The sequence below is a fragment of the Muntiacus reevesi genome, chromosome 1 (genome assembly GCF_963930625.1).
Source record: "Muntiacus reevesi chromosome 1, mMunRee1.1, whole genome shotgun sequence".
Lineage (NCBI taxonomy): Eukaryota > Metazoa > Chordata > Mammalia > Artiodactyla > Cervidae > Muntiacus > Muntiacus reevesi.
The window spans coordinates 76,627,887-76,882,993 of record NC_089249.1 but is presented as its reverse complement, the minus strand read 5'-3'; the positions used below and the strand labels follow the sequence as shown (position 1 = coordinate 76,882,993).

Here is a 255,107-nt window from a genome sequence, read left to right as displayed (position 1 = left end):
ACCTGTTTGACAAGCATTTTCACTTGAGGACTTTCTCCAGACAGGGCACAAGATGAAACTACACCTTAGAGTAACCCTGGGTCAGGGAGATTCTCCAGAGAAAGGAATGGGAATCCACTCCAGTATTTTTGCCTGGAGAATTCCATGGGCAGAGGAGCCTGGCGGGCTGCAGTTCATGGGGTCACAAAGAGTTAGACACTACTGAACAGCTAACACACACACACACACACACACACGAGAAACCCACAGAGGGGAGAAAGGAGGAGGAACTTATTTTTACTCTTGCTTCCCACTTCCTGTTGGTCAAGATGGTCTCACAGGAACTTAGAGACCTCATGCCCTGCCCCTTGATATCCACTCTAGAAGCCAGATCCATGGTCCATGGTGTGGTGTTTCATATTAACCAGAAATGGAGGGGTGACTCAGGACACAGGTTCAACAAGTGGGATGTGAAGACCATGCAATCCTAGGCCGTCAACTTGGACTCTTGTCAGCTCAGGTCACAAAACAGGGCTCTGATAAAAGTGGAAGTGGTTTGGGAGGCAGGCAGCCAAGGAGTCAATGAGAACGATCTAAGGAGGTGTGCAAGTTTTGTGTCTACCCCTTGAGCCTTCTCAGTATGTACAGATCTTATACTCCAAGATAGGGCTTATGTTTGTTCTGCACAAACAGAGACATCCTTACTCTCCAAGAAGGAAGATACAATCAATCACATAGCCCCCTTCCAGGTGGAGGTCAAGGGTGTCTTTCTCAAAGACTGATGTGAGAGGATTCATGAAAAAAGCTACAATCCTCATAGTTGTGACTAATGCAAAAACTGCTTGATAGTCATTATCTCCCTCCTCTGCTACTCCTTCTAGATGCCCCCACCTTCACTTAGCATTTCATCTGGTCTGGATTGTTTTCTGGCGGGGTGATTCAGACCTTCATTCCCCAGAGGTGTAGATGCCCTAGTTGCTCTGCCCTGTTGGTTGTTGTAGCTACTCAGTAACAGTCCTCACTAGGCGTGTGTGCACGCTTAGTCAGTCATATCCAACTCTTTGCGACCTCATATCAACCCATTTGCTCCTCCAGGGGCTCTTCCTGATCCAGGGTTTGAACGCTCATTTCCTGTATCTCCTGCATTGGCAAGTGGATTCTTTATCACTGAGCCACCTGGGAAGCCCCATCACCAGTCATGGAAGTACTAAGAGATGTCCCAGACATTCCTGACCATCTAACCAAGTCATTTGCTACTCCCTAGTAGTCCATGCCCATTCTTACTCTGCACCGTCTTTCCCTATACGCAAAGTGGACGACTGATGTATGCTGCAGCTCTGACCCTTGGGAGGATTTCCCTTTAGCACTGTTCGTCAGGGACACTCTGTGTGAGACCACATTGATGCTACTGCCAACAGGTCATCCTGGCACATCTATCAGCTGGCTACAGGGGAACCCCTGTGTGGTCATAAGGGCTTCCCAGGCGGTGCTGCTGGTAAAGAACATGCCTGCTCATGCAGGTAGATGTAAGAGACACCAGTTCGATCCCTGGGTTGGGAAGATTCCCTGGAGGAAGACATGGCAACCCACTCCAATATTCTTGCCTGGAGAATTCCATGGACAGAGGAGCCTGGCAGGCTACAGTTCATAGGGCCACACAGAGTCAGACATGACTGAGGCAATTTAACGTGCATGCATGAGGTCATAAATGAGGTTCAAGAAGAATCAGTAGCCATAGAGGCAGGAGATTGGCAGTCTTGAACCACTTGCTCATATTACCAGTTCAAGCCTGGTCCAGAGGTATCATGCCCATTGCCAAATGGATTAGTTGTCTTGCCTGTCCAACTTGAGGACTCGTGGGTCAGATATCATTCAACTTTATGAATAAGCAGTTCAGGTTGAATGGTCACTTGGTGCCCACTGGTCAGGCACTCAAGTCTCGAGTAAGACCCAATATTGAACCAATAGCTGTTTTTCAGCTGTAATTCTTTGTCATAGAGGGCATGACTTTCTTCCAGAACCCCAGGATATGTGCTGCATTTCCCCAGCAGAGCTTTCCACTCAGCATCCTCATCCACCACAGGGACTTCTAGCCCTATTGCCCAGGCTGGATCCTAAGGCCCAAGAGGTGGGACAGGTTCTTTATAGCCTGGACCTGCTGCAGGGGCCTGTGTTGCTCTGGGACTTGCTTGAAACTGGCAGCCTTCTGCATCACCTCACAACAAATCCAAAGAAGCCAAATAAATACTCTCTCTCTCTTTTTTTTTCTTTAAATTAATTTATTTATTTGGCTGTGCTGGCTCTTAGTTGCAGCATGCAGGAGTCTTTTGGGATCTTTTTTAAGTTATAGCGTGCAAACTCTTAGTTGCGGCATGTGGGATCTAGTTCCCTGGCCAGGGATCAAACCTGGGTCCCTGGCATAGGGAGCACAGAGTCTTAGCCACTGGACCACCACGGAAGTCCCTGCATCTCTGTCTTGGTGCTGGAAAGTATAAGGAACAACTTCTTGTCCTTTATAGCAAGTTCCAGACCAGGGTTTTTGGGAAGAAGGTAGTAATGGAAGGACTCTGAAGAGATCTGTGCCCAATATAGCAAGGATAATACAAACTGGATTATACACATATCTTTCTTTCCTTTTTCTTTCCTACCATCTGCATTCAGGGAACAAAGCTGATGTGTGTGTGTGTTTACCATCCTGCCCTGTGTCCAGACCTTACCATTGACCCACCATTACCTTATATAATCAGTTATTTGATACAAACTGTCAAGGGCAGGATTTGTCTTATTTGAGAATTACCTGGCACCATTTTACAGGTGAGAAAACTGAGATCAAGGTCAAGAGACTTAGCTTCAGTCACACAATGAGAGCTTCCAACTTGGGACCTCTAGGTATATGGGTGGGGGAGGGATATTAGAGTCACCACGTCTTGAGTGTTTGCCATGAGCAAGCACTGTGCTAAGTGCTTTACAGGCGTGGACTCTCATACCGTTAACACAGACCCACAAAGGAGATGCTCTGATCATCTTCCTTCACAGACAGGGAATCTCAGACTTAGGAAGGTTAAGTGACTTGCCCAAGGTCACACAGTCAGGAAGTGGGCGTTAGAACCAGGTGATCTGGCTTGGGATTTCAACTACTAGCCAATACAGGTGCCAAGGAGTTAGGGACATCACCCCACATGGATGAGTGAACCCTGCCTCCCTGCTTCCCCATTGAATGATTTCATGTTAAAGACACCCCAAGGGAGCAGGAAAAGAGCTGACTTTTTAAGCCTTTAACTCTCACAGAACCAAAGAGCCCACTATGAAATTTCGCTGTGAAGACCAGAATATTCAGGCAGTAAGAAACCAGAGTCCAGGAAACTTTCCTAACTACCAGTCAAAAACTCTACCCATTTAGTAACCTATGCTTTGCTGCAATTTCACCTCAAAACATGGACTCATTTGGAGAACCACAGTGTCTTTGAATGTAGTTTTTCATCCAGCAGAATGCGCTTGGCGGACATCACGAGTGATCATGACACGCTCCCACGATGCTACAGAAAGGAGCAGTGATATTTCAGATTTCACGTGGTGCCTTTTCTCTGAACAGTTCTAGGCATTTACAGGACCAAAGACTTGACTTTATAGTTACTCTTGGTGTATCTATTTAGTCAACATGTATTCTCTTGCCTACAGTATACCAAACACGGTAGGGGCTAGGCATGCAAAAGTAAACGAAAACTCAACAGCCTATTCTTTTGGAGCTCATGTCTGGGTGAAGAGAAGTACCCATGGCATATTAACCTTTTAATGCCTCTTACTTCTTACTGCAAACCAGGAGGTAACAAAGAAGCATGCTAAGAACAAGAGACTGTGAACCCTGCCTCAACAGCCCCTTTTCCCATGGGTCTGCATGTGTCTGGGTGGGTTTCTAAATTGAAATTTTATTACAGAATTAGTACATGAATTTGTAATAAACCACGCCTAGTAAAGTTGTTTCTTGTTCTTATAAAGGTGTGAAAAAAACTTCCTCTATAGTGTAATATACATAATAATTATATTTAAAATTTTTTGAAAGCTATGAGGCCTTTTGCAAATGTAATATTCATATTGACACTAATAAATTAGATCCATTACTGACTTTTTAATATAGTATAGTGGACTGAAAGAGCATCTGACTTCCTCAAGTCAACAATGAATCAGGTAGAGATCAAGATGGCTGAGTAGAAGGATGTGGGGTTCACCTCCCCACACAAACACATCGAGACTACATCTTCATGTGGAACAATTCTCACAGAATACCAATTGAAAGCTGGCAGAAGATCTCTTATACAACAAAAGCTATGAGAAAAAGATCCCTACACGATCCGGTAGGAGAGAAAAAAAAACAAAAAACAATGAAACAATGAGTCAGTGGCAGAAGAGACAGGTTTCTAAGTTTCTTTTCTTCATTCTTTTCCACTCCAAGGTGGAAATATTATTTATTTTGCATTCTCAGTGCCTGGAAAAATGCTGTCCTGTCAGAGCTAGTCAATAACACATATTAACATGTTGAGAATATTTTTAAAAGGAGAATTAGCTTTTAGAGAATTAAAAACAGCCCTTCCATACATGGAAAGATGCTCAGTATCTCTAATTATTAGAGAAATGCAAATCAGAACGACAATGAGGGCTTCCCTGGTGGTCCAGGGGTTAAGAATCTGCCTGCCAGCGCAGGGGACGCTAGTTTGATCGTTGCTTGAGGAAGATTCCAGATGCCGCAAGGCCGCTAAACCTGTGCACCACAGCTACTGAACCTGCGCTCTAGAGCCAAAGAGCCACAACTACTGAACCTGCACACCACCAACTCCTGAAGCTGGCGCACCCGGAGCCCATGCTGTGCCACAAGACAAGCCCCAGCAATGAGAAGTTCAAGCACTGCAACGGGAGACCGACTCCCTGCTCAGTGTAGCTGGAGAAAGTCTGTGTGCAGCAATGGATGCCCAGTGCGGCCGTAAAAGAAGAAACTCCAGTGTGGTACTACCTCCCTTTGCTCAGGATGACCGCCATTAAAGAGTCTACCAAAAAAAGTCCACAAATAGTAAATGCTGGAAGAGGTGTGGTGAAAAGAGAAACCTCCTACACTGTTGGTGGGAAAGTAAATTGGCGCAACTGCTATGGAAAACAGTACGGAGATTCCTTAAGAAACTACAAATAAAATTGCCATATGATCCAGCAATCCCACTCCTGGGTATATATCTGAAGAAAGTGAAAACTAATTAAAAGAGATACATGTACCTCAATGTTCAAAGCAGCATTATTTACAATACCCAAGACATGGAAGTGACCTAAATGTCCATCGGCAGATGAATGGATAAAGAAAATGTGGTATATACATATATACACAAAAGAATGCTACTCAACCGTAAAAAGAATGAAATAACGCCATTTACAGCAACATGCACGAACCTAGAGATCATCAAACTAAGTAAAGTAAGTCGGAAAGAGGAAGACAAATACTATATGATAGAACTTACGTGCAGAATCTAAGATATGATAAAATAAACATATTTACAAAACAGAAACAGACTCACAGACAGAAAACAAGCTTATGGTTTCCACAGGGGAGAGGGAGTGGGGGGATAAATTAGGAGTTTGGGATTAACAGACACACACAACTATATATAAAATAGATTATCAACAAGACCTTATGGTATGGCACAGGGAACTCTACTCAATATCCTGTAATAAACTGTGTGGGAGAAGTATGAAAAAAAATATACATGTGTCTTTTCCATTCTTTGGAAGAATTATTCTTTGAGGCCCACAGTGACTACAGCTTAAAGAATCACTATCACATGAATCTGGGCCAGTTCTTAGAACTTCTCAAAAAAACACTAAAGTGAGCATGTTTTCCAGATATTATTTGGTATCAAAAGCAAAAGTTCTGACTCCTGTGAAACTATGAAGAGGCCTATGCTTATAATCTCATTAAGTTATATTTCTATTAACAAGACCAAAATAAAAGGACCAGTAACTGTTTAGCATCATCTGTGGGGAACCTAGTTCCAGGTTGTTTCCCTGGTAATGAAACAAATATATAAGCCTTTTAACTTTATAACAATGCAATTGCAATGTTATCTCTATTTTCTTCTGTTAACCGAAAATGATTTAATGGTAAATTAATAAAAGCCAGTTCATTAAAAAAATTTTGCATATATATATATATATAGAGAGAGAGAGAGAGAGAGGCAGGAGAGGGGCCAAATCACTTTGCTGCACACCAGAAACTAACAACTACCATAACATTGTAAATCAACTTTAATTCAATTTAAAGAAAAGCCCCTCCGGGCAGAGGTGGCTCATATTGGCACCTCCCCATCTCACACTGTGCAATTGTCCCCTTCATAGGCCGCTCTCCTGCGGTTCCACACGTGTCTCCTCGCAAACAATTGCAGGACAGCCTCTGTCACGGTGCAGACTTTTTCTTCTCCGTGGACACCTCCGCCTGTATGGCTGAGCGCGTCAGAGGAAGAAGAGACTAGGGTGCTGTGGAAGGAGAACAGAAGTTGGGTCTGTTGGAGCCGCCGTTCCACCACCTTCTGGCCCTGTGACCTGGGGCAAATCCACAGGCTCCTTGGGCCTCAGTTGCCTCACATGTAAAACGGGGATAACTCAGACTAAGCCACTGAATGCAGAAAATGTGCTGTGACTCATGCAATGCTTCATGGACTGGAAAAGTCTATTGTATTCGGGTGCCATTGTTTTATTTATTTTACCAGTAGGGTAATAATAAGAAATGGAGATTCATCCAGTTGGCCAGTTCAACAGAGCTGCACTCTCCCAAGATGTATTCGGCAGCCTAGGTAATGGAAATGCAGCAGCAAGAGGGGCACAGCCCTTGTCCTCCGGGAGCCTGCCTTCTCCTGAGGGGAGAGGAGAAGTCTGTAGCAAACCAGGAAGATAATTTCAGATCACAAGACAATAATAAGATGATAGTGCAGGGTTTTAGATAGACAGTAGAGGTTGCGTCCCTGGTGGCTCAGATGGTAAAGAATCTGCCTGCAATGTGTGAGACCTGGGTTCGATCCTTGGGTCGGGAAGATCCCCTGGAGAAGGGAATGGCAACCCACTCCAGGATTCTTGCTGGGATAATTCTCTTGCACAAAGGAGCCTGGCGAGCTACAGTTCATGAGATCACAGAGTCAGACACCACTGAGTGACTCACACACACAGAAGTTGCTGTGGAAGACTGCTTCCCAGGAGGTGACAGACACCGTAACCCACTGACCAGGTGGAAAGGAATAGCCCTTCAAGGTCTAGAGAAAGTGTCCCAAACAGGCCAAACAAGAGTGCAAAGACTTGGGACCTTGAGACTGTCACAGGGCCGGGCCCCCGAAGCAGCTGCCTGTCTATGGGCTGCTGACCTCTCCTGAGAGCCCTCTGCAGATGGGGCCGGCACAGCTCCCTGGCAGGCCTTTCCCACACCAGCCACATAATCACTGGCTCAGTTACAACCTCCCGTAATAATCTTTTTATTTATTCATTTTTTATCGTAAGCATTTTTTGATAATTTTATTGACTTACTTATTTTCGGCTGCGCTGGGTCTTCGTTGCTGTGCGCCGGCTTCTTCCTGCTGTAGCTTCTCTTGTTGCAGAGTGCGGGCTCTCGGGTACATGGGGGCTCAGTAGCTGCGGCTCCTGGGCTCTAGAGTGTGGGCTCAGTAGTTGTGGTTCACAGGCTTAGCGTCTCTGTAGGGTGTGGGGATCTTCCCAGACCAGGGATCAAATCCATGTCCCCTGCATTGGCAGTGGGTTCTTAGCCACCGGACCACCAGGGAAGTCCCTCTCCTGTAATATTCTTTCCTTGGGAAGCAGGGAGGCCTGGCCCAGGCCTGGAGTGGGGCAGAGCAGGCCTGAAAGGTGTTAGGGGAGATGGAAACGAAGTCAAAAGGCAGAAAGGAGTGATGGGGGCTCTGCCATGGTCTCTCCAGCCCATAAGTCAGTCTAACCTGGCCCAGTTTCCGCAGAGATTCAGCAGAAAATTCCACAATCCTGGTATTCTGCGTTTTGGACAAGGAGGATCCTAGGGATGGACTCTGTCTCTCCACACACCACATACCTCCCTCCCCACCCCACATAGGGGAGCACTATGAGAATGTGCACTGTTGGTATTAAGTATCTACCCCTTACCCTCCCCTCACATCAGTCATCTCCTTTTGTATCTGAGAAGAATCAAACAGAAGACCCTCAAGTCTGATTTTCAATACTCAAACACCTGACTGCCATCTTCTCCAAACCTGCTGTTTAATTGGTTACCAGGCTGGGGGGGTGGCGGGCAGGTTTGGCACAGCCCCACTGATGCCAGGGCTCTGCTCTGATCGCTCTGCGTGCACAGTAGCCACCCCCCTCCCTCTGTTTCTGGAAACTGTGCCCACTGCTTTGATACACTGTGTGATAATTGCAACGGAAGCATTTTTCACCTTTAAAATGGAATTACTCACTCTCTTTGTCTGGAGGCCTGGGCCCAGGCCAGCAGCTCTGGCAGGGGAAGAATTCTCTTAAACCCAGAACAGTGGACTCCTCCTCAAAACACAGACCAGGTTCTGCCGTCGAAATCCCACGTGTTCCTCACCATGTCGTCAGGTGGATGTGCTTGGAAGAGCCTTAGCCTCTCTGAGGCTGTGACTTTTCATCTCCCTCCATCATTGTGCCAAGGTCAACCTGGGTGAGTTGCTTGATCTCTCCAGCCCTCAGTTGTGTGGTCCGAAACTTGGGGGAAGAACACTTCTCTGGAAAGGTGGTTTGGGGATTCCATCGGCAAATGGGTGCTGAGCCCACCAAAGGGTCTGCTGATTTGTAGGAGGAGCTCAGGTCTTTTGTTCCCTTCTTTTCTATAAGTTCCTAGCCCCGTGATGGGGACATTTAACCACAGCCTCCTCAAGGCCAGGGTGTAGGGTCAGCCTCAGGTCTTCCCTCTGGCTGGACTCCTAGCAACTGGGTCTGGTCGCTCTTCTCAGTCCTGTGAGCAGCTGAACTGATGACAGGAAGGGCTCATGGGCATGTGTGGGATGGCTTGCTTGTTGATGTTCCCCTCCTAGAACCTCTTCCTTGAGTTCTTGGATGTATTAGTCTGCTTGAGCTGCCATAACAAAAACCACAGACTGGGCAGCATAGAAATGGAAATTTATTTTCTCACAGTTCTGGAGGCTGGAAGTCCAAGATCAAGGTGCCAACAGCGTTGGTTTCTGGTGAGGCTTTTCTTCCTGGCTTGCAGGTGACTGTCTTTTCACCATGCCTTCACGTGGCCTTTCCTCTGGGCTCACATGGGGAAGTGGGGGCGGGGGGTGTCTCTGGTATGTCTTCTTCTTCTGAGGACACTAGTCCTGTTGGATTAGGGCCTCACCCTTATGACCTCCTTTGACCTTAATGCCTTCTTTCAAGACCTATCTGCAAATATAGTCACATTGTGGGTAGTACTACAACATATGAGTTTTGAGGGGGCCCAATTCAGTCCAGACACCAAATATCAAACCATACACCAAATATCTCCCCTCAAGGAGATAAGGGTTCTAAGGTGGCTAGGACCACAGAGGAGAAGCAGTCAAGCCCAGAGCCATGTGCATCCTCCAAGACCTCAGAGGAGAGAGCCCTCTTCTGGCTGGAGTGACAGAGGGTGGAGTCCCAGGGGAGAGAGCAATGTGCGGCATCTGGACTGGATCTTGATAGGAAGTCATGGGTGGGGAGGGCTGCCCGGTCCAGGGGAAGTCTGGGCAAAGACCTGGGGCCCTGTGAGGAGCACACCAGGTCAGGTCAGCTTGCCCTCCCCAATCCTCTTCCGCTTCTCTCCCCTGCTGTGGGAACCTGGGTGACGTCTGTGCTGCCAGACGGCTGCTCAGGCTGAATGTGCTGTTAAAGCGAATTTCAACCCGGCAGAGAAAAGAGCTGGCTGGGCAGCAGTGATGGCAGTGCAGCGGAAGGAATCCGGCAGCAGCTCGAGCCCCTGCGCCAGCCGGCTGGCCGCAGGGCCAGGTGGTGCAGGGTTAGAGCTTGGCGGGGATGGAGAGGATCAGAGAGGAGGGACCTGGGGAGTCTGGAGAGCCAGCAGAGAGGGTTCTTGGTGACAGACAGTCAGGCCCCAGGACTGCTTGGAGGTATTTGGGAAGGGAGAGCGGTGGAGAAGTGTGGAGGATCCCGGTGATCTCCAGGGACCCCAGACCACCAGAGGAAGCCTCAGATGTGATGAGGGACCTGTGAAGCTGGGGGCCGCCGAGGGCACCAGGTTGACTTGAAGGTCAACACAGGAAGATGTACAGGGGAGTTTGGGATCTCATAGACACTGGGGGCTGGAACTTGAGGTCTAGGGGACCTGGGAGAGTTAAGGTTCACAGTCTCTGTGTTCCAGCATGTCCAGAGTGTAGACTCTGGGAAGGGGTTATGGCAGTCAGACCTGCGTACTCCCTGGTGCAGCCCTTGGGGCCAAGGCCCTCACACGTGGCCTGAACCTCACCCACAACCACATGAAGGGGAAGGCAGATAGCCCTGCAGGTATTGAGCATCGTGCTGTGAGAGTGTAGTGGACCTTGCATTTGACAAAGGCCGGGTGCGGTAAATTACTAATAACTTGCTCAAGCAAACTAGTAAGTATGTTTAGCTAAGATTCAGTTCAGGTCTGGGTCCAAAAGCAGCATGTTTTCTTTGCACTCTCCGCCCCTGGCTGGTTTGTTATCATGGTTTCATGGAGCATCTATTAGAAATGTATTATGTGCTGGAGTGTGTGATAGTTTCAAGGGCTACAAAGATAAATAAGACACGAGGGCAGGGGAGATGCATGGGTAAGCAAACTCAGATAATTCAGAGTGACAGGAGCTGAACTAGAAGCTAGAGATTTGGGGGATATAGGAAGGAGTGGTCCATTTTGCCCAGGATAAGGATGCATGGGGGAGGGAAGTCAAGAAGGCTTCAGAGAGGCGTTGGTAGTTGAGAGAGCTGGTTTAAAGGGTGAGCAGGTGATCCTCAGGATACACAGGTAGGGGAGGGTGGAGAGAGTGGAGGAGATTCTGGGTTGAAGGAGCAAAGTGAGTGACGATATAGAGGCTTAGGGCTGCAGAGTCCTCTGGGGATGGCATGGCTGTGAGGGGCAGAGAGCTTGAGAGATCAGCCTGCCTGAGAGCTTTGTCTTTGCCGGCTGGCTCTGGGGAGCCCCTGGGGGACTCTCAGTAGGGAAATGATGAGATGTGAGTGTCACTTACAGGGCTCACAGAGCCCTGGTTCTCCAACAGCTCTGCGGGGCTGCCATGGTGCACTGCGGTGCTCTGTCTGCATGCCTTCCTGCCCAGAAGACGGCACAGTGCAAGGGCAGGGCCTGGCTTTTGTCCATCTCTGTGGGCCTCCGAGGTGACGCTGGTGGTAAAGAACCTGCCTGCCAATGCATAAAAGACGTGGGTTTGATCCCCGGGTCAGGAAGATCCCTTGGAGGAGGGCATGGCAACCCACTCCAGTATTCTTGCCTGGAGAATCCCGTGGGCAGAGGAGCCTGGAGGGCTGCCGTCCACAGGACTCCAAAGAGTCAGACATGACTGAGCGACTTAGCACGCACGTGGCGCCTTCACTCAGCGCAGGACCTGCTGTAAGCAGAGGTTCGGCACATACAGTATGCTCTGGGGGGTTTGGTGCTGCAGTCAGACCATTGTACAGTCTGTCATCCTGCTCATGGGGACTTATGCCCACCCCTCTCCAGAGTCCTTTTAGCCCGGTGTGGGCACCTTATAGACAACAGGATGATGTGGGGACGATGGGACGTCCTTGGTGGTGCAGGGGTTGCTTCCACTGCAGGGGGTATGAGTTTGATCCCTGGTAGAGGAAGGTCCTGCATGCTGAGCAGTGTGGCAAAAAAAAAAAAAAAAAAAAGACATTTAGGGAATCTTCAGGAAGTAAAGATAGAGGTCTTTTTTTTTTTTTTTTTAAGTATGGATGGATCTGATTTGAATCCCAGCTCTGTCATTAATCTGTTGTAGGTCTTTGAACAAGTTATTTAATTTTTGGAAGACTCAGTGCCCTCATTTGTCAGTGAGGGCAGTGATACAGTGAAGCCTACCAGATTATTCTTTATGTTAGCGTGCATGTCAAGTGTAGATACGTAGAGAGTGCTCAATACATTTTAGTTATAATAATCATAATAAATAAAGGCCATCATGGTCACTTACCTATCATCTCTCAGTTCTAATGCCTCCCTGCTATATTTTGCTCTGCGAGGCTCGGGCTGACTCTTCAAACTATATTTTGCAGAGCATATTTTCCAGTGGGCTCTTACTAGGTTCTGCCAACAGGGAGGCTGGCTACAAGGAGAGAGGGGAGGACTTGCTTCTTCCATTTGCTTCCTTTCAATGTTGCTCCAGCAGTAACTGGGCAACATTACTTCCTCCAAGATCTGAAACCCACCTCCAGAGGGATCCCTTCCCTGAGATTCTAGCCTCTGACAAGCCTAACGTCACCCACTTGTTCTCCCAAGCCAGGGGTGGGAGCTTCCTTCTGCTGTTTGCTCTGTGTTACTTAAGTGTTCCCATTTTGCTTTTTAGTCCTCCCACACCAGTAAAGGCAATCCCTTACATTCAATACTCTCTGCGGAAATACCTAGTGAGGTTTCCGTTTTCCTAAGGGGAGTCCTGACGCTAACACCGTGGCTATATATGGCAGCCTGTATCCAGTGCCCTGTGGATGATGTGGAGTTCAGAAAGGGAGCCTCAGAGACCAAACATGGAGAAGGGATGGGGCAGATGCAGAGGCAAGTCCCAGGAGCGCACAGGTTGGGTGACAGGCAGCATGTGCAAGCTGGGGACAGGGAAGAGTCTAGATTGATCAGAACTTGGAGTTTATTTTAGGTGGGGACAGATCGTGATGCTGGAAAGGCAGGTTGCAGCTAGAATCGGAAGGTTGACATGCCAGGGAAGATTTGAGATAAAGCATGGACTGAAGGACAAGAGAGGACAAATCACTTTCCTCCCAGCCCTGGAGGGATGGTGGGCGGCAGAAGGGGCTGGACTTCCAGAAACTGACGATGTGATCTTAGACAAGTCATTTTGCCTCTCAGATCACTGATGCCATCTTCTCTAAAGTGGACTTTCCATACGCTATGGAAACCGAAAACTCTGCCAGCAGAAGAAATTATCGATGTTAGATACTATTCTGAGTAGCTCTGGGGGAGGGATTCACAGGAGGGAGGAGGATATGGTGAGGCTGGGAAAGAGAGGAGGTGAGAGTCCAGGGGGGAAAAGTGTGTGGGGAGGAGGACTCCAGGGGTGTGATGGTCCACACGGTGATAGGGAGGAGAGGCTGGTCAGAGGACAGAGGGGAGGATACAATAGCAAGCCACACTTGGGTGTTACCGTGGTGCGTGGGTAGGGCTGAGGAGTGAGGGGGTGTGGGAACCCAGGCTGCCACCACCTGGAAGCCACTGTAAGCAAAGGCTGATCCGGCAGGGGTGGGTGGGGGAGGTGGCCCTACAGACACAGTAAGCCCTCCCTTTGGGTGGGCCCAAAGTTGCTGGGAATCTCTGCTTCCTCTGCCTCCCCCCGTTTTATATCTTCCCAGCCGGAAACATCGTGAGGTTGTAAAAACAAACTGCCAATCCTAAATTCATGAAAACTGACTTTGGCCCAGCCTACAGCATGGAGGAAAATGCTCTTCGAGAATATATATGGGTCAGACCCTGAAGTACCCAACCAGGCTGAGAGGACAGAGCCAGGGGCTTCACCCTTCCTGAGCCCAAGTTGGAGGAAGCCTCATTCCTTGCAAAGCAAACTGCTTGTTTTTCATGACATAAATTATGTATGTTCTTTAAAAAACATAAAGAGAAAATACAGATAAGCAAAAAGAAGGTATAAATCACACATAACCTCATCTCCCAGATGAATGCTTACGCGTCCAGATACTTCTCTGGGTTTGTACATGTAAATGCAAAAAATTGCATTTATATTACGTGAAAGCTCCTCTTGCCATTCTTCAGTGCATCACGGCCATCTTTCCATGGCCCTAAATGTACTTCTGCAGCATCTTTTTAAATGACATCACAATTAGATAACAACAACAATCGCTTGTATAGTGCTCTATAGCTTACAAAGCACTTGGCATCCATTATCTTATTTCGGCCCTTGGCCTTCCTAAGGGAGGTCTCTCCCTTACGTAATTCTGCTTCCAAAACAGGCCACCTCTGCCTCCTTGGCATGTGGGCCTCCCCCGACCCTGCTCCCCAGAAGACTCTCTATCGTCCTACCTGCATCCTTCCTGCTTTGGGCAGGAGTCAGTTTCCAGTTCCCATCTGAGGAGATGGATGCTGGCTAGATCCCTCTATCTCTGCGTCCTTCTGCCTGGCCCAGCTGCCAACCTCCGTCCTTCTGTTCACCCGCTCTCCTTTCTCTGCCCCTCAGAGAGGAAGGGGCCTCTGTCTCGTTTGCTTGAGAGTCTCCCTGCATAGTCTCAGAGTGTCTTCCCTGCCGCCACCCTTCCCCTTTCCCCCTGCACCGCTGCCCACTTCCCTTCTTCTGTCCAGTGCTGCCTGAGGACCAACTTGACACAATCTGAGAGGGCGAAAACCTAGGTGGCCCCCTCTGTTCCTTCAAGATGTGAAGCCCCCTCACCTCCAGATATGACTGAACACCAAGGTTCCCTGTTGTTGCTTATGAGTGGGAAGGAGTGGGCAGACTCACAGAGAGCCGAGGGATGGAGCATCTGCAGAGCCGCCAATGCACGTGTGTGGAGAGGTTCTGAACTCCTATCTCCCTGTCGCCCTGGGTCTCCTCCCCCACACCCCCCTGCCTTTGCCTGGCTCTCTCCCCTCACTCCCTTCCTAGCACCTCATCCTTTCCTGCTCGCCCTCTGCCCGACATCTGACCATGGCTGTGGTGTTTGAGAGCTGCAGCCGCTGGGGATGGAGGTGGGGAGAGAGGCAGGAAGGAGTTTTGTGCCCCCTTCTCTGTCCTAGGATTTCAGTTGGCATATTTATCTGGGGAATGCCTCCCTCTGCCCACCCACCACTGACCGGGCCCTCCCCCCACCTCTCCTGTCTCCCCTCTGTCGCAGGACTGAAGATGGGAAGAGAAGCTCCTGGCCTGCTCACTCCAAGACCATCCTGGGCAGGCGCCTCATCTCCTGGCTTTGGAGAAGGGCAGGTACCCCTGAGTTTGGTGACCCAGATATCCGGGCTGGGTGGGCACACCAGCTCTCACCACACCCACTGGGAATGCCTGCCCATTGGCCCTTAGGCCTCCTTTCCACAGCAAGGACATCAAAACTCTCAACTCTGCGGCCCCTTTGTAGTGCCTTCATTCAGCCAGCATCAGGGGTACCTAAGCACTTGATCTCAAGCTCCTGATGTTATGTCCCTGGGCTCACCAAGTGCCCTCCCTTCTGACTCCATCCCAGCCCTACCAGCCTGGATTCCCGATTCGGCATGCATTCAGTGTCACTTCCCTCACTCTCTGGGGACAGATAATACCACCCGAGTGTCCACTCACTAGTAGTGTCTTTAGGTGAGTGACCCAGAGGGGCTCCCATTCATGGAAGTTGACCAGGAGAAGCCCCGGGTGTTCAAGCCCTCTAACTCCCGGGCAAAGATCAAGGGTTGGCAGGAGGTGCCAGCACACTGCCCATCAGCCTTACAGGGATGAGAGGACCCCCAAACTCCCCTTTCTGCCCCTGGGGGTGGGTGCTGATGGCCTGAGGGGTTGTGCATTGAAGCCTCTGACTGGAAGCCTCTTGCTGTGGGCAGTGGCTGTGACTAACATCTCCCCTGTCCTTTGTCACAACTGAAGGTTGCAGAGGAAGACAGGCAACCGCTGGACCAGGGGAGGGGCTTCCACAGCGTTGCTGACACTAGGCCGAGGGGCAGGTTCAAGTTTCTACTCCAGATTTGCCCCCTGGCTGGGCATCTAAGACCCAGTGCCCTGCCATCCAAGTTCCCTAGGACTTGGAGGGAGCATGGGGTTTGGGGCTGGCCTGGGAGCAGGAGCAGGATGCTGGCCTTCCTGTCCCGGAACTCTGCTCTTCCTCCTCTGTGATGACACCCAGTAGCCACCCCGGCTGCAGTCTACTGCTCTATGCCCAGAGCCTAGAGGAAGAGGAACTGTAACCCAACTTGTCCTGCCCCCACCTAGGCCTGATCCAGTGGCACGGCTCTCCTGACCCTCAACCACTTGATCTCAGACCTCCTATCCCAGGCCTCTGGGTCCCTCACTGTAGAAGGCTCCCATCTCCTACCCCATGAAGATGCATCAGTCATCCTGAGCTTGGAGGGGGTGGGACACGAGACCCATAGCCTCTAGCATCCCTTTGCTCAAGTGAGGGACTTGTCAAGAGGACATAAGAACAGTTCCAAAGGGGTAGGTGGTAAACATGTCATTCTTTTTTTAGATATTTATTTATTTGAGGGCTTCCCTGGTGGCTCAGACGGTAAGGCATCTGTCAGCAATGCAGGAGACCTGGGTTTGATCACTGGGTTGGGAAGATCCCCTGGAGAAGGAAATGGCAGCCCACTCCAGTACTCTTGCCTGGAAAATCCCATGGATGGAGGAGCCTGTTAGGCTACAGTCCATGGGGTCGCAAAGAGTCGGACACGACTGAGCGACTTCACTCCCACTCTATTTATTTGCCTGTGTTAGGTCTTAGTTGCCGCATGCCGGATCTGTCCCTGCAGAGCGCAGGCTGTCTAGTTGCAGCACATGGGCTTAGTTACTCCACGGCGTGTGGGATCTTTGTTCCTGGACCAGGGACTGAACCCGCATCCCCTGCATTGCAAGGCAGATTCTTAACCCCTGGACCACCAGGGAGGTCCCAAACATTTCATTCTTTTATGCTAATCTGTCTCCACTCCATTCTCTTCCCTTTCCAGCCAGTTGCATTTTTACTGAAGTTCTGTCTGAGTCTGGGGGAGAGGAGAAAATCAAGGGTGTGTCTGGACCCTTTTAGTCACTGCATTCATCCTTCTGCTTCTGTGGCATGTGTCTGTCACTCTCCCTAGCCCTGTAAACCTATTGTCTGTCTCTAGCTGTCTCTGAGAGAGGAGACACTTCCTCCCCCCACAAAGCTTCTCTGTATAGTTGAGAAGTCCCCTTCTGAAATCTAACTGCCATCCTTCTTGCTACCTTATTACATCCAGGTTTTTTAAAAAAAATTTTATTGGAGTCTAGTTATTGACAATATACATGTTTCTTTCCCAGGGTACAGATGGTAGCCGAGTTTGTCTTCCAGTATCCTTACATCCTTCTCCCAAACATTCTTTTGGATCAGTCAACAGCTACTCATCTTTGGAGGTAAAGCACAGACCCTTTTTTTCTGAAACTCTCTTTTCTTCAGCTCCCAATCCCTTCTTTATTTTTTTCCCCAATCCCTTCTTTAAACCCCTCCCCATTCAGATGGCCAGCACTTCCTGAGCATGCCCTGCTCCATCCTGTGGAGGTGAGGGGACGTGGGTAGTGGGGAGGGGGCTTGACCCCATTGCTGACCTCAGGGCCTGTGCAAGCTCGGGGTTACCTGTGTGATCTGTGCAAGTGTGCAGGTCTCGGATCCAAGCTTCCTGTGTGGAGTCTCTCCTCCCTTGTACTCGATAGTAGCCTCTCTGAGACCAGCATCTCAGGGGAGGAGAAAACAACCTTCCCCCCGCTTTTCTTCCTAAACTGTGATTCTGCCAGCAACCATTAGGGGTCACTGTTGCCTTAGTCACCAATGACAGGCAGGGCAGGGGTGCGGTGGGATGCGCGGTCCTTGCTGCCCCTGTCAGGCTAGTGCACGGTGAGTTGTGGTTGTTACATAGAGACGGCCTTGCACAGACTCATACCCACTCCACTCATGCCTTAAGGAGCTGTGGTTTGCACGACAGCTGCTGGAGTGAGCAAGCGCTTAGAAGTATAACTCTCCCTAGACCTGCTGTGTGTGTGGCAGCAGGCGGCATGGGAGCTCTGGGCACAGGGGCCTGCATGCAGGAAACACTGGTGCAGGATTCTAAAACGCCTTGAGTCAGGCCCAGCCCCTTCTGCTAGCACTCCCTTCAGCAAGGTTTTAAGTCATTCATCTGCAACTCCCCCCCTTCAGATGCCCTGATAGCACTGGTGTAAGAGCCTGGAAACCAACTCCCAAGTGTTGCTTTAACATGCCTCCAGGGCATCTCTGCTCATGGGATGGCATAACAGTAGGGAGCCAGACACATAGACTCTGCTCTGACGTGTTCCCTGCCCTGGCAGGGGGGCATCCAGCCTGGACTGGTAATGCCATCAAGACCCCTCCTCCCCCATCCCACGTTCTGCCCACCTCACGTCTGTCGTGGGAGATCCCAGGAAATGTCTATCCAGTGGAGACAGCAAGAGATGACCTAAAGATGAGGTGTGGGGGACGGGCTGGTGAGGCTGGGAGCCCAGATACAAAGGTTCCCCTGCCGGGCTCAACCACTTCTGGCCGCCTGAGCCGCAGATAATAGCAGGATTGTCCTGCTTCACTGCCATGGCAACCCCGGCTGCTCAGGTCCTCATGGAGGTGGTGTTTGACAGCAGTGTATTTATCCTGTATCACAGCCTCAGGGTCACCACCTCAGGTCCCCAAGGAGGGAGGGAGGAAGTTCATCCAGTGTTAAGACCATACAGATGGAGAGATAATGGGCTGCCCGGGACCAGGGTACAGACAGACCTCGGCCTTTATTGTGCCTTCTCCAGTCTTCCCATGAGAGGCAGGGGTGGGGGGCAGGAGTGAGGGCAGGGAGGAAGCAAGGCTCTTAAAGCCTTAATAATCCCAGGGTAGGAGGGGGATTGAGGGGAAGGGCCTGGGAGAAGGGGTGAGTCTGCACCGAGGGAAGGCCCTGGAGAAGAGGAAGGGGGAGCACCAAGCTTGGGGTCCCTGGGTGAGGCAAAGGGGAGGCCGGGGAGAGGGCAGGCCTCCAGGCCAGGCTGGGAACCCACTCAGCCAGGGCCCTGCGTTCTCCCCACACGCACTATGGCATGGGGCAGGGGGAGGGGGTGAGACACAGTGGCACAAAGAGTGGTCATCTGGACGCTCAGCCCCAGCATCCCAAACACAGACAGAGAGGCTTCCAGACCCGAGTCTGGCGGCTTGTCTGGTTTCTAGCAATTTGATGGCCCCAGAGGTCCACAGGAGCTCCAAAACCGACGGTGGGGTCCCCAGACCCTGCCTTCAGAGCAGGCCGGCCTCTCCTTCTAGTCTGAGCAGGCTCTCACTCAGAACGGCTTGTCCACCATCTAATCTCCGCTCCTGCTGTGGCCTTGTTTACTTTCTCCTAAGAAAACCTTTCCTGCCGTGACTCAGCTGTGGTCTCCCTGTCACCCCCCAACCTGCCCTGCTCCCGCTCTGGGTCTCCTTCGGCTGTCTCAGCAGGGGGCTGGGGTGTGAATGTCTCAGCCTCTCATGGCTGCAAAGCTTAGGTCCCTTCCTCTCTCTGTCCATGGGAGGCCAATCACCCAGGGAACGGGGTGCCCCTCAATGTCCTGGACCCCCATTCTGGGGGCTGAAGTCTGAAGAGGCCTCTTTTGGGGTTCGGGGGGAGTCAGGCTCTGCATCGGCGGGCGGCAGAGAGGCCCGGGCGCCCCGGCATTCTGGGCTGTGATAGAAGGAGAGGAGGCGGAAGGAGGGCCTCAGCTCCTCCTGTATGCTGTCCAGGATGTGGGTAAAGGTGGGACGCAGGCGCGGGTTCTGCTGCCAGCAGCGCCGCATCAGCTCCTGCCTGGTGGAGGCAGGGGGCCGTGTCAGAGGGGTGCACGCCTCCTGCCTCCTGCATTGAGAGGGTCAGTCAGTGTGGCGGAGGGGGTCACGGAGGGGGTCGTGGGGGGAGTATGTCTGCTCAGGTCTGTGCTGTGTTTAGCTGCTCAGTCGTGTCCGACTCTTTGCGATTCCATGAACTGCAGCCTGCCAGGCTCCTCCGTCCATGGGATTCTCCAGGCAAGAATACTGGAGTGGGTTGCCATGCCCTCCTCCAGGGGATCTTCCCAATCCAGGGATCGAACCCAGGTCTCCTGCACTGCAGGCGGATTCTTTAATGACTGAGCCACCAGGGAAGCCTGCTCGGGTCACAGGGGAGTAAATGGGGGTTGCAGTGGGGATTTCAAGTTGAAGGGATCAGAGCTGGGGATCGGAGACTCCCGGGGTGGGGCAGATGCGGGCAGGGCAGGGTCGAGGCAGGGCCAGGCTGGGGTGACTCACAGCTGAACGGGACAGCTCTCCAGCTCCTCCAGGACTCCACCGTCCATGACGAACTTGAGCACCTGCTCATTGGATAGGCCCTGGTAGGGTTGTTCAGCCAGGGTCACGATCTCCCAGAGCACCACGCCGAAGGACCTGGGAGGACAGGGAGGAGGCCCTGAGCCCTGCATGCTTCGTGCAGCTCAGCACACCCTAGGGAGTGCATCCCAGACCCTGCCTCCACACCCCTGAGCCCCCTGCTCCAGCCGGGCCCCACCAGACGTCAGAGTGGGTGGTGAAGATTCCATCTTTGAGGGACTCGGGGGCCATCCAGCGCACAGGCAGCAGCCCCTTCCCGCCCTTGCGGTAGTAGTCTGTCTCATACACATCTCGAGTCATCCCGAAGTCTGGAAAGTGAGGGTGGACGGGGTGTGGGGTGGCAGAGCCATTCACCAGCTCCTGCCCAGGAGCACCTCTCCCAACCCCCGCCACCTCCGCAGTCTCCAAGAATCCTGGAATGTAAGCGCTCCAAGGACCTCAAATATCATCCCATCCAAATCCTGCTGTCCTCAGATGGAGAGACTGAGAGGCAGCTCAGGGGGCGATCAGGGACAGAGCTGTGGGACAGGCCTGGGTCTTCTCATGCCTTGCTTGGGGGAGTCTCTCTACCCAGGCTGCCCCCACCTGCCTGGCCCCCTCCGTACCCCCAATCTTGACGGTGAAGTCCTGGGACACCATGCAGTTCCGGGCCGCCAGGTCTCGATGCACAAACTTGTTGGCAGCAAGGTAGGCCATGCCATCTGCGATCTCACCAGCCATCTGGATCATATCTCCCAGTGCTGGCCGTGGGAGCCCAGGGTTGTTCTAGAACCAAGAGACGGGCTGGTGAAGCAGGAACTGGAGGCTGTACTCCTGCACAAGGATTATGCCTTCAACTCCCCAAGTCCTTTCTAATTCCTCACCCAGCCCCTCACCCAGAAGCTTCCTGGTCCCCACCTCTGCCTCGGGCCGCAAAGATCGAAGATGGCTCTTGAGATCCCCTCGGGTCATTAACTCCATGATGACCAGAGTTGGCTGACCCTGAGACACCACACCCAGGAGACGAACCTGACATGGAGAGAAAGAGCCTGCTTGCAGGTCTACCCAGCTCCCTTTGACCCACCCGGCCAAAACCTTGTTATGCTGTGACCACAACCTGACTCAGACACCAACCCTCCTAACCCTAGCCATGACCATAACCCTCATCTTGACCTAACAATGACCTGACCCTAACCCATGATCTTTTTTAAAATAAAATATATTTATTTGGTTGCCACTGGGTCTTAGTTGTGGCACATGGGATTTTTTTTAAGTTGATGGCATACAGGCTCTTTAGTTGTGGCATCTGGGATCTAGTTACCTGACTAGGGATCGAACCTGGGCCCCCTGCATTGAGAGCGTGGAATCTCAGCCACTGGACCACTAGGGAAGTCTCCTTAATCCATGACCTTAATTGTATCTATCATCTCAGTCTTCATGATTGGCTCAATTCTGACCTTGATTTCAGTCACCCTCCTAATAATGCTCTGAACACTCAGTATTGACCAACCATGACTGATCTCAGCTCTAGCCATGATCCTATTATGGCCCTACCGTGACTTTTACTCCAGTCAGGATCCTAACCACAGTCCCAGTCGTGGACTTGATGGTGCCCTGACCTCGTCTCTGGTCTTTTCCCTCTAACCATATGACCTTCATCCTAGTTTTGACCCTGATATTGAACTTGACCTTTCCTTACCACATGGTGACACTTGAATGCCTTCATGACAGAGGCTTCCTTGAGGAACTCAATGCGTTCTCGTGGGCTGGCCAGCTCATTCACGGTCTTCAGGGCCACCGGCGTGGGGTCCTCTCCAACCTCAAGTCCTTGTGCCAGCCCCTCGTATACCATCCCGAAAGAGCCCTGGCCCAGTTCTCGGATTATGGAGATCTGCTCCCGAGGCACCTCCCACTCATCAGGGATATACACTGAGAGGAAGTGGGGGGTCACAAGCAAGGATACTGCTCTCTGCCACACCCCCACCCACCCTCTTCTCTTCTGAAGGGCTCAGGTTCCAAGGCTGCCTTCTCCGAGGTGGCCTGAAAGTCTGTCTCTTCTCCCCTCCGGTCTCCCTTTCCCACACCACCTGTCCAGCCACCCCCAGACCTACTGTGAGAGGCGCTGAAGTATTCCGGATTCACAGAGGCATACAGGGTGCTGTTTCTGCAATGGGAGGTGAGGGGGGTCAGCCTGGAAGGGTCCTCGGAAAGGAATGAGCCATGTCAGAGGACAAGGAAGAGGGATATTCCAAAGAGGAAGGAAGTTACTGATCCTATCTTAGCTCTGGTCAGGGTGACCCCTGGAGAGCCCCAAGGACTTCCCAAGCTGGTCTTGGTCCTAGTCCTGGGATCTAGGGTCTGACAGGCTGGGAATAGGGAGGACAAGAGTAGCGAAGCTCTGGCTTCCTCAGCTAGTCCTCAAAACCAGCTAATCAAAGTCCTGTCCTCAGTTCCCCCTCATATTCAGCTCCAGGAGGATCTGACATCAAGGAGCCCAGGACACATCCTGAGATTTCCTGCTTCTTTTTCTGCTGATTGGACCAGTTTCATTAGCTCTCAGGCTGAGAGTATGGTGACCAACAATCCCAGGATGCCCAGACTGAGGGATTTCCCAGAATTTGGGTCTGTTACTACTAAAATCAGGAAAGTCCCGGGCAAACGTGGACAAGTTGGTCACCCTAATTAAAAAGTATGTCTCTTTCCTCCAGGTATGTCAATGCCCCCAGGGGAAGAGTTACTATTTCTAAGGAAGTCCTTTTTGCTGTCTCATCTACTACCATCTGATGGCACTGATGTTATGATGAGGGCTCAGAGAAGAAGGGGGGTGGGAATCAGTGGGACTTGTCATCACCTCTTCTTGCTGTAGAAGAAACCAAGAGCAGCAAGAATGATGAGCAGCATGAGCCCCACAGGGGTGACGGTGAGAAGGACATGCAGCCCCCCGGAGTCTTCCTCCTCTGGTGGCCAGAAGACAGTAGAGGGTCAAAGATGGAGAAGTCAAAAACAAAGAAAAAAACAGTAATAATTGTAAAAAGATGGTGAAGTCAAGGACACAGTGGGAGGCAGGGCGGATGGGGTGGAAGGTGGGGAGGCCTGTGGTTTCCACAATGGGAGATGTGGGTGGGGGCCCAGGTGGGGCTGTTTGGGGAATACAGGTCTGAGACAGAGGCCTGCATACCCGGGCCAGGGATGTAGAAAGCGACACTGTCTGTCCAGGAGCCGTTGCCAGCCAGTGAGGTTGCCCGAACTCTGGCAGAGTAGTTTCCAGGAGGCAGCAGGGCCAGGTGGACACCCCCAAATTTGGCATATCGCAGGCGGGACACACACAGCACTGTGGCCTCCTGAGGGCAGCACAGAATAGCTGGCTGGGAAGAGGATGGAGGGACAGACTGGGGCTAGTTAGGGTGTCTCCTGGGGTGCCTACCTCTCCCAGGCGGCGGTACTTGATTTCGTACTTGAGAATGAGTCCGTTGGGGTCTGGTGGCTCCAGCCAGCGGAGGAGAACACTGCTCTTGCTGGCTGCCTCCCAGGCCACTTTTCCTGGGATACCATCAGCCTCTCCTGCAGGAGAGGCCATCAGGCAACCCGAACACAATTATTTCTTCTCACCTTCGTGTTCAAACGCAAGGGGGCTAAACTGGGAGGTTCCAGGAAACTCTGAGATTATGGGGACTGGCAGGAGTGAGCGGGGAGATGCCTTGAGGTTGGAGGGGGCAAGGGAGGTGGGAGGCTGGCAAACTGGCTAGTTAGAGCCCTAATTAGATAGGGTCCTGGGGGTCGGCGTGTGGGCGGGGTAGAGCTGGAAGAGGATCACCTACTGTGGGGCATGGTGCGTGCAAAGACGAAGGTGGCCGCGCTGCAGCCCACGGTGTGCGCCGCGTGGTTGCAGGCATGGATGTCGATCCGGTACTCTGTGAAGTGGCGCAGGCCACTCAGCACCGCTCGCTCCCGGGGCACTTTGTCCTCTTGGATCTTGAAATCCGAGCTGTTTCCCCCAAGCCGGAGGGCCTCGGCTGCCCGGCGGCTCCTGCCTGAGTCCCTAGAGAGGGCGCAAGTCAGAGCCATGGCCCTGCCTCGGGAGCCGCGCCTCTCGGCCCCTGCTCCGCCCCCGCTCACCTTTGAGGGCTCTTATTGATGGACGTCACCTTCCAAGGGGATCTGGGAAGACCAGAGAGGACCCTGTCAGGCTCGCCGGGAACGCGCCTCAGTGCCCTCTGCAGGGGCGCACCGCCTTCAAACCCACCCACCGCCTCAGGCCCCGCCCACAACTCCCTCCCCACCCCTCCCCTCCCCTCACAAGCCCCGCCCATCAGCACCCTGGACTCCCGCCCGCCTTTCTCGCGCTCACTTGGGAATGGTGATGGCGTTGTGTAGAAAGTTTTCAAACTTCTTCTGGAACGATGCCTCCTGTGCCTCCAGCGGTGGTAGGACCTGCCCAGGAGGTGGGTGCTGGCAAGGGCAGCAGCCAGGCTCCCTGTCCGCCTCGAGTTCCCCGTCTTCTCGGTCGAAGCGGGGGTCGTTGTTGCTGGTGGGCAGCCGCAAGCCTGGAGGGGCGGCGGGGAAGGAAGTAGTTAGACCGGCAGCGCCCGCAGCCCGGCACCCCATCCCTCCGGCCCGCGCCTCCTCCCTGCGCACCGCGGTGGCAGTAGTCATTGAGGTAGAGGTCGCTGTCCTCTGCCAGACGTTGCCACAGTACCAGGTAGTAGGTGATGTTTCCGTTGCGCTGGATCGGTGGCTTCCAGCGCACCAGCAGGTGGGAGGAGGAATTGGACGTGGAGATGACGTCCTGGGGCACTGTGGGCGCTGAGGGTGGGAGGAGGGTACAACTGAGGGACTGCAGATCCCCCTTTTAAACACTGTCTGGTAATGGGCCCTTCTCTCTGGGGTCCGGCTGCCCAGCCTCTGCAGGCCAGGTGTTCAGTGACCCAGCTTCTCTATTTCTGGTGCCCATGGTCTTCCATTCTCACCAGGGTCCAGGCATCTAGCTCCCACCCCCCTCAAAGGCTTCAGCCTACCTGCAGGTAAGGTTCGGAGGTAGACGATGGGGCTCTGGGCTCCTTGGTGGGGGCTGTCCTCCGCTGTGGTCAGTGTGATGGCTCGTACAAACACAGCATACTGTGTCCAGGGCTTGAGCGGGGCTAGGGTCACCCCCGGCTCCTGGGTGCGGCTGAGGGGCAGCTCCACATCCAGTAGGTTCCAGCTCTGGGCCCCACAGGCATCTGGACCTATGTACTCTGTGGCATTCTGGAATGGGCTGAACAACCCATCCCTGGAGTTGAGGGGCAGCTCATTTAGCCCTGCCCCCTCTTCTCTGAATCACTCGAAGACTGTCACTGTCATTCTTCTCCCAGTGTATGCAAGGGCATTCAGAAGCAGATGTGGATCTGCCCTTTGGGGCAAGTGCCCTGTTGGCATGACTCACTCACTGAGTGGATCTGCTCAGAGCTGAAATTGAGCCATGATCCACAGTATATAGGGCTTTCCTGGTGGCTCAGACAGTAAGAATCCTCCTGCAGTGTGGGAGACCTGGGTTCCATCCCTGGGTTGGGAAGATCCCCTGGAGAAAGGAATGGCTACCCTCTCTAGTATTCTTGCCTGGAGATTTTCATGGACAGAGAAATCTGGCAGGCTATAGTCCATGGGGTTGCAAAGAGTCAGACACAATTGAGCAACTAACACACACACACACAGACACACACAGACACAGACACAGACACACACACACACACACACACACCCCACAGTATATATCTCTAAGGAAGCACAGCCATAGCCACACTGCAAGACAGATGCCAGGGGAGTTTCCTGAAAAACCTCTAAGACTGTCTGCCCTTTGAGTTCAATGACGGCCATGTATAGTCATGCAGAATGTGAGCTGCACAAGCCAGAGGTTGGGGGGTGGGTTTACATTGCGCTTCATGTTAGCACTCCTCAATATGTGGACCAGAAGATTCAGCATTACCTGGGAGCTTGTTAGAAATGCAGATTTACAGGCCCTGCCCAGGACTAATGGAATCAGAATCTTTGGGGGTGGGGCTCAGGAATCTGTTTTTAACAAGTTGTCCAATTCATCATACTAGAGTCCTTCATCTTCTACTGAGGCCTAGGAGAGCCTTGGCCCTGTGAGTAGATTTCTTTCCCCCACTCCCAGGCCAGGCCCTGTGTTCGTGTGTGTGTGTACTAAGTTGCTCAGCTATGTTCTGACTCTCTGTGACCCCATGGACTGTGGACTGTAGCCCGCTAGGCTCCTCTGTCCATGGACTTCTCCAGGCAAAAATACTGGAGTGGGTTGCTGTTTCCTACTCTGGGGGATCTTCCCGACCCAGGGATCAAACCTGTGTCTCCTACTTGGCAGGCGGATTCTTTACCACTGTGCCACCTGAGTTCCCTTAGGCCCTGTGCGAGTGAGCAACTAAGATCTCTGCATTTTAATTCACAGGAAATTATTCCAAACCAGGTAGCTCCCATCTTCCATCTACCATAAAGGGTGACAGTACTCTTCACTCCATCTCTCTCTCCTAAAGATTTCTATTTTTGATCATAGCCATGCTTTTGGAGAAGTCCTTCCTGTAGTCTAACCACTATCCATCCTGCTGTGGTCGGTACATTCTCTCCAAAGAAAAGAGCAGTTGGTTCTTGGTTGTCCCTGCTACCGCCCTTCCTCAGGCTTTAATGAAATGCTGGCAAAGATGTGGATAAAACTGGCCAAATTAGTGGGTACTTCCCAAACCGCTGCTGGGGCAGGAGCATGTGGTCAGTACAAAACATTAGCATAGTGAATTGAGCTTTAATTATCCAAGTCTTCCCAGCAGGGCGCCTCTCCTGGGCTTTCAGAAATCCTGACTATCCTCTCTTATAAAACTGAGGCACGGAGGGATGAAGAAGATGAAGGGAGAGCCAGACATGAGCCTTACAAGGGAGTGAGACTCGGGGTTCTTGGCGTTCTGGCTTTCCACAGCCCCGCAGGGCTCTGCCCTCACCCACGTGTGGTCAACAGATTGGCCTGGTCAGGCTCTGACCCCCACCCCCGCTCTGGCCCCCACCCCCGCTCTGGCCCCGCCCCGCCCCAGCCCCGCCCTATCTGGCCCCGCCCTATCTGGCCCCGCCCCCTCTGGCCCCGCCCCCGCCACTCACGACTCCTTATAGTATACGATGAAGCTGAGTAGGTCGCGAGCCTCAAGCGGTTCATAGCGCTCCCATCGCAGCAAGATGCGATTTGCCTCCGTCACGTTGGACACAAAGCGCAGAGTGCGAGTCTGGCCTGGGTGGGGAAACGGCGAACACCTGCTTTTGACCATGTTGAGAGCACCTGCTTGAGCCGCCTACTCCCAAGCCGCCGTCCTGACCCCGCAGCATCCTTACCCCGAATGTGGCCTCTGAAGAGAACTCATCCCATCATTCCCTTCAAGCCTCCCCTCCACCCGGGAGCGTGTCTATGTGTGTCTGAGTGTTCCTTGAGGTCCCCCCTCTCCCTGCCAAGGCGCCAGGGCTTGGGGTGTCGGGCCTTACAGGCAGCTCGGTCTCCGTTGGTGCGGGGGTTGATCTCAGCCTTGTTTTGCCGTCCCTTCGTGCCAGTCACCTCCTCCAAGCGGTCGATGTGCTCCAGGCAGAGGCGTGGGTTGAAGGCGAAGTATATCTTGCCCACAGGAATGGTGAGCCCTGCAGCCACCCAGGAACCCAGCTGCTGTAGGTTCTGGTTATCCAGCACGTACAAGGTGTAGTTCCTGGGGGAGGCCAGGGGACCTTGCTCTGCACGGCAGGTGGGGGCAAGGGATGAGGAAGGGTGTGTCTTATGGGCTCTTCCTGAAGGGGCTGCGCTGGGGGCACACGGGAGGAGGGGCGCATAGCCGCCCACCCACACCGGTACCCGTGGGGCATTAGTACACACCCACTCTGTGCCACTGACCAGGAGTGTGACGTCCAGCAAGTCACCCACGTTCTGTGTCTTTCTCATCAGTGAAATGGGGTCAACAGTTTTTTCCACCTTCTTCCTTCCTGCATCTCACATTAACTGAGCACCTGCTCTGTGCCAGGCTCTGTCCTGGCTTTGGGGACACAGGGCGGAGTGAGACTCAGCTTGGGGCTATGCCTTTCCAGCTGGAGTGGGGACACCCCGGGGGGTACGCGAGAAATTACTTGACTGGATGATAATTTAAAACATTATTTTGAAAAATCCTGGCTACATTAAGGGTGAGCTTCGACTGGTAGAGGTAGGAATGGGTTTCAAACCCAGGCAGTTTGCTTTGCAGCTAAGAGGATCAGATGACAATTATAGGCAATCCATATAGGGTGATATGTAAATGTAATTTTATGTAATTTTATATATTTTGTTTCAGGCTCTGTTTTAAGTGCTTTATACATAACAGTTTCAGTAATATTCTCAACAGGCCTAAGAAATAAGTACTATTATGTTAACCCCATTTTATGGATGAAAAAGTTGAGGACCAGAGAAGTTAACCTAGTTAACATAGTTAGTAAGTAGCAGAGCTGGTTCCCACACACTTGACTACAGTTTTGGGAATGTTGGAAAGGAGATACTATAGAGGAAACTATTTCTGATCCCTTACCCATCCACCATGGTGTCCCCCCTTACCCATCCACCATGGTGTCCCCCCGGATAAGTTTGAGGTTCTTGAAAAAGCCTAGGGACACGAGGGCAAAGGAGTGCTTGATTTTGAGGAAGCCAGTGATGGTCTCTACCAGTCCCAGACTTCGCTGCAGCTCCAGCTCCAGGTTATCTGGGGATGGGGAAGACAGGACTGGAGCAGGGGCAAGGAAAGTGATGGGTCCATTATGGGGGAGCTGGCTGGGGGTCCAGGGAAGGGGGCCCTCAGGGCAGGGACCCAGGATGATGGAAAGTGGTGCTTTAGCTGGGTCATTGTAAGGGGTGTGGCCAGGAGGAAGGGTGTGGCTTTGAGGAAGGCACTAACAGCCTTGACGAAGGTTGAGGATGAGGCTCCCTTCCACGTGGGTGCAGCCCACCAGATCCTGTGCTGCCTGGACAGAGTCGATGGTCTTGGTGCCCACTTTGCACTCTTTGGGGCACAGTCCCTCGCATTTGTGGCAGAATATGCTAGTAGGGGCAAGCAGAAGATGTGGCATGAGCCCTGGACCAGTGTGGGCCTCCTCACTGGTCCAAGGGTGCCCCCCACCCACCCAACACTCACCTGCTGTCATTACGGGTGAAGCCTGGAGGGCACTGGGCCAGACAACTACCCTGGTGGATGCCGAAGGTGGAGGCACGGCCAGGCACAGAGCGCAGACTGGCACAGCGCTCTGCTGTGACACAGCGCCAGGACTCATGCTGGTAGGTGCCTGGCGGGCAGGCTCGGTGGCAGGCGCCCCGGAAGTAGAGGTGGCGGCAGGCGACACAGGCACGGGGGTCTTCTGGCCGGCTGCAGCCTCCCAGGCATTCGGTGTGGCAGCACTCGCCCCTGACTGTGCATGCCAGCCCACGGGGACAGGGGCACACTGCGGGCAGAGTGCTGCATTAGACCTTATCTGCACCTCCTTGGTCCTGCCCCACCCTCTCCCCAAGGGCTAACACTCTTGGTCTGCACCCAAATCTGTCCAATTCAGATGACACTGGTTGCCAACTCTTCCTCAGATGGGGACTCTTAAAGATACGAACCATGGCCCCTCTCTGTGACTCCCCACCTCCCACAGTGTCTAGTCAGGGGTATTGGAACTCAGGACCAAGCAGTGACCTTGTCCATCAGGGCTCCTGCTCCCCAGCCTGCTGTCCTGTCTAGGCCTGGTGCCCAGATCATCGCTGGGCATGGGGCCAAGGTGAACCAGCCAGCTTCTCTTGAGGAGTGAGGACTAGGGCAAGGTGGACCTGGGAGTGTGTGGGAGAAGGGGCCATCCCTGGTCATTCGATCCAGGCCTCTGCCCATCCCTCCTCCCTCTTCAGTCTCTGTCCTGGGTGGAAGGTAGCCCCGAGCAGACGTGCAGGGGTTGGGGCTGGGTGCCAGGAGCCTGGCTCCTTTGCACAGTGGCAGCTGGATGTGTCTCTGGGAGCGATGCGTGTGGCAGGGGTCAGCCAGGGCGTGTTGACACTATACACGAGAGAGGATATGCAGCAGCTGTGTTTACAGCCAACAGGGAGACAGCGGGGGTGGGGGCACAGTGGATACAGCAGGGATCTGGTTACTCTTCTGCCCTGATGCTGAGGCACTGGGGTGAAGAGAGCTGACCTCCAGGGGCTGCATGGAAGGAAACCCCATCTTGGGGACCCCAGATCTGCTCCAAAACTCTCAGGGTTCCCTTTCCCTCCTCTATAACCTTCACCTCCTCCTCTAACCATCCCCGCCTTATTCCACCCTTCCTTTTCTCCACTCTTTCCTTCTGCTTCCCCTCCAGGCACCTTACCTCCTAAAAAAGATCCCACATCACATATTTGTCCTCACCTGTCCTGTTCTTCATCTGTCACCTCCTCCTTTCTTCTTCTTCCACCCAGCTCCCAACCGCCCCATTTCAGTACTGCCAGCCTGGACTATGGCCGTTTGTACCAGAAACAGAACTAGCTACCATGGTCCAGGCACTGTTGTAATGTTTTACAGAACAGTTCATTCCTCATCACAATGCTACGATCATTTTACAAATGAGGAAATCGAGGCACAGAGAGGCAAAATGAACATAGCCAGTAAGTAGTAAAGCTGAGATTCAAACCCAGGACAGTCGGCTTTGCTCTTGACCTCTGCCTCATACTGCCTCTTGTACAGTTGCCTTGAATCCATTCATGCTCCTCTTCACCCCATATTCAACTTACACTTTCTTTTACTGTCTCCATGACTACCTGATACTGTCTTGTGCCTGCCCCTTGACTACCTGATGCTATGTCAGTTATTTAGCTTTTCTGAACCTCAGTTTCCTCATCTGCAAAACTGGAATAAAGACAGTACCTCCCTCATGGATGCATGAGAGTTGGTGTCAGCAAAGCACTGACACATACCATCTTATGGTTGCCCGGCGCCATCTGCCTCTGCCCTCCCTGTGCTCCCTGCCCTATTCTGCGCCGGTGCACACCTTTCTGGCAGTGACTTGAGGTCCAGCACCTGTAGTCGGCGTGCCCGCTGAAGGTGGTCCTGGCACAGGGCTCACCGGTGGCGCCCAGCAGGCCAGGGCACACATCGGCACACTCTTCGCCCAGCTTGTTGCCCACAATGTGGTTGGCACCAGGTGAAGGCTGCAGCAGACCCCAGTCAATGGTGGACAGATGGCAGAGCTCCTGGTTCTTCTCCACACGCACAGCCCCACGCAGCACGGCCCCCAGCGCCGGCAGCCCCACGTCCCGCATGTGTGGCATCTCGAAGATGACCAGCGCGTAGCCCAGGAAGAGGCGGGCACCGCGGATGACCGCCAGGTTGGGGAAGAGGTCACGCAGGCTCTCCAGGCCATAGACCCGGAAGAGCAGCAGGTAGTCGGTGACCTGGGTGAGGCGCGGGAAGCTGAGGCCACGGAAGTCCTCGCCGGTGGCTGTGAACATGAGCAGGATCTGCAGGTGGCCCTCCACCACGCTGCAGTTTTCCAGCCGCCGCAGCTCTGCCACCTCTGATCGGATGTCCAGGCTGGGGCACACTGTGGGTACAAGCGGCAGGTAGCCATCAGTGCAGCTTGGGCCAAGCACCCCATTCTGCCCTGGCAGCTGGGGAGGAGGGAACCACACTGGGAGGGGACATTAAGGCAGAGTCAGGCTCTGCTGTGGGTGTGGGGGGAACCTCCTCTCTGGGCCTCAGAGGCTTCATCCGCAGCTTAGAGGATCCCCACCAGAGGAGCCCACCTGGGCAAAAGTGAGCCCCCGACCTTCCCCCCCAAACTCAGGTCCCCTTCTCAGCTGACTGCAACTTCCTTCTTGCAGTCAGACGCCAAAGCGAAAGCCTCCGTGAGTCCTTTCCTTCTCTAACCCCCACACCCCGTGAGCTCCACCTTTAAAATATGCCCAGAACCACCTTCACTGCTTTCACCATATCTTCTCCTGACTTTACAGTAATAGCTTCCTAAATGGTCTCCCCACTTCCGCCCTCTCCCCTCTCTCTTCTATCCTCCACTCCACAGCCAGAGTGGAAACACATCACACAAGTTGGAGCACACTCCTCTATCGCGCACAACACCCCAGTGGCCTCCATCTCACGGGTGAAGAGCTGAAGTCCTTACCACAGCCTACAGGGCCTCTGTACTTCTCCCACTTTATCCCCTTTTTCTCTCTTCTTCAGAGACACCGGCTGTCTTGTGGTTTCTCAAACAAGCCTGCCAGGCTGCTGCCTTGGGGTCTCTGCACCTTCTGCTCCCTCTGGCTAGAACCCTCCTCCGTCAGTGGCTCTTCACCTCTTTGAAGTCTTTGCTCAGATGTCACTTTCTTAGTGAGGACTTCTCTGATCACCCTATTACCTCCTGCTCCCTTTCCTACTTAGTTTTTCTTCAAATGCTTAGCACTGGCTAATATACAATTTACCCATTTATTTTGTTTATTGTAAGCTCTAGAAGGGCAGGGATCACCATGTAATTCATTGCTGTGTCCTTGGTGCCTGATATAGTGCTTGGCGCAAAATTGGTGCTCAGTAAATATTTGATGAAGGAATGAATGAATGAATTCTGTGACTGAGAAACAATAGTCTGAACTTCATACACTCCCCTTCTCTCCCAGGCCTAAGGAAGCTAGAACCTTGGTCCCAGCATCTGTTTATTCTCAAAGAAACATTCCATGGCTCCCCATTGCCAAAAGTTCAAGTTTAAATTCTTTAGCCTGACATTCCAGGATGTTGATAAACTGGGCCCCACTAATACCTTAGTTCCTTGGCCTGCTAACCCCTCAGTTCTTGTCCTGAGAGCCTCAGGTCAAGCCCCCCTTCCCTGACCCCCGACCCTGAGTTAATCACTTCCCCTTCAGGCTCAGCACTCATACCAGATCACCTGGGGTATGGCCGCAACACTGCTTTCTGTCTCTGTCATCACTTCCAAGGAGGGACTCTCCTGTGGTTGGGGCCCTTGTCAGTCACCATACTGCCCAGTTCAGGGCAGGAAGCACTGGGCACTCAGGGGTTGTGAGTTGAATCGATGGCATCTGGATCCCAAGTCTATTCCTCCCTCAGGGAACTGGGTGTGTTTGGATTTTTTGGGTCCCAGGACCCTGGCCCCATTTTTCTTTCTTTCCCCAAGTCATCTAGGACAATTCTCCTAATAGGTTGGATACCTGGTTCCTGCTCTCACTTCTCCCAAGGATACTTTCCATGGTCCTCACTCAGAAAATTCAGGTCTGAATCTTCTGGTTTGCTAGTCAAGTCCTGCTAACTTCTCTAGTGTCCGCTCCCTCCCCTCCTACCCAGCCCTCAAGCAACATGGCAGGCATCTTGGATACCCCGGTCCATCTCCTGATGTTTTAAAGGGGGTGAGCAGGCTGGGCTGGCTCCCTGGGGCTTACTTCATGCCTTCTCCCTGTTGTCATTAACGGTCCCTGTGCTCAGCTCTGCCCGGCAACTGTGTGTCTGAGCACTTGGAGGTACACATGCACACACACAAAGAGAGGGGATGAGAAAACACTTCTCGTCCCTCTAGGCAAAGGCCAATCAGGCTCTGCAGGCAGATGGGGGGTTCTTTCAGGAGCCCACATGCCACTTCCCATCATGCCCTGGCCTCTCTAGGGCTCCCCTGATGGGATCATTTGGAAAAACAAATCTAGCGACCTTCACAGGTTAACCCCTGCCTGCCTCCATTCCAGACATGGCCCTGTGCAGAGCTGCACTGGGAACCAGACATCTGGGTCCCCTGACCAAACACCTCCCTCCCCCACATCCCAGGGGCGTGCTCCTGTCCTGACAACTGTGCTCCTGGCTGGCATCTGCTATGCCCTGTCCTAGGGCGGCAGTGGAGGAGGTGAGGGGTGCAGGCAGTGGGGCTGGGCCTTGCAGGCAGTGCCTCTGGAACCAGCAGTCTTCTGGGGACTCCGTACCCCAACCCATTCACATCACCCCTCTGTCTCTACAGGAAGGGCAGACTCTGCTCTGCCCCTGGAAGCCCCCAGTCTGAGGGCATCACGTGACCCCTGAGGCACAGAGCCCTGGATTCCTGAGCTCCCTCAGTCTGGGAGGGAACAGTGGGTTTGGGGAGAAGGTCATCTCTTACTCCTTCCGCCTCTGAATCTTCCACTCTCAGCATTTTTTCCTCTCCCTGCCAAGTCCCCAGCACCCCCATGAGAGCCACTGCGTCTATGTGGTCCCATCCCCCCAAACTACACAGTGTTTAGCTTGGGGACTAATTTAAAGCAGCCCCCTAGCCCAATGGGTGGGCCCTCAAAGTGGGGGACCCAGGACAGGACCCAGAGGCAGGAGTTCAGGACATCAGTCTAGCTTGACCTTTCGGTTCTCTGAGCTTCAGTTTCCTGTCTGCACAGTGGCTTCAGTTACTTAATGGTGCCTAGTTCTCAGCTCCTTCCCATCCTGGCCCCCTCTCCCATTCAGTGATTCTAGAAATGACCTCTTTCCCTGGTGGGAAGTCCTTCTGAGAGCTACCCCCAGTCTTCATGTCACAGTGGGGAAATAGATGCGTTCTGGGAGGAAATTCAGTGTTTGGCTTCCCAGTCTGCTGGGAGGGAGATGGGGCTCCAGGAGACAGGGCTGGGGACTCACCTTCTCTCGTGTCCAGGCCAAATCCCAAGGAGAGGAGGATTGCAAGCAGGCAGGCTACCCATGGCCACAGACTGGGCACTGCCATTGTCCTGGTCCTGTCTGGTGCCCAGTCCTGGCTCCCGTCCAGATGGCTCCAGGGAGAAGGGTCTGACGGGTCCTAAGGGACACAGAGATGCAGGCTTCAGAGGGAAAGGGAAGGGAAGGGAAGGGGCAGAACGACAAAGGATCCTGCATAGAGATGGCAGGAGACAGAAAAGAAGTAATGAGAGCCACAGAGACACAGACAGTGACAGGCCGCCGGAGCCAGAGACTCAGTGTGAACCCGGAGACAGAGAGATGGGGACGGAGATGCAGACAGCAACCGGGAGACTCAGGCTTCCAGGGGAAAAAAGTCATACGGGGTGCTGAGCAAAAGACAGCGCCAGAGGCCTGGTCAACCCCGAGGGCGGGGGCAGAAGCCCGGGGAGCAGGCCGAGGAGAGCAGTGGGGGTCCCGGGTTCGCGGGACTCTCCGGGGAGAGTCTACCCGAATCCCTCTGGGCGCGCTCGGCTCCCCAGCGCCAGCTGGCCGCGCTGCCGCGGTATCTCCCAGGGCGGCACGCAGGGGCCGCGCCCAGTTCCCGCTTCCCCGCCCCAGACCCAACGGATTGGTTTACTGGGACCTCTCGGCTCTCTCGGCCTCTCCCGTCAAGCCAAAATATTTAGCCTGACAACTCAAGGGTGGACAGGTCTGTTGGGGAAATAAGGCCAAAATACCGGGGGATGGTAGGCCTAGAACAGAGCTCCACCCAACCCCTCTGCAGCTGCGGCGGGTCCCTCCAGCCCCGCCCCTGAGGACTTCTCCCAGGTGGGGCGCGCGGCTAGCCCGAGCGGCTCAGGAAGCAGCCCCACCCCCGGGCAACGGGTGGTTCTGAGTTCTGCCACCCGCTGCCTTGACACCTGCGGGGTGACTAACTAAGCTTGAAACCTGGCGGTTATAAGACCCGTCTCCGGAATAGCCAAGCCCCTCGCTTCTCCGAGGCCCTCGCAGCCTCCTTAGGAGGCGTTTGGCGCGAGGCTCTGTCCCGATTAAGTCCCTTGGTTCCAACCAAAATCGTCGTGGAAAGGGCAGTCACCCCGTGGGCTCCGCCTCTGTCTCGTCACCTTCCTGAATTCGGGCTGCTCGGTGGGGCGGTCTCTGTCTCTGTCATGGGGAATTGGGGGGAAGATGTGTTCTGGGGCCTGAAAAACTCTCCCCTCGGAGGGCTTCCTTCGTGGGTTCCTTTAGAGTCCCTCCCCCAGGACCCCTCTTCCTTCCCCTTTCCCAGGCATGAGGCCCTTGGGGCGAAGGAGCTGGGACCCACCCTCTGGCTGGTGCTGGGGACCAGGGTGCACGGCCTCCCTGGACCGACGTGTCCCCAGCTCCGCCCGCGGGCGGCTCCCGAGTCCGAGGAGCTAAGAGAAGATCTATTAATTTCTCCGCGCAGAAATCGATGGTCTTGTCAGAGCGGCGATCGATGCCTGCCCAGCCCAGCTTGGCCCTACCCTGCCTGGGGGCCAGTGCTGGCTGGCCCGGGTCAGTGGCTGACGCTGGGTCGCCCGGCGCAGCCCAGTGGGGGGCTGCAGACCGCGCCCCCACCCACCCAACTCCGGCGGAGCTCACCCCTTGCGCGCGGGCTGCCAGCGCCACCCTGTGGTCTCTCCTGGAAATCGGCGTCTCCGTTCCCGAGTCTCCATTCTCCGGCTGTTTGGGGGCGACACCATCCCTTTCTGTCTCTTCTGTTTTTCCTTCTCCAGACCCTGCGTTTGGTTCCTTGGGAGCCCCTCCCCATTTCTTTCTAGGGTTTAGGAGTATTTCCCCTAATTTATCCCAAGTGACATGCACTTCCTCAGGTACGCGCACCATGCGTAGTGAGATCTGAGGCCGGGGGCTGGCTAGGATGACCTGGGCTACCGCCGTTTACAAGCTCAGTCATGTCCCCTCCCCGCTAAATGCAGCGGTTTTAGGCTGGGAAAAAAAATGTATCAACTTCCCAATCTCCCCATTCCCAGCAGACACCTCTGAGGCTTTCTGAGGCTGCCCCTCCGCATCTACTGGAGCTGGGGGGACCTTGGGGGAGTAGGCTGGCCCAGGGGGGCTCGGGAAAGGGTTGGGGCAGAGTTCGCGACTTAGAAGAGGAGAGGGCGGGGTTGGAGACAGAAGGGGCGGGGCGAGGCCGGGCGGGGGCCTCTGGCTCCGCCCTTTCCTGGCGGCTGGTCTTTAACACCGCCCAGCGCACATGTCGCGGGAGGCCCGGCAGCGGCTGCTGCAAGCGCACAGACGGCTGCCCGGCCGCGGCGAGGCGGGCGCCGTCGCGATGCTGCGAGGCGGACGGGGCGGGCAACCTGGCGGGCACCTTCGGGCTACGGGGCCGGGAAGCCTGCTGGCCTGGTTGATGCTGGCATCTGCGGGCGCTGCATCCTGCCCCGATGTCTGCTGCCCCCACGGCCCTTCGGGGCTGCGCTGCACCCGGCCGGGGACCCTGGATAACCTCCGCCACCTGCCAGGCGCCGAGAACCTGACGGAGCTGTGAGTGTCTGGCGAGCCAGGGGGCGCGGGGAGAGGCGGGCATAGCCGTGCCCCGTGGGCGCGGACTTATGGCTTGCTTGCTATGTCAGGAGGGGCGGGTGCGGCGGGAGACTGATAACACGCAAGTCTCGGCTGTGCCTTAGTTTTCCTCTGCTGCCCTGACAGCCTCCGCAGTTACTGCCTGGACGCTGGGCTCAGAGCAGCTTAGGTGCTAGCTTCGAGGAGAGGAAGGAGGGGCTCTCTGCGGACCAGATCCGAAAGAGCCCAGCCTTCTAGAAACCGCTTTGTGGAGCTCAGCCAGGAGCCCACCTTCTGCCCTATACAGGAGGTGATTATCTGCAGAGAACAGTCCCCACCCCCAGTTTGGTACCTTACCATTTTCCTTTCCCAGGGATAAATCCACCCTTACCCCCTTCCTTGTCATGACCAGGCAAAGTCAGCTCTTCTCTCTTGAATTGGAAATTGAACTGAAATAGGTGGGAGGCGCTGAGGGGCCATAGCTTGGTGGTTGAGCTCTCCTATCCCCATTTCCACCATCTCTCCTCCCCAGCACGGCTTGATTTGAAGGTAGGAAATGAGAGCCCCTCCAAGCTCCCCTCTCCCCATCCCCATCTCCTTCACCACCCTTTTCTCCCTACTTTAGGTAGGGAGACAGGGCCCTTGCTGAGAGATTCTCCTCCCTTCCAGACCTGAAACTGGGAGGAATCGCCAACATTTGCAGTACTCTGACATCCTGCATTAATTGGTTACAAAATACTCAAGTACTTTTTAGCAGCTGGTGAAACTTATGGGAGTATTCTATAATAATTGACTTAGAGATACTCAAGCAGCATATGATGGTGTCTGGAAAATACTTGAGTATTCTATGTGGCTGGTGGGGCCAGCAAGACTTCTAGAAGAAGAAAGGACCTGCTAGAATATCCTCCTCCTATTAGGCCTGGGGTTAGACAGTGGGCAAGGAACCCTGGCCTCATGCAGTAATAGCCTGAAAGGTATCTGTGGCAGGGGCCATCAATGTCTGGAAGTGACTTGAGCAGCCTACGATAATTGGCACTGAGTTACTCGGGTATCTTGTGGTAATTAACGGGAAGGTACTCAATCTCGCTCCCTAATGGCCCTAGGGAGGCCAGGAGGAGAGATGGCCTTGTCTTGGTCTGGACCTAGGTTTCTGCATGATGGGAGGGAGGCCTGAAGTCCAGACTGCCACCCCCAGTCCTGTGCATTTATCACTCTGCGTCTTCAAAGCAGGGTCTAGGCTCTTGAATGCTCCCCATCAGCACTCTCTTTTCCTGATTCCCTTTCAAGCCCCTCGTGGGTCCAGCAGAGGGGAAGTGGGAGTGGGGAGTATGGCCAGGTGGGGGCTGGGGGCTGGAAGCCATGCAGGGTGTGAGTGGAGCTGTCCCTCTGGGTGGGGCAGCAGTCTAACCCCTGCCTCCATCTGCAAAGTCCCCTCCTCCTCCTTCACCCGCAGAGCTAACGAGGAGATAATGGACTCGAATAGACAGATTGATTATGAATCCAAACGAATGAGGCAGCTTTGAGCACGCTGCCTGACAGTTTGCACATACTCGGCCACCCTACTTTCTCACTCCCTCCCCGGGTCCCTAACCCCCTCCTGAGGTCCCTACACCTCTGGGCTCTCTTGGCAGGAGCTGGGGGGTGAGAGGGTAGGTTAGGGACCAACTCTCAGAGTCACTGAAATTTACTCCCTAGACCTCACGGGACTGATGACCTGACACCTGGGTGTCCTCCAGGGGCCAAGTCTGGGAAGGACTGGCAGTGTGTGTATGTGTGGGGGGGTGGTCATCCAGGCTGGTTCCCACAGGTTGACGGAAGCACAGGGCAGAGGGAGAGAGTTCTGAGAACAGCGAGTGAGTCAGGAGCCCCTGTGTGTGTGGCCGGGGTGGGGGGCACTGGGGGGGGCACATGACGTGCCCCTGCAAGGACAGCTGACTTCTCAGGAACTCCCTGGCGTGTGAGATCCAGAAGCTGGGCAGGGCCCCAGGGCAGCAGAAATCCCCCAGCCCTGCATGCCTGCTTTTACTTGTTTCTTTCTCTTCCCCCTATCTTGCTTTCTCTGGCTCTCTGTGCTTATCTCTCTGTCTCTCCGTCTCCCTTTTCTTATCTGTCTTTCTCCTTGTCTGTCTCTGTCTCTCTGCCAGTCTCTTCCTGTCAGTTCCTCTTCCTAGGTGTCTCTGTTTCACTGTCTTTGTTTTTCTGCACACCCCCCGCCCCTCAGCCTTCCCATTGCTCTCTCACTGCGTGAGACAGCCAGTCGATGCCTCTTCACCATTCCCAACTCTGATTCCCTTCTCTCATGGCCCCTTTCTCCTCCCTGGGTCCCTCCTGGGGCAGGGAGGGGCTCAAGGGGTCCTTGACTGACAGCCTGTATGCCTGTCACTTGCTTTGCTGAAAGATGCCAGGGTGGGGGGACGGAGAATGGAGGGGTTTATACTGGAGTTTGGGGAGGGGCCAGTGGCTTTAAGGGGGGAGAGGGTGGTATGTGTGTGTGTGTGTGTGAGTATATGTGTGTGCGCGTGCTCTCGAACGCATGCCCAGGAGTATGGGTGAGCCCAGACAGTGATCTCTGAGCCGGTGTGTTTGGGAGCGCGTATTTTCATGGCCCCAGGCCTTCCTTTGTGCTGGGAGGGGCAGTGACAGTGATGAGCATAGGCCCCTCGTGGAAGTGAGTGTTTGAGCATGACCCCCCATTGAGCATGTGCAGGAGAGGCTCTGTGTTTAAAAGCAGGACGCCAGGCTGCGAATGGACTCATGTGTGTCTATGCATGCGAGTAATGTCCACACACTCTCACATGCATGCACATGTGTGTGCCTGCGTGAGCTATGTGGCTATGTGTGTCTATATGGGAGAGTGTAAGCGTGCACATGGGGACATCTGTGGGTTCACGCATGCATATGCTGGTGTATGTGAGGAGGTGCGTCTCTGTGTATATCTTTACACATCTCTCTGTGTGTGTGTGTGCTTGAATGTGTGAGGGCATGCATGTGTGATAGTGTGAGGACGCGGGCATGGGACTGTGAGACTGGGTGAGGCCGTGGGTCTCCGTGTGTATGTGGATGCATGTGTGTGGGCCTGCCTGTGCACGTGTGCATGTGTAAACAGGTCTCTGTGTGACTGGATGCCTGTGGGTGAATGTGGGTGCATGTGGTCGGGAGGGAGGCAGGTGGGTCTGGGGACTCGAGTGTGGGCCTGGCCCCTGTGATTCCCATCCCCTCTCCCCACAGCTACATCGAGAACCAGCAGCATCTGCAGCAGCTGAAGCTCAGTGACCTGAGGGGCCTGGGGGAGCTGAGGAAACTGTGAGGGCCTCCGCACAGGGCCTGGGGGACCAGAGAGTCGGGGCGGTGCTAGGGGCCTGGGCGGGCCTGGGTGGCTGAGGACTGAGGGGCTGGCTGGTCAGAGAGCTTGGTGGCCTCAGGGGTCCAGGGTTGCCGAGAAAGTGTTTGGGGGGGTGGAGAGAGGGCTCAGCACCAGAGACTGGGGGGCTGGCATGGGTGGAGAGAGGGGGCCCAGGTAACTGCTCCCCTCAGTGTTGACCCTGCTGTGCCCTCCCCAGCACCATCGTGAAGAGTGGTCTCCGTTTTGTGGCGCCGGATGCCTTCCATTTCACTCCGCGGCTCGGTCGACTGTGAGTGACCAGGGCCTGGCGGGGCGGGCTGGGGAGACACCTAGGCTTGGGCGGCTAATGGGCTTGGCCCTCCCCGGGGCACTGTTCTGAGGATGGCCCCAGCCTGGCAGGGAAGGCATCCCACCCATTCTCCTGGGCCTTTTTCTCATCCACTTCAGGGATGGTGATCCTCTCAGCTCTCACCCCTGCCAACTAGAAGGTCCTTCTTGCTGTCTCACTTCCATGCTTCATGCTGCAGGACACTTCTCATAGGTGCCTGCCTCGGTTTTCTTCCCGGGGTTCAGACACACAGCAGTCCAAAGGGGGCAAGGATCAGGAGCGGGACCCTGGGTGTTGACTGGGAATCTGTCTCGCAACCATTTCCTGACCCCTGGGTTGTCCTGGGAGCTGGGGGATCAGATCAGTCACTTGGCACACTCCCCTGGGGGTCACATGTACCCCTTTTGTAGAGAAGGGGGCGTGGGCAGGAGAGATCTCCAAAGACCCTTCGAGTCCCTGGTAAAGCATCCTCTGGCCTCCTGAGGGTAGGAGTTCATTTCCTCCTTCCCACCTCGGGCCGGCGGGGAGATGGGAAGTGAGGTGGGAGCCTGTGACTCATGGAGTTGTGCTGGGGACTCTAAAACTCTCGGTTGTGTCCTGTGATTTAACAACGACAGGATAAGGTGATGGTACCTCCCTGACTAGGTGTGGGGGCTTCGGTTAAAGATGCTTACTCAGTGACACCTCACAATACTTATTGTCAGTGAATCTTCACCGTTAGCCTGGTGAGAGAGGTAGTGTCATCCCCATTTTGTAGATGAGGATTCAGAGAATCAGCCAGGTTACATTTTGGGCTGAGGTCATGTAAGTGGCAGGACAGAAGTACACTCAGCTCAGCCTGGCATTAAAAATGGGTCTTGCTGATGATCCCTGTGTAGTGGCTACTCTCCAACTCAGCCCCCACAGAGCAAAAGACAGCTAGTCAAGGAGAAGGGTCAGGGCAGGCCCCTGGGCAGCAGAAGGTCCCAGTGTGGCAGCCCCGTGCAGGACACAGAGTCCTGGAGCCGGCCCCTCGCTGGGGCTGTGGGCCTGGGGTCCCTTTCCTCAGTCCTTGAAGAGGGGAAGGAAGGAGGCGTGGGGAGGGGACCTGGGGAAGGACCCTGAGTTCTGAGGCATCCGGCAGAGGGCAAGCGAGTGTGGGAGCCATCCTCCCCTCCTCCTCTGGCCCCGTCCTGGGCTCAGTGGGAGCACAGATGGAGCCCCTGCCCCCAGCTGGGGCCTCAGCACTTTGCCAGCTGGGGCCAAGGGTGGGGGAGGGGGAGCGGCTGTTCCTTCAGACCCCCTCCTCCCTGGGGTCTGCGAGGGGGTTAAGTGGGGTTAACCCTTGTTGTCCCAGGGAGAAGATGGGACTCAAAGAGCCCGACCAGTGCCCCCACCCCAATGCCTCGCCCTCGGGCTAGCTGTAGTTGCCGGGCCGGGGTGGGGGAGCCAGATGTCAGCGTCCTCCTGGCTCCTCCCCTCGCTCACACCGGGTCAGAGTGAGGTCGGGTCGCTCAAGGGGTCTGTCTGCTCTGTCTCAACTCCTGCAGGAATCTCTCCTTCAACGCTCTGGAGTCTCTCTCCTGGAAAACGGTCCAGGGCCTCTCCTTACAGGAACTGTGAGTGTGGGAGCTTGCAGGGGCAAGGGCAGCAAGTGTGCGTGTGTGTGTGCGTGCATGTGTGTGTGTGTGTGTGCATGCATGCGTGTGTGTGCATGCATGTGTGTGTGTGCATGTGTGTGTGTGCATGCATGTGTGTGTGTGTGTGTGTGTGTGTGTGTGTGTGTTCTGTGTCGGTCCTCGTGTGCCTGTATGTCTCCGTGAAGGTATGTCACTATGTCTGCATGGAACTGTTGGGGGATAGGGGGTTCTCTGTGGGGATGGCATGTCTGGCTGTCCACATGCATGTCTGTGAACCACCCCCCTGCCCCATCAAAGCAGAGGCTGTAGGTCCCTGCAGCCACTGAGGGGATTATTGCCCTGGGCACATTTGGAGTGGGGGGGCGTGGAGAGCTGTGTGTTCTCAGGTCCGGGGGCTGGCATGGTTCTCTGGGCTGGTGCACAAGGGCATATCTGCCCACATTCCTAGCACACCAAGCTCGTGGGGTGGGTGGACAGCAGTGGGATGTGTTTGGTAGGCGCCTAAGGCCTTTGGGTCACTCCGGAAAGCAGTGAATGCCCTTCCCTCCTTGCCACCCTACCTCACCTGGCTTGCCACCCTGGGGAGCCTGGGTGGGGCAATTCTGTATAGCCTGTAGCTGGCTGTCTTTGATGTTTGGCATTCTGTTTCTTTCACTGTCTCGTGAAGAGGGTCCATGAGAGGAACTTCTCACATGTCCCACTCCTTCACCTCTAGACAGTCCACCCTGCTATCTAACTGTACTCCCTCTTGCTGTAGACCTTCCTTCACATCTGCCCTCCCCCTACTCTCTCTCTCCCCCACACCCACCAGAGTCCTGTCGGGGAACCCCCTGCGCTGCTCCTGTGCCCTGCTCTGGCTGCAGCGCTGGGAGGAGGAGGGGCGGGGAGGCGTTCGGGAGCAGAAGCTGCAGTGTCCTGGGCAGGGGCCCCTTGCCCTCATATCCAATGCCAGCTGCGGTAGGTGCTGCAGGTGGTGTGAGGGGCTGGGAAAGAGGGACACACCTGGGGAGAGGGCATTGGGCAGGGCTCAGGGGGCGGGCCCTGAAGGGGGGGCCTGGGGGAGAGAGCTGGGGGAGACTGAAGGTCGAGGGGCAGGGGCAGGGTCAGTGGGGCCGGCTGGGGGAGGACCAGTGTCCCCAGGCAGGACTCGGAGGCCCCTCCCAGCTCTGACACCCCTCGGGCACCAGGTGAGCCCACGCTGAAGATCCAGATGTCCAATGCCTCCGTGGAGGTGGGGGCCAACGTGTTGCTGCAGTGCCAGGTGGAGGGGCAGAACTTGGAGCAGGCTGACTGGATCCTCACGGAGCTGGAGGGGTCAGCCACGGTGATGGTGAGAGGCCCTCCACTGTCCCCCCCACCCCAGGCCCCCCTCCTGATGCACCTGAGCACAGGCAACAAAGACAGGGGAAAAAAGAGCAAATAAGACGCACATAAAGGATGAGAGATGGACCGAGATGCTTTAGACCCTTGGGACTCAGGCTTGTGCTACTGGGTAGCTATAGGCGCACCCCATGCCCTCAGGGCAGACCTTGGTCCAGCAGGGATCCCAGGCTCCACTGATCAGCTAGAATTTAGGTCCCCACTCTGGGAAGATACGCTGGCTGCAAAGAGAGAGGGTCACAGAGCCTTCCCATATTGGAGTTGACCCAGGGAACCCAACACACCAGCTCTCCAATCCACCTTTCTAGATAAGGACACTGAGAACCAAGGAGAGGGAGCAACATTTGTGGTCCTGTACTGAGGCCAGTTCTTCAGGGCCTTCCAGTCATTTTCTAGAAAATCCAGAAGCAGCATCCTCTTGGGTGTGTGATGAGCATATTAGTAAGGGAGGCACAGTTCTGGTTTCAGCTTTCTCACTAATTAATTCTTGGAGTGAATTTTGGAAAAATCCCCCAATCCGCCTGTATTTTGGTTTTATCTGTCAACTGAGGAGATGGACATGATGGCCTTCAGATGTTCTGCTGGCCTCTGGGCACTTGCTGGCCTCTAGCTCTCTTATCCAGTTTGGGCATCTTCCCAGATCTTGCCCTTTGTCCTTAGGCTGGCAACAGGCAGCCAAGAGTAATCATAACTGACTCAGGAGGTTTCATGGACAAGGTCAGCAGGGGTTGACATTGGGCTGTGCCCATCCAAAAGCTGACCCCACATGGGTGGACACACAGAGTCCAGTCCCTGGAAGAAGTCGGGTCAGTGAAAGCAGGGTGTGATGTCTAGCTTGGAGGCCCTCCCTTTGGAAAGGGAATCAACCCTAGAATTGCTGGTGGTCCCTTGGACTTCCCAAATGGCTCAGTGGTAAAGAACCCGCCTGCCAAGCAGGAGACGCGGATTCAATCCCTGGGTCTGGGAGATCCCCTGGAGAATGGAATGACAACCCCCTCCAGTACTCTTGCCCGAGAAATCCCACAGAGAGAGGGGACCTGGAGGGCTACAGTCCATGGGGTCGCAAAGAGTCAGACATAGAGACTAAACAACAAAATAACCTGGACAATATTGAGGGAGGAACCACTGGAGTCCTGAGCAGGAGGTCTAGACATGGTAAGGGGACCACTGACCACCGAGTGGTCCCACCTGTCCCATAGACCATAGCCTCCAAGATTGAGTAATGGAAAAGGGGACAAGGCAGAAGCAAGAGGCCAGCCATGACCATCTGTGGAGAGACCTTTGATAAGCTACATGTTTGGGGAAATTCCAGATTTTTGCTGTTCTCTTTGGGAGCTTCACTTCTGTCTTCTAGAGACTTCCTGTAGAAAAGCCATCCCCTCGCTTAAACAGAGGGAAGGGGACGCTGGTCCCCATCAGGTCACCATCAGGAGAGTGGCAGAACAGCTCAAAGGGAAGAGTTCATGGGATACGATATTCCAGAGTGATTTAGAGGAGATGGAACAGCCGAGAGAAGCTTAGGGCAGGGCTTCCCCTTCAAGTGGCTGGAACTCAGGGCTTGCACAATAGGCTGGACAGCTCTTCTGGAATCTTTGAACTCACATATTCCAATGGAAGCCCAGAGAAACTTCACCTTCCCTGGCATGTATTCAAGGGATTCCACATTCACGAAATTTCCAGAAAAATCAGATTTGTCCACTACTTCATTTATTTTCATCATTTTATGAAAATAACTTTCTAAAATGTCAGAAGATCATTTTGTCTACCTCCTCGGATTACAAAATAAGAAAATCTTGGTTCAGAAAGATCAAAAATTGTCTAAGGGCCATATAACCTCCATGGTGTCTCAGAAAGAGAATGTGAATCTGAATCAATCTTTTGATGATGATTCAGAACCAAGTCACTTAGCTTCTCTCTAACTTCACTGTTTTTCCATCTGCCAAAGGCATTCATTACGGTTCTACTGTTGCTTCTAACTGCTGCCTTGTTATCAGCACCATCTCTTTGTTTCTGATCTTCCTTGGGCTGAGACTAAATTTCTTAGAATTAAGCGTTAAACAAGAATGAGTAGGTGGTGAGGTCCTAGCTGGTTTTCCAGTTGGTTGTGTATATTTCTATACTTGGAATTTGTGACGTCTATTCAGCTGTTCAGATGGGTGGTTTTATGGTTTGGGAGACTTTGCACCTATTTTGAGGTTATTGGTTGTGTTCTGGATTTTTCAGATCATTAAATCAGTGATCCAGGAGAAGGTGCAAACAGGCTCTGAAGGAGGGCCATTCTCTGCCATATTCTTTCCCACACCTCTTCCCTTCCCGTCCCTCCCTCTCTTTTCCACCTGGAGCCAGAGGGGTTCCCCAAAGACATCAGCTCTACACCCCCAGCCCCCTGCCCAGCTGCCTCTAGCCCCAAGCCAGCTGAAGCTCTTCTTGATTTTCCCCTCTTTTCTCTGACCCAGAAATCTGGGAGTCTGCCGTCCTTGGGGCTGACCCTGGCCAATGTCACCAGTGACCTCAATAGGAAGAACGTGACGTGCTGGGCAGAGAACGATGTGGGCCGGGCTGAAGTCTCCGTCCAAGTCAATGTCTCCTGTGAGTGCCAGTGACTGCCTTTTGCGCCCACCCCCACCCCTGCTTCCCTGAAAAGAGGATGTGAGGGTCAGGGGCTGCAGGAAAGGAGTGGGATGTATGTGTGTCCACAGCTACTCCCTCCCAGCTGTTTCGAGATTCCCATGAAAACCTGATCCTTTGAGGGAAGTCCTGGGGGCTCATCAAGGCCAGAGGGATGGAGAGGGATTTCTTTTTGGCCCCCTGCCCAAGTCTTGCTACCTGAGGCCCTCAACACCGGCTACATCCGTTCTCTCTGCTCCCCTGTACTTCTTCAAGCTCATTCCTCTGTAGGACTTTTGCCCTACTTCCTAGTTTTAAAAGAAGAAATTCTCCATGCAAGTTTCTCTTTAGGCTCACTGCCTAATTTCTCTAGGTCTGCCAACAAATTATTTAAAATCTTCTACACTGTATAAGTTTTTCTTCTTTTCTTGGGAAACATAATATACATAGATATGTACATAAAACATATACACTTTAAACTATAATTCGACTTACAGACACTTCAGAAGATACCCCCTTCTCCCCATTCAGAACCCCATCCTTCTCCTCCACCCCATTCTGACTTTGTGACAATCATCTCCTTGCTTTTAAAAATAATTTTACACACATATGCTTCCCTATCAGCATGACTGAGTTTTGTCTGTTCTTGTACACTATGTAAATGGAATCATACCTCATGTATTATTTTGTGTCCAATTTCTTCTGCTCTACATTATATTTGGAAGATTCATTCATGTTAACTGGAGTAACAATTAGTTCATTTATTTCACTGCTGAATAGTATTCCACTGCATGAATGCTGGCTGGAATTCCAGTGTCAAGTGTGTGTGTGTGTGTGTGTGTGTGTGTGTGTGTGTGTGTATATACTCCTCTGTATATATATATATATACTCCTCTGTCCATGGGATTTTCCAGGCAAGAATACTGGAGTGGGTTGCCATTTCCTTCTCCAGGGGAACTTCCCAACCCAGGGATCGAACCTGTGTCTCTTACGTTCCCTGCATTGGCAGGTGGATTCTTTAGCAGTAGTGTTTTACCCAGTTCTTTTCCATTGAGAAACCCCATGTGTGTGTGTGTGTGTATGTGCCTATATACTTTTTTCTATATTGAAGGTCTTTTGCTTCTTTCAGGTTGGGTCTATTTCAAACCCATTTTTTTCCCAAAAAGTTTAAAGATTATATATATATATATATATATATTTGCTTGTTTGATCTTTTAGGCCCCTTCCAGATCCCCTTAAACTTGACTACACTAAATTTTTCTGGATTCCCTCATCTGAAAGACTCCATGTCTAATTTCCATAAGCTGGAACCCTACTTCTCTAGGACTGTTACTTATTTACTTTAAACCCACCACTTAAATTCTTTAAGCTTCAGAATTGTATACACCTGCTGCCTGACTTATTTAAGACTTACTGCCAGCTTTCTTCAGAACATCCCTCCTTGTGAATTTCTTGGAGCCCGCTGACCGGCTCCTCTTAGGCTTGCCCCCTTTTGACTGTCCACCCTCAGCCTCCCCAGGGACACCTCCTGACTCACTGTCACCCCCCGGCCCACAGTCCCGGCCAGCGTGCATCTGCAAAGAGCCGTGGAGCAGCACCACTGGTGCATCCCCTTCTCGGTGGATGGGCAGCCAGCGCCCTCTCTGCGCTGGCTCTTCAATGGCTCTGTGCTCAACGAGACCAGCTTCATCTTCACCGAGTTCCTGGAGCTGGCAGCCAACGAGACGGTGCGCCATGGCTGCCTGCGCCTCAACCAGCCCACCCACGTCAACAACGGCAACTACACGCTGCTGGCGACCAACCCCTTGGGCCAGGCCGCCGCATGGGTCATGGAATCCTTCATGGACAACCCTTTCGAATTCAACCCTGAGGACCCCATTCCTGGTGTGAGGGCCACCCTGAACCCTGCTCCCACTCCCTGGGCCCCAACCGGGTGCAGATCCAGGTGTCCGGAGAGGCCTGGCCCACTTCCCACTGTGATCCTGACCCTGGAAGTTGGAGGGTCTGGTCCCCGAGAGAAAGTGGCCTGGAGTTCTGGTGTCCAGCTCTGTGCTGGCTTTCTTGCCCCTGCCTCCCCCAGCCCCAGGAGTTCTGCATCCCTGAGTTATTCCGTTCACTAGGACTGGCTGAAGAGAGAGAGCCATGAACCAGGGCATTCCTGGCCCAGCTGGAGCAGCTCCGCCTCCCCCTCCCACTCCCACCCATGAAGGGATGAGTCCAGAGGGGGAAGGGGACTCACTGCTCTTTTCCTCCATGTGATTGCTCTCTCTCCTCCCTCCTGCTGCAGTCTCCTTCTCGCCAGTGGGTGAGTAGTCCAGGCAGGAGGGCAGGTTCCGTCTGGTCCCTGGAGCTGGGAGCTGTCGCTGGGGCAGGGGGCACGGTTAACCTGACCCTTGAGGGTTCAGCCGGGGCCAGAGTGGGGAGTCTGTGGAGGAGATACAACCTGTGACACAGCCTTTCTACCCTGTGTCCCCATAGACACCAACAGCACTTCCGGAGACCCAGTGGAGAAGGATGAGACTTCTTTTGGGGTGAGCACGGGAAGTGGAAGCTTGTCCAGGACTTAGGACTAGGAGGCTGGGCTGGAGGCTCCTCTGTATGTCATTTCCAGTCAGAGCACAGAGAGCAGTAGAGTCTGGCCTGAGCTCCATCAACACCTTCGCAGCCATGACTCGGGGGCCCAGGGGAGGAGAAGGCAGGTGTGGGGGCCTGGCTCTGGGCGTCTATGCAGGATGGAGAAGTAGTTTACCAGTGGCGAGCTCTGAGGGTTTAGGATGACCCCTAGATCCAACCACCCCCATACCCCCAGGTCTCGATGGCCGTGGGCCTGGCCGTTTTTGCCTGCCTCTTTCTTTCTACAACATTTCTTGTGCTCAACAAATGTGGACGCAGGAACAAGTTTGGGATCAACCGTGAGTAGAGGGGCTGCGGAGGGGCTGTCAGTCTGTCTTCCTGGCTTTATTTCCTCCTGGTTCTTCCTGACTCTGTCCTCTATGTGGGGGCCTGGGCACATATGGGGTTCTACAGAGTGGGTGTTTGGGGTATATGAGGACTCGTGAGTGTGAGTGAGTCGGGGCTGAAGCCAGGGTAGTTTCAGAAGTAGCAGCTGCTAATTGGTGGCTGGATTGTAGTCAAACACTAAGTGGATCTGGGAGGTCTGAGCTCTGTGGGGGGTGGGGGCAGTGGGGGAGTTCTCTGGTGGCCCACAGGGCCTGGGATTGGACAGGAGCCAGACAGAGAATGGCTGGAGTGCCTCCCCTTCCCCCTGCGACTGTCTTGCCTCCTAGCTCCTTGGTTCTTCCCATGCAAGTTAGGACATGGGGTCACCTGGCACCCTGCAACCTGGCAGGAGCCAGGGTGTGTGCCTGGGCTGTGACCCCTCCACATGACTGTGTCCTTCCCAGGCCCCGCTGTGCTGGCTCCGGAGGATGGATTGGCCATGTCCCTGCATTTCATGACTCTGGGTGGCAGCTCCTTGTCTCCCACCGAGGGCAAAGGCTCTGGGCTCCAAGGCCACATCATTGAGAACCCACAATACTTCAGTGATGCCTGTGAGGGGCTGGGGCAAGGGTGGGGGCAAGCCTGTGTGTGTGTGTGTGTGTGTGTGTTTGTACATGTGTGTGCATGTGAAGAGGTTCCTGTGTGTCAGGCCCACCGCAGGCCTGAACAAGCCTTTCCTCCCAGCCCCCCACCACCCATGTCCCCATCATGTCATGGGACTTGGCGAAGGCTCACTTTCAGTGTGACCCTCCCTCTTGCCGGGTGCCCCCTTTGCCAAGCACAACCCTGCTGGACAGTTCTGTCCTTGCCCCTGTCCCGTCCCTCTTCCAAGACTGGGGGTCTTGGCTGATCCTGCAAGCCCCCACCCCCAGGTGTTCATCACATCAAGCGCCGAGATATTGTGCTCAAGTGGGAGCTGGGTGAGGGTGCCTTTGGGAAGGTCTTCCTTGCCGAGTGCCACAACCTGCTGCCCGAGAAGGACAAGATGCTAGTGGCCGTCAAGGTAAGACCCTGGCCACGAAGTGTTGCTGGTCCAGGGCCCACCTCCCAGAGCCCTGTCAGGCCAGGACGGGGTGCTCAAGACGGGGGAGAGGGGAGAGGCTGGGACCTGGCATAGTTCACGACTTGGGGGTGGATGCTGGGCCAGCTGGGATGCGGGGTGGTCAAGACTGGGCCGCCACCCAGGGATGTCCCGGCCCCTGCCATCCAGGCGCTGAAGGAGGTGTCCGAGAGCGCCCGGCAGGACTTCCAGCGCGAGGCTGAGCTGCTCACCATGCTTCAGCACCAGCATATTGTGCGCTTCTTCGGCGTCTGCACTGAGGGCCGCCCGCTGCTCATGGTCTTTGAATACATGCGGCACGGTGACCTCAACCGCTTTCTCCGGTACGACGGCCCCCGGCCCACGGCCTGTCATCCCTTCCCTACAAGCACATCCTGGCTTGTCTGCTGAACTGTGGGGGGAGCACCAGGAAGGAGCAGGAAGGCACAGCTCCTGTCCCCAAGGAGCTCTGAGGCAGATGTGTGAATGAGGGGAGAGTCCGTGTGGAGGGCAGTGACAGTGTCAGGGAGACTGCGTTAGCGAAGCCACGAGCTGAAGCTGCAGGATGGCTGGGCTTTGCGGGGGGTGTGCGTGCACTGCTGGGTGGAACACAGAAGCCAGGTCCATAGGAGGTGGCAGTTTGGATCACGATGATAACAGCAATAACAAACATGTATCAGGCGCTTGCCATGTTCCAGGCGCTATGTTACATATTTTACAATTCACTTTTTTATGACTGGATGTGCTTATACCTACATACTTGTAATAATCTAAATGTATATTTATTTTTCATAGTCACCTAGCATATATGGCAGTTTGTACTTGAGGAAAATTCTCCCAAATTTCCTTTCTTTGGCTTGAGACAGAACAACTCTGATAGGTTTAATAACTTAAACTTCTAGAAATGTACCCATTTCTCAGATGAAGCTTAGAGAGGTTCAGCGACTTGCCCAAAGGCACATAGGTAACAAATGATCTGGATGTGTGATGGTCACGTGTTCCATTTGCTGAATTCTTCTCTGACGAGGTGGACGCCACCGCCTCCCCCACCCCCGCCACCTTCCTGAGGTTGGAGCAGGATGGAGCAGAAGGGGCCAGGGTTTAGGATCAACTGTGACTTGTTAACTGAGCCTTCCTTGCCAAGTAACTTCCCCTCTCTGGCCTCAGTTTCCCCACCAGTAAGAGGAACAACGGGGGACTGTGGTTCTGGATGAGTGTCTTGGTACAGTTGATGGTTGTGATTTGGTCTCTAAACATCCCCTCTGAGAGTGCTGGGTCATTCACGTAGCCAGGCTGCAGAATTCAGCTGGAAAAGACCCCAGAGTCTGAGCTTATCTTGAGGATGGGGAGGAGCCCGGGGAGGATGTGGAGCAGGAGGGAGGTGAGGTCAAACCCGAGGTTATGTGTGGAGGTGGATTGGCTCAGAGGAATCCAGGTCAAGAGGAGGCCAGAGAGAAGCCCTTCCCCTTGCTCACCAGACATGGTGTGGGCTCCGTGCTAGGGACCGGATAACAGCAAGGACCCATGTGGGGCCCAGGATGTGGGGAGAGCAGCTTTATATGGTGGACGGAGCACGAGGAAACCAAAGGAGGGAATCATGAAAGCTAGACGAGTCTGGAAGACTTCCCCTAGGAGGGGCCGTCTGTTTCTCCTCGCCTCCGGGTTTCTATCTGCCTGGTGCACCAGGCCTCCTTTCCCAGCTGGATAACCCACTCCTGTCTCCCATCCCTTTGAGTGGTTTATCAAACTCCCTTCCTAAGGACTTGAGTCTCAGTTGAGATGTCTCTTCCTCTAGGAAGCCTTCCCTCACTTCTTCCGTCCCTGCCCTGAGTGCCCCCAGATGCCCCTCACACTGCACTGCTGTAACCTATTTGCATCCCACCCTCCACTGTAGCTCTGGTGCCTGGCACACTGGAGATATTTACCAGATGTCTGGAATAAATGAAGAAATAAATGGATGAGGAGAAAGTTGGCCAATAGGAAAAGGGCAATAATGACAAAACCACCAGCTCAGACAGCCTCAGAAGAAGGAATATTTGGGGAATGGTCTGGAGGGGTAGGTGTGGGGAGGAGGAGGGCATCCTGGAAACCGTGGGAAGGCAGATCCCACAGGAATGGCTGAGTACTAAGGGCGAAGGTGAGAGAGACAGGAATGGAGGACTCCCAGGTTCCAGGCTCACAGCCTGGGTGAGGGACATTCCCTTCCATGAGGCAGGGGCACCCCTGGGGGAGGATGCCAAGCATCTTGGCAGGGGTTTAGTCCGACATGTAGCTGGGCAAGAGGCGTAGGAGCCAGTGGGCCGCTAGATGCTGAGGTTGGAGTTCAAGGTGGCTGCCTGAGAGGAAGGCACGCACTTGGGAAATGTGGGCATTAGTGGATGCTCTGGAGGTGGGCACAACAGCCGGTCTCCATCCAAGCCCCTCCAGACACCTGCTTCCCCTGTTCTCTCCTTCCTACCTTCCCTGAGCCCCTCCCCCACTTCTCCCAGCTCCCCCCTCCCCACCTTCTCTCAGGCTCCCCCGAGGTTCTCTCCTCCTAGCCCATCCCTTCTCCCTCACTCTTTCTCGAAGGTCCCACGGGCCTGATGCCAAGCTGCTGGCTGGCGGGGAGGACGTGGCTCCGGGACCCCTGGGCCTGGGGCAGCTGCTGGCCGTGGCTAGCCAGGTCGCTGCAGGAATGGTGTACCTGGCAGGTCTGCACTTCGTGCATCGGGACCTGGCCACACGCAACTGCCTGGTGGGTCAGGGACTAGTGGTTAAGATCGGCGATTTCGGCATGAGCCGGGATATCTACAGCACCGACTACTACCGCGTAAGGGCCTTTCACCCCAACCCCTCCCCCAGCCTCCAAACTGTAGACGCCATGGCCGCGTCCCCCTAGGAGGGCCTGCCCTTGCTGGGCACGCCGTCCTCTTCCTCGGGCGGTGTGGGGTCTGAGACTCTCTGATTCTGGTTTTTTAACCCTCCTCCTACTCCCTTGGCCCGCAGTGGAGGAGGGTCTGTCTCCACTGTCCCGGACGGACACGCCACCATCGGTTTTTTCCTCTTAGCCCTGGGAGGGAGAGCCAGTTCTATTTATTTTTAATGACGGGGCTGGGGGCGGGTCTGCGCCGGGAGAGGCTGTCCGCGGGGCGGGCGCCCCCTGGAGGTGACGCGGCGTCGGCCGGCCCGCCGGCAGGTGGGAGGCCGCACCATGCTGCCCATTCGCTGGATGCCGCCCGAGAGCATCCTCTACCGCAAGTTCACCACCGAGAGCGACGTGTGGAGCTTCGGCGTGGTGCTCTGGGAGATCTTCACCTACGGCAAGCAACCCTGGTACCAGCTCTCCAACACCGAGGTCAGTACCGCTCCGCAGGTCGCTGCCTGCCGGCCACCCCTCCCCGGTCCCTTCGGGTCCCTGGTTTAGGGAATTCTGCCCCCTTCTGCCCCTCACCCACCGCCGCCGGGCACTCATCCGGCCTCCTCCCACTGCTTCCTCCACCCCAGCCCTATTCTCTACTCCTTCTCCTATTTTAACCGGCTCCTGGGAGAACCTCAAAGCACTTTATAAGTGGAGCCCAGACCCCCATCCCTCGCCGCATTTTGTAGACCTAGTAGGCGTTATTGGAGTGAAAGGGAGAGGCGTGGAAAGAGGAGCATAGCAGGAGCGCACCCGACACTGCAGCAGGAAGGCTGGAGGTTAGACTGTCATAAGGACAGTCACCACCTCCCCGTGCTCTCCGCATTGGATGCAGCTAGAGCAGACCCCAGGTGTTCCCTCTCCCGGAGCAGCTCCCCTCACCCCCTCCTTGGCTCGCAGCTGTCAGTTTCCATTTCTCCTCCTAATGCAGTCTGCTCCCTGGAGGCTGGTGGGGTGGGGGAGAGGGTTATAGATTTTAATTTTCTCAAGCACTGAGAGAAGGAATGGAATTAGTGCCGCCCATAACCCAAGTCCTCTAATGGGGAGGGAGGGAAGAAGCGGGGGATGAAGAGGCTCCAGGCCCTTCAACCATCTCCCTGCCACATGCTCTCCTTTGGATCTGTCAGCTTTTCTAGCAGTCCTTCCCGGAGTCAAACTTTGAGCTTTCCCACTGCAGTTTCTTGTCAGAGGAGCTAGGTCCGCACAGAGTACAAAAGAGGGAAAAAGTGGCATTGCCCTCTACCTTAAAATGCAAGCCACACACTTTTCAAGTCCTTTACCTGCAGCCCTGCTCTATTTTCTTTTTGCCTTCTGGTGCTGAGAGATGGAGAACCCTTCCCTTCTTCCAATCAGCCCTCAACACTTAACTGATGGTTTGGCAAATCTCTTGGCCCCTCTCCTTCCTCAACCCACCTGGCAAGTCTTCTGAGGGTCTGATTCCAGCCCTTCGGGATGCAATTCTACCCTAGTCCAGCCTTCACAGGGTCTCTCTAGCTCTAATCCCTGTCACTGCTCAGAGTCAGAGTGGAAAGGAATCTTAGGCTTCACTGCATCCTTTTAGATGATTAGGAGCCATGAGGCCCAGACATATTGTATGACCTGCCTTGGGAGCCTTAGTGAGGCAGAGGCAGTGCTGGGTCTGGCCTCACTCTCCTGCCCCTAGCCCAGTGTGCCCACCCCTCTCTCCCTCTGGTGGCCCCAGGCGATCGAGTGCATCACGCAGGGACGTGAGCTGGAGCGGCCGCGTGCCTGCCCACCGGAGGTCTACGCCATTATGCGGGGCTGCTGGCAGCGGGAGCCCCAACAACGCCACAGCATCAAGGATGTGCATGCCCGGCTGCAAGCCCTGGCCCAGGCGCCTCCTGTCTACTTGGATGTCCTGGGCTAGGAGGCTGGCCTAGGGCCTGGGGCTGGGTAGCCAAATGTGGAGTACTGCAGCCTGCCCTCAGCAACTGCCATGGTTCCCAGCAGCCCCAGGGTGATCTCAAAGCATCTAACTCACCCTCAGCATGCGGGAGGGGACAGGTGGGGTCTGGGAGTGCAGGATGTTCCTGCTTCTCTAGGCAGGGTTCCATCATAGCAATTATATTTATTATCCCTTGGTTGTGTCTCTTGCTAATTCTTGGGATGACGTCCTTCTGGGAGGGGGTCATTGGGGCTCCGGTAAAGGGATGACTCTGTGGGATCCTCCCCCACTCTGGTGAACCCCAGCCACCCACCCCTACTGCATGCAGCTGTCACCTCTGTCTTGGGGCTGTGGTTTGCCTCCTACTACCATGGCCATCTTGTCTGTGTGGTGGTGAAGGAGCCTTGGGTCAAGTTTCCTAGACCTTCAGACCCTAATTGCCTGTCTCTGTATTTCATTCAGGAAGGCTACAGTGGGAGGGATTGAAGTTAGATGGGGTGGTGGACAGGACGAAGCATTGCTGGGGTGAGTCTTCCTTGTATTGGAGTTCCCAGAACAGAGCAAGCACACAGGACAACAAATGGTTGAGAAAGAAAGAGAGGTGGGGAGAGCTTCATATATGGGTGCATGTATGCGTGTGTGTGTGTGTGTGTGTGTGTGTGTGTGTGTGTACGTGTGGCTGGGACAGGGAAGGCGTAGGATAAAGGAGTGGTTGAGGGAAGCAGGACCCCTTCTTCCTTCCGCTTTGTCACTCTTCTTGGCTCTAAGTGCTTTGAGATCCGTACCTGGAGGCCAGGGATTGAGCAAGGTGGCTATTTCCTGAGGACCAGGTGGGCCATCTCCCTGTTCCATTCTGCCTGAGGGAGGAGGTATGCTCTCCCTGTCCCTCTGTCCCTTGGAACACCACTGGTCTTACTGAGTGGCCTGAGGCTTCTGTCAACTCCGAGGCCGGGTGAAGTCCCCCACCCCAGGACCTGGGCCCTGTCCCCATCTTCCTCGCCCAGGAGCAGGGAGAAGCAATTCCCACCCCCCGCTCCAGCCCCATCACTTCCAATCACCTGCCCAGCTCCTGCAATAACCCACGCTCTCCATGGCTCCTCGGGGCCGACAGCATGGCTGGCTCTTGTCCCTGGGTGTCCGGCTCCCCCCCCACCACCACCCCGGTGATTCAATCTGGGTCTTATCACCCCGAGGCCTAGCCCAATGGTGTCTGCCTCTTGTCCAGGCTGGTTAGTGCTAATGGAGGTCTGACCCAAGGCTGCAGGTTGATTGATGGGGGGGTCTGGTCCCTGAAGGCCAAGTTCAAAAGCCCTCTTCTCACGTCCTGGGCTGGGTGGGGCTGGTGAGGCACCACTCCCGGGCAGGGAGGGCTTAAGCAGAAGTGATTGGGAGGAGAGGAGGTTGGACTATGCTGGGAGAGACAGGGTCGGAGGATCAGATCCAACGGGTGAGCCCAGAGACAGCGCGAAGAGAGAGACCATGCAGAATAAGAAGGGGAGAGGACCTACAGACGTGGAGACAGGCCAAGAGACTGCAGAGAAGGTGCAGACAGAGAAGGAGAAAGAGACACAGGTGGAGAGACAGAGGTGCAGATGAGTGGCTTGAACAGACACAGGTGGGACAAGTAGCTGAATCAGACAGTCCTGGAGAATAGCATGGCCTCCTGGGTGGGGGATGCCTTCTAGCCCATCCACACTCCCATCGCCCCCACCTCCTCTGCCCCTTGAGCCTCTCTTCCAGGCCGAGGAGGGAGGTAGGACACACTTCCAGCCTTGGAGACTCTGCCGGTAGAGGCGTAGCGGGCCTGGGGTTGGCTTGCATTGAGCATCACTGAAGCAGAGGGGATGGAGGTCAGGTAGCAGAAGGGACCTGCCAGGGCATGTGGAGCATTTCCAAGGTTAAGAGCATCAGAGGCTTTTAATACCACAACTGGAGGTGTTGCTGAGAAAGCTGGGCAGGTGAGGCGAGGGGTTCTGGGAACAAGGTTAAGACAAGAAAAGGAAAATTGTGTGAGGGTGTGGGAGGGGGCACTGAATAGCTTTTATCGATCTGGGAACAGGTGCTGAAGCCAGTGAAGCCAGTCACTCTGACCCCTTTGGGCAGTTGGGGTCTGGGACCTTGTCCTGGGTGGTGAGGAGGGAGCTCGCACCAACACTGCCAGCTTCATGGCCTACGAGCCCCGCCTAGTCCCTCCCCTTCACTGATGGACTTGCCCATGAGCGCCTTGACAGCCACACCTGCCTACTCCACACAGTCACGTATGTACCTGCAAACACGGGTGCACACACACACAGCTCCCCCTCCCCCAATTGTTGGATCCCATTGTATTTAATGGTGCTCCCCTCTACCCACTGTGTCATGACACGTGCCCTTCCCCTGTTAATCGCCTCCTGACTGTGCCGAGTCCATTCACTGCCCACCCCTGCCACTGCCACCCACACACCACGGGCTGAGCCCCAGATGAGATGAACGCCTACAGGGGGATCAGTGCAGTGGGGCCCTGAGGACCCCATGAGGACCTGGGATGGGGACAGCCACCTGAGGCTGTGGGGGTCAGACATCTGAGCCCCCCGGATCTCTCGTGGGGGGGCTCTACCCCTCCCTCTCAGGGAGAACTGAATCGGTTGGGAGACAGAGGCTCAGATGAGGTTGTGGGTCCTGCAAGAACACCCAGCATGGAGGAAAGAACCCAGAACTCCCTTCTCTAAGGAGGCTTCTGCCAAATCCTCCACTGAGAGAAGAAAACAGTGATGCAGCAGCCAATGTGGCTCCCCAGGCGCCCCCGGCGGGGGGGTGGGCTCGCTACAGAACCCAGGGGTCCAAGACTTCCAGCTTTCCTAACCAGCCTCTGCCTCCTTCCTGCCTGCTCCCTCAGGGGCTAGATTCCCGACAGGAGAGCAGAGCGTCTATTTAGGCTTCCAGGAACAGTGCCGGCAGAGTGCTGGGGCAGCCTGGGTTGGGAACGTCCTGTCCTGGGTCCCCTTGAACCCCCAAGTTGAAGAGAGATCCTAGAGAAAATTCCGGACTCCATAGGCCAAGGACTCTTTAAGTACCAGCTGGAGAAAGCCTGTCTTGCCCAATTCCTAAAGCAACCTGCTCGATGAGAGAAAGGCTGACAGTCCCAGGAGGAGCCAGGCCTCAGAAAGACCCACTTTCAGTCTAGCCAGGCTGAACCACCAGGCAGTTCAGCCTCTCCTCCAGGAGGAGTGAGGTGACTCCATGGCGCTAAGCATCAGTCCCCTCCCAGACCGTTTCTCTCTGGCCCCCGACCCCCAGCCCAGCTCTGATGGACTCCAGCGCTAAGATGGAAAGTTTGAGCAGCTTCGACTCTGGGGCAGTGGGGAGAAAAGAGGCCTGGAGCCAGGAGGGACAGAGACAAGACGGGGCCAGAGAAGCTGGTGGAGCTGACACAGGGGCAAAGAGGCCCAAGGAGACAGAGAGGCAGCCTGGGGCCACGCAAGGAAACAAGAGGTGGGAGACAGGACACAGGACACAGAGAAACAAGCAAGAGCGCGCCAGGTCCAGGCCAGAGTCCCAGGGCAGTGTGTTTTATTCTGAGCCCTGCCTCTAAGCGTGCCTTGGACTAAGAGGCTCTTCAGCTCCCCTTCCGCTCAGCTGGGTCCCTTCCTCTTTTTCCAGGGCTTGGTTCCCTGAAGGTTAAGCTTGAGACTCTGCTGCCAGAATGCCGGGTTCTGCACCTACCAGCTGGGTGATGCTGAGTAATTTACCCAGTCTTTCTGTGTCTTGGTGTTCTCCTCTACAAAATGCAGATGATAACAGCACTAATCTCCTAGGCTCATCATGAGGTTCAAACAAGTCTCAGGAGTAAACCTCTTTCAGTGGCGCCTGACCGGTGGGTGGTAGGTGCTCTGTAAATGTTTGCTGTATTCATTCTTCCCTTTCCCACCCTTCTTCCTCCTTTTCCACCTCTTTCTCTCTGTCCTGTGACAGGTGTTGAGCACACCCAGTCCGAGGCCTGGCCCTGGTCTTTGGGGTGTGATAGGCCAGGTTGGCAGGAAGAATGTTTTGGGGGGACACGCGTGCGTGAGCGCTCAGTCGCTCAGTCATGTCTGACTCTTTGCGACCCCTTGGACTGTAGCCCGCCAGGCTCCTCTGTCCATGGGATTCTCCAGGCAAGAATACTGGAGTGGGTTGCCATTTCCTTCTCCAGGGGACCTTCCTGACCCAAGGCTCGAACCTGCGTCTCTTATGTCTCCTACATTGGCAGGTGGGTTCTTTACCACTGGCACTGGGGAGCCCTTTGGGGGATAATGCTTACCAAAAAGGAGCTCTTGTCCCTTGATCCCAACCACCCCCTCCAGCTGCAGCAGCTTTAAAGACAGATGCAGCCTGGCTGTGAAGTGTGTGAGGGAGGAAGGGGCTTCTCTCTTCCCCTAAAACTCCATGGGCTGTGGGTCTCCAGCCCTGGTGAAGGATGAGTGCCAGGTCTGCAGGGAGAGCAGGGCCAGAGCAGCCCCCATTCACTACTCTGTCAACTTCCAAGTGGGAACTGTCCTCCTGGCTCACCTCCTCTGGGTAGCCCTCAGGGATTACTCGGACCTTGGCTTCTCTGTAGGGTGCTTCTGAGGCCATGAATCCTCCCAGACTCTGAGTCGAGTCTCCAGTGTATACAACCAGGAGTGGGAAACATGCTTCTGAGGCTTTCTATCTGTTATCCCTGTGGCCTGCTGATCCTTAGTGTCAGGAAGTCCCTTCTGCCGTCTGCCCTCCTGCTTCCCACCTGGATCTGAAGGGGTTACTCAGCTCCAGGCCCGCCCACTGCAGGTCCCAGCTGCCTGGGGCCTGTGGTCAGAGCTAATGTAGGTGGGAGTTGGAGGACAAGAGGGGATAAAGTTATTAGCATCTTCATCTTTGAGGGATATCGATTGTTGAGTCTCCAGGCTCACTTGGTCTTGTAACGGGGCTCACGGGGGTATTGGGAGGGGCTCAGAAAAAATCTCATGAAGCCACCCCACCCCTTATCCTTGAGTGGGAACTGGGCTGCCTGGGGTTTCTCAAACGAAGACACTCAGAGACACAACCTGGGGGTCAAGGGCTGAGAGGGGAGTTAGGGTTTGGTGCCCAAGGGCTGGACAGCTGGGGTAGATGTGGGCGTGGTTTCAATTCACTACCCTTTGCTTTAAGATGTGTGTGTGTGTGTGTGTGTGTGTGTGTGTGTGTGTGTGCATGTGTAAGAGATAGAGAGGGAGGGAGGGAGGGAGGAGAAGGCTGGGATCCCTTCTCCTGAGGCTCATACACTTTCATCTGAGGCAAAGCCTCCTCCGTTGACACTCGGGTGTTCTGTGACGCGTTACCTGCCCCGTGCCAAGCAGCTGACTGGACGCTCCTGGTGTGATTCTGTGTGTGGCGGTGGGCAGTCCCCCCCGCAGCGTATGTTGACCCTTCCCACCCATGTGACTTTGGTCCCAGTGTGTCATATGTGTTTGTGTGTGGCAGTCCCTGTGTGAAGGTTTGTGTCAGCTGGGCTCTCCGCCCACATCTGTGCAGTCTTGCTCCTGACCTGGAAACACCAGGCATGTAGCTGGGCAGGGAGCTCAGGGATCTGACTGTCCACCTCGTCCACGGGGCCTCTCTTCCAGCCAGAGGTCTTTCAGCTCCTGGCCGGCCAGCTGCAGAGGTGGGGACGAAACCTCGACTCCCAGGGATGAGAGGACAGTGTGGGGATGCTGGGGACAGAAGGGCAGTCTCCCTCCCTCCCTTCCATCCGTCCCTCCCTCCAAATTCCTCTCTTCCTCTCTTCTCCAGGAGCAGGGAGGAGGGGGCAGGAGTGGCTTCTTGGGCAGGGGGTCAGACTGTTCCTTCTCCCCCGGAGGAGCTGGCTTCCCTTGTGCTGGGCTGGGAGAGGAGGTAATTAATGACAGGGGGGCCAGGAGGGGAGAGTGTTCAGGGCTAATGTTGGTATTAATCAGGAGCTGGTCCCCAGCGACGGATAGGATTCAGCCTGGGCCCTGTGTGTGTGTGTGTGTGTGTGTGTGTGTGTGTGTGTGTGTGTGTGTTGGGAAGTGGGGCGCAATGGAGAACCAGGAGCTCCTGGCTCATCCCATCAGCCTCCCTCCCTCCCCACAGTACCCCCCATGCTCTTGTTTTTCTGGAAGTCCCTTCTGCTGTCTGTCCTCCAACCTCCTGCTGATGGAGGGCCCAGCTCCCTTCTCAAGTCCAAGTCCACCCCTGGATGTGGGGGTGGAGCAGGCCCCAGCCCCCACCCCTCCACTAGCCCTTATTGCGGGCAGGCGTGCACGTTAGGTGATTCCCGAGGCTGTCAGCCCTGCTAATTGCCTCTCAACCTTCCCCTCATCACCAGGGCGGCCCCCCACGAACTCCATTAGCCCCCCCCTCCCCTGATAGCCCCTAAATCAGCCCCAATTATTCACAGGAGGGGGGGCGGTCTGGGCTGAGCTGTGATTACAGCTAGAGTGGAGGGAGGAAGGACGGAGCTGGAGTGCCAGGCAGCCTGGCGGGCAGGCTGCAGGCAGGGCTGGGGGGAGGAGTGTCGGGTGGGGGCTTTCGGGCAGATTCAACTCAGAGACTACCCAGGCAGGAACGTGGGAGCCTGAAATAAGGAGGGAAGTTCAGGCTGGAAGGCGGGCAACGGGTGGGGTGCGTGCGCCACAGCTTGTGTTTCAGCCTCCCCTCCACTGACATCCAGAAAGGGGAGGGAGAGGGTCAGCCGGGCACATGCCCTGTAAGTGGGGCGTCCTCACTGCTGTCCTCAGCGTCACTGCCAACCGTTTAGGACGAGCTCGGTTGGAGAGGCAGGGAGAGCAGCAAGAGCCTGCTGTATTTTCTCCTTTTGGGTTTTCCCGAGAGGATTTCGCAGATCCTTCCGCTCCCGTGGGCTGTGTTTGGGGCAGAACCGCAGGCCCCTTCCCTCCCTGTGTCTGTGGGTCCTGGAGCACCTCTGTGTGGCTGTGGCTGAGACAGGGAGTGGCCTGAGGTGAGTTGTAGGTCCAGGTGACCGTGGGACCAGCCCAGAGTCAGCTCTCAGCCCCTCTTTCCAAGCTGGATCAAGGAGCCCTCTCCAGCCCTTTCCATGTCTTTTAAGGCCTCTGGAGTGCTTCAGCAATCCCTGCCCATCCTGGAGGGAAGAGGCACCCGTGCCCTCTCTTAGCACTTGCTACCGCGCTCTGAGCTCACACACTCCTTGGCGCCTCTGCCCATCCATGCCGTCACACTGCTCCCTGGATCAGCCTCCTCCCGTTTCCCTGCTTCCAACCATGCCCCTTACAGCCTTTTTTTTTTTTAACACAAAAGTCTGAGTTGAATCATGTCCTTCCTGTCTCATAACCTCTGTCTTACACAGAGAAAAGCTAACAGCCTTACTACAACCTACAAGGCCCTGCGGATTTGACCTCCAGTCTCCTCTGTCCTCAACAACTCCCAGCATGCTCCCTGCTGCTCCCTAGGTTCCAGTCTCCTAGGTAGTCCGTGACCAGAGCTCTGGCCCCAGGGCCTTTGCACATGCTCTTCCCCAGAAATCTGTGTGGCTCCCTCCCTCACCTCATTTAGGGTTTCACCTGGAGGATACCTTTTCAGTGAGGACTTTCCTGACCACCTTTCCAAAAAGCTGTACCCCCAGTACTCCCTATCACTCTTCCTGTTTTGTTTTTCTTTATTGTTTGTAATAACACTATTGTCATCTGATGCATCATGATTTTACTGATTTTGTTTATCAGCTCCTCACTGGCACTACTACTAGAATGAAAGCTTCATTTTATTCCCTTTCATATTGAGACAGAGGTTTTTGCCTGTCTTGTTCATTTCTCTAGACCCTATGCCTGTGCATAATAAGTGCTCACCTAATCTTTATTCATGAATGAATGAAGGAATAATTCACTCCTGGATTAGCATGTGAGCTCTCTGAGAGGAGGAACTTTTCTCCTCTTAATAAGTTATTAAATGAAAAGGTCTTTTAAGTGTGCCTAGTAATCAGTAGGGTTTGTTTAATAAAAGTTAGTAGTTGCCTTCAACATCATCATGATGTCATTTCCTCTGTATTCTGGGCACTGGACACCAGAATCAGGCCACCCAAGATGGCTATTCTCTTGCTCTCTGTACATCAACTGTTTGACCAGTCCCTGCTTCACCTACATCCTGCTGCTATGACTGACCTTCCCTCTTAGTCATAGAGCCTAATCAGTAAATGGCTACATACTCATCCCTGGCCCCAGCTAGTGACTGTTCTAACCTTTAGGTCAGAACTGTCTTCACTGTGGTAGTTTATCAAAAGGGGGAGCCCCGCTGCTGGCTACCCTGCTAACCCATGAACCAACCTGACGTCAGCTCCTCTCTAACTGAATCCACCCCCACCTCCCCAGTGCCTCCAGGACCTTGCTTCAGATGTGTAAGATCCCCCATCTATTAAACCACTGATGTCTTTATCAATAACTCTGGGCTCTTTCTTTGGTCTTGAGGCTGGGAAATTACAGGGCTTGCAGGCCTGTGGGATGCAGCCCAACAACAGGTAGACACAAAACCGGTGCTATTGAACAAAAGGGTAAAGGTAGACTCCCTTGTACCTTCCAGGGAGGCAACAGGGGAACTTCTATCCTTCTAGCTACAGGGCTGGGCCCAGGAGGCAGAGTTGGTGCAGAGACTTGGGAGATCGTTGCACAGGGTGGCAGCCATTCACTCAAAGTTTATTGAGTACTTACTTTGTACCAGGCCCTGAGATCCCAAAGACGATATCAACTTGGCCCCGGTACTTGAAGAACTAAGCATTTAGCAAAAGAGAGGCAAGTTAAGCTTTTGTATATAGGAGTGGGATGGGGAGAAGCTGGAAGGGCTCCCAGAGAAAGGACAGTCAAGCTGAATGTGAAAAGATGAGAGCAAGTTGTCGTGGTCTGGGTGCATGTTGGAAAAGAATTTTCCAGACATGAGACAGAATGAGAGGGAGATAAAGTCTATTAGGGTGGGAGATGCTGTTAGAACAGCGGGCCAGCTCAAGGGGGAACCGACAATGAATGGGGACCCTTAATCCACTTTTATACCCAGGGTACAAGGAGTGGGGTCTGGCGTGTCATTTGCTGATTAGATGAGGCACGTACACTGGGTGGGGGGAAGAGTAAGGCAAATACCTCCTCCCTATAGGGTAGGAGGGGAGACAGGTTATATTGTTCCATTAATAGTTACAACATAGGGGATGGAAAGATGATAAGGGTCTGTTTTTTCCATTTCTGCATTCCAAGACCCTCCTTGGTTATCTGCTCTTTCATCCTTGGGTCACCACACAAGAGAGCCAGGTCAAGGAGGGAGGAGCCCACATTCTTCCTCTCTAGCCTTCGGTCTCCCCATTTACCCCATGAAAGTGATCCATCAACTGACCTTCAAAGCCCCTCTGGCCTCGGACATACTGCCACTCTATGGTCTTTGGCCTCCGGACCCAGGCTCTGTCCTCTGGTTTCTGCTGTCCCCTGCTGGAGACTTTTGGTAACACTGGAGTCTGGAGAAGCAACATCCAACCTTGCCTTCTTTTCCCAAAGCGAGCAGCACTGTCCAATCCGAGCCTTCCCTTCACCTCCCATCACTCGAAGCACCAAACTAAACAACACGAGCTTTTCTCTCAGAATAGAGAGTATTCTCAATACATATTTTTGACAAAGGGCTTGAAACCAGAATACATGAAGTATAATTGTTACAACCCAGCAATCCCACTTCTAAATAGTTACAGAAATAAATGAAAACATGTTCACACAAGACTTGTATATGATTGGTCATAGTAGCTTTATTCATAATAGCCTAAAACTGGAAAAAAAAAAACTCAATGCCTATCAACTGGTGTAAACACAAATTGTGATGTATCTGTACAGTGGAATATCACTCAGTGGTAAGCAAGGAACAAAAGATTTATGATAAATGAAAGAAGCCAGACATGAATGAGTACATATTGTGTAAGTCCATTTATATGAAATTCTAGACCAAAAAACCTAGAGTGACAGTAGATTAGAAATTTCATAGGGCTGGCTTTGGGGAGTGAGGATGGAATAGCAGGTGGAACATTATCTGCAAAGGAGCACAAGGAAAGTTTTGGAGAGAGGAAAAAAATTTTTTTTAAGTTTTTGACAGATGACACATTTGTCAAAACTAATCAAACTTTCCCCTGGGAAAGTCCTGATGGTTAGGATCCAGTGCTTTCACAGCCCTGGCCAATGGCCTGGGCTCAATTCCTGGTCAGGGAACTAAGATGCCACAAGCCCCATGGCATGCCAAAACAAAACAAATAAAAAACCCCAAAACAAAACAGCTTCAAACTAAGACATTGAACTAAGTGAACAAGCCAGATACATATTGTAGGGACAAATAATGTATGATTCCACTTACATGAAGTACCGAATCAAATTCATGGAAGCTGAAAGTAGAATGGAGGGGCTGGGGAGGAGGAATGAGAAGTTCTAGTTACATGGGTACACAGTTTCAGTTTGGGATGATGAAAAAATTATGGAAGTGGCGGGTGGTGATGGTTGAACAATATGAGTGCACTTTATGCCATTGAACTGAACACTTAAAAATGGTTAAAATGATAAAATTTATATTACACATATTTTACCACCATAAAAATGTAAAAGAACGTCATCGAACACTTTTAAGTGGGTATTTTGAGAAATTGTATGCCAGTTATATTACCTCAATAAAGTTGAAGTTGCCAAAGAGGAATGTACTTGTCTTGCTTTTCCTGAACTATTGTACCTTTTTCTGTCCCGGGCGGGGTTTGTAGAGAGAGCCCTGTAATCAGACGGACCAAAGAACTTAGTTCAAATCCTGTTTTTGCCACTTGCTGGTGTCCTAATTACATGAACATCATCATGTAAATAGAACAGATCTCGAGTTAAGGATTAAATGAACCAATACCTAAAGATCTAAAGACGTTGAAAACAAATATTAGTTGTTAGCGAAAATTGCCTCTGTCCTCTCAGAGGCTGAGAAGGGAAAATTGCCCTAAGAAGGGTGAGATTCAGGTTGTCCACCTCGGCTGCGATGCACTTCTCCCAGGTCGGGAGTCGCGGGCTGTGCGAAGGCGGGCGCTGGCCGCCAGGTGGCGCCCGGCTCGTGCCGGGTCTGCGCAGAGACCGCCGCGCGCGGTGCAGCGGAGCACCGGGGCTCTGGACCGAGGGGGCGGGCAGAGGCGGAGACTCCGCGGAACTCTGCTTCCCAGGATCACACCCTCCTCAGGCCGGAGAAGCGGAGAGACATTTTCCCGTCGCGGCTCTCCCAGTCTGGGACGCGCCGGTCGATCCCCAGGTAGTGCCTGTAATAAGACAGTTGTTGGGCCGCACTGGGAAGGTGCCCGACGTGGACGATCTCATTAATTTCCCTCCGCCACCCCACTTTACAGACGGGAAAGCTGAGGCCAGAGAGGCAGAGTACCCCCTGGCCGCACAGCTGGTGAAGAGCCGAGGAGGGACTCGGGCCGGGACCCCTGCTGTTGTCCCGTGCTCGTCCCCTCTCTGCACCCGGTCCAGGCTGCCAGGTCGGCCCCGCCGCCGCTTGGCCTCCGAGGTCCCACCCCTACACAGCCTCCCTCCCCGGGCACTCTGGATCTCCCCTCCCCCGGCTCCCGGTTTCCTTGTCAAAACTTCCTGCCTTGGCGAGGGCCCGAGTTCCCACCCCCTTCCTGCCCCCCGCCCCTCCGCGCCCCTCCCAGCCCAGCGATCCACAACGTTCGGCCTCCCCGCCGCTCCCGCAATCGGGCTAGGGCTCCACGCAGGGACCCCTGCCCTGTCCTCCTCTGGGCCCACCCGGGCGTTCACCATCCTAGGCAAACGGAGAAATAAGGTCGCGAGACAGGTGAGTGATGGCGCCGCCCTGGTCCCGCGACCACTCTGCCCTGGGGAACCTCTGAGTGGAGTGTGTGGGGGGAAAGAGAGAACTGAAGGGGATGGGGCAGTGGAGAGGGGCCAAAGGGGATTGGGGGTTGCCATTCATAATACAATTGCATGTAAATGACATGCAAATGAGGCCGCTTCCCAGCCCCTTGTACGGGACTTGGTGAGTCCAGGGGCAGCCACCACCCCACTGGCTCCCTCTGAGGGCTGGAGAGAAAAGCTGTTACCAGGCCCTCTTCTTGGCTGAAGGATGCCTAGTGTTAAGAACACCCACGGCGGAGTCAAGGCTGCCCAGGTTGGAATCTCGACTTGTCCGCTTATTAGCTGTAGGACCTGTGTCTTGGTTTTTCATTTCTAAAAGGGGAATGATAAGATACAGTGCCTGCCTTACGGGATTGTTGTGAGGTTGAGAGAGCAAAAACATGTCTCCTGCTTAGAACTGTGCCTGCTCCGTGTTTATTACGGGGTTCCTCCTCTCCCCACCAGGAGAAATGTTTGAGGAGTATGGAGGGAAGGGACCCAGGCTTGCAGGTCCCTGGGGCTCACAGCTTTGCTGGTTTGGGGAGTAGGGAGTTGGCCAAAGATCTCAGGCATGTGGATCCTCAGAAAGCCCTGTGGGCTGGTGTGTGTGAGGGGGAGGAGGGTGGGGGGGTCCCAGAGGGGGCCGCATCTCCAGCCTCCAGTAGGGAACTTCTAGCTGTCCTGCTCTGGCCTTTTATGAGTGGCCTTTCCCGAGACTGGGCTGTGACCCTAGTCCCCGGGGATGGGAACATCTTGTGCTGGCCCAAGTTTCCCAGGCTCCCAGGCTCAGCCAGACCTCGGTTCCAGGCAGGATTGGGCAAGGGATCAGCTCTCAACCCTGGCCTTAAGCAGGGCCTGGGCGGTCAGGGAGCTGTCTGAATCCCACTCCATCCCAATCCATGCGATAGTCCCTGGGGTGGGCACATGGGGGCCAGGGTGTGGGACCACTCTCCTCTCTCTAACCATCTGTCCCCTGCTGCTGTCTCTCCCATTTTTGCGGTTTCCTAAAGCCTACCCAGCAAACTTGCCATTGCAGTTGGGGCTACCCTCCCTGCCACCTAGGAGCTGGTTTGGCCAGGCTCCCCTCTGTCTTCCTGTCTTCACCGGGAGGTGAAGCTGAGGGTTGGCATCTGTTTCTCCACTACCCACTGCCCCCCCTTCCATTCCCTATCAGACTTTCCCAGAAGAGGAAACTAGCTCTCCAGGCAGCCCCGTCCACGGTTCGGAAACCTGGTCACTGGGCTGCTGTCTGCCTCCCTGCCACCAACACACGTCGCTAGAGAGAGTCCTCCACCACGGTGCTCTGAACTTCTCCTTTGAGTAGCCTTGGAAGCCTTGAAAAAGACCCTTCCCAGGGTGCATGAGGGGCCCTGGGGCCCATCTTAGCTCTGGGAACCGTGTTGGTACCAGTCCAGTCACCTAACCTATCAGAGAGAAGCTAGCAGGAGGAGCAAGAGGAGACAGGGAAGGAGAGAGAGAAAGACAAAGACAGAGATAAAGAGAATCAGAAATGTGGAAGCAGAGACCAACAGATGAAAAAAACACAGGCAGAAATATTTGGAAAAACACAGCATATTTGGAAAAACAGAGCAGAGACTGAGAAAAAAGAACAAGAAGGAGGTAGAGAAGGTAGAAACAGAAGGGGAGACACAGTCCAAAGGCCAAAGAGAAATCACAGGGAAAGAAGGACCTACAAGGGGCAGCCTTGTCTTTGGCGCTTGATGGACCTGGTCCACGTACCCACCCTGCCCTTGACTGGCTGTGTGCCCTTGGGAAAATTACTTACCCTCTTTGGGATTTGCTTCTTGGGGGATTGCATGGCTTGTGGGACCTTAGTTCCCCAACGAGGGATTGAACCCAGTCCCTGGGCAGTGAAAGTGGGATTACTGCATCTACAAAACAGGCAGTGTAATAGCACCTTCCTTCTAGGGTTACTGAGCGAATGAACAGAAAGGACCCAGCTCGCCGTATAGGGGTGGTCGCGGGTGTCACAGCACCCACACATGGCAAGATCGAGGGCTCTAGCACACAGGTGGGCGCTGGGCCATGGAGCCTTCTGAGTTCCTCTCCCGCCTGGGCCTCCCAGCCGGCCCCCACATAGTAGCATCTGCTCCTGCTCTGCAGAAGGAGGTGTGTGGATAGACAGCGCGGGGTGGGCGTCGCCCCTGAGGGGAAGTGCAGGAGAAGGGCACACCCCTCCTCTCCAGGTGACTCAGTGCCCTGCACTCCCATGCCCTCATCCCAGAGGAACTTGGAGGCCAGCCCTGAGGAATTCCTGCCCGCTGCCTTCAGGAGGGCAGGTCTGGAGCAGCCCTTCACTTTGTAATGTTGGGAAGTTCTTTCTGAACTCCACCTTCCATCGACTTACCAATGTTGGGTCTTAAAGGCCCTGGAAGGGAGGCCCTGGTATCTGGTGAGCCAGGAGCAAGCCGCAGCCTCTCCCTCTCCCCCATTTCCCACCAAGTAAGGTCAGGCTTACCCAAGTCAAAAAGGATTTAAAGTTTATCAGTCCATCCACTCCACACAACACTCACTTACCGCCCACTGGGTGCCACACACCCTGGATGTGTGTCTGTAGATGCTGGCCAGAGCTGGGGACTGGATGCTGAGGCAGGCAGAGAAGTGCCCTGACCCTACAGAGCTCCATTCCAGTGGGGAAGACAGCCTTTAATAAGAATATAATGACCGCGGGATGGGAACCATAAGGGAACATTCGGGGGGCAGCCCGGCCACCCTTAGAGCCTCAGACAGGAATGGAATTAGAGGCTGTCCCAGTCTGGCGGGGAAGCCAGCCTCACTCACAAGCTGGCAGCCACAGGATGGGGTCCCCATTACCTCATCAGGTCGTCAGACTGCAGGGGTTCCGGAGGCTGTGAACTCCTGGCTTGACCTAGGTTAGTCCCACCTGGCCCCAAGGAAGGACACAGGTCTCCCTGGCTGGAGTTTGAGGAGTGCTGGGCCCCTGGGGACTGGTCCATGTCCAGCTTGAAGCTGGCCTCAGGGAAGAATTGGGGAACAACCCAGGGCTCTGGTGGGCCACAGTGGTGAATGTGCTAAGAGCCTGGAGGAAGGTCCCATGAAAGGGAGGAACAGGGGAGGTGTGGCGTCACTGAGGGGCCTTCCTGGAGGAGGATGGCCTGGAAGGAGGGGTAGGACCTGGATATTCCAGAGGCGACCTGGGCAGAGGTGGCCGTGTGGTGAGAGACACGTCCAGTGCGATGGGAGCCCAGGAGCAGGGGCTGGCCACCTGGGCCCTGGGCGCCCTTTCCCAGGGTGCTGGGGAGCCACAGAGGCTTTAGAAAGAGGCAGTGGCCAGAGCGGAGGTGCACTTTCTGGGGTTATCTGGGGGTGGCGATGAGCAGGGGGAGCGACTCCCTGGTCTGGGTCACCCCGGAGGTCACCTTCCGCCCCACACTGCTTTGTTCGTTAAAGCAGATTCGAATCCTGCTGCGCCTCTGCTGATCCGTTGGCCCTTGGGCAAGTCTTTCTACCAGAGAACCTCTCTGGTCTCTTCTGTGACCCGGGGGTGACAGTCACTACACCTATGGGTGATGGTGAGGGTCTGGACTGGCTCCAGCCTCCAGCAGGCATGTGGTGAATGTTTGGTGAATCAGAACTCCTGCAGTTTCTCTATTTCCTGATGAGTAAACAGGTCGGGCTGAGGACCCTCTAGCTTCTGTTTCCTGAGCCACAGAGAACACAGAGCGGCCCCTCACCCCTGCTCCCTTCCCTCCCAGCCTTTGGAGCACGAGTGTGCAGGCTTCCTGTCCCTCCATCCGGCAGACATGCCTGGCGTGCCGGAGGCCTGGCTTGGCTGGATGTAGGAGGGGCTTTGTGCATGCGTGTACGAGTGTGCACACGGGTGTTCTGAGTGGCACGTGGAGCTGAGCAGTCTAGGCTGCTGGCAGAGCTGGGTCAGAGGGCATCGCTGCATGGGGAGGGGATGGAAGTCTTTGGACTCGGATCTCTCTGCTGAGTGGGAAGGACCAAGCCATCCTGTCTCCAAGGCAAAGAGAGGTCAGGAAAGGGTACAGAGAACAGACAGACGTGGGGGAGATCCTGAAAGACAAGAGAGCTACAGGGCAAGGCAGCCTTGGCACCATGCTAAGACATGAGGGCTCAGTGTGTGGATTGTGGCTGGCGTCAGCCTCCACTCCACACCTGAAGCTGATTCCCTAGCACAGTGAACGTACTACACAACTGTACATGGTAGCTTTGATACAGAAAAGGAAGGAGAGAGGCAGAAAGAGACCAAGAAAGTGACAAAGAAAGAAAAAAACAACAGAAAGTTTCTGTTTCAGAAACAGAGAGTTTCTGATGAAGAAAAGGCAAAAAGAAAGAGGCAGAGAGCCAGAACTTGGGGATTCTGTTCTTGCATTGTCCACTGAGCAGCCTGTGGCCTGAGGCTCTGTTCTAGGATGGTTGTTGGAACCAGCAGTTCCAACTCCCACTGAACTCTGGGAGATGCGGAGCTGTTCTCCCATTTTACAGATGAGGAAAAGGAGGCTCACAGGGCTCAAGTGATGTGCCTGAGGTTGTACAGCTTGTAAGTACTAGAAACTTTGGCCTCCAAGATGGGAAGGGGGAAGAGAGAGTCAGAGAAGAGAGGAGGGGGGCCAGTGGAGCCAAGAAAAAGAGCTGGAGTGGGTGCTCAAGCTGAGAGCTGGGGCGGGGAGAAACAGAACTCAGGCGTCCTGCCTCATCAACCGCTTTTGGCTTGAAGATGTACCTGGCGGGCAGCCCGTCATTCTGGGGATAGGGTTCTCGGGGGAAGCGTGATCCCCTCCCCTCCCCACATCCTTTCTCTTTGTCAGCATCTAAGGCCCCATTCCCATTCCCGGATCATCCTAGGGGTTCTTCAGCAAAAAAAGATAAAAAAGAGAAACAGTTTTTCCTGGAATTGATGCTCAAAGAGTATGACAGTGCCAAGTGGAGTGGGGAAGGGGCCGCTCTGGGTGCAGGAGGACTGGGTCTAAGGATGCTCTAGCAAACAGTGGTTGTTCATTGAGCTTCTTGTGTAGTTCTCTAAGCTCTTTGTCTGTATTAACTCATTTATGGCTCTGCACGACAACCCTGTGGAGAGAAGTACTATTACCCTCCCCACTTTGGAGATGAGGGAGCTGAGAGCTGGGATTCGAACCCAGGTTTGAACAGGAGTGGCGGGGGCTGCAGGGTTCAGAGGGTATCTTTCACTGCACCACCTCCCAGAGAAGAGCAGCTGGAAGGGAGCTGGTGGGGAAGTCCCTCCTGCTGTCTCACTTCCATCGGCCCCACTCTTGCTCTCTGCCTTCTATAGAAATGGACCATCTCCAGTCCACTAGGAGCTCCACGCCCCTCCCAGAGGCCCCAGACCCATTCCCCTCCTCCCAGCAGAGACTGGAACACAGTGAGGGTGGAAGGACTCCCCACCAGAGGGGATCAGGCTAAATAGAGGAGCAGGGGAGGACAAGCTGGGTTGGGCCCTGCGTGGGCCTGGAGGCTGAGAGGGCAGGGATGCTGGGGGGCCCTCGCAGGCGGGACTGGGGACTGGGAGGCCTGGCCAGGCGCCCAGCTGCTTTGCATCTCGAGGTGGAGGAGAGAGAAGTGTCAGCTCATTCTTGACTGTAAACACATCCTGGTTCCCACGCCTCTGATCGAGTTCTTGCGGCATCACCGCCCCCCCCCCCATCCCCTTCCCCTGTCCAGCTCCTGCCAGGCACCCCCTCGCCATAATCAAGGCTATTAAAAAGAGATGCAAAGCCCTTGGGATTCCTGCCTGGGCTCGGGAGAGACTGGAACCGCAGGGGGAGGGCTCTGCTGGTGTGGGTTTGGATCCCAGCTCCGACATTGCTGTCCATGTGGCCTTGGGCAGGGGACGTACCCTGTCCTTCCCTATTTCCTCATCTGTAAAGTGAATAACAATAGCTACCACCATGGGCTGCATGCGTGATAAGTCGCTTCAGTTGTGTCTGACTCTTTGTGACCCCATGGACTGTAGCCTCCCAGGCCCCTCTGTTCATGGGATTCTGCAGGCAATAATACTGGCGTGGGTTGCCATGCCCTCCTCACCACCGTGGGCTGACATAAGCTTTACCTGAGATGATCCATATAAACTGTTCAGCACACTGCTTGTGCCAACATGGTAAATGACACATGGGGTCACATTGTTATTCCAGTTGTGAGGAGAGGTGTGTGGGTCCCTCAGTCCAGAGGTGAAGTGGAGAAAGGGGGCTGGGGGCGTTATCTGTATGGGAAGAAGAAGGGAGCCTACAGTGCGGGCCCCGGGGTCAGATGGGGAGCCGGGAGTTGTCTGATTTAAACCCTCTGAAGGGGCACATGGACCCCAGTGCCGCTGGGCTTGGAGCTGCTGGGGGAGGGTGGGCCGGGGTCTCAGGTTCCCCAGCCCCTCAGGGACAAAGGCTCAGATGTAAACAAGCAAAGGGTGCCAGGTGGGGCTCCTGGTCTGGCCTGTGTTCCCTCCTCAGGGGCTGAGGCTGGTGAGGCCAAACCCTGCTCCTCCCTGCCAGGATCCCCATCCCATCTCTCCTCTCCCTGCGGACCACCCACTGATCTCACCCACCCCATCCTGGCTTCCAGCCCCACCACTGACCAGCTGGGGCCTCCTCTGCACTCCAGTCCTGCCCTGAGGCCCTTTGGGAAAAGGGAATCACCCCACCCCTCTCGCTATTAGAGTCAACCCCCTAGGGTTAGGGTTAAGCCCCCCTCATGCTTCCCTGGTGGCTCAGTCGGTAAAGAATCCGCCTGCAATGCAGGAGAAGATGCCCTGGAAAAGGAAATGGCAACCCGCTCCAGTACTGTTGCCTGGAAATCCCATGGACAGAGGAGCCTGGTGGGCTGTGGTCCATGGGGTCCCAAGAATCAGACATAACTTAGCGACTAAACCGCCACATGCTCCCCTGAACAGTTTCCTCTGGAAGTTGGTTAAGTGGAGGCGGCCGGTGGGAGGGGGCTGATGTAGATGAAAGGAGGACTTTCTCTCTCTGGGAGGGCAGCCCCCACCCCACTCCACCTCCTGGGGCCTTCGTGCTGCAGGTCTTGTCCACTTCACTGCAGCCTTGAGCTCTGGGGATGGATCCAGGCCGTGGGAAGCCTGGGGGTGGAGTGGGGGGGGTCCCTGAGTGGCTGGAGATGAGGCTCACCCAGGAACAATGGTGATGACCCTCCATCCAGGCAGACTGGGCTCCAGTTGGAGGATGGGACCCCAGGCCAGGCTCCAGGAAGAGGGGAGTGTGGACCAAATGCCGGGTGAACAGGGGAGATGTGTGGAGGGTCCGGGGCCCTGTCCCTGGGCTTGCTGCCATGCATACTCGAGGGAGAAGTGGGGAGAAGGTCAGTTGGGACCAGACAGAGGAGAGCTGGTGTAGTTTTGGAACCTTGGGAGAAGGAGCCAAATCTGTTGGGGGGCTGTGTGGGTGGGGGGCCAGACTGTGGGGTCACCTGAAGGAAACTCTTGACTGCGGCCTGGCTCTCTGAGGCCAGACTGGGTCCCTCCCTCAGCCCCTCAGAGTGGGCTGGGAAGGAGGCTTCTGGACCTCCCCCAGCTCTCCCCATCCTACCTTCGGAGTTCAGGGTGGTGGGAGGATGGAGCCACCCCATGCTCAGCCCACGATCATTGCTCCCCGCTGCCCTCCCCACCTGCACACCTTCTAGCTGGGCTCTATTTCCTGTTTTCAGGCTCCATATCCCGAGCACCGGGACCCCCAGGATCCTCTCTGGATGCCCCCCAGCCCTGGGGCCTGAGGACTGTGACACCCTGTCCCTGGCTCACCTGAGTTTCTCAGGCCCCAGGATGCCATAGAGGCCTGGTGAGTTACTTGGGGGCTGAGGATGGCTGGGAAGAACACAGAGAGGACTAGAGGTGGGAGATCTGCCCCGGGGGAGCTGTGATGGGGCCCCTAACCAGAGACCTGGGAGGGCCTTACAGCTCTGCAAGACTGGAGGGTGTGGGTGGACATTTGTGGCAGGATGAGGAAACCTGGGGAGGAGAGGTGGGCCAGCCCTGTAGCTGAGAGAGTGGTGAGCAGACCGCTGGAGGGTTTACTGGTGGGGCAGAATGCACGGTGGGGAGCATCCCTAGAAGGGCTGCCTTGATGGGAACTGAGAGCGGCTGCTGCTACGGACCCAGGAGTGTGTGGGTGGGGGGTCTGGGGTGGGGCTGGCGGCAGGCATTCCAGAGATACTCAGGGGGAAGGGGCCAGCTACCATGACCTTTCTCTCTTCCTGGGAAAATTATAAGCAGATGTGGGTGCCTCAGGGAGGTGTAGAGGAGGGAGCCAGGGCAAGTTTTAGGAACACTAAACAGAGAATCTGAAACCGGCGGCGGGGGTGGCTGCTCAAGGGGCTCAGCTGCTCCTGAGCGCAGGAGCCTCAACAGACTCCTCTGAGGTCCTGAGCCGCTTCCCACCCACCGGGCGAGGCCAGGCGTGGAGGAGGCGGGGAGGAGCCCATTTCCAGATGGCGGGGTGGGGGGTGGTCAGAGGGAGCTGGGGGCTGCTTCTTAAGTCTGAGGTCGGGTTGGGGACCTCCTCGGTGACGTGCCGAGCGTTGGGTGCAGGGGTGTGCTAACATGGCTTTAACAACCTGCTCTGGTGGGGAGGGGTGCTGGCCCCGGTTTGTGGTGTTTGCCGATGTCCGTGGTGTAAATAATCCCCCCATTGTTGGTTTCAAACTACTAACGTGACAGCACTGATCAAGAAGCTGGGAAGAGAAGTCGCCATTGGTTCTCAGGAGACAGTAGGAGCTCTGCCAGCGCAGCAGTGGTGGGAGGGCCTTTTTCAGGGTCACTGGGACCCAGTCCTACTCCTCCCCAGTAGGAAGCCCCCACACTGGGTGGTTTTGGCCTCTGCCTGCCTACCTTCAGGGGTGGGGAGCTCACCACTCGAGGCTGCTGGTTCTGTCACAGAACTGCTTCAACTGTTGGAAAGTTCCTTCCCTAACTGAGCCCAGGCCAGCTTCTCTTATAACTTCCCTTCATCGACTCCTACTTCACTGAGTTGTGCTCAGTCACTCAGTCGTGTCCGGCTCTTTGTGACCCCCTGGACCATAGCCTGCCAGGCTCCTCTGTCCATGGGGATTCTCCAGGCAAGAATACAGGAGTGCGTTGCGTGCCCTCCTCCAGGGGATCTTCCCAATCCAGGGATCGAACCCAGGTCTCCTGCATTGCAGGCAGATTCTCTACTGTCTGAGCCCCCAGGGAACCTTGGTACAATACCCAGGTACCTTGGGTAGGGACTGGGCTGGGGGCTGGGCATTCATGCACAGGTCCCGGCCTCCAGAGGTCATGGTCAGGGAACAGGCATTGGAACAGCAGTCTGTGGGTGAATGGTGCTGGGGGTCCCTGAAAGAATGGGTGGGGGCTGTCTGCCAGTGGAAGTTGAGGAGCAGGGAAAGGAAAGAGGGGTGATACTTGGGCTAGACCTTGAAAGGTGAGTGCTCAAGGTGAAGAATGGGAGGAGGACGTCCAGACAGAGGAAACCATGCGAGAAAGACTCAGAAGCATGGCGGTGCTCCACCCGGTCAGGAATAAGACCTGGAGCCCGGGGAGCAGGGCTTAGAGGGCCAGAGGCAGCAGCCTCATCTCCTCTGTCAGCCTGGCTCCGTCTCTGCAGAGACTTGCTCCTCCAGGTCTGTGGCCACAGTGCCCCTCACCTGCTCCGCACCTGGCCCTGTCACAGGCCCCTGCAATGTCACCACCCCTGCGGGCCCTCCTCCTGGCCCTGGAGCTGGGGCTGGCTGCCACCCTCAATCCCAAGGACCCCAACACCTGCAGCTTCTGGGAAAGGTGAGAGAGGGCCCCTGCTGCACCCTGAGGGCGCCAAGCCCCCTGCCCCTTATTCCCCCCCTGGGGCTCCTCCTTCCTCATCACCTCCCTCTCTCCAGCCTCACCTCCTTCCTATTTCTGCATCTGTTACCTCTGCTCCCTCAGTGGGATGCTCTGACTCTATCCCCATCCTGATCGTTTCATTCTCCATCTCAGCTCTGACCCTGTCCTCTCTTTATCCCAGTTCCTTGGTCCCTGTGTGAGGCTGGCTGCAGGACAAAGTACAGGGTAGGAGCTAGTCACTGTGGGGCAAGCAGAGAGTCTCGCCCAGGGAGAGCAAAGGGGCCGGGGCTGGGGAGCAAGGCCAGATTTGGCCAGAAGTGCTTCAACCCATCACCATCCTCTGGGCCCAGAAGTCAGTTCTAGCTCAATCTCCCCATATAGGGATAAGGAGGCCAGGTGGCAGGGGTGGAGAACAGAAGGCTGGAATGGCATATTCCCAGGAATATTCCAACTCAGGGAGGATCCCTCTAGAGCGGAGGACGACAGGATGGGGCTCCGTCCTTGGCTTGGAGGGGCAAACCTAAATATTCCGCACTGTGACCCAGCCCCCGCACCCCTGCCCCTGGGTGCCGCCTCAGTCTCTCCCTGCCCCGGCCCCGACCCTGATCCCTGTCTTCCAGTTTCACCACCACGACCAAGGAGTCGCACTCCCGCCCCTTCAGCCTGCTCCCCTCGGAGCCCTGCGACCGGCCCTGGGAGAGCCTGCATAGCTGCCCCCGGCCCACGTGAGTACCCGGCCCCGCCGTGGGCGGGTGGGCTGCCAGAGGAGCTGCCTTGGCCCAGGCCCTGGGCCTCTGCACCCCCATCTTTCTCTCAGAACTTTCAAAATTCAGAGGAAGCATCTGGGCTCAAGGCGCGGTGTGTGGGGTGTGTATGTTTGGGTGTGCAGGTGTGGTGTGTGGTGTGGGCGTGCGGCGGGGTGGGGGGCAAAGAGAGAATGTTCTTTCTCTGCTCCCCCAGTGTAGAGTGTTGGGAGGTGCCCCAGGCCCTCCCAGGGCCAGGCTGTGGCGGGGTGGAAGCCGGGGCCTCTGCAGGGGAGACTGAGGGCCACCCCTGGGTCTCCCCCAGAGTTGTCTACCGGACCGTGTACCGCCAGGTGGTGAAGACGGAACACCGGCTGCGCCTGCAGTGCTGCCGGGGCTTCTATGAGAGCCGCGGCGCCTGTGTCCGTGAGTGCTGGGTGGGGCTGGGCAGCGCCAAAAGCCTGGGCCACCCCGTCCTTCCCCAGCCCCACCGGGGGGCTACTCCTCTGCCCTCTGCCTCCCCGGCCCTGTCTGTCTCGAGGGACAAAGCCGCCACTTCAGACCTCTGTCTCTAGCTGACCCCACGTCCCCCCCACTCCCTCTGTCCAAGTCCGTCAGCTGTCTCAGGCTCTGCATCTCTGTCTTGGGGCTGCCTGGGTCTCTTTGTCACTGTGTCCCCGGGCTCGGGGTCTGCTTCTCTCTCTGACTCTGCCTGTCCCTATCTGTTTTGACTTGTCGCTGTCCAGTCTCTCCTGTCCCCTCTCCCTGGCACCCTGAAATCTCCAGAGTGGAGCCTGCTCGCTCTCTCTCCCCTTTCCTCAGCTTGGACCATCACCAACCCCCTGCAGAGACTCCTACCCAGCTTGACCACCCCCCTTCCCCTCTGGACAGCATCCATATCTGGCTCCTGTGTGAGGAACTGCACCCCCACCCTCATTTCCCAACAAGCTGCTCTAAGAAGTTCACAGAAACGAGCTAGGGCATCCAGAATCCCGAGGTCTTGGCATGCTCCGACCTGAGTTGCTTACTCTCAGTCTTTCTGCATCTGAGAGGCTGAAATGCTGCTTGGCAGGCTAACTCCAGGTCCCTGGTATGGGAGGAAGCTGGGGCTGGGCTTCAGAGGACAAAAGGTGGGTAGGGAAGGAATGGAAGCATCGTCTCACTCCCAACCCCGTCTCTGCCCCAGCGCTCTGTGCTCAGGAGTGTGTCCATGGCCGCTGTGTGGCACCCAATCGGTGCCAATGTGTGCAAGACTGGCGGGGTGACGACTGCTCCAGCGGTGAGTGGCTGGTGGCTGCAGGGCGGGTCCTTCTGTGCCTCCAGGGAGGCACACCCTCCCTACCGGCCACAGGGGCTGAGGACCCCTGGCAACCACCCAGCAGAGTCCCACTGCAGCCAGCTGCCTCTTCTGGGGGTGTGGTGCAGGGGGTGGGCCAAAGCCAGGCATGGGGGCATGTGTGGGGGCCAGGAGAGAGAGACAGGAACTAACTGGAGCTGGGGAGGGGCAAGACCCCGGTGACCCCCTTCCACCCTCTCATCCCCCAGCTTGCGCCCCAGGAGTGTGGGGGCCGAAGTGTGACCAGCCCTGCAACTGCGGCAACGGCAGCTCCTGTGACCCCAAGAGTGGGGTATGCTCCTGTCCCTCTGGCCTGCAGCCCCCGCACTGCCTTCAGCCCTGCGCCCCTGGCCGCTATGGCCCTGCCTGCCAGTTCAGCTGCCAGTGTCATGGGGCACCCTGTAACCCCGAGACCGGAGCCTGCCTCTGCCCCCCAGAGAGAACTGGGCCCAGGTATGTAACGGGAGGAACACACACTAACGGGGTGGCAAACACAGGATGCACGGGCATATATGGGGATACCAGGGGACTCAGGATCCTCAATTTGGGGATGGAACCAAGAGGCCGAGATCCTGGTCCCAGCTTTGCTGTTTCCTGGTGGAGTAATCTTGACTACATTACTGTCTCTTCACGAGTTTGCTTTCTATGAAATGGGAGCAGTATTGTCCATCTCAAAGGGTTGCTGTGAAGATAACATGAGCCAGAGTGTGTGTAAAAGTATGTCCCCAAGTGGGGCTGAGACAGTCACAGAGAACCTATTGCAAGGCAGGGTGCAGGGGCGGCTGGGGAGTCACAGGAGGGAGACCATCCATCTAGTTGGAGATCAAAGATCCAGCTTCATGGAGGAGCTCCAGAGTTGAGCCCTTGGGATGAAAACGACGGCAGGCAGAGATGCTCCCCCCAGAGAGAGACCAGCATGCGCAAAGGTGGAATGGAGAGCATGTGCAGAGCAGACAGACCACCCATGGCTCTTCACTCTGTCCCACTTGAGGGGGCTGTGCCCCTGCCATTTCCAGTCCTGGAAACTTTTGATCCCTGGCCTACCCAGCAGGGAAGGGGGATGAGACACCACGGGGCCGCGTGGGTGTGGCTCGCTGAACCCTGGGAGGCAAAGGGGGAATTCCGTAGGATTCTGTCTGTGCCGCTTGTTTACAGACTGACCTCACCCCCTCTGCTCGGCAGCTGCGAGGTGTCCTGTTCGCCCGGGAGTGCTGGCTTCTCCTGCCCCAGCGCTCCTCCTTGCCAAAACGGGGGAGTCTTCCAGGCCTCCCAGGATTCCTGCAGCTGCCCACCTGGCTGGACGGTATGAAGGGTGGGGCCTGTGGGCATGAATTCTGTGGGTGGTTCTCGCCAGGGCTTCAGAGGGCGATGTGTGTGAGGGGAGTAGGCTGTGGGGGCCCTGGAGAGGTTTGAGTGTTTGGGGGTTAGGGTATTGGTGGGTCCTCCGGCCATGGGGAGGGGGCTGGGCTCCCAGGGCTCTGTTGACCTCTCACCCCCCACAGGGCACCATCTGCTCCCTGCCCTGCCCCGAGGGCTTCCATGGACCCAACTGCTCCCAGGAATGTCGCTGTCACAACGGAGGCCTCTGCGACCGATTCACCGGGCAGTGTCGCTGTGCTCCGGGATACACGGGGGACCGGTGAGTGGTGTGAGGCCGGGCGTGAGTGAGGGGTGCGGGGGCGGCTGGGGACGGCGCCTGCCAGGCTCACTCCCCTGAGGCGCCCAGGTGCCGCGAGGAGTGCCCCGTGGGGCGCTTCGGGCAGGACTGCGCTGAGACGTGCGACTGCGCCCCGGGCGCCCGCTGCTTCCCGGCCAACGGCGCGTGTCTGTGCGAACACGGCTTCACCGGGGACCGCTGCGCCGAGCGCCTCTGCCCCGACGGCCTCTACGGCCTCAGCTGCCAGGAGCCCTGCACCTGCGACCCGGAACACAGCCTCAGGTAGGCCGTGGGACGCTGCGGTCATGGGGTCAGGAGGCCAGTGGGGGAGGCCTTCAGTGCTGAAGCCACCCGAGGCCCCGAAGCACCGGGGGCATATCCTGGGCGGGGGCGGGACACAGATGTGGCAGAGGGGACCGGGCGGGGCCTCGGGGACGGGGGTGTGGGGGACCGCCCTCCCTGATTACCTCCTCCACCCCGCGATGCTCGGCTCCCACCACGCGGAGGCGGGGGTGGCGCGGGGGGAGGTCGGCTGCGGACGCCGGCTCAGACCGCCCCGCGCCCGCGCCTCCGCCCTCAGCTGCCACCCGATGAGCGGGGAGTGCTCGTGCCTGCCGGGTTGGGCGGGCCTCCACTGCAACGAGAGCTGCCCGCAGGACACGCACGGGCCGGGCTGCCAGGAGCACTGCCTCTGCCTTCACGGCGGCGTCTGCCAGCCCGACAGCGGCCTCTGCCGGTGCGCGCCCGGCTACACGGTGAGGCGAGCCCCGCCGCGAGGGAGGTGCGGAAGAGGCCCAGGGAGTCCGCCCGCCCCTCTCATAGTGCGCCCACCCAACCGCCCACTTTCAGGGACCGCACTGCGCCAGCCTCTGCCCCCCTGACACCTACGGAGTCAACTGCTCCGCACGCTGTTCCTGCGAAAATGCCATCGCCTGCTCGCCCATCGACGGCGCCTGCGTCTGCAAGGAAGGTACTGGGTTGGGGTCTCCTGGAAGGGCGATTTGGGGGCGGGGTCCTGGGACGAAGGGACAGTCCAAGCGCAGGGGCCGGCCAAGGGTACGGGAGAGGCTGCAGGGTATGGGCGGAATCACTGGGCAGCAGCTGGACGGCGGGAAAGTAGCCAGGCTACTTCCTTCCTGGAATATCCACTTTGCTTTTGTTTCAACCACAAAAATCGCAATTGTCCTTAAAGGCCCAGGCCAGAGGCATCTCTTCGCTGAACATTCCTCATCCTCAGTCATACAGAATCACAGAATGCCGGCGCCAGGAGATCTACCAGCGGTGGCCCGTGGGCAGTCTTTAGGGCTGGGTTCTGACACACGTGTTTTGTTTGACTAGCTCTCCATCGTATTTAACAAACGTCTCAGTCTCCAGTCCCCACTCCTCCCTATTGTCTTACCGATGACCTGGAGAACACATTTAGTTACTTAATGGGACCTCTGTAAGCATTTGGGTTTGCTGCCAACCCCCTTCTTTTGGCAGAAGGGGGTGGTGCATCCCCGACGGTCATTCAGCCTTCTGCCCGACATCTCCTATGGGGCCGTGAGCGCCCCCATCCCCCACCCACCCTCCCGTGCTGGTAGCTGAGTCTGGCACAGTCGTTACCCAGCGTGTGTTTGCTCAGGAGGGCAGCTGGGTCCCCATGCCTACCTACAAGCCCCTCTTCCAGGTTGGCAGCGTGGTAACTGCTCTGTGCCCTGCCCGCCGGGAACCTGGGGCTTCGGTTGCAACGCCAGCTGCCAGTGTGCCCATGAGGCAGCCTGCAGCCCCCAGACTGGAGCCTGTATCTGTACCCCTGGGTGGCATGGGGCCCACTGCCAGCTCCCCTGCCCGGTAAGTGTGCAACCGTCTGCCTGCCTGGGTGGAGGGGAGGGCACCACATCCCCCAGCTTACTGGCCTGTCCCACCCCCCACTCCCTAAGAAGGGGCAGTTTGGTGAAGGCTGTGCCAGTCGCTGTGACTGTGACCATGCTGATGGCTGCGATCCTGTTCACGGACACTGCCAGTGCCAGGCTGGGTGGACAGGTGAGCCTTATGGTGGGCGGGCCCCAGGCTTACCGTGGGGTGGGGCGAATGTATCCCACAGGACACGTGTGCAGAGAATCCTTATGTATGAGGAGAGGGGACGCAGGCCAGGCTCATCCTACCCCTCTCACAGGTACCCGCTGCCACCAGCCCTGCCCTGAGGGCTTCTGGGGAGCCAACTGTAGCAACATCTGTACCTGCAAGAACGGGGGCACCTGTATCCCCAAGAACGGCAACTGCGTTTGTGCACCCGGATTCCGAGGCCCCTCCTGCCAGAAGTGTGAGGCTCCCTCCCCTCCCCCTGCCTTTCAGTCCAGTGTCAGATGCCAGAAGCCCCCACTCTACCCCCCTTGGTCTCCTTGCTGACTCCAGTCTATGGGCTGGTTACCACAGCGGGAAGGAGGCAGGGAGAGGGTGGAGTCAAGGGCTGACTGAGGGTTGGCCCCTGCTCCCAGTCACCACGAGCCCCTTTCCCGCAGCCTGTCAGCCTGGGCGCTATGGCAAACGCTGTGTGCCCTGCAAGTGTGCCAACCATTCCTCCTGCTACCCTTCGAATGGGACCTGCTACTGCCTGGCTGGCTGGACCGGCCCTGACTGCTCTCAATGTACGTGGCAGCCTGTGTGTCTGAGTGCATGCCGAGGGGATGGGCTGAGGACCGAGAGCTTTCCATTCCCCTGAGCCTGGGTATAAAAGCCTCTGGGCCCACCTTGATCCAGCCATTGATATAAACACAATAAGCAAATATTTATTGGACATCACCTACATGCTGGGTGTTGTTCTAGATGCTCAGGATGCAGCAATGAACAGGTGGAGGGAAAAAGTTCCCTGCCCTTCTGCATGGGAAAAATGGGAAAACCATAAGCTCAGTTTTGGACATTTTTTTTTTTGCATCGCCAGTTTATTTTTTATTTATTTATAATGGCCTCTTTCCCACATAAACATATGAAGAACATCATGGAAAAGATTGGTCCAAAAAACTGAGTAAAGCAAATTTTGAAAAGGGAAAATGAGAAGCAGTTACCATGAAAAAGACGGGCTGGGTAGAGGGAAGTGATTTTGGAGATGACTTTTTCCATAGAATTCGATAACTACTATTAGATTATCTGCTAGTATCATATACACAAAAATTATGCCTTGAATAGTGTGAGCATTTACTTCTCTCTTATATTAAAAAAAAAAAAAAAGAAGTCCAGGGCTAAGCGATGTAGGGTAGTTTGGAAGCCTCTGGTTGTCTGGCCCTGATCACATTATTTTGAAAGGCTGTTGGACAGGCAAGTGCAGAGGTTAGGCAGGCAGCTGGGCACGTGGGTCTGAAAATCAGCCTAGAGACACGGCTACAGATAAGCATTTGTGAGTCACCAGTGTGTAGATACCGTTCTAAGCTTTGGCGTCTCTGGGGAGACCAAAGCTGACTGGAAGGCTTCAGCGACGCTGGGGACTGAGAAGTCACCCAGGAGACGCTGATCCTGACCGCCAGACAGGCTCCAACCTTGTCCCCCGCAGCATGCCCTTTGGGACACTGGGGAGCCAACTGTGCCCAGCTCTGCCAGTGTCGCCATGGTGGGACCTGCCACCCCCAGGATGGGAGTTGTTTCTGTCCCCCGGGCTGGACCGGACATCTCTGCTTGGAAGGTACCAATAGAAGGGCAACTCCATGCCCCGACCGCCAGCCCTAGCCCGAGGAGGGGACTGCCATTCCCTTGCCCCTCTGATCTCCTCTTCCACTTTCTCCCAGGCTGTTCTCCAGGGATGTTTGGTGCCAACTGCTCCCAACCATGCCAGTGCGGTCCCGGAGAGAGGTGCCACCCAGAGACTGGGGCCTGTGTGTGTCCTCCAGGGCACAGTGGCGCCCCCTGCAGGATCGGTGAGTTCTCATCTAGCCCCTGCCTCTGCACGGTCCCCAGGGAACCAGGACATAGGTACCTGTCCAGTTCTCTGCTAGGTGGTACGCTTGTATCACCCTACCTTCCTACTGTGGCCTCTCCCATCCATGCATCATTCCAAGCTCACCAACAGGGCCAAGACACTGTCCTGAGCAACCACTCCATCCCACATAGGGAGCCAGGAGCCGTTCACCATGATGCCCACCTCTCCAGTGGCCTATAACTCGCTCGGGGCAGTGGTTGGCATCGCAGTGCTGGGATCCCTGGTGGTGGCCCTGGTGGCACTGTTCATTGGCTACCGTCACTGGCAGAAAGGCAAGGAGCACCGGCACCTGGCCGTGGCCTACAGCAGCGGGCGACTGGACGGCTCTGAGTATGTCATGCCAGGTGAGCCGGCCCGGGGGCGGGGCTCATGGGCGTGGCTGACTCTTTGGCACAGGGCAGATGGGATGCGGGGCTTCTGCATCCCTCCCTGGACCTAGGAGATGGGAAGCGGGGTCAGAGAGGCCGATTACGGATCTCCTGGGACAGAACAGCTGTCTTGGGCCCAGACCTGTGTCTGACCCGGCAGGCCACCCCGCACCTGTGTCTGTTTGTGCAGATGTCCCTCCGAGCTACAGTCACTACTACTCCAACCCCAGCTACCACACCCTGTCACAGTGCTCACCGAACCCCCCGCCTGCTAAGAAGGTCAGTGCCAGGGGTGGGCGTGCACCGTGGGCGCCCGGTGGGTGCAGCTCCGGGTCTCCGGAGAGCTCCAACTCTGCGTGTTCCCCTCCCTGTCCCACCCTTCCCTGCCAGGTTCCAGGCAGTCAGCTCTTTGCCAGCCTCCAGGCCTCTGAGCGACCAGGTGGAGCCCACGGACTTGATAACCATGCCACGCTACCTGCAGACTGGAAGCACCGCCGGGAGCCCCCGCCAGGGCCTCTGGACAGAGGTAGAAGCCTGGGAGCCAAGGCCTCTGGTGAGGGTGGATGTGTGCAGTCCAGCATCCGGCTCCACCTGAGTGCGCATGTCTGTAGAAGGCGTTCCGGGCAGTTCTAGAGGAGGGGACCCTGGGGTGCGGACCAGGGGCCTGATTGCGGGTTGCTTTCTCCTTGTTAGGTAGCAGCCACCTGGACCGAAGCTACAGCTGTAGCTACAGCAACACTAATGGCCCCGGCCCATTCTACAGTAAAGGTGAGCGCACGGCGGCGGGGGTGGGAGGGGGCTGCCCTGGGGTTTAGGAGCCAGTGCCTCCACTGAGCCTGACTTCTCTCCCCCATCTTTAGGACCCATCTCTGAAGAGGAGCTGGGGGCCAGCATGGCTTCCCTGAGCAGTGAAAACCCCTATGCCACCATCCGGGACCTGCCCAGCCTGCTAGGGAGCCCCCGGGAGAGCAGCTACGTGGAGATGAAAGGCCCTTCCTCAGGGTCTCCCCCCAGGCAGCTTCCTCAGCTCCCGGACAGCCAGAGACGGCGACACCCCCAGCCACAGAGAGACAGTGGTACCTATGAGCAGCCCAGCCCTCTGGTCCATGGTGAGCCCTCCTTTTCCACTGGAGCAGAAAGAACAGGGACAAGGGATCTGGGAAAAGAGAAGGGACAGGGGACAAGAATGTGGAGGTGGCAGAAAGTGGTAGCAAGAGCAAGGTCTTTGGGGTCAGTTGTTGTTTAGTCGCTAAATCGTGTGAGACTCTTTGCAAGCCTGTGGGCTGTAGCCACCAGGCTCCTCTGTCCATGGGATTTCCCAGGGAAGTATACTGGAGTGGGTTGCCATTTCCTTCTCCAGGGGATTTTCCCTACCCAGGGATCGAACCCACATCTCCTGCATTGGCAGATAGATTCTTTACCACTGAGCTATCAGGAAAGCCTTCTTTGGGGTTTAGACTTAAGCTTAAACCAAGGGTGGTACTTGGGAAGTCATACTGCCTCTTAGAGTCTGTAGGTGGCGGTACCCACCTCACAGCGCCAAGGATTTGAAATGGTGGTTTTACAGCACCTGAGTTGTAAACTTGATACCCAGAAAAGCTGGGAACAAGGCAGGTGACAGAGTGTCTTCCTATTTTGTGAGGTGGGCAGGTTGAGGTGGCCTCCCCCACTGGCAGCTGAGGAGCTGCACAAAGTGGCGGATAGCCAGGCACCATTCATCTGGCTTTGGGCAGAAGACGCTGGAGAGGGGAGGAGAGTGGTGGGAAGGGGAGGAGTCATCTCCCTCCCTCTGTTGGCTCCCCTCTCTGTCTCCAGACCGAGACTCTGTGGGGTCCCAGCCCCCACTGCCACCGGGCCTGCCTCCTGGACACTATGACTCTCCCAAGAACAGCCACATCCCTGTACACTACGACTTGCCTCCGGTTCGGCATCCCCCCTCACCCCCAGTTCGGCGCCAGGACCGCTGAGGAGCCGAGATGGTGTGCAGAAGTCAGCATACCTGTTCTTTGCTGCTCGAGGCTGAGGACAGAGCCCACTGTACCCTGCCAGGAGCAGGGAGGGGACTGGCCGGCCGTGAACATGAACATAGAAGAAGTGAATGGAGAGGAGATGGGAGCCTGGCTCCCAGGTTCTGTCATGGGAACACAGTCAGCAAGAAGTCTGTGTTCCTGTTCCCCAACCCAGAGCTTCCCAAGGCCCCTAGGGCCCTGTGTACATAAACTGGTGGGTTCAATGTTGCTGGATAACTGATTTCAAATCAATGTAAAAAATGTATATTGGGTAAGTTTTCTGTGTACTCCTAGCCGAGGCTCTGTGCATGTGTGTTTGTGTGTGGGTGTGTGTGTGTGTGTAGGGGGGTGTGTTTGTATGTGTGTGTGTGTGGTTTCAGAGGGGTACCAGGCACTGATCCTGAGTTGGGGCATTCACTATAATGGAGAGGCAGCCCAAACCCAGTTAACTCTAGAAATAGCCTGATTGGCATCCCTGCATTCATCTGGTCCTCCCTCCAATCAACTGTTCAAAACACAAGCTGATTAAGTTACCTCTGCCTGAAAGTCTCCATTGGTGGCCCATTGCTCTTGGGCTACAGTCAAAATTGTCCAAGGCTTTAAAGGCTTTGCTGGCCTGGTCTGTCTGTCTCTTCAGCCTTACTCTGAACTGTGTTCCCTGTCTCTCTGCTCCAGTTACACTGGCCTCTGTGTCCTTCTCTCAGCCACACGGCTTCCTATGACAGGGACTTAGCACATCTGGAATGCTCTTCCTCCCCCACTCACCTGTTACCTCCTGCTTGTACCCCACATCCTGTTTTCTCTTTCATGGCATTGATGACAGATGTATTTATGCACCAGATGCCTGCAAAAGGCCAGCAGGGTGCCAGGCACCTCTCTAATGTGTTGGTTTCTAATGTGATTATTTGATTCTTCTCTGTCTTCCCCATCAGACTGTAAGTTCCCCGAAAGCAGGAATCCCGTGTTTATGTTCAACATTGGTTCCCCTTGGCACATAGTAGGCACTCAATAAATGTTCCCCCAAAGGCTGAGTGGCTGAGTGAGTTAAAGGTACCAATGGTAAATACTGGCACATGCTAAGATAGATGGGGAAATTGCTGCTCTGAGAGCTACAAGCCTGGGCAGGTCGAAGCCTTTCCCAAAGGGTAGACTCTACAGGGGAACAGCACAAAGGCTCAAAGGTGGGAAGGTCTGGGAGTGGGGGTGGGGGAGGGGGAAGGAATGGAGTGGGCAGGAGAGCAGAGGGGACAGGGAGAGGGTATACTCAGACGGGGGCCCGGCAGGGTCTAGGCTACCTGAGGACTTTGAATCCAACTTTCTAGGAAGCGTGACCCGCCTCTTTAACTCAGTCGATCAACTAAGTCCCCACACCTCCAGGAAGCTAAATATATGGGGTCGAGATTACAAATCAAGAGACACGCCAACTCGCCAATTCTGCCGGTCTCTCTGGGACTCTTTCACCAGGGGCCTTCTCCTTAGAGGAGAGGAGGGCGGACCCCGGAGACGATCTGTCCCTGCCCGGACTCTTTCCTAGGTTCCTCCGACAGCCATGATCCCTAATACACTGAGCTGACGCCCGGCTTCCTCAGCTCACTTTCGCGGATGGCTTTGGATGGTTTCTAGCCCGCCTCCCCAGCCCCACCTCTCCGCCCTGATCGCGCCCTAGCCCCGTCCCCTCCCTTGGTCCGGCCGGGTCCAGTCCGGGATCCACTCGTCTCCCTCCTCCACGGCCCCGCCCAGGTCCTTCTCCTTTCTCACTGGGTCCACGGGGTCCGGCCCTGCCGGGCTGCTCCGCTCCTGTGACCCCCTGCCGCCCAGTCGGGCCCACTCTGCCCTGACTCCGCCCTTTCCGGGCGTCCTCCTCCGTAGCTCCGCCCTCCGGGCCCCGCCTCCTGCTAGTGGCTCTGTGGTGCCCCCTGGCGGCCTCGCGTGCGCTCCACGGTTGCCCTTTGCCCGCGGGCCGGCCCACCTCGCGCGGTTGTCGTGGAGAGGGACGCGGAGGCGACGCCACCGCAGGCGGGTCCGGCTGGTGCAGGCGGAAATAGAGACCCTTGATTCAGCCACCCCCAGGGCAAGCCCCACAGATTCTGGTCCTGCGTCCTCGCCCCCGTGAGGGTCCCCAGAGTCGCTGCGGACGGCAGAGGCATGTCAGGCGAGGCAAGCGCACCACCCGCGACCTCACCCAGGGCCCCGCGTCCCGGGATCCAGAAATCATCGGGTGCAGTGACCAAGAAGGGGGATCGCGGGGCTAAGGAGAAGCCGGCGACCGTCTTGCCGCCGGTGGGCGAGGAGGAGCCCAAAAACCCTGGTACGTTGGTGACAGGGTTAGGGGGTTAGGCCTCTAGGCTTCGGCTCCACGCACTCCCACCAGCCACTCGTCCCTCGGATCAGCCAGATTGGATGGGGCGTCGTCGTTGGGTCAGGCACTAGCGGGCGAGGTAGTAATAATATACTAGCAAATACTAGCAAATAATAATAGAATTTCTAGTGCTAAGGAGTGCTGTGTGGAAACGAATTCCACTGGCGGAAGTTCGGTATGTGAATGTAAACAGCTCCTGGCACGTGGTAAGAGTGTTGTAAGTGGTCACATTATTGGGTGTTCACGTGTTAATAGGCTTGTCTCTTCTCTGTACTTATGGAATCCTGCCCTGCCTATTGGGAGGAGGCACAATGGAGTTGATGGTGAGAAAGTAAGTATTTTTATAAACTGCAAATTCACTTGTTTACTCAACAAACATACATTGCACACCCTTTCCAAGTGCCCTCCTCCATCCTGGGATATGAATCACAGTTTCAGTCCCAGCACAGTTCCTACAACTCAGCTTGGCAGATGTTTGTATTGAACTTGATCTTAAAGAACCCACACTGGTTTGGGATGCTGACAAATAGAATAAGATGTGCTAATTTGTATGAGAGAAGAGGTTCCAGGGAGTGATGGGAAGATGCAGGGGTACTGCCAAGAGTGACTTTGAGTTTTATAGATATTCACTTATTCCAATAATTACTTTTTTGATGTCTGCTGTGTAGCCAGGTCCGATAGAGACAGAATGATGGACACAGTCCAGCTGGAATGGAAATTACATTCTCTAGGAAACGAACATCATTGGAAAAGTATGCATATGAGTGTGGCTTTTTATGTTGCAAGTGATAGAACCCCAACCCAAACTAATTATCCACAAAAGGGAATTGATTGGAAGCTTTCTTGATTCAAACCACCAGCTTTGCATTGAAGACAGACAGGAGCTTGTGATCTCTGGACTCAGAAAAACAACTTGGAGAAAACGCTCTCATATCAGACCTTGGTCAGGTGCCATCTCCTTGTCAGTGCTGGTGGCTGTGGGAGTGGAGCTATAGGAGCTGGAGAAAGAGCATTTTCTAGAAGGAAAAACAAGACAGTTTAGAATCTCCTATAGATAGGAACCCAGCTACATCACACACACACATACACACACACACACACCCACTCTGGCTGGTGTGTGGGAAATGGAGTAGCAGAGGGAGAGAATGGGGGTAGGGAGATGAGTTATTATTTTTTTTTTCTGAGTTACAAGGTATTTTAATAGCCCAGGTGAGGGACAGTTGTAGCTGGAGGAAGGTAATGAGGGAGCTGGGTTAGGCTTCTTGGAAAAATACTTCCATGGTAGAAAAAGTTGGTGAAGTAGTGGATGGTGGGGGGAGGGGAAGTGAGGGAGGTAGCAAGAATGATTCCATGTTTCTGTACTGGACATGGGATGGGTTAAAGGGCCATCCATGGAGACAGGCATGCATGAAGGAAGAGCATGTGAGAGATTTCCAAGGGCTGATGTTGGCTTAGCAGCTGGATGAAAGGATCTGGAGCAGTGAGATGATGTCAGGTCTGGAGATGTGAATTGGGAGCCACTGATGTTTGGGTGCATTTAAACCCTGGGGATAAAAGAGATTCCCCTGGGGAGGGAGGGAGTGGAGCTCAGAACCCAGCCTCAGGGACCTTAGAGGAGGAGGAGCTGACAGAGGAGCCAGAGAGGTCAGACAGAAAGGGAGTGATAACAGGACAAGGCCACATGGTCACAGAAGCTTCAGCAGGTGCCCTGTGGCGGGGTTCAAATAGGGTGGCGAGTGAAGGCAGATGTAGAAAGGTTTACAGATTTAGAGAAAATCCCATCTGGTGGCTTCAAGAAGCTATGAGGTAAGGTCATAGTGAGCGTGAGGAGGGAGTGTGAGAGGGGAGGAAAGTAGGAGCAAGGCCCTTTCAGGGCTGTGCTACCCACTGAGTGGCTGCTAGCTAAAGCCCAGATGTGGAATATTTCCATCATTGGGGGCATGCTGTTCTAGAATGGGGTTCTCAGGTGTCCTCCTTGGCCCATCTTTGGCATCATCTGTGAACTTAGGGCTTCCCGGGTGGCTCAGTGGGTAAAAAATCCACTTGCCAATGCAGGAGACATAGAAGATGTGGGTTCAATCCCTGAGTCAGGAAGATCCCCTGAAGGAGGGTGTGACAACCCACTCCAGTACTCTTGCCTGGAGAATCCCCATGGACAGAGGAGCCTAGCGAGCTACAGTCCATGGGGTCACAAAGAGTTGGACACGCACAGTGAGATTGTTGGAAATGCAAATTCATGGGCTCTGTTTACAGACTATGGGATCAGAATCCAGGAGGGATGGGGCTCAGGAAATTCTTAACAGGCTTTCCTGATGATTCTTACAGACAGATGTTAAAGTTTGAGAGTCTCTGTTTAGAGAAGATGGTGTGAGTGAAGCGAGGAAGAATGGAGGGGTTCTCCCAGCAGAGAGAAGAGCCTGGGAAAGCAGCCCCCATGCAGGAGTCAGCTGCACAAGGGGCTGAGCGCACAATCTCCCAGTGGCCCACACCCTGCGGGCAGCATCCCCTCTGTCAGCTGCAGGAATTCTCTTCTCTGGGCACAGCCCCTGCAGCCTGTGGCCTGGGTGATGTTGCTGCGGGGTCTCCAGGCTGCCCCGCAGGCCAGCATCAAGCCTACCCTCTGCCTCCAGAGCCTCCCCTGTGCTGGGACACCCCTTCCCATCTCAAGGAACCACTTCTTGCTGGGAGGCCCATGTAGGAGCAGGGAAGAGCAGGCATCTTTGGGTACAGACACTTCAGGCCTGCAGACCCCTTAGGATGGGAAGTGCTGGGCATCTGCCTGCATTTCTACAACTCCTAAATGAGTTAAGATTTCCAAAGCACTTAGAACAGTGCGGGACAGGAGTATGGGCTCTATCCATGTTTCTTAAATAAATAAAGCCTACCGCCCTGCTTGGCCTCAGTCTACCCCTCAAGTCGTGGGAGTAGGGGTGGGGAAGTTGGGGGGGGGGCGGGCAGATGGAGAGGTCCTTGTGGGTTCCTTCCTTTTCTCACATCTGGCCTGGACCTTCTTTCCTCGCGTGACCCTGGGCAGTCCCCGCAAGGAAGGAACAGGGGAGGTGGCCCGGCTCGGGAGGCAGAGGTCCCCTCCCCCCAACCGCAGGGAGTGGAGAGCTGGAGTGGAAGCGGCCTTGACCCACGGGGTGGGTGGAGGAGCCGGCACAGAAAAGAAGCGCCCGCCTTGTCGACATTCCAAGCCCTGTAGTCAGTCCCCTTTCTTCCAGGCCTTGATTTCCCACTTTTCCCGTCAAGCGTTTTCAGTGTTGGTCTCTACAACGCATCTTACATGCTAAGAATGGCCGTAAGGACGTCTGCCTCTATGGAGGGGCTCCTGGCCGCCCCGAGGCCAGAAGCCCCGCGCAGGCGAGCGTGGGAACGCGGCGCTGGGCGCGGATCCCAGGCAGGAGGGAACGCGGGGCCGGGTGAGGCGTCCTCTGGTCTCTGCTGCCCTCTGGTGGCGGCCTTGGGCTCCAGCCGGCGAGCTCGGCGCGGCTCGGCCCTCCCCGCCCCCTCTCGTCCCCGCCCCTGCAGAAGAGTACCAGTGCGCCGGCAACCTCGAGGTGGACTTCGCTGAGCTCTGCACGCGGTGGGGCTACACGGACTTCCCCAAAGTGGTCACCCGCCCCCGCCCGCAGCTGACCTTCGCCCCCTCGGCTTCTACGTCGGAAAAGCCCACATTAGGTGAGTGACTGGAGCCGCCAGGGTGGTCTGCCAGGGCCGCCGCGTCCATCCCCAGCCTCCCACCGCACGGCGGGCGGAGTGGCGGGGACGCAGGGCATTGTGCGTGCGACTGAGGGGGCTGAGTGGGGAGGCGGGCGTGGGGGATTGTTGCGGGGGCCCTCCTGTCTCTCCGTGGGGGCTGTCCCGCCCTCTCTGGTATCCGTAGGTTGGCCGGATCGTGGGGCCCGGGGCTGTGACTCTGTCCTCTCCCTCCTTCCCCGGCTCCTTGCACCCCTCCCTGCCTTCCAGACGATCAGCGGCTGTCGGGGTCCTGCAGCCTTAACAGCCTGGAGAGCAAATACGTGTACTTCCGGCCCACCATCCAGGTGGAGCTGGAGCCCGAGGACAAGTCAGTGAAGGAAATCTACATTCGCGGTGAGGCCTCCTCTGCGCACTGCTCCTCCCACCCGCCGTCCCCCACCCCACCGTACCCCTCCTGCCCGAGGTGCCTTCCTTCTCTCCCTTCCGCAGGTTGGAAGGTTGAGGAGCGGATCCTGGGTATCTTCTCGAAGTGTCTGCCCTCCCTCAGCCAGCTGCAGGCCATTAAGTGAGGGGACATGGGGGTAGGGGACCGGGGCTGGGGGAGGGGCAGGAGGCCAGTGGGGGCGGCAGGCTCCTAGGGGCCTGGAAGATAGAGCGGAAGCGGCATGGAAGACCCTGGGGAGTTGGGGGAAGCGGGCAATGAGGAAGGGTGTGGCTGGGGTATCACGGTGGCTGGGGAGGACAAATGGGAAGGAGGTGATGCTCCAGCTGCGATTCCCACCGTTTCCAGCTTGTGGAAGGTGGGGCTGACTGATAAGACCCTGACGACCTTCATCGCCCTCCTGCCTCTCTGCTCATCCACGCTCAGGTCAGCAGAGGGGAACAGGCAAGCCGGGAGGAGACCTGGGTAGACAGGCTGGCTGGGTGGTTTGAAGGGAGCAGTTTGGGAACAAGTTCCAGCTCCTGTGGCCTGGGCTGGCATCCCTGTGGAAAGCGGGTGCTGCTAGTGTCTGGGGGGGGGGGGTTTGAAGTTCCCATCTGACAAGCAGTGGGGTCCCCTTTTCTGTCTACACCAGCACCTAAAGAGCCTGTCTTTGGGGACTTATTTCATCTCCTGTCCATCAGTCCTGCCACCATCCACTCTCTCCCTGGTTCCTCACTGCCTGGGCTCTGACGCTGAACCAGGACTGGTTCTTCTCCTACAGGAACTAGCAGTCCTGTGAAGGAGGGAAAAGGGCATAGCAATGAATATTGCAGGGCAGTGTGGGGACTGTAGTGGTGGATGTTTTATGGGAGACATGGAAGGCTGCCTGGAGGAGGCGGTACTAAGCTGACCCTTGAAGGAGGAATAGGACGGGGCCAGGCAGGGAACCGGAAGGGGCACTCCTGTATAGGAGGGAGTCAGAGCAAAGTGTGAAGTAACGACTAGAGGCGTGGTTGTTGTAGAAAGAACACAGCTGATTTGGCTGCTCTTTAGTGAGGCTCCCCTAGCACCCCTGACTTCTGCTTTACAGACCCTCCCACCATCTCTGGCTGGCCTCCCCACTTGTCTTCCATAGATGGAAGGGATGCTTCTGGAGGGCAGGGCTTTTGTCTCCTTCAGCTGGAGCTCTTTGGTCATTCTATCAGGGTAATTAGAAACAATTTAGCCAGCAAGGGGAAAAAAAAAAAAAAACAACTATTGAATTCATCTTAATATGTAAAAATAAGTCAGGTCAACATAATAATATAATAAAAAATAAATGCAATTAGGTTCAGATGCTAGATGAGCCCGGCTGAAATGTTGGGCAGATATCATGAAAGAATTTTTTTTTCCCATGGGAGAAATTTTTTAACAGAGAAGTTTATAGCCATTAGTTCCATGTTTGTTGTGACTTGGAAAAAGACCTCCAGCCGGTCAATACTGTTGGAGAAGTCACTGTCCTGTGGAGGTGTCAAGTACTGGGTAACTGTTGATGTGTAACAAGTTACTGCAAATTCTAGTGGCTTAAAACAACAGATGCTTATTATCTCACAGTTTCTGTGAGTTAAATCCAGGTGTAGGTTAGCTGGCACCTTTGGCTCAGGGTCTTGGTGGGGTTGCAGTAAGGCTGTTGGTTGGGGTTGCCTCATTTTGGGGGGTGTGGGGTGGTGGTGGTGGAGCGGCGGCAGCCAAGCTCACTTACATGGCAGCTGATTGGCTGCAGTGCCTCCACTTGTGAGCCTTTCCCTAGGTCATCTGGGTGCTCTCACCACCCAGCAGCTAGTACCAGAGAGCTCCCCAGTTGGAAACCACAGCCTTTTTGTAACCTAAACTTGAAAGTGACCTCTCATCGCTTTGCCCTTTGCTTATTCATTAGAAGTGATCAGTAGGTCCAGCCACACTCAAGGGGAGAGGATTACAACGGGGCCTGGATACCAAGCAGTGGGGACCACTGGGGTCATCTGAGAGGCTCCTGTACCATCTTAGAGGCTCCCGTCACTAACTCTGGAGAGTAACCCCTTCACAGGGCACACTTGTGGATTTCTAGTCTGGAGAAGGGTCACAGATAATTTCCTGGGTCAGGAAGTTGGGGGTGGGGCATGTTCCCAAGCTGCTGGCGGGAGCCCCACCCTCCCTCTTTGTCCCCTCCCCTCACCTGGCCTCAGTGGTGCCTCTTGGGTCTCAGCTCTCCCCCACCCTCAGGAAGGTGTCTCTGGAGGGGAACCCGCTGCCGGAGCAGTCCTACCACAAGCTCATGGCAGCAGACAGCACGTGAGACTCCTTTCCCTCACGCCCTTTCTCTGGGCTCGTCCCCTACCCCAAGTCATCCTTAGCTCCCACTCTGCCTTGTCCCTCTAGCATCTCCCCAAGGACCCTCAGTTCCTCCACCCTCAGACCTGAACGGCCCTCCTCATGCCCGCAAGTTTTCCGAGGTTACCGGACCCTCCCAGGACCCCAGGTTTCCCGTGACCCGCGTTCTCCCTCCCGTTGCCCAGGATCGCGCACTTGTCTCTGCGGAACAACAACATCGACGACCACGGGGCGCGGCTCCTGGGTCAGGCTCTGTCCACGCTGCACAGCTGCAACCGGACCCTGGTCTCGCTCAACCTGGGCTTCAACCACATTGGGGACGAGGGCGCGGGCTACATCGCGGATGTGCGTGCTCAGCGGGCAGGGTCCCACGGGAGCTGCGGCGCCCGGGGCCAGCCGGCTGACTCACTGTCCCCACCCCCCCGCAGGGCCTCCGGCTCAATCGCTCCCTGCTCTGGCTGTCCCTGGCCCACAACCGCATCCAGGACAAGGGCGCCCTGAAGCTGGCTGAGGTGGGTGTGCGGGATGGGCGGCGCCGGGAGAGACCCCTGCTCCCAGTCCCCGCTCCCGGACGGCTGATGGCGAGGTGCCGCCCCGCCCCAGGTCCTGCGCCCCTTCGAGCTGACACATATCGAGGTGGTGGAGCGCCGGCGCCTCCTGCTGGAGAAAGGTTCGCAGGAGCGCTCGCGATCGGTGAGGAGCGCCCCGAGCCGGAGAGCTGAACCGCTCCCCAGGTCGGCCGCTTTCAGACGGCTGGACATGTCCTAATCCGTCTTCTCTCCCTGTGTTTTGACCGTTTTTCTCTCCGACCTCAGCACACATCTAACAAAAGTTTGATCTCCAACCGCAGAGCCACTCCGCTGACGGCAGTGTGTGTTGGTTAACACAAAGGACTAGATTTATAGACCGCAGGGGCTTGGAATCTGGCTCATCCACAAAACAGCTTGGACCTTGGGCGTGTGACTGAACCTCTCAGGCCTCAGTTTCCTCATCTGTAAAATGGGGATAACTGTGTCTACCTCATAGGATTGTTGAGAGGATTAAATGAGTTGATTCAGCTAATGCACTTGGAAAAGTGCTTGGCACTTAGTTTAAAATATGTTAGCTACAGTTTTCTCCTTATATGAATCGAAATGCCTTTCCTACCCACCCCACCCTCCCACCCCCACGCTCATCCCTGGATCCCTCTGCTATTTCTTCCCAAAATGCCCCGTAAGAGTCCCAAACAAATGATGGTAGCATGTAGGCGGGGAGGTTGGGATTGGGGGTGCTGCCCGCCTGACTGCCCCCCAGGCACAAGGTTTCCCCTCACCCCTCACTAGGGAAGGGGCACTGGCTTCTTCCTCTTCCATCCCCTCCCATTTGTGAGCACAGCCTTCCACCTCTCGGCACGGTGACTCCAAAACAGAGCGTGACAAGAATCAGCTGATGGGGGTCAGCAGTTTTGCATTGGTGGAGAAGGACAAGATGCAGACAGTGAAGACACCCAAGGGTCTGGGCAAGAAAAAGGAGAAGTCGGGGGTAGGTGTGCTGGAGGCAGCAGTCTTTTGGGCGCTGGAGGAATAGGGGAGGAAGCTTCCTTGCTAAACAAGTGGGGTGGAGGCTGGAAGGCCTTTGAAGGTCCATCTCAGGCCCAGGGTCCTAGTGCCGACCTCTTCTCACATCTGCTTCCCATTCCCCAGGGAGGTAGAACTCTCATCTCTCTTTTTACATCCTCCATAGGAAGTGGTGAAGAAAGAGGAGAAGTCAGGGCCTGGGCAGTCACCTACACAAGGAACCCCTAAGAAAGAAGACTCCGCAAAGGCAGGCAAGGGGAGTAAGTGCTGGCACCCGCCTGCAGGTCGCTTGGCGAGGACGAAGGAGGAGCCCTGGGCAGGATGAGGAGCCTGCCCTGAGCTAGTAGTCTTGTGGGTGCTGATGGAAACCCCAGCCAGCCCCACTCACTGCACTCCACACCGTTTCCCTGGGCCGGACTCCTGTGGCTCCGCTCTCAGAGGAGGAATCCCCCTCCAGCTCTATTTCCACTGCACCCAAACCCACAGTGTGAGGAGACCCCTTCCTTGCCCCAGCCTTTCTCTCTGGGGAAACTGGGTGGTGTCAGAGGTCTGCCCTGTGCATTCTGGCTCCTCTTCCCACTCCAGAGGTAACCATCCCTGAGCAGAAACTAAGCAAGGGAAAGGGGGCCAAGACTGGGAGCAAAGAGAAGCGCAGCATCCTCATGGAGTCTGAGGTAGGCTGGGAGAAGTGGGGTGGGGCGCACGTCCCTGGGGTCCAGGCGCCCAGCCCCTCCTGGGATGAAGCCTCCAGTCCTGTACTGTGGCAGCAGCCACTTCACCCGGCATTGTGCCCTCCGTCCTGCCTGCTTCCTGTCCCAGCCTGGGCTTGCAGGGGGTCACAGAGCTCAGAGCCCCCTCCCCTTCTATTAGGAGCCCCATTTTTGATCCTTGCCTCAACTCAATCTGCTTCCCAAAATGCCATCCGTTCATCTCCACCACACCCACGGCTTGTGCAGTTGCAGAGGGAAGAGAGCCCGTTCTTTGGCCCTGCCAGCAGCTCCCCGGGGAGGCAGGCTGTTCCCCTAGCTGTGGTGCTGCCCTCGCCCTGTGCACAGCACCTTGAGACCCTCTCCCCTTTGCCCTTGCAGCCTCCCTTCTCTTTCAACGTGGACCAACTTGTCCCTTGCTTTGAGAACCTTCCTGGACTGCTGACTCCGTAGCGCCCGCCCCCCACAGTGAAGTCAGCTGCCCAAGGGCTGTGTCCACTGACACAGTCATACATCGGGGCATTGTGCTTTGCTTCACTGCGATTCAGATACGGCTTTTATTTATTTATTTTTTTAACAAATTGAAGGCTTGTGGCAACCCTGCATTAAGCGTCTTTTGGTGCCTTTTTTTTTTTTCCCCCCAATAGCCCTTGCTCACTTTGTGTCTCTGGGCTACCTTTCGATACTTCTCTCAGTATTTCAAGTTTTCTCATTATTATTACAGTTGTTATGGTCATCAGTGATCTTTGATATTACTACCCTGATTCTCTGAAGTCTCAGATGATGGTTAGCCTTTTTTTTTTTAAGCAAGAGTATTTTAAAATTAAGGTATATACCTTGCTTTTTAAAGACATGAGGCCATTGCACATTTAACTGTAATATAAACATAACTTTTATATGCACTGGGAAGGCACTTTATTGGAACCGAACCCACATCTCTGAGGTATGCCTGTGTTCCAAGACCTCCCCACCCTAGGCAGGGACTGGCCCCTCCCCTTTTAGGAGTCTTCTCTAGGACCCAAGATAAGATCTTACAAAAGGGGGAAGTCAGGTGGACAAAGTGAGCAAGGGTTGCCTCTCAGTGCTGGTTTCAGGTCCCTGCCTCAGCCTTGATCCAGGCTGCTGTTTCTCCCCAGGATGACTGCATTTTCCTCTCATTCTGCCTTCAGCATCATCTCCCTGCAGTCCCTCGTCCTCATTGCTCTCCGTTAGGAAATACTGAACTTGAATGCCAATGCTGTTTCACACCTCTGCACCTGTTGGCACTTTTCCCCCATCTGATAAGGACCACACACTACCGGCTCCCAGGCCATCTCCTCCAGGATAGACTGCTCCCAAGCCTGACTAGCTGTCCCTCCCCTGTGGCCCCCCCAGTTCTGCTTCCCTCTGTCAGCTCCAACACCATACTTCATTAGCCTCAACTCTCTGGCTTCCCCGCACAGAGCTGCTTCTTGAGGGTATGGGCTTAATTTATCTTTGTATCTCCAGCACTCGGGACAAAGCCTGGACTATAACCGGCCCTCAAAACATGTATGTTGAATGAATGAATGAATGGCCTGTTGACCAGCTCCCCTCTCCTCTGCTGCAATTAGTATTCTGCCTTGGCAGCTGGTTGGGGAAGCTGCTGAGACGGTCAGCCCTCTCCTGGAGCCTGTGGAGCACCGCGATGGCAAAGTTTTCATGCCTGGGAACAAGGTCCTCTTGCACCTCAATCTTCTCCGTACGTTTGCCAGCGCCCCCTGCTTCCCTCAGCAGCTAGCTGGGCCCCAGGCGGCCACAGGGTGGCCTGCATGCCGCTCCATGGAGCAGAACCTGGTTCTCCAGTGGTTGGGCGGCATGTGAAGGCCCTCTTGCATGGGGCTTTGGGGCGGGGGCGGGTTTGGACTCTGGGGCAGGCAATTAGCAGAGGAGCAAGATGAAAGACTGAGGGAAGTGAGACAAAAAGGAGAGTTGGGGTGAAGGACCAGGTTGGGTGTTAGTCCGGGAGAGTGAGCTGGAGGAGCAAGCGGCCAGTAGGGTGTCGGCAAGGCGGTGGTTGGCGCTCAGAGGCCACCTCGTCTACTCCTTCCACCAGGAAACCGCATCACAGAGGTGGGGCTGGAGGCCTTCCTCACCGTGGTGCGGCACCAGGCGCAGTTCGCCAAACCCAAGGGCGCGAGCAAGGGCCCCGTAGGGCTGCTGTGGCTGTCCCTGGCGGTGAGTCCCCCTCCACTCTCTCCTGGTCTCTCTCTCCGTTTTCAAGGCAGGCCCTCTAGTTTCCCTGTCCTTTTATTACAACACAGCCTTCATCCTGTGAGATCAGCAGTCAGGCTCCTTTTTGCTTTTTTCCCGTGCCCCCCAGCCCCTAACCCATCTTGTCCTAGGAGATAATTTTTCCTCGGGTGATTCATCTTCATTGCTTTTGTTAGCATACGTGCTTTTTCTTATTTCAGAAAAACTGCTTCTCCCCACAATGTCCTGCGTACACTATGATCCAGGAGCTGATGCTGCCAAGGGACCCCATCAATAAATCCAAGCACAAAGAGGAGGAGCCCGTGGCTTCTTGCACCTAGCCCCTGCCCCCTGCTTTTTCCCAGAGATTCTGGGCCATGGAAGTACCTCCTTTCCACGTGTGGGCTGGACCTCCCTGGGGAAAACTCAGATCATTAACAAAGTCTATTGCTGTACTTGAGTTTGTCTGAAAGCTTTGTCCCAGAACCATTCAGAATATTTGGACTTTATGCCTGTTGAAAGTGTGTTAATATGGCCAGAAACGGCCAAATCGCTTTTTCTGCTGGGGGGTGATCTCAGCTCCTCTGGTTGTGACCGGCCAGGGGCATTGCTCTCCCACCTCCTCAGGACCTAGTTCTCGCTTGCCCAGCCTACAGTCACCCCCTCCTCCCCCACCAGAGGACACGTGATATGCCAGGGTTTGCAGTGTCTCTGGACTTAAGAGGCAGAAGGAAAAGTCTTGGGAGAGTAGCCGACAGGCACAGCAGAGGGGAAGAGTGGGTGGGGCAGAAGCACGGTGTGCAGGCTCCACCATTCCACCTTCTCAGACCCCTTCCCGTTCTGGACTGGTTTAGAGGAGAGGCAAGGGCTCAGCTTGTGAAAACATGCTGAGCTAGTACGCTGCTTTATTTGGAGAGGGTGCCGAATCTCATGTTTGTAGCAAAGACAAAGCACTAAATGTGAACCTTGATGACACAGCCTACTGCCGTCAGCGACCTGAAACCAGAGCCACCCAGCTGGTACCGGGGGCAGGAGAGGTGGGGGCCCTGACTCTTCACCCTCCAGTGCTGCCCCCCACTGAGATGGCCTGATCATGCCTCCAGAGCCCAGGGCTGGCTTCTGGGGAGCTGACACTCACTCTTCCAGGAGTGCCTGAGAAACGTCCCTTCACCTCTGAGCACATCTAACCTGGTCACGTCCTCTCGACCCCTACTCCCGTTTCCGTTGCCTCAACAGAGATCTGCTCTGTGTGCCTCTCTGTGAGGCTCTGTGGCCCCCCCAGTCCCCTCCCTGCCTCCATCCGCCAGCACTGCTGCTTGGCCTCTTGGCAGCTGGCCACTGAGCTACTGCACAGAACAGCTCTTTGAATCCCCAGGTGCTTGGCGATGTCCCGTCACCCCAGCTTCTCCTGTTCCCCCTGCCTGAGGCCTTCTAAAGCTTCAGCGGAGCCTTACAGCCCATGTACTCATCCCTACACTTTATCAAGAATGGCTCATTTTTTCATTCTGATGCCCAACCAGACTGTAAGCTCCCAAGGTCAGCACTCAGCATTATGCTGGGTTTAGGAGGTAAAACAGAGGGGAAAGACAATCGGTCCCTTAGTCCAACAATGACAGCCAAGAGAGGAGGTCTGAATGGTTACAGTCCTGGGGACGTGGCTGTGTCTGACAAGCTGCTTCCGGAGGGTGTCAGAGCTTGCTTGAGGACTCTGAAGGCATCTGGCCAGGCCTCAGAGATGACCCCCCCCCCCCCCCGTGTGTTGCCCTTAAGTCCTACGGCTCACTGAGGGCAGCCAGTGAGGGCTCTTGCCTCTGGGACCACTGCTCCTTTGTGTGTGTGTTTAAACTGAGATAAGTGTCTTTGTATGTCTTAGCCGCAGGGGGGCTGTATCACTTGGGTTTCCCCAACTGAAGTTCAGCAAGTGCACCCTGGAGCTTCGGGAGAGAATATGGCGAGGCCTGGGTCTGGGGGCTGCGTTCCGTTCCTTCTATCCAATGCTAACCAGTCTCAGAGGGAACAAGTACAATATCTTTGATTACAGTGGTTCCAAGAATCACACATATACCACCACAGTTGAAGAATATTTAACTTTTCTTAAAAAAAAAAAAAAATTTAACCATGAAAGGAAGAAAATAAGAGTATACATTATTTTAACAGCAAAACAGTCATTTCCATATCTATATTTTATATATTATATATATATATTTATATATATATATGTATATATACACCTAGCACAGTGTGTATATTCTATTAGTCAGTGGGGAGTGGAGTGGATGTGGTAATGGGGGCCAAGGCTGTGGTAGCCCCTGGGGGTGGTCCTAGGTTAGTTTAGGGACTCCAGCATTCAACCCCCTACCCCTCTCCTGGCGCCCAGTTTTCAGCTCTGTACCTGATACACTGGTTTTCTACAGGGAGAGGGTGGGGAAGGGTGGACACAGGTGGGGTAAGAAATTCCCCTGAAGATGAGAAGTCCTGGGAGGGAGGGAGGAGCTCAGCACCGGGCCAAGGAGGCTGGAAGCTGGAGGCCTCAGGGACGCCTCCACCTCTGGGCCCTGATCCTGGAGCTGGGCGGCGAACTAGGAGATCCAAGTGAACCTCCTGTTCCCTTAGCAGCCCCTCTGTAACTGCCTCCAGCGCTCCAGGACCAGAAACAAAAAAGGGTGAAGTTATTTACAATAGCAAAGATACACATACAATACATACATATTTATAGGAAACCAAAGTGACAAAGAGAGGAGAGGAGGAGACACCCACCCCAGCCTGGGGGTCCTGTGGAGAAGGGAGGGGAGGAAGAAAGTGCATTTACACCGGAGCTGCCTCCTTACACTCACACTGGCTTGTCTGAGGGCACCCACACATACAGGTGCGCACAAGTGCGTGGGGGCGAGGGGGGCCTTTCAGATGCAGTCTGCATGCTTAGGAGACAGGAGGCCTTGATGCGGTGGACCAAAGGGAAGGGAAAAGACATTGAAACTTGACTCCAATCTGAGCAGACCAAGCAACATGCGGATCTCCCCGGGGAATCTCCCCCGGGGTCTCGGCTGGAGCCTTCTCCTCAACCGCTCACCGTGGGGAGGAGGTCTGGGGTCTCCCCACCCCGTGCCCTGCCTCAGGCCAGTCCCTAGCGGAGGAGTGGGGATGTGAGGAGTCAGTGGTTTCGACAGCTACGGTCCTGGGGACGTGGCTGTGTCTGCCGTGCCGTCTTCCAGCGCAGTGGGGCCTGTGGGGAGTGGGGATGGTGGTGAGGAGCTGGCCTCTGAGAAGGCGACCCTCCCCCCATGTTTCTCCTGGGCAGTCCTCAAGCCTGTGAGAGCAGCTCTTCAGTGCCATCCTTCTGTGACAGGCGTTCTCTGCCACCAGAAACCTCAGAGTTTCTTGTGGGGCCTGAAAGGGGCTGTCTGCTGAATCCTACTTCTGTTTTGTTGGCCCCCAAACCCAGGTGTAGGTATGGGTCTGCCTGCCTGAGCAGAAGCACAGCCGTGGCCCCAGCCCACACAATCTATTTCTGAACCACTTATTAAGGAAGGGTTTTGGATGTGAGACTAGGTTCTTCCTGGTTGGTTATCTCCAGAATCCAAGAAAAAAGAGGGTTCAGTTAGTTCTAAGGTTCCCACTTTTAGGGGAGCTTCCTCCTCCTGAAGCTGAGGAAATGAGTGAATAAGTTGTACTTGAGGGGAAAAAAATGAGACCCCTTCTCAGAACTCCCCCATCTTCTCATAGCCCTGTGGTGATGTTTCCTCAGGAGCCGAAGGCCTTCTCCACGCGCCCTCCGCCCTGCCCCTGCCCCCGCCAACCCCAGAGGACCTCACTCACCGTCCTCAGGACAGGGCCCCAGCTCGCGGCTGTCCGTGGAGTCAGAGGCTGGGGGCTCCTTGGCTGGAGGGGAGAGGGAGCTTTCTATCCATCTAGCTGCCTCTGTGTGGAAACTGCCCACAGGTGTGGTGCCGCCAGATGACTGACCCCCGAGGGACCTGAGCAGCTCTCTGTGGGCCAGCTCCAAGTCCTGGAAGAGTAGCAGAGGGACATCTGCTCTCCAGCCCCTCTGGGGAAGAGGCTGTGCTTGAGGGTGGTGGGGCGGGCTGAGAGCAGAGCCCCAGGCCAGGATCTAGGGCTCCTGCGGAGACAACTCTTGTGGGTGATGGGTCTCGGGGGACGGCCAGCGCCTCTGGGGGCCCGAGCCCTTACCTTGAGCCGGTTGAGCTTGAGGGTAAGCTGCTCAATGGTGCGGAAGATCATGCCCACGTCCCTGAGGGCCAGACTTGGGGGAGAGCGGCCGGGGCGCTTCTGATCTCCATGGCCTCCCTGAAGCGGGGGCTGAGGCTCTGTCTGCCAGGCAGGGAGGCCGTCAGGCTGGGAAGGGCTCACGTGTGCTCCTGATGGATCAGTACTCGAGTCAGGGGGTCCTGCTGGCATGCTGACGTAAAAGCAGTTCCCTGTCCCCAGCAAGACAGAGAGATTAGGAGGCAAACAGAGAAGTCTAAGCCGTCTTCTGCTCCCCCAGTGTCTCCCAGGCTGACCCATGGGCCCAGGGAAGCCATCCTGCAGATGAGCTCAGAGCAGGTTGGCCCCAAGCTGCCTACCAGTCTCCCAAAACCCTTCACCTTGAGAACCTTCGAGATGCTGGTATTGCCCAGTGGGGCCCACACCAGGGGGGAGACTAAGGAGCTAGTGGTGGAGGTTAAGGGAGAAGGGGCAGGGTGGTTGTGTTTCTTCTGGGAAACCATAGTGGCCCCCATTCCCTGAAGGAAGGGTGAAGAGGGGGGCGAGCTGGCTTTAGATGCTTCTGAAAGAGGTGGGTGGGTGCCTCCTTCTGCCCCATCTCAGGCTCTGCTGAACTTCAACACAGCCCCCTCCCCAATAGCCAATTACTTGGTGATCTTTGCAATACCTGAGCTCATCAAAGGGGGTCAGGGACAGTTAGAGAAGGATGACGAGGGTCCCTGACAGGACAGTCAGCACAGGAATATGTCCAGGAGCCTGGAAGGCCTCACAAGCCCTTCTCCACAGTGACCCTGACAGGTGTGGTGGCTGGTGTGCGGGAGAGGTGGCTCAGAACGTCAGGCTAGGGACACTGCGCTCCCCTCCCCACCTCCTGTGACGAAGCACAGCCGCTTCCCCGCTTCACTCCACCGCTCCAGAAGGGCCTGCGCAGCTCGCGGAGAGGGGCTGGCACAGGTCTGCCCGCCACCTTTAGGCCCAGGGCCTACTCTCCCTGATTCCAGTTGGGGGGCGTGTCCACATGACTGCCAGCCAGGGTCTAACACTGGAAGCCCAGCTCTGCCCTCAAGGGCTCCCACTCCAGCCCTGCCTGTCTCTGGCTCCAGGGAGAAGGTCATTACCCGTAGCCTTTGCTCCGCCTTCCACTTCGGGTGGCTCAGGCTCTGACTGGCCACTCTCTGGCAGTGCAGGGACCGCCTTGCTGCCTGCCACCTCCGCTGCACCAACACCACCACCAGGGAGAGCAGAGAGGAGACAGGAGGAGAGGGGAGGGCGCCGGAGCAGGAAGGAGACGGAGCAAGAAGAGGTGGGTGTGGGGCGGGGTGAAGAAAAAGAAAAAGGGAAGAACACAGTGAACACAAGATCACACATGATTACACCCCGCAGAGCCACAGAGAACTGCTCCACCGATTCACCAATTCACCAGAGGAGAGAGAAGGAAGGTCAGGTCCCAGAAACCCAGGAGAGAGCGCAGACCTTGGGCAGGTGGAGAGAAAAATGCTCCTGGAAAAGGAGGCAGAGCTGGGCACTGGGGGAGGAAAGGAGACCCCCTGGCACTGGTGTGGACGCCCTCCCACTCCCGAGCACCCTGCGCTTCACTTCCTCCCCTGCTGCACTCCTCAGACAGGCTGCCCTGACTCTTTGCTCTGTTGTCTGGGCTCTGGCCAAACCTGCCCTGAGCCCCAGTCCCAGCCAGTCCTGGCTTTTCCTGTCTTAAACCGGGGCCGTCCTAGCTCCCTGCTCATTCACCAGGGACCCCCTGTCTCCACACGGCTCCCAGCCTTGTCCTGCAGCCCCTCCTCTTGGCTCTGCCTCCAGACCCACCCCGCCTTCGACCCACACATCAGTGCCTTCCTTGCTGCTCTCTGGAGCCACCGGCTGCAGCCCTCTGCCCGTGTCTTTCTGGGGATGAAGATCCTGAGAAAAGCCCCACTTTTTAGGACTGCAAGAGCAGTGAAGAACCCTAGCAGAAACTTATTGGCAGCTGACTTGTGCCACAGTGATATCCTCATAATGTAGAATGAAGTCCAGAGGGGCTTCAGAATTTCTCCCAGGGTCACAGGGGTATTAAGTAACGGAGCTAGGACCCTGTACCTCGGCTGTCTGACCCCAAAGCCTTTACATGATGTCAGCATGTCTCCTTCCCCGAGATCCGGACAAGCCTCTGCACACAGGGCTTCCAGACAGGGCGGGAAGGAAGCAGCGAGCTGGAGACTCAGTGCGCCCCCCACGGGCACCCAAACTTACTTTACCTTTTCTCACAACCTTGTAGCTTCCTGTGCCCTCTGTGCTCGAAGCTTCTTCCTCCGGATTCTTGTCTAGCTTGGGAGATTCCCAGACCCCAGAATTCCTGGTCCTTGGGGGCAGCTGTTCCAGAGAACGCAGAGCCATGTCCTCCTGCACTGGCTGGTTCCACTCTGGCCCCGAGAGTGGGGCATCATCCCCCTCGACCCCAGTGGGAGCTCGCCCCGGGGAGCCTGGGTCCCAGGGGTGCGAAGTGATGCTGATGACGGAGGGTGTAGGGGTCAGGTCATCCTCGGGCTCCCCAGCAGCTCGTGGGTCCGCGGGGTGAGCAGGCAGCAGGCTCCACAGGATCAGGTGCCGCAGGTTCTCCACTGGAGGGGAAGCAGGTGATGGCTTCCTGGACACAGGACCACGCACCTGGCCATGGCGGGGGGCGGGGTGCAGAGGAGGTGGGGGCTGCGGCTCCCTTCTCCCACCCCCGACCTGGTGACACTGCCTCTGCAGTCACAGCGTGGAGCTGGGGGGCCCTGGCCAACCAGCTGGGGGGTAGGGTGGAGGCCAGGGCGGGGGGACAGGAACAACAACGGTCTCTCTGCATCCTTCTCTCCTGGAGCACAACTCAGGGAGAGCCTCTGAGCAGGCCGAGTAGGGTATCTGCCTGTTGACACCGGCCAAGCCGCTGGGGCACTGGGGGCTGACAGTCAGGGCCAGGAGGCACTCACCGTCCTCCAGGGCTGCATCGGCGAGTCCTTCCATGAACAGAGGGCCCGGGAGGGGCAGGAGGATGGGGTCCCTCGTCCTGCTTCCCCTGTACTCGCTATTCAGCGAGGCAGAAGGGTGAGGCAGGGCTCCCAGCTCCTCGTCCTCCACGCTGCCCTCCTGCTCAGCATCTGCCAGCAGGGCCGAGTGCTTCCCTCTGACCCTCTGCTGGCACCCCATGCCTGTTTCGGATGGGAGGACAGTGTAAGCAGGGGAAAAGGGAGGGCATGGACGGGCTAATCCCAGGTCCAGCTTTGGGTTCAAGGGGCTGGGAACACTGGCTGATTCACTCCACAATGTTTACTGAGCTTCCATCATGGCCAGGCACCGTCCCAGGCTCTTGGCACACATCAGTAGAAAAAAAACAGAGATCCCTGCCCTGTGGAACTTAAATTCTAATTGATGAACATAGAGAAAAAGAAAATAAGTAAATTAACGACATGAATTAGCTAAGAAGTGTGATAGGAAAGAAAAAACCACACGCGGGGGTATGGGAGATCAGGAATGCTGGTATTAAACCGAGTGGTCAAAGAAGGTAACTTGGTGCAAAGCTGACAATCTATCTGCATAAAGACTTGAAGTGGGGTGGGAGTTAGGAGAAGCATTCAAGTGGAAGGAAACAGAAAACAGACCCAGCCAGGGAGCCTAACCACAGAGATTTCTCTCTAAACTCGAGGCGATAAGTTACTTCACATTAAAAACTCACCGAGAGTTCTGTCTGGAACCTTCGTGCCCCTGTCGATCCCATCCTAGTGACTGTCTCTCCAGCCCTCTGAGCTCCACTCCCCACCCCCATCTTCAGGATTCCTGTCCCAGCACATCTCTAAGGGCATCTCATTCTCCATTAGGAGCCCCAGACTCTACCCGCCTGCCCCCGCTTCCTCCTCAGATGGGAAGCTCTGTTCACTTTAGCCTGTTTTCTGCCCTCTTCCAAGACCTCCTTCCTCATTCTGTTTTTCTCTGTTCTTATGACCCTTTATGGCTCTCTCCCATCACCCTTACACAGGTAAGCCACCTCCTTACCTGTGCCTAAGGGAAATGAACTGGGTCAGCCCCCCCGGGACAGCTTAGGCCCTTACCTGCAGGGGCTGCCTCAGGCTCCGGTTCACCGTGGAACACCTCGGAGTCATCCGGTTCTGCCCTGCGGGGAGAACAGTCAGGGTGAGGGAGGCCCGCCCGCCTGGAGTTCTGACTCTCTGTCAGCTGGGAGGTGGCCACGTCATGAAATTCCACTCTGGCCTCCTGAGTTCACATGGGCAATGAAGGAGCAGGGCCCAAGAAGGCAGTGGTTTAGATTTCAGACCTGCTGTCTGGTTAGCAACCTGGAGAGGAGGGTGGGTGCTGGCCAAGCTTGTCTTGATCCTGATTCTACCCCCTCGCCCTCACAATTCAGGCACAGTCTGAGCAGGGCAATGGGGGGAAGAACAGGCAGGGCCAGAAGGTGGAGGTGTGGGCGGACCTTACTCCACCTGCCCGCTAACATCTGTCAGCTGAGGCTGCCCAACCCAGGGGTGAAGTGCTCAGAAGCAGCAAATGACTGGCCGGGAGCGGGGACGGTGACGGGCCTGGAGGGCTGCCCACCTGCTGGGTGTGGGGCTCTGGTCAGCTGGCTCCTGGGGGCCTGGGCGCGGGGGGTGGGTGGGTGCTGGGGCAACTCCGGGGAGCCTGGTGGCATTCCGAACAGCCTCTTCTAAGAGCTCCATCCACCTGTTGCTCGGCAGGAAAAGAGAGGTCTGCTGGTGAGAACAGGACAGAGGAGCAGTGTCTCCCCTAGCCACCCCGAGCCAGGGCTGCGAAGCCCTCTGCCAGAACCTGTCCTGAGGACCCTCTGCCCAGCGGGGTCCCGCCTCCCGTGCAGTTCTGACTGGCTGCCCCGCTTGGGGCAGGTTTATATTACTCACAGTTACCAACTGCTGAATACCAACCCTGTTAGGCTCTGCGCTCTGCACTCTGTATCTGTTCTCTCTCAGCCTAGCTCCCAAGAGGCAGCATTACCCACATTCACAGATGAAAGCCCCGAGAAACTGTCTGCCCCAATCTGTCTCTGGCCTCTGGGTCAGACAGGCTACTACTGAGGCTGGCTATTGCCGGGAATATGGGCGGGTGGATGCCGGGGGGTGGAGATGACAGTTCTGGAGGCAAACACCTTTGAAGAGTGTGGGCATTTAAAACACTTGATGGAGGAAGAGAAGAACCCAGGGGAAGGGAGTGGGGCCAAAGAAAGGAGAGGAGCAGCGGACTGGCTGGAAGACTGCTGGTAACGCCTCCTTCCTTGGACAGGCCACTCATGGGGTCAGGAATGGTGATCCCGAAAGCCTCTCTGCATCTGTCTTATCTCCCTCTTCTGCGTCAAGGTCCCATCCTCTAGCCACTCTGGGCCCAGTCCTGGTCTCACTGTCCGAGTCCTCACACACCGCCCTGGTCCCACGGGGATGGCAGTTACGTGGGACTGCCTCGCTTCCCAGCAATCCTCACGTGTTCTTGTCCGATGATGTCAAAGCCACCAGCTCGTAGATCTGGGGTGGGCCCAACTCAGAGGTACAGATGATGAAGAAGGCCCGTTTATCTGTGCAGAAGAGAGAAGCAGAAGGGTCTGTACTGGGGATGGCAGAGGCATGACTGCAGCCTGGGTTGGGTGACAAAGTGTGGACTTGAAACCCTGACCCTCAACCAGATGCAGAATGCAGCGCTAGTTGGACCGAGGTCATTGGGTTCCACCTGCAGGAAGGACAGAGGCCATTCTGGTTCCTCTAATGCCATCTTCATAGTCATTATCTCCCACTTTCCTCACAGTGAGGGCTGAGGGTTACAAAACTACATCACACCCATCCTCCCTTTTCACCTCCCCCTAAGAGACAGGCTTCACTCCCCATGATCCAGTTGAAGAAAGCGAGCCCAGAGCCCTTCTGGTATATGCTCCGCTTCTCACTAAAGTGCTCCGAGCACTGGACTGGGCTCTGGACTGTGGGTGTGAACTCTGCCTGTCCCTCCTGCAGCAGGAAGGCAAGTCCTACTGATCTCTGCCCAGTTCTGCTTCCTCATCCTCAGTCCACCCTAGGTGCTCACATCCCATCCGGCCTGCACCATGCTGTCAACCTGAGTCCCCATCCCACCCCAGACTGAACCACATCTTCCTGTTTAGATGAGTCAGGGTGGAAGGAAAGTCACACGGGCAGGCCAGTAAGTTCATCACCCAGCGCTCACTGGACAGGAGTAGCAGGGCGCATGGCCTGGGACCCGGGCCCACTGGGACTGTCTCCTCACGGGTACCTGTGGCCACCGAGCGGACGAGCACGGCGTTGAGCTTGAGCACGGGGCTGAAGGTTTGTTTGCTGTCCACGGAGCCCACGGCCGTCTTGCTGTGGCACTTGAGCAGCAGCTTCTCGTCCTGCTTCTGCAGCAGCACCAGGAGGTCCTCCAGCAGCAGCACGTGGAGGTCTGGAGGAGGGTGATGTTTGTGAGGGGTTCCCCGCTGCCTGCTCAGCCCTCACCAACACCTGGGATACCAGAGACTCCTGGATGGTCGTCCTCAGGGTCTGGGGAGCCCTGGAGTCTGCTGACCTCCAACTGCTTGGCTTTTGGTCCTTCCTTCCATGCTGTGTTTAAGGTGCCCTGAGCTCTCAACCCCAGTGGTGCCTGGAGCTGCCTCCCAGCTACCTTACCACCCTTAAGAGCACCAGGTATAGAGCTGATGATCCAGAGAGGAAGAGCCCGGGTGATGCCCTAGATTCCCTCTTGGTCCCAGGTTCCTGGCGCTTACCCAAGGTCTTATCCTTGCTGATCCTCCAGGTTAGAGGCCCCTCGTGGATCATCTTTCTGGTTGTAAGATCCAAACTCTGTGAGAGAGGCACCATTCATTCAACAAGCATCTGAGAACCTAGACTCTATGCTAAGGTGCTGGGCATCGGTGGTGTGAACAAGAACTAGTCCCTTGCCCTCACACTCTTATGCGGGATGCAGACAAGTAAAAAGGCAACTGCAAAGTCACAAGCCACGTGCTGTGCTGGGGGATACACTGGTGGCCTAGGTGGGGGTTTCTCTACCCCCTACCACACACTGTTGATCCTCTTAAGAGGGTCCTGCCCATCCCTTCAGCTTTATTTCCTCCCAAATGGCCTTCACTGTTACCTCGAGTCCACCCCCACCTCCTGCTCTTGCAGGCTGAGTTCTCACACCCGGCTTCTGTAGTCGGGCTGTCTGCCCTTGTCTCTCCAGGGACAAGGCGGCAACAGCCACTGGTGCTGTGTCATTCCGGGGCCCTCATCACACGTCCTTGTACACATGGGCACAGGTCTCCTCCCCCAGTACTCTCCAGGTCCTGGGTGGACTGCTGCTCGAAGGAGGCCCGAGAAGCACGTGTGGGGCTCTGACCTTGAACTCTGCTGCCAGGGGGTTGCTGGCCCTCTCCAGGGAGGTGGTGTCCAGGCGCTTCTGGTAGCCTTCCAGACGGTGCCGGTTCTCCGTCTGCTTCACTGCTTCATTCACATACTTGAGAATTTCCCGGCACTGGTCCCGGGCCCGGCAGAGCTTCTCATGCTCAGAGGTGCCACCTGCCCATGGGGTAACGAGGGGTTTTTAGGGCTCCTGCCAGATGAGTCTGCCAGAGCCTGACAGGAGCTGGCTACCGACTCACATTAGCTGGCTACCGGGGCCAGCTAGTCACAAATCACGGGGGTGGGTGGAGATATGCCACCCTGCTTAACCTAGACCTCAAACATAAGGATGACATATTCTGAGGATCCATGGGCTTCAGACCTCTGCTCTGCAGACACTGATGGCTCTTAGGAATTCCTGCCTAGACTACAACTGGCCCTACAGGTGTGGGGACACGGATGGGGACCGAGGGAGCGATAGCGCCTCCCTCTAAGAACAGGGGGTTGTGGGTCCTTCCCACTTCTCCACACTGACGCCAACGTCTCCAACTTGAGGGTGGTGAAAAGTGCTCGGGATCCCAGGGACAGTGACGACGGGGCTAGACTCCCTATTCAGCTTGATCCCATACTCCTCTGGAGTAACTCACCAGGCGCAGCTGCCTTTTGTGCATCGCAACGCCCCCAGAGACGTCCAGCAGGGGGCATGAATGGGACTAAAATCCAGTCACAAGCTCTGGGGCGGAACCACGCCCCTCAGAGGAGCCACGGTACCGTGTGCAAACCCCACACCATCAGAGGCTCCGCTCCCATCTGCACAGAGGCCCCACACAGGCCGGGGGCAGTCTCTACCTCCTCCTGTGCTGAGCACCTCATTTACTGCCAAAGTGCACTACAATGGTTGTCTTCTCTGAGACTGACCGCAAGAACACAAGGATGAAGCCCCTCAGGACCAGAGAGGTCAAGTGATTCGCTAAGGTCACAAGCAGGGCTGTGCCAGGACCAGGCTCTGGGCCGCGGGCTGCTGCCTCCCCAGGCCAGGCGTCCGGGCCCTACCCTCCGTGTGCTTGATGATGTTCTCCAGCAGCAGCGGGTACTTGGTGAGACGCTGCATCTCGGAGATGATGAGGTCTCGGAGCTGCAGTCGCCGGCACTGAGGGTGGCTCTCGGCCTCCTACATGGAAGGACGCACAGAGGGAGACGGCACCCCGGGTCAGGAGCTGGCCTGTGGGCTCCGGGCCACAGGACAGCACAAATGCTAAATAGGTCCCAATTCCAGAGAGTCACTCAGAAACGGTGGTGGCAGCTTCTCGCTTTGACATTTAGGAAAAAGCTGGTGGGGTAGGGAGACCACAGCCCAAGAAAGTGATATGGTCAAGCCACATAAAGCAGGGATTACTCCCACTTTATAGACAAACAAACTGAGATCCATCTGAGTAAATACAGGCACCAGTAGGTGAAAAGGGCCATCTGATGGCAAGTCTGGTGTCTCTGTCTTGAGCGTGGGTATATGTCAGTGTTTCTGAAGAGGGGGCCTGGGGAGGGTGTGGATGGAGCAGAGGTGCTGATCACCAACCCTGGTAGAGAGAAGAGGCGAGGGTGCTTGGAGCTGGGGGCCAGCGGGTAGTCTGAGAGATGGTGGGTGGACCTGGTAAGCTCTCCCCCTCAGCCTTACTGAATTAAGACTCGACTGGCTGGTTTCGGTGGCGACAAGCAGAGGCCACGCGTACCTGCATGAAGAGCTGGAACCGGCTCTCCTTGCGCTGCCTGGTCTTGATCAGTTCCAGGGCGATGGACTGATAGGAGCAGAACTGTGCGGCCACCTGCTGGAGCTCCTCCCGGGCAGGGCCGTCGAACTGACAGGGAGAAGGGACAGCACACAGCCCACCTCACACTCCTGCCTGGAACCTCTCCCCCTCTTCCTCCAAGGCCTCCCTGGGCCTGGGCAGCCATACCCGAGCCAGCATGAGGTCACTGACTTCTTTGATAATGGGGCCCTCCTCTCGGAGCTTCCTCATAGCTTCACACCAGGAATCTGGGGCAAGGAGAGAAGACAGAAGCGCCTGGGGTTGAGCTGCAAGGCCAGGCCCTTGGAGATGGGTGAAGAGGGCTCTGAGGGTCGTGCTGTGGGGGCAAGGTCTGGGAGCCACTTCACTTGCGGGGGAGTTGGAATGCTGGCTTCAGGTTGGGCATCAGGTTCTCCCCCCAAGGAGTACGGGCAGGGGCTATGTGCTCGGGGGTCCTGGCATGTGGGCAGAAATCTGAAGTCTGGCCAGGGGAGGGGGCAGGCGGGGGCTCCTCACTGTGGATCTCGATGAGCTCAGGCAGGTTGGGGAAGAGCCGGGCCAGCTCCTCGCGAGGCAGTAGGCCCTCCTTCTTCATCCGCTGGTAGAAGATCAGGTCCAGGACCCGGAGTGTGCGCAGATGGGACGCCTCGGTCACGAACAGCTCTGAGCAGGTGAAGGGACAAGGAGGGGAGAGAGACAGTGGGACAGCCATCAGCAAGGATCTCCTGGGACCTCTCCTGAAGGTCAGAATGGAGGTGGTCCTCACAGGAATCACAGCATGGGCTGGTCATGCCCCTAAGGCCCCACCCTCTCTTCTCTACCACCCTTTGTGTCCAAGGTGCCCTGCACCTGTTACCATTCGAGTCAGCGTGGAAGCGGGGAGAGGCAGCTGGTCTCACCATTGATGACCTCCTGCCGGTCAATCTCCCTCTGGCTTAGCCTGGCCACCACGTCCTTGCCCACTGTGTGCTGCCAGTTCTGGGCATCTGGCTCTGGCTCCAGGTCAGACAGCTGGCCCAGATCGTCTTCTAGCAGGTTGGGGAGGAGGGCGTCTGTGCAGAACCCCAAGCTGGGGGACTCGATACTCCTGGGGGAAACGAGGTGGCGGCTCAGTGTCACAGGAGGAAGAGGTCAAACGTGGGGTGTGTCCCCCACTCTCCTGCCCAAACTGCCTGTCCTGGGCCCTGGGAAGCCAGGGGGCCAGGAAGAGGGGCTGCACCACCAACAGGCCAGCAGAAGGCACGGCTGGGTCAGGGACCCCTAACAGAGACGCTGCTGCACCCATCACTCACCTGCGGCCCATTTTGGGGGTGAAGGGAGGTGTTGGGTTCTCAAGGGACCTGTGGAGAGAAGGTCAGCTCTCAGCCACCCTCTGCTGCCTGGCCCGCAAGATGCCAGTGGGCGGAGCCCTCCCCGAGCCCCGCCCACCTGGTGGAGAGGCTGGAGGCAGATGAGGAGGCTGACTGGTGGAGGCGGGCGGCCTCCGCGGCGGCGTCCATGTCCACGTCGCTGCGAGAGCGGGGCACGTTCTCCGCCTTCCGGGACCGCTTCATCTCCTCCCGGCCCTTCAGGCTTTCAGAGCGGCCCAGGCGAATCTCTGAGCGTGAACTGGATGGAACAGAAAGAGACCTTGGGGTCTCACAGCCGACCAGCTCTGACCTGCTCCTCCCTCTCAGGGCCTGCCTCGGCACTGGAGGCTTCCACGCCAAACACCAGACCCAACGTGCCCGAACCCCCTGTGGCAGAAGCTGCTCAGTAACAAACCGCTTTTACCACAGACTCCTTCCTCTCCCCAGCTTGGCTTGATGGACAGAGCCTCTCATCTTCCTCTTCTTAAAAAAATCTTATCTATTTATTTTTTGGCTGTGCTGGGTCTTCATTACTATGCGGGCTTTTCTCTAGTTGCGATGTGCGTGGGCTTCTTATTGTGGTGGCTTCTCTTGTTGAAGAGCACGGGCTCTAGGGCATGCAAGCCTCCGGAGCTTCAGACTTGGGCTCAGCACCTGTGGTTCCCAGGCTCTAGGACACAGGCTCAACAGTGGTGGCCCGCGGGCTTAGCTGCTCCGCGGCATGTACAATCTTCCCAGACCAGGGATCGAACCCGTGTCTCGCACTGGCAGGCAGATACTTTACCACTGAGCCACCAGGGAAGCCTTCATCTTCCTCCTGACTGATCAGAAAGGGATCCCAAGAGGAAGCTAAAATCCAGGACTTAACAGAATCAGACTTGTGGGGTGCCTGGATGCCAAAGACCCTGAGTCCCCATCAGGCTGCTGTGGACACCAAAGTCTGTCACTAGGAACCATGAGGTCCTACCCTCCCTGACCCCGCCATCTCCTGGCCGGCCCACCTGGCCCTCTGCTCTGGAATGGGTCGGTGCCCACCTTGGACTCTGCTCGAGGCGGAGCTCTCCTTTTACAAGATCTTCTAAGAGGGAAGTACAAGCACCCCCTGCACATACTCTTTAGCATTCTCCATACTGCCTGTCAGAAAAGTCTATCTGAATTCCCACCCCTCCAGCTGTGATATGGATTGTGGATTTCTTTTGTTCTTATCCTGATAGCATCCTTTCTAGGCCTCCAGTCCCCTCAGAGCAGAGCAGCTTGGAAGGGTACTTCAGGGGCATGCTTACTGATGGGCATGCTCCCTGGCCTGCCATTCTTGGCTGCTGAGTGTCTGTGGGGCTTGAGATGCTGACGACTGGGTGCTGCTCTTTTTCAAGTCCTGCAGGGCATCAGCCCTGTGACAGCTGGCATCTCTGACCCCTAGCTGCCCCAGGATGGTGCCTCCCCCCATGGCCCTGCTGTTCTGGTTCTCTGCTGACATTACTGCTAATCTATTTCCTGCTCTGCCTCTAGGACCACAGAAGGCCTGGGGAGTCTGGAGAGCTCTTAACAGCACAGCAGACTGCTGCAGAGAAGGAGCCAAATGGCTTGGTCTCCATTCATCAAGTCTCTCTGACTGCCAAAGGATCCAAATGCTGCTCCCCTCTGGGTCCCAAGAGTTTGTCTGCAGGGTTAGAACCCATACTGTCAGCTGATCCCTACTGAACTCACTCCCTGAAGCCTGTTAGAACAATTCCAACACAGATTACCTCAAAACACTTGCACCGGTGCCCCACAATGGGTCACTTTAGCATCGCATCAAACCTTGTGCAATGAGGTTCCTGGGGCTTCTTTCAAGTACCCAGAAGTGAGTAATGATCCCATGAAGAAGGGAGGCATGCAACCCTTCTCTAGCCAAAAGTTCCTAGGTTACTGCTGTCTAGAATTGGGGGCTTCTTATACCTGTTTAGTTTCTACAAAAACCTCTGACACACTATGCTGCCGATGTCATTTCTTCCAAGACTGTCAGTGAGTTTATAATCGTCAAATCCAAACGCTTCTGCTAAGAGTGGATTTAGGATCCTCACGAATGTCTCAGGGCAAATTTACCTAACAACTTTAAGAACACGTTTACAAATGGTCTCAAATATTTCCTCAAAGTGCTGACAATATATCTTATAAGTGTATATTTGATACATCTATAAGATCACACCTACCTCAGCAATCATATAGTTTGTATTAATTTACTCAATAATATTAGAACTCAACCTCTGTTGTTGTTTTGTTGTTTAGTTGCTAAGTTCTGTCCGACTCTTTGCAACCCCATGGACTGTAGCCCGCCAGGCCCCTCTGTCCAGGCAACCTCCCCAGGGAGGAATACGGGGGCTGCCGATTCTTTCTCCAGGAGATCTCAGCCTCTGACCCCCGCACAAATCTAACTTTTATCTTGCCTAAATCTTTGTTAACTCTCACTATGGCAAAACCTTTTAACATATATTAAGCTTATAAAGGTTTAGTATAAACAGAGCAGAGAAGCTCTGCACACAAGCAGGCATTCTGATAACTAGTTATTGCAGGGGTAAAATGAATGGCTTGACTGTGCAGGCTGACTCATGCCTTTGGGCCTGTGTATAGTCCAGCTCAGCAGTGTACACAAGAACTAGTTTTGTACACACAGACCACATTTATTATATCTAAGTGTGACTTAAGGAAGGTGCAAGGATGTTTCTGACTACAGGCAGTTTTTACTTTAAGTGCTGGCTGTAGAATGTGAGCCCTAACTTGATGGTTGTCACGTCATAGTCAAGAGCAAGTGCAAGAGTTCGTGTCAATGCCAGAGAAGGGTTCTGCTTAGAACCCGGCCAAAGATGGAGAACGTGCACAGTACACAGCCTCCGCTCCCCTTGTTCTTCTAGAAGAACGGTTCATTTTGAATCAATGGCCTTTGTATCTCTTTGGTGAGGTGGACATCTGATGCCCATTATGCTATCTGCCTTTATAGCACCCAACAGAACCTCATCTTTAGCTCTCTTCTTCATGGGCACCAAAGACTGTCTTAACCCAACTTCCTTATTTTCCAACATTTCCTTCACCAGCCCCCTCTACCCCCTAACCCCCAACCTGGACTGTTCTCTAGCTGTGTCATTTAGGGTTTCCTGACCAGTGGCTTTATAACACAATCTAGCTCATTCTTAGTGTGGAGGCCGCTGAATGGCCAGGGAGTGAATCTAAAGGAATTTTAAAGGCACATGACTCCTGCTGGAAGGTCAGGGGCCCCGCTCTCTCGCCTGCTGGCCTGACCATCAGCACACAGTATGTCTTCTTCTGAAGACACCCAGGCAGGAAGGTTGGGGGAGAGGGAGAGAGCGCTACAGCAGGAGCCTTACAATATAGTGGGGGGTGAAGTAGCAGGCACCAAGCCCTGCTCCGACCCTGCCAGCGCTCCCCTCTCTGGGCAGCCAGCAGGCCCCATCCAGCCACCGTTACCTGTTGCTCTCCAGCAGGTCCTCGGGAAAGCTTCCTGTTGAGAGGCGCTGCGTCCCGGGTTCTGGGGCATCGTACTGCTGGTTGTTCTCAAAGTGCTGAATGATGTTCCTCACGTTGCCGGGTTTGACTGGAAACAGAAGGATAATGAAAGATACTCTGCTTTCGGTTCCGGGACGACTCCTCAGGGCCCTCGCTCCCCTTGAGCCCAGAAGACAGTGATGAATAAGCATGGGTGAGAAGAGCATGGGGCTGAGGGCCAGGAGACATGGTCCGAGCTCTGGCTCTTCCACTGTGGGGTGTAGCACGCACAGTCCCCCCACCTTTCTGGGGCTACTCTTTCTTCAGGTGCAAAATGAGTGGCTTTGGAAATACATTTGCGCTGGATATTTCTTTTGGTTCGCACATTCTTTATTACAATGACTCTCATGCTGAAGGATTGTTCCTAGGTTTCTAGGTTTCTTCCAAGAGCCATATAAAGCTTAAAAAATAGCTAGGAAGACCAAAAACGTATCTACCTGTAATTTGGCCAGGTTGCCAAATTATACCAAGCACTTTTCAAATTTATACTACTTTTAGAGTTCACTATTCTGTTCTTCCTTGACTTGCCTTCCTGTTCTTTCTGCCTCCACCCCTGCCTCTTCATCTCCATCATTAAAGAATCAGACACCTCATTACCAGTGGTGGGTCTTAGAAGGACAGATGTCACTCTCTGGCATTCAAAGCTAAGACAAAAGAGAGCTGTCTCTGTTCCAAGTAGAGAGGGCAGGTAAGAGTAAAAAGGCATAGGCGATACCACATGGAGACCCAGGAGAAGCAAGCTCAGGCTGGGGGCTCAGTGGTTCCCATCTTCAAAGAGGATTAGCTAAGCTCCAGGTCCAGGCTGTCAGAACAAGAGATGGGTTAAAGATGCTATTCTGCCTGGACCAACAGAAAGGATAAGTGGGATGCAGAAGACAAGACAAATATCCCTGGGTGCCAGACCCTGATCTGTACTAACCAGAGACTCTGCCATCAACATAGACAAATTTATAAATCTCCCTGTGGATCTAAACCTGAGATTCATAAGAAAATTTCCAAGCCAGAAGAAACAGAAAAACATTTAACTGGGCTCTTCAAAGCTCACCATTCCACATCCTTTATACAGGTAATGCTTTTCTAAAACTGCAAAATAGGTGGCTGTGTATATGTGGTAGGAGCCGAGGCTGTTACCATCACTCTCATTTTGGAGATCAGAGTCAGAGCTGCCTGTCCCAGATCGAATGTGCATCTGGGCCCTGGGGCAACTGCAGGAGCCAGGGGCAGCTGTGCAGCCACAGCCGGGAGCATCCCTGGCTGGAGGATGATGCAGAAGCCTGGGAATGTCCTAGAACACAGCAACTCTGGGCAGAGCCCATTGTTCCCCCTCCCATGGGCCACTTGGAAAAGGCCCAGTTCTTGGGATATAGTTACACCCTAGCTTACACCCCAGACAAGGAACAGGTGTGGCCCTGAGATTTGGTATAACTGAATAACCCAGAGTAACAGGGGAAAAAACACAGAGAAAGGAAGGCATTTTTGAAAAGAGCAAAGCTTTTACCAGCAGTCTTTGCTCTCCTTCCTCCATTCTCTGAATAACGATGAAACAAAGTAAAAGTGAATTATATGTCACTAACAATCAGATACATTAACTAATAAACCAAGCTAATAGCTGGTGATCATAAATGGCAAGGTTCTCTGTAAATGAGGTTTTCTAGCTTTGGTGGGTGTTTGGTTTTAGATGCGCATACAGATTTGTCTGATGTCCTGGGAAATTGAGAACATCAAATCAAATAATGAGATGACAATAGAAAGATCTGACTCAAAGAGATGGTGAATACCCAGCATCCTGCTCCTGCTCCTGGGATCAGCAACTCTGCCCTGGGTGTTCCTGGCCCCTCTCAGGCTGACTCAAAGCAAGCAGCTGGGGCAGGTCTTAGGCATGCTGCTTACCTCATGCCCACCTCAAGGAGGGTGGATGGGAGGAAGTACGTGCTAAGAAATAAAAGTCTGGGTTTCAAGGCCATTCCTTCATTTTTTCCATTGTTTTACAGACTCCCCCCTCCCCCGTCCCAATAATTCTTTATTTTTATTGTTTAAACGTAACAAGGCTAGGGATTTAACTTTAAAAATAACTTTGAAAATCATTATTTTAAATTGTCATTTATTTATATAAAGTGAATTATAGCAATTTATTAAAACTTCTGATTGCATCTCACTGCTCTCTCCCCCTCTGATTTACTATAGAACCTAGAAAATATTAATCACTTAATTAATTCTAAGCATATGGACTTCATGGATGGGAAAGGAACCTGTACAGCTCCAGGTTCTAAGTTTCTTTGGGTTAATGCCCATTATAAATATATTTATTTTTAAAAATACAAAGATTTTAGAAGATATAGGTCCTCCAATATACATACATTAAGGTCATTCTTTTTAAATGCTGCAGTGACACTGGCAAGGTTTTAAGAGTCAGAAGAGATGCAAGTGCTGCACAGAGGGCTTAAGCAAAGGAGATGACAAATTAAAATACCTCAAGGCAAACCTGCTGAAGACCCATTATTAGCTAAAAAACAAACGAACAAACAAACAAAAAACCCCATGTAGCATTAAAAAAATGAGGATTTTATTACATCAGTTGAAAACAAAGCCCTGAGGAGCTTGTGCAGGACATTTCAGTGTGTGAGAGTTTCCCTCATTTACAGAGTCCTGGACTTTGCAGCTGCATCCACACAGAGGGGACAGAACGAGAAAGGCCTTAGGTTGTGGAACATCTCGGAGGCCCTAGAAGCTGGCTTCTGCCAGCACCCCGAGGAGGAGCTGTGCCTGGGGGGCAGCGGCCCGGCCCCACCCACCCTGCATCGGGCAGTACACTCCTGTGCCCAGGGGAGCTTCAGCAGCATGGAGGGGCACATGAGAGCAATGGAGGGAGGAAAGGGAGGAAGGGTGGGCAGGATGGGAGATGAAGGAGAGGGGGAGGGCAGATAGGACTTGGAAAATGTAAACTCAATGGTAATGAAAGGGAAAGCCCAAATAAAATGGTCCTTTTACCTTCCACAGGGGACAAGGGAATATAAAATGCTAAAAGAAAACAAACAAAAACAAAAGCAAACCATGAAAAATCAAATTAATGTTTCAAGAGTCAAAATAAAAATTACATCAAGCTGGGAAAATGAAAGGTAGTGGCAAAAATCAGGACTGATCCAGGAGAGTCCCCTCCTCCCCGCCTCCCTCAGGCAGCGATTTCAGGAAAGTCAGGAGGCCTGCACCACGGTCCTTCCCAGATTTCCAAGACTAACATGGGGATCTTAAGATAATAACTGGGAGCGCCAGCAGCAATGTCTAGACAAACGACACACAGCTGGGAAACCCATGGAGATCTGGGTTTCTGATGGCATGAGGGGAGCCTCTAGGTCCCCAACCTGCCCCCTTTTCACTCAGTTCAGCTTAACAGTCATTGAAACCCTCCATCAAGGGCCTATAATTGCTCCCAACACACAGGCCCTCAGGAGGACAGACAAGTCTCTGGGTGAAGATGAAGGAGGCCCTGACTTGAACAGGGCAGTCTTTCCAAGGGGGGTGGGGGATACTCCTCTGCATGGCTACTCGGTATCTCTGAGCTCCTAGACCCAGGCACTGGCACGACCTCCGTGGCTCTGAAGCAGTTCCCTGCACCTCAGGAGCCCGTGCTGGGTGTGGCAAGGAGGCAGGAGCGCTGAGAGGAAGCTGACCTTGGAGCTCGGGCCTCTGGCTCCCAGAAGCACAGGAAGGCCCCCTGCCAATGTACTGGCCTTGAAGGGCCAGAGGCCCCTGCCCAAGGCTTTGCTCCCCAAATACTCACTGCTCTGGGAAGAGGTTTTGGGCTTCCCGATGTACTTGAGAATGGGGTTTCGCTTCTTGTCCTCCAAGGCATCCTTGTCTTTCTTGGAATTGCTGCTCTGCTGAGACAAGAAACACTAGGGTTTGTAGAAGGCCTTGGGAGCCAGACTGGGTCACTGATCACCTGGCCACTTCCCTTAAGATTGGCTCTAAACAAGCAGCTGGTGGAGGACTCATGCTTGTACCCTAACTAGCACATTTGCTTCTGGCCAGGGACTGGAGGGAGGGAGAGAGAGATCTAGTCTGGTGATTCTCAATGACTCTGTGTCCAAACGCAGCAGGACGAGCCAGGCAACAAGGGAGGGCTCTCCCGGCTGCCTCAGTGCAGGGATCTCGCCAAGAGATGCTCCTGTCTGGGGGAGCTCTGTCACCTTCTTGGTTTTTGGGAAGAAGGGTAGCCACTTGTCTTTGTCAGGAGCAGACTGGGCCTTTTCAGCCGTGTTGAGGGGTCGTGTTTCTCGAAGACGGATGCCCGCATGGCTCATGTAGGTGTTGAGGGCGAAGCCCATGGGGCCACTGTAAGAGAGAAACAGGCGGTGAATCGGAAGCAGGTGGAACGGCTGGGACTCTGCAGGCAGGCTGTGTGTGAGGGCGGGGTGGTGGTGGTGTTTTGACTTGCATGACTCCCAGAAGAAGTCAGAATTCTTTTCCTATGCAGAACTCTTCCTGACCAAGGGAGAGTGGGCAAGTGGAAGGACACATCAGTTCATCAAAACAAAAGCAAATAAGCCACAGGCATGCCTGGAGGACGGTGGAAGCCCACAGCTGGGGTCCTCAGGCACATACTTGGGGCTGGGATGGCAGAGGGATGGGAAGAAAGGCCACCTGGCCCCGGCAAGTCCGGTAAACGGTCTTTGCCACCACCCACCCCAAGTAGAAGGAGGAAAGGATAGAAAGGATCTGTCAAGTTGTTTCCAACTGCCAGAAATGAAACTGTCCAGAGTTCCCTGTTTAAAAATGTATTTGTCTCTCAATGCCCTGGAGAGATTATCCGCTTTGTGGATTCAATGAAGCAAATGCTTCAGCCCTGGCTTTCCTCCTCTCTGAAACAGATTTCTATCCTCATCTTCTCTCCCTTATGAAGTGTGTGTATGCTCAAGGAATGCATACTCATTCTAACATTGGCTGCTGAGAAACAAAGGCTGCAAGAAACAAAGGCTTCTCTCTGTAGGTACTGCTAACTCAGGCTGATCCTGTCACCGCTCCCTCTCTCGGCAGTTTATGAGAAAGAAGTGGGGAGGCAGAGCCAGGGCTGAAGTGGGTGGAAAAGAGGAGGCCGGGAATGGGCATGATGGCAGCCTGGTGTCCTCACTCTGAGGAGCAGTTCCATGTTCCCGGCAGTCAGGCCTAGACCTTGTGACCCCCCTGTGTGATGTTACACAGACACGTGGGAACTAAGCTCTGACGCTAGGGAGTCCCCTGTGCTTGGTAGAGACGCACCGCCCAGTAGCTCAGCCCCACTCCTTCCACCTTGAAACCATACAGACTCACTTACCTCCTGTCTTCCTCGTATTTGGACCTGGAACAAAAGAGAGAACAAATGACTCAGACCGCAAAGGCAGAGGCTCGTCCGCCTGTGCAAGACGGGAGGAGGGTAAGTCCTTTCCTAGAGGAAGGGAGGGTGTCTGGGAGGGGAGCAGGGTGATGAAAAGTCAGACTCAGACCCCTGTTCTCAGCTCTGGAGCCAGCCTAGGGCTCAGGAGGCGGGGGTTCTCACTCCTCTGAGGGACTCAGTTAGCAGAGTGACGATGATGGTATCCTTCTGGCTAAAAGGAAGGGGGACTGTGGCAAACACAGCCTCTTGCTTGGTGTCTGTTTCAGCCTCTGCAGCTATTATGGAGGAAGAGGCTCCTCTCTGTGTCCACCTAGGACTAAATGAGAAGGGCTGGGCTGGCACTGAGGCAAGAGGAAAGAAGGTGAGGGAGCAGAGATAATACCTTGAAACTTGATTCACAGGAACCCATTTAAAAGAGAAAAATGACAACAGCAACTAGTATCTGCGTGCTCACTATGGGCCAGGCACTATTCTAAGCTATTTACATGTATAATATTTACACTCAAAATAACCCATGAGTCAGTATTATATATCCATTTAATGAGGCAAAGGCTTAGTTCTTTTAAATAGAAGCCACTGTAAGTAGGGTACCTGTGCTGTCAGTAATAATTTCATACAATTCTGTGGTGCCGACGATCTCAGAACAGGCTGGGCTATGTTTTGCCTCCACCCCTGTGTCATTGGGGTGACAACCATCATCTGGCTGTTGTTAGGGAAACTAAGGCCCAGAAAGACTCAGGCTGAGGGTCATAGGGTAGTTTTCAGACTGTGCCTGCCCCATGGGACTTCATCTAGTCTCATCTCCAACCCGGACCTCTTGTCAAATGCCAGGTTCATACACTCAGCTGCCTATTCAAATCTCCAGTCTGATGCCTAAAAAGACGTGAGATTTCTGACACTTGCAAAACTGAGCCCACAACTTTCTACCACTCAACTGTCCCCCATACAGCTGTCCCTAACTCGACTGATGACACGTTTGTCCTTTTAGTCGTTTAGGTAAGAACTATGGAGTCGTCCCTGGTTTTTCTTTCTCTCACATCCTATGCATCATTTTTTAGGAAATTTCTCCTGTTGGTTCTACTGTCAAAACATACTTGGAGCTGACCTCTTTCTGTGTGAGCTATGGTAACTGACTTCCCTGTTTGGAACCCCACCATGCTCTCCCACCACCCTCCACCCACACTCGAGTCTCAACTCCAGTGGCTCCTTGTTCACTGACAGAAAAACCAGAGGAGATATAACAGTTCCCGGGCTCTGCGAGGCTGCACCTCCAGTTACCTCTGACGTCAGCACTGAGTTTCTCAATCTGCTCTGGTCACACTCACCTCCTACTGTTCCCCAAACATGCCCTGGCTGTTCCCTCTGCCTGGGATGCTCGTCCCCCAAGACATTTCCAAGGATGATGTCCCCATTTTCTTCAGTCGCCTAAATGTAACTTCCTGGATAAGGCTTTATTTGAAATCGTAACCCACTGGCTTAGGTGCTCCTGACCTCCCTCAGCCTGCACTAGGTACAGTTTACTTATTTATTAGACACTGCATTATCTTCCCACAATAGCATAGCTCCAGAAGCACTGCTGTTTGTTTACTAATGTATCCCAGGAGCCTAGAACAGTGCTTAGCACCAGTGGGGACTCCATGAATATTTGCTGAACTGAAATATCAGCAGAGATCATCTAGCCCAACCTTTGTCATTTGAGATGAGACTTGGTGGCTCAGATGGTAAGGAATCTGTCTGCAATGCAGGAGACTGAGATTTGATCCCTGGGTTGGGAAAATCCCCTGGAGAAGGGCATGGCTACCCACTCTGGTATTCTTGCCTGGAGAATACCCATGGACAGTGGATCCTGGAGGGCTACAGTCCATGGAGTCTCAAAGAGTAGGACTCAACTGAATGACTAGAACTTTCACTTTCAAGATAGATAAAATGGCTTCATCAAGGCCATACAACTACTCAGAATTCCCTGACAGTCCAGTTGTTAAGATTCAGCACTTCCACTGCAGGGGCCACAGGTGAGATCTCTGATCCAGGAATGAAGACCCTGCATGCCCGTGGTGTGACCAAAACAAAACAAGCCACATAGCTACTGACTGGAGAAGCAGAAGGGGGGTGAAAATCTATGTCTACGCCTGGGAACGTCCTCACAAAGTCATTCCAGGAGCCTGGGACATGTTCAGAAAGCAGGACTGGAAAGAGACAACCACAGCAGGTGTTCCCGAAGTGCCTAAGTTCAGTTAGCTCAGTACTCTGGTGTACTCAGTTAAGAATGGTTCAATTTCCCATGAGCCATCTGCCTCCTGAAGGAACTTCATCCCCTGGAGAATCACAGCTTAGCTCTCACACTCAGCGCCAGATATGACTGTTGAAGAAGAAGGGAGAACTGTCAGGGAGAGGCTCCGAAGGGAGCAGAAAGCTCCCTGCATTCCTGGAGCCTGTGGTTTGTCATGACCACTGGATTACTGTCAGGAGCCCCAGCCTGGGACATGAAGCAGGAGTGTGGGACTCTCCCCATCTTCCAGGGGAAGACGGGTCAGGAAAGAAGTGGAAGATGGGGAGAGGCTGGGAAACAGACCCATGAACCACATCAATCTGTGCAGCATGTCTGGGGGTGGGAGTGTGATGAGACTCACAGGATGTCTCCTAGGGCAGCCAGCTGCTTCTCGGCCACCTGGCGCTCACGGAGAGGGTCCCCATCCAGCTCCAGCAGGTCGTTTTCACCGTACAGGCTGCCCAGTCCCAGGGTGCGCTTTGTTCTGAGCCAGACACACAGAGAGAGAAACAAATGTATACCAGCGCCCAACACTGGACAGGGAGTGAGGCGCACACACACATCAGGGGAAAGAAAAGGGGCGAGGGGGTAGGGAGGGCAGGAGGGTGGGCGCCGGACACCTGTAGTCGTGGATCTGCTCCTGGATCTCCGGCATGGCCGCCTCCTGAGCCTCACAGAGAGCCGCACGCACATCCTCACCGCTTCGCAGGCGCAGGTCTGCGATGGGGCAGAGGGAAGATGGCAAGGGGAGCGAGTGTTGGGGAGGATGAGGTTACATCAGCTCAGGACCTCCAAGTCTCTTAGCTCCCTGTGGTCCTGAGGGCAAGCTGGTGTCTGTCCCCCTGTTAACTATGGCGAGTGAGGCCTGGACCTACCAGGTCTCTCCTCAACTCAGGACTGGAATCCTGATGTCCAAGCCTCAAGGACAAAAGCATTTGCAGGGTGTTCCACACTCATTAAGTGGGGAAACATTAAAGCTCCTCTCCGGATGTGTCCAGACGCTGTGCTCTGACATCTAGCGCAAACCTCTAAGAGGCTCAGTCTTCCCCCATGGCCCCAGGCCCAGCTCGCAAAGATGAAAAAGGCAAGGATGCCCCAAGTCCCCACCAGAGACTGGACAGGGCCTTTCCTGTCCCTACATCTGCCCTCTGCCTGTGCCCACAAGCTTCCCGTCATCCGGGCCTGAAAAGTGCCTCTTTTCGAGGGCAGCTTCCAACTCCTACCCTCTAGAAAGCTCCTGGGATTCGCCTCTCAGGCTGACATCCTCGCCACAGGCATCCCTCAGCTCTTCTACTCAGACTTGAGTGAGGAGGGAGCAGAGCAACCACCCCGTGCACTGGCTCCTCACTGTGTTACTGAAGGAACTCAAACACAGCAAAACAAAAGAACAAAAACACTCCACAGAGACTCTGACTCTGCAGGTGGGGTGGAGTGAGGCCCTGGTTTCTGTGTTTTTAAGAAAGAATTCCCCAAGGGATCCTGATGAGTGACCAGGTCTAGTAATCCAATTTCCTTTTGGAACAGTTGAGCCAACTGAGGCCCAGAGAGGTCACGTGGAAGGCTGGGAGAAAAGACCTTGGTCTCCTGATCAAGCCGTGACTCCCCATGACAAGTTCCCAGGCAGGGTGTGTCCTCTATTTGCGCTTGTCCATGGACTACTGCGAGGAGGAACTGTCCCTATTTCCCCCTGTCTGAGAACAGCTGCCCAAGGCAGGGACTGTGTGTGTCCCCTCCTTTCCCCGCCCCCCATCCTGAGGGGGCACAAGACGGACCCAAAAGGACACGAACTGACCAAAGAGCCAACTTACCAATTTCTGCCTGTAACATTTCTGGGACCTTCACTCTCAGAGGCTGAAAGAAGGAGGGGGCAGAAGTGGTGAGGTCCACACACACCTGAGCGGGGCGGGGAGGTGCCATGCAGGGGCGGGGGGCCCCGGAACATCACCTGCGCCCCACCCTCCCTGCACAACCACGCCCTCCACTCCCCTCCCGCCCACTGAATTCCAGGTTAGCGATTCGAGAAGTGGACTCCAAGGTGGCAAGGCAAGCTAGGGCCATACTCTGAGGGCGGCACCTGCAAGTTCCCGCTCTTATCTCAGGGACATCAGGGTGCGTGGAATGGAAAGGTCCGAAAAAGTGACCTGGGACCAGTTTAGCTGCGACGGAGAACTCTTTATGAGGCGATCAGACAGCCCCCCGTTTCACCCCCAAAGGCGAACTGGCCTCTGTTACCAAGTCTTCCCATGAGCACGCTGCCTGGCTCTACTCTACCAGGCCTGACAACTCTATCCTCAGGAGGTTCCCTAACAACCGACAGAGAACAACTGGCAGCTCTAACCTCCTTACTCAAGACCCGCTGAAGGGGACAAAAATAAAAATCTTGAGGGAAAACAGTTTATTTCCCAATCTCATTAGTCCTAGTAGCTTACTGCCAGATGAACAAAGTCATTTTGGAATTACTTTAGTTGGTCAGATTAGAAAGCCCAAGATGGGAACTACCCTCTGCAGGCCAGGGTACGGCCACCAGGTAACCCCGACACATCCTTGGGAGCTCCGGCCAGAGGCAGGGTGCTCATCCGTCCCAGACACTCTGGGGTCCCCTCCCTCTGAACCCTGCCTTTGGGCAGTAAGAGAAAGTCAGGCTGAGCTTCAGAAATCTGGGCTTGCCTCTTGGCTCACTGATTTCTATCATCTGATGTCTTCATCCCAGGGATGAGCAAGGCAAGGAGAGTTGAAGGAAACCAGGGCACTGATCCAGAGGAGATCAATTAGGACACAGTGCAAGTTCTTGTCTCCTCTAAACATTTCAGAGAGAGGCAGTGTGCGTTCTATCTTGCCAGATGTGGAACAAGAGAGATACAAGAGGCGATCAAACTTTAGAGACCAGAGCTAGGAGAACCCAGGAATCCTCTTTAAGAACCTGTCTAAATTTGGCCTGAATGTCTTGCTTAGTCTTCCCTCTGCCTCTGAGGGTTCGAAACAATACAGTAAAACTGTAATCCAATTTATGACTGCCTTACCGCATTTTTCTCTAGGAAAATATTCCAGATGTCTTTTCCCAAGCTTCGGGAATCCTTGGGGTTTGTTTGCTGATAAACTTCTGCACACAAGTAAAAAAGCTAGGAGAGAGAAAATGGGTTAGAGTGGTGATTCTCAACCCGGAGTCTTTTTGCCCTCCAGGAGACACCTAGTAATGTCTGGTGGCATTTTTGACTGTTACATCTGATACTGGCATCTATTAGGTGGAGTACAGTGATGCAGCTAAGATCCTGCAATGCACACGCCAGCACCCCAAAAGGTCAGTAGTGATGAGGTTGAGAAGCCCTGGCTGAAAGTGTTTCAGAAACCTGTGGTTGATCAACCCCAGCCCTTGGTATGCACATGCACCCCCCCCAACACGATCACTCCCCAATTCTGACTCCTCTCCACACGTGACATTCTGTCTCGTATTTGTTCATCTGTTGTTTTTAAGGGTCTGTGTTTCTCTTTGTGTTGTACCTCATCTTCATTCAGGAATGCTCCTGAGATACCAGCGCTCGGGACATACACATGGGTGTTCACGGAACACCTGCTGAGCAGACAGATGCTGACTCTGGCTTCTAACAGAGATAGCCCCAGAAAGGAAAGACAGCAGTGCGTGCCAAGGGCAAGAAGCTTATTCTGGAGAACACGACAGCAGTCTCTCTCCTTCCTCTCCCTTCCTTTATGAGCAGCTGAGCAGAATGACAGAAACTGGGAAGGCTGCTGGCTCAAAGCACTGTCACCGGGAACCCTGATCTCCACCTTTCATGATCGATCCTCTTTGTCATCACCTTCAGACTGAGGACATTTTATCACCTTGCCTGAATGCCAAGCTTTCTTATGGCAACACTGTGTATTTACAAGGGTTGCTCTTTAAACCCCTTATGATTCATCTGTATCCACCTTCATTCCAAAAACCCAGAAAGACCATCCAAGCAGATTCAGAATGACAGCTTCCTTAGTCTAGCCCTTCTTCCTCCCCCGTGTGCTATCGATACAGCCAGCAGCAAGAATCCGTTTCATCTAGGTTGCACCTTCTTTTCTATTTTGTCTGTCTTCGTGATGCCTGATCATGTCCTCGGACCTGACTGACCATATCTAGAGCACAGGGCCAGAGGCCAAGCATAAGCAGGCATTCACCTGAGACAGACACTTGCAACTTACCAGGGGACTGGGGTCCGCCTGAGAGAAGATGTACCGTAGAAAAACCCCCAGGTGGGCTGGCCGTGACTTAAGTTTCTCAAAGTCCTGGAATATGATGTCGCTCTGGAAGGCAGAAGCACGGGGCAGGGCTGGGGGCAGAAGGAAGGCACCGCCTACGCCAGCTCAGCTCCCGGGGTCCCCGCCTGGTAAGCGTGCTCCCTCCCCGATGATCCCTCCCGGCTGGTGCCAGTCCAGCGCGGCGGGTATGACAGAGAATGATGAAAGGAGAAACATCAGGAAACTGTTACCTCGTTGTTGAAATAACCCGGGTCATAATCTTCCTCTGGGCCAATAATTAAAGGCTTTGGGCTCTGATCTACACCCTGGGGGAGAGAGTCAAGTTGCAGGCGTGAGAGGGCAGAGAACAGGAATCTGGCCTCTGCGGTATAGTCTGCTGAGGGCCAGCACAGCGCTGACAAGGAGAGCCACACGGGGCTGCTCCACACTGGCACCTCATCAACCCCCCCAAATCTCAGAGGGCAGAATCAATGATTTTCACTTGCAGGAAGGCAACTGCTCCTGGGTGGGGCAGGGCAGACTCAGAGCAGCCTGGTCACATGACGTATGAAGATGGGAAGTGAGAGAAAGTGCTCACTTCCTGTTTGTGAAAGATCTGAGGAGGGAGTGTCAGCCTGCAAAGTAAGAACCTGGTGCTCCCGCTGGACCGGTGGGCTGGGGGCTTTGCTGTTCTCCTCAGCAGCGGCCCCCCACCCCAAACACACAGCCTCCAAACCCAGCGCCTTCCACGCGCTCCTCCACAGTTACCGGGTGCCCGCCGCCTCTGCCGGAGGAGAGCCCTGTGGTCCCTTTCCGCCTCCCTGAGTGAAAGGGGATGGAGCTGATCCTTTTCCAACACCATTGCCATCATTTCCCCGGCCAGTTCAATAATCTGTGGTAAACCCCCACATCCTGTCTAAATTGCAAGCTTCTCAGTATGGGTTTTCTAGCCTCCCCTCTTACACTACCAATTAGGTCAATGAGAGATTTCATACTGTGCACACTTCTCACATGCTTCATTTTAGGCTTTCTCCTAAAGGTGACTTGAACTCTCAAAAGTCTCCTCCCAACTATACTTTTCACTCAGTTTATTCTCCCTCATATTCAGTGATTCCCCAGCGAGGGCTGTGTTCTGGAACCCGTCTAGAGTAGGCAATTCTCACGCCTCCTTTTTCTCAGGTCTAAGATACCTTCCTATTCCACCTTCTTGAGGGACTTCTCCTGACAGTTTCTCGCCAATACTCCTCAATCATTTTTGTCCTCCTGGGTATTTACAGATTCTGCGCTCAGAATGACTGAGTATAGAACACGAGAGACTCAGGATACACCTAGAGATCAGAGTCTAGCACCCAATTATAATGGCATGTTTGAAGGTGCTGGACCTCATGTGCTGGACTTGTATTCCTCAGACACACCCTGAGTATTCTCCTCTCCCCGACACTCACTCCCCTGAGGTCCAGACGGTGACCAGGGGGTGCTGGATGACCACTTCTGGCTCTACTTGGCTCTCTAGTGAAATCTGAAAGCAGTAGTTTTTTGCGTGTTTGGGGGAAGGATTTTTAAGTCTTTACAAACCTTACAGTTTTTCTGATTGCAAAAGCAGAATGTTTATCATGTGTGCAGGCATGCTAAGTTGTTTCAGTCATGTTCGACTCTTGGCGACCCTATGGACCACAGCCCGCCAGGCTCCTCTGTCCATGGGATTCTCCAGGCAAGAATACTGGAGAGGGTTGCCATGCCCTCCTCCGGGGGATCTTCCTGAACCAGGGATGGAACCTATGTCTCCTATGTCTCCTGCATTGGCAGGTGGGTTCTTTACCACTAGTGCCACCTGGGGTTTCTATGGCAGCGGTACTCAGGTTGTGTGAAAACTGCTGGGGATTTGATGTAAGAGCTTGTCAGCCTCTTCCAAGGAAAGAAGGGGCTGAGTAGCTCATCCTGAACCCACTATAGAGGGTAGCTCTGTGTGTGTGTGTGTGCGCTCTGTCGATCATTCATGTCTGACTCTGTGACCCCATGGATTATAACCTGCCAGGCTCCTCTGTCCATGGGATTCTCCAGGCAAGAATACTAGAGTGAACTGCCATTTCCTAAGAAAATCAAACACTGCAGAATTATATAAAAAGTTTGAATTTCCTATGATTCTACCCCCTAGCTGCTGGCAGTTTCATGGATGGTATAGGTTTGCACCTGTGTTCTTACTAACATAAATTGTTATTAAGAAACTGGAATTATACTATATGTGCTCTTATCACTGAAAAATAACAATTTAAATAGTTTTCCAAGTGAAACAAGTTCAGAGAAGGAGGAAAAGGACTCTGAGACCAATTATTCCACACCTGCTCCTAGCAGCCACCTAAAGTAAAACTTCCTTTAAGAATAGGATGTGTGCCTGACCTCCTTGCCTTGGCCCTGCAGTACTGCTAAGGGGGAGTGGGGTGTGCAGAAGTGGGAGAAGTCATCAGAGTGTCCAGGACAGGAGGCAGTTCTGCACTGGGGCTCAGGACACCAAATTCTAGTCCGATGCTGCCAACAGCCGGCTGAGTCTGGATGGTCCCTCAGCCTTTCTCTGTCTCAGTTTCTCACTGAAGAGAGACTCTCATGCCTGTCTCCTTTCCTGGTGGTGACAATTAAATGAGAATTTTTTTTCCTAAAGGAAATAGCACAGCACCTGGTGCACTAAGCATTTTAACACATATGCAATCCACTTCCCTGCTTTTCCCCCCTCCAAGACCTGAAAGTAACTAAACTCTATTCTCCATGGAGAACTAGAGCATCAAATGGTGTATGATGCTTGTTTTAACACAAGGTAATGGCAGATTTCCTTTAAAAATAAACTGAAGTTTTAAGAAGTTCGTGTAGAGAAAATATTAAGTAACATTATACAGCTAGTATGAGGATATGGAAAAAAATTATGGTGGTAGCAGATGAATTTTAAGAATCTTTACAGAATTTTAAGAGGCTTTACAAAACTCAGAGTTTTCTTGCCAGTGTCTTTAACAGGGAATGACTAAGCTTCTGCCTGAACAGTGACATCCAATTCCCTGGCTCTCAAGTCAGACCATTCCATTGTCTTACAGCTCAGATTTTTTGCAAGCTTTTTGTACGGAGCCAAAACCTGTCTCCCTGAAATCTCCCTCTGGACCTAGTTACCCCTGAAAGTAGTAGCTTTCGAATCATGTTTTGCAGAACCTTAGGGCTCCAGAGAAGAACTCCTGAGGTCGGGTGCCAACGTGGGGTGGCTGATTAGGAAAAGTTCCAGGTAGTGAGCTTTAATGTGTTTTCTATGTTAGGGGGCTAAATAATAAGATTGTGCTCAAGAAAGGAACTTTGCTCAAGAAACAGAAGGTTGAAAATTACTATTCTGGAGAAACACTAAACAAATCTATTTCCTATTCTATACAGACATTAAAATAAAGAGCAGCAATCTGCTCCTTGGACATCACTTCCCCACAGATGCATTCACTGACTCTTCACCCAACAACTCAAGACAGCCGTTCTCCCGTGTGTGTGTTTATACCATGTTCTTCCTTCACTACCTCTAAACAGGGCTCAGTCTGATCGTCCGAGGCCACGTGTGGGGAGCCCAGTTCTGCAAAGAGGGAAAGGAGAAAGCCCGGAGCGGCTCTGGTCACCCACCTGGTCGCTGCTGGGGGGTGCTGGTGCGTCTGAGCCCTGCCGCCGGTGGCGCTGCACCAGCCGGGCCATGGTCACGGGGGAGGTCCGAGGACTGTCCGGCCCAGGGTCTGACAGGACCGAGTTCCGATTCACCAAGGACTAGAGGAACAGAGAACTCTGTGAGGCAGAAACTCGCCCAGAAGACCCTCAGGGCTCTGCTCATCAGCTAATAAAAATTTAGTGCTTACTCTGTGCCTGGTATTATACTAGCCCTTGGTTGTGTATTACATCATTTAATGCTTACAACAGCCCTCTGAGGTAGAAGTTATTATTCCTCCCACTTCTTGCACAAAGAAACTAAGACTTGGACAGGCTCCAGGACTTGCTGAAGATCGGATAGTTAGCAACGCCGTATTCCCCAGGCAGCCTCACCCCACTGCCCACTAGGCCCCACTGCTTCCAGATGTGGAGCCCGCAGGGGTACGTCTACTGTGGATTCTTTAGGACCCTCTTCGCCCTTGGTGTCTTTCCAACATACTGAGCCTTCCACATACATTCATCATATTCCCACAAACGGGCAGGAGCAGTAAAGAAATAAAATTCCAACCATTATTTAAAATCAGGTTTTAAACATGTTTTCAATTACTTACTTATTTCATTAAGCTGGCTAAAAAAGTAAATATTTTAATAACACTGTTATTACTTCTTCTATTCACTCTAATTTTTATATTCCCAGTTCATATCTGCAATTAATATATGCAGACTGAGAACACCTAGAAGACCACCTTTGAGGCCAAAGCCTGAAGCTCTTCTGACCTCCAGAGAAGATGAGCTGTTCAAGTAAAAGATCTATGACTAAGACAGAGAAGCCGCCACTTCCGATTAGGCTGGGTTCGCTGTATTACTCTAAGATGATGCTATCTGCAGCCAGGTGCAGATGTGTTTTTGGTCCAGTCACTGTTGTACAGAATTTCTGTCTCTGTTCTCTTACACTGAAACAAGGCTTGCTACGATTAATGCGACAGCCTCTCTCTCCACCCGACTCTATATAACAGAGATGACTATGATAAAATAGAAGCCAGATTTGATGATCTTGCATGTAGGATACATTCCCCGCCCCCCCACCCTTTCTCTTTAAAACTCAGAACAGAATGACTAAAACCCTTGGAACTAGAACTACAGCAGAGGGCCCAGATGACAGGCTATAGGCCTCGGTGCATGTGGTGAGCAGAGAACCTACCGATGTCCAGAGAGGGGACACTGAATGCATGGTTTTAAATGGGGCTGCCCCTGGCCTTGGCACTCACCTCGCTGAGGGAAGGAAAGCGTTCTGTGCCGGAGTCCAAGCCACTATCCCCTTCCTGGGAATCCAGAGAGAGTCGGCCTGGGAAGGAAAGTTTACACGGTGAGGAGGGAGCTGTGGCCTGGGGGAGAGAAGGGCCTTTATTCCAGGAACCTGTGCCCAGGGCAGGGGGGCGAAGCTGCCACCGGCCTGTCTTTCCCAGTTTCCCTTTAGCTCTCCTGAGACTTCAGACACCTAGCTTTCACCTATCCGCACACCTGTGCCCAGGCCGTGTCAGCTTCTAGAATAATCCTCCATAGCTCTACCTCCCAACAGGTCCTAGCCCTCAGCTCATCCCTACCCTCTTCTGGTTCCCATCCATTTCTTCTTATGACAGCATCTCTTGAGCTTCGAGCTGCCAGGTGCCGGCAGGCACGCTGTTGTCTGGACCACCATCATTCTAGCATCTCCTCGGCACTTATCAACCCAGGGCTGTCGGTTGTACATTCGTTTCCCTGTCACTTGGACTGCTTTCTCTTATTACTCTATTTCTTGGAGGCAGGGACTGTATTTCCCCCTTGAATGTGCCCCAAAGGGAGGGGACGATAGGTAAGAAATGTGAACCAGAGATGTGCCAGAGCAAAAAGGGATGCTGAGGGGACTCACCTTCTGACGATCTCTGGCTGGTGTCACCATATACTGGAAGTATGTCCTAAAAAGAAGAGAGGTCCGGAGGGAGGGCAAATGCTGTGAACCTCTCCCCCTACTGTTTTCCTCCAATCAACCCTTCCCTCAGTCTCAGCAGATGACATCTGCTTACAGTTAGTGGCCTCTTCTTCATTGCCTTACAAATGCCCAGTTAGAAGAGCTATTGCTTCATTTGCACAATTTAAGGGGAATGGTGACCCCTAATGGTGAAAAGGGAGCTTTACTAGTGGTAAAATTCTAAAAACTTACTTGATTTCTCACCCTGGACCTCAAAGCATCTACTGCCTCAGCTGGGCTCGTCACTGAAAGAACTTCCGAACCATCAAGGAGTATGAAAAGCTACCGCAGATGCAAAGCTCTGCCTTTAAACATCTTTGAAGACTGACAGGCATTGGCCTGGGGCTGACGAGCCACTGCGGAGGGAACAGTGTTGCTGATGCCTCACTGTTTATGAAGCACTCTTGTCTACATCTCATTTAGTTTTTGTTGTTTTTTTAATAACTCGGAGGCAGGTATGGTACTCCCATGTTGTAAATGAGGAAACAGAAGCCCAGAGATCTTAAGCAACTTGCCCAAGCTACACAGCAGGCAAACTATAAAGCCAGGGTTGACGCTCAGACCCCCAGACTCCAAGCTGAGCGTTTCGGACTCATCACTTACACGGCACATGAGCACAAAGGCAGCGCAGCAGCGGACACACACCAGCCCCGTGCTGAGGGCATCCTTTAATTCTGACAGTAACACCATCAGGCAGATCTGCCGTATCTCCATTTCATAAATGAGGACACCAAGGCTCCCAGGGATTCTTATTTTCATTTTTTAAGGCCTTTACTGAATTTGTTACAGTACTGCTTCTGTTTCATGTTTCGGGGCATCTGGGATTCTAACTCCCTGACCTGTGGTTGAACCTGTACCCTCCCTGCATTGGGAGGTGAACTCTTAACCACTGGACTGTCAGGGAAGTCCCCTTCCAGGGAATCACTGAGTCACTTGCCCAAGAGTCTTAAAGCTGGTGAGCACTATAGCTGGGAGGTGAATCCAGATTGTCTGAATCCTAAACCTGAGCTTCTATCAACCATGTGATACTGAGAAATTCTTCAGAAAGTAGAAGTTTAAATCTGTTTGGCTTGTGTTTCCCAGACTTTTTTGATCTGGATGGTTTGAAAAAGAAAGTAGATAATCCTCAAATAATTTCTATTGATTTTGGCAAATATTGTTCTTGGAGATCTTAAAGTGTCTGGAGAGTTACTTCCTATTTACCCAAAGAATGAAGGCCTGATGGACAGAACCAAGGCACTAATGAAGCGTCAAGTCCCTGACTAGGACAGATAAGGAGGCATCTCCTCCCGAGGATTTCCTGCAGTGTGGTTAGCTGCCGCTACAGATCCCTCTCAGCTGCCTGGGGCCCCTTTACTTAGGCTGACCTTTAAAAGTGCTCGCGTTACTTTGAGAAGACCTATTACTGGAGGGCGAGGTGACAGGAAAAGCTACCGGATGAATAATGAGTAAAATTAGTGTTGGAATATACCTCAGCTATGAGGCAACTACCCAGCAGGGGATGGATAATCAGCAAGTTAAAGCTGACAGTCTGATTTACTGCATATTTCTTTCCATTTCCATTGCAACTATAAGCTGCTGGAGGGCAAGAAACAGGCCATCCCTTTCCATGGGGTCCCAAGTGTCAGGACAGTGGCCAGTCTCCGCGGTGCTAAGTGAAGACCGGCCGACCTCGGTTTCTTTGTGAAACACTAGCACACACTGGTTCCGCCCCGGGTCCCGTGTGACCCAGGGAGCCTCTGTCCTAGCCTTCTCCCTCACACTCCCCTCTGGCCACCTGCATGAGCCGTTCTAGAGCTAAGCCTGCCATCACTCACCACTAAGCCACCAGTCTCCTGCTGGATCTTCAGCTGTAACTGAGTGACTCGCCGCCGGGCGCCTTCGATCTGCTCTTCCAGCAGGCTGGCGGGGTTCCGGCTATACACCTCACAGATACGCTGGGGGCGCGGTGGGCGGGGGCAAGGGGGACAAGGAGGGAAAAGGCAGAGGAGCGGTTAGTAGAGAACGGACGACTCACGGGGGAAGCAGGCAGTTACCCCAAAACAAAGGGGAGAGAAAGGAGATCTCTGCCTCGGAGGAGCTGTGTGCCGTCCCGGAGGAGGCCACGCGGAGAGAAAGGGAACACAGGGGGCGACGACAGCAGGGAAGACGGGACACAGAGGCCGGGCCTGACCTGACCTGGCCTTAAGACCTACGTGCTAAGTGAGGTCTTCCGTGACCGCAGCTCAAGACTCAGATATTTAAGTGACCAGCCAGACAGCACACACAGAAAATGCTAAGGAGGAAACATACAGCGAGAACCACGGGAGTTGAGACGAAGAAGCGTGGACGGAGGAAGCCAGCACCCCCGTCCCCCAGCCCTGTGGCTGGGAACCACTGACACTCATCTAGCATCCTTTTAGCACACAGCTTGGGCTTTGCAGTCAGGGAGGCCTGCCTCTGAACGCTGGCACCTCTACTTACTAGCTGTGTAAACCTGGGCAAGCTTGACTACGTCCTCATAGATCAAATGGAGATGTGGTACCTGCCTCTGGGGATGGATGTAGGCTATGAAAGGGATTATGTATGTAAAGTGCTGAGCAGAAGGTCTGGTGCGTAACTACTTGATTGAATGCACAGCAGCTAGTATTATTTTACTACAATGGGAAATGCTCAATGAAGCTAGTGGGTTAAATAGTTACATAGACATTGGGTGCACATTTTCTCCAAGCTCATCTGGAACCTCCATGTGACCCCTCATACTTGCTGTTTCATCTTCTCCATGCCTCTCAAGCCCTCAGCCCTCCTCTTAGTCTCTGCAGATACTATCATCTGGTAAATGTTCCCAACTTCACTCCATTTCAAAGCATCCGCAGCTACCCTCACCCTCTGCCTTAGAAGAGAAACTCCGTCTAAATCCTGTACAAGGTTAGTGCCTCCAACAGCCTCAGGGCTCCTCTTAGGCATCATTTACATATCCTCAAAGTTTCCTTATTCCAATGGCTCCTTCCCTTCATCCTATAAAAAAGCTCGTTTCCTGTCCTAAAACGAAACAAACTACTACACCAAAACCTTCTCCATCAACTCTGATTAGTCTTCAAGCCACTGCCTCATTCTTTTCTCCCTCCTTTTACAGCCAACATGCTTCCAAACAGGCGTCTCTATGTAGAGCCCAGGCTTCTTAGTCTTCTAGTCACTCACCAACAGACACAGTTTAGTTCCTCCCATCACCATGCTCTTCTGAAATCCAGTGATTTCTTCCTAGTCTTCATCTCTCCAGAGCTCTTTAAATACCCACCTCCTCAAAATGCTGTCCTCTTTTGACTTCTCATCTTGACACTGACGGGTCACACCCCTCCCCCAGCTGTAGATTTACCCCTGCCTCCTCTCTTAAATCCAGGTGAGCCTTCAGCTCTGCAAGCATTGACAGAGCTGCCACATGCCAGGCCCCGTTCCAGCTGCACTGGAGGAATATGCCAACGTAGGCATGGTCCCGGCCCTCAGGAACTCAGGCCAATAGAGGAGGACAAGCAAATGATTAAAACACAATACAGCAGCAACTGTTTACGGGTTGATGCAGTGTACCATAGAAGCACAGAAGCTCTGGAATTCTACCCTCAGCTCTCTCCTCTGTCTTTGGTGATACCATCTAGTTCCAAATTTCAACTGCCACCTGTATGCTGAGGCTACCCGGATCTCTGTCGGTATTTCAAAATCCCACCTTTTCTTCTGAGGTTCATCCTTGTTATCTCCACGTGCCTGGAGGGTGGTCTTTTTACCTGAACCTCCCATGGCTGCTTTAAACTCAGTACAGCCAAAGCCGACCGCCATTTCTTTTCCCTAATCCTTCTCTCCTCTGTCTCACTCCGTCAATGGCGTCACCATCTATCCAAGCACCCAAATGTGGGGCTATCTTTTCTTTCTTCTCCTTTACTTCTCCCTTCTAGTTGATACACTTCTCATGTACTGTAACAGCCTCCGAGAAGGTTTCCTTATGTGTCAATCCACTTATTACACTTTCCTAAAGAACACAGATTTGAGGATATGATCACTCCCCTACTCAAATCCTTGGATCAATTCCCACTGCTTTCAGAATAAACTTCAAGCTCATCATGTTACTGAAGGCCCAAAGCACTTTCCAGAGTGAAACAGACTGAGCGCAACTGAAATGTCGTCTCATGAACCTTCTCTGATCATTGTGTAATTAATTATTCCTTCTTTTTATAATTTAAATAATTAAAAAATTATTATTGACATATAATTCACATAAACTCACCATTTTAAAGTATACAATCCAGTGATTTTTACTATATGCACAGAGCTGTACAAACATCTCCACTATCTAATTCCAGAACACTTCCTTCAACCCTACAAGAAAGCAGTCACTCCCAATTTCTCCCTTCCTCCATCTCCTGGCAACCACTGATTTATCTTCTGTTTTTATGGATTTACCTCTTCTGGATTTGCACATAAATGGAATCATACAATATGTGGCTTTTGGTGTCTGGCTTCTCTCACCTGGTTCGTTTTCAGGATTCTTCCATATCAAAGCATGCATCAGTCCCTCACTCTTTTATATGGCTGAATAATATCCCATTTTATGGAGAGAACATATTTTGTTCATCTACACATCAGTTAATGAGAATCTGTGTGGTTTCCACCTTCTTGCTATTATGCAATTAATAAATGCTATTATGAATGTTCACGTAAGAGGTTCTATGCTTTGAACTCTCTTGGGTATATACTTAGGTTCATGGAGTTGACAGATCATATTTCTGTGTTTAACATTTTGAAGAATTGCCAAACTGGCTGTACCGTTTTACATTTTTGCATCAACGGTGGGAGTAGAGCAGGACAGTGAATATGTAGACAAAATATAAACAAACATTTCAAAAAAAACCACAAACATTTCTCCAATTTCTCCACATTTTCACCAATGACTGTTATTTTGGCTCTGGCCATCCAAGTGGGTATGCAGTGGTATCTCAAAGTATTGGTTGGCCTCTTTCTAATGACTAATGATACTGAGCACCTTTTCACGTATTTACTGGCCATTTGTATGTCTTCTTTATTGGACTGTCTATTCAAATCCTTAGCTAACTTTTAAACTGGGTTGATTTTTAAGTATCTATTACATATTCAGGCACTAGACCTATATGTTCATGGCAAATAGATGGGGAAACAGTGGAAACAGTGGCTGACTTTATGCATTTGGGCTCTAAAATCACCGCAGATGGTGACTGCAGCCATGAAATTAAAAGACGCTTACTCCTTGGAAGGGAAGTTATGACCAACCTAGACAGCATATTTAAAAGCAGAGACATTACTTTGCCAGCAAAGGTCCATCTAGTCAAGGCTATGATTTTTCCAGTGGTCATGTATGGATGTGAGAGTTGGACTATAAAGAAAGCTGAGCACCGAAGAATTGATGCTTTTGAACTGTGGTGTTGGAGAAGCCTCTTGAGAGTCCGTTGGACTGTAAGGAGATCCAACCAGTCCATCCTAAAGGAGATCAGTCCTGAGTGTTCATTGGAAGGACTAATGCTGAAGCTGAAACTCCCAACACTTTTGCCACCTGATTCAAAGAACTGGCTCACTGGAAAAGACCCTGATGCTGGGAAAGAATAAGGCGGGAGAAGGGGACAACAGAGGATGAGATGGTTGGATGGCATCACTGACTCAATGGACATGAATTTGGGTAAACTCCAGGATTTGGTGATGGACAGGGAGGCCTGGTGTGCTGCAGTCCACGGGGCCGCAAGAGTTGGACACAATTGAGCGACTGAACTGAAATGAACTGAGACCTATATGAGCTGCAAATATTTTCTCCTATTCTGTGGTTGTTGTTTTACTTTAGTGTCCTTTGACGCTCAAAAGCTTTCAGTTTTGATGAAGTCTAATTTATCTTCTCAGTTTTTTTTTTTGTTGTTATTTACGCTTTTGGTGTCACAGCTAAGAAAGCACTGTCTAGTCCAAGTGGTTTATCGAGGAATAAACACCCATGTTTTCTACCAAGAGTTTCATAGTTCTTAAAAATAGTTTTCACTCTTATACTTAAGTCTTTGATCCATTTTGACTTAAATTACTGTGTTTAAATTTATTTACTGTGTGATGTAAAAATCCAAACTCATTCTTTGCACAGATATCCTGTTGTCCCAGAACCATTTGTTGAAAAGACTATTCTTTCTTCACTGAACTATCTTGACACTTTTTCAAAAACCAACCGACCACAGATGTATGGGTTAATCTCTGGACTCTGAATTCTATTTCACTGATTTACAGGTCTATCCTTATACCAGTACCACACTATCTTGATTACTCTATGACATGTGTCAAAATATTAGTATCAGCACTTTTTATACTGCAATGCAACTCTTCCTTCATTCACCCTTTGATATTCTACTAGATTATAAACTCCTTAAAGGAAAGGTTCATCTCTCACTTAACTTTATTACCGTTCTAACCTTTGTCCCTAGCACTGGTCCCCACCTCCACTGCAGCACACACAGTATCTAGCACACAGCAGGAACTTAACGTTTGTTAAGTAAATGAGTATATTTTCATGTCTTGGTGCCTGGGAGCTATGCTGTCCATTCTCAGCATTCTCTTCCCCATCTCTTTTGCTTACTGAAGCCCTACGCTTCAAGGCCCAGCTGAAACACAATCTTCTCAGTGAAGTTTCCCTCACATCTCCCATTATTAATTAATAACAATAATCTGCTCTCTTCCTTGTCCCTCCCACTCTTTTTCCTACTGTAATATGAATTTTCCCCATGAGATTATAAACATGTTGAGGGCAAAAACTATCTAATCTTTTAGGAATTAAAACAACGCTTTACATACAGTGGGCATAACAGAACTGAAATGAAGGGGCCAGGAGCTCGCTGTAAGCCACAGCTATTATCGGAATCCGGTCACTTCCTTCCAGCCAGATTAAACTTCTTGCTCTCCCTGCACATCACTGCCCAGGCCTGGAAGTCTCTCTGCATCAAATTCTGCTTTAACAAATGCCACTGGCCTATGACAATTCTTTAGAGGTCCTGAGGATTGACATTAAGGTTTTCCCCTGATAGCGTATGGCCTGCAGATTAAGTTGTACACTTTGGTAGATTGCTTTGATAAAGTATTATTTCATGAAGGTAATGGCCAGTCTACCCTCAGCAGTGACCTTACCTGTAGCTCTTTTTCCTCCTGTCTCAGCATATTCCTTAGGATCTGGGTGGCATGTTTTTGAAATTCGGGATCCTAAGAGTGGAAAACATGACAGGAGTGAGAGTTGGGGACCAAATCAATAGCTTTCTTCTCCTCTACCAGATGATTCCTAGGCAAGGGAAGCTATGATGGGATAGCCTGGGCTGTAAGAATGTTTTGTATAACACTATCTCACTGAAATTTAATAAACATAAAATCTTATTTTGATTTCACTCCTAACTTCATAGAAACTCTGACTGTAATCACATCTGGTATCAAATTGCTCTCTAAAGTCTTCCAGGACTTGCTGGTCAGTTTTCCTTCCAATCGGAAAATCCTGCTCCCTATTATTCTCTGCCTCTAGTCCTTTTTAACTCCTTACACAGGTTATATTGGTCCTTGGGTTCTCCCCCTACTAGTCTTGCTCTTTCCTGATTCTCCCTATAGACTGGGCTCCATATTTCATTCCTCCAGGCCATCTTTGTCCCCAGGAAGCCTCTCCTTTACTCCTTGACTTATTCCACACCTTTGCAACAGTGACTGTTAAGTCTTTACAGACTCCTCTGACCAGGCCTGGAGGTGTGCACCCTCGCCCCGATGGACAGGAACATTCTCAAAGGGCCTCTTTAGAGTCCTGCACGCACATAGGAAACACACTGCATGCTGCTGCCTGATAAACCGCATATGCACTTACATGGAAAGGGGACACTAAGGCATGAAATGCCCTTTTAATGCAGTTCTCATTTTGTTCCACTTTTTGATGGCCTTCATATAGTTCTTTTTTTTGTCTCTTCCTACTGGCATGCCATTCGATTTAACCTGCTTCCATTCCAATGGGCAGCTCTTCAAAGGGACACCAGAATGAGGACAGGAGCAGGAGGACGGTTACCTGCAGAGGTCTGGGCCCTGTGATGCGCTGGGGAGGTGGCAGAGGCGGAGGAGGTGGCGGTGGGGGGATCACCGGGGTGACTCGGGGAGGTCCTGCTGGGGCTGGATCCTGCTGGGGCCCACAGACGCCAACGGACGAGGGCGAAGAGCCCAGGAGGGTGAGGGCAACATAGGCACCAGCTGGAGGAAGACAAACAGAGGGCTGCTCAAGTGGTCCTGTTTGCAACAGCAGACACCCAGGTACAGAGCAGGGAGTTCTCCCTTCTCCTTCATTAAGCTTATAATTCTATAGGTAAAGTTCTCCTCGCTTTTAATGCCCCACCTGTTCTCTAATTCCTGTCCTTCCATCCTGCATCAGCACAAGGCTCCTTTCCTTCCCTTTCCTCAGGCAGAGACCTCAACCAAAACCACACCACCACTACTTGGAAGCTGCCCACTCAGTCCCTTGTTCCCAGGACTGGGAGAGGGGAGTGAGTGGTATTTGAGTGAGACTTGGTCTTAGTAGAACATGATGAAAAGGTAGTGCAAAGATGGGTAGAAAAACAAACATGTCGGATGAGAGATTAATATCATCTCCGCCTGAAAGGACAGTAGGGAACCGTGGCAGTCTATGATGATCAGGCCAAGATTAAAGACTCCAGCTGCCTCCGGTCTACAGAGGAGCCCTGCTGGGCCGACAGGCCTGCTTTCCCCGTGCCCCCAGCGCGTCTGCTCCCCGACTTTCTTTCATTGTCACCTCTCTCCAACTCACATTTGATGAGCTTCACCACCTCCAGGTGTGAGCTATTGGTCACCATGGTGCCGTTCACCTGTTGGGGGACAAATGACATGACTGAGTCATGGCAGTGGAAGCCTAGGGGATCGTTTTCCTAGGTCAAAGCCACTTCTTTAGGGAGCCATTTATCAGGGCTCTTTAGTACAGTAAAACTTGTTGTAGAACTTAGTCACAGTCAAGGAGGGCCTAGAACACGGAACCCAGCTATCTCGGTCCCTGCTCTCTGCCACGGTATACTACTCATTCTCATGGGACCACCCTCCCGGTCAGCGGCTGATGACAGATGCTATGAAAACACAAGTGCACGGGACGGGCCAAGGCCAGAAGTGACACTGCACTCCCCTCCCCCACGGCGGGGGGTCGCCAGAGAGGGAATTTCACTCACTTTGATGATCCGGTCACCTTCTTTCACACCGGCTTTCATGGCTGCACCTCCTGTAAGGAAGCAGAAGGCCTGGTCAGTGGAGACCCACCACCTTTCCAGAGGTCACTGAATCTCCACCCATGAACCTGCCAAATCACCTTCCCCCTCCAATCTCTTCTCCCCTCTGTGTTAAGTATTTCACATGCTGGGTGTGTATCCTATTCTGCCCCAGTGTCACAACTACCTTTGAGCTAGACTGGACTGTCCGAGGTCACATCTCCTGTTCTTTTCGCCACCTGGCTCAGAAGCAGACTTCTCCTCTGAGAACCAGGCCACACTGACAGAGAGGCAGGGCCAGACTCCGGGGAGAGCAGTGTGTGCTTTATTTGAATGTGTCTGGATATGTTCCAAGGTTAAATCAGAGTTTATTTCTATTATCCAGTGGGAAGAACGAGTTTACTGTATTAAATAACTGTTGAAGTAATTATTAAGAGGAATATGAGAAAAGAATTGCAACAAGAGTTTTCAAATCATGGCCCCTAAACCCTGAGAGGTTCATAAAGACATTCTGGGTGTTCCCAGCATTAAGGAAGATGACGATCACTGCTCTATCTTCTGTTAAAAAATGGTTCTGCAGCCGCAGCGGTTCTGACCACCATGTATAGTCGTCCCTGGGTATCCACTGGGGATTAATTCTAGGACCTCCTGCAGATGCTCAAGTCCCTTACTTAAAATGGCATATTACAATACCTTCCGGTTTCACATCCGATAATTGAACTAACTGCAGATGGAAATTCTGAGCTGCAGTTGGTTGAATCGATGGATGTAGAATTCTCAGATTTGAAACTCGCGGATGTGGAGGGCAAAGTGTAGTTTTAAATGAGCTAAGTAGCACTCGGAAAGCAAAGGAAACACTTGTGCTGAAAAGTTCGTGGGAAGCATAAAAACTATGTTTTTTATAAATTTGCCCCGATGGTCATTAAATCCGTAAGTTGCATTTGTCTGATCAAAACAAAACTCCCACGAAGTACATCTATAATGTTTCTAGTCCAAAAAGAGAAATTACAGTGATGACTACATTCCAGTTTGGCTTTTCAGTATTGGGACCCAGACTACCCAATCTAAAGTGTGCTATTTGTGGGAAAAGTACTAGCTTGAAAACTCTCTTTTACACTGTCATCTAGAAATTAAAGGTGGAGAGGAAGAGTGATTTTGCCTGAACACATGAAACACTAATAACTTAGTGATTTAAAAAAATTTAAACTTTTCAGAGTAAAGGAATTAGAGAAGAAGTTATAGACTTCAGTAAGCATGAGAATCACCAGAAGAATTTGTCAGAAAGCATCTTCCTTGGTCCCCTTGTCAGAGAGTGATCCAGTAGTTTAGGACTTGGGCCCTGGAATGAGGATTTCAATCATCCTAAGGGCCTAGGTGATTCTGATGGAGCAGAGCACGGACTACACTTTGAGAAACAGTGAGCTGAGAAGCCTACAATCTGGAAAAGATAATAACAACTGCGTTGTTACTTTTGTGAATTCGATGCCAATCCAAATGAGGTCTCTTCCTCTCTCCTGCCCAAAATACACATTCATACACATATTTTCCAAAACTCATATTTCACTGCAAGCCATCCTTTTGTTCTTTCCTCTCTGAGTCTGACTCTGCTCAGACCTAAGAGGGGGTAAAAATTGGAGGAGCCCTGAACTCATAATTCACTGGAGGGGATCCTCATACATTCTGTATCAAAGAGATCATAGAGGCAAAGTACAAGTTACTGGCAGTCCCATTCGCTCTCTCTCACCCTAGTCCAGGAACCTTGAGAGAATATGGAAGCAAAGAAGTTTCTTTTCAGAGTTCTACCCTAGGATATGAAAAACAAACCTCCCTCTGATAAAAGTTAACCCCCAAACATAAGGAGCGCTAATTATTTATATCCTCATATGGCCCACATACCTCATTTTGGTCATGAATTTCAAATTCTCTTTTCACCTTTCACATAAATAAATTCCAAGCATTTCTTCCAAAATTAAGTAAAGCACATATCCTTCCCATTTTGCACCGCACTTAGCAGGAAAACGCTGGCTGGTTACCTACCCCTTTCTGTACTCTTCTTCCTGCCTGGGATGTACCATGCTGCCAGGCCCAATCCCATTTGCTACAATGAGGTTCACTCCCTTTAGAGATACTTGCCTCATATTCTTCGCCATTCCCATCTCCTTCCTGTTCATAGTCTTCAATCTGGGTCACTTTACAACAGTGATTCTACCACCGGACATTACAGAGCTCTGAAATACCTGAAGCTTTTCCATACACAACTGATTTGCTTACAATGCCCTCCCACTCTCTACTCCCTTCCCACCAAATTCCCATCTCGTCAATGTGTTCTCTATGGCCATCTTTCAAACTACTCCTGAAATCCGATTTCCTTCTTAAGAAGGCTCCCCAAACTAATAAGAAGGGAGATACTATGCTTGGAACAAACTACCCCAACACAACCTCCCAAGTGCCCTTTCTTCTTGTGTACTGTCCAGCATACATCTTTCAGTCATTTATTACTTAGTGTAATCGTATCTGCAAAGACATCTGGACAGAGTGCCTGCCTCAACTGTGAACTCCTGCAGCACAGTAACCATCTGTGCCTGGAGCGAGGTCATGTGCAGGTGAGAAGAAGAAAGTGGGTCTTCGATTTCTCCACGGCATCTTCCAACCTGGGACGAGGAGCTCCCCTGGAGGGCAGTCAGGCACCTGCCTGATGACCTGAGGGCTATTTTGCCTTTTCCACACTTCCAACAGGGAATCAAGCCCGGGGTGTGATCCCTAGAAATGCTTAGTATTGTGAAGGCTTCCCCAGATGCGCTCGGGGAACCAGTTCTAGAACGGACCATGCATGCTGCATGGACGCCCAGGCCTCTAGCAAAAGCACATGCAAGTTCTCCAAGTCCTATGGCACTGTCACGTCCACGGTGACTTTGTAAGAACTGTCCACTGTTGGCGAGGGAGACACAACACTCACCAGGCCGCACAGACTGCACTAGAACGATGCGGTCCCCGCTGACTGTGAAGCCGAAGCCATGCTGGTCCTTTTGGATGATGACGCAGCGTTGAACAAGACCTGGAAAGAGGGGAGAAGGACAAGGGGGTTGAGCTGGGTCTGTCACTGGGAGTCAGCGCACAAAAGCCAGGGCCAAACAAGCAGCGCTTCCTTCTCCAAAGAGCCCTTCCGGATCCCCAGACAGCCTGTCCAAACACACGCTTGCAATCCATGCCTTCCACAGCAATCGACAAAACCCCGTCACCTACTCTGTATTCTATACGAGAAATTCCCTTCTCTGAGGCGTTGAGATGTTTGTCTCTCTCTTTAGGCTTGTTTGGGTGGGACTGGCCAAAAATGGGGCCTGGCCAACTCCAGGCTGAAGACTAATGTCTCAGAGCTGCAACCCTGGGACAGAACCCTACGTGACCCGGAAGTTCTCCATTAAACCACGTTCACTGACTACAGAAGGTGGGACGCCTGTGCGTGCTGACTCTGCAGAGAAGGATAACTCATGGGGGCAACTGAGGGGCTGGCCCTGTGCCATAATTCAGGGAAGGATAAACGACTAGAGAAAACCCCTCTGCCACATGTACGATCACACACAGAATGTAGGAAAAAAGAAAGTCAGGCTATAACTGCCCACAGACTCCATCCCTGTGGGCATGTGTTAGATACTGTACACTGTGAAGGTATGTGTTACTGTTTCCTGTAACGGAGAAAGCACGCGTTCCAGTGCTAAAACCCCGCTGGTTTCAGGTCCTGGTTTTGTCTCTTACAAGTTTGCACACTTGGAAAATTTTTTAATCACTCTGTGTCTCAGCTCCCTCATCTGCAAAATAGGGATAATAAAATCTACTTTCTACCATTGACAAAAGGACTGAGTAAGACAACTGGTAAACACATAACACAATGCCTTGCGCACACTATGAGCTCAATATAAAGGCTGAGCTGTCTTATATCTAGGGTATGCAGACCTGTCTGTACGGGTGAGCATCTCTGTGCCTCTTTGCTGATGCCCTGGGACGGTTACCTGCTGCCTCAGATGTGTCAGAGGGCTGGCGGTGGTGAGAAGGGGACTTGCGTTCAGGCGCTGAATCTCCCAAAGACAGGCTACTTAACCTGGAGAAAGAGTAAGAAAAGCACATTAACGAGCTGAGCAGGGAGGCACCACCCTTTTAGCAGGAGGAGGCTCTGTCGACAGGGGCCCTGAGTCTTGGGTAGCAAGAGACTGACCCTCTCACTCTGTACCCCGCTCTCTCTGGTGGGAGGCTGGCCACGTCTATACCGTGGGCAATACCAGCTATCTGGAAAGCTAGGCTGGCAGAGCAAACACGGTCTCTTTAACACCCAGCAAGGCATCAAGGGAAACAGCCCTTCCTGGAGACAACAGCAAGACAGGGTGTGCAGAGACACATGCGTGGTGGGTCTTACCAGGCTGCGATGGGGCTGATGGAACAGAACAGACGCAGCGGAGAAAATGAACGCGAGAAAAAGACAAGAAAAAACAAACGGCTAGTTAGTTTTAGGTGATGATTTGCAAAGAAGGGGAGACTGCAAGCCAAGGATAGAGGGTCAAAAACACACACAGGCCTGTAGGACAGAGCAGAGGACAGAAGGGGCGGTAGCAGAGACACTCGCCCTCACTTTAGCTTCGTCTCTTCATCCCTCTCCAAAACAAGTGTCTCTAGGAGGGTGACCAGGCCTTTGGTTGGCTAACTGGCAACTTCACCTGTTGGATAACTGGCAATTTGAACCCTTTTCTAGAAAGGCGGAGTAGAATGACGACCCAAGCTTCTGAGATTCCATTTATTTTGTGTGTACCACGGAGAACAGAAATCGGGTCTGTTTGATGGTAGTATTCCAATCCCATTCCTACAGTCAGCTTAGGGCATCCTGCTTAGAAACTATTACAGTCCTAAAATCTCAAAGTACCAGGGATCACCAAACCAGAACTAATAACACGGCCTTGCAGGAACAGGAGAAGGTCAGATCTTTACTATGCCTCTCCTTTATAGAAAAGTGTCTGAGCTGCCAGTTCCTAATCAATAGTTGCTGCCCCTCCAGAGGGCGTCTCCTAGCCATATCCAGCATATGACTATGTAAAAGGGTCTTCATGGAGGCCCTTGTGTAGAGGCAAAACACTGCGAAGACTCTAAGTGTTTGCGGTGGGTGATTGGTTAAATAAACTGCAGGATATCAAAATAATAACACAGCCTTCAGTGTATAAAAGAATGAGGGGTCTCTTTATATATGATAAGGAATGGTCTCCAAGAAACATTGATTGGAAAAAACATGATGCAGAATTATGTAGATGGTAGGAGAGAAGAAAATGATTTGCTTATGTGCTTGTTTACATATATATAAAACGTGCAAAATACCTCTGGAAGGGTACAAAAGAAACATATATCATTGGCTACCTCTGAGGGAGAAACTGTGCCGGGGCAAAGGGATGGAATTGCAATCTTTCCATTATCTTCTCATTTGTTACCATTTAAACTCTAAGTCATGTGAAGGTATTAACTATTCAACTAAAAAATACAAGTACATAACTTTTACATATAAAAGGGGGGGTTCCTCCCCCCTCACCCAGGCACCCCACTTACCTGGACAGGTGAGACTGCTTTTTACTGCCTGATCTTTGGATCAGAGACAGAAGGACACCAAGGAAGAAGAGAGCGTGGGGTCCAGGAGAAAGTGACGCAGGAGAAGAGGAAGAAAGGAAAACAAAACAAGACATAAACCAGACAAGACACTGGAGACAGTATTTGGTTCAAAAGAAAAACCCCTAGCAAGCTAAGAAGAACCCAGGGGTGGAAACTGGCCAAGTACAGTAGATCCAGCTTACTAAACTGCAGATTCACCTGCACCTTGCTGCTGATTCAAACCTTTTAGAGTTTCACCACTGCACCCAGGAGAAAGGTCACTTGATACAGCAGTGAACGGGAAGTACTAACAGCCAACCCTGCCACCATCTCCACAGCTCCCAGCACCTATGCTAACTGCAGTGTGAGCACCCAGTAGAACCGCGTGTTTGTTTGCCTCCGGGGCTGTGAGGGCCATAAAGGCACGGTGGCCTTGCTGATCAGCACTCCCCACGCCTGACGTGGTAAGTGCTCCATCCTGAGTTTGGTCCCTGCTCTTCCCTGCTCTTTCACTTGCCATGGCTTCTGGCTCCTGTGCCTCATGTTGGTGGCACATACTGCTCCTTCTTCCTAGATGTTCTTTCTACTCTACTCCCCATTACTACATCTGTCAACCAGACAAGGCAGCCAACTCCCAGAAGCTACAACTTCTGGCTGTCTTCAAATTATTCTAGTCTATCCTGCCCCGCCCTGCGCTCCACCTCCTCATCCAAGGTGAAGATTCAACTTAGCTCATCATTAAGTAAATGTCCTAGAATCTATGAATGATAGCTAAACTTACTGTGGTAATTGTTTTATTTAATTGTGGCTGTGTAGAAGGGTGGTCTTAGTTGCTGCATGGGGGATCTAGTTCCCTGACCAGGGTTGAACCTAGGCCCCCTGAATTTGGAGTATGGGGTCTTAGCCACAAGACCACCAGAGAAGTCCCCTGTGGTAACTATTTTGCAATACATGGGTGTCAAAGTCCTTATAATGTCCATCTTAAAATCAGGTAGTGCTATATGTCAATTATCTCTCAATAAAATGGGGGAGGCAAAGTCTTAGAATCCAAACCTGTGTTATTTAATACAATAGTCACTAGCCACACAGATATGTAAATTTAAAACAAAATTTACAATTCAGTTTCTCAGCTGTACTACAGCTAGTGGCCACCTTATAGAATAGTGCACAATAAAACAGTTCCTTCGCTGAAGAAAATTCTATTGGACGGTGCTGCTTTATATACTACGTTGGCACTAGAGGTACAAAAATGAATGAGACAGTCACTTGCAGGTAATGGATGAGGTAAACATATAGAGCTTCAGTACAAATGCTGCGGGGCAGAACTACTTCCTGCATCAGCAAGGGGTTTGCAGAATAAACTTTTTTTTTAAAAAATAATTTTAAGTCAACTTTTTAATCAATTTTTGAAATTGTGGTATCATTGATTTACCACGTTTTGCTGATTTCTGCTGTACAGAAAAGTGATTCTGTTGTACATATATATGCTTTCCTTTTTAAAAGCTTCTTTTCCATTATGGTTCATCTCAGGATACTGAATGTAGTTCCCTGTGCTACAGAATAAACTTTTAAAGGTCTTTTATTCCGGCTGCTCGTCTGCTGTCTTTGGCCAGATCCATCACATCCCACCACTGGGTTACCCAGAAAGGGCCTGAACTCCTCCCTGCTCACTACCTTAGGAGAAAACCCATCCCATCCTAGGACAGCCTGGGCTTCCTCCTTGCCTTGTTCTGCCTGGCTCTGTGAGAGACTGGTTTCCTATGCCCACATTAAAGCTTAGAAGGAATGGTCTAGTAACTTAGCCTGGTTTGGTTTTGCATTTGGGCTGGGTTGTGAACTGTTCAACATACCTAAGGGCACACTAGGCCAAGGTTTATGTACCTGGCTGTAAAGGGCTTGGGGCAAAGACAAGGATCATTTCAGCAGCCATGGAAAGTTCCTCTCAAAAAAAAAAAAAAAAAAAAAAAAATCACAGCATAGGGCGCAGACAATGGAGGACAAGGGGGATTACAACATAATTGTAACAGGTGCAGGGTTTTTTTCCCCTCTTTTAGAGCTTAAAGGAAGAAAAACTACCACTGAATTAGAGGAGGAAGAAATACTTGTATTAGCAGATCAAGACTATCACGCAGGCTCTTCCCCTTCCTGATGACATTCCCATTAAAATTTAGCAGCAGAGATCAGACTCCAATCAGCCTAAATCTGATGGGAACATCAGAGGCCCAGGAAAGTAGAGAAGTTCCCTCAAATCTGTGGCCTTCTAAATGGCATCACTGAGAGAGATCTTCTGATCCAACTTCTCATTAAGCTCTGTATTATCCAGTCAGTTACAGAGACTGCTAAGTCCTTTTATGTTTTCCCAGAATTGTTCCTTCCTTTTCATCATCATTGCTATCTATCACTTTAAGCCATATGTTCACTGCCTCAAATTATCAAAAAAAAAAAAAAAAAGGAAGAAGAAGAAGAAAAAAACAGCTCTTGTTTTCACTCTCCAGTTCTTCCAGTATTCTACCACGATGGACTAACTTTACCAAACACTATTTCTTTGGGTCCCCTCAGATCAAGAACTTAGGATTTCCCTTATTATTCTCTATATGATCAGATATGTGTGTTACCTACTATTAAAGGCTTTTCATCAAGTGGATCCAAGTACCTTTTCAAACTCACTCTTATTGTTCACTTTGTCCTGTCTCTACTGGATCTTAAAAGATGCTGCACTCATTCTTGCCTCTGCTTTACCGCGGCCTCCATCCCTTCTCCTCTTCATTTCTCCTTTGTCAAGGCTCTGGTCAAATGGCACTGATTCTATGAAGCCTTCCATGGCCACTGCAGCTAGCATTTGTTTTACCCCAATGTCTTCTTTTGGGAAAAATCTCAAACCTATATATTAAAGTTAAATGAGCAGCATGATGAATACTTACACACCCCTCATCTAGATTCACCAATTAACATTTGTCACACTTGCTTTATCTTTTTATGATTATACACTTTTCCCCATTTGAAAGTTGCAGATGTCATGACATTTTACCCCTAACTATGTCAGCATATATCCCAGGACCCCTAAAATTCTATATAACCACAATGCCAACAGCACATTCAATGAGTTTAACTTTGATATATTATCTAGTATTCAAATTAGTCTGTACTCAAATTTCCCTAATTCTTTCATTAATCTCCTATATAGTTGTTCCCAACTGCCTCGATACAGGATCCAGTCATAGATCTTAGAACTGCATTTATTCATAGCTTTTAGAGTCATTTAATCTAGAATATCACCCCCTTCCCCCACCCCAACCTACTTTTGTTGGTCTCTCCTAACACTGACATATAGAAGAGTTCAGGCCAGTTGCCTTATTGAATGGCCTGCAATAGATTTGTCTGTCTCTTTAGGATTAGGTTCAAATTAAACATTTTAAAATAGTGTTAGATAACTGATGTGACACAGCTCGCCCATTTCTGGTGAGGTTAGGTTTGATTACTTAGGTAAGATGGTGCTCCTAAGATTTCTCAATGGTAAAACTATATTTTCCCACTTAAATTAATGGGAAATCTGTGAAGTGTTATTTTGAGACTGTAGGAATATCCTGTTGTCCAACAGCTTCCCACCCAACACTTTTATTACCCACTGATGGTCCCGGGGGACTGACTGATGCCTCAGCGGGTAAAAAACCGGCCTGCCAATGCAGGAGACACAGGAGATTTGGGTTTGATTCTTGGGTTGGGAAGGTTCCCGGGAGGAGGGCATGGCAACTCACTCCAGTACATCTTGCCTGGAGAATACCATGGACAGAGGAGCCTGGCGGGCGACAGTCCAAAAGGTCCCTGCCTGAACCACTTACCGCACCGGTGGCTGCAAAATGACACTCTGCTAAGTCTATCATTCCGTCTACATCTATTAGCGGGCAGTCTTGTAAAGAAGGTCATTTTATCCCTTTTCTGAAACAGTGCTATGAACTCACGAATTTTTTCCCTCCAATGCAAATGAATTATAATCCATTACTGCTTTTTAAAAAATGTTAAAGTTGTCTCAGTTTGGCTGGTGGGAGCTTCTACAAACCAGCTCCTGTGTCCTTTAAAGTGTCACCATCTGCCTTGTTTTCTGGCACACAAGAAACAAACAGGAAAAAAAACCACTCCAGGCTCACCTTGTACGTACCCTATGCCAGACTGGGGCTCAAACATTTTTTTGAGGAGCCCTGGCTCCTTTTAGTAGGACATGTGTGTAGAAACAAGACTGGGTGCTAGGTGCTCATTGTTGCTAAGCTGCCACTGCTTCCCAGCCCGTTCAATGGACAGAGCCAGGAAATATTAAGAAATTGTGAATTTACAAGGAAATCTTGTTTGACTCCAACACTATAGGGTTCTTTCTCATCTTCCGCAACTCCATATTTTATCTTTCTTTTCCCACAGTGAGACTCTTGTTCACAAACAACAGTAATATATTTATATATTTATTACAATATAATTATCTGCTCTACCCCATTTACACATCAAAGATTGTTTCCAGAGTTACTATCCCAGTAACGCCAGTAACGGCAAACTAGGCAGAGGTTAGAGTTTCCTTGCGATTCTCTTTGTCCTTAGACTAGGTATATACAGCCAGTACTATTTGTGAAAGTCACTTTGGATGAATTTTTTATGCTATCAATTTGAAATGCATTTAGGTTTTGTTCTTTTTTTCTTTTTTTGCTGCACTATGTAGCATGCAGGATGTTAGTTCCCTGAGCAGGGCTCAGAACTGCATCCCCTGCAGGGTAAGCATGGAGTCTTAGCCACTGTACTGTCGGGGAAGTCCTTGGTTTCTGTTTGTATCTGTACTTAACTTTAGGGTTTGCTTTTTCAGGGTTATTTATTTTTTAAATCTGTCAAACATTTACATGGTTGAAAACTCGAAATACAATTTGAAAGGTACACTCAGAAGTGTTCTTGTCCCTTCACCCCACTCCTCCCCAGGTAACCACCTCCATTTGTTTTTTGGTTTTCTGTGCTTCTTCTTGTAAAAACTAAACAAACACATACAAATATTCTTATTTTCCTTTCTTGTTTCCATAACAGGTAGTATCCTACACTTTTTACATTTTGCTTTTTTCATTTAGTAGACCTTCAAAGAAACTCCCTATCAGTTCCCAGAAATCTTCCATTTCCTCATCCTTTTCTTTACAATGCAACCCACTTTCTGACACAGATGTTCCTCCCTGCTCCCGAGCATCTGGTGTGTTAGCACTGCCAGAGGGCAAAGGTTACAGGGTGTCCTTCCCAGTATGCTCCCCAGCACCAGGAACAGGACGGGTGCTCTGTAAAAACAAGGAGAAACAGCCTCCTCGTCCGAGCCTAGAGGGTGCATGATGAAGCAAGAAAAGGGCTGGTGATCTTCCAGACAGCAAAGCTGAAGGGCGGTGACCAGCCCACATCATTCTGCTGGCCTATGGAATTTGTGCGTGCGTGTGTGTGTGTGTGTGTGTGTGCGTGCGTGCGTGCGTGCGTGCGTGCGTGTGTGTGTGTGTGTGTGTGTGTGTGTGTGTGTGTGTGTGTGTGTGTGTGTATTCAAAGGATTAAATGTGGTAGACGGAGTGCCTGAAGAACTATGGACGGAGGTGCGTAACACTGTACAGTCAGCAGTGACCAAAACCATCCCAAAGAAAAAGAAATGAAAGAAGGTAAAGTGGTTGTCTGAGTAGGCTTTACAAACAGCTGAGGAAAGAGGAGAAGTGAAAAAAAAGATCTTAATGACCTGGATAACCATGAGTGTATGATCACTCACCTAAAGCCAGACATCCTGGAGTGCAAAGTCACGTGGCCTTAGGAAGCATCACTATGAACAAAGCTGGTGGAGGTGACAGAATTACAGCTGAGCTATTTCAAATCCTAAATGACGATGCTGTTGAAGTGCTGCACTCAACATGCCAACAAATTTAGAAAATTCAGCAGTAGCCACTAGGCTTCTTTAGTAACTCAGCTGTAAAGAATTCGCCTGCAATGTGGGAGACGTGAGCTCGATCCCTGGGTTGGAAAGATCCCCTGGAGAAGGAAACAGCAATCCATCCCAGTATTCTTGCCTGGGAAATCCCATGGACTGAAGGGCCTGATCGGCTCCAGTCCACTGGGCTGCAAGAGTCAAACTACCACCACCACAGCAGTGGCCACAGGACTGGAAAAGATCAGTTTTCATTTCAATCCCAAAGAAGGGCAACGGCAAAGAACGTTTAAACTATCATACAATTGTGCTCATTTCACATGTTAGCAAGGTTATGCTTAAAATCCTTCAAGCTAGGCTTCACCAATATGTGAACTGAGAACTTACAGAAGTGCAATTTGGGCTTTGAAGAGGCAGAGGAACCAGAGATGAAATTGCCAACATTCATTGGATCAGGGAGAAAGCAAGGGAGTTACAGAAAAACAGCTACTTTTGCTTCATTGACTGCTAAAGCTTTTGACTGTGTGGATCACAATAAACTGGAAAATTCTTAAAGAGATGGGAGTATTAGGCCACCTTGCGTAACTCTTGAGAAACCTGTACAAGGGTCAAGAAGCAACAGGTGGAACCAGACATGGAACAACTGACTGGTTCAAAATTGGGAAAGGAGTACGACAAGGCTGAAAATTGTTACCCTGGTTATTTAACTTCCATGCAGAGCACATCATGTGAAGTCACCAGGTTGGATGACTCACAAGGTGGAATCAAGATTGCCTGGAATCAAGATCCAATTGGTCTTTACTTTCCTTTTTTACATGCACACGTGCATACAATGTATAAACATACATATATACACCTCACATGTGCAGACCAATATGTGTGACAAGATATATACATGATAAAGGTACAATATACATATATAAATATACGTATATAAAGATATAACACATGACAGATATAAAGGGCACACTATACACAGGCTGACTTAGGTGTTCTGCATTTGGGGCAAAGTAATCTTGAATCCCTGCCCAAAGTGAGGAACAGTAAACCAGGAAAGAGCTACCCTGCCAGGACCTTAGTTCTAGATAAAGTCCACACTCTCTGAACCCTGACCTGGCCTTACTTGTCTGGCTTCCCTTATCTGCCAGGGTGGAGCTTTAGGCAGCTTCCTGGCACCCTAACTTTCTAAGGATTCTGCCTCTGGGTAGAACTTTCCCTATGGTCTGAGACTGGAAACAGAGCACATGCCTATAGTACAGAAAAAAGACCAGTGTGCAGACAACACGTGCTGGCAGAATACGACACAAATGCTCACTAAGAGCTTATATAACTGAAGACATTTAGAGGTAGAAAAGGGTACAGATCAAATAAAAGCAGCAGTTTCAATCAGAACCAGAGTGCAACGTTAAGACTTTAAATGATATTGCAAAAAAGGGCTGGGCTTGGAAATCAGGGAAGTTCAGGTGCTAATTCCAATTCTGTCTCTAATTCACTGTGGGCCACCACCCACTTGACTTCCTCACATGTCAATTCTTCTGTAAAAGCAGAGGGTAGAAAAATGGAGTGTTGGTCTGGCAACGTAGCCAGAGAAGGCTCACATCTCAAGTGGATTACTTACTAGCTGATGAGCAGCATATGTGTTACGTGAGGCTTCAACCCTAGGAACTCAACTCAGCAGGTCTGTGGTGTGAATACTACTTCTATTTCAACTGATTCCTTATTCAGAGGATCATAACTTGGAGGAACTCCCAAAACAAGTCCCTTAACTTCTGAGTCTATCATCTGTTTTCCCTGTGTTTCATTGTTCCCTGTCCTTCAACATCTCCGAGTCTTCTCAAACTCATGTCCACTGAGTCAGTGATGCCATCCAACCTTCTCATTCTCTGTCAGTCCCTTCTCCTTTTGCCTTCAATCTTTTCCACCACCAGGGTCTTTTCCCATGAGATGGCTCTTTGAATCAGGTGGCCAAAATATTGCAGCTTCAGTATCAGTCCTTCCAACGAATATTCAGGGTTGGTTTCCCCATGGACAGAGGAGCCTGGTGGGCTACAGTCCGTGGGATCACAAAGAGTCAGATACAACTGAGCGACTGAGCACACACACACACTCATTGTACCATGACCTCTGTTTTCTCTATTAGATCTTAAACCGCTTGAGAAGGACGACATTTTACTCAACCTTGTATCACCAGCCAAGGTCCAGCACAGTGTCCAGTGCATGGAGGACACATGATCCAAAATGTGTGTTAAGGAATATACACGTCCTTTCTTTCTCCCAAGGCTGAGGTGAGGGTCAAAGATGTAATGTTGGTTAAGTTTTTGGAAGTGCAGAGTCCTCTGCAAACAGTTCCACTGCGTTTTCTGCCCAGGTCCAGCTTGGGTGACCTACACTCAATATGTGTCAGAGGTCAGGGGAACAGGCAAGAATGAATGAGTGAACAACACACGGAGAAGTGCAAATGACTCCTGACGTGTTCTGATTCTAGGCAGGGTCAGGAAAGCTCTCCTTTCCACTTTTAGAAGGATTCTTGGAGAACAAGAGATCTGGGGAGATGTTCAGTAATCAAAGTAGATCACTTGGTAGACTGTGTGTGTGGAGGAGGGAGACAGAGAACTGGGCTGTGATGGGGCTGGCGAGCCTGGTTCCCCATTTCAGACTCAGCATGCGGCCTGTATGGTAAGGTCTGGAAAGCAGAGTCTCAGGGGTAAACTGCGGGCTCCAGCTTCAACTCGGCCTTTTCCTGGCTGTGTCGTCTCAGGCAAGTCACCCGACCTTCCATGCCTCCGCTTCTCAATAACAAATGTGGATAATGACACTTTCCTCAAAGGGTGGCCCGGAGGACCAAATCCCTGTTACCAATCCCTCGAAGCTAAAATGTTCACACTGAAATCAATCTCCCCAGTTTAAGCCTAACCCTGGCTCCTGGGCAAATGGTTCCTCCTCAGGAGACAGGACAAGAGTTGCTCAAGCCAAAAACCTGAGCTATCTCTGACACTCTCAAATCTAATCAACCATGAAATCCTACTGATATGACCTACCATGATTTTTGGAATCCACCTACTTTTGCTCCTTCCTGACACATGCTGGGCTTCCCTGGTGGCTCAGACGGAAAAGAATCTGCCTGTAATGTGGGAGACTTGGGTTCGATCCCTGGGTCGGGAAGATCCCCTGGAGAAGGAAGTGGCAACCCACTTCAGTATTCTTGCCTGGAGAATTCCATGGGCTGAGGAGCTTGTGGGGCTACAGTCTATGGGGGTCACAAAGAGGCACACACAACTGAGTGACTAACACTTCACTCCTTCACCATTATTTTTGGAATCCACCTACTTCTGCCCCTTCCTGACACACGCTGGTAGAAGAACACTGGTCTCCTCACATCTCCTCCAGCCTCCACTCCTCTAGAAGCCAACCATTCCCTACACACGCTGGGAGGGGTTTCTTCAAAAGATAATTTAGGACGCACACCCCGCTTCAGTGGTTTCCCACTGTCCTTGTATGAAGCTCCAAGCCCGTAGCGTGGGCCTAGAGGGTCCTCATCTCCTGTCACTCAGCACTCGACCCACACCCATCTTGCTTACTATATTCCAAACCCAGGGGCCTCCTCACCCACCTCGGCCAGTCTAACTCACACTTTCTTCATGGTTCTCTGTACACAAATGCTTCTTTTCAGTGAAGTTTTCTCTGATACTCAATAAGCTGAATCTCCTCCGAAATTTCCCGTTGCAATGCCTAATTCAATAGTAACTAGTTATTTGGGTGTTTTCCTGATTGTTTAATACCTACTTTCCTCATTTAATGATAAACTTCACTGTCTCTTATTCTCTAGAGCACACAGCAGCTTCAGAACACAGTGCATAGTAGACATTTAATAAATACATGTTGAAGGATGAAGCCAGACAATACACGCAAAGGAATCTTCTAGACATCAAAATACTGTACACACACACACATCATCAAAAGGAAGAGCTCTGAGTAACCTCATAACACATGTTTGTTAAGGTTAAATTCAGTTTCATAGTTTCAAAACAAAGCTGAATGAAGTAGGAAGTAGGAAGGTGTCAGTCTCTCTAAGGACTTACAGGAGGGAGTGACATCAACCTGGCTGTAAGAACTGGTTAAGCTCCCAAAGTCTTCCAATCTCCCAGATTCCCAGAATTCAACTTTGTACACAGGCAGAGAAGCATCCACCAAACAAGAAAATGTATGTTATGTATCCCATTATTCACTGCAGCACTATTTACAATAGCTAGAACATGGAAGCAACTTAGATGTTCACTGACAGATGAATGGATAAAGAAGTTGTGGTACATTTACACAATGGAATATTACTCAGTCATAAAAAGGAACGCGTTTGAGTCAGTTCTAATGAGGTGGATGAACCTAGAACCTATTATACAGATTGAAGTGAGTCAGAAAGAGAATGATAAATACTGTATTCTAACACATATATACAGAATCTAGAAAAACAGTACTGAAAAATTTATTTACAGGGCAACAATGGAGAAACAGACACAGAGAACAGACTTATAGGCATGGGGAGGGGGAGGAGAGGGTGAGACGTATGGAGAGAGTAACATGGAAACTTACGTTACCATGTGTAAAATGCATGTGCCTTGCTCTACCTATCTCAGAGAGCTGCTGTGAGAATTCAACGAGATAAGGTGGCTCGAGTGGTAAAAAAACTGCCTGCCAAGGCAGGAGACGTAAGAGATGCAGGTTCAATCCCTGGGTCAAGAAGATCCCCTGGAGAAGGGCACAGCAACCCACTCCAGTATTCTTGCCTGGAGAATCCCCATGGACAGAGGAGCCTGGCGGGCTACAGTCCAAAGGGTTGCAGAGTCAGACACGACTGAAGCAACTTTGCATGCAGCACACAAGGAATATCAAAGCCTTTGGAAACTAAAACAACACACTCATGTTAGGAAGTGTAAGGGCAGAGGAAAAGGTTAGGGTCAGTTATGGATTTTATTCTTTACAGAGGGGAGCTGCTAAGGGCTTTCTGCAAGGACTAATAGGGTAAGATCTAGCCTCTAAAAAGTCAGGTCTGACTGCAGGGACTAAAGTGGATGAGAAGCGAGAAGGCTGGAGGCCCAGAGCCTGGATGGCGCAGACACGATGTGCACCTGAACGGAGCCCAGCTGCTGGGATTCAGTAGCAAGGGCAGGAGACGGACGGACACTGCGAGGGCTGCGGCGGCTGACCTCAGGAGCGCCTTCTCGCCCTACGCGGTGACACGGGGCTGCAGGGCACCTGAGATGTGACCAGTCTGCACTGAGATCCTGGCAGCGCAAAACAGAAGATTTCAGACTGACTACACACACACAAAAGGGAATGTAAAATAGTAACAATTTTTATATTGACTGCATGTTGAAATAACATATTTTGAATGTATGAAATAAAATACACATTAAAATGAATTCACCAGTTTCTCTCTACTGTTTTTTAGGTAGCTCCTAAAAAATTTTCAGTGACAAAGGGCTTGCATTCTACTTCTACTGGACAGCACTGGCCCAGCCTCCTCTGGCCACGGCTGTACCCCACGGTGCCTTCTCCCCCGCGGGAGGGCCTCCTAGCCATCAGACCAGCCAAAGGCAACTAGAAGCCTGCCAGAGGCACCCCTCCCAGACTTCTCTGTCCCTCACAACCCACGGTCCCCCTTTCGCCTAAGCTCTGTGTACACGAGTGCTGTCCCTTCTCTGCGTCTGCTGGACTGTGACCCTGTGGATGCGCTGCAGCGCCTCTGGAGCCCCTGGGAGGGAGCAGGGGGCCCCACTCCGGGGGTGGCCACGGGCAGTGCTGAGCAGAGGACAGTGCCTCACGACCCTGGCTGGGCACGCTTCTCTTCACTCAGGACCCAACACCCCACTGGCCTCCCAGGCTCTACCAGCACAGGTACACGCACACGACTGATGTCTCTAATTTGTCACATATCCTTCAGAGGAAACTCAGCGCTTGGGTTATGCCCAGGAATTCACACTGATACTGAGGAGCGGTGTGGGGGGAGTGCGGAGTTAAACAAGAGTGGGTATGTGTCCTGGCTGCTGCTGATCACTTGTGTGGCTGAGGGAAAGTTACTTCCTGTGAAACTCAGTTTTCTCATCTACAAAATGGGAACACTAGCTACCTGTCCTGCAGGCCTGTTGTAAGCACTGGTGTCATGTATGTGAGGTCTCTAGCACAATGCCTGGCACACAGCAATGTTCAAAAAATGATCACTATTCTTGTCATTTGTAAGACCCTAAGTCAAACATAATTAGTAAGTTACTATCAAAGCCATCATATCCTGAGACTTAACACAAAATAAACAAATTTTGAGTTATCTAATTCAGGGGCAACCATCTCACAGATTTTCTCTGAAGCAAAGAACCTACCGCTATTTTATTTAGTTCACATTCATTTGCTTTTGTCTAAGTATCCTTCAATGTTACTTCTGATGAAAATAATGTGCTTCAGGACAGAAAGAGAAAACTCAGGAGACCTGGATCCCAGTGCCAATGCTGCCACTCAATAGCTGTGAAACTCCAGATAATAATCAAAACAAGTCTCTGGAAGATCCAGCATGTGCATGTGTTTAGGGCAGAGGCACAAGAGAGGAAATCAGTGAAACTGCCACAGTAGCAGGGAGGGAGCAGGCCAAGGTATTGAGAAGGTGGGACTGACAGTCTAGACATGTGAGTTCTAGATCAAATCTGCTCTATTCTTTTTTTTTTTTTTTTTGTTTACCCTTGAAAATTGAGAAGAAAATTATATAGAATAAGCACCTAATATGTTACAGGTATTCATTTAATCCTCACAATAACCTGGTGAGGTAGACATTGTTATTTTTCTTAACAGATGAGAAAATGAGATTCAGAGAAGTTAAACAGTTTGAAAGACACACAGGTATTAAATGGTAGCGTGAGGACATGAGCTTAAGTTGGCCTGATCAATGTCCTGCAATGAAGGAGCTGGGCCACATTACCTCTCGTCCTTTCTTGCACTAACATTATGTAATTCTTTGTCTCTCACACTGCTTTTCTGGCATATCAGGTCTTTGTAGCAGAGGGAGCTCAGGTAGAACTAAATTCATCTGACTGGGAAAAAACGGTAGACACCCTCACCAGCAATCATCGTGAAGCACTTCGGGAACTGTACTGGTAAGGCCCACGAGATGGCTAAGAATATTTTTTACTGCTTTCCCAGTTTTAACAAAAGCAAAGGAATAAAAAGCAAAGCCTAGAATTCACAAGATAGAGAGTAAGCACCTGTCATGAGGCTCAAGGCTTAGGAGGGTGGCGTGGAAAAGAAGAATGAAGTTTCTTCCTCATCTACATCACGCCTACTCTGTGACAGTGGACAAGCCACACAACACCTCTAAGTTTCAGCTCTCACACTGATAAAGCGGGAAGACCACACTCTGCACTTCTCACAGGGAACTGTGATAACTAAATTATTTGTAAACCAAAAATCACTCTACAGGTATATCTTGTTTTACCTACAATTTTCCTAGAAAGATAAGCAAATATGTTCTGAAGTAAATTCTCCTGAAGGTGATGATAATACTTTCAAAAGACTGGGTTTTCTTAAAGCAAGGGATACCTTACTTAATACATCATAAAAATAGAATTGTTATTTAAGTCAATTTTTTATTGTTGGCACAAGAAGGACAAATCATAAAACAAATAACCCAGAAAAACAGCCAACCCAAGAAGTCTCCATTTTGCTTACATTTTTTTTTGGTCATTTGTCCCAGAAGATTCACCTTTGTGATTTACTTTGTTAAGGTGGGCTTTAAACTAGTGGTTTCACTTTCCTGAGCTCAAAACACAATTGATAGGAAAGTACTTGGTGGCAGAAGAAAGTTAGTCTTTGATTTTAAAACTGCTGAGGTCAAACCATGAGATGAGTGACTAGCAGGGTCGCCTGAACCGACGGCAGTGCCTGTGCTCTTCTGTGCAAGCCGCTGCCTTCCTCTACCTTCCCGCTGAGGTGCTGCAGGAGGATGCAGACCTAGTCACTGCATCTAAGCTACCAACTGTAACGGGGGCAGAGGACCCAGATCATCACAGTCTGAGACCATCACAGAACATCACCTCCACATGCTTAGCTAGTGACTTCAGGAAGACAGACGGGTGGGTGGGGGAGGTTCCTCTCCAGCCTGCAACAGGTTCCCTACAGATTCCTGTTCCTCCTTCTAAAAACTGCCTGGAAACTCCCCTCCTTCCAGAACCTTTTCCTCAACTAACTCTTGAATCCTGCCAGCCCTTAAGCATTTGACTTGTGCTATAAACACACAAGAGTCCCCTGAACAGCAAGGAGATCAAACCAGTCAATCCTAAAGGAAATCAACCCTGAATATTCATTGGAAGGACTGATGCTGAAAGTCCAATACCTTGGCCATTTGATGCAAAGAGTCAGCTCATTAGAAAAGACCCTGATGCTGGGGAAGACTGAGGGCAGAAGGAGAAGAGGGCAACACAGGTTAAGGTGGCTGGATGGCATCACCGATTCAATGGATATGAGCCCAGGCAAACTCCAAGAGATGGTAAGGGACAAGGAGGACTGGTGCACTACATACAGTCCATTAGGTCGCAAAGAATTAGACACAACTTGGCGACTGAATGACAACAATATAAACACAGATCCTTGCCTCCATACTACTTTAAAAGGGAACTCAAGTATTCTGTGTTTTTTTCTAATAAAATACTTGTTCTCAAAGAAGGTCTCATTGTCTTCTTTCTAGTTTCTTTAGCACTTCATCTCCAGTCACCTGTCCTGGACCCCTCAACCAATAACCTGACCTCTACAAAGGACACTTTACAGACATAGTTGGTTAGGAAGCTGACAAAAAGCCAGCCAGAGAAACTTTGAGTCAACTTCCCCAGTAGCCAGACCCCCTGTCATTCTCCTTGCAGTTTCACTGCCAAGTGATCCACTTTGGACCTCTCTGACCCTTACTCCCTCCCATCATACGACTGATGAGACTGGGATGGCTGGACAAGCCACTGCAATTAAAACATAAACTTGGCCTACGATAACTCCAAGCAACCAACTCAGGCATATGCCTGCCTAATAGGAGGTAGAATGGGCAGGCCACAAACCAAAGGAACTCTCTCCTGGCTCTGCCCAGCTGGACGGGCACTTCTAGAGTCTGCAGGTCTAGCTCGTACATGTCAAGAGAGAAAACGAGCTGCTGTCTTTTCTGTTGGGGGGAGATGCCAGACCATTTTGTGGGCAGATACAGCTTTTTATCTTTTAGTTTATTTAGCTGCATTGGGTCTTAGTTGAGGCATGCTGAATCTTTAGTTGTGCCATGCAAATTTCTTAGTTGCAGCATACGGGATCCAGTTCCCCAACCAGGAATCAGACCCCAGACCCTCTGCATTGGGAGCACGAAATTTTAGCCACTGGACCATCAACAAAGTCCCCAAGCAAGGGTTTTTAGAGCAAGGGCTGCTATCATTTCCAGTAAGTGCTGTCTCTTATAACCTTTCCTACAGAATGAAACCTTTCATACTGGGGTGGGGGTGGGGGGCTGCACAACAGTGAAAGCTATACTAAGAAAACATGAATTATTGGCACTTCCCTGGCAGTCCAGCGGTAGTACTCTGCTTCCACTGCTGGGGGCCTGGGCTTGATCCCTGGTCAGGGAACTAAGATCCTGTAAGCCACGCAGCTCGGCCAAAACACCACCACACCAGAAGCAAAAATAACTGGGGCTGGGAGATGGAACTGTAACCCCTCTGTGGGTAAGCAGAAATGCCAAGCATCTGTTCTATGCAGCTACTGTGCAGCTACATTTCAGAGCACGTAATTTGACTCAGTTTACTATCAGGCAGTATAAAGGATTTTAATAAAATGTCCTGAGGGTTTGAATCTTTGGATTATAATCCTAGTTCTAAACCTTAGTTTCCTTATAAGCAAAGAGTGTGGTGGTATGTGTGTGCACATGTAGAGGGGAGTGATGGAGAAAGGAATGGATGAACCAGATGGTCCCTGCAGCTCCTTTCCAGGAAATGGAAAGCACACTCTTATTCTATCCAGGCACAAATCATATTATAATGAGGGTTTATGATATCAACAAGGGACCACCTTGAGCAGCAGCAGTAACAGTATTTCAACTTGGAAATTGCCAGTCTCCAAAACATAATCTTTAGGAATTCAACCTGGACTGATTAAGAGAGAAACAATGGCAACTGAGCACTTGCATTGATCTTATCCAGGTACATAGTATATACTCAACAAAACTGTGTTGAATGGTGAATGACTGACCTTGAAGTTCTAACTCGTAACAAACTCCAGTACCCCAGCACCCGTGCCTCTGGCCCAGTTTTCCACGGCTGAAGTCAAGTACGACCTTCTCTAGGACGCTTTCTCATTAACAGTGCTACTTCTCCAATGACCTTTTTCGTTACTAAATTCATTTCTGCTGCTTTCTGAGTCCATACTCTATCACTTAGTGCCTGACTGTTTTCAGATTCTTTCATCCGTATTCGTCATGTCTCCCTCCAAATAGATAATAAACTTAAGAGCAGAAATCCTGTTACATTCTTTGTTGACAGAGCCCACAATATCTAGCATGGTACTAAACATATACTTAGCAAATACTGTGAAGTAACTGATACTCAATGATGGCTACAATGATGACAGCTAGCATGTTTCTCAAGCACTTACTGAGACAAGACAGTATGATTAGGACTGCAGGCTCTGAGCCCCTCGCCCAGATGTAAATGTTGGTTCTGCCATCATTTAGCTATGTGACCTGACAAGTTACTTAATCTCTCTGTGCCTTGGGTTCCTCATCCTTAAAAAGGGGATGGTGATGGGACCCAGCTCTTGGAACTGTTGTTAGGCTTGAATTATTTAAAACATGTAAAATTAAAATGCTTAGGCCAGGGCCTGGTCTCAGTAAGAACGATCAATAAATATCAGCCATTCTTATTTACTTTATTTAATTTTCACCATCACCCCATGAATTGGTACTATTAATGTGGCAGTTTTACAGTAAGAAGCTGAGGTACAGAGGGGTTAAGTAACTTGCTTAATTTCATGTACCCAAGTGAGTGAGATGGAGCTGGTATTTGAACCCAAACGGTTTAACTTCAGAAACCGTTCTCTGCTAATGCTCTGCTCTCTTAGGTTAGAAGAGTTCTAACCACCCATTTTACTTTGCCATAGATCCATCCTTTAAAAAAAAAAAACTGAAGCATAGCTGATTCACAATGTGACTACTAGCACTGGTGGCAAAGAACCTGACTGTCAGTGCAGAAGACACAAGAGAGGCAGGCTCGATCCCTGGGTTGGAAAGGTCCCCCAGAGAAGAGGCTTGGCAACCCACTCCAGGATTCTTGCCTGGAGAACCCCATGGACAGGGCAGCCCGACAGGTTCCAGTCCATGGGTTTGCAAAGAGTGGGATACAACTGAGCAACCAACACTTTCACTTTCTGCCACACAGCAAAGTACTAGCTAGGTTTCAAAGAGGCAGAGGAACCAGAGAGCAAACTGCCAACATTTGTTGGATCACAGACAAAGCAAAGGAGTTCCAGAAAAGCATCTACTTCTGCTTCATTGACTATGCTAAAGCCTTTGACTGTGTGGATCATAATAAATTGAAAAATTCTTAAAGAGACGGGAATACCAGACCACTTTACCTGTCTCCTGAGAAACCTACATAAGGGTCAAGAAGCAACAGCTAGAACCAGACATGGAACAACTGACTAGTTCCAAAGTGGGAAAGAAGTACATCAAAGCTGTATACTGTCACCTGCTTATCTAACCTCTACGCGGAGGACATCATGCAAAACGCGGGGCTGGATGGAGCACAAGCTGGAATCAAGCCTGCCAGGAGAAATAACAACCTCAGATGTGAAGATGGTATCGCTCTAATGGCAGAAAGTGAAGAGGCGTTCCTCTGATGAGAGTGAAAGAGAAGAATGAAAAAGCTGGCTTAAAACTCAATATTACAAAAAAAACTAAGATCATGGTATCTGGTCCCATCACTTTGTGGCAAACAGAAGGGGAAAAAGTGGAAGCAGTGACAGATTTTCTTTTCTTGGGCTCCAAAATCACTGTGGACGGTGACCGCAGCCACGAAGTTAAAAGACGCTTGTTCCTTGGAAGGAAAGCTATGACAAACCTAGACACAGGTTAAAAGCAGAGACATCACTCTGCAGATCAAGGTCTGTATAGTCAAAGCTGTAACCTTTCCAGCAGTCATATACGGATGTAAGAGTTGGTCCATAAACAAGGCTGAGTGCCGAAGAATCGATGCTTTCAAATTGTGGTGCTGGTGAAGACCCTTGAGAGTCCTTTGGACTGCAAGATCAAATCAGTCAATCCTAAAGGAAATCAACCCTGAATATTCATTGGAAGGACTGATGCTGAAGCTCCAATATTTGGCCACCTGATGTGGAGAGTCACCTCACGGGAAAAGATCCTGATGTTGAGAAAGGTTGAGGGCGAAATGAGAAGAGGCCAGCACAGGATGAATGAGATGGTTAGATATCATCACCGACTCAGTGGACATGAATTTGAGCAAACTCCCAGGAGACAGTGGAGGACACAGGAGCCTGACCTGCTACAATCCCTGGGGTCACAAAGAGTCAAGACAACAACAACATACAGCAAAGTGATTCAGACATAGATATTCTGTCTCATGTTCCTTTCCATTATGGTTTATTCCAAGATATTCACTATAGTTCCCCATGCTTACCGTAGGACCTTGTTGTTTATCTATTTTATATAGTTTGTATCTGCTAATCCTAAACTCCTAATTTATCCCTCCCCTGCTTTTAGTAACCATAACTTTGCTTTTGCCATAGATCTATCCTTAACTTGCATCAATATTCCCCTGAAATCTCAGATCACAGATTCGAGATGACAGAGATTGGCTGCTTATTTTTCATATATATGAACTTAGATTCTGCCAACATTAAGCACATGATGGGTGGCAGGTGTAGAGCTAAGTGGTATTTCATCTGATTCCTAGAACTCTGAACATAGGTATTTTCCAGATGAGGAAGCTGCAGTTCAGAGAAGATAAAGGACTTGCCTGAGGTCTCAGGGTTAATGATGGCTCATGCCAGTCCTGGAACTCAGATTCCCAGCCTCCAAGTCCAATAGCTTAGTCCTCACTAAGCCAGGCTGGCTCTGGGTTTTTCCTGGCACAAGTGTAAAACACAATGTGGATTACCATTTATACCTCTGCTGGTCAAACACACAGGTTTGGCAATCAGATCCCTGGGTTGATAATCTTGACGCTGACATTGGCTCTATGACCTCAGGCAAGATATTTAATCTCAACCTCAAGTTTTCCCATCTGTAGCAGAGGTTAGGAACTACTTTGCTGGATTGTTGTGAGATTATACGGTGCTATTCATTAAAGCACTCAGCATAGGGCGCACAATAAATACCCCAAATGTGCATTAGCTATAACTATTACCACCACCATAGGGAAAGGGACTTAAGTTAGCTCCCTTATAATGTTAGTCTAGCATTTCCTCATCCTGTAAAAAAAAGATAGATGTTCAAATCAAACGACAGATGGGAAAACTAAGGTCTAGAAACATTAAGTCCCTTACCCAAGGTCAGAAACAGAGTCCATCTCCTAACTTTAAGCATAGAGCTCTTCACCAGATCTGGCTATCTGCTGCCTCTCTAAACTTTTCAAGAATGTCCAGAATTTCAGAATACACCTCTCTCAATTCCAAACGAAGGCCTTGAGGTCCTTAAGACTATCCTAATTGCCCCTTTGGAGCTTTAGGGACTCACCCTGCCCCCCAACCAAAAACGAGTGCTGGGCAAGTTGTTCCAAGTGGAAAATTCAACTCCATCCCAGGCGGAAACCCCAAATCTCTGCTGTTCCAGCAGATTTCCAGGACGCGCTGGCTCCCAGAAACCACAATTACAGGCAAGCTCAAGGCAGAGGAGTAATTAGGCCCATACCATCGGCTCAGCAGTCTCTGGGCCTCTCCCTCCAGGGCTGACTCCATCTCTCTGCCTCTCCCATCCCCCTCATCCAAATCCCATCTCAACCACTGCTCAGCGAAGAGAGATGCAATGGGAATTTCCATCCTTTCTTTCTTCCAGCCCTGCTCCATTTCCAGGAAACCAAAGAAGGGTGGGGTTAGGGGGGAAAGAAGCCATCTCATGGATGTAACTAATGCTGAATGGCAACAAGAGTTGAAGTAATTTTCACAGAAAGAGAAGCACTCTTGAGGTCCCTCCCTTCATCCCACCCCTTATTTCCCACAAAGATGACATTGGGAAGGATGATGCTGGGATGAGACCCTCCCAAATGTGAAAATGAAGGGGATCTTGTGGAGTAGCAAACAGTAACCTCAGTCTCTCCAGATGGAACAATCTTGGCTGGAGATGGGATGGAGAAAAGATGACATTAGAAGGCCAAAGGGATCTAGAACTCTCTTATCTCTAAGATCCTAGAAGAGTCTTGTAGGAAGGACATCTACCCCTCCCAGACTACCTTCTAATCATGGCAAACAGGAAAGAACGCCAGATCTTGCCTTCTTTCCTAAATATGCTGCTGTTCTACCCTGAAACATGGGACTGATGTCCTGATTATTTCAAACGCCAGTAAAAGGGCACTGTATGTGGTACCTTTCTTCTCCATTCCAGGGTCCACTGTCTGTTGCTTGGCGGTAGATTTGCTCGGCTAAGCTCTGATGATCGCTCTGGATGCACCAGTATGGAAGAGAATGCTCCAAGTGGTCTTAGGGCTGTCCGCACCTCCTGTCCCCCCTCACGCTGAAGGTTTCCAGTGAGTCTGAGTACTCCAGAATCACCTGCAGGAACTCTCAGCAGGTAAAGTGAATGTTGGATCGGGCAGAGGATAGGGATGGGGTGACATCCCAGACAGGCAGTGGACTTCAACATCCTGGAAGGCTTTTGAACAGTTACGGCTCAGGGCCCAGGCCTGAAGGCTGTCACGGCAGTTTCCTGAGGCTAGTCGAGAGCCCCCAGAATTGTGGTTGACAGAGCAAACTGAGAAAAGCCCCAAAGCAGACCAGTACCGACCCAATTCCACCCATCAAAATCTTAATTAAAACATATTAACCCCAAGAAGCTTTCCTTGATTTAGCCTCTCCTAACCAGCCTCTCCCCCTAGGCAGGCACAACCTCAGTCCTCACAAATTCACTCTGTATTATTGGTTAGTTACTTACAACAACCTCAGTGAAAAACAAATAGCCATTCAAACCACTTAGGTTATATTTGACATACCCAGCATGGCCAAAGATGAACACGTCTCTGGAATTCATTCTACAAAGACCTGATTTGTGCATTAAATGGCACTTGTTTTGACACTCTTTTTCTAAGTATTCTTAAATCAATATACTTCCACATCCCTGGTTTCCCCAACTAAGCTGTAAATTCCTTGTGAGGAAAGAACGTGTTTTCCACTTCTGAAGTATCTTTGCATTCTTTCCCCCCTTGTTGGCCACCTGGATAAAATAGATTTTTTTTTTTTTTCCACAGGCACATATGTACACATACAGAAACACATGCACATACACTGCATCCACTGCGAAATATAGGATTCTACAAAGCACTGTTCGATCCATTTGTTCAGCAAACCAGCTGACAAATGGCCACTGACTCAAGTCACAAATCTAAGGGACCAGAGAGCCAAAGAGAAACTAGAGACATTCAAGATGGAGCCACACAGCCACATGGGCTAAGAATCAGAGGGTCGGATTAATCAGATGCCTGCCAAGATTCCTTGTAATTTTGGGGGTGATTCTGATTTGAAGACAAAGTTGGACTCAGGGAGGGAGGGGGGTAGGGAGCAAGGATCCATCCCATGAAAAGCACTACAACCACAGGATAGAAATGGTAGGATTTTGTTTCTCTGTCACTCCTTCCAAGGCTTAGAGAAAAAGCTTCTGGGGGCAAGAAGGAGACAGCTCTCTGATCCTGCTTGCCTTCTGGTGCAGAAGGCTGCTTTGGAATGAGATTCAATGCTCCGGTCCTGGTAACACAGGGGAAGTCAAGAGGCACTTGGATAGGTGTCAGGTCAGAAAGGCCATGAAAAGATGGCAGTGACCAATGAATGGCTTCACCACCTACAGGTACCCTCTTGCCCGGATCATGCTGGACCTTTAGTGATTTGACTGATATGTGAAACCGTCCCCATAATCCACTAACGGTAAATGTGCCAAGGGCCAGAGCCAGAGGATGAAGTGGCAACCCAAGACCTGTAGCATGAGGCCTGTGCCACAGGCTCAGTGAGGATGCGGTTCCTGCAGGGCCAGCCTGGCCCAGACTAGCAGCCCTCTAAATCCTAACCAACCTGTGTTAGGATTTCTCCCCTAAGGGGTTCTGTGCACTCAGTAGTAGTTAAGGGAAGATGACAGACAGGCTAAGATGTGACTTATTCTGTGGAGAAAGGAGAGCTCCTCACCTTGTGTTAGCCTGATCTCTGCACATATCACAGGACACGGGGGGAATGAGAGGATGGAAAGGAATACAGGGAAGAAAGGAAGAGTTAGAGCTGGAATAAGTGCAGACATGAGATGAACAAAGTGAAGAAGGGGAGGAAGTAGGGAAGTCACAAAAGAAAGGGAAGAGTAAAGCAAGAGCGGACAGAATGAAAAGACTTGAGATCGAGGGCTACTGGAAAGATGTGGAAAAAGGAGAGGGAAGATGAAATCAAAAGAGAAAAAGCATTCAGAAAGGGAGAGAAAGGAGTTGTGGACCTATTTAAACTTCAAACTAGCTCAGGAGTTGGTACAGATTCTAAGCCTGCCAGATTCTCCCTGTCTCTTGACAGCAGGGGTGTTAAATGGAACTTCTTATTACAGTCTTTGGGTTGAGATTTAGAAAAGCGCTGTGAAATCATTAATTAGTGCAGAGTGTCTGGCACAAAACAGGATGACGGAGTGGTGGGGAGAAGGGTTAGTGGAGAGAGAACTGAGTAGCTGGCAATCAAGAACCAGGTTTGCTGCAGGATTTCTGGATTACGGAGCTTTCCTGAGGAAGGTCTCACTTTCCAATGTAGCTGTGCCGAATTAATTGTTTCTTTTTTTTTTGCGTCACCGTGCAGCATATGGGATCTTAGTTCCCTGACCAGGGATCAAACGTGGGCCCCCTGCACTGGAAGCGTGCAGTCTTAACCACTGGACCACCAGGGAAGTCCTGGCCATGCAGAATTAAACACAGTCTCTTCCTTCTTGATTCATATACCATGTAAGGCAGTCTTCTCCAACCACCGTACCTAAAACTGTAACCCCAGGTTTCTGATAACTTCCTATTTTTTCTCTTTAGTAATTATTACCTAACACACTATTGTTTTATTTTTTATTTAATTCACCTAGAATGTAAGCTCCAGGAAAGCAAGGATTTTTGTCTCTTTTGTTCACTGCTATAGTCTCAGTGCTTACAATAGTTCCTGGTACCAAGGAGTTGCTCAGATGCTCAACAAATACTTATTAAAGAATAAACCTAACTCCATTTGAATCTAAACCCATTCAATTCTCAGTTGCCTGAGAGAATGTAGCAGGGGGCATTAAATATAATTTAAAAAATAGATAATGCAAATGCACTTCTCACAGAATCATAAATGTTAAGGGGCTGGAAAGAATCTCAACATCCTTATTTCACAGACAAGAAGACTGAGGTTCAGAACCTTTGTTATGAACTGAATGTCTGTATTCCCCCCAAAACCATTATATTGAAGCCCTAACACTTGGTGTAATGGTATTTGGAGATGCACCTTTGGAAGGTAAAGAGGGTTCAAGGAGGTCATGAGGGTGGGGCCCTCGTAACAGTATTTGTGCCCTCAGGAGATAAGACACCAGAGAGCTGCTCTCTGTGTGCACACACACAAAGGAAAGGCCATGTGAGCACACAGCCAGAAGCTGGCTGTCTGCAAGCCTGGAAGGGGGCCCTCACCGGAGCCCAATATGGTGGCAACCTGGTCCTGGACTTCGAGCCTTCACAACTGAGAAAATAAATCTCCATTAAGTCATCCAGTCTATGGTATTTGCTATGGCAGCCTATGCTGAGTAAGAAGCCTTTAAGTGAATTTTCAGGGTCCTCTAGTGACAGGGCTCCTATCCCAGGTTGGTGATGTTTCTATTACCCCAAGACCTTGGAATGTGTTTGCACATCAATGTAGGAGTGTTGGCCACTTTGGAGCTAATAACACCGGGAGAAGCTGCAAAAATGGGCTCAGTGTCTCTAACCTCATCATTTATTTAACTCTGCAGAGCTTCTCGCTCTATGCTTGGAGCTGATGGCTTTGCCTCTGGGAGAGATACAATGAGAGCTACTCTCTAGATTCTCTCCTTTGCAAAGTGGGGAAAGAAACAACAGACAAGGCACTGCTTAGCTTTCAAAGGCTTTTCCTCCCAGCTGCTACTGAGTCACAAAGTTGCACCCAGGAGTGGGAGTAAAGACCAAGTCCACAGGAAGTGAAAAGTCAGACTGCCTGGTATGTCACCTATAGGTAAGTAGGAATGAACTGAAATAAATTCTTGGGGCAGTTTAGAACTAACACTCCTGCACATACATTAGAACTCAAGTGGGTGTATATTAAACTTTAAAATCATGACTTTCAGGTAACCTCTTCAATTTTCCAAAAGTTTGCTTATCAAGCATAAAATGGTATACTTAGTATGCTTCCCCAGTTCAGTTTAGCCACTCAGTCGTGTCCAAGTCTTTGTGACCCCATGGACTGCAGCACGCAAGGCTTCCCTGTCTATCACCAACTTCCCAACAGTTCAGAAATCTTTGTATTTATGATCATATTTATCTTTATCAATAGTTAATAACTACTTATTGGTACACAGAAGTGAGTTACACATCTGAGGCATTATTATGAAGGTAGAGGCATGATTTCTATCCTTGGGAAACTTACAATCTTGAGGAGTTAGGAAGACAAAGGCAAAAGAGACTTAAGGCAAAAGAAAAGTTAAGAGCAAATCCACAAAGAGCCAACTGTATACAAATAGCACTGAGTAACAAATACAGTGATTGGAAGACAGGGCTCTTCAAGAAGAGCAATCCTGAGGTCATTGGTGTTGCACTAAGCTCTTAAAAGGGCAGCCAGAAGGGATAAATACCCTCCTTCTGTTTCTCCTTGCTTCTAAACCCAAGCGAACCATGATTTGACCTAAACACAAGGGGACTCCTTATCAATGCAAATTCATTAGCTAGTCTAAGCTAGCTGGTGGAAAACTTTTATGAGGGTGAAGCTAGTCTTATCTGGATGCAAAGTCTGCGACATACCAAGTAGTCCAGCTCTGAGCCATTTCATTCCATTATGAAAGCATGCCATCCCCCCAGTTCAGTATTCAATGGCTGACTCTCACTCTGAACCTCTCTTACCTTCTCCCAACATGAACTTGCTGCCTGGAGCACCTATTACATTCTATCTCACCCTTCCCTCAAAAGTAAACAAATAAACCACTGCTAATATCATGCTCAAAGGTGAAAGATCAACTGCCTTTGCCCCAAGATCAGGAGCAAGACAAAGATACCTGCTCTCACCACTTCTTTTCAACACTGAATGGGGAGTTCTAGCCAGGGCGATCAGGCAAGAAAAAGAAATAAAAGGCATTCAGATTGATAAGAAATAAGTAAAACTATTTCTCTTCACAGACTATGTGATCCTGTATATAGAAAATGATACAGAATCCACAAAAAACTAACAGAATAAATGGCCACAGGATACAAAGTTGATATAAAACATTTATATATCTATACACTAGCAATGAACAATATAAAAATGAAATTAAGAAAACATTTCCTTTTTAATAATAGCAAAAAATAAAATACCTGGGAATAAATTTAACAAAAGAAGTGGAAGACTTGCATAGTGAAAACTACAAAACATCACTGAAGGAAACTAAGTGAAAAGATATCCATGTTTGTGGGTTAAAAGATTTAAGATTGTTAAAATGGCAATACTCCACAAATTGATGTATATAATTGGTATAATCCCTATTCAAGTGCCAAGGTTTTTTTTGTGTTTTTTTTTTGCAGAACTTCACAAGCTGATCCTAAAATTCACATGAAAATAAATAAACAGCTAAAACAATCTTGAAAAAGTTGAAAGTGAAAGTGATAGCCGCTCAGTTGTGTCTGATTCTTTGCGACCCCATGGACTACAGAGTCCATGGAATTCTCCAGGTCAAAATACTGGAGTGGGTAGCCTTTCCCTTCTCCACAGGATCTTCCCAACCCAGGGATTAAAGCCAGGTCTCCTGCATTGCAGGCAAATTCCTTACCAGCTGAGCCACAAGGGAGGCCAAAGAATACTAGAGTGGGTAGCCCATCCCTTCTCCAGCAGATCTTCCCGACCCAGGAATCAAATCAAACTGAGGTCTCTTGCATTGCAGGTGGATTCTTTAACAACTGAGCTATCAGGGAAGCCTTGAAAATGTTGGAGGATTCATATTTCCCAATTTCAAAATCCATAGTAAACAAGTCAGAATGGGACCAGCATACAGACAGACATACAGGTGAACAAAATAGAGAATCCCAAACTATATCTTCATATTTACAGTCAACTGACTTTTGACAAGGATGCCAGAACCATTCAATGGAGAAAGAACACTCTTTTCAATAAACGGTGCTAGAACTGGAAATCCACATGCAAAAGAATGAAGTTGGATCCCTACTTCACACTGAACACAAAAATTAACACAAAATGAATCACTGACTTAAACGTAAGAGCTAAAACTATAAAGCTGTCAGAAGAAAACAGGAGTATATCTTTGTGATCCTGAGTTAGGCAATGGTTTCTTAGATTTCTTAGATATAAAATTGAAAGCATAAGCAACAATAGAAACAATAGAAAAAATAAATTGGTCTTCATCAAAATTAAAAACCTGTGCTTCAAGGACAACAACAAGAAAGTAAAAATGCAATTAATTCACAGAATGGGAAAGAAATATTTGCAAATCATGTATCTGATAAGGGACTTGTAACCAGAATTAATTTTTTAAAAACTCATATAAATCAACAATTAAAAAAAATCATGTCTGACTATAAGTTGTGTCTAACTCTTGTGATCCCACAGACTGTAGCCCCCCAGGCTCCTCTGTCCATGGCATTTTCTAGGCAAGCATACTGGAGTGGATTGCCATTTCTTTCTCCAGGAGATCTTTCCCACCCAGGAGTCAAAGCCGGGTCTCCTGCAAAGCAGGCAGATTCTTTACCAACTGAGCTATGAGGGAATCCCACCAAAGATCAGACAACCCAATTTTAAAAATGGGCAAAAAACCTGAATAGATAGCTCTCTCAAGAAAATATACAAATGGCCAATAAGCACAAAAAAAGATGTTCAATATCATTAGTCATTAAATCAAAACTACAAAAATTCACACCCACGCTGGTGGTTAGAGCCAAAATAATGGCAAACAAGCGCTGGTGAGGACGTGGAGAAACTGAAGCCCTCGGATATTGCTGGTGAGAATGTAAAACCGTGCAGCCACTTTGAAACACTGCTTAGCAGGTCTTCAAAATACTAAACACAGAAATACCGTATGACCCGGCAATCCCACCCCTAGGTGTGTATACCCCAGAGAACTGAAACATACACTTACACAGAAAGCTGTATGCAAATGTTCCTAGCAGTATTCATAAAAGTTGAAAAGAGGAAACAAGCCAGATGTCCATCAGCTGGTAAGTAGGTGAGCGAAGCGGGTGTATCCATACAATGGCATGTTAACTAGCGATGACAAGGGAATGAAGTAGACACACGCTACAACATGGATGAACACGCTTGAAGCCAGGCACACGAAAGACCTCACGTTGTATGATTCCATTTATGTGAAATCTTCAGAAAAAACAAGCAGATTGATGGCTTCTTGGAGCTAGGGTGAAGGGTGGGGAGCAGGAGAGGGGAATGCTTGTTAACGAATGCAAAGAGGTGCTTTTTGGGGTACTGAAAGATTATAGCATAAGACTGTGGTGATGGTCTTACAATTCTGTCAAGGTACTAAAAACCAATTAGTTGTATATTTTAAAAGGGCAAATTTACAGGATGTGAAATATATCTCAATAATATAAACCAAAAAACCAAAGAGCCACCCACCCCTATCTTTTCCTGGTTTCACTCATTGGAAGAAAAGATCTTTCCTAGAACACTCACACAAGTTGCTTACTTTCCTCCCATACTCTACTCCAGACGGACACCTATCCTTCATATATCCAAAGTAAACCAGTTTCTCTGTCTAGTTATCAGTTTGATACTTTTGCCCAATTATCTATGTTGAACCTTGGTAAAAAAGAGAACTTACTTCACAGTATTGTTGTTAACTATTAAACACTATTTAGAACAGTACCTGGTATATACTAAATGCTATTCAAGTTTTAGTTACAATCATCACTATCATTACTACCATCATCATTTTTGAGCCATTCATTCAACAAAATTTATTCAGTGCCTAATGTGTATGAAGCAGCACCGCTAGCTTTCATGGAGAAAAGCAACATAAGACACAAGTCAGATTCTCCTTCCTTGTCTGATGCAAAGTCATTGAGGGCCTTCATTCAGATAAGGGTGCCATTTTGGGGGGGTTGATGGGAAAGTGACATGGGAAGGGGAACGTGGACTCCTCATCCTATGCTCTGCTATTGTGGGCCGAACACCTACCTATAACTGACTACAGGCCTGGACCACTGGCCATGGTAGCTCTACACTAGAGAATCGTGTTTATTTCCAGGGCTGAATTCCACTTCCCTCCCATCACCTACACTTGGGTCTGTTTCCAACTCCTTGCACACGCCATCCCAACGCACACAGAGGAGGAGCCTTGTCCGAGGGGTGGTTTGTTTCACAGGCACAGTCACTTCGGTTTTCCCTCTGCTGCTTTAAGTGGCACAGCCGTGTTCGCCATGCTCACTGCTTGTATGTCTAGCAAACTCCTGCTCCTTCCTCAAGCCTCAGATCAAACACACACTAATACTTTGGCGAAGCATTTCCCTGTCTCTTCCCCAGCAGTCGCTCAGTCTCCCTCCCTCTATTGGAGCACCTCTTATTCTATAGACCAAAGCTCAGTCTATGGGTCTCTTTACAACACACTGAATTCCTTGAACATACTTTCTTTTTATCCCTTAATTTCTATGATTTTCGTCTCCACTCCACCTCCTCGATCAATCCCAGAGCTACACACTTTGGATCCTGACAATGTTCAGAACACTTCCATCTTCGAAGACACAAACGCCAGCTTCCCTCACTCTCGCTCACATTCAGTCCTGCTAGGTCTGCTCTTCCAACTCTGAGTGACCTCACCAGACCCTCCTATCTTCCTTCCAGGTGGCAGCCGCCTCTTGGCTTCTCTTCTGTAGCTGATCACCTAAAGTCACAATCCCGAGTCCTTTGTACCCCCATGCGTCCTTCAGATCTGTCCGGCAAACCAGCGCTGCCGCAAAGCTCCCATCTTCGGCCTCTGCTCCTGCTGCCAGTCAGGGGCACTCAGCTGGCAAAGAGCCTACACTGCCACGTGGCCCCGAGTGCAGACCCCAGGTCTCCAGCCTCCGCCAGGCCTTTAGTGCCTCCAGCCAGGGCTTCACTAGCCTCGGCCAATTCTCTATTTCACATCCCTTCCACCAACACTGCAAACGTTTATGGCTCTCCCAAGTTCCATATCTGACGTCTGCCCTCACTCTGTCATTAGACTGTTTCCCCTCCTACCTCACGGAAATAACCAGTCCTTAGGCATCTTCTTCAGTATCCTACTTCTACTTGTGAGCTCCTCAGTTGGCATTCACACACCTCTTAGCGACTTTCCACTAGTCGAGACCCTCTCACGAGGCCCCTCACGCCATTCCTCTCTGCTTCCTCAGGCTCTCCTCCTCTCCTAAATCTTCAGCATTCCTCTAATTCTATTGGCTCTACGATCTCAACCTATAAATTTATGCAAAGCTCCCTTAACCTGAAGAAAAAGTATTTCCTCTACCCTAAAGCTCCTTCAGCTTTTACCAAGTAATTTCCTTCCTCATCCAGACTTCTGGAAAGTACAGAGCAGTCTACACATACTCTCTTCACGTTTTCACCTCCCACTTACTGTTCAACCCACTGTAATCTGACTTCTGCCTCCAGACGCTGATGAGATTGTTTTCAGTGAGACTGCTGACCCTGAACTGTTAGTAGTCCCGTAACTGAAAGTTTGAAGGCTGTCTTTTCTAGATCTCATCTCACTGGACTTCTCTCTGTCCCTGACATTGCTGATCTCTCTTGTTTGGGCCTGCCACTCTCTTCATAGGACACAGTGTCTATCCCAGTGCTTTTAACCAGGCCCTGTAACACTGATGACTTCCCGAAGCTTGTTTTCAGCCCTCAGACTCTCTCAAGTTTCTGACTTTCATATGTAACTCTCTGGGAGACACCATGACCTACAGACACTCAAACTCAATGCATGGAAACCCTCATCTCTGTACATCCCATCTCTTTCCTCATCCTGTCTTCTCTCTTTCACCTGATGTAGATACTCCAGCAATCAATCCTGACTCTTCCTTCTAACCACATAACCAGTTCAACAAGAAATCCTGCCCACTTGATACCAATGTTTGTAATTCTCATTCCTTCCCCCCCTTTACTTTAGGACTTACAAATGGCACTGTGCTTAGGAGCACAGACTTCAGAGCCACAGTGCCTGGATTTGAATCCCAGTTCCCCTACTTACCAACTGAGTGACCTTAACTTTATAGCTCCTTATCTCAGTGTAAAATAGGGACAATGACAGTACCTAACTTGCAGGGTTGTTATGAGGAGTAAAGGAGTTATTACGTGTAAATTGCTCAGAACGGTGCCTGGTTCACAACAAACACTGTGTTAGTTTTCTTTAAACAGACAGACAAGCAACTTCACTCCGCTGCCTCGACTGGGTCAGCTATCTTTGCTCTGAGCCCCTATGTCACAGTGCACGCCCCGCCACTGCACTCACGCTGCACTCGGGTATCTATGTAATAGTCAGTGAGACACCCGAGGTAGGGCGTGTCTATTCACTCCTGCAGCAAGGCCTTGGCACACCTGCACTGCAGCCCTCCGTAAGGCAGGGGTGTGTCTGCTAACAACCACGAGCTCCCAGAGGGCCTCCACACACGCGGCACCTGTGTGTGCAGCTCCCTGCTCGGCCAGAAGGAGAAGCACAGGGATGGGGAGCCGGCCACCAGGTTATCAGCGCACTGGTCTGATGGGTGTGTTTCCATCATGAGTTGTGCACACTCAGTCAACAAAGCTTACTCAGTTCCTACCGCATGCCAGTCACTCTCCTATGTTGGTCCCTGCCCTCTGGGAATTTTCAGTTCAGGAGAGAGATTCTTTCTGCAATAAGGTGATCGGAAGAAGGAGATCATAACTACCGAGGTTTTGGAAACAAGGAATGCAGACCTCTAAGTTTTCAGTCCTCCTCTATGATAACAAGCACAATTTCTCACCTCTAAAATGAAAAATGCTGTTAGTATTTCTTAAATTATATCACTTTGCAAACCAATAAAACACTAAATTGTCTACCAAAAAGAAAAAGTACCTGCAATCATTTACTCTCTGGTGACCTGGAAAATTTTCCTTATCTGTAAAAAGGGAATAGTCCTATATTATTTAGAGGAGTCCAAAGTATGACAACTATGCTAAAGAGAAATTATGCTAACACACACACACACACACACACACACCAGTGTCTGTTTAGCACCTCCCACTCACCAGATTCTGGGAAATATGCTAGGGCTACAAAGTCAGAAGCATAGTTCCCCTTCAATGAATATGACAGGAGAAATGCAAAGACCTCAGGAGTTGCTATGAGAATTTAAAAAAATAATAGGATACATGCTAAAATGCTTTTAAAAAAACAAAACTGCAGAAATGGGACAACAGTACTGAACCATAGGTTTCATAAATACACAGCATAATTTAGTTAAGAATAACATGATACTGGGCTTCCCCAGTGGCTCAGTGGTAAAGAATCTGCCTGCCAGTGCAGGAGACACAGGTTCATCCCTGGTCGGGGAAGATCCCGCATGCCATGGCACAACTAGGCCCATGTGCCAGAACTACCGAGCCCATGCTCTAGAGCCGGGGAACCACTACGACTGAAGCCCCTGTGCCCAGGGCCTGCGCTCTCCGGGAGAAGCCACCGCAATGAGAAGCCAGCGCGATGCAGTCAGAGGGGAGCCCGGAACTGCGGCAACTACACAAAGAGCCTGGGCAGCAAGAAAGGCCCAGCACACCAAAGTAAATAAATAAAGAATAACCTGGTACCAAATATTTCTACTCCCACTGCTCCTGGTCAGTGAGATTTGAGGCTGGAAGCAAAGACTGGTGCCTTCATGTTAAGATTAAAAAAAAGAAGAAAAAGAAAAAGAACTATAGATAAAGATGCAGTCCGTTCAGACTCTGAATAAAGTAAGTACAGTTGTACTTCAGTATCTATGGGGGATTAATTCCAGGGCCCTTCCACCTGCTACCCACACTGGCAGATACCAAAATCCATGAGAGCTCCAGTCGCTAATATATAATGACAGAGTATCTGCATATAATCCCTGACATCCTCCCACATCCTTTAAATCATCTCTACCTTACTTATAATACCTTATATAATGTAAATGATATGCAAATTATTGATGGTGCACAGAAAATTCAAGTTTTACTTTTTGGAACTTCCTGGAATTTTATTTTTTTGAATAATTTTGATCCAACATTGGTTGAACCCATGGACGCAAAAACCAAGGATACGGAGGGTGAACTGGAACTAACGATCAGGATGGGGAGGTATCTAATTTTTCAGGAGAGTGTAGCTTAAATGTCTTCCCATCAGTGATCTCTGAGTATTCTTTCGTCAATCATACCCATCCAGAGCAGCAGGCCGGTAGAGATCGTTCATTCTTTCCCCCGATTCTGAACCACCTCGCATTGAAGTTCCTGCATCATAAGTACTATGGCACTTACTACACTTATTTATTAAATTAAAATTACTTGTTTAGGGGGACTTCCCTAGTAGTCCAGTGGTTGAGACTGTAGCCTCCAAACACAGAGGGCTAAGGTTCAGTTCTTGGTCAGGGAACTAGATCCCATAGGCTGCAACTAAGACCCAGTGCAGCCAAACAAATAATTAAAAAAAAAATTACTTATTTATACTTCCGTCTCTTCTGTTAGTCACGAGATATTGACTGATACACAGTGGATACTATATGTTCACTCAATGAATAAAGGAATGGATAGGAGGATTTAATAATCTCCTTTTTATTTTTAAAGAATTCCTAGGGAGGGAGAATCCAACATCTGCTTCACATGTCTAGCAAAAAGTTATAAAATCCTGAATTTCCTCCAAAACTCAAAAAATATACAGATTAGAAATAAAGAGACAGGACTTCCCTGGTGGACCAGTGGTTAAGAATCTGCCTGTCAATGCAGGGGACATGGGTTCAATCCCTAGTCTGGGAAGATCCCACATGTCGCCAGGCAACTAAGTCCACGTGTCACAACTACGGAAGCCCAGGAGCCCTAAAGCCTGTGCTCTGCAATGAGACACCGTCCAATGAGAAGTCTGCAACTAGACAGCAGCCCCGCTCGCTGCAACTACAGAAGGAAAGCATACATGCAACAATGCAGACCCAGCACAGCCATAAATAGATAAAATTTTTTTTTAAATGAAGAGGCCAGTTCATTATATACAAACATGATTTAGAATCAAACAAACTGGTTCTAAAAAGTTAAGGAATTAACAAAAAAGCTATGAGAATTACTGAGTTTAGCAAGGTAGCAGGATACAGGGAAAATACACAAAAATTGATGATATCTGTGTGTGCATGCTCAGTCGCTCAGCTGTGTACGACTCTTTGTGACCCCCTGGACTGCAGACCGCCAGGTTCCTCTGTGCTAGGAATTTTCCAGGCAAGAATACTGGAGTGGGTTGCTAGTTCCCTTTCCAGATTTTCCCAACCCAGGGATTAAATCTGCATCTCCATCGTCTCCTGCATCAGCAGGTGGATTCTTTACCACTGCATCACGTGGGAAGCCCAACTGTATCTGTACGTACGGACAGAAAATTAACTGAAAATTGATATTTAAAAGCTACCATTTAAAATGGCATTCAAAATACGAAATATTTAGGGATAAATCTGACAAAAGATGTACAACACCTGTACACTAACTACTAAAAAACACTGCTGAGAGAAATTAAAGACCTAAATGGAGAAATATACAATGTTCATAGGTCAAAAGACTGAATACTGTTAAGATGCCAATCCTCCAAACTGATACAGGATTCAACACAATCTCAATTGTAATTCCAAAAGGCATTTTTGTAAAAACTGACAAGCTGATTTTAAAATCTACATGAAAATGAAAAGGTAATTCTGAAAATAAAAGAATGCTACAAAACTTGTATCATCTGACACCAAGACTATAAAATTATGATAACCAAACCAGTGTTACTGACAGACTAATGAAACAAAGTAGAGTCTACACTACATATATGACCAGCTGATTTTCAGGAAAGGTACCAAGGCGACTCAGTGAGGAAAGAATACTCTTTCAATAAACCGTGCTAGAACTACTAGACATTCATACATCAAGAGACAAATAACCTCAGCACTTATCTCACACCTTACTGAAAATAATGAAAAGGCATAGATTTAATGTAAGAGCCAGAACCATAAAACTTCTGGAAGAAAATCTTACCTTGAATTTGGCAAAGATTTACTTAATAAATGCAACGAGTATAAATTATAAAAGAAAAAAAATTGATACACTGGATTTATCAAAATTAAGAACATTTGCTCTTCAAAGACATTTTGCTGCATGTGAATCTGAAACAAGTTTTAAAAAACATTGCTACAAGCATTGTCACTGGGAGAAGATAGCTGGAAAAGCACATCTGACAAAGAAATTGTACCTAGAATATACAAAGAACTCTTACAATTTAATAATTGAGTTAATACTGAGCAATTACGCTCAATTAAGAAATGGACAAAAGACCTAAACACTTTATCAAAGAGGACATATGCATGGTAAACAGGCACATAAAAAATGTTCAGCATCATTAGTCATCAGGGATATGCAAATTAAAACCACAATAAGATACTTACTACATACACATTAATATGGTTAAAATTAAAAAGACTGACCATACCAAGTGCTGGCCAAGACACAGAATAACTGGAACTTTCATACATTGCTAGTAGGAAAGTAAAATTGTAAAACCACTTTGGAAAACAATTTGGTAATTTCTTTTCTTTTATTTTGCTTGGCAGTTTCTTAAGGTATAACTCAGTCAATCCTTTCCTAGCGTTTACACAAGAAAAACGAGAACATGTGTTGGCACAAAGATCATACATAAATATTCACAGCAGTTTTATCTGTGGTAGCCCAAATGTCCATCACAGGAGAATGGATACACAAATTATCCATAAAATGGATTGAAACTCAGCACAATGGAAAAAAATTCAGCACTAAAAAAGAATACACTACTGATACATATAAAAACATGGATTAACCTCAAATAACTGTGTTGAGTGAAAAGAAGTCGGGCAAGAAAGACATAAAATATAATTCCACTTATACAGTTACAGAAGATGTGAACTAATCTACATGAAAGAATTCCCCAAGGGCAGTTTCCTGGGGATGGGAAAGAAGAGAAGAGAATGAATGAGATTACAAAAGGGCACGAGGAAACTTCTGGGGGCTGATGGGTATGTTCCTTTTCTTGACTATGGGGACAGTGTCACAGATGTAACACAATGCCAAAATGCATCGAATTATACACCTTAAACATGTGCATTGACTGTGGATCAAATATACCAGAACAAAACTATTAAATGAAAAAAAAAAAACCAACAACACATCAACAAAGACATTTAAGTGGGGGGAAAAACATTCTGGGTCCGCTGGAAACTAAACACTGCTCTTTTCAATGACAGACATGCAGACAGGCTCTATTAACTGGTAACACAAGTCTGTCCAAAGACCTTCTGTTTAGTATTCGTGTCACACTGCTGCTAGACCTTAAAATGAGGCATGGCTTCTGGACTTAAAATAGGAGAAAATCACAATATGTACACTCTTCAATTTTATCTGTTTACACAACAAATGATTATTTAATCAACCGATGCACAGGCAAGTCCCAAATACCCACATTTGGAGAGGCAGCACAAATAATCAGCAAAAATACATAATCCAAAAAGCATTTTTATTTCCCTTTGTAATTTAACATGTGGCCCTGTTTTACAGAAGATATATTCCTAGGGATGTTGGGCTCTGACTAACATTAAAATAAACTTTCTTCCTCCTCTCCCCTCATCTTACACTAGAGCAGGAGCTAAGGAGTTTACAGGTGGCAAGGATAAATTACAATGATGACATGGATAGAGCAGTTCAATTACAGGTAGACAATTAGAACTCAAAAGCATTGATACATATCCACCAATGTTATACACTTACAAGTAAATGTCTGCCCACTCACTCTCCTTAGCTCTCCAGAAGAGCTTTTCTGGGCCTCTAAATGCTGGTACTTCAATGTGAAATGTGCTATAGCTTGCTTATGTACACATCAGAAAAGATGAAAAAAGTCAAAGATCTAATGCTGAGATTCTGTCACTAAATTCTCAGCGATTACAGTCTCTGATGTACCAGCTGCTATTTAGGAAGGAGGCAGAGAGACAGGTGTGACTGGGGTACACAGCTCAGGTAGAAGAGAACTGTCCAAGAAGACACCAAGACTCTAGGCCAGCAGAGTATGCTGTTCTTGATGCTCTCAGAGGGGCGCTACATAGGGGCGCTCCATACTCCTTCCAGTCCTGGAGCCTTTACTGAGTATTTATGTGGGCACAGCGCATGCTGAGCACTAAAACAGAAAGAAGAATCACACCTGCGTCCTTGCTCTGCAATGCTTGTCATTTAAAAAGAGACAGTGACAGGGACACATTTAAAGTCAAATTAATAACCACCAATGATATATATTTTATTATCATTCAAAATGCATCTAACATTAAGTCTTAATTGTGTGGCCACGTAATGGGAGTTTTAAATCTGAGTAACCATGTTAGGATTTCAAAAAAGAAAAATCAGACCAAAACTGAAAACAACTGTTGGTTATCTATGCTAAAAAGATGGGCAAAGTAAAGCAGTGGTAAGAAAACTAGACTAAATTCAAAAGTCTTGTTTTCCCATTCTAGTCCTGACACTACACAGTCACAGGAAAACTGCTTAATTTAATCTTCAGGTTTTTTTCATGAGAACCCTAATCTCACAATGCTGTTGTAAAGATTAAATACGACTCTATGTACAAAGATTATCATCAAAATATTAGTATACAGAATTCAGAAACATGTAAAAAGGATTATACACCACAACCAAGTGGGATTTACCCCAGGAATGCAAGGTTGGTTTGGCACAGGACACTTCTCTAAAGAAAATATACAATGAGCAGGCACACGAAAAGATGCTCAACATCATTAGTCATTAAGGAAATGCAAATCAAAACAATGAGATCATAATGACAAGTGTTGGAGAGGATACAGAGAAATAGAAACCATCACAGATTGCGGGTGGGAACGTTAAGAATGGCACAGCCACTTTGGAAGACAGTTCCAGCAGTTTCTCAAAATGCTAAATACAGGGCTAGTCATTCTCCTGTGAGGTATGTACTCAAGAGAATGGCAAAGAGGGACTCAAACATACCAGTACGCCAATGTTAACAACAGTATTACTCATCAATCACCAAAATGTGGAAACAACCCACGTGTCCATCAGCAGGTGACAGATAAAAAGATGGCACATACACACCATGGAATACAGCATTATTCACCATAAAAAGGAATAAAAGTTTGGTAAATGCTACAACACAGGTGAAACCTGAAAATACGGTAGGTGAGATAAACCAGACACAAAAGAACAAATATTGTATGACTCCATTTATATGACGTGTCCTGAATAAGCAAATCTATAAAGATAGAATGTAGATTAGTGGTTGCCTGAGGCTGTGGGGAGAGGGGAATGGAGAGCGACTGCTAATGGGTATAAGGTTTTTTTGCGGGGTGATGAAAATGTCTGGTACTAGACAGTGGTGATGGTTGCACACTTGAGGGTGAATTTTATGACATGTGAATTGTATTTCAATAAAGCTGTTATTTAAAAGAAAAAAAAAAGGCGTATGTGTAAAAATACTCAAACTGTAAAACTGCAAAGTAATGCACAAACACAAGGGATTATTATGACACAAATAAACGGTTGTGGATTGTGAAGTCATGAAGGTTAGATGAAGCAGCAATTAAATCAGCTAGCTCACTAATCCGCAAAAATCTTGTCTGCAGGTATGGGGGATGCCCAGCCTATTATGTGTTTTACATCTAATGTATCTTTTATCTCTTGACGTTAGGGTACATTTATAACAATTCCCTTTTCATCTCTGACCAATAAAGATAATTAAAGATAAGACGTATGGGGTAAGGAAACAAAACCCCACTGAAATCTATCCTGTTCCCAACTTTAAGATATCTGTAGAAGTACGGGATGCTGCTGCTAAGTTGCTTCAGTCGTGTCTGACTCTGTACGACCCCATAGACGGCAGCCCACCAGGCTCTGCCGTCCCTGGGGTTCTCCAGGCAAGAACACTGGAGTGGGTTGCCATTTCCTCCTCCAGTGCATGAAAGTGAAAAGTGAAAGTGAAGTCGCTCAGTCGTGTCAGACTCTTGGCGACCCCATGGACTGCAGCCCACGAGGCTCCTCCATCCATGGGATTTTCCAGGCAAGAGTACTGGAGTGGGTTGCCATTGCCTTCTCTGAAAACTGGGGGAGAAAGGAGAATAGGGAATGACTGCTAATGAGTAAGGGGTTTCCCTTTGGGGAAATGAAGCATTTTGGAACTAGAGAGGAGTGATGGTTGTACAACACTATGAATGTACTTAATGCCACTGAACTGTACATTTTTTTTTTTTAAAATATTATTTTATTAGTTGGAGGCCAATCACTTTACAACATTTCAGTGGGTTTTGTCATACATTGACATGAATCAGCCATAGAGTTACATGTATTCCCCATCCCGATCCCCCCTCCCACCTCCCTCCCCACCCGACTCCTCAGGGTCCTCCCAGTGCACCAGGCCCGAGCACCTGACTCATGTATCCCACCTGGGCTGGTGGTCCGTTTCACCATAGATAATATACATGCTGTTTTTTCAAAACATCCCACCCTCACGTTCTCCCCCAGAGTTCAAAAGTCTGTTCTGTACTTCTGTGTCTCTTTTTCTGTTTTGCATATAGGGTTATCGCTACCATCTATCTAAATTCCGTATATATGTGTTAGTATACTGTAATGTTCTTTATCTTTCTGGCTTACTTCACTCTGTATAATGGGCTCCAGTTTCATCCATCTCATTAGAACTGATTCAAATGAATTCTTTTTAACGGCTGAGTAATATTCCATGGTGTATATGTACCACAGCTTCCTTATCCATTCATCTGCTGATGGGCATCTGGGTTGCTTCCATGTCCTGGCTATTATAAACAGTGCTGCAATGAACATTGGGGTGCACGTGTCTCTTTCAGATCTGGATTCCTCAGTGTGTATGCCTAGAAGTGGTATTGCTGGGTCATATGGCAGTTCTATTTCCAGTTTTTTAAGAAATCTCCACACTGTTTTCCATAGTGGCTGTACTAGTTTGCATTCCCACCAACAGTGTAAGAGGGTTCCCTTTTCTCCACACCCTCTCCAGCATTTATTGCTTGTAGACTTTTGGATAGCAGCCATCCTGACTGGCGTGTAATGGTACCTCATTGTGGTTTTGATTTGCATTTCTCTGATGATGAGTGATGTTGAGCATCTTTTCATGTGTTTGTTAGCCATCTGTATGTCTTCTTTGGAGAAATGTCTGTTTAGTTCTTTGGCCCATTTTTTGATTGGGTCGTTTATTTTTCTGGAATTGAGCTTCAGGAGTTGCTTGTATATTTTTGAGATTAATCCTTTGTCTGTTTCCTCATTTGTTATTATTTTCTCCCAATCTGAAGGCTGTCTTTTCACCTTACTTTGAACTGTACATTTTAAATGGCTAATTTTATATTATGTTAATTTTACCTCAACTTAAAAAATAAAACCCCCAGCAATCCCACTTCTGGGCATACACACCAAGGAAACCAGATCTGAAAGAGACACATGCACCCCAATGTTCACTGCAGCACTGTTTATAATAGCCAGGACATGGAAGCAACCTAGATGTCCATGGGCAGATGAATGGATAAGGAAGTTGTGGTACATATACACAATGGAATATTACTCAGGTATAAAAAGGACTGCATTTGAGTCAGTTCTAATGAGGTGGATGAAACTTGGAGCCTATTATACAGAGTGAAGTAAATCAGAAAGAGTAACACCAGTACAATATATTAACACATATATGTGGAATTTAGAAAAAGGGTAATGATGATACTATATGCATAGCAGCAAAAGAGGCACAGATGTAAAGAACAGACTTTTGGGGAAAAAAAAAAAGAACAGACTTCTGGACTCTGTGGGAGAAGGCGAGGGTGGGATGATTTAAGAGACTAGCAATTAACATGTATATTACCATTCGTAAAATAGACAACCAGTGTAAGTTCAGTGCATGAAGCAGGGCACTCAAAGCCGGTGCTCTGGGACAACCCAGAGGGACAGGGTGGGGAGGGAGGTGGGCGAGGGATCAGGACAGAGGGGACAGATGTGCACCCATGGCTGATTCATGTGGATATATGGCAAAACCCACAATATGTAAAGTAATTATCCTCCAATTAAAATAATTAATTAAAAATACAAAGCAAAGTTTGTTGGCTAAGGGGAAAAAAGATGTATCTATGCCATAGTAAAAACAATAAGAAATTTCTGACTCAGTGTTTATGCCCATTTTCTATGCCCTGCCTAAATTTCTGCAATAGCTTAATAGTCCTTCCTGCTTTTCTCCTGAACACCTAGGCTATTTTTAATAACAGAGAAAATCTTTTAAAGAGGGCATCAGATATGTCACTTCTCGCATCTGGAGTGACTATTCCTTTATCACTCATTTCCTAGTTTTTGAACACATATCTCAGGTTAAATATCTGTCGATAAATATTAAATCCCTATAACCTCTAGCACAATGCTGACATACCAACTTGGGATCAATAAACATTTCTTCTTGAAGTCAGTGAACTGCCAAATAAGACTTGAAGGTAAGGTCAGAAAGCAGAGGAGATTCCTTATTTCTACCGACAGTAAGCTCCTTGCGTGCTAAGTCGTTTCAGCCATGTCCGACTCTTTGCAACCCCATTGACTGCAGCCCCCTCCCAGGCTCCTCTGTCCATGGGATTCTCCAGGCAAGAATACTGAAGTGGGTTGCCATTTCCTTCTCCAATAAGCTCCCTGGGGGGTGGGCTAAGATGCCTTTACTCCCCATTCCAGTAAAGTATTATGCTGCTTAAGGGCTCTGAGGTCTTTTGCAGGTGTCTTCCCAAGTAGCCTTTAGGTTCCCTAAAGTCAGAGACCACTTGTCTCCATGCTCTTTCCCAAGGCATCTAGAAGAGTCATGATCACACAGCATGGGGTGGGAGTAAATGCTGGTGGATATGAGACGAGGGGAAAGTCTGGCAGAGGGGGGAGAAGAGCCTCAGACTCCAGTAGGACTCATGCTGCCGGCTGGTTATCTCCCCCTGCCCTCCTCACCACCCCTCCTCCAAGCCCTCCTGAAGCTGCGGGTTCTGAGCCCTCCGAGTTGGTAATCCTTGTGCCTCAGCCAATCTATTTTCTAATCTTGTAGCTTTCATATAAAAGGCTCTGCACGAGATTGATAGTGACAGACAGGATGGCCACACAGATGAGCAGGCTCCCCTGTTAATTACCACCAGGAAGGGAAGGCACTCCATTCATGAGAAAGACGGGAGATAAGCTACATCAGAAAGGAGGCAATTCCAAAAGCTGGAAGAAGCAATGAAAACAATGTGTCCTGGGGGAACCCAGCTCCAAGGAGGGAGAGAAGGAGAGAGAAACTAAGTCAACTGAAGAGAGATGCCCCTCTCATGCCCTAGGCTCTTCCCCATAAGTACACAATGAGGTTAAGGCACAACAACACATGGAACGTGCTTTGGAGAACAGAAGCACTGTGTAAATGCTTCGTACTGCAAGGATTATTATATTAAGTGGTTCTCATCCTCTGCCTGGTTTGTGTCCCAGTTCCTCCAAAAGTAGCCTAATAAAACTCCCCAAGCATTTGATCACCAAGACAGGAAATGAAATGAAGCAGACTCTTAGTGAAGAGCCCCTGATGACACAAGTATCAATTTGGAGGCAGAAGCAAATCACCAGCAGGGTCCAATGCAGAGAAAGCATCAGTTTTGCATCTGACATTACCCTCCTGACTGAAGACAAGGCAACTTTAAACTTAACCAGTTAAAGTTCAATTGAGAGACTTTCTTTCTCTATCTTCTCTAGCTACTTTCCTATCATTCTGTGCTTCCTGTCCTGTAAGCACCATGTCTCAGACCCTCCTCCCGGAACACACACACACACACACACACACACACACACATACACACACACGCCTCCCGGAACACACACACACACACACACACACACACACACACACACACACACACACGCCTCCCGGAACACACACACACACACACACACACACACACACACACGCCTCCCGGAACACACACACACACACACACACACACACACACACACACACACACGCCTCCCGGAACACACACACACACACACACACACACACACACACACGCCTCCCGGAACACACACACACACACACACACACACACACACACGCCTCCCGGAACACACACACACACACACACACACACACGCCTCCCGGAACACACACACACACACACACACACACACACACACGCCTCCCGGAACACACACACACACACACACACACACACACACACACACACGCCTCCCGGAACACACACACACACACACACACACAGACACACACGCGTCCCAGCTGGGAGCACCCTTTCCAAAGTAACCAAGTCACAGGGCTCCCGAGCAACTCAATCTCTGGTGTAAAGAATAAAGGCGGCAGAGGAAGACCACAGGAGGAAAACACAACTCAGAGTCCCAGAGTCCGCATTTCTGAGATGAGTTCTGTGGGGCTCCCTGGAGCTCTGGGTGATTAAGGGTGTTACAGCACGGCCAGACCAGACATCCTCCTCAAGCAAGAGGAAGAAGCCCAGGATTTAGAGCCAGGGACCTAGGTTCACTACAGTGGTGACTTTAGTCTCAACTCCCATGGGCCTCGGTGTTCTCATACCTAAAGGAGAACAATAACTGTAATAAGTGTGTATCAGAATGCCTGTTAAAGCACTTTTCACAAACCAGTAAAGTACTGGACGCCTTCCAAGCTGTTTTACGGCTCTTCCCCATCCACTCTTCCATACACTCATAGGGCTGGAAGTAGTGTCCTGTGAGAAAACAAAAGGGTGCAGAATTCGGATTTCCCTGAAAAGCCAGATGGATTAAAGTTAGCAGTTGGTCTGAAACACTGCAAGAACCTTTAACCAAAAGAGAACCAGTCAACATTTGAACACTAACTGATTAAAGTTATTGGAAAAATCCCAACTGGAGAACGTAGGGCACTAGTTGACACCACTTCTGAAGAAGGAAATGGCAGCCACTCCAGTGCTCTTGCCCAGAAAATCCCAAGGACAGAGGAGCCTGGTGGGCTGCAGTCCACGGGGTCGCAAGAGTCAGACACGACTGAGCGACTTCCCTTCCACTTTCACTTGACACCATTTAAAGAGCAGAGTCCAGTTGTAAGTACTATGGGAGTATTTGTAGATGACAGAAAAGATAAGCAGATGTCACATAAAAAAATCAGCAGCCATTTACGTGGTGAGAGATACAGAAAAAAGAAGAAATCTGAATTAAGGAATTAGTCAGGTAAGACTTCACTAGTAAGGAAGTTCTGAACTGGTATTTGAAGGACAGGAGGGACAAAAATTAACCGTAAAGAAGTTAAGTAACTGTAGCAAATTGAATTTTTCAAAAGTAACCACAAGAAAATTTCCCATCCTTCATGCTCTTCCAGAGCCTTGCCACTTCCCGTCAGGAAGCAGAGTCTACATCCCTTCCCTGATCCTGGCCAGGCCTCTGTGAGTCCCTCAGGTCACGAGAGCAAGGCAAAAGTGACACGAAGTGACCTCTGAGGCTAGCTCATAAAGGGGGCTGCAGCCTCTGCAAATGTCTTGGGATGCCTGCTCTGGGAGCCTTCAGTCACTCTTTAAGAGTCTGGCTACCCCGATCCCACCATGTGGAAAGAGAATCTGGAGATTCCAGAGAGAGAAAAAGAGAGAGAGAAACACGGAGTGGAGGAGCCCCAGCTGTTCGGCTCCCAGCTGTCTGAGGCTTCCCAGCACAGAGGCCACAGTGAAGAGACCTTTGAAGCCCCAGGCCAGGTCGGCCCCTGTATAACTCCACCTGGGTGAGAGATCCCAATTGGGAACAACTGCTTAGCTCAACCCAGTCAACCCCCAGAACTGTGAGCAAAATAATTAATGTTAAGTCACTGGGGTGGCTTGCTATGCAGCAATGGATAACTTGAACAATACTGATTTGTGCAAAGCCTCTGTGATCATGACAGGTAAGTCATACCTAAGGAATGAGGACCTGGCTCACCCAGCTGGAGACTTTAAGATATGAGGTAGTAAGGAGATGTGTGTGTGTGTGTGTGCTCAGTTGCATCTGACTCTTTGTGACCTCAAGGACTGTAGCCCACCAGGCTCCTCAGTCCATGGGATTTTCCAGGCAAGAATACAGGAGTGGGTAGCCATTTCCTTCTCTAGGGGACCTTCCCAACCCAAGGACTGAACCCGTGTTTCTTGTGTCTCCTGCACTGGCAGGCAGATTCTGTGCCATTAGCACTACCTGGTAACTCTTACCTATGTTGGGTATTTTTTTTTTTTTTTATGTTGGGTATTTTGCTAAGCACTTTACATGCATTTTTTTTTTTTGCAAGAAAACTACTTAATTTTTTGCAAGAAACCTATGAGAAAATACTTTTTTTCTCATTTTCCAACAAAAGAAACTGAGGCTGAGAGGGACTGAGTAACAGGAAACCCAGGTCTATTTGACACAAAATTCATACTCCTAACAACTAGTCTACACTGCAATCTGGTGAGCAGAACCTTAAAAGAGTAACTGAAGTTCCACAGATTAAATAACATGAGAGTTGGGGGGATCTCAGAGATCAAATTCAACTTTCCCATTTTACGACTGATGAAACTGAGTGAGGTCTAGTGAGGTTAAGTGACTTAGCATAAAACTATCCCTTACTCAACAATAAAAAGACAAATAAACAAAAAATGGACAAAGAATCTGAATAGACATTTCTCTTGAGAAGATATGCAAACTGCCAACAAGAACACGAAAAGATGCTCAACATCACTAGTCACCGCATGCGTACCCGCTTCAGCCATGTCTGACTCTGTGTCATCCTCTGGACTGTAGCCCGCCAGGCTCCGCTGTCCAAGGGGATTCTCCAGGCAAGAATACTGGAGTGGATTGCCATGCCATCCTCCAGGGGATCTTCCCGGCCCAGGGATCGAACACTGGCAGGTGGGTTCTTTATCATTAGCAGCACCTGGGAAGCTCCACTAGTCATTAAGTGAAGTCACTCAGTTGTGTCCAACTCTTTGCCACCCCATGGACTATAGCCCACCAGGCTCCTCTGTTCATGGAATTTTCCAGGCAAGAGTACTGGAGTGGGTTGCCATTTCCTTCTCCAGGGGATCTTCCCAAACCAGGGATCGAACCCAGGTCTCCTGCATTGTAGGAAGATGCTTTTACCATCTGAGCCCCCAGATGCAAATCAAAATCACAGTGAGATACTACTTTACGCCTGGTAGGATGGCTATCATCAAAAGACAGACAGTAAAACAACCACTGGTGAAGATGTGGGAAAACTGGATTCTCAATTTGTTGGTGGGAATGTACAATGGTTTAGCCACTTTGGAAAATAGTTTGGCAGTTTCTTAAAATGCTGAACACTGAGATACCATATGATCCAGCAATTCCCACCTATGTATATACCCAAGAAAAATGAAAAGGTACATCCACACAAAAACTTGTACACAAATGTTCACAGCAGTATTATGCATCATAACCAAGCAGTGGAAATGGCCCAAATGCCCATGAGCTGATGAATGGATAAACAAAAGGTAGTATATCCATACAATGGAATGTTTCTTGGCCATAAAAAGGAATAAAACAGTGATATATGCTACAACATAGATGGATGAACTTGGAAAAATATCATGTGTGAAAGTCGTCAGGCACAGAAGGCCACATATTATATGATTCCATGTATGGGAAATGTCCAGAATAGGCAAATTTACAGAGACAGAAAGTAGATTCATGGTTGCTTAGGGCCAGTGGGGTGGTGAGGGGAATGACTGCTAAGGGGTATGAGGTTTCTTTAGGGGTGACGAAAATTTCCTGGAATGAGATAATAGAGATGTTTGCGTAACTCTGAATATACTAAAACCCACTAAACTGTATATCCTAAAGTAGTGATGGTATGTGAGTTATACATTACAAAGGTGTTAATTAAAAATCGTACCCATTCATTTAGGGGGCTTCCCAAGTGGGGTACTAGTAAAGAATCTGCCTGCCAAGGCAGGAAGCACAAGAGACTCGGGTTCAATCCCTGGGTTGGGAAGATGCCATGGAGAAGGAAATGGCAACACACACACACACACACACACACACACACACACATCTATTCATTGAGTGAAACTTTACTGAGCATCCATTCACTACAAAGTCCCAGGTACCACAGGGAACACACAGATAAGATCCTTGAATAGCTTAAAGGTGCCACATTGCTTAGTGAAAGAATGCTGAGTCACTTCTGAGATTTTATTCTTCCCAATGTCACTGAACTTACCTGGCCCCTAAGTGCCATTTTTTCCCCATCATTAACCAACCAGGAGGCAGAGAAGGAGGGAAGTTTTCTTCCTCATGAATAGCGAATGCAAACCTCAGGTCCTACCAGGGAGCCACGGACAAGAAAGTTTACCGGGAAGAGATTAAACGCTCAAGAGGGTTCCTGATCAACCAGTCTTCCTGGAGGGCACCCTTTATTTGTGTCAGGCAAACCTGATGTCTGGTTCCCTCAAAGATGTACGCACTTTTTACCGTGAGCTTGGTCAGGGGGACAGGAAAATGGAAAGAGCACGAGGCTAGGGCTCTGTAAAGCACAGTTTTTTTTTAAAAAATCCCAACTCCATTACTTACTAGTTTACAGACTTAGACAAGTCATTAAAGCCTCCCTGAGTTTGTTTCCCCACCTATAATATGGGAATGCAAATACTCGCCTAGACTATCTCAAAAAGATAACAGTCCAAGAACACTTTACAAACTCCTATCAGGGCAGAAACACAAAGGAGCCATCATTATGGCACTCTTATCTTGGCACTAAAACCTCCATCCTTCCCTCTCTATCAGTTGTCTTCTCTCCTACTTTAAAAACTGACTTCTTCTCTTGACTCTAATCTTTCCTTTAATCCTGTCACACATCTCCCCTCCTGCCTCTACCACAGATGATTCTAGATGTACACCAAACTCTGACTGAAAAACAACCTAGTTCTACCTGGAAAAAAGGAACTCAAAGGCCTATTTAATGGAGACTAATGGGCTACATTTTTTCCTCTTCTTTCTGACTAAATTTCATAAAAGAATTGACCAGACTATATCGCCCTTTCCTCACCTCCTCTTCCCTCTTAAACTCATTCCGAACTGGCTCCTCCCCCCTTCCCAAGGCCATGAAAAGCCTCCTAGTTACCAAATCCAGACACTTCTCTATCCTGTCCATCCTTTGCCCCCTGGGAGCACTTGACCTCATTGACCCTCCCCTCATTTCTGAGATCCCACACAGCCCTAACTGCTGTTCTCCGGCCACTCCCCACCAGTCTCCTGTGTGGGGTCCTCTGCCTCTGCCTCCCTTTTGAAGCAGTGCCCCCCAGGGTTCTGTCCAAGGCTCTTCTCACTCCACACCCTGTCCCTGGACAACCTCCCACTTCCACTATTCTGTCCACATTGATGACCACAGCCCCGCACACCTTCCTGACCTCCAGGCCTGTGTCACCAGCTGCTGGCCTGCTTAACACCTTCCCTGTGATCACCCACAGGCACTTCAAACTCATCGTGCCCAAAAGGGACTCCTTCCCTCAATCACACTCTTCCTCTTGAGTTCCCCTTTTCACTGAAGAGTACCACCCAGGGACTTTTCCCTTGATCAGTGGTTAAGAATCCGCCTTCCAACGCAGGGGATGCAGGCTCCATCCCTGGTTTCCTTGGTCTCAGAACTAAGATCCCATGTGCCTCGAGGCAACTAAGCCCACAGGCTACAAGTTGAGAGTCCCTGGGCCAAAACAAAAGATACTGCCTGCTGCCACTAAGATCCCACTCAGCCGAAAATGAATGAACAGTACCACCCAGCAGCCCAAGCCAAGAATAAGATTGCCACCTGTGCCTCAACCCTCCTTCCCAAAACCAACCACTTGGTCTTCATTTTTCTCCATCTCCACCGTCACTTCCCGAGTAGATGCTACCCTCACCTCCTGCCCACATTACTGCAGGGGGCTCCTAACTTGTCCTCCCTCTCTCTATTCTCTCATTCTTTCAACGTGAAGGTCCACACTGCAGTCTGGGTGATCTTGTTATTTTTTAAAAGCATATCTGACCATGTTACTCTCTACTTGTCTTGCAATGGTCCTCCACTGCCCTCAGGATAACAAGGAAGATTACATGGTTTCCAAGTCCTAGCTCCCTGCCTACTCTCCTGTTTCATCTAATTAATTGTTCTAAAGTCTCAGTGCTTCCCTGATGGTTCAGCAGGAAAGAATCCACCTGCAATGCAGGAGACCTGGGTTCGATCTCTGGGTTGAGAAGATCCCCTGGAGGAGGAAATGACAACCCACTGCAGTATTCTTGCTTGGAGAATCCCATGGACAGAGGAGCCTGGTGGGCTACTGTCCATGAGGTCGCAAGGAGGCAGACACGAATGAATAAGACCGCTCATTGCCTCTCTGTTTTCAGCTCCTGCCACTCCAGGCCCTTCCTTGCCTTCTGTCTTCAGGACATGTTGTTCCCTCTGCCTGGACTTTCCCTTACTCAAGCCTGGCTCTCATTTTCAGGCCTCAATTAAAGGTCACTTCCTCCGGCAAAGCTTCTTGATGGTCTCCCATGGGCCTCAACTGATATCACCAAAGAGTTCAGGGTGGTATCAAACAACTCCTGTTCCCTCATGCCTCCCCTACGAAACCACAGCTCCTAAGAGGGCAGGGTAAGCAACCTACGCACGTTGAATCCTAGTGCTTGAGGGGCACCAGCCAGTGAAGACTTCTTCAACGGACCAATGCCGCTATCTGAGGGAGAGCATGAGCATTCCTAAACCTCAGACCCTGTTCCTGTGAACACACTGAAGTCCTAGTGGCTTTTTGCCCCCATCCCTAGGGCTCTGAGGAGAAAAGGGTCTGTGGTTCTAGCCTCATACAAGGTCCCATTCACAAAGCTATTTACTACAGTCTCTCCAGCCACCTCCCCCCAGAACAACAGTGGCCTTTCTCTGCAGCAGCAGTCTCTCGGAGGAAAGCTTCTGAGGGCTGTGCTCTGGGAAATGAATGGGGCCAGCCTGGGGCAGGCAGGACAAAGGCACCCCTGCAGGGAACAGCAGCTCTGAAATCAGGCGGCCAGTGGGGAAATCCCCTGAGAGCTGGGAGAAGCTGGAGGCACACAACCTCAAGGCTGCTCTGCCCCTAAAAGAAATACCAAATGCCCAGGGCCGAGCACCCAATAAGAACATGGAATTCTTGCTCTCCATGCCTAGCAGCGATGCTGAGAGTTGAGTGTGTGCTGGTCGCTCAGTCATGTCCAGTTCTTCAAGATCCCATGGACTGTAGCCCGCCAGGCTCCTCAGCCCATGGTATTCTCCAGGCAAGAATACTGGAGTGGGTTGCCGTTTCCTTTTTCACAGGATCTTCTGGACCCAGAAATCCAACCCACATCTCTTGTGTCTCCTGCACTGGCAGACTGATGTTTTTTTGACCACTGAGCCACCTGGGAAGCCATGTTTAGTGCTGCTTTCTTGAAATCCCTTGGGTAGGCATGGAGGAAACTGGAAATGTCAAGAATTGAACTACAGTTCAAGCCAGGTAACTGCAGGGAGGAATGCAACTCATATAAAGAGAACTCTACTGGGCACTAGAAGACAATCCAGAAACATGAAAAAATGAAGAGACATTGCTTCTGAACCCCAAGAAACAGGACAGGACACAATAACCAACAGAAATCATGCAAAGAATGGAAAAGCACCCAATATTTATTTATAATAGTAGACCATGTGCTAGTGATTCTGCTAGAACTTGACATAAAGTATTTTATATCAACATATGAAAGGTGTAAGAGGGCCTTTCCTGGTGGTACAATGGTTAGGGATCCACTTGCCAACACAGGGGGCCCAGGTTCCGTCCCTGCTCCGTGAAGATTCCACATGCCATGGGGCAACTAAGCCCGGGCACCGCAACTACTGATCCTGTGTGGCCTAGAGCAAGTGCTTTGCAACAAGAGAAGCCACTGCAAAGAGAACCTTTGCTCTGCAACTAGAAAGTAGCCCCTGCTGACCACAGCGAGGGAAAGTTCATGCGCAGCAATGAAGACCAAGTGCAGTCATAAATAAATAAGTAAATAACTTAAAAAAGGTAGTAAAAGTTCATTTGCTATATGGATGTGCAAAAGGAATGTTGAATAATATAAATGTACTATCGAGTTTGATGATATTAACCAGAAAAGGCCTCCGTGAAGAAACTAAGGAGAGTTGGGAAGAGAAAGATAAGATACAAATAAAGATGTGGAAAGACGTGATGGGGTCTAGGAAACAGGCTGGCCTACCCGAAGTGGGATCGTAGGGGACGGTAACAAGACCTACAATTAGTGAGATGTGGGCTGAAACAAAGAAAGCATGGATCCTAAGTTGGGGAGTTTGGGCTGGAAAGGAAAGGCACTGAACAAGTTTCCAGAGAAAAAAAAAACGGATCTCTTGGGACAGAACCTTCCGCATCTGATTTTTAACTAGTATGTCCTGTGTTTGTTTTGTATGTTCCCAGAGTCATGCCTGTCAGTCCTGTTTAGAATCAGCAGAAGTCTCAGCACCTAAGCACAGGTCTTCCGGTGGCAACTGAGGAGAGTTCAGACCAATCTGGGGTCCCTGCCAAACCAAATGCCTCAACAACACTAACCATATGTTTGGCACTATAGAATTCACCAAACGCTTTTACACAAATCGTCCTGATCTCACAGCTAGTTAGCGGCTGAGCTGGGGCTCACACAAAGCTCTTCTAGCTTCAAGTCCTGTCCTCTCTATAATCATGCTACTAGGGTGGCTTCTGCAGAGACAGCCCTTGAGCCCTGGAGTTCGGTCTGCTGTGAGTGGGGTATGATTAATTAATCAGGATTTCAAATACATGTTAATCTCCTCAAATCATGACCCATTTCCTAAGAGAATCTTGAAGAACTCACTCCCTTCTCTCCCTTCCTCTAGAAGAACTCTTAAAACTATTTGGTAAATAAATAAATAATACTATTTGGTAGAAACAGCCTAACCTAAAGGCCTTAGCAAGATAAGTATCATTTGATATGCTGTGTTCAGTGAATTGCTGGGTACCCAGGGGAGGTGGAATAACTTTTAATGGTCTTATTCTCTCGAGCAACAGCACTACCCTCCCAGTCAGCCAGTCTCCAAAACTTCGGAACCAAATCTGATTCAGCCTTAACAATCATACCTTGTTGATTTTCCTTCCAAAATGTCTTTCAAATCCTGCCCTTCTTCTTTGCTCTCACATTATCTTTTGCTGTCTTCTCATTTACATAATATCAGAATTCTTTTTTTAAACATTCTTCTTATCATCATATATTACACAAACCTCACTGGTTCTCATTTCCTACCACGTCAATCTGATATCTTTATCCCCACCCCACCCTCCCACCATACTCACCCTGACAACCTAGTTTCTCTCTGCTCTGCAAAGACCAACACTCTTACCATCCTGAGGCCACCTTCATGCTTGATTCTATACCAGAACTTTGCTCTTGTTGTTCCCCTTGTCTGAAACAGCCTCCTCTCTTTCTCTGACTTAAATAACATCTCACTAACCCTCCCCTGGCTGTTCTCATTAGCACCAACTTCTTCCTTGTCTCTAAATGTACCTTTTTGGTATACATCAAGATTCAGCAACGATGTACTATCTTTTTATTGTTTTATGTTGCTTCATTAATTACATTTCCCAACAAGAATGTAAGCTCCACATTCCTGCAAATTATCTACCAGAACACTAAGCACTGAGCTGAGCATGGAGCTATTTGATAACTATCTGCCATCCAACTGACTGTCTGCAAGTGCCTCTGATCACAGGTCATCATCTGGAAGGCTGTGAGATTGGTCGTTTCCTCCGTGATTCGATGCCAGGCCACGACTGGTGACCACAGATCTCACTGCACCATTTTATGGTAGTTTTAAATGCTGGAGGAGAAAGTGCTGAAAACCAAGACTGAATGAAGTCACTTCACTCTGCACTTCTTGAAGCTCCTTTCTCACAGAGCCACATCTTAGTTTGCTATTCTTTAGAAAGAGGAGAATCTTGTCAAGTCACTAAAGATGACAAGTGACTTTAGGGCCTGTGCTGAAATCAGAAGTAAAAGGAAGGAAGATGGGCTTAAATTATAGCAAAGGAGAAAATTCCCTGGTGGTCCAGTGATTAGGACTTGGGGCTTTTACTGTCAAGGCTGGGTTCAACCCCTGGTCAGGGAACTAAGATTCCACAAGCCATGCAGCGCAGCCAAAAGAAAAAAATGTACTGAAGGAAAATTTGGTAATCAAAAGGATGCTCAACTATTCAACTCATGGAACCACAGGGGATCAGTGAAAATGGGAGCCCCTCAACCTTCTGAACCACCTCAAGAGAGCCTACTTGAAGTCAAGAGTAAAGAAGAGGATCCCTTAAGACTTAAGACTTCTGTGACTTTCCCCTCAACTCTGTTCATTTGTTCTAGGGCCACAAATCCAGGTGTTTTCTCAGGCCTTGAAAATGTCTTCCAAATCCTACTCCAAATTTGTTGGGGGCCACAGATTTCTTGGCCCCTCCTTATTCTTCTACATCACTGTACTTCTTCCATTTCCCCTCCCATTTCATCACACCACTCTGTTCTCTGGTTTTTTTTTTCCAACTTTCATTTTTCACTGGTTTTCAGGAAGGCAGATAGGGTTCCTGAAAAAAAGTCCTGGCTCACTGAAAGAAAGGGCACAGGCATTATGTTTTCAGAGGCTCAAAGAACGTAACAGCTAGACGGAATCAAATCTGAGAGGCTGGCTACCCTAATTTACTCCTCTATTTACTCAGATGCTGGGGGGGGGGGGGGTCTTCTCTCAGAACTCCACGTCTCCTTTCACAAGGGATCTAACACAACTTTTCATAAAGTAATGAATACTTTTTTCTCTTGAAACCAGAATCTGCAACTTTCTGCAGTCCTGCTTCCCTCCATGGGGCAAAGGAGTGACCTTGGATGCCACGAGCAAGTCTCCACTTGAGTCTTTTCCCAAGGACGGTGACTGAGAAAAGAAGAATGCACAGTCCATGGTGAAATGGGTTTCCAAGCCACATGATAAATCTTGAAATTAAGTTTTAAAAATAATAAACCAATAAAATGGGTTTTTAAAGGTAGTGCCACTATGAAGATGTGAAGCAGATTCAGTCAGTATAGATTAAAACCAGTCCTCTTATGTTTCATGGAACTTCAGCGTTAACAAAGCCCTTTCACATACAGCGGAGGCCCAGATCTTTAAAGCAGTAAGGGACACTATCCAAAAGTTTCCAAACTCTATTCCATGGAGGTTACAAGCTTCCAGAATTCCTTTGTCTTTGTACCAATTTGGGGACTAGCCATGTGACCTTCATAGAATCACTTTTATTTTTGACGATCTCACTGTCATTAAACTTTTCACATTTTTTGGTCTACTCTCCTAAATACAATGAAAGGGACTCTGACAGTACTTTGACTGTTAAAAAAAAAACTAAATAAATTTGTTCATCAAAGGGTGCTCTTTCACAAAAGTTTTTGAATATGTGAAGGTAAGCTTAGACTGCTCCTGTTCATAATGGTGATTAATCGCCAAACATTTCATGTGCAAATCCATTGCCATCTCTAATCTCACGCCTGGAGAGCACCAGGGTACATTTTGGAGAAGACTCAGCATTTCAGGGGACTTATTATTTGGAGCTCTGGATCCCTGTCATTGTTCTGGGAGTGAAGTCACTCAGTCGTGTCTGACTCTTTGCGACCCCATGGACTGTAGCCTACCAGGCTCCTCTGTCCATGGGATTTTCTAGGCAAGAGTACTGGAGTGGGTTGCCATTTCCTTCTCCAGGGGATCTTCCCGACCCAAGGATTGAACCCGGGTCTCCCACATTGCAGGCAGACACTTTACCGTCTGAACCACCAGGGAAGCTATTGCTCTGGGAACATCTAAACTAGGTAGAAACTCAGCTGTATGTCTTATTCCCAGGGCTCAACAAGAAACTGAAGTGGGAGCGGGAAGCCTGAGGTGGGAAGGGTTTTCCCCCACCTCCTCCTCAGCCTAGGCCACTAGTTTTTCTTCTCTACAAACATTCCTCAGCCTGAAGCTTCTTTCCTCCCTCCTCCACCTCCTTCCACCTCCTCCTCCATACACCTCACTCCAGATTTTGCCTCCTCTGGGGAAAAAAAAAAGGCTACAGGCTGGGGAAAAGTTACATTCAATCTCAGATCCCTGATAAGGAACAGTTGCTTGGGTCTCGGTTTATTCTGAATTAGGAAAGTCATATGCTTCTAAAACAAGGAACAGCCAGAGATCATAAAACAAATCCTTTCTATCCCCATCTAAGGAAGCCAAGGTAGCTCAAGCCTCTCCCATTCATCAAAATTCCTGGGAAGGAGATTCAATAACCTTCCCCTTCTCATATTCTACTATCATCACCCAACCCTGACCATTGGAAAAGTATGCCTTCTTTCTAACCTCCTGTACTTCTGCAACAAAAAAGCCTGTTCGCTCTGGTTAAATTCTTCAAAACAATAGAAAGATCTTTCGGTCACTCTTAATTTGTTTTGGGCCAGTTCAGAAAGTAGTGCCCAAAGCTAAATCAAATCCCTGAGTTACCATCTAAAATTTCTAGAGCTTTACAGTTTAGAAAGCAATGTGAAATATTACCTGATTTGATTTGCTCCTTTCAACAGCACCATGAGAAAGATGCAATAAATATTATAATCCTCAAATGATAAGCTATGTGAAAATGTTTGTGACTGGAAAGCATTTCATATAAACGAGCTATTGCCTTACATATGAGGAAACCAAAGGAGGCATGTGATTTGCCCAAGGTCACACAGTTAAGGGGAATGCCAGGGCTCAAACCAAGAACTCGGCTTATATCCAGTACTTCTCCATCTGCTCTGGTCCTCACATGAGCTAACTGTCTCTGCACAGAGAAAAGCTGTTTTATGGATACAAACTCCTAACCCATCTGGCCATCTCAAAAACATTTGCCATGGAGAACTAGGGAAATGGATATACGTGGCATAGCAAAACTCATTATCATTCCTATAAAAATAATTCACTATTATTATCTCTGCTTGCAATATCAAACACATTTTTAGAAACGTTTGAGAGGAACACACTAATGGGCAATAAACTGTCCACGGACAAAAACTGAAAGGGACATGAACAGCTACAATTCAGGCCATCTTTCAGTAACAACTGATTAACACTGCAAGATCAAGATTAGCTGTGAATATTTCATGTTTCTTTGGACCAGGAGTCACTCACTCCCCAAGAGAGGATCAAAGACTCTCCACAGCCTTCTGTTCCTTGAGCCACAATCTCTCTTCATAGACATGGTCCTCCATCATGTCGCTTATGTCCTAGGAAATACACATCATCAAGGAAGCCTTCTCTAATTGACCTTACTTTGACTATACTTGAAATTAACACATGAACCTCGAAAAATCTGAAATGGATGAACTTGTACATGCTGACATACTATTCACTGCGATATTCATTCATGTCAAGTATTTAGTGAGCATTCATCCAATGGAAGGCACTAAGTCAGGCATGCAGGGATGTATCTGAGCAAAGAAAACTCAATTCCTGCCTTTACAGAGTTTATAGTGGAGTGTTACTTTTATATCTCTCGTACCTTTCCCAGTTTCTCAAGTTAAGACTGCATGCTCTTTGTAAGCAAGAACTTCTCACTTAAATTTTCTGAAACAGTTAGAGCGCAGTACCTTACATGAGGCTCCCTACACAGCAAATGGATAAATAAAAGAGAGTCCCTGCCTCAACAGTCTGAAATCCTTCCACTCAATCCCTCCAGTATAGTATAAAATTGTGTAACACTGTGAAATATTTAAAATCCACAGGGGTATCCAACCTGAGATGACAAAAGATCCAACAGAACGAGCCTGCTGCTAAAGGGGTAAAGATCCAATGCAGCTGGAGATACCTTTAAGGGGACTCAAGCCCCAGAACTGACCCTCTGATGAGGAAGAGAGTTGGGGTGGGAGTGAAGTGAAGAATGTTCTCAACCTGCAAAGCTGCACTATCCCAAGTGCAAGGGGGTGCCAAAGAGCATCGTACTCTGCTGCCAGAAAGAATAAAACTGTGCCCCACTCCCATTTCACAGGACTAGTAGACAAATATCCTGGGCTGGCCAAAAAGTTCTTTTGGGTTTACAAGACTATAGGGAAAAACTGGAATGACCTTTTTGGCCAACCCAATACTTAGGGTAGGAAAACAGTAAGAGCCTCCATTTAGAAGACCTGCATCTGAGTCCAGCTTCTGCCACTAGTCAGGGAAGATGGCGCTGGGCTAGCCAGGTATCCTCTCTGAGCCTCAATCACCCCTTCTGTAAAATGGGAATGAAAACCTCTGTCTCCTTTGCCTCACGGAAATATTGGGAGGTTCAAACAGATACATTCCTATGAAAGCACTCAGAAAAACCAGGCTATACACATCCTGAGAAGATTGTGAGGGTGTCCAAACCCCCAGAGGAGCATCTCACTCCAACCCAGGAACCTTCATTGCCTCCATCTTTCACCCCCAACATCTGGGTTTCTACCTTCTCACAACTCTGAATTCAGAGGAACAGTTCACCTCAAATCTCAAAAAGGCAAGTGTGCTAATTCCCAAATTCCAAGAGGGTAAAAGAGAAGGGCAGTCATGTAACCATTTCAACTCCCTGCCTTGACAAGAGTCAAACTAAAGAGAAGCCACAAAAAGGGGAAGAGATGGAGGTTTAAGCAGTCACGTACATTATCTGTCCTTTGTGGCTGTCTGCCTTCTCTCCACTGCCAAGTCAGGTCCCTGTCTAGGGACTGCTGAACTAATCTAAACGGGGCTCAGAGGCAATACAGAGATTAGTGTTTGGGAGAGAGAGAGAGATTAAGTGCATTTCAGGCCACATTCCACTGCCAAAAAGAAATTATCAGCATGGATAATCAAAGGTTAACTGGACAGGGAGAAAACAACTCATTGCTCCTTTGCAAATATCCTTCCCTATCTCTCCAGTAATTCCCACCCCCCAGGCCCAGTTCTTTCATTTGCTTGTTCAGTCTGCCAACCACCCATCCATCCAGTTAGGATGTGTGCAGCACCCACAAAACTACCCTCTCTCCAGGTTCTCTAAGGGTTGAAGAGAAGGGGAGGAAAAGAAAAGGCAGATACCTTACGAAGTTGTAAACCGTCATGTACTGATGAGGAGACTGGGCACACTCTGGTGGGGGTGGGGGGGGGACGGGAGAGGGTGTGGGACATCCTGCGCTCAGATTCTAACGGCCAGTGCCTCTGCATATCAGGCCTAAGAGCCCAAAACAAATCCTTCCGGCTCTAGGCAGAGGGAAGGCCCATTTTGCAGAGTCAAGCTTATTAAAAACGGCTTGGCAGATTAAACCTAGAGCATTAGCTGGTTGGCCGATTTCAATTTAAACCCCAAGTTTGGAGAAGAAGAAATTCTAGGGTTGACCTATGCTATTCTGCAGGCCATTATCAGCCACTGGTAAAAATCCAGTCCTGTATGGGTGCAAAGTGCGTTTCTGTCCCATCATTCAGGCCAAGAACATCCTCCTCATTCTAGAAATGGGATCCACCCCATCACCAAGCCCCACCATTCCACAACAACCAGCCGGTGGAGGCCCACGCCCCTGCCAGGGCCCTTCCCCCCGCAGCTCCAACACCTAAAGCCAGCCCCAATCACCCTAGGGGTCTCACGTGACCAGGCTTGTGCCCGCCTCCCACCCCGAAGCTGGCAAGTTAGGGACTCAGATTCAGCCTCTGGCCTGGCAAAAGTCAAAGGCGGCTAGAAAGCGTTTCCCCCTCTTTCCCCACTCCTTGCGTCACTGTCTACTGCTTGCATTTAAAAAACACTGATTCAGGAGATACCTTTTGAACATGGACACACACAGTGGGAACATAAACACACATGCCCAGACAGTCCCCAGGGACCCCACCAATACCCACAGCCCACCCAGACCCTTATTTTGCAATCTTTTATCAAAATGCAACACCTTCTTTCCCAGTCTTTCCTTAAGTAAGTGTTGAAAAACCACATTATTAGCAAACTTACCTGTCTATACTCTGGGGTAACCTTACACTCATGGTTTCTCGGTGTCTCCACGGTTTCAGAATCTTGTAGTTGTGATGTCTTGATCAGGATTGAATCGCTTGCAATTTTTAAGAAAGGTGAGAGGAGGGCCTCCCAACTTGAAGACAATCCTTTTTCCTCCAGCTCTCAGGACCCGGGTGACTGAAGCTCCATTCTACTTCTACCAGTTAACATGGTCTCCTTTCTAAGCCCCCCTTTCCCCTCCCCCTCTTAAAAAAAAAAAAAAAAAACGAAAGAAAAAGAGAAAAAACTATGACCTTCTTAGAAACCAAAAACCCAACCACAAATCTCTTCAAGGTTAGCGCTATGGGCTTAAAAAAAAAAAAAAGAATCACAGAAAGAATGTGCCTTCAAAATATCAATCTTAACTGAAAAATATAGATTAAAAACATCCTTTTAATCCAGTTTTCCCAGCTGTCCTTACGTTGGCAAGAGCCTCAAGCTCCAAAGGGGAAAAAAATAATTCTCTGGTCTCCAATGCTTAAAACGACAACAGATATACTGAAGGACCAAAAAAAAAAAGATGAAAAAAATCCAAACTGACACCTGGAAAAAAAATCTTCCAGCTGATTTGCACAGTAAAAAAATAAATAAAATCATACAATAGTATGTACACAACAGCACTCCTTACAAGTCCAGTGCAACCCTGGGAAATCAAAATTATAAATTTCCTTAAAAAAAAAAGCTTTTAGATGAAAAGGTTCTGAAATTCTTAAATGAGCCAATCGCACCAAAAAAAAAAAAAAGGACACCTGAATGCAATGCTTTTTACCTTTAAAATGGTAGCAATACCACAAACCAGAGACAAATCTCTGAAAATATTCTTTTTTTCCTTTAAACTTGCAGGTTTCTCCTCCTACCCCAGCCTGATTCCCAGCCTAGGTTCGGCCTTTTTCTGAAAGACAATTTCCTGAGTTAGTTCTGTTTTGCTCCTCCACATCCAGGCTCCGAAATTTTCTCTAGTCTCAGCCTCCATGAAACGAAGCTTTCGCTTCTTCCCGTTTCCCCTGCTCTCCCTCTCGCCTGGCCAGGAAAACTGCCCCTTATTATTAATAGTTTGGATTATTATTGTGGATTTGAGTTCGGGGTGGGATATTCCTCCACACCAGCCTCCTGGACAATCCGATCGCCTGGCTTCTCTCGCTCGGCCTCTCTTTTTCCTCCCTTTCCGCCCCTCGCCTAACCTCGCAGGCAAGAGCCCACCGCGCCTGGCGCAGGACCGCCGGCGGCCTCCGGCTCCCGGCCCCGCTTGCCCGCTCGCCCCACGCCCGACCGCCGCACTCCGGCCTCCGCAGCCGCGAGACTCCGCGCTCGGGCGCAGGCAGGAAAGGCGGCGGCGGCAGGCCGGCACCGGCGGGCGTCCGGCTCCCGGCGTCGCGGCCGCGCTCGCCTCCTTCCGGGCCCCTTCCCCCCCCCACGGCTCGCCGCTCGCTCGGGCGCAGGCCCGGCCGGCCGCCCCCTCCCCGCGCTGCCCGCCCTCCGCCTTCCCCGCGAGCCTTTCTCCTACCCTCGCTCCGGCGGGGGCGGGGCCGCAGCCTGCCCCTCCTCCCAGCGCTGCCCGCCGGCCTTTCCCCCGCACTCACGCCGCGGCAGGGGGCGGGGGCGGGAAGCCGACCGCCCTTCCCTTCTCTGGGCGCTGCGGCCGCGGCTCCCAGCCCGCCCGCCTCTCTCCCGGTCTCCCTGCGCGCCCTGCCCCGCCGCGACCCCTCGCCGCTGGTCCTCGGCCGGCCCCCGCCGCGGCCCCACAGTCGCCGGCCCTGCCCTTCGGTGCGGCCTAACCGATCCCGGGCTTAGCCGGATCCCCGGCTTTTCCCGGCCTGGCTCGCCGGCGACCCCGGCCCGGACCCCGAGAATCACGGCGCGCAGTCCCCGCCGCCGTCACCACTGCGGCCACCTACTCGCTGCTTTCCCTTGGGTGCTTTCCCCTTTTTACTGCCCTGAATTCGCAAGACCTGACCTTTGTTTTCTACCCCCCGGCCCCCCTGCTGCGGTGCCCGGCGCGCCTAGGCCCCCTCCTCACGTGGGCCAGTTTCGGCGTGCACCGTCGTCACCTCTGCTCCCACCCCGCCCCCGCCACCGCTCGCTTTATCTCCACCGCACTTCTAATTTTTCAGACATTTGTCCGCGGCCTCCTGCCCGGGTGCCTGGAGCTCTCAATAGTTTTCTCCCGTTTCGAAGGCCCTCCTCACTTCTTAGACCCACGAAAGAGACCCTTCTGGTCTTGCCGCCCCGATTGTTTGGGCATCTTACTACCAGTCTGGGTAAAGTGTTTTTGAATTCGATGGAAAAATCCTTTCAGGGACAATTCTATTTTCATAACCTCCTCTCATAGAATCACAGTTTCTAAATCTTTCCAAGTAACATGACATTAGTCAGAAGGTCGCAAGCGTTATGATTAAAAATAATTAAGACCAAAAGGAAGTTTTTTAATAGGACTGGGAAGTGAACTTGGTCTTTGCGCCTGGGTGAATGCTATCGTAAAATGCCCTGCGGGCGGTGGTGTGTTTGCTCGTGGTCTCCTCCTTCGACACCACCTTGATTGTTCTGGGGTGAAATACATGTGTATGTGTATTCACTCATACACATCCATAAAGAGGGAGCTGAGTGACCTCAGCACTCATCACTGTTAGAAGTGATGAGTTTGCAAATAGCAAGAGGAAAAAGAAACTAATAACCTGAATTATACCAGATACAAGTTGGTATATAAAAGAAAGACTTGCACCCCATCTCAACCAACCCATAAGCCAGAACCCCCAAAGACAGGAGTTCTGCCGGGAATCAGGCAACACAGTTCAAATTGCTACTGACCTTGTTTATTCCTTCCTATACTACCTGCAAAAACAATGGTCCCAATTGTGTACACTCTGTAGTGATAGATCAGTGGTCACCAAACATTTTTCTTACCATGCTTCTTTAATCTATGTAATATTTTTAAGCAATTATTTACATGTATTTTATTGTTGTTTAAATCCTAAGTCGTGTCCAACTCTTTTGCAACCCATGGAATGTAGCCCGCCAGGCTCCTCTGTCCCTAGGATTTCCCAGGCAGGAAACTGGAGTGAGTAGCCATTTCCTTCTCCAGGGGCTCTTCCCAATGCAGGGATTGAACCCACATCTCCTGATTGGCAGGCGGATTCTTTACCTCTGAGCCACCAAGAAGCCCGCATATATTTTATTACATACCTTATAAATCTTGCTCTAGAGTAGAAATATTGAAAGATTATTTAAAATAAAGATGAAGTACGTTTTAAGATCATATTTTTTACTGAATGTTAATGACTGGAATGAATCATGACTGGAAAAGATACTTGTCAAAGAGGTAGACTCAAGCAGAAGTACATTCTTGATTGCATTTATTAAATTATGATACTCATCTTCCAGTCCCATTCACCAAGATGCAAAGACTTTTGATTGAAATTCAACTAGTAAATTTACAGCTTAAGTCCATCAGTCCTTCTTGGATGATGGTAAGGTTTTACGTTTTATATTTTATCATATGGGTTCAAACCCCCTTGGAAGTATCATTTAGATTTTTTAAACAAATTTAAAATTTTGTTTCTTAGTTTTCAAGTGTGCAGACAAAATTTTTACTGATGAAACACACTCTTTTTGATAATTAAAAAAATAACAGGGACTTCCCTGGCAGTCCAGTGGTTAAGACTTCCAGCTTCCAATGCAGGGGATGTGGGTTTGATCCCTGGTTGGAGAACTAGGATCCCACAAGCCACATGGGGTAGCCAAAAATAAATTTAAAAATAGCAATTTTGGAACCATTTCAGTCAGGTTTTCAAAATACTTTCTCCATAAGCATGAGTTTAGAAAAACAGTAATGTTCTCACTAATTAATAGACTCATCTTCACCTTGAAGGGACAGATTAAGTGGGTTTTTGCTGTTTTGTTTTTTTTAAATAAATGCTTGATAGTATACTCTTGCCAGCCATTTCTGATAGGACTTTGTAAAATGTTCTATCCAATAGAACTTGGTAAAATGAAAATGTGTATCCCTGCTTTGTTCAGTATCTCTTTTTAGGCCTCTCTCAGGAGATAACCAATAAATCTCACAGAACAAGAATTTTCATGGTCATTTTCCCTGTATTTACTAAAAGTTGTAACATTTGTAGCAATTAAGAGGCTTATTTTTATCCAGTGAATGGCATAGGTTATAAAGAAACTGAATGCCTGAACTATGTGTGGCATTATGGCTGGTTCCTGGAAACATCTCACATACTGCACATGACAGATGACTTCGGAAGTAGTGATCCTGTGAGAGTGCTAAGTCAGTCTGTATATTAAAGATAAATAATAATACCTATTAATATAAAGCTTAAATAAGAAGTTATTTTTGCTATAGTGCAATGGTACTGTGAGTGTACTTAAGTGTTTTCCTCTTGTAGAGCAATGCATCGCTTTGTCTACTCCACCTTGAAGACTGTGGGGTTGTGGGGAGTGACCTTAGCAGGATAGAACTCCCTGAAGTTAGCTGGCCATGTAAGTGAACTGCTAAATCTCAGTTCAGGGGAGAAAAAAAAAAATTAGCTTGTACCCAAGACAAACCAGGTTGTAGGAGTCCGGAAGCAGTTGTTGGTGAATGAAAAGATCTCTAGACTAGGACTCCAAAGAACTGAGTTTGTTCTGGGCTGTATCCCTTTCTAGCTTTGTAATCTGATGTTTGCAGGTTGTATGGATTAAATAAAGTCAAGCCTGGGCTCTGTAAACCAGGGGTTCCCAACCTCTAGGATCTAGTACCTGATGATCTGAGGTGGAGCTGATGTAATAATAATAGAAATAAAGTGCATAATAAATGTGATGCTCTTGAATCATCTGGAAACCATCCCCTTTCTACCCCCAGTCTATGGGAAAATTGTCTTCTGCGAAACCAGTCCCTGGTACCAAAAAGGTTGGGAAGAGCTATTATAAACTATAGCACGCTGGGCAGGAAAACATGACTAAACTTTTAAAAATATTATCTTAAATTAATAATTATTTTACCTTTTTCCCAAGAACTCGGTTAATAAATGAACTGTCTCTGTCCAAAATTCTTGTTTTGTTCATTAGTTGTTATGTTAAATTTATTTACACCTCAGGAAACTATGGCAGAGAAGAGTTTTAGGTTATTTGCATGAAATCCCATTAGTCTGATTGTTTAGGCTTGAGTTTATACCTCTTTATTTTTAGGTGTGAGAAGCAAAGAGAAAAAAACCTCTTTTTTTTTTTTTTTTTTTTCTTTGCAGAGACAGATTCTGGAAACTTAGTATTTAATTGAATAGCTGACTGGAAGCTGTGGTGGAGAAACTTGAATGGTTCACAGTGTAAGTTGTAGAGAAGCAACTTTTTCCTGCGCAGACATCCCCAGTCCAAACCAAATGTATTGTCTTAGAAAGATAGACTCAGAAAGACAGATTTCAGTCATTCTCCTTCTGAGATGGTGTTAGGAGACAGGCCTAGCAAATAAAAACATGGTGCTACGGTTTGTGATCTTTTATCCCCCTTCAACCTTTATCAGTTGGAAAGATGATGTTCACAGTTTCGCTTAATTAAGTTGTTTAGTCCTAAGGGTGAGAAAATTTTGTGATTTATTTTTAGCCGATTCAGATTTCTCTAGCATATTGCTGGATAGCCAGAATAACCAACATTAAACTGTTATAGACATCATTTCATTGTCACTCAGAACATTCTGGTCATTTAACCTATTACTGCTGCTGCTGCTGCTAAGTCACTTCAGTCGTGTCCGACTCTGTGTGACCCCATAGACAGCAGCCCACCAGGCTCCGCCGTCCCTGGGATTCTCCAGGCAAGAACACTGGAGTGGGTTGCCATTTCCTTCTCCATTGCATGAAAGTGAAAAGTGAAAGTGAAGTCGCTCAGTCGTGTCCGACTCTTCGAGACCCCATGGACTGCAGCCCACCAGGCTCCTCCATCCATGGGATTTTCCAGGCAAGAGTACTGGAGTGGGGTGCCATTGCCTTCTCCATTTAACCTGTAGAGTTCCCAATAAAATTTTAATGTGAAAAAATAATAACACCCCAAACATACGTAGTGCTTACTGGGTAAATACCCTTCTAAACAAACTGCGAGTGTTAACCACTAGATCATTTCAGCGGCCTTTGGAGGTGGTTATTATTATCACCCTTGTTTTCAGATGGGAAACAGAGGCTCAAGGAGGTGAAATAACTTGCTCAGGGTCTCAGAGCTGGGGAACCAGGCAGTCTGGCCACAGAGTCTATGCTTAACTGTCACCTGTGCTGCCTGTATGCTGCAGGCATTGGTGAAAGCAAAACAAACAAACAAAAAGCAGAAACAACACATAGGCAAAACCTTATCAGAACGAAGGAGAAACTGGGGAGCGAGGAGCTGGAAGTAGAGGTCAGCGGTTTAACTCCTCGGCCCTCCAGAGAGTCGTTTTCCCCATTAAGCGGTGACCAGCAGATTTTACCCTGGAGCTCCCACTTCTTTGTCTCCCTTCTCAGTGTCCCTCAAGATGTCACCCCCCGAAAGTTGCTCGCTCTTTACTTTTGAGGATCTCAAGGCATCCAGTGAAGAAGGGGCTCCTCTCCTTGACTCCCACTGAGAGAAGGTCTGCATTGCCTGAGGTGTCACCTCTTAGGTGTGTACCCCAGCCTCCTAAGTGGGGTACCGTCCTGTCTGTGGTTACCTTAGAAACCAGCTCTCTCCTATCAACACCCCTAGTAGCTGAGACAAACTGAATAACACAGGAAGGTGCCAAGATAAGTTGTAAAGGAAAATGTGTGAAAGAAAATCAGTTTTAGATTGAAGACTAATATTTTTGGAAGTTGGGTCTGTATGTGTGTTATTTTTTTTTATCCCAATAAGAAAAAGTAACCAGGATCAAATGTAAGATACAAAAAGAGTGATACCAACAGGAAGATAAAAAAATTACTCAAAGCCTGTTTTATTATTTTTATTTTTGGCTGTCTTGGGTCTTTTTTTTTTTTTTTAAATATTATTTTATTAGTTGGAGGCCAATCACTTCATGTCTTGGATCTTAGTTGCTGCATTCGGCTCTCTCTAGCTTCGTTGAATGGGGGCTACTCTTCATTGCAGCACACTGGCTGCTCATTGCAGGGGCTTCTCTTGTTGTGGAGCACAGGCTTTAGGCACATGGGCTTCAGTAGTTGTGCACAGGCTTAGTTGCTCTGTGGCACGTGAAATCTTCCCGGACCAGGGATCGAACCTGTATCCCCAGCATTGGGAGGCAGATTCTCATCCACTGTACCACCAAGGAAGTCCCCAAAGCCTACTTTAAAAATGGAAAAAATTGTCCTTTAAAAGATTTGACATTACACATATTTAAAATCTATATAACTTGGTAAGTTTTGATATACATGAAACAATCACCACAAATCAAAACCTTTCACACATTGCTCTTGCTCTTTTCTAAGTCTTCCCTCCCACTGCTTCCAACTGGACCCAGCCAAGCTGACTACAGGTGTGTAGCTTTTATTAGTCTTCTCAAATAACCAGCTTTTTGGATTCACTGAATTTTCTCTCTGTTGTTTTTCTGTTTTGTTGATTTCTGTCCTGATCTTTATTGTTTCCTTTCTTCTACTTGCTTTGGATTTCAGTTGCTCCTCTTTTCTAGTTCCTTACAGTTGAAGTTGAGATCTTTGATTTGAGATCTTTCTCAGAACCTGGCTATACCATACTCTGATTTTGGATTTCCTGTCTCAGATTTCCTGTCTCCGGAATTGTTAGAAATAAATTTTTGTTGTTTAAACTAGTCTATGATAATTTTTATAGCAGCCCAAATTGACTAAGACAGTTTCATTGACTTTGTCTATTTTTAAAATTCTGTTTTATTTCTCTCTTTTCACAGCCTTGGGTTTAGTTTGCCCTTTGTTTTCTAGTTCCCTAAGATGTGCATGTGTTTGTGCTCAGCCACTGAGTCGTGTCTGACTCTTTGCAGCCCCATGGACTGTAACTAGCCAGGCTCCGCTGTCTGTGGGGTTCTCCAGGCGAGAATACTGGAGTAGGTTGCCATTTTCTACTCCAGGGGCTCTTCCCAACACAGGGATCCAACCCTGTCCAGTGACTAAGACTCTGCACTCCCAGTGCAGGGGGCTGGATTTGATCCCTGATGGGGGAGCTGGATCCCACATGCTGCAACTAAGGGTTCTTTCATACAGCACCTAAAGATCCAGCTTGCCAAAAAGAAGATCAGTGATCCTGTGTGCTGCAACTAAACCAGTGCTACCAAATAAATAACTATTTTTTAAAATGGAAGTTAATGTATTTATCTACATAGTAACTATTTCTGATGCCCTTCATTCCTTTTGGTAAATTGGAATTTTATCTGTTATCATCCTTTTTGTTTGAAATGCTTCCTTTATCATTATTTCCCGTGTAGGTGCTGGTGTAGGTGATGTCTTTGGTGTAATTTTTTTTTCTACTTTCTTGTGCGTATTTAACTTATATGCAGAGTACATCATGAGAAACACCGGGCTGGAGGAAGCACCGGCTGGAATCAAGATTGCTGGGAGAAATATCAATAATCTCAGATATGCAGATGACACCACCCTTATGGCAGAAAGTGAAGAAGAACTAAAGAGCCGCTTGATGAAAGTGAAAGAGGAGAGTGAAAAAGCTGGCTTAAAGCTCAACATTCAGAAAACTAAGATCATGGCATCTGGTCCCATCACTTCATGGCAAATAGATGGGGAAACAGTGGAAACAGTGGCAGATTTTATCTTTCTGGGCTCCAAAATCACTGCAGATGGTGATTGCAGCCATGAAATTAAAAGACACTTACTTCTTGGAAGGAAAGTTATGACCAACCTAGACAGCACATTAAAAAGCAGAGACATTACTTTGCCAACAAAAATCTGTCTAGTCAAGGGTGTGAGTTGGACTATAAAGAAATCTAAACGCCGAAGAATTGATGCTTTTGAACTGTGGTGTTGGAGAAGACTATTTAGAGTCCCTTGGACTGCAAGGAGATCCAACCAATCTATCCTAAAGGAGATCAGTCCTGGGTGTTCATTGGAAGGACTGATGTTGAACCTGAAACTTCAATACTTTGGCCACCTGATGCGAAGGACTGACTCATTGGAAAAGACCCTGATGCTGGGAAAGATTGAGGGCAGGAGGAGAAGGGGACGACAGAGGATGAGATGGTTGGATGGCATCACCGACTCGATGGACATGGGTTTGGGTGGACTCCGGGAGTTGGTGATGGACAGGGAGGCCTGGCGTGCTGCAATTCATGGGGTCGCAAAGAGTCAGACACGACTGAGTGACTGAACTGAACTGAACTGTGCTTGGCGTTCACTGAGCTTCTTGGATCTGTGGGTTACGGTTCTTGTTAAATTTGGAAATTTTTTGGTTAATTATTTCTTCACCTATTTTTGTCTGTTCCCCATCTCTTTCTTCTCCTTCAAAGATAACATGTATATTAGGCCACTGAGGGGTCTCACAGCTCTCTGATACTCTTCCTTTTTTCTCTTCATGTTTCATTTTGGATGGTTTCCATTGCTCTTCTAAAAATCTATTAATCTTTTCTTCTGCTTTCTCTGATTTACCATTAGTCATATCCAGTGTATTTTTCATGTGAAACATTTGTAGTTTTCATTCCAAGAAGTTCAGTTACATTCTTTTTAAAGTTTCTTGTATACCTATACTTAGTATGACCCGTCTTCTAATTTTTTGAACATATAGAATACAGTTATAGTAACTATTTTTGTGTCCTAATTCTATCATATATGTCATTTCTGGATCAGGTTCAGTTGATATATTCCAGTTGATATTATAGATCTTAATGTCCCCCTTCTTTGCATACCTGGCAAGTTTTAGTTGAATGCTAGATATTTTTATATTTCTATATATATTCTCAAATTTTGTTATAGAACCCAGTGAAGTTTCTTGGAAGCAGTTTTGCCTTTTCAGTTCTTACATTTAAACTTTGTTAGGCAGAACAAGGGCATTATTTAGTCTAAAGCTGATCTCCCCCACCCCAGCTGCTGAGGTTCAATCTTCCAATTGACTGTAGGATGTCCTATGAATCATGAGATCTTTCAGTCTGACTAATAGGAACAGGCACCTTTCCTGGGCCTGTGTTTCAAGGATTCTTCTTTCTAATCCTTTCAGGTTGTTCTTTCATCAGTCTAGGATTATTTCCTCATACACATACACTGTTCTAAATTCAGCTGTATACTTTAGGAGGGCGGCCAGTGCAGATCTCTGGAGTCCTCATTTGATGCAGCTTTTTCCTTTCTGGTTTTCTGGCCTCTGGCAAACCACCTGGCCCTCCAGGACTCTCAGCTTTATCTCCTCAACTCTGGGGCACTGCTGCACTCCACCTGGGCTCCCCCTCCTGTACGCTGGCCTGGAAACTCTGTCCAGGAAGTAAGCTCGAGCAACTATAGGACTCACCTCACTTGTATTCCATTTCCCAGGAATCACTATCCTGCATTGCTTGGTTGCCAATGGTTCTTGAGAACCATTGTTTCATACCTTTTTGTCTGTTTTTTAAGTTATATATTATATATATTTATATATATATAAATTATATATATTGTTTTTAATATTATACATTTTATTTTACTTTATTTTTATTACATATTTTTATGGGCTTCCCTTGTAGCTTAGCTGGTAAAGAATCCTCCTGCAGTGTGGGAGACCTGGGTTCAATCCCTGAGTTGGGAAGATTCTTTGGATAAGGGAATGGTTACCCACTCCAGTATTCTGACCTGGAGAATTCCTTGGACTGTACAGTCCATGGGGTGGCAAAGAGTCGGACATGACTGAGCGACTTTCACTTTCACTTTTAATAGAGTCAGATAAAGTTTTACAGTATTCAACATGCTATCCTGACAGAGAAAACGTATCTCAAAAAGTAACTTACCTAAGATCTCAAAAAAAAAAAATCTGTAAAGTTGAATATCTCTACTTAAAATGTTATAGTTAATACAAATTCTTTCAAGAGACTCTGGCCTAGGATGCTATTTTTGAGAAGTAATAAACTGTGTTGTATGTTTCCTCTCCAATGATGAACTTTGTCATTTTATTTTCTTTTTTGTTAAAAATATATACTCTATTTCCAGTTAAAAGGTTCTACATAGCATACAAGTATGATATACAAACCATATATGATATATACACATATACACATTGACTTCATTTCTTGATATTTAAAAATAAACTTTATATATTACAAAAGATATAAAGTTTATACAAGTTTATATATTCTGTATTAGATCCAACCAGTCCATCCTAAAGGAGATCAATCCTGAGTGTTCATTGGAAGGACTGATGTTGAAGCTGAAACTCCAATACTTTGGCCACCTTATGCGAAGAGCTGACTCATTGGGAAAGAAGACCCTGATGCTGGGAAAGATTGAGGGCAGGAGGAGAAGGGGACAACAGAGGATGAGATGGTTGGATGGCATCACCGACTCGATAGACATGGGTTTGGGTGGACTCCGGGAGTTGGTGATGGACAGGCAGGCCTGGCATGCTGCGGTTCATGGGGTTGCAGAGTCGGACACAACTGAGCGACTGAGCTGAACTGAACTGATCACATGTAGTCCATTATCTTCATGAATCTTTTTCTATAAAATACAGGTTAATACAAATGAAATATCAGAAATTTTAATTTGTTGATCAATGATAGTATATTCTTCATCAAAATTTAGCTTGGTGTTAAATTACTGAGCTAACCCATGTAGAATATTCAACTCATATGGGGAAATAGAGCATGTGATTGGCAGTGCCTGAGTAAAACTGATATGCAGTAACTACTCTGTATGTGTGTGTGTGTGTGTGTGTGTGTGTGTGTGTGTGTGTGTATGCTTTGTCACTCAGTGTCCAACTCTTTGTGACCCCATTAACTATAGCTTGCTAAGCTCCTCTGTCCATGGGATTTTCCAGGCAAGAATACTGGAGTGGGTTGCCATGCCCTCCTCTAGGGATTCCTCCTACCCTAGGGACTGAACCTGCCTCTCTTATATCTCTTGCCTTGGCAGGCAGAATTTTTTTTTTTTATTAGTTGGAGGCAGATTTTTTTTTTAATCACTGAGCCACCTGGAAAGCCCAAACACTGGCTGAACTTAAAGATAATTGCATGCTCTTTTTGTCTGTTTTTTTAGTTGTTTCAGTTGAAACAACTGAACTCAGCCCCTGTTATACCTTTTTAGCAAGATGTGGAAATGCTGGCTTGCCCTTTGTCTTCAAGTTTAAATCCCAACTCTATACTCAACATTTGAAAAATTTTCTCATTGATGGAATTAAAGGAAGACTTGTCATGTTACCATTGCAGCCTGTTGTGGGTGTTTGAGCCGGTTTTCTGGATTTGAATTTTGGATGCCCCAAGATTCAAGATTCAAGCTGTGGGGCCTTGGGAATGTTAATTAATCTATTTATGCCGGTGTCCACACTTTTGGTTTATTATATATTTTTATCACATGTATATTTATTATATATATTCTTTATTTATTTGACTGTGCCGGGTCTCATGCAGGATCTTCAGTCTTCATTGCAGCATGTGGGCTGTTTAGCTGTGGCATGTGGGATCTATTTCTCTGGCCAAGGATCAAACTCAGGCCCTCTGCATTGGGAGTGCAGAGCCTTAGCCACTGGACCAACAGGGAAGTCCCATGTGTCCATGTTAATACTTTGGCCTCCTGATGCAAAGGGCTGACTCATTTGAAAAGACTCTGATGCTAGGAAAGATTGAGGGCAGGAGGAGAAGGTGGCCACAGAGGATGAGATGGTTGGATGACATCATTGACTCAATGGACCTGAGTTTGAGCAAACTCTGGGAGACGGTGAAGGACAGGGAAGCCTGGCGTGCTGCAGTTCACGGGGGTGCAAAGACACTGAACAACAACAACATAATACCTTCCTTATAAGGTGTTTGTGAGAATTAAATGAGTTAATACTTGTAAAGCACTGTGCATTGCCTAACACACAGCAGGTGATTGTTATATGTTAGCTGGTCATATGTATGAAGAGTGCAAAAAGATGAGCTTGACTAGTGTAGGCCACAGATTCATGGGAAGTCATAAGAAGTGAAATTAGGAAGCTGGATGGGTGCAGCGGAAGAAGGGTGTGCGATTGTACTAGTGAGTTTAATTAAGATAGGATAGACCTATAAGCACATGAAAAAAATGTACAATTCCTAACAAGGGGTACAAATTAATATTCTGTTTACCTATAAATATCAAATTGGCAAAGCACTAGAAAAATGAAATTATCTATTGTGGGCATGAAGGATTCCATGAAATAAAAACTCTCATTGAGTGAATGAAGTAAAAAATTAATTTTTACTTTTTGGGGGACAATTTGGTACAATGAATAAAAAGTCTTAAAGAGGATATATCTCTTTTCCTCAAATTTATTGAATTATGATTTACATATAACCTTATGTATATGAAATGTTTAATATATGTATTAAAAATGTTTATTTAATTTTTTATATATTTGGCTGTGCCAGGGTGTGACATTCAAACTCTTAGTTGTAGCATGTGGGATCTTGTTCCCTAACCAGGGGTTGAACCCGGGACCCCTGCATTGGGAGCAAGGAATCTTAGCCAGGGGGGAACCTGTGACCACCAGGGAAGTCACAACTATGTGTAAATTTAAGGTGTGCAATGTGATGATTTGATACACGTATATATAGTGAAATGTTTACCACAACAAGATCAGTTAACACATCCTTTCCTTCACATAATGGTAACATTTTTGTTGTTGTTGTTATGGTGAGAACATAAAAGTTCTACTATAATAACATTGTCAAGTATACTGTACACTATTGTTGACTATAGTCACCATGCTATATGTTAGATCCTTGGAGCATATTTATCTTGTATCTGCAAGTTTGTACCTTTTGACTAACCTCTACCCATCCCCGCAGCCCCTGGTAACCACCATTCTATTCTCTGTGTCTATGAGTTCAGTGTTGTTAGACTCCATATATATGTGGAATCATACAGTTTGGTCTTTCTCTGTCTGACATTTCACTTAACATAATGCCCTCGAGTTTCATCCATGTCATAGCAAATGGCAAGATTTCCCTCTTTTTAATGACTGAATAATATTCCGTTGTATTGCTCATGTCTTTTGATCCAGTAATTCCTAAAGGATGTTCATTGTAGCAGCATTGTTTATAGTAAGGAGCAGTTGGAAAAATACCTGATGATATGAAACAATTAATTGAGTTACATCCAGCTGTATCCTGGAATAGTATTAGATATCCTAATTGTCTAAAACAGACAAGAAACACACAAATATTCCTATATACGTGCACACACAGCTGCTAGGCAGTATTCCAAAATATCATATTTCTAGGAGATGGGATGACAGATTATCTTTCTGCCACCCAATTCCAAAGTGGGGGACTGGTAGGCTTGGTTCCACACACCAAGGAATTACCAGTTGTGTGCATGTGTGCTAAGTTGCTTCAATCATGTCCAACTCTGTACGACCCTATGGACTGTAGCCCACCAGGTTCCTCTGCCCTTGGGATTCTCCAAGTAAGAATACTGGAGTGGGTTGCCATGTCCTCTTCCAGGGGATCTTGCTGACTCAAGGATCGAATCTGCATCTCCTATGTCTCCTGCATTGGCAGGTGGGTTCTCTACCACTAACACCACCTGGGAAGCCCAACACCCGTTGAGTGTCCCGTAATTCATTTCAATTCTGACACTATCTACCCAGAGATAGCATCAGGTTCCACAGGTTAAGGGCTCAGTCCCACAAGATTGCCCTCCACTTTAGATGCAAATCACAAGTCCATGTTGTCCTGACCTGTTACAAGTCCTGTGCTCCTGACCAAGTGGCTATAAATCAGAGGTTCCCATTACTACTCCCCTCCCCCGCCCCCTACCCCGCACCCCATGCCTTGCATTCTACTAATTTGCTAGAGCAGCTCACAGAACTTAGGAAAACAATTTACTTGCTAGATGACAGCCAGATGGAGGAGATGCCAAAGGCAACATGTGTGGGAAGGGCCTTGGCGCTTCCATATTCTCTGAATGCCACTCTCCCCAAACACCCATGTGTTCAGCGACCCAGAAACTCTCCAAATCGTGTCTTTTCAGGGATTTATGGAGTCTTTATTACATAGGCATGATTGATTAAGTCATCGGCCATTGATGGTTGAACTCAATCTCCAGCCCCTCTCCTTTCCCTGGAGACAGTGGGAGCTAAGTGGGGAGACTGAAAGTTCCTCTAGTCATAAAGCTGGCTCCATTGGCAACCAGCCCCTGTCCTTAGGTGTGGTCTAAAAGTGGCTTCATTAACATAACAAAAGACACACTTGTTGCTCTCATCACTTAGGATATTCAAGGGTTTTAGGAGCTCTGTGCCAAAAACTGGACAAAGACTAAATATGTATTGTTATAAATCATGATATCACACAGGTGATTTATATTATCTTTATACTTTGTCTTTTCCAACTGTTCTGTAATAACTTCGTTAAGAATAAAAACATCTCCTATATATTTTAAATGATTTCAATTTTAATATAGGACAGCAGGGAAACAGCAACATTATCTGGTGAAGGAAAAGGGTAAATATGGTAATTTAGTTCAAGCAGCAGTTTGTGGAATGGGATGGGTAAAACTCATATATTCTGATGACTGCTTCTTTGTGTACTTGATGAGTTTCACTGGAAGCTTTTGGGGAGTCCTGCACAAGGACTTACACACATGCTGACCTTCCCCACCTGTGTTTTGAGAGGAATATCACAAGGAGCTGCTCCTGCCTGCAGCTCTCTGCTGGCAGGAGAGGTTCCCTGCTGGGTGGCTTCTGAGAAGCGGGTATGGCAGCTGCAGGGGGAGCGCAGCGTGGCTGCCAGACTATTCTGATGCCTCACTAATCCTCACAGCTGGCAAGCACACCAGTCAGACTGGAGAGGTTCTCCATCAAGATCGTAAGGACTCCAAGAAGAGGAGAGACCTAGCCTTTTCTGAAAAGTAGGTTAGCATAAAGGAAGTCAGAGTAGGGGACTTCCCTGGGGGTCCAGTGGCTAAGACGTGGAGATCCCAATGCAGAGGACTCGGGTTCAATCCCTGGTAGGGGAACTAGATCCATATGTCACAACTAAGACCCGGACCAGCCAAATAATAAATAAATAAATATTAAGAAAGAAGAAGAAGTGAGAGGCTGAATGGCTGTGCTGTGAAATTTAAGGTTGAAGCTGAAACTGGGAGTTCTAAAATGAGTATGTGGGTCAGGCAAATATTCAGCTTTAAAATGAATGAAGGTGGAGAAGCAGAGATTAATTGGAGTGAAATGGGCTTTGGATGAAAGGGGTGGCTCTAATCAAACAAGAGACAGTCCTGGGGTTCTCAGGTGGGTGAGGGAGAAGCCCTTGGCAGCATAGAATTTATGGTGTTACAAGTCTTCAAGTTGGTGGCAGTGAGAAACAGAAGGAGTCAGCAGAAGACCAGTTATCTGAGTGGAGTTGGGTGAAGGAAGGCTGTGGAGGCTATGGGTACAAAGATGGACAGTTAATAAAGAGAGCCATTGCTGTGCTAAGCAGATGGACCAAGCTAGGTAAGCCAGGTTAGCACAGACAGCAAGGAGCGCCCAAGTTGAGTCCATGGAGTTGAGGTGGTAGAGCTTAGCCCACAGGCCAGGGAAACACATGGTCATGCCTGAGGAGTGCCCAACGTTGAGCAGTGATATGTGAGAATCCTGGCAGACTGTGGGCAGCAAAGGTAGTGAGTACCACATTGGGAGGTTGGGAGCAACCTCGAGGCTGTCATCTTCAGGGGTTCACAGATTTTTAGAGCTGTGAACTTTCTTAAACATGACTCAATTTAATGCCTCCCCCCTTTTTTTTCCTAGAGGAGAAAATGGAAGCCCCAAGAGATGATCATAAGTTGTCCATACTCTTTGAGACCCTTACCATTTAGCTACATGACTGTATACTCCTATTTGTTACAGGGGAATTGACATGTAAGGAACTGGTCATATCGAAGATTCTGGAATCTTGCTCATAGTCTTTCTATATTTTGTGGATGCTACCATCATCCTGCACAGTTTCAGGGTCAAGATAATGAGTGTCCAATATTCAAGCTCTTTATGTCCTTTGACAGTCTTATGTTCAACCCCTTTTCCTTTTACTCTATTGCATCCACTTACTCTTATGCCCATATCATGGGCCTTATTATCACCTGATTCTTCCAGTACCCCTGGCTACAACTTCCTGCCTTATCATGCCTCCAGTTTTTCTAGTCAATTGTTCTAGATCTATGAACTATCACTTCAATAACTCAGTTGTCCATACTCCCAAATGCATTGCTTTCTTGTAAACTTTAACCAAAGCACAGCACACCTGTGCCTCTTTTCTAACACTATATCTGTGCTGCTGAGGACTGCTAGAGAGTCATCCAAACATGAAATTTAACACCAGTACAGATTTATGGTCTCTTATGATGAATTCCTGTGATCTTGTGTGTTTTTGAGAGGTATCAAATCCTCCCTTCTTCGTCATAGCAACTATTGTAAATCTCCCCTCTTGCCTCAGGTGTTTTCCCCATCGTATCCCTTCTCACTCTTGTTTGATGAAAAAAAAAACCAGTGTGACATGTTAGGAGCTTAAAAATCACCACTCCACCTTAAATTTTTTTTTAAAAAAGGTAAAATCGGGACAAAATACAAGATCAAGTTCTTAGATCTACCAAATAAGGGACATCACAAGGCAAATTGCTGCTCTACCCAATTGAAGAAATAGATATATAGATAAAGAAATGCATCTTACCAGAGAAGAAACCCATGAGCAGAAACTTCCATTGGAACTAGAGCTGGGGCAGGAAAACCTGACCTGTAATTGATAAACTGCTGCAGGCTCAGTGTGGATGTCTGTAAGTTAAAGACTCTAGGGGTACCCAGTCACGGGTGGAAGGGGGGCACTCATTTCTGTGAGTTTTGACTCAAGGAACTCTATCAGATCCTCACAGTGAATACTGAAGAAAAAGCCCCTCGTGTTCTGGCAGTGGGTTGGGGGTCAGAAAAAGAGGCATTTTTAAATACATTAAGAGTATTTTCTAATCTGTCTTAATAAGGTATGCCTTCAGGAGAAACTATCTTACCAGGACTTATCCTACTGGGGTTTTATCAGAGCCTAACCTATCTGGGGGGAGGGGAAAAGACCCAACTCCAGCCCCCTTTAGGAAAGGGGAAGACTTGAGAAACACTGGTGAAGTTCACAGTTCAAGGGCACAGGCTCACTAAAAGACAGAAACCTGATCTATAGAACAACTACCCTCCTACCAGACCTTAATACTATGCTGCTAAAGACCTATTTTCCTCAGTTTCTTTTACCCAGGACTTCATGTTTACCTTTCAACAAAAAACTACAAGGCATACTAAAAGACAAAAAGACACAGTTTGAAAAGATCAAATAAGCATCACAACCAGAGTCAGATATGACAGGAATGTTGGAATTATCAGACCAGGAATTTGAAAAGTATGATTACTATGCTAAGGGCTTTAATGAAAAAAAAAAAAAAAAAAAAAAGAAAACAAGCAAGAACTGATGGATAACGTAAGCTGTGAGATGGAAGAAAGAATTAAAAAAGAAATGCTAAAGATCAAAAACACATTTTCTGTAACAGAAATGAAGAAGACCTCTGATTAACTCATTAGTAGACTGAACTTAGCTGAAGAAAGAATCTCCAAGTTTGAGAATACAACAATAGAAAAGCAAAGAGAATAAAGGCGGAAAAAGATGAAACAGAATGTTCAAGAGCTGTGGGAAAAATACAAAAATGTAACATGCATGTAATATTAGAAAGAGAAGAAAGAAATATTTGAAGTAATAATGACTAAGAATTTCTCCAAATTAATGTCAGATACTAAATCAAGATCCAGGAAGCTCAGAGAGCCAAAAAAGACTATACATAGGCATATAATATTAAGCTTCATAAAATCAAAGATAAAGAAAATATATTGAAAGAAGCTAAAGCTGTGATGGGGGTGGTGGAGAGCACCACCACCCTATAGAGGAGCAAAGATAAAAATGATAAACTTCTCCTCAGAAACCATGCGAGCAAGGGGAGAGTGGAGTGAAATATTTAGTGTTAAGAGAAAAACCCACCAGCCTACAATTTGTATTTGATACACTGCAAAATATCCTTTAAAAATGAAGGAGTGGTTAAGACTCCATGCTTCCACTTCAGGGGGCCCAGGTTCAATCCCCAGAGTGGAGGGGGGACTGAGATCCTACAAGCTGCATCGTGTGGCCAAAAAGAGAGAGAGAGAGAGAAATAAAGACATTTTCAGACAAACAAAAATTAAGGAAATCTCTTGCCATTAGACTTTCCTTGGAAGAAATGTTTTAAAAAGTTCTTCAGAGTGAAGGAAAGTAATATAGGTCAGAAACTCTAATCTATAAAAAGAAAGATGAGCATTGAAGAATGAGTAAGTGAAGTAAAATAAAAACTTTTAGTTTTCTTATTCTTAATTGATCTAACAAGTAATATTTTGTTCAAAATAATAGTAACAGCAACAATGTATTCAATTATTATACATGTACGTGCACACAAGAATATGTATATATGTACTCATGTATAAGAGAAATGAATGAGAGTAATGGTAAAAGGGACAGGAGAGAGGGATTAGGAATATTATGATTATGAGGTACTTGCTGTGTATATTTGAAAGTGGACTTGGATTATTTGGAAGTATATATTGCAAACTCTAGGGCAACAGCTAAAAAATGTAGAAAAAGAAATACAACTGATATGCTAAGAGAAGAGAGAAAATGAAACGATATAATAATAAAATGTTTAATTAAAACCGCAAAAGGCAAAAAAAGTATGGAAGACAAAAATAGGAACAAAGAACAAGGATGCCAAATAGAAAAGTAACAAATATGGTAGATATTAACCTGACTATATTAATAATAACTTTAAACGTCAATGACCTAAATATGCTAAGAAAGACAGAGATTGTCAAAGTGGAACAAAGAACAAGATCCAATATGTTATCTACAAGAAACCCACTTTAAATATAAAGACATGCACACTGAGGAAACCAGATCTGAAAGAGACACGTGCACCCCAATGTTCATCACAGCACTTTTATAATAGCCAGGACATGGAAGCAACCTAGATGCCCATCAGCAGATGAATGGATAAGGAAGCTGTGGTACATATACACCATGGAATATTACTCAGCCGTTAAAAAGAATTCATTTGAATCCGTTCTAATGAGATGGATGAAACTGGAGCCCATTATACAGAGTGAAGTAAGCCAGAAAGATAAACACCAATACAGTATACTAATGCATATATATGGAATTTAAAAAGATGGTAACGATAACCCTACATGCAAAACAGAAAAAGAGACACAGATGTACAGCACAGACTTTCGGACTCTGTGGGAGAAGGTGAGGGTGGGATGTTCTGAGAGAATAACATTGGAACAAGTATACTATCAAGGGTGAAACAGATCACCAGCCCAGGTTGGATGCATGAGACAAGTGCTCAGGGCTGGTGCACTGGGAAGACCCAGAGGGATGGGATGGGGAGGGAGGTGGGAGTGGGGGTTGGGATGGGGAACACATGTAAATCCATGGCTGATTCATGTCAGTGTATGGCAAAAACCACTACAATATTGTAAAGTAATTAGCCTCCAACTAATAAAAATAATGAAAAAGAAAAACAAAACAAAACCTTGTAGCTATGCACAGTATATAAAAATCTTGGAAAAGATGTGTTCCCTTGCATGTATTTAATATATATAATTTTCATCATAAGTTCATATAAGTTCATTTCTTGCTAATAAGAGAATATAATACATATTTTTATAAACTAAAGTAAGGTGAGGATGACTAAAATTGGAATATGTTTTATGGAATGCTTGAATGTATCAATTTGATATGTATTTGGATATGATTATATACTATTTATTGCTTAATGAATAAAGCATGCTAATTTAAAAATAAATCACAATTTTTACCCCTCCAAAAAATAAATATAAAGACATATATAAGTTAAAAGTAAATGAAGAACCTTCTTGTATAAGCACTGTGCTAAAATTGCAGAAACCAAGATAACCTTGGGTTTTGTAATAATGCTAGCAGAATATACACAAGAAGAAGAGGAACTGCACTAGATTGTAAAGACTGGGGTGGACCTCTTTCTTAATGTCCAGTGTCCTTTGTCTTAAGATTTGGTGCAATATGTCTTTAGACCAATCTAATAAATGAGTTTTTAAAGAAAAAAAAAAGTAAATGAAGAAGATTCACTTACTTTCCTGTTGTATATATCTTGTTAACAATAAAATATTTTTTATTTAAAAAGTAATAGATGGAGAAAGACATGCCATGCAAATACTAATCAAAAGAAAGTAAAAGTAGTTATACTAATTTCAGACAAAGTCAACTTCAGAGCAAGGAAAGTATCAGGGATAAAGAAGGGCATTACATAATGATAGAGGGGTCAGTATCCCAAAAAGCTGTAATGATCTTTGTGTGTATGCATCTATCAAAATACATAAGGCAAAACCCTGTATGACTGCAAACAGAAATAGATGAATCCACTGTTGTAGTTGAAACCTTTAATTCCTCTCCATCAGAAATGGCCAGATCCAGCAGGCATAAAATCATTAAGGACATAGTCTAATTCAACAGTATCATCAATCAACTGTATGTAATTGACACCTATAGACTATTTAATTCAACAAGAGCAGATTATATATTCTTCTCTAGCTCATGGAACATCCACTAAGGTAGATCACCTTCTGGGCTATAAGACTCATTGTAACAAGTTTAAAAGAATAGAAAGATAGCTGGAAAATCCCAAAATGCTTGGAAACTTAACAACGTACTTGTAGATAACAAAAGGTTAAAGGAGAAATGTCAAGGTAAATTAAAAGATATTCTAAACTAAATATACAATTTATTGAAATTTGTGGAGTGAAGCAAAAGCAGTGCTTAAAGAGAAATTTATAGCATTGAATACATTTATTAGAAAAGACAAAAGATCTAAAATAAATAATCTAAGCTTCCACCTCAGGAAACTAGAAAAAGAGGAGCAAATTAAATTCCAAATGAGAAGAAGCAAACAAATAAAAATTAAAGCAGAAATCAAAAACAAGAAATCAGTAAAGAAAATCAATGAAATCAAAATCTGTTTCTTTGAAATGATCAATAAAATGGACAAACCTCTAACAAGGCTAAGGAAAAAGTGAGATGACACAAGTTACTAATATCAGAAATGAAAGAGGGGACCTCATTTCAAAACTCATGGGCATTAAAAGATTAAAAAAGGAGTATTATGAATAGCTCTATGCCCATAATTAGATGAAATGAACAAGTTCTTTGAAACGTCCAATCTGCCAAAATTCACACAAGAAGAAATAGACAATCTGAATAGGCCTATATCTTTTTAAAAAATTGAACCTTATAGGGTTTTGGTAACAATTTAACGGTTTATAACTATGAAGTTGCTAGAATATTAGCTGGCATATAGTAGCATAGGATAGTTACTGTTATACCATTAATATAAGGTCATGAATGTAGGGTCAATATATATCTTGTTTATTGTCCAGTGATGTTCTGGGACCAGCTTGAACTGACTCATAGTAACCAATCGTGCCCATTTTATCCCAATTCCACAGTCAGAGATGTCATAGAGCTTGATATTAACTATGGTGGTAGTATTTCACCCCCGTAACTTGGCTAATGCTTCAAATCAGGGATCTTTTGTTTGTTTGTTTTTGGAGAGTTGGTTTACTGGTATGCCATTATTTAGCCCAACACCTGGCACTCAGTAAATATTTGTTCAGCAAATAAACATATAACCACATTATTTCATTAAGGTCTCTTCAGCACACCTTGAGTGGAATAAGGCTCAGTGTGGAATTTCTTATCCCAGGAGACCCTTGCTGTGTGCATTACTGGGGTATTACTTGCGTGTTACCTGGCTGCTCTCCAGAAGCAAACCTTGGCATATGTCCCTTCCAGTTTTGGTTTCTTGGAAATATTTGACAAAAGGGAAGAGGGACACAAAACAGGAAGACCATCCAAGGAGACTCATTCTGAGGAACTGGGCTGGTCTAGGGTCTCAGAGTCAGCATCCAGAATCTGTGTGCAGAAAGTGCTGTAAGGCTGGTATTTGGGTTGTGCAGCCTTGAGATATCTGTGAGGATGTCCGAGTAAGTGACAGAAGGTCAGGCCACTCAGTGTGTGTACTAGGCTAATGAGAAAATGATGTGTGGAATTGATATTAGATGTGGAAGAGCCCCTGACTGTGAGGGCCCATGAAAAGGCAGGGATGAGACAGGGGTGTGGAAAGGGAGGGTAGGAAGGAGGCAGGCTCTTGTTGAAGAGGATGCCTTTAGAAGGCTGTTGGGCGGAGGCTTCAGTGTGGGACCCTCTGGATATTGTAAGCAGGTATAGGATCATTATTCATTCTCGTTGTCATTTCCCTTTTTCCAGTTTCCTTTCTTCTGCAAAATGATAGTAAAACTTGATCCTCCCCCAATGAGTATGTACTGGTGAGATGTGGGTTTGGAGAAGGGAAGGTATGCCACATATTTGTCATTATAATTATTAGTAGTACTATAGGATGGTGTAATAGTTTCACCACAAAAATGCCATTATTACTTACACCTTATAACAATAGCACACACTTTTACAATCGTTATTTGATCTTCCTACTTGATCCTATGATGTATGGCAGATTTTATGTTAAAATTTGCTTACTTTTAATATAAATAATCCAAACTTGTAGTTTAGAAGAATTGCAAGTATAAAATATTTCCAGCCACCAGACTCGCCTTCTGCGATGGCTCACACCCTATCTGTGGAGTTTTTTTCTCTCTAAATAAATCGACTTCTTACCTAAAAAAATACGAATAAAATATTTGCAGTGAAAAATCTATGTTCTCATCTGTCCTCCAGCCACTCATTTTCTTCTCCCCAAATAAGTAACCTTTGATATTAGTTCTTGTTTATTTTTTCAGACATTTAAATGAGTTGACCTAAAACAAAGAGTTTGCTAGCTATTTGGCAGCAAAGATGGATTTATTCAGGATCAGCAGAGAATTACAATTCAGGGTTCATAACCTTGATGAGCCATCTCAATGGCAAGGGAAAGAGAACACTTTTTAGAGAGAGGAAAAGGAAATTGGGAGAGCTATAGTAAACAAAAGCTCCATAGTTTTTCATTGGCTAAGTTATTTCCAGGAAAGAAGAGGGGTCTTTCTTCCTGCTGGGCTCTGCTACTATCACGGGGAGTAAGAGCTCCCCCTTCTGGTCTTCCCACTCTATTTAATTGCGATTTCTATTAATTAATTTTTTACAAATGCCTAATCAAGTAATCATGAGTATGTATTTCCCCCTTTTGGATAAATAATAACATCCCATGCATACTACTATGTCTCAGAGGTATTTCAACATCAGTACACAAGGTTCTTCTTTCTGTCTTCGCACAGCATTCCATTTCACGGATGTACTATAATTTGTTGGTTTAACACTGCAGGCGGACATTTCGGTTGCCTCCATTATTTTGCTTTTGAAACCATGCTGCGTCGAATATTCCCTTGTAATATTGCACCAGCGCCACTTTATCTGCATTGTCCCTGTTTCATAGATAGGACAGCTGGGGCTCAAGGTGATGCAATGACATGTCCAAGGTCACACACGAGCATCAAAGCAAGTTCTATGACCCAGGCACAGTGGGTTTCCTTCTACTACCACGTGGAGCCTGGATTTTAGTTCAACATTTGTTGTGTCATGCTATCACAGCCAAGTCTTCCCTAGACACTGGCGTGCAGAGATGGGGAAAGACCTATTTGATCCTGCTGACGGGATCAAAATGAGCTTCTGAGCGAAATCCTAAAGGATGGGGAGGAATTAGCTTAAGCGGTGGGCAAGACAGGACTTTTCAGTCTGTGGGACAAACAGGCACCCAAATCCCCAAGGCACAAGCAATTCAGTGCCAGCAGGATGTCAAGTGGGTGGTGGGAAGCAGCTACAGAAGTGCCTCTGAGTTTTTGATGGGTGCTAGTTCCTAGATTCCAGGCTATACTGAACTTGGACTTGGTTCTTTAGGTCTCAGCTTGGAGCAGATGGGATTTCTGTGAGAAGGTTAACTTTCATGTCTTAACTTTTAAGATAATATAAAAAGAAAAGAGAGAGAGACGACCATGTGCTGGATTATCTGGGTGGTGCTTAATAACCTATATTGCCAAACGACTCCCGTGTCTGCATTCGCCTTTTTCTTTGTGATGAGCTGGCATCGAGCAGTGCTGCTTTAATTGTCTCAGCTAATGAGACGAGAACAGAGGACTCGGTATGTAAATGATGCATTTGTGCCTCCAGGAGGCCAAATGTCCTCCCAGCAGGCTGAGTGAACAAAGGGCTAGCAGAAGTTCCAATAGAGAGAAGTGGTGGGAGAAGTGAGTCATCCCATGCTTGCCGAACTCCAGAGACACCGTGCGGGAGGGATCAGCTCCACAGTCACGTTTTGTGCAAGAATTGGTTTCAGCAGACATCATCTGTCACAATAAATTAATGTTATTATTTTAAGATGCATTGGGTGTATAGTTTTGTTTCTATTTAATTGGTAAATTGCCATTACTTTTATAGTTATATGTGCCGTAAGTATATATTTATATCTAGTTCTAAGCCTACATCTATTTAAACAACCTAATCATACAGATAAATTACCATCACTGGGGGTACAGAAACCTTTTTTTCCTTTTAGGGGAGACACTGAAGGGTTTTGAGGCACGTGATTAGACTGACTTTTTAACAGAACATCCTGACAGTATGGATTACTGACTGGAAAGAGACAAGCTTAGATTCTCTAAGAGGCCGGTGGGGGCCTAAACTAGGTCAGTGCAGCATTGTCCAGAAAAGAATAGATTTGAGAAATGTTTAGGAGGTGGAACTAGTAGGATTTGGTGGCTGACTGGGGGTAGGAAGTGAGGAAGAAGAAAGCATGGCCTGACACTCTGTAATTTCTACTTGGGTGTAATTGGCTTTATTGTGGTATCATTAACTATTAATAAAGTTAGAAACGGAGAGTAAAAGGGATTGAGGAGCAGCACTGGATGATGAGACAAAGAATTCCATTTGGGGCATGATATATGTGAGTTGCCTATGGGACAGTCAGGCAGAGATGCTTGGTGGGCAGCTGGACCAATGAGCCTGAAGTTTGAGTCAGAGGTTGGTGCTGGCTGTGGAGATGTGGTGGTGGTTAACACACGGAGAGAAGACCAAACTGAAGCCATCTAGGAAGCATGTGTAGGATAAGCAGAGCTGTGGCTGGTGTTCCGGAGACCACTGGAGGTGAGGGTACAGAGGGAAGCCCAGAAAGAAGTTTGAAAAGGAACAGTCTTAGGGATGGGAGAATTGCAGTGAATGGATCTTAGCAACTAATAGAACAAAGGATTGTCAACAATGTTGCATGCAGAAGAGAATGGATAAGATGAGGACCAAAGTGGTCACCAGATTTAGTACTATGAAAGTCACAGAAAAATACGGCACTAGTTCCCTTCCTAAGCCCCAGCACAACCTTGGAGTCCTTCTCAACCGTGTGCTTCCTCGCAGTGGCCCCGGTCAATTAATTGGAGTTGGCACAAGAGTTGACACCTTCCTGACCTTCCTTGTTAGGTTAGGATTACATCACTGGGGAGACAATGGATTGGGGAGACAATCCATTTCTAGGACTGGAAGAAAAGACCAGGGCAGGGGAGGGAAGCCCTAGGGGGACGTGAAGTAGTCTGAGAGGAAAAGAGCAGGAAATAGGTAGGAGGAGATTTAGAATAGATGCTAAGAGCTGATGTGGGACCATCAGGAGATTCATGCGGGCCTAGATAAGGTTGGACAGGGTAGCATCATGGTAGCACCCTGCCCTGCAGTTGTGGGATTTTCTCCATCAGTTCATGGTAATCTGGGGGGTGGGAAAAGTGAATGGGATTGATTACTTACTAACACATAGGAGTTGATACCCAGAGTCTGTGGCTCCAAGTGACCTCGGATGACTTATTCTTGGTGACCTTTGAATCCTCAACTGAAAAACAGATGGGTTGGATGGATGCTCTGTCTGGCTTCATTTCTGATTTCCTGGCAATGGTCTGTGGTACTTGTGCTGTTTGGGTCTCATTCCATTTGGATGCAAAACCTCTGGCCCAGAGACCAAATCTCACCGACTGCTTGCTTTCCTCAGGGTGAACCCTTCATGTAATTACTGCTGAGTTCGCTCAAATTTCCCCTGATGGGTTGCTCTGACTGGTCTGAGCCTCTGAAAGGGTTAGAACAAAGCAATGAGAGAATTAAAAACTATTAATTAGTGATAGTGTTAACATTTCCAATGGAATTAACATCTCCCAGCCAGGTGACCAGATAAATTACTTTTGTAGGTAATTATGATAAGCAATTAACACTAAATGAGATAAGTGATCCCTTGCCTGGTGCCTGGAACATTTTCTTCTTCTCTTTCCTCAAAACCTTCTGAAAAGCTCTCTTTGTGGCTAACCCTATTTTCTACCTTCATCCTTTGCCAGCCATAATATGTAATGTAAACTATTTTGGGGCTTCCCAGATGGCGTTAGTGGTAAAGAACCTGCCTGCATAAGAGACACAGGTTCCATCCCTGGGTGGGGAAGATCCCCTGGAGGAGGGCAGGGCAACCCACCCCAGTGTCCTTGCCTGGAGAATCTCACGGACAGAGGAGCCTGGTGGGCTATGATCCATAGGATCACAAAGAGGCGGACACGACTGAAGTAACTTAGCACGCACACAAACTATTTTTAAAATATTGTATTAGTGAGGCTGCCTTTGTTCCCAGGTTTAAAGCAGGAGAGCCCAAGTTATAAATAGCATATGAACATAAAAATGTTCAGTTTCCTCACCATTTACTAAAAACATACCAAAGAGGACAATAGCAATGCAACAGTTTGCTCTTATTAATCAAAGTGGGGGAAGGTGGGGAGAGGTCCCAGGGTCTAGAAGAACTCATCCTTTGCAGCTGACATCATAGACAAGCATTCGAGGCAGGATTATGGAGCCAGATGGCTTGGATTTGAACCTGGCTCTGCCACTTGCTGGAAAAGTGGCCTTGGACAGGTTGTTTTACCTTGTTATGGCTTGGTGTCCTGTAAAATGGGATGATAATAGTACTTACCTCCTAAAACTATTGTGGCTTTTGTATGAACTGATGTATCTGAAGCTCTTATGACACAGTTGGCTCATAGTAAGCAGTGTGTAAATGTGACTTTTTAAAATATTATAATCTTTTTTCAGAGGACAGTTGAGCAATATGTATTGAAATGTCATAATCCTTGACCCAGTTATTTCACTCCTGGGAATGAATCTCAAAGAACTAATTTAAGGGGAAAAAAAAGATTAAAACTATGGACAAAAGTTTTGAAACAATTTTACTTACAAAGCAAATAACAAGAAGAAACCCAAAAAGTCACCCAAAGGGTAATGGTAAAATCGGTGGTGTTGTATCAGCGTGGTAGAATAGTCTGCCCTGGTTAAGATTTGTTGTTGTTGTTCAGTTGCTTAGTCATGTCCGATGCTTTGCAACCTCACGGACTGTAGCACAGGCTTCCCTGTCCTTCACTATCTCCTGGAGATTACTCAGACTTATTTCCACTGAGCTGATGCCGTCCAGCCGTATCATCCTTTGTCACCCCCTTCTCCTGTCCTCGATCTTTCCCAGCCTCAGGTTAAGGTGAGTGACATTAATTACAAATGTATTGTTCAGTTGCTAAGACGTGTCCGGCTTTTTGTGACCCCATGAACTGCAGCACACCAGGCTTCCCCCTCCTTCATTGTTTCCCTGAGTTTACTCAAACTCATGTCCACTGAGTCAGTGATGCCATCAACCATCTCATCCTCTGTCGCCTCCTGCTCCTCTTGCCCTCGATCTTTCCCAAATGCATAGCATAGTGAAGTGTTTATGAAGTAATATTTGATGAAAAAAGCGATCACAGAATTGTATATCTGTTTTGATAACTTTATAAACAATCGACACATGTTGCCTGTCCTTTTGGAGATTAGAAAGGACTTCTTAAGATTTACCTTTAGGCATTTTAAGTAATTAATTAATTAAAGTGGAAACATGTTTATTTAAACAGCTACACATTCCATAGGGAGAATGAAGTTCGTTTCAGAAAGTGAGCGCGGCCTACTTTCAGGTATTTTAAAGTAGGTTGAATACCAAACAAAATCTATGTTTACATTAGGTGTCGAGCATGTATGCCGAAACCTTGCCTCTCAAGTGCTTGGTACTCAGTCACCTACCGTGACTGCCAAGCCCTGACAACACCACCCCACCCTCCTCTCCGGGGCCAGGTCACCTGCCTTCTGTGCCAGGCACCGACTCGGCCACACTGTCTGTGATCCGTCACAGACAGAAGTGTCTTAGGTGCACCTCAGACCAGGGCAGCCCAGTGTCTGGCACGCAGTGAGCATTTAAGAAATGTTTGTTGAATTATACATACCATATGTGTGTGTATAAACATATACAGGATTTGAATTTTTTTCTCCCGTCTTGGTCAGTGTCTTCATTAGTGGAGAAAAGGGAGAGGACAGGGATTATCCTCATTGCCAGCAATGATTCAGGGCAGCAAACACTTTGCTTTTGTTTTTGCTTTTATGTCTTCAAGGCCTCTTCCATATGCTAATCAAGTGTTCTAGCGACAAATAGCTTCCCTTTAACAGTATGTGTGGCATCACCCTGAGAAAACCAGCCTTATGTGGACACGACATTAGCACCCATCAGGCAAGTAGAGGACAGCCCCAGACCATATGTAATCACGTGCCAAAATGCATACAGAGAGGCACCTGTCTGCTACTATGATCATATTAAAAATCACACGAGACTTGGGGAATCCCTGGGGGTCCTGGGTTAGGACTCGATGCTTTCACTGCAGTGGTCTGGGTTCAATCCCCAGTCAGGGAACCAAGGCCCACATGCTGCGAGGTACAGTGAAAAAAAATTACAAAAGACTTATTTACAAAACAGAAATAGACTCAAGACAAAGAAAACAAACTTATGGCTACCAAAGGGAAAAGGGGGTGAGTGAGGGATAAATGAGGATTTTGAGATGAAAAGATACACATTACTATATAGAAAATGGATACCAAACAAGATGTATTATACAGCACAGGGAACTATAGTCAATGTCTTGTAATAACCTATGATGGAAAAGAATCTGAGAAAGAATTATAAATATATATATATACTGAAAAAGAATATATATAATGGAATCATCTAAGTTTGTAAACATTGCAAACAACATTGTAAATCAACTATGTTAAAAAATGTAAAAATCAACTGTAATTCAATTAGAAAAAAAGCACACAGAAATAACTTTTAAAACTTCCCTGTTAATATATAATATACTCTTATTTCTAAGGAATTTTAAGGGCCTCAAGTCTCAATCCAAGTGATTATGGTGAGATGGAAAGAACATTAACTGATAATTAGGAAATTTATATTCTAAATTTAGCTCCTCTACATGTATGATTTTGAACAAGTCCCTTCTTCTCTCTGGGCCTATAAAATTATAGGGTTGAACTGGATGATCTCAAAGGTCCCTTCTGGCTATTAACGTCTGGTTCATAAAGTCTGGGGGTTCTGACACCCTAAAGCTCTGCTGGAACCCAGGCGTGCTTCTGTCGCTGCGGCTGGTGTGAAGAGCCCAGGACCCTGGATCAGGGGCAGTTGGTGAGCTCACTTTACTGCGTCTCAGCCCGGTTCCCACTCCTTCTAGAAGAAGGTTGAGTAGCTGCTTGGTGATCTTCCCAGGGGAAGCCTAACAGCCCCAGAAGGCCAGCGCCTGGGGTTGATGGCTGCAGCAGATTTTACCAGAGGAATCGACAATCTACCCTCTGTTTTCCCATGAGATTTGTGGATCCTTTTGTGAATAGTCCATGGCTTGCCAATGGGATTTCTATCTTGCAACTCTCTTCCTCTCCTAAGAAGACTCCAAGGTGCTCATCACCCCTTCACTTCAAACTGCGCTCCTGGCGGGCTTTACTCATTCCTCCTCGTCGGGAACTCTGATCGCGAACCTTGCTTCTGGCCACCAGAGGGCACTCCTGCAATGTGGACATCAATAGTTCTCTTGCCATTGGTGGAGCCAGGGTCCCATCTTAGTCAGGACATCTGGACTTGCGGAAGCCATTCTTAAGTGATTCTCAAGCGGGTGCAGTTTCTTCCCCTGGGGGGACATTTCATCAGGTCTAGAAGAGGAGAGATGGGGAGAGTGCTACTGGTACCTAGAGGCCAGGAATACATAGCGTTGCTCCTAACCAACAGAGAATTTTGCAGCCCCAAATGTCAATAGTGTTGAGGTTGAGAACCTCTGCTCAACTTGAATCTGTTGTCTAAATGACAGAGTGCACCATCTGGAAATTTATGTCCTCTGAAGCTGAGATTTCAGTCTCCTGGGTTCACCTCCTCCAAAAACAAACTTTAGAAAAGTGACCACAAAGCATTTTTTATTGTCTGAAACGTGGGGATCATAGCAACAAACCATTGAAGAGGAGGAGGGGTCAGGCAGAAGGCACACGGGGGTCCCTGCTTATGGGACCCTGTCCTTGAGACTGGCCTCTCTGAAGAGGACACTAGCCCTGTGACAGGGAGATCCATTTCCTTGTGTCGAAGCAGACAACATCAGCTCTTTGTTTCCCTAAACTGGGCAGGATGACGGGAAAGCCCCAGGCTGGGGTTTCATCCTTCCCATAGGACTGGGGATGGGCCTGTGACTTTGGGAGCGAATGAGAAGCAGTTTTCACGGTAGCTCCTAGGATCTCCTGGGAGAGACAGTCTGAGGTCCCCCTTTTTGGCATCTGGGGTAAGGGAGAGAGACTGACATGAAGACCACTCACAGATGCTTCCTCCCAGCCTCTCTCCAGCTTGGAAGCCTGGGGGCTGGTTCCTTGATCATCTTAACCTTTCTGTGGGATGAGGGCTTAACCCTACCTTTCTCTGGGTCTCTTCTTCTCCATTCCATCTATGAGAACAGGCATCTGCCACAAATAAGGCCTGAGCGGCAGTGAAAAGCAGAATGAACCGGGAGCTCCGAGAGAAGGATGTGCCCCTACTCTTTGGATGAGAGGCAGGGACAAACGAGGGACAAGATGCATCCTCTGAGCCTCCTTGGTTTCTGCTCTCCATCGTGGGGAGGAAGTAGAGATAAATCCTAAACCTGTAATTGGCAGCCTAGAGGTAGCAGAGCAATATGGTTCTGTTGCCTTGGCTCCTGGAACGTTCTTCTTTTCTGATGGCTTTTCCTTGGTTGAACAAAAGACCCCTCTCTCCTCTTCCCCCAGCCACCTGATGCTTCAGTGGGGACCCCTGCCAACACCCTACTTCATCCCCTTAGAACTCTGCTTAGAAGTCCACGGCAGGGACCTGGGGTCGCTCTGTGAAGACCTCTGCTCTGCTCTGAAGTTCCTTCCTTGAGGCTGGTTTCCCCCTGGTCTGGGGAGCGACTCGGGCTGCAGACTCAGCCTTTCTCTCTGGGACTTGATGGTGGCAGGGGGAGGAGACAGGCTGGATCGATTTTTACTAGGTCTCAGGACCCCTCCCAGACCCCCTCCTCCCACCTCTTCCCATCAGAAATCTTGGGTGGCCTTTAGCTCCACACCAGATCAGAGGCAGCAGGGGGTGGTCAGCCAGGAGGGCGGCTTGCCAAGGGCATTTTATTTGTGGTTTGCCGTGGAGTGTTACGGAGCTGAGGAGGCCCGTCCCTCCTGATCCCACCTGCTTAGGTCTTGGAGAAAGAAGGGGACAGGAGCTCCCAGGGTCACAGATAGCAGAGGGGTGGGAGAGAGGTGCATGGAGGCACAGGAGAGAGACGGGAGACCTTAGCCTGGGTGAGGGACGAGTGCCCACGGAAGAAAGCAATTGCCCTGAGACCCGGGAAACAAAACAAGCCTCCTGACCCCTCCCCAACTTAGACTCTTAATTTCCCCTCTTGTGCGGGCAGGTATGGGGTCTTTCAAATGATGGGAACCTCTTTCTCATCTCCCTCAGACAAGAAAAAAATTGAGATTAAGAATGTCTCCTTAATGTGGTCAGCTGTTTGGTGAGGGGGCACTCTGCTTCGGGTTTCCCAGACTCACATATACTCCTTCCCTGCAATGCCCCGGTCCCCGTGGGTCCAACTCAGATCATCCTGCTTCCAGCCAGGGGAAGGTGCAAAGCCAGAAGGGAGGTAGACAAGAGGACAGATGGAGTTTGGGGGACTCCCTGCAACTTCACATCTTCCTCCCCCGTTAAGGAGGGTCCAGGGGCCACACTGCTTTGAAGCTCTCCAGACTGGGGGATGCGGGGCTTCCCTCTCCAGGGCTGGCTCCCTGCCTCTCTGAGGAGAAGCCCTCCCTGGGAGCCGACGTGGTCTCGGGCTTTACCTCCAGCCCCTCGGGCCTCAGGGACCAGAGTCGGAGCCTCTCCTCAGCCCCCTGCGCCAGTCTGGCCAACAGTGGAAGCTCTGGAAAATGCTGGGCTGCTGGGGCACAGATGGGTCCCGGGAGCAGGGTGCCTGGCGTGGAGGACCCTGGGAAGTGCTGCTCTGGGGCGACAGGGGGCAAGAAGGGTGCTGAGAGGCGGGACCAGTTGGATGGGACAGGGAATGGTAGGGGAGGGGTGAAGGAGGCAAAACTGGGCGGGTCGTTTAGGGGGCTCCCCAGGTGGCAGCAAGAGCCAAGCCGGCAGGATACCGGGGCAGAGCCAAGTCCTAGAGAGAGAGAGAGAGAGAAGGGGAGAGAGAGAGAGGGAGAAAGAGTCAGTGAGTGTCCACCCTTGGAGATGCCCCCTTTTACCGCCCACTTCCTATTTCTTTTTGTTCCTCCTTGAAACTTTCTCTCCCCACCCGGGCACTTTCTTTTTTTCTATGATTCACATCTCATCATAAATGTCATTTCTCTGAGGAAGCCTCCGCACCTCCCCAGCCTGGGTGAAAGCCCCTGGACAACCCTCTCGCCCTCCTTCCTGGTCCTCTCCTCCAGAGCCTGTTGTTCAGAATCAGGAGTCATTTGTGAGATTGCTTAATACCTGTGTCCCCGACACTGTGGGAGCAGGAACTGTGTCTGTTTTATTTTGGATCCTGGGATTCAGCCCAGCCTGGCGTGTATTAAGTGCTCAATAAAAATGCATTGGCTGAATGAATTGAGGATATTCTTTGCCATAATTCAGCGGATCCATTCTTCTCTCTCCTCATCACTGTAGAAGATGACTCTAGCTCTATTCTTGTCTGGCAAAGAGCTGGCTGTGTGGCTCTGGGTTTGTCATTAAATCCCCAGGTCTGTTTCTTCATCCATGAAACCTCCTCTCCCAGCTACGATCAAGCAGTGTCACGGGTACAAAGCGGCCTGCAGAGTTGTTAGGCCAATGCGTGTGGGGTGAGCCCCAGCCTTCCCTTGCTCTGGCTGGCTCTGGCCCATAGCTCTCTTCCTCCAAGAAGCTCTCCCTCCTTCCATTCTTTCCAAATCTACCCTATTTCCCCAGGATCCTACAATAGGGGTTCCTGGCCTGGGATCTCTGGGAATGATTACATAGAATTTCACACCACTTCCTATAGTTCAAAAAACCTAACTCCAGAGCTTCCCTGGTGGCCCAGTGGTGAAGAATGTGCCTGCCAATGCAGGAGACATGAATTCAATCCCTGATCTGGGCAGATCCCATATGCAGCGGAGCAACTAAGCCTGTGTGTGCGCACGCGCACGTGTGTGTGCATATGTGCACACTCAGTCATGTCCAATTCTCCAGACCCCATAGACTGGAACCCTCCAGGCGCCTCTGTCCATGGAATTTTCCAGGCAAGAATACTAGAGTGGGTTGCCATTTCCTACTCCAGGGGATCTTCCCGATCCAGGGATTGAACCTGGGTCTCTTGTGTCCGCAAGTGAATTCTTTACCACTGAGCCACCTGTAAAGCCCAACTAAGACCATGCGCCACGCTATTGAGCCTGTGCTTTAGAGCCCGGGAGTTGGGGCTACTAAGCCCACGTGCTACAGCTACTGAAGCCCGCATGCCCTAGAGCCTGTGCTTGGCAACAAGAGAAACCACCGCAATAAGAAGCCTGTGCTCCACAGCTAAAGAGTAGCCCCCGCTCACCACAACTGGAGAAAAGTCTGCACAGCAATGAAGACCCAGCACAGCCAAAGAAATAAAATGATTGAAAACAACTAACCAACCAACCAAACAAACAAAATCTAAGTCCGGTTCCACATTTTTTCTTAGCGAGGTCAAGTATAGAACTCAAGGTAGTAGTAACAGCAGCAGGGCTATAGCTGGTAAAAACTGGAAAATCATTTAGTTATTACTTAATTCATCCAATTTATTTGGTAAGAACAAATTTCTGACATTGGATCTGTGAAAGGGGAAAACAGATAAGATAATTCTTCATGAGGCAAAGCATGGACACCCCTGCCAGCATGTATATGTTAGTCGCTCAGTCGTGCCTGACTCTTTGCGACCCCTTGGACTGTAGCCCTTCAGACTCCTCTGTCCATGAAATTCTCCAGGCAAGAATATTGGAGTGAGTTGCCATTTCCTCCTTCAGGGGAGTCGTCCCAACCCAGGGATTGAACCTGGGTCTCCTGCGTTGTGGGAGGATTCTTTACCATCTGAGCCACCAGGTAAGCAAAGGTCATACAAGTATGGAATGCAGCCTATATGGACTGTAGAACGCCAGGCTCCTCTGTCCACGGCATTCTCCAGGCCAGAGTACCAGAGTGGGTAGCCAGTTCCTTCTCCAGGGGATCTTCCCAGCCCAGGGATTGAACCCAGGCCTCCTGCATTGCAGGTGGACTCTTGACCACCTGAGCCATCAGGGAAGCCCAGCATGTACCTTCTCCTGAATCATTGTCCTTTCCTTGGATTCTTAGGTGAAGTGGGGACTGTTGTTTTCCCCCAGGAAGGCTGGATCCTTTGGGGGTTCTGAAGACAGCGTCTCCCTCAGAGCCCTACAGCTGAGCAGGCAAGTGGAGGAGATGGTTCTAAGAGTCCTCCTCCCCTTCCACTCCCCTTCCCAGCTCTAACCCTGTGGCTTCCTGCCGCTGGCTCAGTAGTCCTGGCCTCTCTGCTGCCCAGAAGCAGTTCTGAGTGAAGGCAGAGTGAGGGGTTGGCACTGCCTTCTGGAATCCCAGTCCAGAAGTGGGCCATGTGGGTGCTGCTGGCCTTCCGGTGACCCAACCTGCTGAGCAGGCCTCAGGGCCCCAGGACTGGTAGGGCCTGTGCCCACAGAGGGCAGGGAGGTGCAAAACAACCCCAAGCTGGGGCTCGCCAGGGAAGACTTTTTTTTTGCCCCTGATAATTTCTCAAAGAGAGAAGCTCTGTGCCCAGGGCATTCCCAGAACTAGGAAGGGGCGGGTGACAGTGGAAGAACAGGGAGGTGTTCGGGTGCTGTCTTGCTCTAGGCTGCCAGACTTGTGGCCCTGCGAGTCCTGGCAGGCCTCGGGCCGCCCCCCGCCCACAGCCTTGGCTGCGCTCGTGCGGGCCTGCGGCCAGGTGCTCTGCGTTCTCTGGGAGGTGGGACCTCTGGACTCCCAGCTGCACTGGAGTGGGGCTAAGGCCAAGGGTCTTTGTTCCACAAAACTGCCAGAAGTGGAGGGACATGTCAAGGATCTCTGTGATCTTTTTCACAAAAAAGTCTGATTTTGCTGTTTCCCAGGTTACAGCCCTGGAAGAGGTGGCCCCTGCCTGCATTTTTACCATGTGCCCCTCACTCGCCCTCTGCTGCCACACTGGTGAGCTCCCAGGGCCTCTTTCCTGCCCCAGGACCTTTGCACACCTGTGCTCTCTGCTTGCCCTCTGCTTTCCTCTCTCTCTCTGAACTAATCTGGCACCGGTTTACATTCTGGGTCTCAGCTCAAATGTCACTTTGTCAAGCAAGTCTTCCTGACTGCTCTCTGCACCCTGAACTTCTCTGTAGCATTTGGTACAGATACCAACACTTGTCAGTTTGCTGGATTATTAACTGAATATCTGCAAACCCCCTCTTGCCTACAAGCTTTATAAAGGCAATATGCTCACATTGGCACCTCAAGCCCTAGGACAGGGCCTGACACATTCAACAGGAGCTCATGAGCTATCTGTTGAAAGAAGTAATGAGTGAATGAATGAATGAACTTTATCTTCCCAATTTCTCTTCAATTGGGTCTCCTTCTCCACCAAGGCCCTTACCTTGGTTCTGGCTCCATCACCAGCTACCTAGATCTTCAAAAGCCTCCAGCACCAGTTGTAGGCGTCCTACATCCCAAACTCTACATACATCCCAAGTTGTCTTTGTAAAATGAACATCTGGACACATTTCTCCCTCTAGGTTCCTCTTGCTTTCAGGATTAAGTCCAAGCCCTTCAGCATGGCTTCTGAGGCCCTCTGGTACTAAACGCCCATTTCCTTTGCCAGCATTATCTTGCCAGGCGTGTCTCTCCTCTTCCTCCTCATCCCTGCTCCTGTCACATGCCTCACTCTGACCATGTAAGCTACCAGCAGATCTTCAGGTTTGACTACACCCATTTGCAGCTTTTTCCTTTATAAATGCTGTTCCCTCTGCCTGGACATCTTCCTCCATCTTCTTCACCTGCTCAGGCGTAGCCTCCTCCAGGAAGCCCCAACTCCTCTGCATTCCAGTAGCACCGTGTGCTTCCCTGAATCCCAGTACCGGTCACTGACCACTCTCCTGTTTCTGCTCCTCACTGGTCTCTCAGCATCCTGAGGGCTGTCTTTCATACGTGGATCCCCACACCTAGTAAATAGCTGCTGCTGCTGCTAAGTCGCTTCAGTCGTGTCTGACTCTGTGTGACCCCATAGACGGCAGCCCACCAGGCTCCCCCGTCCATGGGATTTTCCAGGCAAGAGTACTGGAGTGGGTTGCCATTGCCTTCTCCAAGTAAATAGCTGGTGTGCATTAAATGTTTGTTGATTGTATACATGATGCATCATGCCCCCTCTTCCAAGTGCTCAATCTGAAGGGTTCTCCCCTCCTCTGTTCAAACTTCCCTGGGCCCTCTCCAGGTGTAAGCACTCACGGTGGGCGCTGCTGCTGCTTCCCTTCTTGTTCCCAGAGGCCTCTGGTGGCCCTTGAGGGGTCCGCTGTCCCGCCAGCTGCTCTGCCACGGCCCGATGGGCGAACAGCATGCTGTGTAGGAGCTGGGGAGTGAAGAGAGGCAGGAACGGGGGCGGAACGGGCCCTCTTTGGTATGTATTCCACAGCACACATTGTTTAACAACCAGTCATTAAAGTAATGAAATAGTCTCATAATGGTTCTTAAGTCAGCACTGCCCACATGTCCCGCACCCTCTCTGGAGACCCCACCCCCTTCCCTGTGACCCACCATTAAAGGAGTCATGCCTGGTGCAGAAGGAGTTGCCCTCTCTCACAGGCTATATTGTAGGGACTGTTAAAAATGGAGGGGTGATTCAGAGTATCACTTCCGCCCCTGGGGCTCTCAGGGACTAGGATGCAGGGGGAGAAGAACATTGAAAGCTGATGGGCCCCCAAGGCAGAGAGGAGGGTCGGGGCATTCTGGATGGAGAGGCAGGGCCTGGTGGAGCTCTGGGGACGGGACCGGCTTTCGTGCCTACCTCACTCTGTACACCCATGGGTAGCAGCGCTGGCTGAAATAGAGCAGGGGCCCCCAGCAGCAAGTGGGGGGATGGGGGTGCCCGGATCTCCCACAGAGGGTAGTTAACGACGATGAGCTTGCTGAAGTTGAACTTGTAAGTGAACCTTTTGCCTTTGGTCTTGTGCAGGATCCTCTTATTGTAGTAATATCTGGAGATCCCAAGGATGAGAGCAGGAGGTTGGCAGGGAGGATGCATTCAAGAGACCCGCTCCCCAGGTTGGCAAGATTTACCCCTAGCTGTTTTTGGATAACCACTAGACACCCTGTCACCCTCCAGAGCATTTCCCAAGCCTCGGAGGGGCGGGAATTGGACAGGGGTGCCAGAAACCACCGCCTTTTTCTCTGAACTCTGCCCTCTCTGATCCCAACAGCCGCCTCCTCTCACCTGAGGGCCCGGCTCAGCTTGTCGTAATTCATCTGTGGTTTGCACTTCCTGCGGCCCCAGAGGCGGGCCACCTCGTCTGGATCCTTGATGACGAATTCCCCATACTCTCCCTGCTGCCAGGCAATGACATGGCGGAACTCCTCCTTCTGCAGCAACTCCAGGATGAAGTGCCACAGCTGGATCTGCCGGGAGCCCGGGGACGACTCGGCCTTGTAGGCCCAGTCGGGGAAGGCCAGGCCTGGGGTGGAGAGCGGAGTCAGCACCGCCGCACCGCTCCCCGAGGCCTCCTCCGGGGCACCGCTGGGACCCCTGGCAGAGGCTCACCTGGGATCCAGGCGTTGCCAGCTGTGGAAATGGCAGGGAGGCGCTTGGCCAGGCAGCTGCAGTGCATGGTCCACTCCCAGGGAGCGAGGACTGCGTCCGGGCCTTGGGGGGAAGAGTCCCCTTAGCAGGAAGGAAGGAAGAAGGCAGGGGAGGAGGAAGTGAAAGAGGAAGGAAAGAGAGAACAGGGGGGAGACTGGGCAAGGGCAGTGGGGTCTGAGCAGAACACTCCCCCGTGGCCAGGTTGGGCCAAACCTCCCCTGGGGACCTCCTCACTGGCCAGGGGCTGACCCAGGGCTCGGGGTTTGAGGCTGAGCCGCTTAAATAGACGGAGAGGAATGCAAAGGGTCCTAGATCTTGCCCCCTAGATTCTCCCCTGCTGGGGGATTAGACAGAGAATGAGATCTCTTCTCAGGGCTTAACAGGATTGAGGTTTTTCCCAAGAGGACAAGCTAAAATGTAATTAATCGTTGGCTCTTTCTACATCTTGAAGGGAAGAAGGTGGCAGATTGACAGACCCATACCTTTATAGTGCTTAGGACAATTTTACATTTGAGAAGAGGAGGGATTGTTGTGTGTTTACTCACTGAGACATCTCAAATGCCTAGCAGAGTACCTGACTTTTCATGGGTGTTCAAGAAATGATTCTTGGTAGAATCAGTGAATGGTGATGAATGTGTCAAGGATGTCACTTTGTGTTTAACCTACGTCTTCCCCCTCGGGGTGTCAGCTCCCTGTGGTCCGGAACCCTGGGTGTCTTTTTCACGGCTGGCTCCCCAGATCTCAGCCTAACCGAGGGGCTTGTACGCACAGACAAATAAATATTTGTTGAATTAATGAACAGTGGACAAGGAAGAAGGAATCTTGCTGGTTCCCAATTTAGCTTGGGGTGGGATAGGGGCAGCTGGTGAGACGGGAGAAGACTGGGGAACCAGCCCTAATGAGATAAACTTGCCTGTTGCAGGTGAGGGGAGAGGAGTTGTCTTTGTCCCAAAGCCTTCTGGATGGAACTGAGGATGGTGTGAAAGGCTGGCTGGCTTCCACCGTCACGTCACGAGTGCAGGAGGAACCAACAGGCCAGAGGACAAGGAGAGATGGGAGGGGGAAGGGTTCGGCAGAATGAGAGGCCTGCTTCAGGCTGGGCCAGACGCACAGGGTTACCTGACTGTTTCGGACAACTCGCTCACCAGCAGGGGACCGGCTCACACCACCTGGGCTCTGAGTTTCCGTCTTCACTGCCGTTAGCACGAGGCAAGCGCTGTTCTCAACTAGAACTTCCTAGGCCGTCAGGTCTGGGGGCAAGTGAGAGCTTACCTGGAGTAGCCTCCTCACTTGCCAGATGAGGCTCAGAGAGGGAAAGTGACTTGCTACACCAAGTGTGGGTGCTCCCCACCGCCCCACTCCTATTCCACAGCACGTTCTCCTATACTCTGCTGCCTTAAGACTTAAATCATCTGTAAAAGCGCTTCTCAAACTCTAATGTGCACAAGAGTCGCCTGGGGATCTCTTTAAAATGCAGATTCTAATTCAGTGGGACTTGGTGGAATTTGAAATTCTGCATTTCTAACAAGCTCCTAGGTGATCCCAATGCTCCTGGTCTGTGGGCTGTACTGTGAGTAGCAAGAACCCATGGAAAACAGCATCAAGGGGCTGTGGGTGCTAAAAAGTTGAGGAATCCCAACAACAAGGTCGTAATGTAGAGCACAGGGAGCTATTCCACACCCTGTGATAAACCATAGTGAAAAAGAATATGAAAAGGAATGTGTGTCTATGAATAACTGAAGCACTTTGCTGCATAGCAGGAATGAACACAACGTTGTTAACCAACTATGGTGGTGGTGGTTTCTAATTCGTGTCCAACTCCTGTGATTTCAGTGACTGCAGCCGCCAGGCTCTTCTCTTTGTCCATGAGATTCTCCAGGCAAGAATAGTGGAGTGGGTTGCCATTTCCTTCTCTAGGGGTTCTTTCTGACCCAGGGATCGAACCCCACCTGCATTGTAGGTGGTCTCTTGCATTACAGGCAGATTCTTTACCGACTGAGCCACCAGGGAAGCCAATGATAGTTCAATGAAATAAAATAAAGAAGTCAAGGAGTTCCATCCCTGCCCTCTCTACCCCCACACCCAGAGGTCACTGGGTCTCTTGCTCTCCTTGTCTCAGGGAACACTCTGCTCCAGGGTGGGCCAGCTGACAAACCTACATCCTGTTGATGACAAGTGTGTTCAGGGGTCACCAGTCCAGCCTGAGCAGAGAGAATCTGTAGAAGTTAAGGCAGACAGGTCCGTGCCCTGTGAGTAGGTCCATGCCCACTCTGAATCTGGGTGAATAGGTTTTCCCACCTGTCCATCTGTCTCTAAACTGATAGCTGATATTCTAGGATCTTCTCTCCTTCCTTCCCTCCCCTGAAGCAGATGTCCCTACTCCTCTGCCACCCTCTTTTTTTGCTCTATCTATTGGGAGTCAGATGCAAGCATGCTAAGTTGCTTTAGTCGTGTCCAACTCTTTGTAACTCTATAGTTGTAGCCTGCTAGGCTTCTCTGTCCATGGGATTCTCTAGGCAAAAATACTGGAGTGGGTTGCCATTTCCTTCTCCAGGGGATCTTCCCAACCCAGGGATGGAACCCGTGTCTCTTAGGTCTCCTGTATTGGCAGGAGGGTTCTTTACCACTAGCGCCACCTGGGAAGCAACTCATTGGGAAGTTCCTCCTTTGTCTAATCTCCAGCTGCTTGGGGATCTTTCCTACCTCACCTCAGGAGAGCGGATGGGGAAATAGGGGGTGCAGAGGTAATAGATGCCGAAGGAGGAGTGTTCCTTGGAGGAAGTAGATATAATGCCTAGGGCTGCCGTGCCTGCTGGATCTGATAAAGTTTCCTGATCTGGAGGGTTTGAGATCTCAGGCTTAGGATCTGGCAAGAAGGGAACAATAAACCCACTACAGAGCAGACACTCAGGGCGCCCTGCACTGTGCGGAGGAATTGACACATCTTGAACCTCACGGGAAGTATCAGCTGAGATGGAACTCAGAGGTGCTGAGTGACTTCTCTAGGGTCACACACACAGCTCTTAAGTGAAAGAGTGGAAAGCAAGACCTTAATTCAACATTTATGATATTCAGCCACCTAGGTAGGCTACCCACACCCTCTCTCCTTCTCCTTCAAAGAAAAAATTAAAAATACTAAGTCAAAGTAGGTCAAACCTTGGGTTTCCTAAATGCCTCAGCCTCCTCCTTGGCTTCTCCCATGTTTGTGAGAGTCCTTCCTGGATCCTCACATGTCTGAGGAGCTTGCTGGTTCTGGGTGTGGAAATCCTCACTGCTGGTAAGTCCTGCCAAATGTCTTCCCTCTAGTCCATGTTTTTCTGCTGGAGTCCCTGAGCTGGCCACGGGGAACCCTCAGAGAGGAGTGGGCTTTAGTTCTACCTTCACATCAAAGAATTGCTCTGGCTGTTTAACCTTAATTCCTCATACTTAAAAAAAAAATTGTTTTAATTGGAGGATAATTGCTTTCCTTATTGTGCTGGTTTCTGCCATATATCAGAGTGAATCAGCCAGAGATATACCCATATCTCCTCCCTCCAGAACCTCCCTCCCATCTCCCTCCTCCTTTCACCCCTCTGGGTGGTCACAGAGCACTGGGTTGAACTCCCTGTGTCACACAGAAATGCTCACTAGCTATCCATTTGATACATGGTGATGTATATTTTACATTTTACACATGCTATTCTCTCAATTCACCCTACCCTCTCCTTCTTCCACTGTGTCCACAAGTCTGTTTTCTATGTCTGCGTCTCCATTGCTGCCCTGCAAATGGTTTCATCAGTACCATCTTTCTAGATTCCATACACATGTGTTAATATATCATATTTCTTTTATGACTTATTTCACTCTGTTTAATAGGCTTTAGGTGCATCCAGCTCATTAGGACTGATTTTAACCCACCTTCTGGTGGCAATGCTCCCCAAGGCTGGGGGGAGGTGTTCCTACTCTATTCCCCCCATCTCCCACCTCCCTCCTTCTTGTCCTGTGGGCTGGGGATTGACGCAGGGGCAGCTCTAACAGGCCTTGCACAGCCCCTCCCGCCCCTACTACAGGATCAGTGCAATGGCCTGAGAGGATGAGTATTGAGAACCATAAATCACAAAGGATCATAACCCAATCTTGAATGATCAGAGAGCCTGCTCTTAAGGGCTTTGTATTTCCTGATGGGTTATAGTATATAACATAGTATATATGTATATGTAAGTATATAGACAACAATTATTATTGTTGTCATTACCATTATTCTGATTATTAATAATATGATTAATCCCCTTGACCAGCTGGCAAGGGCCCATTACAACACATGTAGGTTTTAGGTCATTATTTAAGAAAAGCAACAGAGATAACAATGATAAAATAGAGAGTAAGTCTTAGCCTGGTGGTTGGAGCCAAACAAAATGTCCCAAGCAGATTTTACCTTTTCAAGGGTTTACTTAATATGAATTGGGCCCCTATCATGCCCCTAGCTTTAGGCTTGACATTTTTTTCCCCTTATGTTAGTTACTTCATTGAATCTTCACAACGATCCTTTGTGGTGGGTATCATTATCTTCATTTTGCAAGCTGAGGAAATTGAGGTTCAAAAGATTAGGAGACTTGCATAAGATCCCAGGGCAAGTGGTGGAGCCGGATGGAAACAGGTCTGTCTGACTCCAGGCTCCCAGCTGTAATCAATCAGGGCAGAAAACTTGGTAGCAGGGGCGAGGCTGGCAGTAGGCCCTGGGGTCCTGAAAGAGGCGCTCCAGTTAAACCTAAGGAGTGGGCTCTTTGCCTGAAAGATGATCAGTGGGGACCCCAGGAAGCCAGAGGACATCAGACGGGCAGGGTGAAATACAGAGACAGTGAGAAAGACAGGAACACACCCAGAACTAAAAAACCCTCAGAGTTCAAGACCAAGGTTGCCTCCATGCAAAGTAGGAAATTTATGCCTCAAAGACACTTTGTTGTTGGCCCTTCTTAGGGGCTAAAGTGGATTGTCCCCATAATCTGATTGTTTGGACACAACCAAGTCTTCTCAGCGACTGCTTGATTGATGCAGTGGGAAGACAAACTGTTTGTAAATTCAAAGGCAGCTGAAAGAGAGGGCAAGTGAGTCAGTGAGGAAGAGAGTGAATCAGAGAGGATGAGGCAGACAAATAGCACTGTGGAAATTGGATGCTGTGGACACAGGTGAGGTCCAGATACCACCCCAGGAGAGACCAAAAGAGCAGAGTGGAGAAACCAGCCCAGAGGGGCAACCAGGAAAATACAGGCTGGTGGACTGGGGGTGGGGTGGGGTGGGTAGTATTTTCTGCTGGCGAGCACTGAGCAAACTGTGTATCCCTCACCCCTCCACCAAATCCCCAATCTGATTAGAAGCCTCTAGTCTCTCCCCTTGATCTCAGCCCCAAGTAGGGAGTGTTAGTCCTGAGACCTTCCTTAATGCTATTAGTGAAAGCAGCTTAGGTGGGTGAGCAAGACTGGGCTGGGGGCCTGGGAAGGGCAAAGCCAACACCTTTTTCCTTGGGGAGTTTGGGGGAGGAGCTGGGATAGTTGTCTGCCTTCACCGAGGACATCTTGTCCCTTCTGTCAAACCTAGAGACTCTAGGGCAGAGGACCCCTTCTGGATGCTTCCTGGCTGGGAATCTAGCCAGCTGAACCCTGTCTCCCTCCCGCAGGCCATCAGCCCACGCCTGTGAGAGACACCGCCTTCTCCACCACTGCTCCTGCCAGGTTCACCCTACTTCTCCTGAGCCCTTCCTTCCTCCTCCCCAGCCCTGAGCTCCATCTCAACCTGCTCCTGTTGTCAGCTTCCCCGCCCCACACCCAGGGGTCTCGGATCTTTACCTCCTCTTCCCCCAGCCCCTCCAGACCCTTGCAGACTGTCTCTGACTTTTGCCTCCATGGTCCCTGGGGGCCATGGGATTTAAAAGGTTTGTGTAACTCCATGGAGTAGAAACCCAAACCCAGACACCTCCATGCTCCACCTCCAGACCTGGCAGGAAGGGTGGTT

The 255,107-nt window shown here is 50.0% G+C and overlaps 6 protein-coding genes and 1 non-coding gene across 23 annotated transcripts; 4 read left to right on the top strand and 3 right to left on the bottom strand.

The window, feature by feature from the left end:
* Window positions 1–17,140: 17,140 nt before the first annotated feature.
* INSRR (insulin receptor related receptor) lies at window positions 17,141–35,547 on the bottom strand. 5 transcript variants are annotated; one of them, XM_065901764.1, is made up of 23 exons: window positions 35,479–35,547; window positions 34,818–34,974; window positions 31,222–31,773; window positions 29,361–29,664; window positions 29,124–29,266; window positions 28,787–28,931; window positions 27,703–27,917; window positions 27,328–27,454; window positions 25,209–25,447; window positions 24,829–24,996; window positions 24,542–24,737; window positions 24,310–24,351; window positions 24,012–24,232; window positions 23,618–23,754; window positions 23,372–23,534; window positions 23,045–23,150; window positions 22,305–22,384; window positions 21,893–22,122; window positions 21,112–21,222; window positions 20,820–20,979; window positions 20,393–20,522; window positions 20,137–20,271; window positions 17,141–19,660 (listed from the first exon to the last, which is right to left on the bottom strand). In XM_065901764.1, exons 2-23 carry the CDS (start codon window positions 34,900–34,902, stop codon window positions 19,417–19,419), a joined length of 3,933 nt encoding a protein of 1,310 aa, XP_065757836.1. In that variant the 5' UTR covers window positions 34,903–34,974; window positions 35,479–35,547; the 3' UTR covers window positions 17,141–19,416. The 5 variants fall into 5 exon arrangements, 4 of the variants coding, with proteins under 4 accessions (XP_065757836.1, XP_065757819.1, XP_065757830.1 ...); XM_065901747.1 differs by lacking the exon at window positions 35,479–35,547 and adding an exon at window positions 35,216–35,471; XM_065901758.1 differs by lacking the exon at window positions 35,479–35,547 and adding an exon at window positions 35,343–35,445.
* Window positions 35,548–37,152: 1,605 nt separating this feature from the next.
* NTRK1 (neurotrophic receptor tyrosine kinase 1) lies at window positions 37,153–55,516 on the top strand. 2 transcript variants are annotated; one of them, XM_065901785.1, is made up of 17 exons: window positions 37,153–37,364; window positions 40,611–40,685; window positions 40,943–41,014; window positions 42,583–42,651; window positions 43,484–43,629; window positions 43,860–44,002; window positions 46,509–46,641; window positions 48,217–48,543; window positions 48,947–48,964; window positions 49,138–49,190; window positions 49,469–49,571; window positions 50,064–50,210; window positions 50,532–50,662; window positions 50,870–51,042; window positions 53,270–53,510; window positions 53,877–54,035; window positions 55,300–55,516. In XM_065901785.1, the coding sequence occupies exons 1-17, from the start codon at window positions 37,153–37,155 to the stop codon at window positions 55,483–55,485; spliced, it is 2,388 nt and encodes a 795-aa protein (XP_065757857.1). In that variant the 3' UTR covers window positions 55,486–55,516. The 2 variants fall into 2 exon arrangements, with proteins under 2 accessions (XP_065757857.1, XP_065757865.1); XM_065901793.1 differs by lacking the exon at window positions 48,947–48,964.
* Window positions 55,517–67,170: 11,654 nt separating this feature from the next.
* On the top strand, window positions 67,171–88,268 carry PEAR1 (platelet endothelial aggregation receptor 1). 4 transcript variants are annotated; one of them, XM_065901710.1, is made up of 24 exons: window positions 67,171–67,305; window positions 75,039–75,169; window positions 77,039–77,145; window positions 77,808–77,912; window positions 78,256–78,356; window positions 79,117–79,209; window positions 79,476–79,719; window positions 80,449–80,569; window positions 80,769–80,905; window positions 80,993–81,205; window positions 81,504–81,678; window positions 81,773–81,893; window positions 82,593–82,756; window positions 82,846–82,948; window positions 83,082–83,228; window positions 83,428–83,553; window positions 84,453–84,581; window positions 84,685–84,813; window positions 85,007–85,219; window positions 85,434–85,522; window positions 85,634–85,769; window positions 85,937–86,011; window positions 86,104–86,352; window positions 87,059–88,268. In XM_065901710.1, the coding sequence occupies exons 3-24, from the start codon at window positions 77,048–77,050 to the stop codon at window positions 87,208–87,210; spliced, it is 3,120 nt and encodes a 1,039-aa protein (XP_065757782.1). In that variant the 5' UTR covers window positions 67,171–67,305; window positions 75,039–75,169; window positions 77,039–77,047; the 3' UTR covers window positions 87,211–88,268. The 4 variants fall into 4 exon arrangements, with proteins under 4 accessions (XP_065757782.1, XP_065757798.1, XP_065757790.1 ...); XM_065901726.1 differs by having other exon boundaries at window positions 76,989–77,145; XM_065901718.1 differs by having other exon boundaries at window positions 76,973–77,145.
* A 1,129-nt stretch (window positions 88,269–89,397) lies between these two features.
* LRRC71 (leucine rich repeat containing 71) lies at window positions 89,398–101,008 on the top strand. Its single transcript, XM_065945552.1, has 16 exons — window positions 89,398–89,560; window positions 93,143–93,292; window positions 93,581–93,706; window positions 93,803–93,878; window positions 94,104–94,181; window positions 95,979–96,047; window positions 96,272–96,431; window positions 96,515–96,598; window positions 96,690–96,779; window positions 97,461–97,607; window positions 97,809–97,902; window positions 98,228–98,316; window positions 99,838–99,879; window positions 99,958–100,069; window positions 100,424–100,545; window positions 100,782–101,008. Exons 1-16 carry the CDS (start codon window positions 89,398–89,400, stop codon window positions 100,899–100,901), a joined length of 1,722 nt encoding a protein of 573 aa, XP_065801624.1. The 3' UTR covers window positions 100,902–101,008.
* Window positions 101,009–102,649: 1,641 nt separating this feature from the next.
* Window positions 102,650–211,191, bottom strand: ARHGEF11 (Rho guanine nucleotide exchange factor 11). 9 transcript variants are annotated; one of them, XM_065901682.1, is made up of 42 exons: window positions 209,760–211,191; window positions 151,191–151,223; window positions 149,618–149,706; window positions 148,567–148,665; window positions 145,575–145,624; window positions 145,166–145,223; window positions 144,416–144,594; window positions 143,509–143,580; window positions 138,174–138,293; window positions 136,258–136,303; window positions 135,617–135,693; window positions 134,331–134,468; window positions 130,943–131,017; window positions 130,656–130,757; window positions 129,491–129,589; window positions 128,279–128,321; window positions 127,091–127,187; window positions 126,832–126,954; window positions 124,142–124,165; window positions 123,018–123,162; window positions 122,609–122,708; window positions 121,819–121,848; window positions 118,753–118,879; window positions 115,370–115,549; window positions 115,234–115,281; window positions 114,841–115,028; window positions 114,458–114,604; window positions 114,110–114,189; window positions 113,885–114,010; window positions 113,211–113,328; window positions 112,156–112,334; window positions 111,545–111,620; window positions 111,055–111,222; window positions 110,260–110,350; window positions 109,366–109,491; window positions 108,864–108,925; window positions 107,748–107,966; window positions 107,034–107,396; window positions 105,903–105,998; window positions 104,749–104,996; window positions 104,377–104,439; window positions 102,650–103,783 (listed from the first exon to the last, which is right to left on the bottom strand). In XM_065901682.1, exons 1-42 carry the CDS (start codon window positions 209,789–209,791, stop codon window positions 103,712–103,714), a joined length of 4,608 nt encoding a protein of 1,535 aa, XP_065757754.1. In that variant the 5' UTR covers window positions 209,792–211,191; the 3' UTR covers window positions 102,650–103,711. The 9 variants fall into 9 exon arrangements, with proteins under 9 accessions (XP_065757754.1, XP_065757745.1, XP_065757700.1 ...); XM_065901628.1 differs by having other exon boundaries at window positions 102,652–103,783; window positions 104,377–104,566; XM_065901637.1 differs by having other exon boundaries at window positions 102,653–103,783; window positions 104,377–104,566; window positions 122,609–122,705.
* A 19,583-nt stretch (window positions 211,192–230,774) lies between these two features.
* Window positions 230,775–230,950, top strand: LOC136156498 (small nucleolar RNA SNORA81). The gene has a single exon (XR_010661040.1). It is a non-coding gene; the product is annotated as a small nucleolar RNA SNORA81 (small nucleolar RNA).
* Window positions 230,951–243,015: 12,065 nt separating this feature from the next.
* Window positions 243,016–249,147, bottom strand: ETV3L (ETS variant transcription factor 3 like). The gene is made up of 5 exons (XM_065926065.1): window positions 249,081–249,147; window positions 248,757–248,994; window positions 248,331–248,520; window positions 247,775–247,895; window positions 243,016–243,476 (listed from the first exon to the last, which is right to left on the bottom strand). Exons 1-5 carry the CDS (start codon window positions 249,145–249,147, stop codon window positions 243,016–243,018), a joined length of 1,077 nt encoding a protein of 358 aa, XP_065782137.1.
* Between the last annotated feature and the right edge of the window lie 5,960 nt (window positions 249,148–255,107).

Excerpts from the sequence above, each read along its gene's own strand:
- PEAR1 (XM_065901710.1), top strand. The coding sequence starts at position 77,048 with ATGTCACCACCCCTGCGGGCCCTCCTCCTGGCCCTGGAGCTGGGGCTG. Across the intron at positions 77,913-78,255 it reads CATAGCTGCCCCCGGCCCAC|AGTTGTCTACCGGACCGTGT; the intron begins GTGAGTACCCGG and ends GGTCTCCCCCAG. Across the intron at positions 83,229-83,427 it reads AGGCCCCTCCTGCCAGAAGT|CCTGTCAGCCTGGGCGCTAT; the intron begins GTGAGGCTCCCT and ends CCTTTCCCGCAG.
- ARHGEF11 (XM_065901628.1), bottom strand. The coding sequence starts at position 209,791 with ATGAGTGTAAGGTTACCCCAGAGTATAGACAG. Across the intron at positions 145,224-145,574 it reads AAGGTGACCGGATCATCAAA|GTGAACGGCACCATGGTGAC; the intron begins GTGAGTGAAATT and ends GTCCCCCAACAG. Across the intron at positions 107,967-108,863 it reads GCCTGAGGCAGCCCCTGCAG|GCATGGGGTGCCAGCAGAGG; the intron begins GTAAGGGCCTAA and ends CATCCGAAACAG.
- LRRC71 (XM_065945552.1), top strand. The coding sequence starts at position 89,398 with ATGTCAGGCGAGGCAAGCGCACCACCCGCGACCTCACCCAGGGCCCCG. Across the intron at positions 98,317-99,837 it reads GCATCCTCATGGAGTCTGAG|CACTCGGGACAAAGCCTGGA; the intron begins GTAGGCTGGGAG and ends TTGTATCTCCAG. Across the intron at positions 100,070-100,423 it reads CTTGCACCTCAATCTTCTCC|GAAACCGCATCACAGAGGTG; the intron begins GTACGTTTGCCA and ends TCCTTCCACCAG.
- ETV3L (XM_065926065.1), bottom strand. The coding sequence starts at position 249,147 with ATGCACTGCAGCTGCCTGGCCAAGCGCCTCCCTGCCATTTCCACAGCT. Across the intron at positions 247,896-248,330 it reads CCATGGGTGTACAGAGTGAG|CTCCTACACAGCATGCTGTT; the intron begins GTAGGCACGAAA and ends TTCACTCCCCAG. Across the intron at positions 243,477-247,774 it reads AAGCAGCAGCAGCGCCCACC|GACTTGGCTCTGCCCCGGTA; the intron begins GTGAGTGCTTAC and ends CTCTCTCTCTAG.
- INSRR (XM_065901764.1), bottom strand. The coding sequence starts at position 34,902 with ATGGCAGTGCCCAGTCTGTGGCCATGGGTAGCCTGCCTGCTTGCAATC. Across the intron at positions 24,738-24,828 it reads CAATGACTACTGCCACCGCG|GCTTGCGGCTGCCCACCAGC; the intron begins GTGCGCAGGGAG and ends CCGCCCCTCCAG. Across the intron at positions 23,535-23,617 it reads AGTACCGCCGCCTGGGAGAG|GAGGCCACAGTGCTGTGTGT; the intron begins GTAGGCACCCCA and ends TGCTGCCCTCAG.
- NTRK1 (XM_065901785.1), top strand. The coding sequence starts at position 37,153 with ATGCTGCGAGGCGGACGGGGCGGGCAACCTGGCGGGCACCTTCGGGCT. Across the intron at positions 37,365-40,610 it reads GCCGAGAACCTGACGGAGCT|CTACATCGAGAACCAGCAGC; the intron begins GTGAGTGTCTGG and ends CTCTCCCCACAG. Across the intron at positions 51,043-53,269 it reads GACCTCAACCGCTTTCTCCG|GTCCCACGGGCCTGATGCCA; the intron begins GTACGACGGCCC and ends TCTTTCTCGAAG.